The 288,358-nt window shown below is 41.0% G+C and overlaps 2 protein-coding genes and 2 pseudogenes across 4 annotated transcripts; 3 read left to right on the forward strand and 1 right to left on the reverse strand.

Moving 5' to 3' along the window:
• Nucleotides 1-3,985: 3,985 nt before the first annotated feature.
• cdk18 (cyclin dependent kinase 18) lies at nucleotides 3,986-144,235 on the reverse strand. Its single transcript, XM_028446758.1, has 16 exons — nucleotides 143,924-144,235; nucleotides 140,680-140,815; nucleotides 87,196-87,332; nucleotides 83,993-84,124; nucleotides 83,779-83,835; nucleotides 66,751-66,865; nucleotides 65,498-65,592; nucleotides 65,347-65,409; nucleotides 59,535-59,658; nucleotides 58,326-58,446; nucleotides 41,947-42,044; nucleotides 40,908-41,013; nucleotides 19,961-20,003; nucleotides 19,766-19,856; nucleotides 7,601-7,678; nucleotides 3,986-7,384 (listed from the first exon to the last, which is right to left on the reverse strand). The coding sequence occupies exons 2-16, from the start codon at nucleotides 140,795-140,797 to the stop codon at nucleotides 7,350-7,352; spliced, it is 1,413 nt and encodes a 470-aa protein (XP_028302559.1). The 5' UTR covers nucleotides 140,798-140,815; nucleotides 143,924-144,235; the 3' UTR covers nucleotides 3,986-7,349.
• On the forward strand, nucleotides 11,847-11,964 carry LOC114464149 (uncharacterized; annotated as a pseudogene).
• Nucleotides 144,236-156,408: 12,173 nt separating the features above from the next.
• klhdc8a (kelch domain containing 8A) lies at nucleotides 156,409-224,671 on the forward strand. Of its 3 annotated transcripts, none has more exons than XM_028448198.1 (8): nucleotides 156,409-156,729; nucleotides 183,842-184,250; nucleotides 191,690-191,900; nucleotides 198,062-198,226; nucleotides 200,260-200,478; nucleotides 208,973-209,074; nucleotides 209,158-209,306; nucleotides 222,255-224,671. In XM_028448198.1, the coding sequence occupies exons 2-8, from the start codon at nucleotides 184,086-184,088 to the stop codon at nucleotides 222,306-222,308; spliced, it is 1,065 nt and encodes a 354-aa protein (XP_028303999.1). In that variant the 5' UTR covers nucleotides 156,409-156,729; nucleotides 183,842-184,085; the 3' UTR covers nucleotides 222,309-224,671. The 3 variants fall into 3 exon arrangements, with proteins under 3 accessions (XP_028303999.1, XP_028304000.1, XP_028304001.1); XM_028448199.1 differs by having other exon boundaries at nucleotides 156,409-156,575; XM_028448200.1 differs by lacking the exon at nucleotides 198,062-198,226.
• Nucleotides 224,672-227,068: 2,397 nt separating this feature from the next.
• Nucleotides 227,069-227,173, forward strand: LOC114464158 (uncharacterized; annotated as a pseudogene).
• Nucleotides 227,174-288,358: the final 61,185 nt, after the last annotated feature.

Below are 288,358 nucleotides of genomic sequence, written 5' to 3' on the forward strand. Positions count from 1 at the left end.
ACTTGTTGAATACTTTATTTTCAGTCAGGTTTGCATACACAAAGTCAGACCAGATGTAAAATCTGATCGTACTGTACGATCATATCAGAATTGATTAATGCCGGAGCTTGCTTGAATTTGGTCGAACGCACGTCATATGCTCAGATCTGAACTTACAAAAGGTTAATAAATGAGGGCCATTAACTTTGGGACTGATATTACAGTAAGTAAAAAATGTGTTTGCTTAGAATATGTTACTATATGAAGAAGCAATGCTGTCACAAATGAAATGCATGTTTCATTGTGCATGTAGTAGGGTTTTCACCGACGTCACTTTCTGGTCAGGAACCCGGATGCGTGGCCATGTTGGAGGTAAGCAGATGTTGACACTACATGTGGAAGCTCACAGAGGTGTAGTCTGCGATGGATAAATCACATAAAAGTTCCTTAAAATGCATTCTAGATGCAAAGGCATACAGGGAAGAACTTGGTCCACAGGGAAGAGCACGATATTTGGAAAAGATTTGGTTTATTGGTGGTGCAGATCCATACGAGTTGGCTCCCTTGTCTCGGATCAATGACAACCCAGAGAGTCTTTCGTCTATTATGTATCCTGATATTGTCAACTACCTGGATTTCACCAAGCCCATACACAGTGGAATACCGTGGGGTTAGCAATGGATATACTGTATATCAGCAGATAACTCAGACAGTTCTAATAATTTCACAGCGAACCTATAGTGTAGTTACTCTAAAATAGTATACAACCAGAAGGCTATCTTAGATTTAGGCAAATCAAATAGTCTTAAACAGTCCGTTAAATGCGAAGTCTACTTTGGACCTACTACGTAGCTTTGGATTGCTACGCCGGCTACATCCAGCAGCCGGCTACATCCAGCAGCCTGCAAAACAGCGAAGCCTCATACTAGCGGTGTTAGCCAGCGAAGGAGATGTAAGATGTGTGATCGGAAGCAGGAGAGGGGATACCGAGCGGAGCTAAAAGGCTTAAAAGCTAATCCTCAAAGAACGCCGCTTCCATTCTGCATTTTAATGTTCACTCCCTGGAGAAGAAACTGGACTACCTGAAGCTGGATTTAAATGCAAGACGGGAGATGAGGGACTATATTTCTCACAGAAACGTGGTTGAAACCATCCGTTCCAGATGAGGCGGTTAGCATTGAGGGGCTAACACTGTTTCGGTCGGACAGGAGCAGTGAGCTAGTCTCATGTCACTGTTCTCCTGATGTAGAACTACTGACTATAAAATGCGGTTTTCAAAGTCTATAAAACTCCAAAACTTTTTCACGGTCTGACCGATTGGTCCAGCAAAAAACGCGGCAATATTTCACCATTTACTCTCAAAATTCGGGATTTGCTTGTGTGTGTGCTGTTTGTAAACATGCTGCATATCTCCAAAATGGCGACTTCTGGTTGATGACGTGGTTGATGACGCGCCGTGAAAACCCTCTATATCCCTTGATGCACCCTTTAATAAAGTTGATTGTTTGGTTGTTTTTAGCTGTATTTTAAAATGTTTTTGGACCATTTGATGAACTGCTGGCACACTGTTACCTGCTGTGACTTTGCTTCTGTCTAGGGACTACGGATGAAAATTAGCTTGTAGCTTGTGCAATACAATTGTTGCGCAATATCCCTGTCTAATACATAAATAACATGATCTCATGGTGCCTCAAGGGATATAGGAGTCAAGTAAGTTATGAAAGCTCAGATGACAGTGAAGAGTTAATTTTTTTGTATGCAAATGTTCTCAATGGATTATTTTAGATCTGGACCAGAGTGGTGTCTAAATGCTTTTGAGTGTTTTTTCCTTTAAATAAACTCTTTTTAAAATCTATCTTCTCAAACTTGGGTCTGTTGACATTTTTTTTTAAGTATGCTATATAATATACAGGAACATTTAGAAAAAAAATAGGATATCTTGAAAAAGTTCAATAATTTTTGTCACTTATTTAAGTCTCAGAAAATGTGAATATTACCAAAGAAGGGCTATTTTAAACAGAAATGTCACGCTTCTGAAAAAATCTGTGGCACTGGTCAGGTGTAATGGATACCTAAATTGCTTTGAAAGATGACCTTCAGGTCTTCTGCATTGTTGAGTCTGGTGATTCTCATCTTCCTCGTGACAATACCCCATAGTAGTGTTGTGTTCAAGACCACACTATCCGAGACAAAAACTTGCCCGAGACCAGAATGCACCGAGACCAAGACAAGACCAAGACTTCCGGGAGCCGAGACCAAGTCAAGACTAAGACCGAGATAAGCCGGGACCAAGACCATAAACATTTTCTTTTCAATTTAAAAAAATATATAAATAAATAAAATTATGACAAGCTTCGACAGTTAAATAACATTCTTTCTTTAATTTTAGTTTCTTTTAAGTACATTTGACAGACAAAAAAGGGGCCTGTAACTAAAATATTAAAACTACTACTGCTACTGATAAATTCACAATTATTCTACATATCTGAAAACAAGATTCTTATATTAGCTGAAAGTACAGCAAGTGTTTAAAAGCATTTCTGCAAAGAAATAACATAGCTTGTCACCTACACACCACAGTGTTTCCTCTTTGCTGGGGTTGGGCATCGTTTGGATTTTAACAATTTTGATTCCAACAGTTCTTGTTGAGAAAGATTATTATTATTCTGGATACAGTGGAAACAGAAACTATAAAAAAAAATTGTTGTATTGTGAACCTATTTATATTGTAGGGAACATATTATATACAAGTGTTTAAAAGTATTTCTGCCAAGAAATTCTCGATTCTGATTCTTTGAGTTGTGCAGGTCAACAGGTCACAGATTTCACAAGGCAAAAACAGACTTTGCTTTCTACAAGAATTAACAATGAAATATTCTAAAAGCAAACACAAATTTCTAATAAAAGTTTAAAATGTATGTTTTCTAAACTGTCGATAACTGTTTTATTCACAGGAAACGAGGATACCCTTAGAATAATTGTTTTTATAGTTAATGTGTTCATGAATATCTCTCATGATTATTGCATAAAGGATATCGTGTTTGGTGTCTGAATAACTGGGAAAATATGATCTCTGCTTTCATCTCGTTTTGAAGATTATAATTTAACTGTGTTCTGAATTATTTACATATTTCTCTTTCCAAACAAAGAATAGAACCGTCCGGCCTAACACAGGCCAGAACCAGCAAACCTGCTGGGCCGAAATGTGAAAACCCAGCTAAAGGCTGATGAAGCCCAGAACCAGGTCTGGGAACTGACTCTTTCGGACACAATTCAAGGCCAAGAACCAGGCCTTGCTGCTCAGACTTTTCTTCATTCCGCTCTGCCACAAGAGACGAACCACCGACTGCATCTTCAGAACCAAGGTACTCTCTGGATCTCAAATTTTAATTGTAACTACAGCCACATGGTTCCATCTCCACACTGATTTTATCATAGCTCTCACCTCACTCACCCACCACACACACACACACACACACACACACACTGAAGTCATGCTCTTTATTTCCTTTTATTCTATTATTTGCTAAGCTTTAAGTTGTATATAAATGTATCCTTAGTTCACTGTGCACAGCGCTCTTTTAGTTTCATTGTGTAAGTACGTTTTAACTCATCTGATTAATAATATATTATACTTTTAGAATTTGTCTGTGATTAATAATATAATATAATATGGTTTGTTATGGAGAGTAGACAGTCTTAACAATAATTCACAACCCTGGATGACAAGGTATTAATAACTAATTAAGTGACTTAAGACACTTTAAACTCTATCTTAAGTGGCACCTCTGAACAAAAATTAATTTAATAATAATATTAATTAATATTAGAATTATTATTACCCCTTGTTTAAGTAACTCCCCTACACAATAGAGTGAGTGAGTGTGTGTCAGGGTTATTACAGTACTTTTTGAAATGTAAATAACTTAGTTTTGTTTTTTGTTTTATTTTGTTTTAGTTATTTTAACAATAATTAAATTAAAAAGTGGGGGGTTAAGACCTGGCAAAATATAATTTAAGACCTATGTAGTTTACAAATATGGACATATTCAAGATTTTAAATCATCAAATTTAGTTTGTTCTTAGTTTGTTCATGTTTCTTTGGCTTTTCTGAAAAGTGCTTTAAATGGGTCCTACCTGTCTTTATCCATGCTCGGTCGGCAGATAGGCAGGAAATGCAAAATTATTTAATTTATCTTTTTTCATTTTGCATCTTTGTTTATCAATTAGTCAACCACTTTACGACTGACGACTGTGACATCAGCCCCTCCCACGGCCTACAGTAAATACAAATATAAATTTGTTTTGTAGTAGATTTAACTAATTATATTATTATTATTATTTTTTTTTTACTTAAAAGAACGTAGTGAGTGCTGGGGTGGCACCCTAGCACCCTCTATTGGCCAGCGGCCACTGCCCATAAATTTTCTATGGGTTCAGGTCAGGCTAGTTTCCACACCACAACTGACCACAATAACAACATGGTCACAAGAAGTGAGCGTATCAAGAGCCACTACGCACAGATCAATTCTAGACATGGGATACAAATGTTGCATTTCTCGTGTCAAGCTACTCCTGAAAAAGAGAGTCAGAAGTGTCTTAACTGGGCTGTCGAGAAAAGAAACTGGGGCCTCATTTATAAAGCTTGTTTACGCTAAAAACAGGGCTTGAAAGTGGCGTCCAAGCACTTCCCAAGCAAAGGTTGTGATTTATAAAAATAAATGTATGAGAATGTGCCACTGGTGCTCTAACTCTGAACCTGGTGCACCGACACTTTGGAGACATGGGAAAACGATGTGCTGCTTTTGAGGAGGTAAACTGAAGCCAGATTCATCTCATACGTTTAATGTGCTCACATACAGAGTTATAGATCCACAGCATACTGCTGTGTTATGTATGTGAAGAGTGAGACATTAAGTCATGTATTTAAATGTTTATATGAATATATCTGAGTGAAAATGAATGCACGTACCAGGTACGTGAACCGTAAAATGTGAATACAATCAGACAAACTTGGCGACAGCACATGATCCATGTATCCTAACGCACAACAGTGTGTGTGAAAGCTGTTTGACATGTTGCATGCCTCACCTGTGAAAGAGGTAAGTTGTGCCTGTGCTTGTGCATGCTCTGTTTCATCCCTACAGCTTCCCTAAATTATGAGTTTACCTGTGAAGGTCTGACAACGTGGGCTCGGGTTTGCCCTGTAGCAGAAACACTGTGACAGTCTGTGACAGAGGTGAAGAAGATTCTTCTTTTCACTTCTGTCACATTTTACACTGTTGACAACAGTGACAGTAAATATAAAGTGAAAACTTTGTTTTCATTTATTTACACACCATTACTGTGACCATGTGATGGCAAAATTGATTAATTATATTTACTCATATATTTTCTCATATGCTTACTCATATATTTGATCTTATTCAAATATAATGTCTTAAGTTGTATACTTTCCATGTCTTTTGTCTTCCTCTTTCTGGGAGGTTGGTTAACTCGCTCTCCCAATACACATCTTTATCAAAGGCCAGACACAATGACTTCCACACACACACACACACACACACGCGCGCGCAGACACTCTCTCATACACACCCATACACACTCTACCACACACACACACACAACGCACGCACACACACATTTCTACGCTCATCTGCGAAATGACCCCCTCTCTGCTTTTCCTTTGAACTGACCCCCTGTCTCTCTGCCTTTGCATTCTCACCTCTTCGGGGGGTGGGGGTAGGAAGTGGAACTGGGTAAAAACATGTGTGAAGTGTGATCCTGGGTCAGTCTCGTGTTTCTCCCTTTGATTATCCTGTCTGTACCTTTTTTATTTAGTTTAGAATAAAATCATTTTTTACTTCATCATCCCTCCAGAATGGTCTTCATCATTTATAGATGCAGAGAGTGTGTTTCCAGTCGAAGACGAGGTAACCGTAAATTTCACCGTAACAACCACTAAATAAAATCTCTTTTTTCTGCCCTTCATCACTCACATGCATCTCCTCTGTAAATAACCCCAGGTACATTTCTGTGTGTAAAAAAGGTTTAAAGTGTTTTATTTTGGTGCTTATCACCATTTTTTTTACAATCAGTTGTAGTTAACGTCCGGTTAAATGTTTGATGCTTTTGTTTTGGCAGCATTGCTTCCTGTTTGCCGTTTGATGCTACAGGTAGCATGATAGTGATGGAAACACACGAAGAAATACGAGAAGAAAACACGGAGCGGCTTTAAATGTGTCTTAGGTTTAGCTGCCCCCTTGAAGAGGCACAAGGTACGTTTAAAATGTTTGGGAATACTGCGTCAATGTTTGGTGTGGCCAGAGTTGTACTTTTGTTTGTCTTATATGCACATGTTTAGGATTTTATGCAGGGATATAAGAGCTTAGCGTTTAGCTTATACTTTGTTTTTGTATATTTCCACTCTTACAGTGAAGGGAGTCAGATAGAGTAAGATGTATTTAGTATCTGGAGCAGTCTGCTGTGAAGGAAGCAGAGATCCACAATCATGCTTGTAGCTTTACATGTATGAGGGTTATTGATTATGACATGTATCAGGGTTATTATTTATGTTAATAAATCTAGTCATCGGTGGGAGGTGATGAAAGAAAGAAATTGACTGTTGTCCAGGTCATTGTTAACACCAGCATTAAAAGTTCTTAATGAATATACAGCCTGACATTTCTGTTTAAAAAATACTTTTTAAATTGATCTAATATAAGATTCTAATTTTGTGGCACACAGAATTTTGAGTTTCAAATATCTGTAAGCCATGATCGTCAAAATTTCAAGAGATAAAGGCTTGAAATATGTCACGTTGTGTTAATATGGGTTTTACGTACTTAAACGAGTGACCAAAAATATTTATCTTTTTCATGATATTATATATGTTTATAATGTATGCTATAACACATCCTGTAACAGCCAACGTTCCATCTCTGTAAAGAAACCTGGTCTAATCTCTATTTTCTTTGATGAGATGCTCATTCATCTCTTTATCTTTTATCATTTCAAAAATCACACACAGTCATTTTTTTAATTCAACTAATTCTACAAAGGCTCCATTGACAAAAACACAATACTTTTTGAAATAAAATCAAATCACTATGGATTATAATCCATTTTATGCCCAGTTTGCCTGGTTAAGATTTTAGCTTCCAATTATATAGAAGGGATTGTGGCTGTTTCTTTACATTTAGGAATTGAAATGCCTATGAGTGTCAATACACCAAAGCATGTTCACATTACTGTGTGCATGTTTCTGTCTCCAAAGAGCGGTGTGGGTGTCGGTCTGTGTTGTCCTCGGTACTTGGTCAAAGGCAAAATCTCTAACATTAGCTATGGTCATTATCAGATGTCCGATCTCTTTAGAAGATGCTTTGTCTTCTGTTCTTTCCTCGAGCTAAAACCAAAGGTGAGAATGTCAACAAACACAGAGATTCAAAGAGAGACTGCAAAAAATTATTAAATGTAGTTAACTCATGTTAGTTTGACCGCAAAACTAGATATTCTAACTAAAGGGGGAATATATGGGTTTTGGCACATATATGTTCTTTGTCTTGATGGTAATGAGTGAAGTAATGGATTTTTCTACAATCACATGAGGCTGTGTTCTTACATAAAGGTTGGAATAATGAGCTGCGGTGGCCTGGATCCTTTTGGAGGTGCACCTCTCGCAGAGAAAACACTGATGCAGCTGAAACAAACAAAGATTAAGGAGAGAAGTTAAAGATGTGACTATTGCAATTAATACCCTTTAAATGTCTAAGTTTATTAGACACTGCACTGATGAATGGTGTGGTCTGATAATGTCACCATTGTGAATGAGCACAGCCATGTGTATAGGTTTACCTTAAGCATGTCGGCTGCTTCCTAGAGTCGGATTAAATGTTGATTACAACATTCATAAATTATAAAATGTGGTAAATATGTCAAATGTAAAATATGTCTGCTACGGAAATTTGTATGGGTAATGAGTAATGCATAGAAAGTGCAGCAGAGACAACACATCATCAGTAAGATGGTATTTTTGATGAAAATCAGGCACGTATTCATAAGGATTCATTCACAGGTTTATTGCAGCAGAACACACTGTGATCACTTATTGAGATAATCAACTACTTCCTTGTTTACACCACTTGAGCCAATGATGTTAAAGCACCAACTATGGCAACAGCTAAAGGTCAAAATACATAACATCTCCTACCCTCCTACAATGGACATCCTTATAAAAGTAGCTTAATTGACATTGCTCCAGGATGACACTCCAAAATGCACATAAACACACCAACAATTATGTGTACTATAATGTAAACCCAAAATATTCATCTTATTTTTTTTTTTTTTTTTTTTTTTTTTTTTCCTTTATAATATTTTGTGAGCAGTAAAAGTCCTGGGAGGACGTTAGACTAATCATACTTTACAAGTCTAGGCGGTCAGGAGGCCACTAATCAGCATTAAATCTCACTCTGTCTATATGGTAAGCCTGCACCAGATGCTGATGCAATGAGTTGCTTCTTAGTCTGTGTAGCTGGAGAAACAGGGTTGCAGATATCTGGCTCAGGTGGAGGAAAGCTGTAGCAGAGCTGGTGACTTCAGCTGGTTGAATACTCCATAGCTGGCACATCCACCTAGTCATCACGTGTTATAGAATGTGTGGTGTGGGTGTTGATCATAACAACTGGTCCACATGTCTCCTCCAGACACCCGTTGCGTTCTGAACTGTACATAATACTGGTTCAGTCTGTGCAATGATGGTTGCAAGTATCCACTTAGGACCACTGCCATAAATTCTCGTCAACACTGATTCACCTGGAGTGAAAACTCTGGTCTTAATTTTCCCTCTTTGTTCGATTTGTTTCTTTTTTTGCTGGAAAACTGTTTTTTTTTTTTCACAGATGCTGGCTTCAGGAGATTAAAGCTGGTTCTGTTTTTTAGCATCAGGCCGGCTGGTGAAATCTTAGTAGTAGTATGTAGCGTATTGCAGTAGGTAAGCAATACACAGTTTTGGGTAACCAAACCTTTTTTTTAACCTCTAGCAGTTCAGTACTTACCTTTGTACCATTTCACACTATTCATTGGACTTGCACAACTTGAATTGCAAGTCAAAGTCAAAGTTTTGACCGGTCGTGTAGTCAATGAAAAGAAAATGCAAATTTGCCAATTGTTGATTGGTGCTGCGCGAATCTCGCTGAAAGTGTGTTGGGCTTTACAAGCACGCACCAGTGTTTTGCGAAATTTGCCCCTGTCGTGTCTTGGCTTGAGTCAAAAGTATTGAATTACAGCAAAGGTTTTGAGTGATGGTGTTTCTTGAAAGCCAATAAGAGTCCTTGCTGTCAATGTTGTCAAGCCATCAATGCAGAAACCGGGTATTTCAGCATAGAGAGCAAAATAAACATGCTCTACGACTCAGCAAATTACTGGTACTGTTATAAATTTCCTATATTTCGTTTGGGATTACGGTGTTTTTTATGTTCAGGCACCTAAGCGGGCAGCTATTGTTTTCACCGTTGTGTTCAGGCCGCGAAGGGGTCCTGCCTACTGAATGTGTGGTTGACAGTATTTCCCACTACACCCCGCGAGTGTTCGGCCGGCCGATGTGTCGTCTGCTTTAAATGTGATGCGTTCATGAAAGAAGTAAGTTTGGTTCACTGTAAGCATGTTTAAGCAGTTGTTTATTGTGAATCTCACGGATAGTGCACCGTTTAGTTGTTTGATGTATGTTTCTGTTACCAGCGCTAATGCTAAGCTAATCGGCCGTGTCACTTCTGGTCGGCCCGTTTTTCATTTATATCTGTTTTTCTGTCTTATTATTTACAGAATACCATCGCAAATCATCATTTATCTTGTACATCAGTGTACTGATGGATAATTCAGCACTGTTTCCATACTGTGGCATATAAAAGGCTAAGACTGAACTCTGTATCCTTGTTTCTCTCTCTAACCGGAGCAACTGGGTGGATGAGGTGTTCCAGCAATCTTTATTACACACTGTCACACACACAGGAGAAGCAACAATCTCCAATATTGGTCCTTCGAGCCGGATACTTCACCCACTACAGCGCTATGGATACACAGAGAACAGCAGCATCTGAAAATGAACATCTTGGAGGAGGAAGATTACGACAGATTTCAACACACCTACAAGGCTACCAGTTCAGCTTACCACCAGCCCTAATGCCTTATACTGCCTCGAGCCACAACGTCAGCTACAGCGCCAGTGCACAACCGCTGCAGTCACCCCACCAGCAGACAGAGTCTCCTGTGAAAGATGACCAGCTCCACACTGCGCTCGGGCGTAACTTACCTGCCTCAAGCGGCTCAGTATGCTACCCACCAATCACCAGCTGTGGCTGTGCATCAGCCCCTGTCCATCACTTCTGCACAACCAGCCCATCATCCACCAGTGTATCAACTGAGCTACCCACCACAGTTACTGCATCAGCCTCAGCCACCTCTACAGACTCAGCCAGTCTATCAATTGATGTCTCAGCCGCCTGCTCCAGCAATTCATCAGCCTGCACAAGTCTTACAGGAGCAGTATACTGTTCAGCTTCAGTATACATTATCTCAACAGCATCCAAGGCAGCCAGTTCCAGTACCTGAACTCCCTAAACTGGTCCACGACAGCGAGATAGAGTTTGCTGATCTCAAGATGGCATTGGAGTATCTACTTAATCCGCACACTGAACTCTCTGAGCACTACAAATATCGGGTGCTCATGGAACACTTGGTGCTGGACGAGGCTAAGTTAATAGCTCAGGCTTGCAGGCACTATGCACAGCCCTACACTGCTGCTATGCAGGCCCTTCAATGCCAATACGGACAGCCACATCAACTCGCCCAAAGTGAGATTGCAGCAATATTAAATTCCCCTGACATCAAATCTGGAGACTCTAAAACCTTCCAAAGCTTCGCCCTTCGTGTTGACCTGCTCGTCGGGATGCTGACATCGCTTGAGGGGGCCAATGGGATGGAGGTGATGCCGACTGGGCACGTCGATCGGCTTCTAAGTAAGCTCCCTAAACATTTGAGAGATGGGTTCGTGGAGCACCTACAAGTCCAAGGCCGGTTAAACACCAATCGTCTCAACCCATACGATCTACGGGACCTTGCGGATTGGCTCAAAGTAAAGGCTGAAGCTCAACGGCTGTCAGCGGATATGGCGCAGCGATATCGAACTGATGGAGTGCAACCAGCTAAAGCAGATAAGCCAGCTACCCCCTTCAGGTCTCGCAACCAGCCCATTGCAGTCTATCATGGTTCAGATAAGCCTAAACCTGACCACCGCCAGTCTACAGAGGACAGCCGACCAGAGACTAAGCAGCAGAAGTGGAAGAGGATGTGTCTATACTGCAAGAGTACCGAGCATTACCTCTCACAGTGTCCAGACATTGTCCAGCACTCGCCGGAGGAGATCGAAAGGTGGATCATTGATGGCAAGCGATGTCGCCACTGTGGTCGAACTAACCACAAACAAGATGCCTGCACCTTAAAGAAAGCATGCAGCGAGTGCCAAGAGATTCACCTCAGAGTACTTCACACCATCGCCAATCAAAGTCCCCACATCTACCTCATTACACCAAAGGATCGCACTTCATTCTCCAACTCCGTCAAAGGGGGGAAGGTGTATCTCAAGGTAGCACCAATCATCATCAGCAAAGGGAGTAAGTCGATCCAGACCTATGCAATCTTGGACGATGGAGCCAAACGCACTATTATATTGCCGGGAGCTGTCAAACACTTGGGACTTAAAGGTGAGACTGAGTCACTAGCCCTCCGGACAATACGCCAGTACGTAACCTGCCTCACAGGGTCTTCGGTGGACTTTTGTGTGGCCCCCCTGACCCGGCCCACAGAACGACATCTGTGGCCATACCAGCCTGTCATTGCCCGATCCCGTTAGATCTTGGAAGCTAAGCAGGTCTGGGCCTGGGTAGTAGTTGGATGGGAGACCACTGAGAATTCCAGGTGCCACAGTGGGGTGGCAGTCACCCAGTGGTATCTGTCATTGTGCCCTTGGGCAAGGCACTTCACCTACATTGCCTAGTATGAATGTAGTGTGTGAGTGAGTGTTGGTGGTGGTCGGAGGGGCCGATGGCGCACTATGGCAGCCTCGCTTCCGTCAGTCTGCCCCAGGGCAGCTGTGGCTACAATAGTAGTTTACCACCACTAAGTGTGGAGTGAAAGAATAATGCCTTAATTCTGTAAAGCGACTTTGAGTGTCTATGATAAAGCGCTATATAAAACTGATGCATTATTAAGGGTGCCTTCACTTCTAACCGGCTCGCTCTGTCGGAGCAGACTTATCCCATTTCTACACTTCAGAGACGCTATCGACACCTGAGAGACATCCAACTGCAGGGCTTCAGCAGAGCACAGCCACAACTGCTACTGGGGTCAGACTGCACCCACCTGATCACCTCCAGAGAGCCCGTCAGGTTTGGCCCCAGAGGTGGGCCTGCGGCAGTTCACACAGCTCTCGGTTGGGTTCTTCAGGGTCCCGATGGTCTTGGGTCTCAAACCTCCTCATGTTACTTCACCACTCTCAAGCCAGTGGCAGATGAACTTTATCGACATGTCGAACGTCTATGGCAGCTTGATGTTCTACCATTTCGGAGTGAGCGGTTAGCAGTGCGGTCTCGTCTGGATCATGAGGCCGTGAACATCCAAGAGGAAAAAACTCAAAGAGTAAAGGTTGGTGACATTTTCCGATATGCTACACCTCTGCTACGTATTAAGGATGCCCCACCACTAACGGCCACTGTGGACGCAGTCATTACCATGCTCTGTAGCACCGAACGACGACTGATGAAGCACCCAGCTAGGGCTAAAGTGCATGAAGCCGAGATTAAGAAGCTGATCAATGGAGGATGCGTCATTAAACTTTCAGCAGAGGAGGTGTACAGTTCCAAAGAGTCATGGTTCATTCCCCATCACCTTATCCATCACAACGGAAAGGATCGTTTGGTGTTTGACTGTTCCTTCACCTACAAAGGTCTCTCACTCAATGACCAGCTCCTCCCGGGCCCAACCCTCGGACCATCGCTCATAGGCGTCCTCCTACGATTTCAGCAGTATGCAGTGGCAGTCAGTGGAGACATTCGTGCAATGTTCCACCAGGTTTGTCTTCTTCCAGAAGAGCAGCCTCTGATGAGGTTCATCTGGAGGAACTTGCAACAAGGAAAAGCGCCAGAGGTCTACCAATGGCAGGTCTTGCCATTTGGCACAACAAGTAGTCCCTGCTGTGCGACATTCGCGCTTCAGAAACATGTCAAGGACCAAGTAGAAGGAAACAAGGACATCATACAGTCTCTGGAGCAGTCCTTCTACGTAGACAACTGTCTGCAGAGCTTACCCTCTCCCGAAGCAGCTAAACTCCTTTTTGATAAATTGAGGCGGTGTCTGGCCTCAGGGGGGTTCGAAATCAGGCAGTGGGCAAGCAACGTTCCAACTGTCGTCTCTCATCTACCATCCACAGCCAGATCAGATAGCGCAGAACTTTGGCTAGCTGAGAAGCAGACTGTCCCTCAGGAGCCAGCTCTGGGGTTGCGGTGGCACTGTCCAAATGATCAACTTGGCTACCGGTCCAAGACCATGGAAAACGAGACCCTCACTATGCGGCACATATACAAAGTCCTCGCCCGTCAGTATGATCCGCTTGGAGTCATTATACCATACACGACGAGGGCCAAAGTCCTCATTCAGAGACTGTGGGCAAAAAGGAGAGGCTGGGATGACCCAAACCTTCCACCGGATATAGTTGAGGCCTGGTCTAGCAGGGAACGGGAACTTCCTGAGCTTGCAAACATCACCTTACCACGAACCTATGCACCACCAGAGTTTGCCACTGAGACCAAAGAATACACTCTACACGTCTTCTGCGATGCATCCGAACAGGCATATGGCTCGGTTGCTTATCTCACTACAAAGGTTGATGAAGCAGTCCACGTCTCATTTGTGATGGCAAGGTCCAGGGTGGCCCCGAAACATCAACAGTCAATGCCACGCCTAGAGCTCTGTGCAGCCTTGACTGGAGCTCAGCTGTCCGCCCTCATCCATCAAGAGCTCACCCTTACCATAACCCAGACCTTTCTATGGACAGATTCAACTACTGTTTTGACCTGGATGACATCTGAGTCATGCAGGTTCAAAGTCTTTGTGGGTACAAGGGTCTCTGAGATTCAAGAGCTGACGGCTATGCACACCTGGCGGTACGTTGATACGGCAAACAACCCGGCCGACGATCTCACACGCGGCAAGACTTTGGCTGAGCTGGCAACATCAAATAGATGGATTCAAGGACCCAAGTTTCTGCGCGATTCCCCTGACAGCTGGCCATCGCTTCCTTCCTCTACAGGATTAGAAGACGGTTCCGAGCTAAAGCACAATATCTTCTGTGGACTGACACACACAGACCCAAAACTTCAGCTACCAGACGTCACAAAATTCAACAGTTGGACCGATGTGGTCAAAGCCACTCAAGAGGCAGTAGTGGATCCCTCCTCACAGCAGCCTGAACCTTAAGATGCTGAGACCCTTCTGCTCCAGGCCAGCCAAGCGGACTGCTTTCCGGAAGAGATGAAGTGTCTCAGGGCAGTGAAACCAGTATCACCAAGCAGTAAGCTCAGTATGTTTTCACCTGAGATGGATCATACGACAGGCCTCATCCGTGTGGGTGGACGCTTCCGACAGATGGACGACTCCTGCTCTGCTGAAATCCATCCAGTCGTCCTTGATCCTCATCATGCAGTGACAAAACTTCTCATCCGGGATTTCGACGAACGCCTACTCCATCCAGGGTCTGACAGGGTCTTCGCCAAGATCAGACGTCAGTACTGGATCCTGCGGGGGAGGCAGGCCATCAAGCACCATCAGAGATTTTGCACTGAATGCAGGAAGTGGAGAGGGAAGCCAGTCGTGCCGAAGATGGCCGACCTACCTCCTGCTCGCCTGCGTGTCCTTAAACCTCCATTCTTCTCTACTGGGGTGGATTGTTTTGGGCCGTACATCGTTAAGGTTGGACGGTGCAGTGAGAAACGTTGGGGAGTCATCTTCAAGTGCCTCACGACACGTTGTGTCCATCTTGATCTACTGGCAAGCCTAGATGCAGACTCCTTCCTCTTAGCCCTCAGGAGGTTTATCGCTCGTCGGGGAACACCTGCAGAGATTCTCTCCGATCAAGGGACAAACTTCCGGGGTGCAGAGAGAGAGCTGAGTGAAGCCTTTGAAGCCATGGAGCCACGACTCCAAGAAAGTCTTGCAAAGCACTGGATAAAGTTCAAGTTCAATCCCCCAGCCGCACCTCATTTTGGTGGTGCGTGGGAGCGGGAGATACGGTCTGTCAAGCAGGCGTTGCAAGTGGTCATCGGCACACAGCCCCTCCAGGAGGAGGTCCTACTGACGTTCCTGATCGAAGTGGAAGGCATCCTTAATGCAAAACCATTGGGATATGTTTCTTCAGATGTGGCAGCCCTAGATCCCGTGATGCCAAGTATGTTGCTGATGGGGTGGCGAGATGCCTCTCTACCACAAGTCACCTATACCACGGACACACTCACAAGGAGGCGTTGGCGCCACTGCCAAGTGATGGTGGATCACTTCTGGGCGAGGTTTCTTCGTAGCTACCTTCCGACTCTCCAAGTACGCCAGAAGTGGCACCAACCTGCAGACAATATTGCCCAGGACACTGTGGTGATGGTGGTTGATCCTCAGCTACCGCGAGCTTACTGGCCTGTCGGGAGAGTAGTGAAGCTGAATGCAGGTACCGATGGATGTATCCGTTCTGCCGAGGTCCAGGTTGGGGCTAAGACTTACCTGCGACCAGTTGCACGTCTGGTCCAGCTTCCAGCCATTCTGGATGACTGTACTGGCTCGGGGACTTCTGTAGCACTTTAGGAAATTTAGGTGTTCTTACATAATAGCCATGCTATTCTGGGGGCGGCTGTTATAAATTTCCTATGTTTCGTTTGGGATTACGGTGTTTTTTATGTTCAGGCACCTAAGCGGGCAGCTATTGTTTTCACCGTTGTGTTCAGGCCGCGAAGGGGTCCTGACCACTGAATGTGTGGTTGACAGTATTTCCCACTACACCCCGCGAGTGTTCGGCCGGCCGATGTGTCATCTGCTTTAAATGGGATGCGTTCATGAAAGAAGTAAGTTTGGTTCACTGTAAGCATGTTTAAGCAGTTGTTTATTGTTGTGAATCTCACGGATAGCGCACCGTTTAGTTGTTTAATGTATGTTTCTGTTACCAGCGCTAATGCTAAGCTAATCGGCTGTGTCACTTCCGGTCGGCCCGTTTTTCATTTATATCTGTTTTTCTGTCTTATTATTTACAGAATACCATAGCAAATCATCATTTATCTTGTACATCAGTGTACTGATGGATAATTCAGCACTGTTTCCATACTGTGGCATATAAAAGGCTAAGACTGAACTCTGTATCCTCGTTTCTCTCTCTAACCGGAGCAACTGGGTGGATGAGGTGTTCCAGCAATCTTTATTACACACTGTCACACACACAGGAGAAGCAACAATCTCCAATAGGTACTGTGACCAGACCAAGATTGATCTGGCATGAAAGAGAGTCAGTGAGGAGGTGGGAGTAGCAGGTAAATGTTGTCTCATTTTTTAATCACAATCAGAAAAGTTTTACTGCCAGATAAAGTTTTAACAATACAATTAATGTGACATGGTGGATGATTTTCAGAAGAAAAGTCCACGCACGAAGCAACTTTTGCTTGAATGTACAGAACCTGGAAGTGAATAGCATACTACGCTACAAGCATAGCACGGAGTACAGCGCAGCTGCGGACGGAGAAGGTGTATTCTCTGCGGTGGAAATATAGTGAAATATAGCCAAACTTTCGAGTGCTCCTGTTTTGGCACCATGTTAGAAAAGCTGAGAACCAAAATACGCTGCTTGCGTGTGACGTAATCACATATTGGCGACGTAAGAAGAACCAATAAGTGGAATTGACAGGCAAGCAAACAAACAATTCCTAGGAATTGGATTACTGGGAACCGGTTCTCAGAAAGAACCGGTTTTTGATCCCCATCCCTAATTTTTATGTATTTATACATTGTATTATATGGTCAGTGGGGGACCAGGGCCATGTTAATGAGGTCGGTGGTTGATGGACAGAAACTGTTTTTGTCCTGATTGACCAAAATCTCCTGCCAGAGGGTAGAGTTTGAAGCAGTTTGTGTCCCGGGTGGGAGGCGTTGGCCACAATCTTCCCTGCATGGCTCAGAGTTCTGGAGGGAGACCAGATTGCAGCCGATTATCCTCTCTGCAGTGATGATACACTGCAGTGTGACCTTGTCCTTGGCTATAGCTGCAGCACCAAATGGTGATGGAGGAGCAGAGGATGGACTGGATGATGAAGCTGTAGAAATTCACCATTATCTTTGTTGGCAGACTGAACTTCTTCAGAAAGTACATCCTCTACTGGGCTTATTTAAAGTTTAGCTCTCACTTGAGGTCCTGGGTGATGATGGTCCCCAAGAAGCAGAAGGACTTCACAGATCTCACTCCAGAGTCTTCCCAGGGGAATGGGGGTGAGGGGAGCTGGGTTCCTTCTGAAGGGTGCTATCATCTCCTCTGTCTTTAGAGCGCTGACCTCCAGGTTGTTCTAGCTGCACCAGGACATCAGACGGTCTATCTCTCAACTGTTTCCATCAGAGATGAGCCCAATAATGGTTATGTTGTCTCCAAAATTCAGGAGCTTGAACAACTGGTGAGTGGAGGTGCAGCTGTTGGTGTAAAGGGAGAAGAGGAGAGCAGAAAGAACCTGACCCTGAGGAGATACAGTGCTGATGGTCCGGGATCCACAGATGGTTTTTCCCAGCTCCACGTGCTGCCTCCTGTCAGACAGGAAGTATATGATCGACCTGCAGGTGGAGTCTGGCACTTCAGCTAAGAAAGTTGGTCCTGAAGGAGAGGTGGGATGATGGTGCTGAAAGCTAGTGTTGTGTTCAAGACCACACTATCCAAGACCAAGACTTGCCCGAGACCAGAATGCACCGAGACCAAGATAAGACCAAGATTTCCGGGAGCCGAGACCGAGACCAAGACCATAAACATTTTTTTTTTTTTAATTTAAAAAAATATATAAATAAATTAAATTATGACATGGTTCGACAGTTAAATAACAATCTCTCTTTAATTTTAGTTTATTTTAAATACATTTGATGGAGAAAAAAGGTGCCTGCAAAAAATTTGCCAAAATATTAAAACTACTACTGCTACTGATAAATTCACAATTATTCTGCATATTTGAAAACAAGATTTTTATATTAGCTGAATGTACAGCGTGTTTAAAAGTATTTCTGCCAAGAAATAACATGGCTTGTCACCTACACACCGCAGAGTGTTTCCTCTTTGCTAGGGTTGGGCATCGTTTGGATTTTAACAATTCTGATTCCAACAGTTCTTGTTGAGAAAGATTATTGTTATTCTGGTTACAGTGGAAACAGAAACTATAAAAAAATAGTTGTATTGTGAACCTATTTATATTGTAGGGAACATATTTTATACAAATATGTAATTGGAGTCTAAAGCCACAAAAAAACACTACTTTAAAAAGAAAATTTACAGTTATTTGAGTCCAGGCGATGACGCGCTGGTGACGACATAATCCAAGATGGCGGCGGCCCAACTACAGCCGACACTATGTAATACAAGCCTTAAAAGACATGGATATAATGAAAAGAGTGGATGGACAGAGGCATAAACATGCAGACTTTCACACGGACACACACAGACTTCTTAAACACACACAGACCTCGGTAAACGGAACAGGCTTCACCGTACGGCAGGCACTAGGACCCAGAGGTGGAGAAAATGCGTTCCTGTAGTTTATCATTTCACCAGTTGTTAAAGCTACTGTCTTTACCAGGGAGCAGATATTTATTCCTGGTCATTGTTTCCCATAGTTTTACTGGGATTTTTACCGGTGATTAGTTTCTATCTCCCTTCCGCTTCGCGGCCCAAACTGAAATCGTAGCCACACACACACACACACGCGTCACTCAGTCACATTAAGGAAGGTTGTGTCATTAGACTGGGTGGATTAAAGAATTAATAAAGGATTGTTTTATCCCGTTCTTCTCGTTATCACATTATAAAAAAGTTTAAAAATAGCAGGAATTAGTGCTGGTCTTGAACGTTCTTGAGGGACAATCCCAAGTCCGGGCAGCACGAGTCCAAGACAAGACCGAGTCAAAATGCTTCCGAGTCCGAGACAAGACCGAGACCTTTAAAATTTTGTCTCAAGACCGATCTCGAGACCAAGACCGGTCTCGACTACTTGAACACTACTGAAAGCAGAGCTGAAGTCCACAAGCAGGATCCTGGCGTAGGAGCCTGAAGTCCAGGTGCTAGAGGATGAAGTGGAGAGCCAGGTAAACAGCATCATTTACAGACTGGTTGGATCTGTAAAAGGATTGCAGGGGGTCCAGGTGGGGGTCAGTAAGGTATTTGATGTGAAAGAGCATGAGGTGCTCAAAAGACTTGATCACCACAGAGGTCACTATTGTCTTAATGTACTTGGTGTAGCACAAGACAATAGAACTACTATGAAACACTGGGAGCAATCATCATTGTGTCGTGACTGAAACAGTAACATTTATCAAACTAAACAGAAGAAAATGATAATCAGGATCAGTGTGCTGTGGTACATTAGATGTGTTTCTACTTGTTCACAGGGTATTTGTTGAACATCTATACCAGTTTTTAGTTTGTAGTCTTTCTTGTGTATGCAAGGTGTGAACATCTTACTTTCAGCCAAACGGTGGATATTGTCCCCCAAAGTCAGGAAGTAAGCGTGATGTAAAGCATCTTCTGAGGAGATCCTCTTCGTTGTGTTATACTGCAAACATATAGTCCAGAAAAGCAAATTAGAGCTTCTTTGATCCAACGGTATAACGTGTAGAATATAATAAACTGTTACTGTTAACTTTACTCCTCAAATACCAGCAAAAGTGCAGAAAGTAGGTCGATGCCATCTAAGTCCAACCTGTGAGCAAAAAAAGCTTAAATCAATAGAAAAACTAAACAGTTGAAAAGATGAAAATATTGGTTAGAGATTCACTGCAGAAATGAATATATATAAGCATTGTTAGTGTAGGAAATCTAATGAATCCAAGGCTGTATTGTGAACTTTATTTCCACTACAGGACCATGAAAAACATGAACAAGCAAACTCTTTGGGGAGGAGCAAACTCCTCCCCAAAGCCCTAAAAATGGAATTTTGAACAATGAGCAGGACCCAATACTGCATCCAAACACCACCTCCCTCCTCCCAAAGTGATGTAATCATATATATAATTTTCAAGAGAAAAGTTTCAAGATGTAATTACGCACCTTTTTGATCTACTGAATAATTTTTCAGTACATCTTGTGTGTGATAAGTTCTTTCTTTAAGAAATATAATTTAACCACCCTTCAGTTTCGTTCCAGAAACATTAATTAGTACATTGTGAATTATATGAACTGTGATTTGTTTAAATAACAATAGTTAAATCTATTAAGAGTCTATTAAGAAATGTGATGTGGTTCTGTGACAACCCCAACAAAATCCACATTGTAGGGAATCAAATCCTCCAAGTTGAACCCTGACCTAGAGACGTTAGTCTCACCATTCAACGGTGTCAGAAGGTCTGTCTCCCACTGTGAAATGCAAACTTGCCCCACAGGGGGACCTTCTCACACTTCTTGTCCGAACAAAGGAACAAGAGAATCCCAGAAGAGTTTGCTCCGGTTATCACCTCTCTTTTACATTACAATCAAAAGGAAATGATCAGTCAATGTTTACATGCTAAGTTTTCAAACTCTGAGCTCCGACACCCTGCAAATTTGTCATCTCCAGAGGTCCCACAGGAGGTTGGAATAACACCAGCTTTCTGTTTCCCACTCAAATGAGAACAAAAAAACTGTATTATGTTTGAAAAGTCACAAAAGAAAACATTATTGGAATGGTTCCTGCATAAATTGAAATTGCAAATATTGTCTGTCCTATGCCACTCTTTTTCAGGTATTTCAATAACCAACATAATGCTATTATTTAAAAGGTGCATAAACTACCAGGAAACATCACAAAGGTTAGTTTAAGGTACTCACAGTTAACCATAAAGTAAAGAAAAAGCATAACATGAATTTTGACATTCCGGTTTATGAAGTACTAACTATGCTATTTTTCAGCCGTGTCTGGTATCAAACTGTCTCAAACATAATACTATACATGCACCGAAAGACTCGCCTACTACAGCTGTAAGCCGACACACTAGGTCTGACTAGCCAATCACCGACATGATCTCCAAATGATCAACCAAAACACCTCCTCCAAAAGGCGTCTCTAAGGTTTTGTTTAAAAAGAAGCGCTGCTCTCAAAACTTAAATTTTGGGCGCGGGCGTTCATGCTCAATAACGCGTTCCCTCATTTTTCCAGTTCTTTCATTTCATTTTTATTTTATTTGTAGTTGAAACAGTTAGATTTTTAAGACACAACCACCAGATGTTCGGACAAACCTTGCTCGCATCGAAAGCCTAAGACGCAAAACAGCGTGCCTGAAAGCTGACCTTGCTTCTTCCAAACCGCAGATCAAAAACGTGGTCTCCCTACTCCTAGTTTGAAACCGGCTGTGATCAACCCAGAAGGGGTTGTGGATCAGTCGGAGGAGCCCCACTGTTTAACGAAACAAAACTCAACGGCGGCACGCCAGCGCGGCTTCTGCCACACAAACTTTGTTCCTGCAAACCCATAACGCCTCCAGGTCCAACCCGTACCGCATCTCAAGGAAACATTGGACCAGCAGAATTGACTCACCTAAACGAGCAATACATCCTCATACAAAGCACCCATTCCTACAAACACACAATATCCCAATATGTTTCACACATCCACCATGTAATATATGTTTGTCCTTTCTCCCCTGTCTGTCTTTCCCTCTTTGTTTTCATGAGCTCGCTTTATGATTTTATTCTTTGATTTTACGATAGTTAGTCTACATTACTTTAGAATAGTGATTCACTTTACTACATGTAATCCTTACGTTTATTAGCTTAGAAATGCCTTTCATCATTATTTAATCACCACATTGTTCTCATTTCTTACTGAATTATGTAAATAAAAGGTTAAACTGTAATCGGTGATTCCTCTGATTTATTAAAGCTGTGTATTTTAGGTGTAGATGTGCTGTACGAATCCACTTCCCTGGTTCAATACTTGACATATTTCCTATTTTTAAGAGGTGGAACCCTGGCATTTGTTGAGCTAAAATTTATAACTGTAATTAATATTCTCATTCATATAACCCATTATTAATAACCCTTATCTTCCTACAGCATGAACAAGCATTTAGCAACAGTGGGAATAAAAAACTTTATTTTTTTTATTGGAAGAAATCCCCAGCGGAACCAGGTTCAGAGGTGGAAGCCATCCGCTTCGACTGGATGGAGTTAGTGGACAGAAGGGCGAACAGAATAGGATAGAAGGATAGTCCATCTAAGTGTCCCAGACTAGTTGAGCCATAAACCATTGATCAGTCCATCTGAGTGTCCTAGACTAGTTGAGCCGCGAACCATCGATCAGGAACTGCCAGCTCCAACATCAAGACATCTGAAAAGAAAAGAGAGCGGTGGGTGAGGAGAAGGCACAGGCTTCAGGAAAAAACATGATACACTCGTTCCTAGTGGTTAGACTAATGTTAATATTAAACGTTGTGCGTCCTCCAACATGCTCTGATGCAACCATTACGGACAATGTTTTGTCTTGTAATGGGCACACGTAGTGATCTTGACGATCGATGATCAGTATAAATCACTACAAGATGGAGCTTGTCCATGCTGTACGCTTAGTAAATAAGTAGGTTTTGAATGTAACGGTCTCTCGCAATGGTCTGAGGTGTTGATCATTATTTGTAAAGGTCTGTGATTGTGACCAGAACAACAAGACCATGTTCATTTTAGGTTATTGTTATTATACAATATATGCCCTAGCAAACAGGTAGGTTTTGAGTTTATTTTAAAGGTGGAGAAAGTAGCAGCCTCCCATACTAAAATTGGGAGCTGGTTCCAAAGGCAAGGAGCCTGGAAGCTCAATACTCTGCCTCCTGTTCTATTTCTGGACATTTTAGGAACTTCAAGAAGACCAGCAAACTGAGAGCGGAGTGTTCTGCTCGGACGATAGGGCACTAATAGGTAGGGTTGGGCATTGTTTGGATTTTACCAATTCTGATTCCGATTCTCAATTTCGATTCCTGCTCTAAACGATTCTCGATTCCAATTCTTTGAGTTGTGCAGGTCAACAGGTCACGGATTTAACAGGATAATTTTTTAATTTGAAAAAGCCTTTAAACAGATATTTTTTGTTCATTCACTTAGTTAAACACTTATTACACACACACGGACCTCGGTAAACAGAACAGGCTTCATCGACTGGCAAGCACTAGGACCCGGAGGTGGAGTAAATGTGTCCCCGTACTGGGGACAGTTCTCATGTGTGGTCTTCTGTGTTATAGTTATAAACATGCAGACTTTTACACGGACACATACAGACTTATTAAACCAGGGATTAAAGTTTTCCGTCAGGGTGACGGAATTCCGTCAAATTAAAATTATGAGACGGAAAATTATTATTGTAATGACGAGCCTCCAGCCGTAATCCAAGTTTTGTAGTCTTTAATGACGTACGTTGAAACCCGACTACTGTGGGCCGTAGTCGACGCCAACAAACAACAGAGTGCAGGTACCGTCTTACTCCCTCCAAACTCACCCCCGACTCTCCCCAGCCTCCCAGCCAATCACCACTTAGAACTCCCGTAAACAAAGATACTCATTGGTAGGGAAAGCTGTACGTAACGATGGTGCATTCAAAGCCATGGGACATCTCAACATTAGTGAATCATTGAATACACAACAAGTAGTACAACATAAACATAGGACCCAGTCCGTTACATTATTATTATTACAACAATATTATTATTGCGATTACACCGCATAAGAAGAGGAAGAAGACTCTTCTTCCTCTTCTTATGCGGTGTAATCGTTATTATTGTCCGGCCGGAAACGACGCTCAGTGAAGGAGGGTCAAATCGGGAGAAAATCGGGAGAATGGTGGCCCCGGGAGGTACACTGAAATTCGGATGGATCCCCGTACTGCATTCACAGGCTGTAATATCACCAGTTTATCATTTTACCTGTTGTTAGAGCTACTATCTTTACCAGGGAATAACCTTTTTTATTCCTGGTGAGTGTTTTCCATTAGTTCCTATCTCTCTTCCGCTCCGTGGTCCAAACTGAAACTGTGTGTTATTGTCGGGCTGCTGCTTCAAAACTACAATCAAAATAAAGGTGAAAACAGCTCTCATGTATGGTCTTCTGTGTTATAGTCATAAACATGCAGACTTTCATACGGACACACACGGACTTAAGAAACACACACGGACCTCGGTAAACGGAACAGGCTTCATCGACTGGCAGGCACTAGGACCCGGAGGCGGAGTAAATACAGTATGTCCCTGTACTGCATTCACAGGCTGTAATATCACCAAGTTTGTCATTTTACCTGTTGTTAGAGCTACTACTATATTTAGCAGGGAGCAGCTATTTATCCCTGGTGATTGTTTTCCGGAGTTTTACTGGGCTTTTTACCGGTGATTCGCTCCTATCTACCTTCCGCTCCGCCGGACCAAACTGAAACCGTAGCCAGAGACAAACACACGCACACACGCCAGAGAAACACACACACACACACCAGAGACACACACACACAAGCCGGAGACATTTAGGAATCGAAAAAAAGACTCAAAATGCAAACATCTTTGTAACGGTTCTGGAACCGGATGTTAGAAACCGGTTCCTATTTGGAACCGGTTCTCGGTGCCCAACCCTACTAATAGGTCTCTAAGATATACAGGAGCTTGATCATGTAGAGCTTTGAAGGTTATAAACTCCAAAGCCAAAACCAGTGATGGGAAGCTAATACTGGTTAAATATGCTCTCTCCTGTTTGTACCTGTTAGTATTTTGGCTGCAGCATCTGAATTAACTGGAGACTTTTTAGTGCATTACTCAGACATCCTGACAGTAGGGCGTTACAATAATCCAATATAAATGTAACAAATGCGTGGATTAGTTTTTCGGCATTACTCTGGGCGAAGATGTTACTAATTTTAGAGACATTACGGAGGTGGAAGAAGGATGTCCTTTTGATTTGTTTGATATGAGAGTTAAAAGTTAAGTCAGTATCAAATATAATGCCTACGTTTTTTACCGTAGTACTGGGTGATAGAGTAATGCCATTCAGAGACACAATTTTCTCTGATAGTTTCTCTCTGAGGTGTTTTGGACCAAATAAAATCACTTTGGTTTTATCCTGGTTAAGAAGGAGAAAGTTATGGGTCATCCAGGATGTGATATCTTTCAGACAGGCCTGGAGTTTTAATAACTGATGAGTTTTGTCTGAAAGCTCTCATATAAATTGTTTCTATGTAGTTGATCACATAGTTGACCTGCGATGACTTTTTCAAGAATTTTGGAAACAAAAGGGAGATTAGATATTGGCCTATAATTGGACAAATCACTTGGAAAAAGGGTAGGTTTTTTAAGCAGAGGTTTGATTACAGCGGTTTTAAAGACCTGTGGCACATAACCTGTTACTAAAGATGTGTTAATCCACGTCACCATATTAATGCTAATTAGTGGAAGAACATCTTTAAATAGTGAAGTTGGGATTGGATCTAAAAGACAGGTTGTTGATTTAGAAGCACTAACTATTGAGGTCAGTTCAGATAGACCAACTGGAGTGAAACTATGTAAATAAAAGCTGCAAGTTGGGGATATTTCAGGAGCAGCTTTGTTTACGAAATAATTGGGCACTCCTGCAGGGGAGACATTATCTTTGTTTTTTATTGTTAAAATTTTATCAGTAAAGAAATTGATGACTGCTCAGGTCGACAGGAATAGAGGGTTCAAACAGAGCTGTGGCTTTTGGTGAGCCTGGCTACAGTGCTGAATAGAGAAACCAAGGATTATTCTTGTTTTCCTCTATTAAAGTTGAGTAGCAGGAAGTTCTAGCTTTGATAGGAGCTTTTTTTTATAAGCTAGCAAACTCTTACTCAAGGCTATATGAACTTCTTCCATGTTTCAGGAGAGCCACTTCCTTTTCAGTTTTCGTGACGCCTGTTTTAAAAGACCCATTTCAGAATTATACCAGGGAATGACCCTTTTATGACATAATGTCTTCTTTTTAAGTGGAGCAACAGCATCAAGAGCTGTGTGCAGGGACAACACTGCACTGTTGACAAGATCATTTATTTTCTCTGTCGTAAAAAAGCTGCTCTCTGTTTCAGTTCAATGATCTACTAAAATGTACTCTTGTCTCAGAGGTTAAGCAGGCTGATATTCTAAATTCAAAGGATAACAAGAAGTGATCTGAAAGAATAGGATTTTGAGGATATATTGTCAGGTGATCAATATCTAAACTCGTATGTTAGAACAAGGTCCAGGGCATGATTAAGATGAGTTGGTTTGTTTACATGTTGTGTAAAGACAATTGAATCTAATAGTGAGGTAAATAATTTATTTAGTCTCAGAATTCAGAGAAACTCTGACTATGGACCAGGAGGATGGTATAACTAATTAAGTGGATTTTTCTATTTTGTTTTGGGGATTACAAATTTCAAGGGAGAGGCTTTCAAATCGTTCTATACCGCTATTCAAAGCTGATATCCAAAGTTTCTGAGCAGCGTCTCGATGTTCGGCCCTAAACAGCCTAATTTCCATAACAAGGTTGCATCGGGTTGCATTGATATAGGTCTATGGGTCAGGTAAGAGCCAAAATCATATTTACCTATTTGCTGTTGGGACTCGCGGCCTTGTTTCCGTGCAAAGTTCCGCATTAATTTTAATTGACAGTCTCAAAAACAGGAAGTCAAAGCCTATTTGCTGGTCGATCACAGCACTCATTTCCATTTGTATTAGGAGTCTATAGGACGAAGGCGGGATGTATATGAATGACCACCGGCAGTAGACCATAGTAAAAGACTAGTTAGGTTTTTTTTTCGCATTTCAAAAGAATGATACATAAACATAGATTTCTCAAAAACTCCGTACATCAGCTTTAATGTAGGAAGAGGACCAAAAATTAATACTGATTTCCTACATGCCTTTAGAACATTAAATAGAAGGCTAAACTCGTTCATGGTCTGTATCGATTCACATCGGGTGGTATCGTTTGTCCCTATATGTAACACTGTTTTAGTAACAGTAGCTGGCAGCATGGTTAGCATTTGATTAAGTTTGTTTAAGATAGTGTGAACTGTAGCACCTGGAATACAGCGTGTGATGGAATTAAAGAATCTAATATTCCTCCATAATGAGTGTAGTTTGTGGGAGGAGAGTGTTAGTAGTGTACGCCTGTTATACTGACCGGGACTGTCCGGCGGGTGGATCACATCTGGCTGTGGTGGGGTTTCCGTCCTCGGAGTTGACTGGTGTTGGGGCATCTGTGTGTGAAGAAAGCTGCGGGAAAGTCTCTGTTATCGGCTCCGTTTGGCGTTGTAGAGGCTCTGCTTCAAACGTCTCGGGGGTCGCTGATGTCTGCGAGTGATCCCCCGTCATCAGCTGGCATTGAAGCGGTGCAGCAGTAGCATGCCTCTCTGGACTGCAGCTTTGACAAGGTTTTGACTGGCTACAGAAGAGGTTTTTGGCCAGTGGGAATTTAATCCAGGTGGTGGTGGAGGCATCTTCCTGGCGGTTGTTTCGGTCGACTTAATTGGACTGAGTTTGTCCCCATTTCACGATGTAATGCTATTCACCTCAGCTCAACTGAACAGGGCTTTTATCTCAAAACCATGAAACTGTGAACACTTTTCAAGTGAGGTTGGCCTCTGATTTGACCAACTTTATTAGATTTTTATTTTGAGCAACCTTTTATTTTTTAATTGATCCTCTCAGCAACTTTTTTTTAATTTTTTTAAACCAAAACTTTTTACAACTTTCCAACCAGTAATCTTTGGGAAATCTTTTCACATGTGATCAAGAACACAGTTTGAAACCCTAACGACCACCATCGCCAGAAGAAGGTATCCAGGATCAGAATCAACTTTATTGATTGCACAAGTTACAGAGCAACAAAATTTCATTTCAGTTTCATCTTGTCTAAGAAAAACAAAAGAAGACTATCACATATAACACTTATAACATGAGCAGACAGGAGCGGGAGAACTGTGGGTCGCCACAAGAGTGGCGCCCCATATTTAGATTAAAAAGGGGGTAACAACTGAAGGATAGGTAAGGGGGAAAAGGCAGGTTTTGAAACTGAATGTGTGATGAACGATTTGTTTTTGCTTCGTTTCGTGTGTCTCTAGCATATTCAATAATGTGGCCAATTCCCTTGACAAGAACTGTCCACTCCTCACCACGGTGGATTCCATCTGAGAGTTCTGAGAGTTTGGCTCCTTCCGTCAATGGCGAGCGGCTTTCCAATAATGCTGCCAACGCAATCCACGTCCTCCACGGAAAACATAGACAGACACACAACCTTCCACCAGGAATCCATTCGAACAAGCGGGCTCACTCCGGCCTGTTTTTTTTTGTTGAAAAAATTTCATAATTTAGAGACTAGCTGACCAAATCCATGATTTTGGTTTTTGGAAGATAAAGAAGAAAAAAAAAACGAGTCGTGCTGGGCGAAAGGAAACAGACCTTCCCTCTCACGATTAAGTACCTGGGGCAATTGCTGCACAGCTTGACAAAAAGGAGGGTAAAAACGGTATCAATGCAAACTGAAACTCTTTGATCAATCCCCAAAAGCATAGTCAGCCTAGTTTAATTTTTCCCATTTATTATTAATTAATTTTTCATAATTTTATTTAATTTTTTTCTTTTCTCACCTTTCTCACCTCTTCTTTCTTACATCTTATCAACATACTGTACATGCATAACAACATACACACACCTCACACATTTCACTCATAACATGTATATACATTAGAGACTGCAGATGGAAATTAGCTCCAAGAGCTAAAGTTTGGTACAAAGCATCTTTTCATATGCTGATTAATGCTCGTGTACATGGTCCCTGTCAAATAAATAAATTAAAATAAATCTGTGTACAATATGTATATAATGTATTATACCAGTTTAGCAAGTTGTATCCTTTAGTAGCCATTGTTTTCATTTGCTTATGATCATTATGTTTGTACCATATCAGTATTTAATTTACTTGTTGTGCTTCCCCTGTTCTTTCAGTAAGGTACCACCAGGTGGTTCTTAGCTTGGCAACTTATGGTTGTAATTTTAAATTTGAGTTTTGAGCCTTACAGGCATCCGTAGCTACTTCCTGTTGTTTTCTGCTACCTGAAGAGTGTATGGTTGTCCCTCTTTTTTTGGAGTGAGGAGATATATGCCTGTGAGTATTGAAGTAATCACTGTTGTGTTATCATATTAGCTAGTCAAATTCTGCTCTGTTGAATACATTATATTTTCCGTGAGCACAATGCTAACGGTTAGCATGTCAATGGGTTTTCCCATAAGGATTACCATTACACAACATGTATTTTGTGTTCTTTACTTAATTGTCTTTTTATATTATATTCACAGTATTTCACGTGGAGAAAATAAAGGGTGGCTGAACTGACTGCGCATGCGCAAACATAAAAACACGCTATGGGAAAAGAGGCAGAGCAGCATTGTGACTTTTGGGAGAGGGTGAGGCCTCCTCCTGCCTTACAGCGGAGTGAGACTGTGCAGCGTCTCTGCCGTACCAGGGAAATAGCAATGTCTAGTCATCTAGGCTATAAAAAGCACAAAATGCTGACACTTTCAAACTTATAGGTATGGTAGGCTATCGGAAATTGAAAAATAAATGATTCATAATTATATTATAATTAAAACAAATAATCAAAATATCAATTCACCTTTAGGTAGGCACTGCCTACCTTGCAACCCTGACTGCACTTCACTGAATGTTTGGCTCTTTTCAAGAAGACAAAATGCGTTACAGAAACAGTTTTTCATTCACATCAATCATACCAGCGACGCTAATATACATTGTAGTTACAGCTGCCCTGTGGCATATTGACCGAAGCGTGGCTTCCATTTTGCGCCTACGGCCCCTCTGACCACCAAAAACGTTCATGCACAAATTATACCCTTTCATACGAGTCAATATGGGTAAAGTGCCTTGCCCAAAAACACAACGACAGACTTGGATAGAGCAGATTTGAACCCCAAACCCACTCTACCACTAAGCTACGGTCGCCCCGTCAAGACGATAGGGAGGACAGAATACTTCAACATTATCAATATTTTCATTTGTTCTAATAAATGCATAGATTCTACCTGCTTTGCTATTACTTTTAAGTTCCATTTTCTTCGCATTCCCACTTTTAAGATCCGTTTTCATTATTATTCTTATCGTGGGAATGCTTCGCATTCCCACTTTTAAGATCTGTTTTCTTTATTATTGTTCTTCTTATTATTATTATTTTTCTTATTCTTCCGCACAATTTGAAGAGCTACAACTTTGCCAAATCTTAACTGATCTACACTAATCAAATATCAAAATGCTGCACTGCATAGTGAAAATGCTGCAAAATTTAGCACTAAAATGTAGCCCATTCTCTAATCTACAATTATCAGTAATTTGTAGAGGTTGCACTCTTAATTAATCCCGTTTTTCATTAATGATGCAAATCTTAACCGATTTACACCATTCAAAGATGAAATTGTTCTGCTCCTCAGTGTCATAATATCTAATTTGTAGAAAGATAAATATATTGCTTTTAATGTTATTCAAGATTTTGTGCAACTTTTTTGTGATCATGCAGTGTTTGAGTGGTTGATTAGGTCTGCTAGAGTGTGTCACCTGTTGCTCTTTTACTTTTAGCAAAACTGCTTTTAAAGCTTTATTTCTGCAGCTACAGCTACAATTTATAGCTTGAAATGTTGCTACAATCTTCTAGTTTTTTTTTTTTTAAAATAATCATACTTTAAGTGGGAAGGCTTTGCATTTCCTGTTACTTTGCTTCCACAAGGTGGACCTTTACTCTCACTTTTTCATAGGCAGCAGTAGCTCAGTGATTGTCGCAGCAATGGAAAGTTTCTAGTTAATATTATAACTTCTAAGACCACTGAACTGACATCGAAAACCCACCTGAAGGAAAAGGTATTAATTAATAACTCATGAAGTGATTTAGGATTATCCTACATGGCATCCCTGGCAATTTTTTGTGTTAATATTGATACTGATATATGATATGATATTATAATTTTAAAACAATTTTCCCTCCTACATGAGTGCATCATTTAGCTTATCTAACTATGTAAAAAAAATATTAAGTGTGTGTGTTTTTTTTTTTTAAACAGACAAAATTTATTTGTCATAACAATCTGCGTAGTGCCAAACAATGGCTTCTGGCTGGTATGTTTTGTGATATAAAAAAGTGTTTCTTTATCACTGACTTTGAAAAAAGCCAGTTAAAAAATACTCAACTCAAGACCCCTGCTCTCTCTGGAGTGAGCACACCTGCCCATGTTCACTGGTAACTTGAGCGATTACTACCGCTGGAAAGCTGAATGGGAGGATCTAGAGCAGTTAGGGAACCCTCATCAATTGGAAAATGTGAAAAAGTTCCACCTTCTAGGCAGCCTGGATGAAAGGGTTAAGAGAAATCTTGTACTGTCCAGCTGTGGTTCAGCTGGCGTGTGTTCAGGCTCCTCAACAACAAATACGGAAACAAGCTGCTGATCTTTTTTTTTTTTTTTTTTTTTACCTTGTCTGCACATGCTGTCGAAGGTTAACACTACAAGAAGTGCAATCTTTTAACAGCAATGCATATTTTATTATTGCAATTAAATAAATTTATTTATTTCATTGCATAATTGTGACGTCACCAGCCCTCCCTAGGGAAGGGTAAGAAATACTTTATTAAAGGGAGGATGTAAAAGAGAGAGGGCAGTGTTACACCAAGGTGAGGGGTTGGAGGGGGGTGGGGAAGTTAACAGGGAAGAGGGATACAAGATAGGATATAGAATGGGTGGGGAATAGTTGTTAGGTTTTAAGTGATGCGATGTGAAATTGTGGTTGTGTATATTGTGCTTATTGTTGTGTTGTCAAGCCAGTTTGGTGACCAGTGTGCGGTTTAGGAATAATGGTGGTGGCTGTGAACAGAGGAAGAGGTGAGTGGAAATTCCATAAAACAGGTATTTGGGAACAACGTGTCTAAGGTTGAGCCCAGTATGAGTGTTATCCCACAGCCCAAGGCCAGTGCATCCATGACAAATGTATTTCCAAGAACCGCCACTGCAAAACCCAAGAGCCGCCCCCGGGCCCGAAGAAGCAGTCAGGCCAGCAGCAAGAGCAGGCAGCCTAAGGGCCCCCGGCGACCACCCCACGGCCAAGCAGCCCCCCGAACGCCCCCAAGATCCCAAGCCGAGAGGCAGCCATCGCCCCCCCCCATACACACCCGAGAAAGCCCCAAGGAGCCAAGGACCCAGCGCACCACGCCACCGATCCCACCCCCAACCCCCAGACTCCCCACCCCATCGGCCCCCCCACCCCACCCCCGCGCCCAACCCCCCGAGGGGAGGGCCCAGAGAACTCCCTGCCCGAGGCCCCAGCGGAGGAGCCGAAGCCCACGCCCAGCAGACGACCAGAGCCGCGCCGAACAGGCAGCCAGCGGGCACCCGCCGGCGAGCCCAGAGCCAGCAGGGGCCCGACCCCAGGCCGGAAGGACCCGGAACGGATGCAGCACCAGGAGCAGCCCGCCCAGGGAGGACGACCACACCCCAAGCCGCATAAGGCACCAGGGGGCCGCCGGGAGTCCCCCCGCCGGCCCCCAGGCACCCCAACCTAGCCCCCCATGGCGCCCCAGATCACCCTTCACTGATGCCGCCCGCGCCACGAGCTTCAGTTTTTTTTTTTTTTTAAAGCCAGGGCCGCCCCCAAGGGCCAAGCCAGAACGCCCCGCCGGGACGTGGCCCCCTATTCCGGCCCCCGACACCCTACCTCACGGGGCACTGCCCAAGCAGGGGCCGTACCAGTAGGTACGCAAGGGCGCGGCACGCGCCACCCGCCCCGAAAGACCCCCGCCAGGACCGGCCCGGCCAGCAGGCCAAGCACCCCGGGCCCCAGGAGCACACCCCGGGACCAGGACCCCCCAAGGGCAAGCCCCCGGGCTATGGTGCCTCTCCATTCCCCAATGGAGAGGCACTTCCCTATCCCCTGTGTGAATGTGTGTGTTTAGTGAATGTATGGGGTGTAATTAAAAGAAGGGGGAAGGAGGGGAGCGGTGCTCCCCATCCTGCCTCTGTGGATATATGTGTATGTGGTGTAATAGGCCGGAGGATGTAGGTGAGTACACCCTCCGGGGGGTGGCATGTTGAGGTGCGATTAAAATTGGAGGGATTAGTATGGTAACTAGAGGTGGGAGTGCCGCCCCCACGCCACTACATAGTGACACAGGTGGCGGCCCCCTCCACCCCCAGTCCCACCATCCAGCCCCCCAAGGGTTGGGTATGGGTGTGTGGTGCATTCTGTGAATGAGCCAGACCAGCTGGGAGTGAGGTGAAGTGTACATGTAGGAGGCCTGTCTGGTGTGAGCCGGGCCCGTCCGCATGGCGGGCCACGCGAGAGGGTAGATGGTGCAGACGGGCAAGCGGCACTGCGGGCCCCGGAGCAGCAAGGCCGGAGACCCCCCCCCACGGCACCCCCCCAGACCGCGACGGCCCCGCGGAGCACGGCGGCACCCCCCACCCCCGGGCGCAGCCAGGCACCAACCCCATCCCCCGGTGCTCCAGGGGGCGACCCCCGCCGCACGCCGGCCCAGAGCGACGCCCCCCCCGCCGCCAAGGAGGGCGGCCGAGCAGGGGGGAGGCCCGTGCCCGCACCAGGGCCAGCACAGGCCCACCCGGCGCCACGATATAACACTCTCCACCGGGAGGCGGCCCCGGCCCCCCCGACGAAAGAGGACACCATCTACCGCCAAGCAGGGCCACCCCGCCAGCCACGGACCGAGTACCGAAGCACCCCCAGCCCGGTACCGTCATCCCACACCAACGGCGCCAGTAGAGCCCCCCCCCACGGAGGCGATCCCCGACGACCCACGCACCGGCGCGAGACACCCCCCCGACGCCAGCACACCCCGGACGACAGCGGGCCCCAGGCCACCAGCCCCGCCCCGCCCAAGGCCGCGCAGCGCCGCCACGCGCCGCGGCCGGTCCCCGGGCAGATGACTGGAGAGCACGCCCCCGGACACCCAGACCACGGATCCACCCCTGTGACGCCCCCGCCCCGGAATGGCGCCCACGGCGCCCGGTGCACCCAGCCAGCAGACCAGCCAATCCCGACGCGGATCCACCAGGCCAAGAGCCACGCGCCGCGCCCCCGCACACCCACCCCACACGACCCCCGGGGAGGCCCCATAGCACCCCCCACCCCTAGCCGTAACGGCCACACCCCGGCCATTGCGGTCAAACAAAAGCCCCGGAGGGGGCCCCGCCTGGCTCGTCGCGCAAGCGACATCCCTGGCGAGGGCGCGCCCTAGGGAGCCAAGCCGAGGACCCGCAAGGGCCGACGGAGCAACCCACAGCTACACCCCGCCACCCAGTGACCCAGGAGGCAATCGCCGACCCCGGGCAGCAGCCACCCCCAAAGCCACCCCCACCCCGGATCCCCCCGGACCGGAGCCAAGGACCCCACCACCCCAGGCCCCCCAACGAGACCTCCCCCCAGCCAACCCACCCGGCACGGCACCGCCCGCCCCCCAGGCGGGAGCCACAGCCCCCCCACCAGCGCCCCAGACCAACGGGAGCCCCCCAAACCCAACCCAACAGGATGGCGGGCGCAAGAGCAAAGGAGGAGGAGGGGGGGAGGACGAGACAGGGGGACAGGGAGCAGGAGGAAGGAGCGGCAGGGGAGCACGCAGGGCCCCAGCCCCAGAGACCAACCAGATGCGTATGCAAGGGGCAACAGCGCCAAATCAAACAGCCCCGGGACCTCGTGAACACCCAGAAGGAATGCACACCCGTGCCGAGGCAACAAGACACCCCGGCAACCCATCCTGGCCAAGACCACCCCAGAGGCCCAAGGCGGCCCAGGCCTACAGTTGGGCTAGTGCGTTAGTAAAGAGTGGTGCTGGCAGTCGCTTGCAGGCTAGATCATCAGGCTTTTAAAAATTTAGATTTAATGCAATTAAAAAAGGAGTCCAACACTCCTCAAAGCAAATTATTTTTTTTTGTTTTCTGAGAGCAGACATCTTTTCCATGGAAATAAATTCTGTGAGGAGATTTTGCCATTGGTTTATGTTTAAGGATTTTTTGTCTTTCCAATTTAGTAATATTGTTTTTTTTGCTATGGCTAGTGCCGCAAGGATTGATTGTGATTGGTTTGCTGCTGATCTTAAAGGAAGCGCAAGAACTTCCCCCGGTCCGGAGAAGCCACCCGGGATAGACTATTGGACTGATTCAGGCCATGTAGAGGGCCCTACAAGACCTCCAAGTCCTGGGTGAGGAAGATGCGGTGAAAAATTGAATGGTGGTGCATTCGACTGGAAGCAAACTTCCAGACTCCATGAAAGAAAAGTGGATAACACACAAGAATGATCCTGAAAATGTGGTTTTGTCACAAAACCACTTTGTCTCCTGCAGTACCTGAAAAAACAGGAAAATATTCTTTGGGAAGTGGACAAACTACAGCCCAGCTATGCTAATTATCCTGAGGGGTCATACATCAGACAAAGGGAGAAGAAAGCCTTCACCAAGGCCACCTTGGGTGATACTCAAAGAGGATCCCAGCCAAGCTCATGGATTGTCAGAATTCTCTGGTCTTTGGAGAGAGCAGACGTGTTTTCATTTGCTCCGATAACACGACCTTGGCTACAGCTGGCTACAGCTGAACAGCCTGAAAAATTGGGCCCAAGACTGAAGGAAAATGGTGAAAAAACCGCAGGGAGGCCCTTCAGAACCCAATTCGGGTTTGGAAGAGGTCAAGGAGATGATACGCGAGGGTCTACAAAACCTATCTGCCGAGATAAAGTCATTGGAAAAGACGCTGGAAAACTCACTGGAAAAACTACAAAGCGAAGCAAAGGTACTGAAAGAAAAGAATGAAAGAAATGCTGAAGAGATAAAATTGTTGAACGCTAGAGTTGAACAGCTGAAACAAAAGGAAAGAGAGAAAGATGTCTTCATCACAGGCCTAAAGATAAAACCCAGGAGCTACGCGAGTGACGAAGAAACAAAATCGATTGAACAACAGGTCATTGACTACCTGAAGTCGAAGCACATTGTCCTGAACCCTGACAACATCAACTCCTGCCATCTCCTGCCAAAGAAAAATGATAACAGAGCTGTAAAAATAACCTTCACGAATATGAAATTCAAAGGACAACTACTGGGGCAAGGAAATAAACTCAAGGGAACGAAGGTGTACATCAATGAAAACCTGACGAAACAAAATGCAAGCATTGCATGGAAGGCACGCCAAATAAAAAAAGGAGGAAAGATTGTGAAGACGTGGTCAAAAAACTGCAGGATTTATATCCTGGAAGAAGAGGACGGAAAACCAGTTCTCATCAAAACGATGGAAGACTTGGGAAAATACGAAGGATCCACCTAAACAACAACACTACTGATGGTAATCATGGATATGGACCCAGATCTATATAAACACTGGAAACAAAACTCAGACTGTGATTATTTTACCGAGACTGAATTAAATGTGGAAACCAAGAGTAAAAAAGGTCTGTCATTTATTCATTTCAATTGCTAGGTGGTGGGGTGATTAAGGATTACATTAAATTTAAATTCAAAGTGTTTATTGTCATATGTGCAGTTAGAAACACGTTTTCTTGTACAATGAAATTACTACCTTACTTATGAACTAAGATATAATAATGTGTTTATACAAGTTAAATCTAACAGTGGAAAATACAACACTGCCAATAGAACTAACAACAGCAGTTAGAAACACGCTTATGAACTAAGATATATTACATTAAAATACTACCTTGCTTGTGAACTAGGATATAATAATGTGTTTATACAAGTTGGATCTGACAGTGGAGAATACAACACTGCCAATAGAGCTGACAACAGCTGGATTATCCTTGATGTAGAGACAAAACAAGCTGCAAACTTGTATGTCCAAAAGAGACATTCCCGAGTGGTGACATTATGGATGAAAAGGGAAAAAACTTCCAAACACCTTCGAAAGAGGAACTGTTCTTGAACTGGAGGAATGCTAACAACGTCTGGCAGGGAACAAGGCCAACACGAACAAAGATAGAGAGGAGGAGGACAACACTGACTACAGATGAGAATACACAAAAAAGGACGGTTCAGAAGAACTCAAGTATGTTTGACCAGAGAGACATGTAAACCCATGTAAATTTGCGATGGTAAAACAGGGGACGGGACCCGGATAAGCAAACTGCTTCTCTCGTCTCCTTTTTCGGCATGTACAAAAAAGAAAAAAAAAAAAAAAGTGAAAAAAAAAAAAAAAGTGAATGTAACTATGTCGGAAATAAACTGAATAAATAAATAAAAAAAAATTGTGTGTGGTGACAACGAGCATGCAGGCAGGCTATTTGCCTGTAAGGCATTCAGGAAGCTCAATTTAGCGAGCAATGTTTCCAGTGCTTGCTCCTTCACGACAATGACAGAAGCTGCACCAAAAGATACCTATGCTCAAGAGACGACTGTCAGAGAGAAGGGCACCCAGATCTCAACTACTTGCTCTGCCCAAGACCCCAGAACAAGTAGAAGCCAAAGGGTAATGAAGACAGGAGCAAGGCGAAAGTGGAAGCAGGAGGTTTGGAACTGACCGAGAAGCAAGAAGAGTTCTCCGCTGAACTGCCTCCAGAGCTGAAAACAAAGTACAAAGAAGCCTTCTCAAACACGGTCTTGACCACCGTATGCGCTCGCACCTGTCGCGAACCAAAGGAATACCCGGTCAAAATGATGCTGCTAAAAGCAACAACAAACTCTGGTAGTCTAAATGGTACTCTAATTGATCTTGCCTCTGTTATGGCAATTATTATATTAATCATCATATCATCAAATGTATGTTCATGTGTACAATTTGTAATGTGTTTATACACAATGATTGCATTATATTGTTGTACTTTTGAACAGAGACGTTGCTCCTTTGCCGAGTCATGTTAGATTAGATTACCCGCAGTACAGAGAGATTGTGCTGTATTCACAGTGGCAGCAACAAACAGTCTCTGCTGAAGGTCTCATACCAAAGCTCTGAAAAACAGAGCTCTATAACAGTGCCTACGTATAATAACATGTGATTCTTGTTTTATGCCTTTCACTTCTTCCTTTGGAGAAGGTTTAGATGGCCAACTCACATTCTTTCACCTACGCACACAGATAAACTGCATCTGATGTCAAGGCCAAGGGCAGAGTCACATGTGGACTCACATGCAGATATACACATACACACACACACACATACACCAACTGACGCACACCCATTATCAAGACAGATATCATTGCTCCAACGTCTCCACTGTTAGGGCATCTGACCCCATCCTTTCTTCTCATCAGGATGGGACTTTTCACTGTCTGTAAAAAGTTTAAGCTGTGGAACTTTCCAGTTGATTGCTGGCCGCTTGCCCTTCCTACAGGATGGAAGACCTTTTTTTGTCCTCCTTTTCATTTAGTTTATAATAAATCCTTTTTTATAAAATCATCATGTTTTGACTAGACTTCATCATTCAACCAGAGCAAAAACCATGTTGCCAAAGGAGGACAACTGTAGATTTGCCTTATATAATTGCCATAACACCTCAGATACCAATTATATCTCCAACAAAGCTGCAAAACGTCACGGACTCAATGGCAAGAACATTAAGTTGGTCGTCCAAGGAATTGGAATGATGAAGAAGACAGTTGTCACCAAAAGGTGTACCCTGAGGCTACGGGTACGGAATCCCAAAAGTTTGGTGGTGGAGCATAAGCTTGTCTGTTACGGGTTGGAGTGAGCTGAGCTGTCACGCCGCAGCGACTAAAGAGATTACTCCCAGAAGTCGCACTTCAAGACCTGGTCCGCCCCAAGGAGGACTTGATTGGCCACAGGGAAGGTTGCCTGGTTCCACAGCTAATAAAAAGGGTAGGAAACCTCATTCTCTGGGATGGCCCCCCTCTTCAATAAGATAGACCTGGAGGTAAACAGATCTAAAACCCACTTTGCGCGTTCATTGAGAAAACCCTTGGAAGGCGGACCCTGCAGCGCTGCTGGACAACAGGCGTGTGAAGGATGCAACCTTCTGAAGCACGGAAAGGCACCTCGAGAAAGAGCCGGAATGAAACGCTGCGTACAAGGAGCAAGTCCATGAGATGGTTTTGGGAAGGGCCGCCGCTACAGCTAACCTTCCCCAGGTTTCAGCCCCGGTGGTAGAGCACCGGGTCCTGATGGAAGACAGCTGCATGGGTAATGCCTCGATGTCCCACGGGGGCCTCAAGAAACCCCTGAAGCTCGAACAGCAAACCTTCCCCAAGTCTCAGCCCCGGTGGGAGAGCACCGGGTCCTGATGGAGGACAGCTGCGTGGGTGACCCCTTGGTGTCCCACGAGGATCCCAAGGGACCCCTGGAGCTTGAAACGGCTAACCTTCCCCATATTAAAAAGCACTACATAATTATTATTATTAGTGCTTTTTTGGACTACAAGCCACTTTACATAAGATAAACATAAACACAAAAGCTGTCAAGTTTGTGACATAAGTTGTTTTGTGATGTTGAATTGGTGTTGTGTTACAGTAGCTTTGGTAAAGCTTTTAGTTAGGAACCAGCTCATAGCTCATAATTAAGATGCAATAGGCATAGACTGCCGGGGGGGGGGGGTCTGGCATGCTCGGTTGGAGAGAAGTTGCAGAGGGCATTAAGAGAGAGGTCATTTAGGCTAGAGAGGGACCGGAGAGGGTCCCATTCCTCTCTCAAACACTCCCTCTATGTCTGCTTCTTCCCTTGTGTGTTTGCTCCTGTACTCCTTCTGGCTTTTGTCTTGCAGGTCCGTGGGATCCTTAGTGTGGAGTTACAGAGTCTCAGCGGCTCTGTCTCCACCCTCTCCTCTGCACACACCCAACACAGCATAACGTGGATGGCTGTTCATCATAGGAATGGGATCCACACAAGGTTCCTGCTGCTTAACAGAAGGTTTTCCTTGCCGCCATGATGAATTCATGTTGGGTGTGGGATACATATGTATGTGTATATACGTATATATGCATGTGTGTATCCATAAAATGAAGAGTCCGTCCTTAAGACTGCTCTACTGTAAAGTGCCTTAAGATACCATTGGTTATGATTTGGCGCTATACAAATAAAGATTGATTGATTGATTGATAGAAAAAAGGTGTTCAGGTTCAGACCCTTTTTATTCATTTCTGCATTTGTTTTCAAACTGACAAGATGTTAAAGCGAGGAAATGTAAGAATATATTGTTTTATCTATCAGAAAATCTATCTGTCACCAAACCTACTGCTTACCAGGCTAGAAACTTATATAGCGCCAGACAATCTTAATGTGATGAGTCAGAAAAGTCTGCTAATGATTGCAACTACTATTTTAAACCAGCTTAGTCTCTCAGGGGATTGTGAAACTAATTAATTAATCTATTGTTCTGTGCGTGCCAACATGATTTACTTTGTGCTGCGAAGAACACATTATTTTGTGTTGCCTAGAAGGAATTTCAAACAATATTTCCCTAACTGTAGCCCTCTAACCCTGAACTCTTACATTTTGTCAGCTGTTAATCCAAATAAAGACATAATTAGATTAAATGAAAAGAAAGACTTGAAGGAAACAAAATAATGTACTTAGATTTGTGCTTTTGGAGATTTCAATATGAATTTATGCAGATATAAAAGATAAAGACTAAGCAGACAGTAGTCAGGTTTGTTCACCTTACCGGGGCATATGGTTGAGAAGTACTTGAGGTATGTATTGAGGGAAGAGGTAGGAACAAAACTCCTCATTACTGCTGATACCAGGCCAAGTGTCCTCTGTTGGAGTGCCTAGTAAACATTCAGAAAAAGTTTAGTGATGAGATGATTGAGGTTTTAACTTCAAGGAGAAATATGTATTTGATTCAATGAATTAATCACAATATCTTAAAGTAGCACTACTATTTGATTGAGTTGAAGGCACTGTTATATGCAGTGAGACAAAGGTGGCCTAATGGTTAAGGCCTGTAACCGGAGGCTCTCTGGTTTGAATCCACTGCGGCTCATCATTGTGGGACTTTGAGCAAGTCCCTTATACCTAACTGCTTGCAGGATTCTCTTGAAGAAAGTAATCTAAATTCCAATGACTCTCCTGTTTAAATAAAGGTAAAAATAATAACTTGGAAAAAAAAAAAAATTCAGCCCAAAATAAGCATATAGAAGATATATAGATTATTCGAGTAAAATGATCTATTAATATTCTATATGCTATGATATTCACGTAATATATATATATATATATATATATATATATATATATATATATATATATATATATATATATATATATATTCTTTCGGTGCTAAATGGGTAAGGAATTATTTATGAACATGTTTAAGAGTAGAAGGCGGCCAGAAAGAGAGTGGTAGGCAATTCCGCCCGCCACCTACACTTCTGGACATCCCTGTTCTATTGATTCACTCACACCTGTTGCGCTGTAGCTATGCTAGATATTCACTGATTTTCTAAGCCAAAGGCATTTGATTAATGTGGCTATTTATAATGATAAGCAATCAAGACTCATAAAATCTCTGAGATACTAGAATAGAAGAATAGAAGCTTTTTTTATTGTCATTTAACAACATTTACAAAAAATTAAGACTGCACCTTTACCCTGCTTCTTTTTTTAAATACTGTCTTCATCGCATTTTTTGTCCTCAGAGGGTTATTCCCTCCTCTTTTATTTTACATCTGCAATACTGTCCCAACCTGGTGCTGTCTTACCCATGAGTCTAAAAACAAGGTGCAGCTCTTCCTTCACTGTGGCGCCAGGAAAGATGGGACGACCCGTTGCCATCTCAAAGAGAATGCAGCCCACACCCCTGAAGGAAAACAGAGAAGATTAAGACTGATGAGATTAAATTACTAAATCTGCACAAGGCCTTAACAGTTGTTTGATAGTGAGTACAAACATGATGTGATAGTTTCATGCTGGATAGTGAGCTGAAGAGGTTCCTTGCAGTATTCATTTTGTCGACTCAAAGTAATCGTCAGCTTTGTTGACTACATTTATTTTACACAATAGTAACATCAAATCTGTCTGAGTTTATTTAAACACATAAATCCCATATCAGGTTGATGGATGGTACTTGAGTCTTAAAAATAAATGCATAAACTATTTTGCTTAACATTTTAGTTGCCTATATAACAGATTTAACAGATTTAGTAACAGATTTAGTCATCTAATATCTTCATGTCATTTAGTTTACTAAAACTTGACTAAAATGAAATAGTTATGATCATTTTCACTTTAACTAAGTTGCATTTTAATCAAAAGACTACGACTAAAACAAAATCAAAAAGTGCTGTCAAAATTAACACTGGTTCTTTGTATATTATTATATTAGGTGAGTTAAATAAATGGTTATAGTCTATTGGCTGATGAGGGTGCCCTACAAACGACTCAGCCGATCAGAAGCTACATGTAGACGAGCTACTCCCAATCCGATTAACATTTTTTTTTAATGAGCTTCAACTGATGAAGTTTGTATAGTTCACAGGCACGTGCACACACATTTTGGGGGACAGATGCTCAATCCAGAAAAAAGGGCAACCATTGCAAAAATTATTCATAAAATGTCTGTAAAATAAACTCTGTGTGCTCAGCGAGTAAAGTTAATACTGTTCTTCAGCTTCTCTATGAGTATTGCCTACAAATATTTAAAGGCATTGTGGAGGATGTTATTTTGGCTTCATATTCTGGGTGGATCATCAAAATTGGTCCTTCTATTTGTCAGTAATTCTTGTGATATGTTTACGTAAGGCCATCATACGTGCTTGTCCCTAGCTCGTTTTTGCTTGCTGCGCATGCTCTGTAATTGTTATGTTTAGCGCTATCAGCAACACCCTGAGAGCACAGAACAGCTACAGATTCATGGGACGCTCACACTGAAACCTCTGAATCCCAGGCTGGTCTGGCCCGTATTTGACCTGTAACCCTTCAACTCATTTCATTCAAAACCGCAACTACAGTTGAGGGCTCGTCTCGAGATCTAAATACATCAGATAATGAGGCAAGTTTCCTTCTTAACATTTCAGATGGAAATGCTCACAGACTCTTGATTATGCTCACATTCGTATGAACTAAACTGCACTCCTTTCCATGTCTCAGTTTACAGTAACATTTTGGAATGTGCGTGGAATTCGCTAAAAAGATTAAGATATTTTATTATGTATCAAGATAAAATGCAGACATTGTTTTCTTTCAAGAAACTCACTTACTTAAATCAGAAAAAAAATCTCTGACAGACTCAAATTTTAACAAGATATATAATTCGTGTTTCAATTCCAGGCAAAGAGGAGTCTCGGTTCTTTTCAACAAAAGCTTTAACATAATCAACTCCACCATAGACCCAGAGGGTAGATATTTTATTATCAAAGTGGTAATCTATAATAAATGTTTCACAATTCTAAACCTCTATGCCCCCAATAATGAAGACCCTGAATTCTTATCGTATCGTATCTGCAGACTCATCTTTAATCATCGGAGGTGACTTCAATCTGGCGCTCAACACATCATTAGACAGATCCAGTAAGTGCCCAAATACAAAACCGTCTCGATCTGCTAAAGTATTAATGAATTACATGGATGATCTTGGAATAGGAAATGTATGGAGACTGAACAACCCAACTAAAAAAGAATATACCTTCTTCTCCCCTGTGCATAAATCCTTTTTTCTCTCAAACAATTCCATCGCACATAAGATTTCCTCTAAAATACATCCTATAATCATTAGCGATCATGCCCCGATATCCCTCACCCTGAAGTGTGACTCTAATCAGAAATTATCCTCTCTGTGGCGCTTTAATACTTTATTACTTAATGACAGTGAATTTGGTAAAATGATAAGAAAAGAATGGCATGACTTTCTATTAACAAACGATTCTCTGGAAGTGTCACCGTCCTTACTCTGGGAAACCGGCAAGGCTGTCATCAGAGGGAACATTACATCATACTCTTCTTATAAGAAAAAACAGGAACAGATAGCAGAAAAAACGATTGAAGAAAAAATTAAGATATTTACGAAGAATACTCAGCTAACCCGTCTGAACTTTTATGGAAAAAACTCCAAAATACAAAACTTAATCTGGACATCATTTTATCTAAAAAAATTGATTTTATTTTGCAGCAATTACGGTACAAAAACTTTGACTGCAATAATAAATCAGGCAAATATTTAGCAAATCAGCTTAAACACAACAAAGAAAACTATTTCATTTTTCTGATAATTCAGGTCAAACTTTAAACTTACCTCAGAACATTAATAAGGTTTTTCATGATTATTATCAAAACCTATACTCATCAAACTTAAACCCTGACCCTGAAGATATTAAAACCTTCCTCAATAACTTAAACCTACCACAGCTCACCATAGATCAGAAAACCACCTCAGACTCACCATTAACTTTACAAGAACTACAAAATGCTTTGGATAGCATGTCAACAGGCAAAGCACCAGGTCCAGATGGGTTCCCTGGTGAATTCCTAAAACACTTCTGGTCAATGCTGGCTCCGCTCTTTTTCAGAGTAGTAACAGAGATTAAAAATACAGGTTATGTAGGAGGCCACATGAATACAGCAAACATTAAATTATTACTTAAACCAGACAAAAACCCCATGTTACCCTCAAGCTACCGTCCCATCTCACTTATTAACACAGACATAAAAATAATTTCCAAAGCACTCACTTCCAGGTTAGAGAAAGTAGTACAGTCAATTATATACCAAGACCAGACAGGATTAATTAAAAATAGACACTCCACAAACAATGTTAGAAGACTGCTTAATTTGATCAACATGGCACAGAACTCTAAAAAGAAAACGATAATCTTGTCACGACGCAGAAAAAGCATTCAATAGAGTCAACTGGTCATTCCTCCTTGCTGTCCTTGGCAAATTTGGCTTTGGAGAATCATTCATACAATGGATCTCCACCCTATACTCTAAACCTAAGGCCTCTGTAACCACAAACAAAATAACATCCCAAAGCTTCACACTACAGAGGGGAACCAGACAAGGTTGCCCACTCTCACCCTTGCTTTTTGCAATATTTGTTGAACCTTTCGCAGCAGCTGTTCATCAGAATACTGTTAGGAATACACTCATCCATTTCAGAACACAAAATTTATCTTTATGCGGATGATATTTTACTCTATTTGGAAGAATCCCAATCCTCATTAGAAGAAGTATTTAAACTAATAAATAGCTTCGCTAAATTATCAGACTATTCCATGAACTGGTCAAAATCATCAATCCTTCCATTAACAAAAAAATCATGGAAGTCAGCAGCCCAAATCCCACAATAGCCCTCCCCCACAAATACAATTAAATATCTAGGCTTAAATATATCACCAAACCTAAATGAATTAATTAAACTGAACCTAGACCCTCTGTTGGATGAAGTCACAGAAGATCTGCGGAAATGGAACAATCTCCCCATCTTACTCCTTGGCAGAATAGCCTCAGTTAAAATGAAAATCTTACCTAAAATAAACTATCTGTTCTCTATGATCCCGCTGAAACCACCAACACAATGGTTAAAAAGATTAGATTCTGCAATTACAAAATTCTATGCTAGGAATAAAAAAACAAAAATAAACCTTTCAACCCTTCAAAAAAATAAAAGCGAGGGTGGGTTGGAAGCCCCTAATTTCACGCATTATTACTGAGCAAACCAAATTCTATATTTAACAGAATGGCTAAAACCAAAAGAATACCGCAACACCTGGCTAGAAATAGAACAGCTCGACTGCAAACATATTAAACTCTCTGATCTCTGTTTTATCACTGCGACCCTCAAACGTCATAACTGCTTTAAAAACCCACTGATTGCCTCCACCCTGACTGCGTGGTGGAAAGCCCTGGACATTACAAATGTTCAATTAAAAACTAGCATGCTGTCTCCAATCTGGCACAACCCTGACTTTAGAAACAGAAAAACACTGCTCTATCTAAAAACATGGGAAGATAGCAGAATTATTCATCTCCAAGACCTCATCGAAAATGATAAGCTCAGGACATATAAAAATCTAACCCAAACATTCAATATAAATAAAAGTAATTTTCATCAGTACTTACAAGTAACAGAGACAATAAGAAAAATACGGCAATAGATTTAATCACCTTGCAACCTCCAGAACTGGCCATATATATGAAAAAAATCTCAACAAAAACAAAAAAACTCTCTAAAATATACAGAGCACTCGAACACTAACTCTAATCACTTACCAATCGCTAAATGGGAAGCTGAACTTTCAATCACTATGAACACCGATTTCTGGACAGAAATTTGTTTTAATACTTTTAAGATGACTAAAAACACAAATCTTCAGCTAATTAAATACAAGGTCCTCCACATTACCCAACAGAAAATGTATAAAATGGGCTTCTCCATAACAGACATCTGCTCTCAGTGCACCCAGGGAACAGCTGATTCATATTTACATGCCGAATGGCTTTGTTCGCCAGTTCAACAGTTTTGGTTTCTAATCAATGAAAAACTGTCCTCCATTTTGGACTGCAGGATTCCTCTATCTCCAAATCTATGTCTGTTAGGAGACCTGACTATGCTTGATACTCCAGCAAACCAATAGCAATCCATCCTTGCGGCACTCGCCATAGCAAAAAAAACTATATTAGTGAATTAGATAGGTGGTTACTCTTGGGGGCGGTGCTTGCTTCCTGGGTTGTTGGGTGGCGGGGTGTTGTGGTGGGTTGCTCCGCCGGCCGGTCGGGGCGCCTTGGCCTGGTTCCCTGGGGCACGCCTTTGCTGAGGGTGCCGCTGTCACGGTGGGCCGGGCCGCTGCTGGCGACGTTGGTGTGGGGTTGCGGTGCCTGGCTCGGGGTGCATGGGTTCGCCTGCCTATCGGTCCGTGGCTGGCGGGGTGGCCCTGCTTGGGTGGTTGGTGGAATCCTCTTTCGTCGGGGGGGGCGGGGCCGCCCACCTGTGGAGGGTGCTATGTCGTGGTGTCATGCGGGCCTGTGCTGGCCCTGGTGTGGGAGCTGGCCTCTCTCCTGCTCGGCCGCCACCTGCTTTGGCGGGGCGGGCTGTTCTGGGCTGGCTGGCGGCGGGGGTCGCCTCCTGAACTGCTGGGGGATGTGGCTGATGCCTGGCTCCACCTGGGGGGTCCCGCCGTGCTTCGTATGGCCGACATGGTTCGGGGGGGTGCCGCGGGGGGTCTCCAGTTGTGCTGCTTGGCGCGCTCCTGGGGCCCGCAGTGCCACGTGCCCGTCAGCAACATCTACCCTCTCCGGTGGCTCGCCATGCGGACGGGCCGCGCTCCTACAGACAGGCCTCTTACATGGACACTTCACCGCACACACTCCCAGTTGGTCTGGCTCACCCACTTGTTACACCACACTCACATACCCAACCCTTGGGGGGCTGAATGGTGGGGCTGGGGGTCGAGGGGGCCGCCGCCTGTTCTACTAAGTAGTGGCACGGGGGCGGCCTGCCCTACTAATCCCTCCAATTTTAATTACACCACAACACACCACTCCCCGGAGGGTGGGACCACCACTTCCACCCTCCAAAGCTATTGCACCACATACACATATATACACATAGGCTGGACGGGGAGCACCGCTCCCATCCATCCACCCTTTTTTTAATAGCACTTCATACATTCACTAAACACATACATTCACTCAGGAGATAGGGAAGTGCCTCTCCATTGGGGAATGAAGAGGCACCATAATAGGGTGGTGGGTGACGTCACACACTTGGGCCTGTAAAGTGGGGGCCCGGCCCCTCTGTTGATGGCTGGGCCGCGGGTCTGCTTGGTTCTCCGGGATGGTGCTCTTTGCTGGGGGGCGGCTCTAGCTGTTCCGGTGGTTGAGGTCGGTTATCGGCCGCTTGGTAGGTCTGTCCTGCTATGGGTGGGTTCTGCGCCTTTGGCTGGGGGCTGCTGTTCCGCGTCGGTTGTGTGCCGTTGGGGTGCCTCTCTCCCGTGGTAGTGGCTGCTGGTCGCTCTTGCGCTGAGGGGGGGCATTGCCCCTTGGCTTGCGTTGTCCGGTGGGGGGCGGGGCCTGGGATGCTGTTCTTGCACCGTCTGGGGCTGTGCGGTCTTGCTGGGTGGTGGCCTGTTCGTGGGCTGGGGTGGGGGGGTGCCCCCCACGGGGGTTTGGCTCGGGGGCTCGCCCTTGGGGGTTCCCTGTCCTGCGGTGGTGCCCTTGGGGTCCGGCGGGCCTGGCCGGCTGGCAGTGCCGGTCCTGGCGGGGGTCTCCCTGGGCGGGTGGTGCGGGCCGCGCCCTACCATGCCTGCGGGTGCAGCGGCGGGTGGCCCCGGCTTGGGCGGCGCCCTGTGAGCCAGGCTCTGCGGTGTGGCTGGGCCCTTTGGTGGGGGGGGGGTGGGGGGTACTGTCTTGGGCTCATTGCGCGGGCGGCATCATTGCGCTTTGGGGTGCTTGGTCGGTGCGCCTGGGGGCCGGCGGGGCAACTTGCAGTATCCTCTTGGTGCCCTCGGCGACTATGGGTGTGGTCGCCGTCCCTTGGGGCGCTGCTCTCTGTGCTGCTTCCATTCCGGGTGCTTCTGGCCTGGGGTCCGGCCCCTGCTGGCTATGGACCCGCTGGCTGCCCGTTCGGCGCAGCTCTGGCCGTCTGCTGGGCGTGGGCCTTGGCTCCTCTGCTGGGGTCTCCGGCGGGGGGCTCTTTGGGCCCTCCCCTCGGGGGTTGGGTGCTTGCGTGTGGGTGGGTGGGGAGGGCGGGATGCTGGCGGGGGGCCTTGGGCTTGGGGGTTGGTAGCGGGATGCGCTGGGTGCTCGGCTGCTTGGGGCTTCCTCGGATGTGTGTGGGGGGCGGTGGCTGCCTCTCGGCCTGGGATCTTGAGGCGTCTGGGGGGTTGCTCGGCCGTGGGGGGGTGGCCTGGGGCTCCCTGGCCCCCACTCTTTCTGCTGGCCTGGCTGCATCTACGGGCCCGGGGCAGTTCCTTGGTTTGCGGTGATGGTTTTTGCACATATACTGGTATACGATGCACTGGCACGCCTTGGGATGTGGGATAAAACTCATACTGGGCTTAACTTTAGACACGTTAATCCCAAATACCTACTTTAGGTACTAACACTCACTCATTCCCCCTGTCCACAGCCACCACCATTATAGCTAAGCTTCACACTTGTCACTATACTGGCTTGATTACACAACATAATAAGCACAATATGTTCTACAACTTCACATCTCATCCTCACTGTAAAACAATCTATTCTTCCCCACCCTTTCTATTTCCTACCTTGAGTCTCTCCTCCCTGCTCCTTCCCCTCCCCCTCCCCCTCCCTGTCCCCTTAGGTGAAACACTGCTCTCCCTTTTTATATCCTCCCTATAACAAAATATTTCTTACCCTTCCTTAGGGAGGGCTGGTGATGGTCACAATTAATAAATAAAATAAATCAATTTATTTTATTGCAATAACAAAACATACATTGCTGTCTCATAATGATTGTACTTCTTGTAGTGTTGACCTTTGACAGCATGTGGAGACAAGTAAAAAAAAATAAATAAAAAAAGGAAATCTGTGCCTTGCCTGTTAAATGTTTGACTAGAAAAAGAACTTGTTAAAAATCTTAATTTATGGTGGGAAAATAATGGGAAAATTAAAATTCCGCCCCAAAAAAATAACAAAACAAAAGAGACGTGAAGCAATCAAGCATTAAGGATCTAAATTTCTGACATGTTGCTGTAACACAGTCTGTATTTTTTGCTATAAATCTAAAGAGTAATTCGGTCAGCATATGGGAAAGGAGCTTGTGCAATACAGGTAGAAGACGCGTGCAATGGAGTGCCCGTCTGGACAAGGAACTGTAGCGGGAGTAGGCTCCAGTGGGATACAGTTTTGGTCTGAGCTATTTGTTTTTTTTTTTTTTTTTGTTTTTTTTTTCACCTTGTCTGCACATGCTGTTGAAGGTTAACACTACAAGAAGTGCAATCTTTTAACAGCAATCCATATTTTATTATTGCAATTAAATAAATGTGTACCATACCAATTGTGACCATCACCAGCCCTCCCTAGGGAAGGGTAAATACTTTATTAAAGGGAGGATGTAAAAAAGAGAGGGCAGTGTTACACCAGGGTGAGGGGGGTGGGGGGGGGGGAGTTAACAGGGAGGAGGGATACAAGATAGGAAAACGAATGGGTGGGGAATAGTCAATAAGTTTCAAGTGATGCGATGTGAAATTGTGGTTGTGTATATTGTGCTTATTGTTGTGTTATCAAGCCAGTCTGGTGACCAGTGTGCGGCTTAGGAATAATGGTGGTGGCTGTGAGCAGAGGAGGAAGTGAGTGGAAATTCCATAAAACAGGTATTTGGGTATTTGCGGGCGACCGTGGCTCAGGTGGTAGTGGGTCGTCTTCTGATCGAGAGGTTGGGGGTTCGATCCCAGTACCTGACTATGTGTCGAAGTGTCCTTGGGCAAGACACTGAACCCTAAGTTGCTCCCAGTGGTCGACTAGCGCCTTGCATGGCAGTCCTGTCCCACTAAAGATAAAGCGCTATATAAATCAAGTCCATTTACCATTTACCATGTCTATGGTTGAGCCCAGTATGAGTGTTATCCCACAGCCCGAGGCCAGTGCGTCCATGACAAATGTAATTCCAAGAACCGCTACTGCAAAACCCATGAGCCACCCCCGGGCCCGAAGAAGCAGTCGGGCCAGCAGAAAGAGCGGGAAATCTAGGGGCCCCCCGGCGACCACCCCACGGCCAAGCAGCCCCCCGAACGCCCCCAAGATCCCTAGCCGAGAGGCAGCCATTGCCCCCCCATACACACCCGAGAAGGCCCCAAGGAGCCAAGGACCCAGCGCACCACGCCACTGATCTCAACCCCCAACCCCCAGGCACCCCAGGCACCCCAGCCCCCCACCCACCCACCACCACCCACACCCCCGCGCCCAGCCCCCCGAGGGGAGGGCCCAGAGAACTCCCCGCCCGAGACCCCAGCGGAGGAGCCGAAGCCCACGCCCAGCAGACGACCAGAGCCACGCCGAGCGGGCAGCCGGCGGGCACCCGCCGGCGAGCCCAGAGCCAGCAGGGACCCGACGCCAGGCCAGGAGGACCCGGAATGGATGCAGCACCAGGAACAGCCCGCCCAGGGCGGACGACCACACCCCAAGCCGCATAAGGCACCAGGGGGCCTGGTCTGAGCTATTTGGACTGAGTTGGGAGTTAAACATCAGCCCCAGTAGCCCCAATGTGGTATTGGGTCTCAGACGCCTTACAGGGTGTTTTTCTCCAGCAGGGTCCAAATGTGTGAGGCTGAGGTACTGATTACAGACTGAGATGTCCAGTTTTGGTAGGGGTTTTGACTGCCTACCCCCTTTGGTCCGTATATTTCACGCAAAAGTTGTGTTTCCCGCTGTGGGAGCTGAAGAACTATTACAGGCGAAGTTTTTGATAACCATAGCATCAACACGAAGGCTGGTGAAAGGGCAAAAAAATGTGGCTGTCCTCTGTTTGAACCCACGAAAGTTGCTCTGCAATGATGAACCAGACAAAAGAGAGTGTAGAATCAAAATAGGGAGGAGACACCGAGAGGTGCCATGTTTTATCGGCTCCAGCAAGGCTGCCGTCCTTGCATTCCGAGCTTATCTGTGTGACCGCGCCATAGCCGTAACTCAGTATATAGTGAGGCAGAAGAAAAGTCATGGATCAAAATATTGCAGGATGATAATGAAGACATATGAATCTGCAGCTTTAATATCCTGACATAAATAAGCAAATAAACATTCTTATGTACTATATATTCATTTTACCCTGACAATTTCCCCCATTGATCATCTAAATGATCATATCAAACAACTCGGAAACAGAAGCATTCTCAGTGTGGTACTGAGTTTGAGTTAATCTGGCCTAACAAGCTGTGGTCACCTTGCGTCTGCATCACCACCTTTTCTCTTCGTTGGTGAGTTTATTTGCTGCCTTTCACGGACCATTTGTTATCACTTAGCGGTGAACAGTGCTTTCCTTCCAGTGCTTGGGTGTATGCTGATGCCCGGCTGCTTTGGGAGCACCAATTGGTCCTCTTGGGAGAGTTTTACGTGTAGTTGCTCTTCCCGCTGCTGCGCTGTGCACACCAGGCCCTCACGATTGTTCTTCCTCCTACCCCAGTGTCAGCGCAGCTTGCATTGGCCACCAACAGCGGTTTGTTTAAGCCATCAGCGTGGAATGTTTGGGTAAGCAGCATGCCTCGCCTTTTGACCCATCTGGCTGTGCCTCTTTCGCCCTTGTGGAGTGAGATGCTTCGGTAGGCGCATTTTACACACATTTTCATTGGAGGCCGGGAGTGCGCCTCTGTTGGGGTCTTGGGACCAGTGCTTCTCCTCACTGGTAAGCTACTGGTTTCTGCCAAACTCCCTTAAAATTCTAATCCTTCTATCTCCTAATTTGGTGCGTTTACACCACAGAGGAACCAAACTGCACCTTCCGCGTCTGCTGGGGATATGTCTTGGCCCACACCATTAAGTGCGCTGACTACGGTGGTGCAACTCCTCCCACCTGTGCTGTTCTGGATGCCATAAAAACATAGTAAACCTCCCAAGCTTGTCTTGGGATAATCTTTTACATTAGCTCCCAAAAGTCTCTGGGTTTGTAAGAATTGTCCAATGTATATATTGTATATTTTATCTGTACATAACTGGTGTTTGATTTATTTTGAATTTGTAGGAGGACAAACGTAAATGTGGTGAATTGTGAGTGGAGTGTAGGTATGAGGATGTGTTGAAATGAGGTGAGTGAAAGCTCTGCTGATCCAGTGAATATATTAGTAATGCTGATGGTCAATCCTTTGGCATGCTTGTGGACTCCAGTAAATAGATCAAAATTGGGTTGCCAGAAACGGAGAGAGGTAAAACGAAAAAGTACAAAGTACAAAAAAGGAGGCAGAATATGCTAAAAAGGTTTATGGTTCGTGGTTTAACTTTCGGGCAGCCGCAGCAGAAGAACAAGAACTCAACACACACTTGCTTACCAAACCCCCCCTCCTCCACTCACTCATCTCAGCAGCAACAGCGACAATAGACAGAAGTCGACAGAGTCGAATGAAGAGTGAGTTACTAAAAAAAAAAAGAATAAGGGTTAAATTTGGAAATGGTTTGGCTTCAGAGTGTCACTGTGCGTGAGTGTGTGTATGCGCACTGTAGAGATCCAGAGGTGTCCGTGGGTCGATAACGTTAAAAACAGGACTCATAACAACTCGTTACCGTCACACTGCACTTTTATTGTAAGCAGGGGAAGTTCAAACACTGCTTCTATGTCGTTTCAGACGGGACGGTAACAGAAAAGTAACATAAAGGTCCTTCCAGTACAAATCAGGAAGTAGGTAGGTCTGACTCAGAAGGGCATCATTACAGCACGTGTGTGTGTTAGCAGGGTCAAGTGTTTTGTCATAATACTTCTTCTGATAATAGTGTCTGATAAATTCACAATTGTCAGTAATAATAAATGAATAATTGATAGTTAATTGTAGTAATACAAAAAACTTTACAGCACTTTAGTCTGCTGAAGTTGTTTTTAAAATGTGCACAAATGCACAATTTGTTTTATAAATGATGATGTTGTTCTCTACACTTATATTAATAAATGTCTCTGTGTGACATTTGGCATGTGGCTTTAACTGACTTACCTTATTTTAAGGGTTTGCCTCTGAAAAAAGAAACTAATAGGTATGCTATGCTATAATAGTTAGAGGAAACCCCAATTACATCACAGAGAAATTATCAATATATTGAGTATTGCCATTCTGGTTCAATTGTATGGATCAAAGCATCATCTCACGGCAAGGGCAAAATATTGAGATATATATCTTGTATCGTGATATACTTGATAGCTTGAAAATATTGAGATATTAAAAAAAAAAAAAAAAGGCCATATCGCTAGTCAGGGGGGCAATACGCAATGATTTTGCTCCCCGGCCCAGAATTTTATAGGACTGGCCCTGCCTGTCAAGTATCCCGTTTTGGCCTCGCATTGCCCTTCTTTTCTTTATTTTTTTTCTTTAAGGAAGATAGTAAAAAATATGATTATAATTACTAATAACATTTGCCTTACAAACAAATGTTGAACAATTGGCTTTACATGCTGAACACAGTTACTCTTTTCAAAGCTTATCACAAACAAATTATATTCTCTTCAAATTGTGTTACAAATGAATGAAAACAATCTGTCTTAAACATATTTCCAAACATTTACCAAGACACTGAGTGTGACCTCACTCTTAGTTATATGAAATGCGAACAACACTGAAACAAGAACAAAACACTTCAGAAACAAGAACATTTTTCCAGTCTACATTTCACATGGTTTTTTTTTTTGTCTCTAAGAATAATCGTCAAGGTAGGAGGGGGGACGTCTGTTGCATCTTAAGGGATTTCTTGGCGTTGGTGTGACCGTCGGTGCATCTTCAGTCACACAGTCGTCTGAATGGCTGGTGGTTCAGGAGTTATCTTCTTGAAGAATGAGGAGTTCCTGGCAATACAGTGTCCATTTCTGGCTCCTGTAACCATGGAACCTTTTACATGTGGTCTGATGTTGTATGAAGCAGTAAGTTTATTTTGCTTGGGCTGACAATGATGAACTTTGTCACCAGGAGTGAATGTGCTCTTTTTTCATTTAGCCTTACTGTCTTTTGCTCTCGCTTCCAAGTCTGATGAGTCTGAATGTTGCTTGCAGAATGAGCGAGGAAGGTGAGCTTTGTGTACATTTTGCATTGAAACAGCAGCTCTGCAGGCAAGTTTTCAGTTGTGCTGTGTGGCATAGACTGATACTCACATAGAAAGATGTTCAGTTGTTTTTTCCAAGGGATGCCCAAACGATGGCCAGTGCTTCCTTCTCTGTTTGGGAAAAACTCTTCTCCACATTGCTGAGAGAATGGCTAGCAATCTCTCTTCCATGTTTTGCTCCAAGACCATCAATTAGACAATGGATGGCACCTAGTCTAACTGGACTAGCATCCACAATGAGTTATGTTTGTCTGCCTGAGTAGAAATACGACAGTGATATAACTCGCCAGGCGGTCTTTGAGTGTCTTCATAGCAGCTTGCTGGTCTGGACCCCATTCCCACTGTGTCTTTTTTGTGAGCTTACACAGTGGTTCGGAAATAGAAGAAGTCTTTGAAGAACCTGGAGCCATGTCAAGCAGACTTTTGATTTTACCAGGATTTACCGAGTCTGCAGTATGCTGAATGAAAACTCACACTTTTCACGATTGAGTGTGAGACCGTTCTTTTTCAGCCTCTGGAATAATGCTCTGAGGTGGTTGTCATGTTCATTCTGAGTGGTGCCATAAACAATGATGTCATTGCTAAGGTTCTTCACACCAGGGAGGCCTTGCAGTGTTTAGCATGACATTTTGAAACACCTCAGCAGCTGAAAATACACCAAAGCTCAGCCTTTTGTAGCTTCTCAATCCAAGGTGAGTAGAGAATGTGGTAATGTACCTGCTTTCTGAATGAAGTTCCAGCTGATGGTATCCAGCTCTCAGATCCAGTTGGGAAAACACCGTCGCTCCGTTTAACTCATGTATCACATCATCTATGGTTGGAGTGATGTGACGTTCTCTCTTGATGGCTGTGTTAGCTTGCCTCATGTCTATACAAAGTCCGACTTTATCAGGGTCTTTAGGCTTTGGGGGTGTGACAATAGGTGAGACCCAAGGGGTCTGGCCAGTAACCTCCTCGATTTTGTGTTTTGCTTCTAGCTTCCGAAGCTTGTCTTCTACCCTCTGGCGGATGTGGAATGGCACATGTCGATGTGGTTGGCATATAGGTTCTAACATTGGAGTTCATATGAAGCTTAACCTGAAAGTCTTTTAATTTCCCGCTTCCTTGAAACAGCTTTGGGTGACTCTCAACCAGCTCATCTGCAGCTGTGCCACACTGTGGCATGATGGCACTGTGATGTCTATTTCAATGAGGTCTAATTCTTTAGATGTCATGTAGGTTAGATCCCAAAGAATGTGCATGTTGTTGTTTTCTGTCCCTTTTCCACGCTGCACTTGAATGCACCACGAATAGGCAATGCAACATTGGAATTACATGGGTAGATCTTTGTTTTGGAGAGACTGAGTTGTGGGTGGGGCTTAAGTTTCAGAAAGGTCTTTTCACTGACACAATTGGCTGTGGCCTCTGAATCTATTAAAACACATAAACTGTTTCCATTAGGCTTTATGTGGGTGTGTGTCAGCAAAAACATAAGCATCGTCACTGCTGGAGAAGTTATGCTCTGTTTTGTCAACTGGAGCAGTTTCAGTGATGTTATGGACCTTCTTTGGTCTCCAGTTGACTCTGCTTTGTGAACTTCTCACTTTTGTGTCTTTTGGTTTTGAACGGCAATGCTTTACAAAATGATTTTGTAAGGTGACTCTAGAGTTTTTACCTTTAGCAGGACATTCATTATCATGTGGATAATTGCTTCCACAGTTTCTGCAGCAGTTATTGGGGTGACGTTTTTCTGACCTTTTCCTGTTGTCTGGGTTCTCTCTTGCATTTCTTTGGTGCATAGCGTTAACAGTTGCTGTTGTAGCCTGCATTTTTGACAGTTCTAGTGTTCGTCCATGGTCAAGAAGCTGATGTAGCCTTAAATCAGGCTCTTTCTGTGCTTTTCTGCGCATTCTTGTTGATGAACAGCTTTGTATTATTTGTGTTTTTATTTCTTCTTCAATACTAACTTACTTACAGTTCTTGGCTAACATCCTCAATTTGGTGTGATAGCTATCCAGATTTTCTCCTGGTTCTTGAATTGCTTCCTTGAACACATACACTTGATACTGAACATTCTTCTTAGGAGAGAAATATGTAGATAACTTCTGCTTTGTGTCTGCATACTTATCATCATCTGCTGCTAACGTGTAATATCAGTGCTTTCTGCCTAGTATCTTCAGTTATATTCATTGCAGTGGTGTAGTTTTCAAACCTTCGCAGATATTTATTTCAGCAAGGTTTGACAAAGCAAGGGTCAGTTTCTGTGTCGAAAGGTGGAAGGGTAGCAGTGTTTCCCAACATTTTTGCACTGGTTTGTAGCCCTTTATGACTCTGTTAGCATCTAGGTTTTACTTAGCTTTGCTTGTTAGCATTTCTCTTCATCTGTCCCCTTCATTTCTCCCTCAAAAACAGCAGCTCTCTGTGAATCTTGTCGCCAATGTAATGTCTGTGCATTATTTGTTATAGACGGGGCTCATAACGACGTACTTCACACTCGCGGGTTTATTGTCTGACGGACATATTCACAAACTTACTGAAACTCTGTTAACTGTTAATCAATAGCTGGCACTCTTCTGCCATGAATGTCCAAACATCACAGGGTTTTATTCTGGCTAAGATCTGAGCACTGCCTCCTGAACAATTAGTTCTCTTGGAAAGTACCAGATTTAGTGACAGTCACTTCAAACAGCTCCACAGTCATGCACGTTTACAAGGATGCCGGTGGATTTGAAACAGGGAGGGGAGCGGGGAGCATGGTTGTTTCCATTCCAGTCTCACAGGCTCTACATACTGCAGCTTTAGATAGTAGGGTTAAAATACATGATAAGCCTTCATAAACTGTCTTTTTAATTGAGAATATAATCTACTACTAGTATTGTGCCAAAGCACAAAATTACCCATCTCCCCTTTTCCTCAGCCAAAATGTGTACCAAATACATCCTTTAATGGTGCCATTGGTTTTGTTATTGTTGAGAGATAGTCACTAGGTGTAATTTGTTTCTACACAACTAGAACTTTTTCCAGCCAGATTTGGTGTACAAGACGTGGTCTTTTAGATCAATGCACAGTTTTAGGATGAATAAATAAATGCAAATAAAATAATGTATATTTTATTAATCACCATATTGAAATTCTTTCTCTGTATTTAACCCATTTTCCCTGGGGGATAGCAGTGGGCTGCCACAGTGTAGCGCCCAGGAAACTGTTCGGGTAAAGTGACTTGCTCAACATCCCACAGTCATGGCCCAGGTGAGATTTGAAGCGATGATTATAAGCCCGCTTCCTGAACCACAAGGCCAGCACTGCCCTTTTTTTAAATTCATTATTATAATTTTTTAATAATAATGTATCCTTTATTAAATATGATATTAAAAAGGGTAGTTCTCTAGCATTAATGACATATTGAACTGCTGACCACATGTCGATGGGTGTTGAATATTCTGTGGAGCCCAGCAGCACATCAGGAGGCCGATACCAAAGAGTTACCACTTCGTTGGAATAGGTTTTTGTTGGGACAGACTTCGCCCTTGCCAGACCTGTGTAGTTCAAGAGATTAAAATGTTACATTGAAGAGGTCTGGTAATTCTGAATATGACTTTTTTATTTAATTCATCAACAGGGGATAGAAAAATCATTTGAACATGGTATCTCAAAATTTAAGTGTTACCCCAAATTTCCACCGGATTCGTATCTTTTCCAAAACTTTTGCGGAACTGCAATGCAGCTGATAGGTTTCCATTAAAGCCAATGTGCCAATTTCCACAGCATGTGAATCTGCTCCAGCACAGCTGCGTAACTGCTACAGTTGGAGTCCTTCTATTGCAGATAAGCAGCCCTTCCATTTTTGCTCGAACAATTCTACAAAGATAAGTGACTGAGGTTACCTCTGGGAGAGGAAGACAATGACCTTCCAGGGCCTCCAGAGGGCTCATTTCAGACTTTAGACGAAAACTGAGCACATATTCGGACTCTGGTGAATAAAACCTGAAAATGAGCATTTTGTTTTGGCCCATAGATTGGGCATTTTGGCTCTAGCAGGCATAATTCGGACTCCACCTGAAAACCAGGCACATATTCGGACTCTGGGGGGGATCATGCATTGATGCCACGTTTGGCCCAATTTGAGCACAAAATCGATGGGAGCCCTGCCTCGTTTCCACACTCTTTCTCCCATTGACCTCCAGTTTTATTCAGGTGCTCGGCGGGATTGAATCTTTTTGATTTCCTTCTGTTCCTCTCCAAGTACACATGGAACTGTTTTTTGGCTTTGTGCATTTCTTTGTATTTCTTTGTCTACAACTCACTATATTGTGTGGATATGCATGAATTTGCAAGATCTCTCAAGTCCTTGCAGCAACAGATACGCAGCAAAAATGCAGGCAATGGGGATTAAAGGACTGCAGATTGCACTGCAGTTATGCAGCGAAGCGGATACGGAGCAGATACGCATCCAGTGAAAATCCGGTGTAACAGTTAAATAATAATGAAGGGATACTCCAGTCGACTCCTGCATAAAACTGAAAAATCATGGAGTTATGGACAACTTTATGAATTAAGTAACTCCAACAGGCAGCAAAATTAAACTGGAATGCAGTAGTGAGATAGTAGTGCTTTTTTTACTCACCAAAGTCAGCTAGTTTGAGCTCTCCCTTGTAATTGATGAGCAAATTTTGAGGCTTAAGGTCTCTGTGAAGAATCTTCCTCTTGTGACAATAGGACAAACCCCGCAGCAACTGGAACATGAAGATCTGCAAAAAGGAACCATTAAAGTAAATTATTCTGTGACCAATATTATAAAAGAACATACAGTATAGTTGTCTCTGGTGAAATTAACAGGTTAAGTTGTTTTTTTTTGCTTAATAAATTTGTTGTTGGTCAACAGCTCATAAAGATCTGTGATTTTTACCCATTGGTACATGTACCTAAGGGCTACACAATGTGCAGTTTTACTTTGATTTTAGTATTATTAAACAATGTTTTTGGCCCCCAATACATTTAATATAGCTGACAGTTTTTCTCAGTTTCACTAAACTCCATTATCTGATGGAAGCAGGCTTGTAATTGAAGGGTTGTTGTACGTTGATTCGAATCCAAGCATCTGCTAAATGAAATTGCAATCTTTGTAACTAACACTCCGACCTCAATGGAGGACACGTGGCCACAGGACACACACCTCACTATTCATGGTATATTATTTATTATTATAACAGTAGTTCAGTGTCTGTCGGAAGTATGTATTCATGTGGGAGCTTAAGTGGAGTTGTCAATTATGGCCAAATGAGTGTGTTTGAAGGTTGGATGAACAAAAAGGTGTACATAGTTTTCCTGGTTTAATTCTATTGGACATGTGAAGGATAAATTGATAAAATTTGCATCAATGCTGCAGTTTTGGTAGAATTTGATAAAAGACATACATTTGTACAAATAAAACTATTTATTTAGCATTTACTGGTGTTGTGGTAGTCGAGACCAGTCTCGAGAACAAATTTTAAATGTCTCGGACTCGAGCTGCCCGGACTCGGGATTTTCCATCAAAGACCGTTAGAGACCAGCACTAATTCCTGCTATTTTAAAACTTTTTTATAATGTGATAATAACAAGGAGAAGAACAGGATAAAACAATCTTTTATTCATTCTTTAATCCACCCCGTATAATGACCGCAACCTTCCTTAATGTGACTGAGTGACGTGTGTGACACACTCGTGTGTGTGTGTGGCTACGGTGTCAGTTTGGACCGCAGAGCGCAAGGGAGATATGAACTAATCACCGGTAAAAATCCCAGTAAAACTCCAGAAAACAATCACCATGAATAAATATTATCTCCCTGGTAAAAATAGAAGCTCTAACAAACAGGTAAAATGATAAACTGGTGATATTACAGCCTGTGAGTGCTGGACAGGAGATGCACTTACTCCGCCTCTGGGTCCTAGTGCCAGCCGTCCGGTGACGCCTGTTCCGTTTACCGAGATCCGTGTGTGTTTAATAAGTCTTTGTGTGTTTAATAAGTCCGTGTGTGTCCATGTGAAAGTCCTCATGTTTATGCCTCTGTCCATCCACTCTTTTCATTATATCCATGTCTTTTAAGGATTTTATTACATAGTGTCGACTGTAGTCCGGGCCGCCGCCATCTTGGATTATGTCGTCACCAGCGCGTCATCGCGTGGACTCAAATAACTGTAAAGAGGTCTTATATTAGTCTATTATCTTTTTAAAGTGGTGTCTTTTTGTGTCTTTAGACTCCAGTTACATTTATGTATATAATATGTTCTCTACATTATAAACAGGTTCACAATATAATTATTTTTTATAGTTTCTGTTTCCACTGTCTCCAGAAAAATAATAATATTTCTCAAAAATATCTATTGATTAATTTGTCACATGACTGTTCCAGGGTTTGAGTTTGTTTTATTTAGTTTTACATCTACCTGTAGCTCTATGTTTTTTACACTGCTGACAACTTGTTTGTAGTTTTATTTCAGACAGTTTCACTTTTACAGTTACAACTGGAAACCTTTGTTAATTGAATATTCTAGTTACATTACAGCAACCAAATTAAACTATATCAACTAAGTGAATGTTTTTCATGTGAAAAGGCTTTTTCAAACTAAAAAATTATCTTGTGAAATCTGTGACCTGTTGACCTGCACAACTCAAAGAATCAGAATCAAGAATCATTATTTCTTGGTAGAAATGCTTTTAAACACTTGCTGTACATTCAGCTGACATAAAAATCTTGTTTTCAAATATGTAGAATAATTGTGAATTTATCAGTAGCAGTAGTAGTTTTAATATTTTAGTTAATTTTTTGCAGGCACCTTTTTTGTCCGTCAAATGTATTTAAAATAAACTTAAATAAATTTAACTGTCAAACCTTGTCATAATTGTATTTAGTTATATATTTTTTTAAATTGAAAAAAAAATGTTTATGGTCTTGGTCTTGGTCTCGACTGGGTCTCGGCTCCCGAAAGTCTTGGTCTTGTCTTGGTCTCTGTGCATTCTGGTCTCGGGCAAGTCTTGGTCTCGGATAGTGTGGTCTTAAACACAACACTAGCATTTACCATTTCTTAGTGCAGGGGTGCTTATCATCCAGGGTTTGTAATTAATATATAAACAGATGTAACTTAACAAGCAGATTGAGAATAACTTCATCTATAAATCATTTGTGTGGCTCACACTTCCAGAGGAAACATGGTGTATGTGTGTGTGTGTGTGTTTCGCTACTCCTCCGTGTGCTCACACCCACGCACGCGCTTCAGCCGCGTACATGCACACACTCAGTGCCTCACATAAGGTTGAAATGCGAGTGTTGATTCTGCGATGATTTCAAAATAAAATGAAAATAAACGTTTTGAAATGTAATTACTAAATAAATGTGGCAAGACGAGGGAACTGCAGGCCAGCAACGCCACCTAAGGAAGGCCTAGAACCCTGCACAAAGGCTGACAGTTTCGTTTTACCTTTTAATCATGGGACAGAGACAGGACCTTTAATTATTACAAGTACAGTTTTTATTTAACATATTTCTTTAAAAAGGTGATAATTTCTTTAAAATAGTATCAATGGATTAAACAAAATAAACTCAAACCCAAACAAAATACAAAACCTGCAAAAGTAGACAGAATGCAAAATAAATCAAACACCAGTTATACAGCTTAGATAGACTTAGAATTTGAAAAGGAGTCAGGCAGAAACCAGCACCTTACCAGTCAGGAGAAGCACCGGTCTCAAGACCCCGACATACAGTAGGCGTGTTCCCGGCCTCCACAAACAATCTGTGCAAAATGCGCCTACCGAATTACCACACTATACAGGGAAGAAGGCATTAGGGCGGACAAGGCACAGCCAGATGGGTCAAAAGGTGAGCCTACCAAAGTACCACACCAAACATCCCACGCTGAAAGTCCAAACAAACCGCTGTCGGTGGCCAATGCAAGCGGCAGTGACACCGAGAGGAGTAAGCGGTGTTCCTAAAGTGGCTGGGTGTCAACATACGCCAGAGCACAATGAGGAGGAAGAGTAGTGATTAACGCAAGGTGACTACAGCGTGTTAAGCCACCGCGACACTGCCACAGGCACAACTCCGCAGACCTAGAGATCCGTGCACAGGAGAGACAAGAGGATCTGAGCCACAACAGACCTGAGCCTAAATCCCTTCGATCCCCACCCCGCAATCATTGCAAAGCCAGGTGCACAAGGAAGAGCGCTCCAAGAAACAGGTAGAAGGAGGACAGATGCACTCCACAGTGCCACATAAGGAACAGTCAAAAAGTATGTCACCTCAAAAGAGAAGTCCACAGGAGCTCAAAACTTGTGAAAAAGCCTTAAACTGTCTTCCTCTCTCATGTGTCTACTTGGCTGTGTATCCACACAACTGGTGCGTGCTCACGTAACTACTCACGCTCTTCTGCGATTGGCTCTGGCCGCACATGTGACTCCCTCTCGCCACTGTGATTGGCTCTGGCACACACCAGAGCAGAGCTGTGCAGTGATTGGCTGTAGCCACATGATTCTAGTGGCTCCATCTTGGGTTGTGTGTGTGTGTGAGAGTGTGTGCTTGTGTCTGTGTGTCCCTTGCTTTAAATAGAGAGATATAACATTTAATAGTCACTATTAGGGGTGTTTTTTTCACTTCCAATACGATGCCAATATTGCAGCCTTGAGTATTGGCCGATATCGATCCGATACGATATCAGCACGAATCATACAAACTTTTATTACTCATTTTGTAGTGTGGATTGTTAGAAAAGGCTTAATCAAGTGATGTTACTCAACAGAGAACAATAGTCAGCATCAGTAGGTCTGAGGAAAACTGACCCATTTATTATTAACCAATTGGTTACATACATTTTAACCTCCAACATAATATCTACAGTATTCTACAATTGAATAAAATAAATAAATTAAAAAGAATATATATAAGACCCTAGAAAATAACCTAAATAATTTATAGAGAGATATAATAGTCAGTGTAACACGGGCAGCCATGTTGTTTTTTTTTGTGTGTGTGTGTGTCAGCTAGAGTCTGGGCGGCCATGTTGTATTATTATACTAATAATAATGGATTAATACTGTAACAGTACTATATGAACACTGTATAAATAATACAAATGTTTGCTTGTCTGCAGACAGAGGAGAAGAAGACACACAGCTCACTATTCATGGTACATTATTCATTTTTTAACATTTGATAGTCACATATCAATCTGTGGATTTTAAAGATACAATGTGTTTCAGTGGAAGATCTTTGTTTTTATTAATCAGACTTAGTTTGTAGATTAGTGTCACAACTATTCCAAGCATCAATACAGTTACAGTTATTATTACTATAAAAACAATATACTAATACAACAATATTACTGTATTAATTCTGCAAAAATCATAATATATTAATACTCTAACAATAATGTATTAATACTGTAATAAATACTGTACCTTAAATATGATCAAAACTAGGTAAAAAATCGGAATTAGTTAGTGTTTTTGATCTTGATCTTTGAAAATACTCATAGGAATTTTGCCTTAGTCTGCAGCAAACTACTATACTTACCAGTTTAGATAGTTACTGATGATAATGGTGGTGAAATTAGACATCAGTGACAGCAGACAAATTCATCAACTCTCAACAAAATGTAATTTTCAATTGCCAATATCAAACTGAATCCTGTAGGTATTTTTTTTTCTCTTTTAGAGATAAATCTTTTATTCACCTACCTGTGGATGTTAACATGCCGAAAAACCAATCGTACAAAGAGAGAATAAAAACATCAGGCAATGCACCATTCACATGCTGCTGAGTCAGCTAAAGCAGGAGATGCCCCCCAGGCCAGCGACGCTGCACACCACTCAAGGCTTTGCGCGGCTGAAACCAACAACCAACGGACCACTCAAAATGGCCAGCACCGCTGCAAACTACTCGAGGCTCCACACGGCTGAAACTGACAATCAACGGACCACTCAACTCGCCAACAACGCTGCACTCCAGTCAAGACTACGCGGGGCAGAGACACCTCAACAGCAAGAGGAACGATGATCCCTGTTCCATCAAAAAGCAGTAAAGGTGTAAAAAACAAAAAAAAAAACCTGGATAGGACGACAATCTATCGCAAGACTTGTCAAAGACAGGTTTGGTGGCCACCAGATTTCTGCAGCAATGGTCACCAGTGCACCACTGAGTGACCTGTTTATGCTTTAGTGCCCAATTCAAACCAAAAAGAAAACATTTCATTAATTTGTTGAATGCTGTCAGTATGGTAAGGTTTTTGTTGTTTTTAAACAGCCTTGATTGTTGAATATTGTTGCTCTGTAGTTTTAGCAAGTGTAAAACCTGTAAAAAAAGATTTTCATGACTGTACTGATCAATTTTTAAGGAACCTATTAAACAAAATTTCTTTAGTATGTAAGCTATCTTTACTTATTTTTAATGACAGAGACTCACCTTGACATTGTGCATACTCATGAGATTTCCACAGTTGTCCAAATACTGTTTGAGGTCACTGTCCTGGAGAACAGACACAACAGAGGTTTTTAAAAATAACTTTCCACGTGTGAGGTCAGGCACTTTCAGCTGTAAATCCGGATGTACTCACAAGATATTCAAATACCAGAGTGAGGCAGCGGTCAGTGTGGATGATGTCATGTAGCGTGACAATATTGGCATGTTTCAGGTTTTTCAGTAAAGAAACTGGAGCAGAAAAACAAATGAGAAGCATTCACACATCCGGCAATTGCCAGCAATTTTGTTTTCATCAATACTTGGATGATAGAGTGTTATATTCACACTTTAAAAACTTAAAACTTCCATAATGGTGTCCTACAACTCATGTGAAAAGAGGGACGGAGCTGTCAACTGATCACCACCTGGTGGAAAAAATGGAGTGCCTTCTCTGGGTTGGGGATGAGGTCCAGCCCCAAGTGAAAGAGTTCAAGTTTTTTAAACTCTTCATTACTTTTTTATACTTTTATGCTCTGTATTACTCTGTGTTTACACTTTGTACTGCGCAATATTTTATATATTTTTGTATATACTTCTGCAAAAGTTCACTTTTTGTTTTGTGCATTATTTACACCTTTACTATTTATATTCTTCTTGTGTTGTTTTTCTTTTTAGCTGTGTGCACTTTAAGGTGAAGCCATATAAATCTCATTGTACAACTGTATAATGACAATAAAGGCATTCTGATTCTGAAAGAGTTCAAGTATCTCAAGGTCTTGTTCATGAGTGAGTGAAGGATGTAGCGGGAGGTCAACAGGCGGATTAATGTGGCATCTGCAGTGATGCAGAGTCTGCAACGATCCGTCGTGGTAAAGATGGAGCTGAGCCGAAAGGCAAAGCTCTTGATTTACTGGTCGATCTTGGTTCCTACTCTCACCTATGGTCATGAGATTTGGGTCATGACCGAAAGAACAAAGATCGCAGGTACAAGCGGCCAAAATTAGCTTACTTTGTATGGTGGCTGGGCTCTCCCTTAGAGATAGGGTGAAAAGCTCAGTCATCCCAGAGGAACTCGGAGTAGAGCTGCTGCTCCTCCGCATTGAGAAGAGCCAGATGAGGTGGTTCAGGCACCTGATTTGGATGCCTCCTGAACGGCTCCCTGGTGAGGTGTTCAGTGCATGTCCCATTGGTAGGCGACCCTGAGGAAAACCCAGGACACGCTGTAGAGACTGTCTCTTGGCTGGCCTGGGAATGGCTCAGGATCGCCCGAAAAGAGTTGGACGAAGTGGCCGGGAAGATGGAAGTCTGGGCCTCACTGCAAAGGATGTTGCCCTTGCAACCCGACCACTGATAAGTGACAAAAAATGAATGGATGAAAAAGGATGGATGGGAAGAAATGTAGTTTACCCTCTCTGATAGCTGTGCAAGGTGTGCCCTCATCATGCTCCAGACGAATCTCTTTCAGCGCCACCAGATTTTCTGTTAACTTGCTTCGCCCTTTGAACACTGTAGCATATGTTCCCTAGAAAATCACATGCACACAAAACATGTTAGAATTGTACTGTCCTTATGCAGAAGGTATATTAATTTATACAACCCAAGACTTTCTGCTCTTCAAAGACACTGTACAAAAACTAGAATTATCATTCTAGTTTGTCATTTATTTGTGCAGAGAAGGCCAAGCAAAAAAAAAAAAAACAATGTATTTTTTGACAAAAATTGCAGACTGTATCACGAAAAAATGCACTCATCCAGGATTGTTAATGTCAGTGCACCACGCCCTTCAAATTATCATTATGAAGCAGCTACCTTTCTCCTTCCTTGTACTTTGAGGTGAAAAAACAACCACCCCATAGAGGATTCATTTTGTCTTGTACCACATGATGAAATATGTAAACCTATTATTTTCATGTTTTGTCTTTTTTCTAAAGGTACATTACCAGTGTTTGGAATAATGGCGTTTATAATAATGTTTTTTTTTTTTCAGTGACGAGGTAATCTAACTAATTACTTTTTACGCTGTTACAACACCGTTATCATAACTGAACATTAAATGCGGTGCGTTACATGTATTGATTGAATAAACTGTTATCCGAAAGCATCCCCGGATTCTTACTCAGCTGTAGTGAGGAGGTGGGTTATAAACAAGCGATTATGATTGGCTTAGGCAGCATCATGTTTCATGGTAGCCAATCAGAGCAAGTGTTTTTACATTGTGCCAGCACGAGTAGGTGGGTTAAAAACAAGGTGAGCGATTATGATTGGCTAAGGAGGCATGATGTGTCATGGTAGCCAATCAGAGCCAGTGTTTTTACACATGTGCCAGCACACGCAACACACACACACACACTGCAGATTGGATCAAGTAGCAGAGATGGCGAGCATGGAGCAGTGCGATGAAAAGTTGGCATTTTTAAGGTGCCGATACAAACACACCTTTAAATTAATTGTGGTCAAAGGCAAGAACGTGCATGTGAAGTGTACATTATATCCAGGAGTGAAGACTTTGTCGACATCCGTTGTAAGCAACTCAAATTTGATGAAGCACCTCACAACGACACAAGCATCTAAAAAAATCTGAGTTATTTGACATAAAGGAACTTTTTTCTTTTTTTTTTTTTTAACAGTAACTCAAATAGTTACTTTCCTTGGTAATGAGTTACTGTTTATTATAGAGTAATTCAGTTACTAACTCAGTTACTTTTTGGAACAAGTAGTGAGTAACTATAACTAATTACTTTTTTAAAGTAACGTTCCCAACACTGTACATTACTGCAATGTTATAGCCATGAACGCTTGCGATCCATCCATAGTTGGTGGTTTGTCCACAGCTCGCAGTAAACAATGTATCAATGGAAGAAGGAGGGTGGTGCTAGCAAGAGGGAAGTGCTTGTCTGATTGTGTCAGGTTCAGAGAGACAGTCAAAGTACCAATCAGGAAGGCAAACAAACTAGCACTGATGATAAGTCCCAGCAAGGCGCTGCAATCTTAATAGATACAGCGCAGCAGGTAAAGAAGTAGCGCCTCCAAACTGTTTAATTGCGCAACAGATTTCCGCCCTGGAGGCCTATTTGAGATCTTAGCAAATCTGCCCATTACAGTTCCGCCTCATCCCATTTGTCTTAATTACGTAAATTTAACCATTGGTTGAAAATGTACAGGGCCAAATGCATGTCAATATGGGTGAGAAGAGGTTTAGATATGGCTGGTGTTGTGGAAGGGTTTCAGCAAAAGGAAGAAAAAATTAAGCCGCAAGCGGCGTCGTAGGGTCTCAAGAAGTGGCCAAGGTCGGTAACCCAAGGTAGAGTATCCAGATGTTAGTGATTTGGGTTTGGCCTGAGCAAATTTGGTGCAAATTGGTAAAAAAAATGGCTCAGATATTGCATTTCAAATGCTATAGAATTAACATTAGCCAAGCATTATAATTAACCTAGCAGTAGCATTAACCTATCATTAGCATTAACCTATCATTAGCATTAGCCTAGCATTAGCATTGGGCTAACATTAACATTAACCAAGCATTAGCAATAACATGGCATTAACAATTGCCTAACAATAGCATTAACCTAGCAATAGCATTAGCTAAGTCTAGTACAGTGCCCGTCGGAAGTATGTATTCATATAGTGGGCGCTTAAGTAGAGTTGTCAATTATGAGCATAATAACATACTCTGTAGCATTATAAAGGGGTACATTTGCAGGTGCACAGTAAAATAGCGTATGCAATTTTCCTGGTTTAATTCTATGAGACATGCGCATGATGAATGTGTTGTTTTTTTTAATTCATTTTTATATTTTTTTCGTTTGGTGTATTTTTCTGTAATACAGTGTATGTTTATTGTGTGGTTTTGGAGCCTTTAGTATATTTTTGTGCATTTCTGTTGTCGTTTTGTGTACTTCCTGTATAAATATTGTTTAGTTTTTTCTTTTACGTCATTTGTGCATTTTTTTTTGTATAATTATTGTTTTTTGTTGCATTTGTAGTGTGACATGTAAACACTTAGATGTGACTCAGAGCGTAACACTACACTCACTATCACCTTATGGACGGGTGTCGTGACACAGACTGTAACCAGACTAAATGGTGGTCCGTTATACACTCACATACCTGCACGCATGTCACGTAGACGGTGATCGATAGTGAAGCACACCTGATCGATGTGTGTGTGTGAGACTCTCTACCAGAGGGGTATTCCATAAAGGCGGGTTAACAAACTCTGAGTCTATCCATAAACTCTAGGTCAACATACCCCGCGATGGGAAACTCTGGGTATCGGATTCCATTAAAGCTGGTATGAAGTGGGTTAATCAACCCTGAGTATGTAAACCTTGGGTTACTTACGTGCACGCGCGCGATAAAAAGCCATCATCAATGGATCAAAGAATACTCAAACTGCCATGACAACGAAACGGAAGATAGTGATATATTTACCCTGATGGGTGAAATAAGCCGTTGTTTGATGAATATGAGCCTGTTCTAAAGGTGCGTTCAAGGAATGGAAAAAGCAGTTAAAAATCGATGCGATGCCATTGAAAAATAGCCAAGATACAGCATTTAGAATCGGATGATAAGGAAATGGTGAAGGATTTTCCGGTGACATTATAGACCCCTCCCACTGATCACAGCCTGTTTTTTTCTTCATTAGCGACCTGCTCCCATCTGTCTATGTTCATTCAACAGTATTTTGAGGTCAACACAACATATCTTTTTCCACCAGAGCTGTTAATGTCACCCCCAATTTCCACTGGATGCGGCTCCGCTGCGTTAAATCTCCACTGCGCCATCGTTGCTGATAGGTTTCCACTATGTTTTAATTTCCACCGGGTCCGCTGCGGTGCGTATCTGCTCCTTCCCAGCTGTGGCTGTTCGGTACCCTCCTCCAGATGTGCGCAGAGCTTCTATTTTTGGCAGACACTGAAGCATGACGCATCAATCAGCACAGACCAAATGAAGCTAAACAGGAAATTAAGCACGTACTCCGCAATAACATATCTGGTTACTTTTCAAAATAAAACACTTCAGATTACATTTCAAGTAACTACATCACCAAAACGTCACAATGTGTAAAAACAAAATCACATTCACTATATTGTTTCCTCTCATACTGTAACTGCACTGTAAACTGCAGCAACTTTGAATTAGTTCATGTTTTACTGGTGCAGTTTTATCTCTTCTCTGTTGGCTGTTGCTAAAAAATATGGCTATGACAAATCCAGAGAGTCCAACCTTATTGTACTCCTTTGTTAGGACACTGACCTGTTTATCTGTTTATTGTTGCATTTATAACACATATCTTTCTCGCGCGATTATATAAATATCGTGAAAACTCCTGTCTCGTGACATCACAGTCGTCCAACCGGAGTGCACCGTGGCACACTCAACGGTGGACAGCGGGAAAAACTGGATCGGTGCAGCGGATACGTATCCAGTGGAAACCCCCAGTCAGACGCCACTAAAAGTAGCGCAATCTGTGAATGCAAGGCATGATGGGTAATTTTCACATTGAGTCTTGTTTAGTCATTATGTGTATCAAATATGAGGCAGTTTGAACTTTGTGTATTAGAGTTATATGGACTTTTCTATTATGGCGTGCTATAGTTGCTAACAGTAATAATGACTGTAAATGGCACCAGTCGAAAACGCAAGATTTGATGAAAAATGTTTGGGCAAATGTCGCTTGTGTGAAATTTGAAGCTGATCAAAAATTTGGCCGAGTTTGAAGCAAATCGGATGGAGCCCCTCAGACTGATTTGCACAAATGCGTTTCCAGGGCAAAACGCCATTTTTGACCCAAGATGGCTGACTTCCTGTTTGGTTTTGGACGTGATCATAATGTAACTTTTTGCTCATCCTGGAGTCATTAATTTATGTAGCAAATTTGGTCAAACCTGCCGGTCGTGCGGTTTTATCCCATTTTTTTGTATCTACAATTTACGCTGTATGCGCATTTTTTCACCAATTTTTTTTTATTGTGCCAAATTATCAAATTTTTCAGGAGGCCTGAGGTGCGTGCTAATTTTGGTGAGACTTTGTGCATTCTCAAGAGGTCAAATTAGCGATCAAAGGTAGGCTGTGTATAATAATAAAAGCAAAAACAATGGGTTCCTATTCCTTCGAACGCTAATTAAAGGTAAGACAAAGAAACACAATGCAATATAAAGAACAAGGAATCAAAATCGTCAATACTGTTATCTGGTGATAGAAATTATATCAACATGACACATTTTAGCCAGATTGAATTTAAAACAAGTTTAAGATGCTTCTGTTATGGTCATTTTTATATTCATCATCATATCCTCAAATGTATGTTCATGTGTACAATTTGTCATGTTTTAATACATGACGACTCCATTACTCATTACACTTTTGAACAGCTGAATCATGATTAAACAGTACAGAGCGTACTCAGTGCAGCACAGTCTCTGCCAAGGCCAGAATCTCTGCTCACATGCAGACATACACTGACGTACACACTTATCAAGACAGATAAAGACTGGAGCCAAACCTTCTCATAACATCTTCATCATCCTCCAACATTTCCACTATGGGCATCTGACTCCCTCCCTTTTGTCTCTCACTGTTGGGACCTTTTCTTATCTGTATAAAAAGCTTAAGCTTTGAAACTGTTGGAGCGGGGCGTGGCACTTCCTTCGGACGTCCGCCTGGACGGACGCTAATTTTGTTTCACTTTGTTCCATCTTGTACCTTTTTACTTAGCAATAGAATAAACTTTTTATATAAAATCATCAATGCTTCTCCTGGATTCCATCATTCAACCAGAGCAATGAATCATGTCACTAAATGAGGTCAACCGTAAATTCTGCCGTAACAATTGGCGTCGACAAACTGAATCCATCTTCTGCTCTGTGGGGCGTCGACCGTGGACCAGCACTGGGTCGACACATTTGAAGCCCCGGGGCTGGCCCGCGGTGGTCCGCCCTCGGACAGAGACTGGAGCACGAACCATCGGTTGAACCTCAAACACCAATTCGGACTAAGGTAAAGCTGCCTTTATAAACATATATATATATATATAAATTTTCATTTACATATATATTTGCTCTGTGCTGATTTTTTTTGGAACCAGTCAAGCATTGTATTGATTTTCAGCTTTGAGCTTTGATTTTGATCCTCAGCTGTTCTGTGTTTTGACGCAGTGAATAGCTATGAGAAGGGCTCAAATGGTTGAGGTTCTATGCTTTTTAATGCTGTAGGTTCTCTCTGGTTTTCTTCGGGCTCGGATATTTTGTTTAGGCATAAAATACGGCTGGTCATTATTTACTTTGGTTTTGTTTGGACACCCACAGCCTGTGAGGTCCTGACCATAGATAGACGGGCAACAAGGTTTCCAAAACATCCCAGCGGTGCCATGATCTGAGTTCACCTCTGTACCGAAAGCAAAATAGATTAAAACCCCGAATCTAACCTAAATTGTGTTTCTGTGAATCAAACAGATGAACAACCCAATAAACAAATAATATATGCATACGCATATACAATCTTGGTATGATGTGAACTCAGATCATGCTTTCAGGCGAGTTTTACTTTTTTATCTTTGTTTTTATTTTGTTTAAACGTGGAATCAGATTTCTCCCTTTGGCTTGGCTTTAATGCTTTCATTTGGACGAGTGTCAGCTTTTGAGAAAGGGAGAGAAAGACAGAGAGCCAAACACACACACGTCGCTGCTGTGTTTTTCTTTTTTTTTGGACGTGTGACCACACACACACACACACACACACACACACACACACACACACACACACACACACACACACACACACACACACACACACACGTACAGAGAGAGAGAAAGGGAGAGAGAGAGCACACACACAAACACGCGCACGCACAGCGCACGCACAGGCACGCGCACGGGCGCACGCACACGCACAGCCACACCCATCCCAAGAGAGAGAGGTGGCGCCCCTCACTGGCCAGTTTAGTGCACTACACACTTGTGACAGAATAGTGCCATTACACACAGACACTATTTTTATTTTAATTTTAAATTTTATTTTGATTTCATGTTTGATGGGCAACACACACTCAAACACACACACACAGATGAATACAGTATTTCATTTTATTTTATTTTAATATTACTGTTACCATCATTATCATTTTTTATTATTTAAATTGTTAGTTTCTGTTGGCTTTGTGGTTGTCCCCTGAAGAAACGACATCTTCAATGAAAGAATGAAATCACCTTCAACTCTTAAGCTAATGAAATGTCAACATCATTCAAAGGACCAAGCATCAGAAGGAAATGGACAATCAAAGGTCGGTGACCGTTCAGGACTCAAGGACTCAACTCCCATTCAGCAAAGCAATGCTGAAATAACTCGCTCAGTCCCAAGTCAACTCTTCATCGTCTATGAATGGGCCGCATGCCAATGCCCCATCATCAAAGACTGAGAACCTGTGGGCGTCGGAGTGGACACTCCCCCCACCAATGAGTTGCGAGTTAAACGCCACGACTACTGCCTGAATGATGGGCAGCAACTGCAGACTGGTCACACGTCTGCTGGAAATCTTCACCAAAAAGACACTGTTTCAAAAGCCACAAGGATACCAAGCAACAAGAAGTCCACCACAGCCTTTGGTGGTAGTGCTAAATCACTTTAGCCTTGAACTTTGGCATGGAGGGGGACAACTAGCAAATAGCCAACAAGCTTCTCCTTCGCACAATACTAACCCCTCTATCTTCTGACTGTGCACTAGATTATTTTGTTTTCATTTATTCTCTCACACGCAGACAGACCAGACATACAGTCACACACCCACATTCATAACTATGAGAAACACAGTTTGCCACATGAGATCAAGTGTGCCCATCATTTACCTTTGCTTTCATTCATTATGTTGCTCATTTATTTACACTGCTGTTGCCTTTATGAGAAAAGAACAAACAAAGGGGAAGAAAATAGTGTTACTGATAAGGTTGTTTTTGTTTGCTTTTCTTTCATTTATTTTCTTGATTGAGGGGAGGCCCCCCACAATGCAAGATATGGTTACATCCGCTGAAGAAAGAGCCCTCTGTTGCCTCAGCTTTTGGAGCTGAAGTTTTAATTTTTATTGGCCATGATTTTTTTGAGCTCACACGTTTTTCTCCTTTGTTATTTCTGAACGATTCTTCTTTTTCTCTTTTGTTTTTACTCAATTTCAGGAAAATTGAGACAGAGATTTTACATTTTGAAATTTTGACATTTTTTGACCGATACCCTCGTAAACAATCTGTACCTTACCCTTTTTGAAGCTGCTTGCGACAGACAGCCTAGTTCAACATTCATTGTTTTCATTTTGCGCGCCTCCCCCTTACCGCGTCGGACTGTCTGGCCGGCCCAAAGCCACTCGACAGCAGGGGGGGGTACCAAATTTTTCCTGAGAAAAAAAAAAAAAAAAAAAATGTCCCAATAGTTGCTATGAGTACATAGGCAATTACTTTTCAAACAAGAAGTCCTGGTTTAATGTGCAGAAAAAGGATAAACCTTGCTAGGGAAAGCGCTCTTCGGGGGATAGTGGTCCACCTGATTTGATACATGCTTGGTAACCGAAGACCGTTCTGAACAAATTTCTACGTTCCCTTAGAGTGAGGGTTATTAGAGGTTGCGTGCTCCGTTCAATCTTAAGAAGTGCCCAAAAGAAAGTCCTGACAGTCTGCGTTGGTTTATAATTCTCCTGCTTAATTCGGAGGGTTTTTTTAATCTCCGGAGTAACGAGTGGTCGAGTTTGAAATTCTCCCTAGCTTTATATTTGCATAAAGACACAGGTCGAGAGGTTACCCTTCCCCCATACTCCTCCCAACTTTATATTTTTCTTAAAGTCAGAAGTTGGAAGGTTCCCCTTGAAATTCTCCCTAGCTTTATATTTGCATAAAGACACAGGTCGAGAGGTTACCCTTCCCCCATACTCCTCCCAACTTTATATTTTTCTCAAAGTCAGAAGTTGGAAGGTTCCCCTGGAAATTCTCCCTACTTTATATTTTCATAAGGCAAGGTTGAGAGGGTCTCCGGCTAATTCAGATATTTGTTTTAAGTTTCTGGAATTTGCAGCTGTTGAGAGTTTCCCCCAGGTTCGGTACCGGGGTTGAGTTTGTTGTTAGGCATGGCCATGCGATTCCTGCCTGATCAGCAGATGAGCAGACTGTCAGTACTACCAGGGGCAATAATCTAAGTGTAGACTCCGCAAAGGCGGAAGTAAAAAGGAGCGTACCTCTTAGTAATCAGATGATACCAGTAAAAAGCAATTAATTAACACTAAAAGGTTGCCAAGCATGGGGGGGCAATAAGAGCTCATTGACCCCCGAGAGAGAGGTGGACTGGCTATCACCGCTGGTGGGTTAGATGAGACCTATATTCCACTTAGACACTATGCAGCAAAACCTTGTGAATGCATGGACGTGAAAATTGAGGCATGAACGTGTGCGGTGCATGAATGACTGAATGATGACACGTTACGTATGCCTGAGAGAACCGTGTTGTGAGTGCGAATGTGCCGTGGACGTGTCATTGAGTGATTGACCGATGAATGGCTGTTTGACTACACATGTTCCTCTGTTTCACCTTCTTTTCCTCCTGGGTTCTGATGCACTTGATCTTCTCCCTGTTTTTGCCAATTATGTAGTGGGGTGTTCAGAAAACACTGCTGCTTGTTAAAAATTAAGGTTTTAGGCCTTGGGCCTTCTAAAAAGTTACCAGGTTTTAAAGGTTTTTTTTCTGGGTGTTTAAAAACACCAAACGACGTTTTTATATATGATACCACTTTCAGTGGAATGACTGGCTTTGACCTTGACTGACCTTACTATTTATGTTCAGTGTCCATGTTTTTTGTTGTTATATGTGTATACTCGTTGTGGTGTGCACTTGTCTACGTCTTCGTCTTAGTTGTTGTTATTATGTAGCTTTTTCCAAAATACAGGTCGCTGTAAGGAGACGAATCAGATCCAACTAAAGAAAAGAGATATTTTAAATTATCCAGTTAAGTCTTAATGGTTTCCTCTCTTTCTGTTTCTGAGTGTTTCCTAACAGAATGCCACCGCCTTCTCGACTCCGATCCTTCCTCTTCGCCGCCATGCCTGGTCACTGCTTCTTATGATGAAGGATGAGAATTAAAGGGAAGTATTGTCCATAACTGTAACTGGGAAACAAAGGGGAAATAGATTGAAATAGACACGTGACATTATGACATATTGTGGATGTTCTAACATAATATCTATTCCAGAGACTACAGCGACTTCCAATCCAACTGCAAAAGTGGGGACAGATCTTCAAATTTCCAAAAGGAGCGTACAGTTGACCCTGGCTTTGACCTTTATGGCTGAGGAGAAGGAGGTCGAGGAGGTTGGAGGGCACAAAGGCAGGCGGACACAAGAGAGAGGAAAACGGAGACACATCCAAAATGATCAGATAAGTGATTTTCCAATGATATTTATCATATGGTTTTAAGAATCCAAATGTATTCTTATGTAAAAAAAGGGAAGGGAGGGACCAACATCCCTCTGATTTTTGATTTATATTTTATCATAGGAAAATATACCCCAAAACCCTCCAACCATTTTCTTCTTGTTCCAACAGCACTTAGCGTGCAAGACCATAAAACACCTTCACTGGGTTTAGACACTTTTAAGGGAAAAATTAAGGGTTCTCAACATTGGGTTGGTGGCCCAATCTGGGTCGCCTGAGATTTAAAAAGGGTCCTCCTAAAATTCTTGATAATTGATTGAAATAAGAGATAGTTTAAAGTTAAGTAACTTCCAAGCATTTAAGGAAGCTCTCCAAACCGTGCTGGGGCTCGTCACCCCTACGAATGGGATAAATACAGAGAGCAAAAGACAATATGATTGTTCGACTCAACTTAACTTTAATTCTGTCTAACCTTAAAGGGCCAATAATCTCGCTGAACTCTGGTTCAGACACAGAATAGGAGACACTTTTGCCACCAATTGACCTTCAAAATTAAGTAAATTACATCTCAAATAATAATTATGAGGGAAATGAATGAAATAAATGAACTGACAAATTCAGCTCTATAAAAGAATTAGGCTATGTGAATAGGTGTGGAGTGTTAACATTATTCAGAATAAATAAAGGATAGAATAAGATTTCTCCTTCACAAATAAGAGATAGCAACGAAAAATGAAACAAACAATTTAAATAAATAAATAACATTATTTATTTATTTGGTTAAACTCATTTAGCTTTCTCACATCTCCATGTCTCCCAATTGTATGTATTCATCTTGAGAAGACATGTAATCACACTCCACACTTCTCCGTCTGACTTGCATGTCCTTCTCCGTCCGACTTGCATGTCCTTGTAAACAGTGGTTCTCAAATTGTTGCTTCTCACCAGGTAAGTAGATGTACCACAGATAATCACTGCAACTCCAGCTATGCTTCTTCTTACTCCAGGAAAAGAAAATCGAATTAATACTTCCTGCTTTTCTTTCAGCCTCATATTTTCCCACTCGCGTGCGAATGCTACAGATAACATTGAGCTAGCATGGCTAAAAGCTCACTAACCCACACCTAACCATTGTGTGATTGTGCAGCAGCACCTTTTAGGATCTGAAAAGCTCTCAGATCCTGACCTCTGACCTGTCTCTGCCTTCCTGGCCATACTAACTATTCATTTAGTTAGTTAACTAAACCTAACACCCCTAAACTTCTATTCTATTCTATTCTATTCTATTCTATTCTATTTTATTCTATTTTATTTTATTTTATTTTATTTTATTTTATTTTATTTTATTTTATTTTATTTTATTTTATTTTATTTTATTTCATTTTATTTTATTTCATTTCGTTTTATTTTATTTTGTTTTGTTTTGTTCTGTTTTGTTTTTTTCCCCCCCCCTTTTTTCTGTCCAGGTACCAGCTAAAGCCTACCAGGTACCAGGTACCAGGTACCAGGTACCAGCTAAAGCCTCAGTAGTGGGATCGCGCCTGTGTTCAGGTACCAGCCAATCCCAAGAGTTCTGTTTCGGTGTTTTTCCCCCTCTTCTGTTCAGGTACCTTCCGATCCCAAGAGAGGTTGCCAGGTGTGTGGAGACTACCCTTCCTCAGACAACAACCAATCATCTACAACGCCGACCGGAAACGAACGACCCACACGGCAGTGAAGGTCGCGGAGCAGGCAACATGGATCCAAGATGATTGCCGACACCAGCTGATGCTGAGACGGAGGCTGACCGAACAATGAAGGGGGAACCGACAAGGCCACTGAGACACACACAAGAAAACGCTCTAGAACAAGGGCCTAGCTTTGTTTATAAGCCACACCAAATGCTCATAGCTAGGTTGAGGGAGGACAACCTCACACCTAGCTGCAGGAATACAGTCATAAACCCTTCTGCTACGATTGAGGAAAATACTCAAGGTTCTTCACTCATGATGCCGCCAATCAAGTGCGGTGATTCTAACCATGGCTATTGGTTACCCCAGTTACCACTGAACTCAGCCGATGAAGACGAGTGATGTCCTTGATGCAAATGATGATTTTTGCTTATCTAGATGTAATAAAGGATGATTTTTGATGATTCATGCCATTGATAATAATGATGAAGTTTTTTTTAAGGTTTATTTCCACATTTTTCTTGATATATCTATATCCGTGCCTCACAAAAGAAGAATATATCCAATGTATGACAATAACGATGCTAATGGTTAACCCTGACAGACAGCAAAGGTGGAATATAATAATTTTGTTTCTTGATTTGGTCGTTGATGCGACCAAAAGTGGGGAATGTTATGGTCATTTTTATATTCATCATCATATCCTCAAATGTATGTTCATGTGTACAATTTGTCATGTTTTAATACATGACGACTCCATTACTCATTACACTTTTGAACAGCTGAATCATGATTAAACAGTACAGAGCGTACTCAGTGCAGCACAGTCTCTGCCAAGGCCAGAATCTCTGCTCACATGCAGACATACACTGACGTACACACTTATCAAGACAGATAAAGACTGGAGCCAAACCTTCTCATAACATCTTCATCATCCTCCAACATTTCCACTATGGGCATCTGACTCCCTCCCTTTTGTCTCTCACTGTTGGGACCTTTTCTTATCTGTATAAAAAGCTTAAGCTTTGAAACTGTTGGAGCGGGGCGCGGCACTTCCTTCGGACGTCCGCCTGGACGGACGCTAATTTTGTTTCACTTTGTTCCATCTTGTACCTTTTTACTTAGCAATAGAATAAACTTTTTATATAAAATCATCAATGCTTCTCCTGGATTCCATCATTCAACCAGAGCAATGAATCATGTCACTAAATGAGGTCAACCGTAAATTCTGCCGTAACACTTCGATTTAATATTAAAACTTAGCTTTAAGGTCCAGTATTAAGATATTTTTCTCGATTTGTTCTAAGAACACCAACAACATAGTATTTGACGTTTATTTTCCCCAACTCACCTGTTTTCCGGAGTTTTAGCCCTCTAAAAGAGGTCAATTTATGGGGCCTTCATGCACGAGTGGCCGTGTCTGCAGACGCTGACTTCACACCACAGCTGATTACATAACACTTTTCTTTTGCTATCCACACACTCTTGTTATTGTTTTCAGCAAAAAAAAACTGCACATTACAGTAAAACACATGGCTATTTAAGCGGCTATTGTGATTGCGTGTCAGACAAATGCTGCTCCACAGTGTGTGTATATCACATCAGCAGCATAGTCAGTCAGCTGTTTCAAATACTCAACGGAGCTGCTACATCGCTTTCTTGTCATTCTCACCACTACTGATTACAGGAATTGTCCATTCAAGATAATAGTTTTATCCAACCACTGTGTCAAATTGGGTCACAAACACGTCAGATCATCCCATATAGGCAATACGAGGCGATATAACAGGTACTAAAAATTCATTGATTGTAACTGCTCTCTGGGTGCAACAAAGTGGGTGCCCACTGCTCCTCGGGGAGGGGTTAAATGCAGAGAACAAATTTTGTGTACGTACACAGCAAATTCAAAAGTGCTAAATTTTTGGTGTTGGTAGACTTTGTACAAAAACAGAGTTAATTTTACTCTAATAGAGTCACATTATTTTTATGTAACTCTAGGATGTATAATATCAGTAGTTAAAATCGAGTGTTAAAACAGAGTGTTTCTATATCAAATCTGGAGGTGTTACAATGGAAACAATAACTCTTGATTTTTTAACTCTAAAGTGGCTATAACACTAAAAGAGTAAATTTACTGACCCCGCCCCTAGCATCACAGGTTCTCACCAAAGCGACCGAAGCGAACACTCAGAACAATTTGCTTTCCACATGACTGAGGTGTTTGCCACGCTTGGTAAGTCATTTTAATTTGAGTTTTTATTTGTCATTATTATTATTATTTTCGGCTGAGACCAACCTGTGTGATAGGCATTAGCCACATTGCTTCGTGATATGGCATAAAAATCTGGTTTAGCACACCGAAATTCACTGTTTGCGGGCATAACTACAGTTTTAAAAAACCGTGCAGGAGAACATTCAAATATTTGGCTAACTTAAATACAGTAGTCCCTCGTTTATCTTGGGGGTTACGTTCTAAAAATAACCCACAATAGGCGAAATCCGCAAAGTTGTCAGCTTTATTTTTTTACTATTTTTCAAGGCTGTAAACCACATTTCTCTCTTGTTTAAACACTCTCACAGTTCAAAACATCTAGATTTTAAAACATAAACCTGTTTTTAAACATACAGCACTTCAGAGACACACTGCTAGCGATCAGACATTATGCAGAACGCAATCAGTCTTTGTTGACGATGACAACAACACGTACACCGGTCTGTTCACCCATTCAACCATGGAGTAGAAGATGTGTGTGACCTCCTGGAGCTGTATGACACACCCTTTATAACCGGGACCGGACTAAGAAGGATTAGGTGTGGAGGAGAATCAGCGAGGAGGTGGTAGTAGCAGGTAAAAGTTCTCTCTGTAGCACTGAGCTAGCATAGCATTAGCTGCTAATCACACCGGCTTTTTTCACTGGTGGTTTATGAGAGGAGAAAAACGAGCACAGCTCCTCACTAGAGCAGACAGTGAAGCGAGTTGGATGTGTCGCTGGTGGGTGAATGCAGCATTAGCCAATCAGGATGCAGAACACAATGCGCATTCATAAACTGTAAAAAAAAAATGCATCCACATTTGCACTGTAAAAAAATCAGTGAAACAGCGAGGGACTACTGTACACCTAAAGCAATTTTCAGATCGTGAAAGGTTGACATACAGTTATGCCACGACTTGAAGACAGATGTTCTGATTGGGTTCTACGTTAACATTTAGATCCATTCAGAGCTTTGTGCACACAGTTTAGGTAAAAATAAAAAAGGTTGATGTTTTGTATTTATATCGGCACTAACTATTGTCTGTGTGCGTTCATTAAGAGAGCACAATTTTAACAAACAAGTTCTGTTCTCTGTTATTGTAAAGCACTTTGTGATTTTTAAGCCTTTAAAGATAGACAATAGTATCTACAATTGTCTTCTTGTAAAATGATTCGGCTTACACAACTTCTGGTTTAATCTGTATGCAGGAGATGCTTGCAAAGGTGGAATATGGGTGAGTGCAGAAGTATGTTAAAGTTCCACAAAGTGATGAATGCTTCCATTTCCTCCAGTTTCTTCAAGAGGTTTGTATTTATGTGCTATTTAAATTGGTATAGACTAATTACCTATGAGTGAACAACTTGAATTGGTGTTTTTAATAGTTTGGCATTTTAATTATCTTAATTTCTTTCAGTTATGGAGAAATTCAGCTTTCAGTCTCAACTCTTCACAGAGGGTGTACTTATCCTGATGAACACTGCATAATGTATTGAAATAAAAAAAAAAATGAAAATGCTGTTATTTGCTTTTACCAGCTCACATATGACATATAAGCAATATTCTAATGAAAGTGAGAGCATGTACATTGTTCCACATTGTTACATGTTTTAGAAATTGTTTTCTAATAGTGATGAATGTTTTGAAATAAATGTATTTCAGAAAATCATTGCCTCTTGAATGTTTATTTCCCAAGGAAATTCTAAAAGTTAAAAACTAAATGTATACCTTTTTTAGTATTATTTACAAATAACTCTTATGTAGTTAAAAGAAAAAAACTCTTGGAGAGTTAATATTTAGACTCAAACACTGAGTTAGTGTTACTAAGTGTTAAATTATTAACTCCAGACAGATTTAGTATTTGACACTTAATTAGAGTTAAGGTACCAACTTTCCAAAAAGAGTTAAAATTACACTCTCTGATGTGGACCCATATAGACACTTTAAAAGTGTTGAAAACAAATCTGACAGTGTTAATTTGGGCATGCTGGATTTGCTGTGTAGCTTTACATATGTGACAATAAAGTATAAGGTATATTCTATATTAAACTGGGCAGGTTTTGATTCATGGCCCTCAACACATGGCCCGTGATTGCAGATCATGTATGCTGCTATCGCTGTTACTGGGCCGTCTCCACTGGCAGCTCTTTCTTTTTTTGCACTTGGTCGGTGGCATAGACATAGAAACTGGCTACACCCCATCAGCCTGGAGTCCGTACTCAATTACGCTTTAGGAAAAATAATCTGATTTTAAACTATTTGTATGACTTCCACATACAGTATATCTTTCTTATAATTAATGCACATCTTTGCTTTTCATGAGTATTAATTACAGAGACATAATCTGGGGTAAAGCTATAGGCGGAGTTTGAGATTCTTCCCAGGAGGGGCAGCAAAAAAAAAAAAAAAAAAGAAACGTCTCGAGTTTCGCTTCACAAATAATGAATGAAAACAAATGTACCAATCTAACTGTTTTTATTATTATTATTATTATTATTATTATTATTATTATTATTATTATTATTATTATTATTCATTTCTGTAACATCAGTTTAGAAAGCTGTATTATGGACCAAAATAAATCCAAAATGCAGCTTGAAATGTTTAGCACTCACTGTAAATTAAAGAATGAGAAACGTTTACGTTTATGAGTTCACTCAGAATGTAGGTTTATTCAAGGGGTTCAACTGCTTTAATTTTACCCTGGTAAGTTGAGGAAGTTTACAGCCCTTCCGCTGCATCCGTCTCTCTATAGCGGGCGGGAGGGGCTGCTGCTTCAGATCTGCAGACAGTGACTGCCGGGGTAAATGAAAAATTCAAAATTTTCAACTTTGAGCGATTAGGTCACGCAGCACCTAGTTGCCGGAATCATGCAAGTCTTGTCGCTTGAGGTCTAGTCATTTACATTGATTTTGAATGTAATTTAGTTGCTTCAGTTGCATTTGGTATTTGAGTGTGAGTGGTGAGTGGTTGTGTTGGTGTTGCTCTTTGATGGAATGGTGGGTGTGGTTGTTGCGTACATTTGCGTAGTTTTTATAATTTAATACCATTCTTTCTTTGACCCAAAGAGAAGTATTTAATATGAAATATTTAGCAGCTGTTAGTGACTTACCTCTCCAAGTTTGCCGAGTTTGACATAGGTTTCCAGTTTTCCAAATCCAATGTCAGACTGCAGCAAAGTAAAAAAAAAACATATTAATTGTCCATTGTCCTTTAGTATGGTTGTTATCAGTTATGATCGGCATTTGAAAAAAAAAAAACTGGCAAATAAACATTAACACCAAGATAGATACATGCAACAGATGGATTAATTTGCAAAGAGATACCAGAGAGGCACGTCGAGAAATGCGACTGGGAGGTTGGCAGAGAGGTAAGTTTTCGCTTTCCTGCTGCAGCTTTTTGAGAAACTCTGAAGGCAGGTGGATATCCATGGGGAGAGACATACGCTTACTGACATCCTGGAAGCGTTGACAAAAGAAAAAAGTCAGCTAGCAAACATTGGCAATGTAAAGAAAATTAGCCCTTGAAGCCCTTTTCCTGTCACAAGGCTAAGTTCAACTGAGGAGTGAACCCAGGACCTTCCTGTGTTATTGCCTATTATGACAGTTCATCAGTTTCTCCATGGCCATTTGTAGACCTGGATAAGCTAGTGACTAATTTTCACACATTTAAAAAGAATCTAGTTTTTTAAAGGCACACTGTGTTACTTTTGGCCACTAGGGGCGCTAGACCTGTAATTTTTAAGTTAAGCGCCCCTATTGGCCACAAGCGCCGCAGCACTGTCGCACTGGCCTCCCTTGTCTTTTGATTGTGTATGCAGACAGTAGTTGACCTCTAACTTTGGGATATGGATTGGCTCTAAGGGCCGGGTCGGTCAGGCTGGGGTGTGAAGCGGGGCTGGGCTCGCGCCGTGTCCCTCCTCTCCCCGCCGCCAAAGGCCGTGTCAGTGGCGCTCCCCCCTACTCCCTGGCCTCGCCACCGCCATCGGCTCCCTTTCGCCGGGGTTCCTGCAGCGATGTCCGGCACCGGGCGGAAGACGGGTCGGCGGAGGAGGCCGGGTCTTGGCGGCATCTTTTTAGCCTCCTCAGAAGCAGTTTTAAACTTTTTGATTGCCTCAGCCATGACCAGGAATCAAACAGGCAGAAAAAATACTAGTAAAAGCCTTAGCCCAATGAGTATATCCGAGCCTGTTGTCACGTGACTGCCGTAAAGTGATGTGTTTTCCAGGCATTCTCCAGGTAACATGACCTGGCCAAAGACGGTCCGTCTCGCCAAACTTAAATGGGCGGTATTTCAAGAGGGAAGCCCAGCTCAGAGTATTGATACTGTCAAGCGCTGTATACTGTATTGGCCTGAGGACTGATTTAAAATAACTCATATGGGTCAACTCTTTAAGTCAAAAAGTCAGCGTGTGCCTTTAATCAAAGCAATGATTGAACTTGATGGGTTTTTTTTTTTTTTTGTGTGGTTATCTTTTACTGTTTCTATAAAAGAAACAGTAATTTATTCATTGAAGCTTTAAAAAGTTGTCTTTTTTTTCTTTGGGGAAAGTGACAAAACACGTTTTACAATACTGTATAAGTATACCAAATACTTAATTTAGAGCAATGTTCCAATCCTTTGATTTGCCTACTTCATACCTAATTTATTGTAATTTGCAAAGAGTTGCCCCCAACTCCTTTAAAAAAGGCCTCTACCAAAAGCCCTTTGTGCCATGAGGTGTTTGGAATTGCAGAGAGAGGAGGATTGACTTGTAGCAAAATCAAATCCAATTTAATGGCAAAAACAAAAACCAACAAAGTTCTTAAAAAATGCTCCCTGGCTGCCTGGCCCCCACTTACTCTGCTGGCCTGGCTGCATCTTTGGGCATGGGGCAGTGCTTGGGTTTACAGTAGCGGGTTTTGCACATACATTAGTCTACGATGCACTGGCATGCCTTGGGCTGTGGAATAAAACTCGTACTGGGCTTAACCTTAGACACGTTGATCCCAAATACCTATTCTAGGTATTATCACTCACTCCTTCCCTCTGTCCACAGCCATCACAATTATACCTAAGCTTCACGCCTGTCACCAGAATGGCTTGAATACACAACACAATATGCACAACTACAACTTCACATCTCACTCTCACTTAAATATAATCAACACCCTTTCCATTTCTTACTTTGTCTCTCCTTCCTGTTCCTGCTCTGCTACATCAAAGTTACACTCACACAAGCCACACAAAAGGATTCATTAATGAATGTCATTGAAGGTGTCAAACAATGTGTCCAAAACCGAAGCTATACGAGTAAGCACTCTGCATCAGGTCAAGTCATCCTCCATTACCGCCTTCTCATAACAGGACATTATTATCTCCTCCACTCTAATTAACCTCGGTGTGAGAATGGACCCTCACCTAACATTTAACAACCAGGCTATATTGGATTGGCCAATATTTTTGGCATTTTATGCAATTATTGTGATCGGCCATGATATGTGATTACAGAATCTCTCAATTAATTGAGACACACACACTGAAACCTCTGAATCCCAGACCGATCTGCTTCCAAAACACATTAACCAAATAAACCCTGTGTCCGCATCTGACCAGTAACCCTAAAACTTGACTCATTTAATCCAAAACCGCCACAACAGGCCATAAAGTCTTTATTCGCCGATCCAATCAATGATGTAATTGTGATAAAACTTTCTGTAGATGCTCCCATTGCATTGTTTTAACGTCTGATTTACACCAAAGAGTTACACACCACCGACATGTTTGCTCGGGATTCCTGGCAAGAGCCTTTAAAAATTTCAAGAGTTTCAGAGCAGCACTGTCAGGATGCTGATGAAAGTAAAACACTATCACATCACTCCCATCCTAAAATACCTTCACTTGCTCCCCATCTCCTCCAAGATTTTATATTAAACTATCCTCCTCATACACTAATATATTCATGGCAACGCTCCACTCTACCGCAAATAACTTCTCACACAGCGCCCATCAAACTGTAGTCTCCGCTCCTAATCCAGTACTATCCTCCATATCCCCAGAACCAAACTCTGGACTATGGGAGATCAAGACTCCTGCTCAGCTGAACCTCGCCACTGGAACTCCCTCCTATAAAGTCTGAGGACCCTACAGACTGTGGATGCTTCTTAAAAAAGCCAGATACTCTTACCTGTTTATGGAGGGCTTTTAGTTCATGTCTTTTTTGTTTTTATGTTTTTATCAGCTATATTTCCTTTTCTTCTGTAGCACTTTAAGATTTAAGAAACAGTGCATTATAAATAAAATGTTTTTTTTTAATTATTACATGCACAGGCCTGGCCTGGAATGCTAGTGTAAGTGCCTCCTTTAAAACAGGACTGTCCGCCAAAATGCCAGACATATGACTACCCTACTCTGTCCAAAGCTTACTATGTCTTTTGACCTGAGTTTTATTGGACAAGTTCCAGCCCCCAGCGACAATGATCCATAGAGGATAAATAAAACCATAGCAACAGACAAATCTATTTATCCCTCTTCAGGCTCAGCTCCTTACCTCCATGGAAAAACGTCTGTGTTGGGCTTTGCTATAGAAGGGAAGATGGGATGGAAACTGAGCTTCTGGCGTGGTTGGGTCAGGGCTTATTGGGCTGGCATCCAGAGATTGGGGATCCAGGCTTTGTGGAGTCAAGCCTGCAGGGAGGATAGACAGTAACTGAATTGTGAGAGAGCTCATTCCTTGACTTCAAACAAGGTGCTTTGTGTCTGTGTGAATTGCAATAAAAAAATATGTTCTAATCTTTGAGACTTCTGTGGTTTACATGTTGCGTATGTTGTGAAAGGAAAAGTTGATCACATGATTGAAAATTACATAGCATAACGGAGGGACTTGTGTAGGCTATTCCACAGTCTTGAGCCACCGACTGGAACGCTTGGTCACCCCGGATTTTAAAATGCGTTTTTGGGGTCATGAGGAGACCCTGGCCTGATGACCGAAGGGTGCGCCCTGAAGTGTAGGGGCACAACAAGTCAGTAATATACTGCGGGGCCTGACCATGCAGCGCACGAAAAGTAATGACCAGAATTTTACACTCAATACGAAAATGAAGAGGCCCCAGAACAGAGCCCTGAGCTACTCCACATGACAGGTTAGACACATTAGACATTACATTGTTTTAAGCCATATGAAACGTTCTTCCATTTATATAAGAAGTAAACCACTGGAGAACAGCTCCAGAAAACCCCATCTCAGATTTAAGTCGATCAACTAGTATAGGATGATCAACAGTGTCAAAGACAGTTGTAAAACCGAAACTGTGTAACGACCAGAGTCAGCGGTCATCATCACGTCACTGGATACTTTCAAAAGAGAAGTTTCAGTGGAGTGGATTGACCTAAAGCCAGATAGATATTTGTCATAAAAATCATGTTGTACCATGGATGAGGTCAGCTGCTTAGCTACCACTTTTTCCATGATTTTTTAAATGAACGGAAGTTTAGATATGGGCCAGTAGTTTATAGGCTCCCCGGGATCCAAATTAGGCTTTTTAAGAATGGGATTTATTACAACAAATTTGGGGACCGAGCGAGATAGAAGAGAGATTTATCAGTTTTACCATCCAAGGGCCGACAACATCAAAAACATTTAAGAGCAGGGGAGTGGGAACAATGTCCACTGGGCTCGATGTGGGTTTCATTTATCCACACTAAATCCTGAACATCCTGTAGGCTGACAGGAGTGAAGGAAGACCATGAGCACACAGTTGCTACTGTGTGCACAGGCTTAACAAAGGAGGAGTGATACTGGCTCTGATGTTTTGAATTTTGTTTACAAAGAATTTCAAAAAATTATTACAGTCATCCTGTGTGTGCACCAACACATTGGGCGGTGGGGGTGGAACAAGGTTTTCAATAGTTTCAAACAAGACTTTGGGTTTTTTTTCTTATTTCATGAAACACGATCTGAGAAATAGGCAGTTTTTTTTTTTCATTTAGCTCCATTATCATGTCTTTATGATGGATTCTATATATATATATATATATATATATATATATATATATATAATTTTGTGGCTTTCCACAAACGCTCCACCTTTTGGCAGCATTTCCTGAAGTTAGAAATAGCTTCATTTATCCACGGACTTCTTTGTGTTTATGACAAGAAATTAGATTATTTCAAGTGTATTTTGTTTCACCGATAACCAACATGCCACCAAAACCTAGGAACATGAACAGCTCGGGAGGCACGATGTCGCGGCCTGCTACCACTGCCTCATCCTCGGCTCCTCGTGATCCAGCTCCGGCTCCACTGCCGCCTCTTCCCGATGTATCTGGACCCCCACTGAACATAGCCACCACAGATTTTAAAGCGGGTTTGCTCTCTAGGCTCCGAGAAGAGATGGTAGGAGTATTTAAAACTGAACTGGCGACAGCTATGACTGATACTTTAGCCCAAATAAAGTCTGAGCTGCAAGCTGTAACGACGGCACTGAGTGGTAGCATATCAGCTATCAGAGCTGAGGTTGGTGAGCTCAAGGGGACGGTACATGCTATGGAGGGCTCGTTAACTGTGTGCTCGGATGACGTGACTTCGCTCCAGACAAAAGTCGAGAGCCTATCGACCCAGGTTCTTGTACTTGAAAGTAAGTGCGAGGATTTGAAAGCGAGATCACGCCGCAACAATATCAGGACCTAAAAAAGATGGACCTGTTACCGCAGCCATGATCTCCATTATGTTGAAAGCTTTTGACCTAGAAAAACACCCGCTGGTTGACCGCGCACACAGGTCACTTCAGCCCAGACCTAAGCCTGGTGAACGTCCCCGTCCCGTCATAGCTTGGATGCAGTACTATGGGGACTGCATTGACATTTTACAACGCGCCAGAGCCAAGCAGCGGATCAAGATTAAAAACACCGTGGTCTCCATTTTCCCGGATTTTACTGCCAAAGCAGCCAAGGCTTGCGCTGCTTTCAATGACATTTGACGGCAGTTAAGAGAAATACCAGACGTCAGGTTTGGTATACTACATCCAGCTCGTCTTCGAATCACAAGAGGAAACGTCACAAGAGAGTTTACACCTCCTGGAGAAGCCAACGTGTTTCTGAAAACTCTCAAGTAATCCTGGTCTGTCTTCATGACGTTTACGTGTTAAAAATTCTATTTTACTTTGTTAAAGGTGGTTCTGAGATTTTTGTATTATTATTTTTTTATTTTATTTTTGTGGTGGTTCTGTGATTTTTGTATTATTATTTATTTTATATTATTATTATTATTATTATTATTATTATTATTATTATTATTATTATTAATAAACGTCACTTTTTCAATACAATGTGATTCTGTAACGCACATTTCAAACAATATTTTGCACACTTAAATAATGTTCTTGTTCGTAATATCCTGAATATATATAACTTACTTTTGTTTAATATATATCCGTATATATTTCGAAAATATATTTGCCTTACAGTTTAATCATTTAGTTCTTCTGCGGGAGCCTCTTAGAGTTTGGAGTAGTATGAAGAAGGTTTTTAGGTCCATAGCCTTGAGTCTGTCCTTTTGGGGCTTGACTCCTTGTGGAGTTTGCACTGGTATCCTATCGTTTGGGGATGGGGTAGTGGTAAGTGCTTTGGGGGGAGGGTGTGGGTTTCGGGGTACACTTGTTCATGTTGGTGTTTTTTCTTTTCTGCTTCCTTTTCCTCTCTCACTCTCTCCCTCTTGGGGTTGGGGGTTTGGAATCCCATTGTCCTTTCTGTGTTAATGTTCAATACACATGACTGACACAACAAGCTCAAATATCGGATTTATTAGCTGGAACATTAAAGGTTTGGGAAATGCTGTTAAAAGATCCAAGGTCTTCTCTCATTTAAAACGTTTAAAATCTGATATTGTTGTTCTGCGGGAGACCCACATGAGGACAAATGATCATGTCAGACTGTGTTGTCCATGGGTTGCCAAAATATTCCATTCTAGCTTCAATCTCGGGCCAGAGGGGTTGCCGTATTGATTGATAAATCTGTCCCATTCACTCACACTAAAACCATTTCTGACAGGGATGGCAGGTACTTGATTATCTCTGGTTTTATATCTCGAGTTCCTGTTTTATTAGTTAATGTATACGCGCCAAACTTTGATAAACCAAAATTTATGAATACACTATTTGAAAAATTGCCCTCTTTAAATGATAGTTTATTGATTTTTGGTGGAGATATGAACTGTACAATTAACCCTCAGTTAGACCGTTCTAACCCTGGACCAGCTCATTCCCAAATGGCTAATGCTGCATTCACACCAAATGCTTTTTTTGCGGCACACGCGAACAGATTACATGAAAAGTCAATGGTTTAGACACGCTGGGAGGCGAATTATTCGCCAGTGGGGTGGCGCGGACTGGAAAGCGATGGTTGCTGCAAGCGCGCTCCCGATTTTCGTGATATTTGCCGTTTGCTTGAGTTGAAAATATTGAACTCCAGTGGCTGTTTCGCGTGACGCGCAGGCGTGAAAGCCAATCAGAGTCCTTGTTGGCAATGACGTCAGGCAGGCAACACGGAAACCAGTATTTTCACCTGTTCAACCATTGAGGAGAAGCTAATCATAGCGGTGTGTGACCACCGGGAGGTGCCTGTTATTTTAACCAGGACCAGGAAGGATTTGGCGTGAAGGAGAATCAGCGAGGAGGTGGGAGCAGCAGGTAAAGGTTCTCTCTGTAGTTTTCATCTTTGAAAGTCGGCAGTGAGCGAGGATAGCATTAGCTAATGATAGCATTAGCCGCTAACACCAGCTTTTTTCACTGATGGTTTATGAGAGGAAAAAAAGTCAGGAGAAGCGTAGTGGGTCAGCTGCAGGAACATCCAAACGGGGGAAATACCCTGTGGTCATGTCCTTCATCGACCACCTTGTTTCACCGCGAGAGACAAGCAGCAACATGGGGCAGAGGGTTGAGGAAGACAGGACCGCAAAGTATGGTCAACCATCAGAGACTGGAGGTTTGTTTATCAGTGCAGACATATAGAAATATATACCAGGTTAATATTCAGGTCTTTATGCATCACAGGGCTTCTTCTAGTGGGGGATCTTAATCTAGTATAATGATTTAAAATGTATAGTAATGTGTTTCATATATTGTGTTTGCTGTCACTCAGAGGTAAACAATCAAATGAGTGATGGAGAAGAAGAGGGAGGGGCAACAGATGCTGATGGTGATGATAGTGATGATGATGGTGCTGCAGCAGCATCTCCAGCAGAAACAAGTGCAGCCAAACCATCTTATATGAACATGACAGAAGTTGTTTTGCATTCTGTTATAAATAAAATGTATCTATAAAATGCTTGGTATATCAGCAGTGTTGGGAACGTTACTTTAAAAAAGTAATTAGTTGTAGTTACTCACTACTTGTTCAAAATAGTAACTGCGTTAGTAACTAAATTACTCCATAATAAAAGTAACTCATTACCAAGGAAAGTAACTATTTGCATTACTATTAAAAAAAAAGTTGCTATATGTCAAATAATTCACATTTTTTAGATGTGTGTCGTTGTGAGGTGCTCCATTAATTTTGAGTTGCTTTCAACGGATGTCAACAAAGTCTTCTCTCCTGGATATAATGAAGACTTCACATACACGTTCTTGCCTTTGACCACAATTAATTTAAAGTAGTGTTTGTATCGTCACCTTAAAAATGACAACTTTTCATCAGATTGCTCCACGCTCATCATCTCTTCTGCTTCATCCAATCTGCTCTGTGTGTGTGTGTGTGTGTGTGTGTGTGTGTGTGTGTGTGTGTGTGTGTGTGTGTGTGTGTGTGTGTCACGTGTGCGGGCAAGTCGCCTTAGCCAATCATAATCGCTCACCTTGTTTTTAACCCACCTCCTCACAACAGCTGAGTAAGAAGACGGGAATGCTTTCGGATAACAGTTTATTTAATCAATGCATGTAATGCAAACTTTAAAGTCACTGACAGGGTTTTTTTTTTACAAAAAGGCTTTTTTTCTCAGCTTTTTGCTCTGAAACTGAAGATTTGTGTAAAACTTGCTCTATTCAACGGCTGATTACAAAAGAACGAAACGAGCCAGAAACAATTTTTTTTTTTTAATGAAAGTAAAGGCTTCAATCCAGAAGAGACAGGGGTGGTTCAAAACGTGGACTCAAGGACCTGCTCGGCCATTCCCGCCCCCTCATCCCCAGGGCTCTTTGGAGGAATCCCAACACGGCCACCACCACCGATATGGAGAGATGTTAGGAGGCTGATGGCCCTGATTCGTGCTGAGGACCAACAGGAGTGAGATAAGTCCTCGCCAGGGGAAACCCTGAGGGGCGACTGAGTGATCCAAGGACAAATCTACACTCTGTAGCACACAGAGCTCTTCTTCTCTGTCACATCACCACATTTTAATTTCATAGCAAAGTTTTGTAAAGATTTTTATGTCTGTGTAATATAATACTTAATAAATAGATAAATATATACATACTACATAAGTACACATACCAATAAAAAGTTTAATACATAATTAAAAACAAGTAATATTTTTGTTCACAGGCTTGTGTGTGAGGGCCATACAGCAGGATAAACCCGATCATGTACCGCAGCTGTGCCTGTATTTTGATATTTTGAGGGAGGTGACCTCAGGAAGGATTTCAGTTGTCCAGACCACCCACAGATAACCTCATTCTCATCCTGGGAGACACCAACCATGGATGGGGGAGGGCGTTTGAAGTCCTGGTTTTCCTTTACTGGTTTGCAAGCGCCACATCCTATCAGGTTGGGTCTGAGGATTTTGACATTCCCCTCACGACATGCCACGACATGGTCCACAAGACCAGCAAAGCCATCCAAGGGATTTTCCACAAGACAGAATCAGAATCAGAATCAACTTTATTGACCAAGTAATGTATTGAATACACATGAGGAATTTGTCTTGGTGAACTGTGCTCTCTCTGATAGTGTATACATTAAATAATAACAATCAACTACAAAAAATAAAAAAACAAGTATAAACATAAATATAAAGAGTAGTGAGACTAATATGTGCAAACTAAATAAAATAACAAGATAATAATAATAATAATAATAATAATAATAATAATAATAATAATAATAATAATAATAATAATTGTAACTGACCCCTGGCAGGGGATGTAGTTTGGACTTGTTTCTCATATGTTCGGACTGTCATTTTCCTGTGTTAAGACAACTCATCCCTGCAGTTACCTGTAGTCTCCACTGGGCATCAGGATTTCTTGTCGGTGCCCTAAACAGCATGGGTTTTAGGACCCAGCAGGAGCAGGCTTACTTGTCCAGGGGGGGTTAAAAGGGGTGTTTACCCAGGTGAGCGGGGTTTTCTGTGTATGGATAGCAGTGGGAGAAGCAGCTGTCAGCAGAAGAGGGCGATCGATCAGCCACAGCATGGCCTATGGAGACACTGAACTGTGAGCACCAGCAGTGCACTTAGAGAGTGGGATCAGTCCTCCAGAGGAGCGGTGTGTTGGGAGATCGGGCTGTCAGCGCGAGCTGTCAGATCAATCTGTCAACGCAAGGAGTGAGCTCAGACACGGTGTGATCTGTAAAAGCGGTGCGTCGGCAGACGAGTCCCTACGTAATAAAGGATTCCTTTTAACGCCCTTGGTGAGCGGAATGAGGTACGTTATTTCGGCCCTTACTACAGGTGAAGCGGGTTGAGTTGTCTTGTTTGTACATAAGTTGTTGCATTTATTTGCTTTGTTTATTTCTTAAATATGAATATTTGTTTATAGGTTACAATAATGAGTGTTGATAATTACTTGTGTCTGGTTTTACATGATTAAAATGATTAAATAAAGTATGTTTGTGAATTGTTTGCACTGTACAAAACTATAAAGTTAAATAACTTTCATTGTGAATTGTCTTGTAGGTTTCACGGTGCTCTGCTATGCTCAACATCGAAATAAAGGGGCATTGAGAAGCATCAGTCGAGACTCCAGCATCTTGTTCTTTCAAACCCAAGGGCCGTTACAATAATAATGAAATGAAGTAAAAATACAATAATAATAATAAGATAATAGTGCAGTAGTGCATTGATGAGTAGTGCAGGTGAACATTTAAATGAAAATATTATGTCCATGAACATTCTCAGTGACAGGTTGTTCCAGGGTTGTTTAGTTTAGTTCCATGGTTATTTCACAGTAACAGAAACAGGTCTGACACTCTATGACTGTTTAGAGTTGATCAGAGTGACAACCTGGGGGAAGAAACTGTTTTTATGGTGGGTTGTTTTGGCGTACAGTGATCTGTAGCGTCTGCCGGAGGGGAGGAGTTTGAACAGATTGTGTGCAGGGTGTGAGGGATCTGCAGTGATGCTACCTGCCCGTTTCCTGACCTTGGACAGGTATAAGTCTTGGATGGAGGGCAGATCGACAATAATGATCTTTTCTGCAGTCATGATTATTCGTTGTAGTCTGTGTCTGTCTTTGGTTATAGATCCAAACCAGACAGTGATGGAGGTGCACAGAACAGACTGAATGATGGAGGTGTAGAACATGATCAGCAGCTCCTGGGGCAGGTTGAACTTCCTCAGCTGATGCAGGAAGTACATCCTCTGCTGTGCCTTTTTTCTGGTTGCGTCTATGTGGGAGGACCACTTCAGGTCCTGTGAGATTGTGGATCCCAGGAACCTGAAGGAGTCCACGGTAGCCACTTTGCTATTCAGAATGGTAAGGGGGGGAGTGGGGGGGATTTCTCCTGAAGTCCACTGTCATCTCCACAGTCTTGAGCGGGTTCAGTTCCAGATGGTTCTGACTGCACCAGAGAGCCAGCTGTTCCACCTCCCGTCTGAAGGCAGACTCGTCCCCGTCCCTGATGAGATCGATGACGGTGGTGTTGTCTGCAAACTTCAGGTGTTTCACAGAGGGGTCCCCTGAGGTGCAGTCATTGGTGTAGAGGGAGAATAGAAGTGGGGAGAGAACACACCCCTAAGGGGCGCCAGTCTTACTGCTGTTCACAGCCTTACTTGCTGCTTCCTGTCAGTCAGGAAGTTGGTGATCCACTGACAGGTGGAGGCCAGCACTGTGAGCTGGGTGAGTTTCTGGTGAAGGATGTCCGGGATGATGGTGTTGAATGCAGAGCTGAAATCCACAAACAGGATCCTCGCGTAGGTCCCTGGGGAGTCGAGGTGATGCAGGATGTAGTTCAGTCCCATGTTGACTGCATCCTCGACCGACCTGTTTGCCCGATAGGCAAACTGCAGGGGGTCCAGCAGGGGTCTTGTGATGTCCTTCAGGTGGCTCAGTACCAGCCTCTCAAAGGACTTCATGACTCGGTCGATAGTCATTGAGTCCTGTGATGGCAGGTTTCTTTGGGACTGGGATGAACGCTGGAGCTTTTGAAGCAGGAAGGTACTTCACACAGCTCCAGTGATGTATTGAAGATCCGTGTGAAGATGGGGGCCAGCTGCTCAGCACAGGCTTTTAGGCAGGAGGGAGACACTCCGTCTGGTCCTGGAGCCTTTTTGATCTTTTGTTTCTTGACTAGCTGGCACACATCTCTTTCATTGATCTTCAGGGCAGGTGAGGGGTGAGAGGGTGAGGTAGGGGGGGAAGTGGGGGGAGCAGGAAGGGCAGGGGTCGAGGTGATGGGCTGATGCTAATGAGCTGGGGGGTGGGTGTGAAAACCTGCAGTAAGAGCTATTCAGGTCTTTAGCCAGTCTTTTGTTACCTGCAGGGTGGGGGGAGGGTTTCCTGTAGTTAGTAACCTCACGCAGGCCATTCCACACTTCTGAATGGACTTTGTTTGAGAAGCTTTGTTTTAGCTTCTCAGTGTAGCACCTCTTGGCTATTCTGATCTCCTTGGTTAGTGTGTACTTAGCCTGCTTAAACAGGACCCAGTCCCCACTCGTGTAGGCTTCCTCCTTAGCCTGACGCAGCATCCTAAATTGAGGTGTGAACCAGGGTTTGTTGTTGTTGCATGTGCAGAAAGTCTTGGTCTGCACACACATGTTCTCACAGAAGCTGATGTAAGATGTCACAGTGTCAGTCAGTTCATCGAGGTTGTCTGATGCAGCTTCAAAAACACTCCAATCAGTACATTCAAAGCAGTCCTGTAACTCCTGCTTTGACTCCTCTGTCCACCTCTTTACAGTCCTTACTACATGTTTAGCAGATTTATACTTCTACCTGGAGGTCTGGATGAGGTAAATCAGACAGTGATCAGAGAGCCCCAAACCTGCACGGGGAACAGAGTGATATGAAGCCTTTATTGCAGTGTAGCAGTGGTCCAGTGTGTTAGCACCCCTGGTGGGGCACTTTATATGCTGTCTGTATTTAGGGAGTTTGTGGGTTAAATTTGCTCCGTTAAAATCCCAGAGAATGATAAGCAAAGAGTCAGGATGTTTTTTCTCCACGTCTGCTATCTGGTCGGCCAGATGCTGTAACGCCTCTGTTACGCAAGCCTGAGGTGGGATGTAAACACCGACCATGACAAACGAGGAGAACTCCCGTGGAAAATAAAATGGTTTACAGTTTATGAAAAAACTCTCCAGATTAGGGCTATACGTCTGCTTCAACACTGTGACATCTGTGCACCAACCTTGGTTAATGTAAAAGCATATTCTGCCTCCCCTCGTCTTCCCACAGAGCTCTTTTACGCGGTCCGCTCTGAGGAGCTGAAAGTCGATGTAGATGTAGAGAGCTGTCCGGGATGAGTTCACTGAGCCAGGTTTCAGTAAAACACAGGGCGGTGGATCTGCAAAAGTCCGAGTTTTTGGTGTTTAAGAGCAGCAGTTCATCCATTTTATTTGCCAGAGAGCGAACATTCACCAGGTGAATGGATGGAAGCGCAGTGCATAATCCCCGCTGCCTCAGTTTGACAAGCGCGCCTGCTCGTTTACCCCGCAGGTCTGTGGCGTCTCCTGCAAATTCCATAGAGAGCTGCTGCTCCTCCGGTGAGAATCTCCACATAACTTTCTGGTTCAATGAGAACCGGTGAAAAAAGATCAGCAGAGGACTGTCCTACGTTTAATAGTTCTTCTCTGGTAAAAGAGACCAGAGATGGGGAGCAAGAAACTATAAAAAAAAGAAAAACGCAACAATTACGAGAGAGTACAGTATCTAGGCAACCATCCGCGGCGCCATCTTGGTTATAGAACCATCTGCTTCCCCAACAACGCTGAGCTGCAGGAAATTTGGGCTGGTTTTGACCAACTTTCAGGTTCCCAGGCTTTCAGGAGGGTAGCTAGGAGCATTGATAAGACCAGGTGGCGTTCCGTTTTTCTGAAGGCCCTGATCCTGCCTTTTCCTGCACAACCTCTGCATCAGGAATTGAGACATTTTTGGGCCAGAGGTTGTGGAGGATGATGGAAAGGACTGGCACAGGAACCTCAACGCATTGAGGCTCCTGTGCCAGTCTAGCAGTCTGGGTACCAGACTCAGGGACCGCGTTGTCTGCCCCATATCACACTGACCCTTTGCTGAGAGAATATGATTGTTGTTGATTGTTAGTTATGTTGATTTCCAGCCTGGTTTAAAAAAAATTACATAGTTTTAAGTTTGTTCCCATTAATATTTCTCCCATTCTCTGTAAATAGTTTGCTAATTTCAGCATTTTTGTTTCTGTTATATCATCATAACATACAGTATATTTTAATTATCATTGTTTCTTAATGTATGTTTGAGATATTGTATATAATTTATTATACAACAGTTATTTCCAACCCAGTAATTTGATTGGAAAAGAGACATTTTATGAGATATAGAGTAATAACAGCACTGGGACTTTTTTACAGACAGTATCACTCTGCTGTTCAGGGGTTCTAATAACCTTTAGTCACCTTTCAGTAATGAAATGTGTGTGTTGCCTGGCAACAGCCTCATCTTTCTTCCAGGTGTGGACCTATGTGCTTTGAAGGAGCAAAATAAATTATTAAATAAACAAGTCAGAATCTGTTGTTGCTTAATACTGTTGACTAAAAATGTGCTTGTAGAACTATTGGATAAAAGATATCACACTGGAGGTTGTGCTGAGTAACAGCAAGGCCTCTTGTATGATATTGCTTATATAAATTGACAAACACCGCAGCAGATTATATTAACATCATTTTATTAAACATAACTAATTAAACAACAAAAACTATAACAGTAAACGTTGAATCATTTCTTGGTTAAAGATTCTAAGAGTGTCCTCATTCTTCTCTGGCCCTCTCTCTCCTCCCTGGCTGTGCTCTCCAAATCACTCTTGTTCTCTCCTCTCCATGACCATGGAGTGGTAACACTTTATAATAACTATCCGTTATAATTGCTTATTAAATCATTAATAAACTGTTAGTTAATGAGTTGTAAATTGCTTGTTGAGTATTTGCTAACAGTTTGTTAAGGATTTATAACTGTGCCTTGTAGATAGTTAATAGATAACTTACAAGCTATTAGTTAAGAATTTATAAATTACATGTTAACTGTATGTTAATGATTTACAACTATACTTTATACATTAGTAATAGATCATGAATTAGCCATTAGTAAACTACTTACTAATGACTTGTTTAGTGTCAGTTAAAACTTTATATACATTATTGGAACGTTATTCTAAAGTTGCAACTATTCCTCATTTACTAACAGCTAGTTAATGAGGAATAGTTGTAACTTTAGAATAACGTCCCAATAACATATATAAGCTAATTACTAATACTAAAATTATGTATTGCTCACACTTTACACCTCCGTTATTAATAGTTTGTTAACCATTTGCTAATAACAATGAAACTTTGTAGAACAGCAAATGGGTGGAACAAGTTCAAGGTACAGAAATCTGATGTGATATTTAAAATAGCACATTTTCAAACCACAAATTAAATACAACACAAACTAAGCCATTGCATGTGTAACCCACATGAATAATAGGGTTATAAATCTGTGTGGTTAGAGGTGTAGTCTTGCCGCCGAACAGAAGGTGGCGCACCTACTCTGTGTTTATGTTAGTGTGCACTCTGTGGTTTCTTCCTTTTCCGGTTGAGACGTTATACCTGACGGCCGCACCCACACAAGCTAAGGATACCCCGTACGTAGATAGGATATAAAAGTCATAAACCCATGATTAATATTCCTATATTGATTATTAACAGGTTGTTGTTTATACAGGCACTGATTCTTGTGTTAGAGTGAACGGGAGGCGCTGCATGTGTCTTGTTGGCCCTCTCGCTGTGAGCTCCGGTAAGCAAGGCCTAGTCTATGTTGCTAATAAGCTAATCCTCCATGTTAGCTTGTGGAAGTTAGTTGACCACACAATACCTTGTTTAGACACTTTCTTTAAAACCAATCGGAGTTATGGTTTTAAAGATGTTTAGCATTACTATGGAACGGACTGTATCACTGTAATTTAGTTGTAATGTCCTCAAAAAGATCGCTAATAGTGTTAGCCTCTATGCTAACAGCTATCATTTCCTATGCTATTTAATGAGTGCTAATGCTGCAGCTATTCCAGCTAGATAATATAGCAGCACAGTAGTGATAGTGTGGTGCAGCATTAGGTGCATTATACCCATTTATGTTGTATTTAAATCATTTTGTTAAATGAGTATTCATTCACTGTGATGTTTGATAAAGATGCAGTTTGATTTATTTCATTTTTATTGTTAAAATGCCTATATTTAATGAAGAGTTAATAGTTAATATGTTTTAACAGGGTAATTAGATTAAAATATTTATATTTAAAAAAAAGAAGGAGTTATATGAAAAAGCTGTTTAAAAAGTTAAATGTTGTTTAAAAGATAAATGGTATTTAAAAGAAAAAAGGACTGAGTTAAATGTAAAAGCAGTTTAGAAGATAAATTGTTTAAGAGAAAAGGGAACGACTTCATTGTTTATTTAAACTAATAATTGCCATTAGGGAAATTAGGATTAATAAATTGTTATAATAATAAAATACTTTTGTTGAGATGCATGTCAATCTATTTCACAAGGATTGGAGTACTTGATAACCTGAATAATTGGTTATACTGGAAAAGATACTTTGAGTGATGGATACAAGTTATGAGGTCTGATGATGAACTGATAGAGAAGATAGTAATGTATTCTTTCTGCACTATATGTGTAGATTGGTTTTACTTTGATTAGGATTGGACCATTCAGAACCAGAACCTGAATCCTTTCGGGTTCAGTGGCGAGCCAACCCAAGAGACGATAGACTGTGGACGGACCGGAATCACGGTGTGGCCAGCCGTGGGGCCGCCCTCAGTGGACATCGGGATCATCGACTCAATCCATTCATTCAGGAACAGATAAGACTCAACACAATAAAACTACCCGGGTAGTGTTAAATAGGGTGCACCCAACAATTCAAGAACATCTGTCTTTTCCATAAAGGAGAAGTGAATCTAAGGGAAATAAGTTGGATCTCCTCTAAGGAGGATTTCACAAAAGGACATTTTTATTTGAACTTTGTTTATTGAATTTATTTTGTATTTTGGTACATTGGAAGAGTTCTATTTTGTACACTTATATTTTTATTTTGGGATATTCATTTGAATCGCCACATGGTAGCGATGAGGCAATAAAAATTGTCATTGTTCATCTTCACGTCCATTCGTCCTTGTTATTTGATCAGGAAACTAAAGATATCCATTCACGAACCTAGTTGAATGTTAGCGTTGTCGATCATAGCTGTTATCAAGTAGGTAAAGCTAGGGGGCGCTACATAAACCTTGGCGAGCCAGCCAGGAGAGTGGTTTAAATTCTTCGTGACGTGAAGGCTGAACGGTGGACAATTTTATTGCACTTCATCTGTGTGCACTGGTATCATCCAAACATGGATACGATTACATCTGAAAATGTTAAAGTGCCCAGTTCTCTTTTAGTAAGTGGCATGGGTAGCCAGGAAGCGGATGTTGAAATCCTCGAGCATTTGGAACAGTATGGTAAAATTCGAAGAGTAATTCCGGTTACCAGCCCTGAGGCTAAGTTTAAAGACACTGTCATAGTGGAATATCAATCAGGTGAAGCTATTGAGTATATCCAGGATAGCCTACCTTGCGACAGACCTTCAAGTAATCCAGATATTGTTTACCACATACAACTTCTGTCTGAACTGTACACTGCTGATAGAGGTTCCACTTTAACTCAGACTTACTTAAACGAACTAAAAAGTGTTGCTAAACTAAGTGGGGCAGATTTTGAGAAGATTTTGCTAGATGAGCTAGCTATAATTCAAGCCTCTACCCAACCTAAGATGACCGAACCTGACACATCAAAAAGTCAGGTATCTCAGCATACAATTGCTCCACACGCGGCTGACACAGCAGTTAATCCAAGTCCCCTGAAAATAGTTACAGACTTGATTCACCCCCATGAATGTGGCTCACCCTTACTTGACATAGGTGCCGAGGCGTCAACCTTGCAGAGGAAACCAACCCTGTACTTACCTTCTGAACATCTCACAACCCCAGAGGTGCAGAAAGTAGTGGTTGAGCATGTAATTAAGAATAGCAGTCTGCCCTCTCACTATCATGGCAATACCAGACTCAGACCCTTCTCAGGGAAGATTCCATGTCCACCTTCAGAGACTGATTATGAGACATGGCGCAGCAATGTTGAGTTCTACCTTGCAGATCCTTCCATGTCTGACAAACATACAACCAGGAAAATGGTGGAAGGCCTTCTTCCTCCTGCTACCACCATAGTCAAGCATCTTGGGCCCAACTCTCCTCCACATGAATATCTTGCTCTTCTCGACTCTGCGTATGGTATCATTGATGATGGAGATGAACTCTTTGCAAAATTCCTACACATGAACCAAGACTCTGGTGAAAAGCCTTCTGGATATTTGCAACGCTTGCAGACAACCCTGAGTAAAGTTATCAAACGAGGTGGTTTGGGTGCTCAGGATTCGGATCGCCAGCTGCTTAAGCAATTCTGCAGAGGCTGTTGGAACAATGGCTTAATTACCAGCCTCCAGCTTGAACAGAAGAAAAATGACCCACCCCCCTTTTCTGAATTACTCCTTTTGGTACGCTCCGAGGAAGATAGGCAAGCTGCCAAGTCTAGCCGAATGAAACAGCACTTTGGGATTACCAAAACAAAAGCCCAGTCAAATTCACTCTCAGTAGAAGAACATGCCCCTGACATCGACGCAGCAACACCTGCCTCTTATGACACACAAAAACTAGGAAAGCAAATGGCTCAGCTACAAGCCCAAATAGCTTCTCTTAAAGCCTCCCTACGTTCAAGCCAGGTGTCTGCAAAACCAAGCAAGAAAACAAATGCAAACCCTAAAGTGCCCACTGTAGAGAATACCCCATCCTCCACCGAGGCGAGATTCACAAAGAAGCCCCGCCCATGGTACTGTTTCAAGTGTGGGGAGGATGGCCACATTGTACCTTCCTGCAGCAATGAAGCAAACCCTGAGCTAGTTGAAAAGAAACGGAAAGAGTTGAAACAAAGACAAGCAGCTTGGGAGGAGAGTTTAAACTGAATGCAGTTCCTGTGGAGGGACTGCCAGGAACTGGAGCTAGAAATGAACGTCCCAGAACCAAAACCAAGACTAAAGCATTGATTCAATCCCACAATGTAGATCACCAAATTCAGCTACATAAGAAACTTGTAGGACAGAAATGTACAGTTAATGTTGGTGTGTCAGGAGTCAACGCTACATGTCTCCTTGACTCTGGGTCCCAAGTGACCACAGTAACTCAATCTTTCTACAACAACCATCTGTCAGAGCATCCCATACAATCACTTGATAGTTTGGATGTTGAAGGTGCCAACGGCCAGAACGTTCCATACTTAGGTTATGTCCCCCTCACTCTCAAATTTCCAAAAGAATTCATCGAGACTGAGCCCGAAGTTTCTGCCTTGGCCTTAGTGGTCCCAGACCGGCGCAGTAACTGCAACCTACCTGTACTAATTGGGACAAATGCACTCGATATCATGTATGAGGAATACTGCAGTGACAAAAACCCAAACAAGTTGTCCTCTGCTTATGGCTACCGGCAGATCATTCGTGTACTCAAGCTCAGGAACAAAACAAATTCTACAGGAAAAGTAGGGTTAGCTACCCTCAAAGGCAAAATGCAGCAAATGATACCTGCCCACGAGAGAGTCTGCCTTGAAAGCTATGCCCGAGCTAACACCACCAGCGAGCATGCAATCGTTGAACAACCTGACTCCTCTGCCTTACCTGGTGGAGTATTTGTAGAGTGCTGCCTCATCACCCTAACCAAACAGCGCCCTCACAAATTGTCTGTGTGGGTGAGAAATGAAAATGATCATAACGTCACACTCCCCTCAAATTGTGTCATCGCTGAGCTCCATACTCCCGACAAGATTTACGACCATTCACCAGGCCCAAACAAAAGAACTGACAAAGTGAAATGTTGTTCTGTCATCCCTCAACCAGTCAATGGACCTGACATGCCCAATCCTAAATTTGACTTTGGCGATTCCCCTCTCCCAAACGAGTGGAAAGATAGAATAACAAAGAGCTTAAATCAGTATGGTGATGTTTTCGCCGCAAATGACTTAGATTTTGGACATGCCACTAAAGTAAAGCATCATATCAATCTAAAAGACGGAACCCCATTCAAGCAAAGGTCCCGCCCAATCCATCCAAATGATTACGAGGCTGTGAGGAAACATCTGCAGACGCTCCTTGATGCAGGTGTGATCCGAGAATCAGAATCCCCTTATGCGTCACCAATTGTGGTGGTTCGTAAAAAAAAATGGAGAGGTCCGTCTTTGTATAGATTACCGGAAATTAAATGCACTGACAATCAGAGACGCCTATGCACTTCCAAACCTCGAAGAAGCTTTCTCAGCTCTTTCTGGATCCAGATGGTTCTCGGTCATGGATTTAAAGTCTGGATATTACCAGATTGAGATGGAGGAGTGTGATAAGCCTAAAACCGCCTTTGTATGCCTCTTGGGGTTTTACGAATTTAATCGCATGCCCCAGGGTATTACCAACGCCCCTGGTACTTTCCAGCGATTAATGGAGAGAGTCATGGGCAGCATCAATCTGAAGGAAGTACTAGTGTTCTTAGACGACATCATTGTGTTTTCAAAGACATTAGAAGAACATGAAATTAGGCTTAAGCATGTCCTCCAGCAACTGAGAGAAAATGGCCTGAAACTTTCCCCAAAAAAATGCCACTTCTTCAAAAGCTCAGTGCGGTATTTGGGCCACATTGTCTCAAGTAGAGGGGTAGAGACCGATCCTGACAAAGTTAGTGCTCTCCGCACTTGGCCCAGACCTCAAACCCTTGGTGAGCTGAAGTCATTTTTGGGTTTTGCCGGGTACTACCGTCGTTTTGTTCAAGACTATTCAAGGATAGTCAGACCTCTGAATGACCTCACCAGCGGCTACCCACCCTACAAGAAGGGCCAAAAAACATCTTGTCCTGGGGGGTACTTCAACCCCAAAGAACCCTTTAAAGAACGGTGGACCCATGAGTGTCAAAAAGCTTTTGACGTCATCATTGAAAAACTTACCTCTGCACCTGTACTTGGTTTTGCTGACCCGAAATCACCGTACATCCTCCACACCGATGCGAGTACTACTGGTCTAGGGGCTGCCCTGTACCAGGAGCAGGATGGTGAAATGCGTGTGATTGCCTACGCTAGCAGAGGGCTTTCATCCAGTGAAAAGCGATACCCAGCCCACAAGCTGGAGTTTCTAGCCATGAAGTGGTCCATTGTAGAGAAATTTCAAGACTATCTATATGGAAACACATTCACGGTCATTACCGATAACAACCCATTGACTTATGTCTTGAAGTCAGCTAAGCTTGACGCTGCCAGTTATCGGTGGTTGGCTGCTCTTTCCACCTTCGATTTCAATATCAAGTATCGTGCTGGGAGAAGCAACCAAGATGCAGACGGCCTTTCCCGTCGACCTCATGAAACCCTGGCCGATGACCAAGCTTCCCTTGAGGAGAGAGCGCGAATCAAACAGTTCACCTCGCATCATCTCTCTTCGTCTCCTAACCAACAGGACATACCAGCAGACACGGTTACTGCTTTGTGTCAACGCCATCTCTCAGGAAAAGATGACGACAACCTATCTTCAATCACCGTAGTGGAATCTCTTGCCATTCATCCTGAAGCAGTACCGGATATCTATGGCGGCGAGGAGGTCCTCGGGTGTTCTACCATACCAACTTGGAGCCCAGCAGAACTCCAACAACATCAAAAGGCTGACCCCGCCATTGGACGGGTCATCAATATCTTGGAAGCGGGAGGTGAAGTCAAACCCAACCTTGCCTCTGACTCTGATGAGCTCAGGCTGATGTTCAAGGAGTGGAAAAGGTTGGAGATGAAGGATGGTATACTCTACAGAATTCGTTGGTCAGGAGAAAACGTGAGTTACCAGTTCGTTGCCCCCAAGTCTCTTAGGCCCACCATTCTCACATGCCTACATGAAGATATGGGGCACATGGGTTTAGAAAGAACACTGGACTTGGTTAGAGCAAGGTTTTACTGGCCAAAGATGGCTGGAGATGTAGAGAAAAAGCTTAAGTCATGTGGACGTTGTGTCAGAAGGAAGACACAACCAGAAAAATCGGCACCCTTGGTGAATATCCAAACAACACGTCCCATGGAGCTAGTGTGCATGGATTATTTATCTCTAGAACCTGATAGTCACAACACTAAAGACATCTTGGTCATAACTGATCATTTTACTAAGTATGCGGTTGCCATACCAACAAAAGATCAGAAGGCTACTACAGTTGCAAAGACTCTTTGGGAACAGTTCTTGGTGCATTACGGGTTTCCAGAACGGCTGCTAAGTGATCAGGGCAGAGATTTTGAGTCTCAACTCATCAAGGAACTCTGCACCCTGGTAGGCATCACTAAAGTGCGCACAAGTCCCTATCACCCAAGAGGAAACCCTGTAGAGCGGTTTAACCGAACACTTTTAGGCATGTTGGGAACCTTAAAGGGCAAAGAAAAAAGTCACTGGCGAGATTATGTGAAACCGCTAACTCATGCTTATAACTGCACCAAAAACGATGTCACAGGGTTCAGCCCATATGAGCTAATGTTTGGGCGCCAGCCACGGTTGCCAGTGGACATTGCATTCTGCTTACCTGTAAAAGATGGCTCTCCTAAATCCCACTCCCAGTATGTCAAGAATTTGAAAGCACGCCTAGAGGAGAGTTATGAGATTGCCACCAGGAATTCACAAAAAGTTGCTGATCGAAACAAACGCCGTTTTGACAAAACCGTAAGAGAGTCCACACTAGAACAAGGTGACCAAGTTTTAGTGAAGAACCTACGGCTGCGGAATAAACACAAGCTTGCAGATAAGTGGGAGTCAACTGTGTACAAAGTTCTACAAAGAATGGGAGACTTACCTGTGTATAAAGTACAGCCCATCAGTGGGGACGGACCCGCTCGAACTTTACATAGGGATCTCTTACTCCCTTGTGGCGACCTGACTGAGGTGGAGGAAACTGAACCAGCTATACCCAAAATCAGCAGACCGAGAACCAGACAAAGTCACCCTCAGCTCTCAGAGGTGCACTCAGAGTCTGAGGATGATACACCTATCTATCCTATTCAATCATCTGAAATTCCTGAGAAAAGATTTGTCCAGGTGTGCGAAGTTCCCAAGAGACAACACATCAGTGTAAATCGAGCAGCGGAGGATAAATGCTTGCCGTTCATGCCAACAAACCCCTCAGCCTCCAGTCCTCAGGATGAACTTAATGAGACCAGTCTTCCTGTTGAAACCATTGGAACACCTTCTGAGATGGTTGAAAGTGAGGAGCCTGAAGTCATGGGTGAGCAGTCCTCTGCAGACAAAGACATAAATCAACTGGACATGAGAAATGAAGATGAGATTGAGAAAAATGAGAATGAAATGGATAAGTCAAATAAAAATCCAGCTTTTGCTGATGAAGGAAATGATCAATCCTCTGGTGATTTGGAGGAGCCTGCGAATGAAGACACAAGTGAGTCTGCACGAAAGTCAGAGAGGCCACGACAACCCCCTGACCGCCTTCACTACATTCAGTTAGGAAAACCTTTAATCTCCTTTGCACAAAGTCTCTTTAAAAGCTTTAACGAAGCTCTTGACACAATCAGTGACTATGATAATTCCCCTATGAGCTACATTACAGCATGAAGAGACTCATGCAGATTCAAGAGGGGAGGGTGTAACCCACATGAATAATAGGGTTATAAATCTGTGTGGTTAGAGGTGTAGTCTTGCCGCCGAACAGAAGGTGGCGCACCTACTCTGTGTTTATGTTAGTGTGCACTCTGTGGTTTCTTCCTTTTCCGGTTGAGACGTTATACCTGACGGCCGCACCCACACAAGCTAAGGATACCCCGTACGTAGATAGGATATAAAAGTCATAAACCCATGATTAATATTCCTATATTGATTATTAACAGGTTGTTGTTTATACAGGCACTGATTCTTGTGTTAGAGTGAACGGGAGGCGCTGCATGTGTCTTGTTGGCCCTCTCGCTGTGAGCTCCGGTAAGCAAGGCCTAGTCTATGTTGCTAATAAGCTAATCCTCCATGTTAGCTTGTGGAAGTTAGTTGACCACACAATACCTTGTTTAGACACTTTCTTTAAAACCAATCGGAGTTATGGTTTTAAAGATGTTTAGCATTACTATGGAACGGACTGTATCACTGTAATTTAGTTGTAATGTCCTCAAAAAGATCGCTAATAGTGTTAGCCTCTATGCTAACAGCTATCATTTCCTATGCTATTTAATGAGTGCTAATGCTGCAGCTATTCCAGCTAGATAATATAGCAGCACAGTAGTGATAGTGTGGTGCAGCATTAGGTGCATTATACCCATTTATGTTGTATTTAAATCATTTTGTTAAATGAGTATTCATTCACTGTGATGTTTGATAAAGATGCAGTTTGATTTATTTCATTTTTATTGTTAAAATGCCTATATTTAATGAAGAGTTAATAGTTAATATGTTTTAACAGGGTAATTAGATTAAAATATTTATATTTAAAAAAAAGAAGGAGTTATATGAAAAAGCTGTTTAAAAAGTTAAATGTTGTTTAAAAGATAAATGGTATTTAAAAGAAAAAAGGACTGAGTTAAATGTAAAAGCAGTTTAGAAGATAAATTGTTTAAGAGAAAAGGGAACGACTTCATTGTTTATTTAAACTAATAATTGCCATTAGGGAAATTAGGATTAATAAATTGTTATAATAATAAAATACTTTTGTTGAGATGCATGTCAATCTATTTCACAAGGATTGGAGTACTTGATAACCTGAATAATTGGTTATACTGGAAAAGATACTTTGAGTGATGGATACAAGTTATGAGGTCTGATGATGAACTGATAGAGAAGATAGTAATGTATTCTTTCTGCACTATATGTGTAGATTGGTTTTACTTTGATTAGGATTGGACCATTCAGAACCAGAACCTGAATCCTTTCGGGTTCAGTGGCGAGCCAACCCAAGAGACGATAGACTGTGGACGGACCGGAATCACGGTGTGGCCAGCCGTGGGGCCGCCCTCAGTGGACATCGGGATCATCGACTCAATCCATTCATTCAGGAACAGATAAGACTCAACACAATAAAACTACCCGGGTAGTGTTAAATAGGGTGCACCCAACAATTCAAGAACATCTGTCTTTTCCATAAAGGAGAAGTGAATCTAAGGGAAATAAGTTGGATCTCCTCTAAGGAGGATTTCACAAAAGGACATTTTTATTTGAACTTTGTTTATTGAATTTATTTTGTATTTTGGTACATTGGAAGAGTTCTATTTTGTACACTTATATTTTTATTTTGGGATATTCATTTGAATCGCCACATGGTAGCGATGAGGCAATAAAAATTGTCATTGTTCATCTTCACGTCCATTCGTCCTTGTTATTTGATCAGGAAACTAAAGATATCCATTCACGAACCTAGTTGAATGTTAGCGTTGTCGATCATAGCTGTTATCAAGTAGGTAAAGCTAGGGGGCGCTACACATGGCAGAACAGCAGTATACAGCAGTATAAAACAATATAGTACTTTTTCCGCTAAACACTGGGGTAATAGAATTTTAAAGGGACATTTAATGTCCAAACATCACAGCAATGTCATGGATTATCCGTCCTAATGGCCCTTTGCGATGCTTACGGGCAAGCCACTCATGCCATTCAATAACTTTGAGATGTTCTACCAGTAACTCCTCTGTACGATTCCCCCTGAGTCTCCACACATTTTCCTTGACTGTTCTCCAGGCCCTCTCTATATGTTGAGTATGTGCACCTGTTTGGGCATCAATATAGGACACACTGTGATTGACAGTGAAATGGGTGTAACCAAGCTGAGGTAGAGCATTTCTATAAGCCCGCCACTCGTCACTTATTTTTGTAGATCCCACTTTAACATGGTGAGCTATAAGTGGCACCAGCTCTCTCCTTCTTCTTCTCTCAACTAAGCGAAGAACAGGCTTTGCATGTCTTCTCTCTCTCATGTTCACACCGAGCATCCCAAACACCCACTTCTTCCTCTTCCAGCCACCAGCCATTCGTCCCCGTCCGTACTGTCAAAAACATAAAATATATTTAATTACTTTTCTATAAACAAAATGAATAATCTGTCATTCATTGGTAATTTGCATTGCTATTTCAATAAAAGTGCCTGCCTTTCTTTTGTGCCTGAAGTGGCTCTCATCAATGGTGACAAACTGCTGCTGTCCCCCAATGTACTGGCCTCTGGCTTGTTGATATCTGTCCATCGCAGTAGTACACACATCTCGCAGCTTTTGGGCCATCTTGGACAGGGTTGCTGAGCTTCCAGAAATGTCATCACTGATCATGTCCACTTGACGTAGACGCAGGCCTTGTGCAAATCTGATAGAAAAAATGTATAATATACCAGAGTTATTTTGATAGTTTTGGTTTGATACATAAAATGTGCAACTACTGCAACCTAGGATATGAAAATTGTCCACTAATGTGTAAGACAAAAATAACAATAATGATTGGAAATATGTTTTGTGGGATTTGCTGTGACAATGTTTTTTTGCGGTCTATGGTCAATACATTTGGTACTAATAATACTGTAGAATATTTGTAAAATCCTATTTCTAATGTTAATTGCCAGAGCCACTAGATTAAGAGAGCCAATAGTCATCGAGCTTCAAGAGGCAGGGTCAGATACTCATGTTACTCAATCAGGCCTAATGCTGAACCACCAGCATCCCATGGGTAACAGCAAATAAACACATTTCCATAATTAAACCGTTAGGAATTCAAGCCAAAAATTACACCTTTTAGCAAATAAATCACAAAAGTTAAACAACTCCAAGCACCTATGTTATCATATGAGTTTAGAGATGCTCCATAATATTACAATCACAATTTACTACATAGTCACCAGTTATTGTTTATGACAACATAGTTAGACAGTATATCATCATAGACAGAATACAATCATATAGCGATCCCATAGCGTACCTGTACACAAACCGCATCCAGTTGAAGAGGGAGACCTTTGACTTGCTGAATAAAGATTTGTGTCTAATCGATCTTTTCAGTTTCTTCCCTCTGTGATTGTTGTGTTTGCAAACCCTGAAGAAGGTAAATACAAATAAAAATAAGAATGACACAGGCCAGGGTAGTAGCTAGAGCAGTGATTTTATAACATTTTCATGTCAAGGACCCCCAAACTAATGTCTATTTGGCCGGGGACCCCATCTGAAAATATGTTGTGCCAGGAACCCCCATGAAATGTTTTAAAATTATTTTAACAACATTTAAAAAAAAAAATAGCAAAATACAGTAAAAAGCAGATCTATAACCTCACAACGCTTTGACATGTAGTGCAGTGCACTTCTAGAAATAAATATTTAAACACGAATTATGATATATTGGGCACTCTTTACAATTAAATAGATTTAATTTTCATTTTAATTCTCGACCAAAATACCTACGTTGTCATTTCATCCAATAAAAAAAAAAAAAAAAAAACTTACCATGCGTAGTAGTCCACACAAACGGATTCCTTTAATTTCATCTTGTGTTTGCATTTTTGGCATCGCATCCGTCTTCTTAGAAGCTTTTTCTCCTGCAGCCATTTGATCATTTTCCTGTGTCTTCTTTTAGACTTACAGTAGTTCTGCTTTCAACAAGCTCTCTTAGCTCAGTGGCTAAACCAGGCATTATTACTATATGACGTTTGATTAGGATTGCAACCTATTTTCTTATCCTTTTCACACACCTCACACAACCTTCCCGAGTTTCTGTGACTGACTCCCGCCAGATTACATGTTTGAATTGTATCATGGGCCATGGGCGACAAGGGGGTGAAACAAACCAATCACAATTGGATTTACGTGTTGGAGGAGGAGCCATCTGGCCTCGACAACCTAGACAGACACGCCCACCCTTCGATCACTCAGCAAGTTTGTTTTTGGATGAATAGCCAGATGCTAATCGTTACCGCAGCCCACGTTAGCACTGAATACACAAAACGAATACACGGTCTTATAAAACATCAGACACCAGTGTTCCCAGCGGCAGTGGCGATGCGCAAAAAACCAAAATGAATCCAGGTACTTTTGGGAGAAAGAGAAAGAAGTCAACAGCGGGTAATAGCACAATGAAAACTACACCTGTGGACCATGCTGTGCACATGGACGACAATGACGACGGTAAGCAAGATTGTGTGTTATCTTCTAATTCAAAATGTCTGCTTAGGATAATATGGGTTGATAATTGTTCTACATAATTCAACTAGTTTGATACATTGCTGAGTGAATAATTTGTGTGCGTGCGCACATGTTTACGTGCTTGCCAAAAATAGAAGATGTGTCCATTAATATATTTACATTTGCTGGTGATGAATTAGAGTTATACAATTACTGTATGTTGACTCTTAGATTATCCTTTATTTTATCCCACAGTGAGTGAATTCACATGTTACAGCTGCCAAAGACAAAACAAAGCAAGCAAACAAGAAATCTAAATACAGAAGAGAAAAAATAAGGCAATAATAAAATATACAATAAAAAAAAAAAAAAAAAACAATAAATAAATAATAGATGTTGTTCAAGATAACAGCACAGAAAAAAAAATGAATAAGTGGTAACTGTGTTTTTACAATGAGGATGAATAATATTAGTAATATTTAGAGAGTAGAGGCTGTTGCTTATTTTATTTTACCTTCACCTGGTTTATAATCAGTTTTTTTTTTTTAATTCTCTATCATATCATTCAGATACTGAGGCAACTCTCGCTCCAACAGCATTTTTAAATGTTAAGAAGAACCATCTCCTTAAGAAGAAGAAGCACACTGCTACAGAAAAAAACAGTGACCTGACCAAGGAGAGATACTCCCTCCTCCAACAACTTGGCAAAAGTAAGTAGACCTAAGGTTTTCTGAGAAAAACACGTTTGCTCACCTGACATTGATGTTTGGGTGTTTTGTAAAATATTTATACAACTGAGTGAAAGGATGGCCGACATTTGACAGTGACAAGAACTTCATCTGAGCATGAGTGTGTTATTACTCAAACAATACACATGTACAATTTATACCTGGAAGATAATATCTGTAGCATTGATTGACAAAAGTAGACACATCGGGGTGGCTGTGGATCAGGAGGTAGAGTTGGAAAATTGGTAGTTGGATTCCCAGCTCCTCCATTACACATGTCGATGTGTCCTTGGGCAAGTCATTTAAGTCCAAATTGCCCCCACTGCTGTGCCATTATTGTATGAATGAAATATATAATGTAAAAGTCCTTTGGGTGCTGCAACGACGAGAAAGGTGCTATACAAGCAGAGTCCATTCGCCAATTAACATTTGATAAATGGCAAATGCTATTGAGAATAATGTCTGTGAGTTGACTTGTATCACCATTCTGAGTAAATACATTTTGTTTTGTATTGTATTTTCTATTTTGTTGTAGATGCAGATGACAGTGGGACAATTGACACATCTTCCTCGGCCACCTCGTCTCCTGATGCATCTTCTTTCGCTTCATCCTCCAGCCCATCCAACTCCTCTTCATCGAGCTCCTCCTCTACTGATTCCTTTGATTCGGACAAGAAATCGAAGAAAAAACGCAAGAAGAAAAAAAAGCACCACCACCAGAGTCACACAAAAAAAAGATAAGAGGTAGAAAAAAGGGAGGAAAAAGGAGCAGCATGGCAAACAAAGAGGTAAATGCAAAGAGAGGAGGGATGCAATTAGGCTTCTTCCCTCATGTGTGTCAGGCATGTACATAGAGTGTACATATATACACGTATATATATATATATATATATATATATATATATATATATATATATATATATATATATATATATATACACACTATTCACAGACAGGAGCAAGTACAATTTTCCAAAATGTACTTCCTGGTGGATATATTATCTTGGACCGTCCAATTGCTCCGTGTCCATGTAATCATTATTTTTTTCAAACAATTTGTATCTGCGTGTGTGTTTCCTTGTGTTGTGTTTATTATACTTAACTACATTTCTATTTTTTTCAGCACGTCATCCTAAGGAGGTCGTCAAGAGATACCAGAAAGTCCTAAAGGCATACAAGAAAGAAAGAAAGCTGAGTGCGGCATATAGAAAAGTTGGTGTTGATCGAAACACCGTCGCCACCAATGCCCCAATATGTGAGCTGGCTGTTGTGGCCCTGGAGAAATACAAAGAGTTGCTGCTTGCTCATACCCCACAGCAACGACTGCAGGACTTTGCAAAAAAATGTCTGGAAGTATTAATGAATGATCCAAATCTTTTAAGGGATGTTGAACATCAAAAGAAAAAGGGGAAACTGAGTCCTCTGTCTAAGAAAGCTTAGGTCTGATGTCACTGTAGCATGGTGCCCTAGAGCAGTTTGTTTGTAGCTCGGGTGAAGGCCTGGTTCACTAAGTATTGAGGGTCTAAGTTGTGCTAAGACATATCTTGTTATACATATTTTGTCTTTATGTCTGGATTATCCATACTGCTGTATACTGCTGTTCTGCCATGCAATGGCTTAGTTTGTGTTGTATTTATTTGTGGTTTGAAAACATTAAACACAACAATGTTATTAATAACAATTTCACCTGTGGTGTTTCTTTGGTAAAATACAGCAGCAGAAAAGCCTATGGGTGTGACAAGGCTGAGGTTAAAAAATGTGCTATTTTAAATATCACATCAGATTTCTGTACCTTGAACTTGTTCCACCCATTTGCTGTTCTACAAAGTTTCTATGTTATTAGCAAATGGTTAACAAACTATTAATAACGGAGGTGTAAAGTGTGAGCAATACATAATTTTAGTATTAGTAATTAGCTTATATATGTTATTGGGACGTTATTCTTAAGTTACAACTATTCCTCATTAACTAGCTGTTAGTAAATGAGGAATAGTTGCAACTTTAGAATAACGTTCCAATAATGTATATAAAGTTTTAACTGACACTTAACAAGTCATTAGTAAGTAGTTTACTAATGGCTAATTCATGATCTATTACTAATGTATAAAGTATAGTTGTAAATCATTAACATACAGTTAACATGTAATTTATAAATTCTTAACTAACAGCTTGTAAGTTATCTATTAACTATCTACAAGGCACAGTTATAAATCCTTAACAAACTGTTAGCAAATACTCAACAAGCAATTTACAACTCATTAACTAACAGTTTATTAATGATTTAATAAGCAATTATAACGGATAGTTATAAAGTGTTACCGTGTTTTTAACTAACCTTGTATTTTTATTTGAAGTGTTTACATTTCTTGCCTCCACTTTGTCCTCCATGTTGTGGTATTTGAGGAACATCCTAAACATGACTGGATTGATAGGAAAAGTGAAATTTGTTGCAATAGATTCTTCGTTATTATTAATGAGAGCACATTTATTTGTATAGCCCTTTACATAGCAATGCAATGCGCATTACATGATTAAAAAAAATGAAATAAAATAAAACATTCAAAAGTTTAACAATCAATAAGAAAATTCAACCAAAAGTAAATCAACTCTAATCACAAAAATAATAATGTCAATATTTACAAATCATCTTATGTGGAATTCTAAAGAAAACAAACAACAGTAATTTATATGAATTATTTCTTCTTGTTGTTCAACGGCACTAGCTATTTTTCCAGAGCATAATTTAAAAGCAAATTATATTTAAAATCACTATTATCTCAACAAACTACAGTACAGATCAAAATGCTACACACACAAACAAATGATTAATGACTGTAAGAACAGCTAATGGTTAAAATCACTGCAACAATCACAGAACTAATCTTTGGAGAGTAAGTTGTGAACTTACACTGAGCTGAAGCATTACAACATTCCTCTGAACAATTTCACAACACAGTTAAAACAATAACCACATTGTACGACGTGACTTTCTTACTCAAAACAATCATGTTTAGCATTGCTATGTGGCTATATGGATGTTTCTATTTCATTATCATAGCAGGCCACTCGAGTGCTAAAGAAACACACATAATAATTAATATAAAGTCTTTACAGATCCTGGCCAGAAAACATGCTTGATGACTAACCATAATATCATTTAAAAAGACCAGAGTTGTAGTGGGCAGAGCTGATTCCTTTTGTCCCAAGTTAGTATGCAGCTAGCTACTAGCAGAGCTGCCAAGCCTCACGCTTTGAGTGTGACAGTCACGCAATTTGACGCATTCTCACACCACACGCCACACTTGACATTTCTCATGCTTATATTTCCCCATTCAGTACTCTTTTTAATTTTTTCACGCCGTAGCTCGAGTATCTCTAATTGACCGACCGAGATAACCAATCCCAGACCAATCCATGTCTTCTTGTGCCTATATCTAACCAACGGCAGGCATCACACAATAATAAACCAATCAGAAGCAACGTAAGGCCGGTCTTGACGAGCTGGTCTCTAACGTCGTCAACATGCTTTCTTAAAGAAAGAGTGTGTTGAGAGGCCAGATGCCGTCTGAGATGGTGTGTAACTACCCAATTTTGTTCACTGTTTATATTGCTGCGTGTGTGTGTTATAGTGTTAGTTTACTCATCTAAAAATGTTGTGTGTGTCTCTCTCCCACTCACGTGTGTGGGTGTGCAATCTGACAATATTAGATCATTAGGGATTAAAACATGAGATTGTAGACGTGTCTGTAGTTCACATTTTAACCCTAGCCATGCCGTGTCTGCGTCATATGTTTACGGTCCATACACAGCACATCCAAAGGTTTTTTTTTATCTGCCAAATCACACCATTTTCTAGTCAGCATGTCAGCATTACAGACACCGAAGAATTATTAAGTGCTTAAACAGGGCAGAAGTAGAACCAGAAGTAGAACCCCCCCCCCACGCTGACTGTCTGTCAGAGGCTCAGTGCAGATGTCTGTCTATCTGTAAAACCAGAGTCGGTGCCAGGCAGCATTAACTGGGGGGGCATTAAGAAAACTGCGTGGGGCACAAAAACACTCCGTTCTGAGTAGCATCTAACCCCCCGGAAAAAATTAAAAAACTGGTTGGTTTTTCAGTTCTTCACACCATCCACAGTTAATAGCCAGTCACCAGTTTATTTAGATACTATTTGGACCATACCACCACAAAATAAAACTACAGTGTGAGCAGATTTTTACAAGCTAAAACATCCACACACTGAATGAAGCAGGAGCAGAAAACTGCTGAAAAAAATCTTAAACAGTCCAATCGTGTGAGGAGACCTGGTCCAGGACCTGGGGAGGGCAATGAGGTACAGCAGACTTCAGTTCCCGCTCTAATTTCGCCATAAATATCATACAAACAGAACAAGCTAAAATAAAAAATAAAAAAACGCTGTTTATCTGGTTTTTGTTTTTTCTGTATTTCTGTTTTGGTTTTAAATCAGAAAAACAAAATAACCACACTGTTTATTTGTTATTTTGATTTGGTTTTAAAACGGAATAACCAAAGAACGAAGGGTACACAGATTCCTAATGCTATATAAACACAGCCACAAAAACAAAGTTAGCTCGCTAACTTATGAAGTGGTTACTACACCATCAGCAGACTCTGTTCGATTCCGACCACAGACGTAGGTTTAAAATCCACTTTTTACGGCATTGTTCGGTGTGCTTTGTACACATTTCTCACCTTTGTGAACGACAATCTTCGGTACTCTATAAAATCTCTTTTCCTTTTCTTGGTTGGAACGATTGGAGCAGCCGTAAACTACACAAAATATGGGCATTTTGATGATTTAAGACGGCAGATTCTCAAGCTTCCTGCTCTCCATCTCAATTTAGCACTCTAGCTTTGTCACGAAGCAGCAATGTGAGTAACATCACGTGAATCAACAGAGCAGGCCATAGACATATACACATTACAACTGCTCTAGGGTACGTTTAATAGCACAAACGTTAAGCAATTACACCACAGTATATCATATCTATGGAGCACACTCCCGTCCGCTGTCAGTGAATGGACACATTCAGTTGATAGCCAATCAGATATCTTTGATTAATAAAAAAAAGCTCCCCTGTAGTGGCGTGTGTGTGTGTGTGTGTGTGTGGGGGGGGGGGGGGCACAGTAGGTCAGCTGGGGGGGCACTGCCCGCGAATGCCCCCCATGATGCCGACACTGTGTAAAACTCTATCAGTTCTGAGTGTTGAAGCACTGAGAGACGTTTGAGTAAACATTGCATGTTTCTCTTTTCTAACTAACTCTCTGTCACTCCTCAGCAGAGATCTGCTGCTGAAGCTAACAGTGCTGTTTCCACATCCTTAAAGAGACAGTGTCCTGAATGTGATTTACTTTAAAAACGACTTTAAGCAACTCAGAGCTGCCCTGAAAAAAGCAACACTACATAATTTAATCGCATTTCAATCTTAATGAAGGAAAAAGTCAAAAGTCACACAAAATATTGTTATTGTGCTGCTAATGATTAATAAAAGGGTATTTGTGGCTCCACTGACTTTAACCCATTATTGTTTTTCTTGTAAAACTGTTGATAAAAAATAAATGGTTTATATCACCTATTGCCATTTTGAGGAAAAACATAGAGATATAAATATTGGTCCATATCACCCAGGCCTAATGTAACCAAAGCAGTAATGTTTTATCTTGTAAAGGATATGATTGTCTAAACTGTGTGAAATGAGGGGTTCAAACACTGCTTAAAGTAGGATTTTATTAATATGAGTGTGTTACCTCAATAACAAATGGAAATCACTAGACTCATATTCTGCTTGTTATGTAGCAAGTGTTGCTAATGCTACACCACTTTAGTTAAACAAAGTAAAAAGACCGTGACTGAAAGAACTTGTCAGCCTTTTTGTTTGATGTTAATTGTACTAGGAACCAGTTTGATAAATTCCTTACATACAATCTAAAAAAATATTTGAAAATGACCTTGTCTTAAATGACCTTTTATTCTTTTTTTCCCATTTTGGGCAATGATTTTAAGTAAGTAAATTTGTTTGTTTTATTGGTAAATAACTTTAAAATTGTCTAAATGATTTGAACAAAAAAAATCATCTTCTGATCGGGATTTTACAAAGAAAAATATCAGCATTAATACATAGTAAATGAAACAAATGCCTTCTCTAATCTAATGTTCATTTGAACTGTTCTTATTTGATTATTTTTGTATGAACTAGTAATTTTTAATGTTTTTTTGTATGGTTAGCTTTTTAATGACCTCCTTTCTGTTGCAGACAAGGAGAGCTGAGGTAAAGGTAGCACTGCCTTGGGCCACAGTGTTTTAAGTGGGAGCCCCCTGCCTCTGTCATCAAGGCATTAAAATCTGCGACAAACACCTACAACATGAGACATGTCCCCAGCTAAATGATGGAGAGTTGGTTGAAATAAAATTTTGACAAATAAATGTATTTGGTCAAAATTTTTGTTAATTTTCGTTTCTAATTTCTGGTTGATTAAACTAGCATTAATGAGCTAATGAGGTGAGGACATCAGTCTTAAGGTAAAAGGTACATAGTAGTTATGACGTCAGACTTAGTGTGAGCAGTGCGTTAGAGCCCGATTTCAAACACAGCCAGTCACTCAACAAAAACACATTGACATCACTGGGAGGAGACACGAGCAAGAATACCTGAGGGGTATTTAATCAAATCTGTTTTACCAAAGAGTAAAAACTTTAGTTGCCACAGTAACACAGTCTGTGTCATGTTCTGTTAGTTATTTAGCCTTAAGGTTCTCTTTTAGTTATTCTGTGTCTTTGTTTATTTGGTTTTGAGTCTAGTCATGTTTAACTCTTGTCAGTGTTTCAGGTATTCCTACTTGTGGCTCCACCCCCCAGTGATGTCTGTGTGCTTGGTTGGTGCCTGATTAGCTCCCTCATGTTTTCACCCAGGTGTGGGCCATTCCCAATTAAGCTTCCCTCACTATTTAGCTGAGTGCTTGGACACAGTATGATGCTGGGATCATTGTGTGATGTTGTCAGGTTGGTTGTCTCCCTGCTGTGCCTGGTCTTGCTCCCTGTTCCTGCTCCCCTTTTGGATTTAAGTTTTGTTTTTTTGAGAATAAAACATGGACTGGTTCTAGGAACGTTATGCTTCAATCCGTCCTCCTCTCTCTGCATTTGGGTGCACACCAACACCGAACCGTAACAGTCTGTGGTGTAATCCTGCTCCTGACCAGGTTTAAGCAACAGGCTTCCCTAAGCTGCAGACTCACGCATATGAAACCACATCATCAATTTGAATGAAGTCTGTCTGTGGGACTTTAAAACACTCAACAAAGATCAACAAAAGGAAAAATGAGTCAAAAAGACTTTTGTTCTACTTTTAAAAATAAAATAAAAGGAAAATAAACAGAAGATCATGGTAAAGGTTTAATTATTATTTTAAATCGATACAAGATGATAGAATCATCAGGTTATTATGTGTTTAATGTGTACCGCATTTTTAATTAGATGATCACAGTCTTTTTGTTTTAAACCATCAGTAATAATATGCCTAGATGAGGATACGTGCATATTCATCACCTCATGTTTACACATGGTCCATTCATTATAATGAGAAAGCTCACCAGTCGGTCAAGCTTCTGAAGATTATGGAGGACAAGACCATCATTGGACTCATCTCTGATGGAGACGAGTCCGCCTATAGGTGGGACACAGACAGGTTGGTGTCCTGGTGCAGCCAGAACAATCTGGGCTCTATGCTTTAAAGACAGTGGAGATGAGAACAGACTTAAGGAAGAACCCAGCCCCCCTCACCCTCCCCACCCTGGGAGACTCTACAGTGAGCTCTATGGAGTCCTTCTGCTTCCTGGGGACCTTCATCAGGTCCCCAGGAAGGAAGATGATAGTGAACTTCTACTCCATCACCCAGTCCATCCTCTGCTCCTATATCACCATCTGGTATGCTGCAGCTCCAGCCAAGGACAAGGCCAGACTGCAGCGTATCATCCACTCTGCAGAGAAGGTCATCTGCTGCAATTTGCCCTTCCTCCAGGACCTGTACACCTCCAGGACTCTGAGACGCGCAAGAAAGATTCTGGCCGACCCTTCCCACCCCGGACCCAAACTGTTTCAAACTCCCCCCAAACAGCTTCTTTCCCTCTGTCACCAGCCTTATGAACACAGCCCCAGCCACCCATAAACCCCCCTCCACCACTCCTCAAACCCCCAATCTCCCCACTCCCCGATCACCACCTCCATAAAGACAATATTACCTGCAGCACTGTATATATGTTTATGTATTTATATTTATATATATATATTTTTTTATTTTCGGAAAAAATTTGAAAGATAAAAGTAAAAAATTAAAATAAATAATGAATAATTTATCCTTTATCCTGATCCTCTATCTATCCTTTATTTATACCTTTTCCTTAGCCCGGACATGGGCTTGTCCATAAACGGTCACATTTTACAGTCCTTGGAGACGCTGTTAGATTCCATATAAACGGGAAGAGATTCAAATTCTGATGTAGCTGGGTATGGTTTACAGTCCACATTAACAGGACTGAATCATAACATAATTTAATCGCTAGAGCAGACATGGGCTAGTCTGTAAACGGTCGCATTTACTGTTTCAATAAACGGGAAGAGATTCAAATTCTGATGTCGCTGGTTATGATTTATAGTCCACATAAACAGGACTGAATCATAACATAACCTAACTGCTGGAGTGGATATGGGCTCGTCTGTGAATGGTCGCATTTACAGACCTTGGAGTCGCTGTTAGCTTACCAATAAACCGGAAGAGATTCGTCACCTTTATATTAAGTGTTGACTAGGCCACTGGGAGTGAGGCCCAAGGCCAAGGCAGGCTGACTTGATAATAACGTATCATGTTTTTCTGCAGTCAGTGCCTTCTCCTCGCCCTTTTCTCTCTGTTCTGTTTCAGGTGACGTGAACCTGATGATGGCAGTTCCTGATCTGTGGTTCATGGCTCAACTAGTCTGGGACACTGATGTTCTATTTCTCTATCCTGTTCTGATGGTCCTTCTGTCCACTAACCCCAACCAGTCAAGGCAGATGGCTGCCACCTCTGAACCTGGTTCTGCTGGAGATTTCTTCCTGTTAAAATGGATTTGTTTCTTCCCACTGTCGCTAAAGGCTTGTTCATGTGGATCTTGTTGGGTTTTTTCTTTCTTATTATGAATTTTATATTTTGATAAGCGCATTGAGATGACTTTGTTGTAAATTGCGCTATACAAATAAAGTTGAGTTGAGTTGAGTATATCTATCATTATTATTATTACTGTTGCTGGCTTGTGTTTTGTTTTTTTTTGTTTTGCGCACCGACTACCGAGTCAAAATCCCAGTGCTGTTTTTTTAAAACTGTGCATGGCAAAATAAACTTTTGTGATTCTGAATATACAGAGAGTGAGAGGCTGTTCGGGGATGGTCACAGGGCAAATCACTAAGGTTCCCCAATGATAAAGTCCATGAACCCTATAGTTTTTCGGGAGGTGCCCAGTGCTTACACCTTTAGAGGGGTCTAACTGCAGACCACTCCACTCAGCTCCTCCATTCTCAGCCCCGCTTAGTAGACGTGCTCAGCAAGGAAGTGACATCACTGTAATCACTTTATAAAGCATAGAGGGAGAAAGAGAGAGAGCATATGAATATTTTTGAGAGTGTAGATAAACGCATAAAACGAGAGATTAGCACAACTGTTAGAAACCTTGGGGTTCTATTTGATCAGGATTTATCCTTCAACTCTCACATAAAACAAACTTCAAGAACTGCCTTCTTTCATCTCCGTAACATTGCTAAAATCAGATCTATCCTGTCTCAGGGCGACGCCGAAAAGCTAGTCCATGCTTTTGTTACCTCTCGACTGGATTATTGTAATTCTCTTTTAGCAGGCTGCCCGAGCAAGTCGCTTAAGACACTTCAGCTGGTTCAAAATGCTGCAGCACGTGTACTGACTAAAACTAGGAGAAGAGATCACATTACTCCTGTATTAGCCTCTCTGCATTGGCTTCCCATAAAATATAGAATAGAATTCAAGATTCTTCTTCCCACTTATAAAGCCCTAAATGGACAGGCACCAGCCTATCTCAAGGAGCTTGTAGTGCCATACAATCCCCCCAGAACACTACGCTCTCAAAATGCTGGACTACTCGTTGTTCCATTTGTCTCTAAAAGTAGTATAGGAGGAAGAGCTTTCAGTTATCAGGCCCCACTTCTCTGGAACCATCTACCAACCACGGTTCGGGAGGCAGACACCCTCTCTACCTTTAAGGTTAGGCTCAAAACATTCCTCTTTGGTAAAGCTTTTAGTTATTAACCAGCTCATAGCTCATAGTTAAGATGCAATAGGCATAGACTGCCGGTGGGGGGGTCTGGCATGCTCGGTTGGAGAGGGCGTTAAGAGAGAGGTCATTTAGGTTAGAGAGGGACCGGAGAGGGTCCCATTCCTCTCTCTAACACTCCCTCTATGTCTGCTTCTTCCCTTGTGTGTTTGCTCCTGTACTCCTTCTGGCTTTTGTCTTGCAGGTCCGTGGGATCCTCAGTGTGGAGTTACAGAGTCTTAACAACTCTGTCTCCACCCTTTCCTCTGCACACACCCAACACAGCATAACGTGGATGGCTGTTCATCATAGGAATGGGATCCACACAAGGTTCCTGCTGCTTAACAGAAGGTTTTCCTTGCCGCCATGATGAATTCATGTTGGGTGTGGGATACATATGCATGTGTATATACATATATATGCATATGTGTGTATCCATAAAATGAAGAGTCCGTCCTTAAGACTGCTCTACTGTAAAGTGTCTTGAGATACCATTGGTTATGATTTGGCGCTATACAAATAAAAGATCTATTGATTGATTGATTGATTGGTTTATTGTACGTCTCATTCAGCACTGTTATTTCTGAATAAAATCTCCCTATCATTGTTCAAGTTACTCATGCATATTCAGTGACTTCTTCCTTATGCAAGCGCTTTGAAGTGTCCACCTTTCTGAAGTGACAAAGATAACATTACACACTGGAGCTAAGCGGTCAGAGAATAAGGCTGACGCTCTGGAGGGGCAGGATCAAATCCAGTGGCAGCCACTTTTGGGAAAATGTATGCACTGTGAAAAATTCAAAAATAATTAAATTTACACGTGACATTTATGTAGAGAAATATAATATTTGTAACATTTTTCATAGTCATTCCTAAGAACATAACTTTTTTTTTAATGAATCACACACTATGGGGTCGAGCTGCCTGTAATTATACATCTGGCCAGTAAGGGGTTTTATGTGCATATGAAGCATCAAGAAATGAACCATTGTTCAAACATATTGGCTAAAGCGTTATAATGCCTCATGAGGCTTCATCGGCCATCACTAAATCCATCCCAACTTGTGAAATGCAATATTTTTAAATTATATTTTAAGTGATCACAGACAAATTAGCTGGCCCCATCAGACAGTAATGTATCTACTGTGATAAATACACCAGAATATCCCATAAGTACTGCTGTCAGTAATTAATGATTAAAACATTAAGCCTGATCTGGTAATCAGGGAGATATTTATCAACCATTACTTTATGTAACACATTATCAGATGTAAAATAAACAAGATTCAGCAGCAGTGGTTTATATTAAACAGTAAAAACACTATTGCAGTTATTTTTTTTCTTTTCATGTGCTTTTTTTTTTGTTTTTTTTAGAAAAATAATTTGATTATAAATGAGGAAATAAAATAATTGCATACAACAACACTAAGACTGACCGACATGCAGAAATATTTTCCATAAAATATCAGCACATCAAGAATAGCTATTGTGGCCTTTTTTCAATTGGTTTGTTTCACCGGGCAATGGAAATGTATTTCCACATTCGAAGGTGTGAGGCACCACACTTCAGGTTCAATGATCAAACAGTGTGAGCGGCCTAGTCCCTGACAGCTCTCGCTGCACTGTGAGCGTGGAGCACCTCACAAAACTCCCGCACTGCAGCTTTAACTTTGAATACTACATGCATTGTAAGTGCTGTGTGAAAGGTTTTGCTGCTTAAATGTTTATACTTTATATATTATATTAAAAGGTAAAGAGTTCATGATTTATGAGTGACATAAAAGGGTTTACACAATGTTTTATGTTGAAAAGAAATGTATAATTTAAGTTTGGTTTTGATTATTTACCTGTATTTCTGGTAAATAAGCATCATTTTTAGCATCAGGTATCAAAACGACGCAATTAACCGATGCACAGTCAGAGCGGAGACGGAGCGCAGATAAGTTTGATCGGCTTTAACCTCGTGTAAGAAACGTGTATTGTTGGAGTAAGTTGAGTGTGTATGGAGCATCTACTAGCTTACACTACTGGATCATCCTTAAGTTCACACTGCGTGGAGCATCTTTAAGTTTCTCTTTTCATGACAAGCAGCCAACGAGGTATTTATTTCATGTTTAAGTTGTGCACCTCCATTTGTAGTGTGATTTGTGTAATGTGGTCATTCTCTTGTTATTTTATGTACGTGTTAGTTTTCACGGCGAGAGGAGGAGAATAAACGTCTGTGTGAGAAAACAACCTGTGTCTGTGATGTCGTGTAAGGAGCTATCTTCATCTTTTACTATAACTAAATACAGAATATAAAATGCAAACTCACCTGGTATAATGGCGAGTTTGGTCATCTGAGTTAGCAAAGCCCTCCAAAACACGTTAGCAGCTGCAGCCACTATTTGACTATTTGTAATATTGAGCCTTGGAAATTGTTTCAATTAATATTTTTAATTATCAATTTTTATTGTTACCATAATGAATACCAGAAATGTAAGGGATAATTTTTTGTCTATTTCGCCCATCTCTACTCTGAATACGTTTTTGTCTGCTGATTGTGCCAAACGTTCACTTTCATAGAGAACTTTAATATCTTTTGGGAGTGCAGACATCTTTTTAAAACAGATGGGCTGTGTCTGAATAAAAATTGAGTGAAACTTCTAAAGATCCAACCTGTTCTACTTCATACATGGCTCTGTGAGCAGTGTTGATGAGGACAAAAGGGAACAGGAAACACAAGAGGAGAAAACTACAAAGAAGGGAGACAACCTGGAGGAGGTGCCTTTGCATAAGGAGGAGCTGTGTTCACAGGAGAATGAGTCAGAATGCAAATAGGATGTCAGAATCAGAATCCTTTTTATTGTCATTGTACAAAGTACAAAAAAATTGCAAATGCCCCCCCACGCAACATTCAAGTACACTTAAAGATTCAAGCCAGGACAGTTAATATAAAAAACAACATACGGTATAATAAAAGTCTGTCTGAGTAAAAAAAGGTTAATCAATATAAAAGTGCATTGGTATAAAAAGTGCATCAGTATAAAAGTGCATGGTATAAATAATTAAAAACACACAAGTTCAGAAAGAGACAGTATTTAATTTCTTATTATATAAGTAGTGTGCAGCAAGAGGAGCTCAATCTAACTCCCACTGTTGAGGGGGGTCCATCTTCATTCACTAAAATTGCTCCCACATCACAGAGTGTCTTCCCTGTGTCTGAATCTATGGATTTGGTTGACCAGATGAAAGAAGTACTGGTTCTTGATGAGGGTGGATTGAAAGATAAACCAAAGTAAATGAAGAAGAGAAGAGTTCCATCAATCTTCTTAAAGTAAAGCCATGGTTCAAACCTTCAGAGGTGTTAAGCATAGACTGAGCTGTATTTGATGTGAACTGGGTCAGAATGTTTTAATGATGTACAGGTGATAATTAGAATATCATGAACAAGTTGATTCATTTCAGTAATTCTATTCAAAAAGTGAAACTTGTGTATTATATGTATTCATTGCACACAGACTGATATATTTCAAATCTTTTTTTTTATTTTTTATTTTGATGATTAGAACTGATAACTAATGAAAATCCCAAATTCAGTATCTCAGAAAATTAGAATATTTCTTAAGACCGATACAAAAAAAACATTTCTAGAAATGTTGGCCAACTGATAAGTATGAACATAAAAAGTATGAGCATGTACAGCACTCAATACTTAGTTGGGGCTCCTTTTGCCTAAATTACTGCAGCAATGAGACATGACATGGAGTTTATCAGTCTGTGGCACTGCTCAGGTGTTATGAGAGCCCAGGTTGTTCTGAAAGTGGCCTTCAGCTCTTCTGCATTGTTGGGTCTGGCGTCTCACATCTTCCTCTTCACAATACCCCATAGATTTTCTATGGGGTAAAGGTCAGGCGAGTTTGCTGGCCAATCCAGAACAGAGATACCATGGTCCTTAAACCAGGTACTGGTAGCTTTAGCACTGTGTGCACGTGCCAAAAATCCTGTTGGAAAATTAAATCTCCATCTCCATAAAATTGGTCAGCAGCAGGAAGCATGAAGTGCTCTAAAACTTCCTGGTAGATGGCTGTGTTGACCTTGGAGCTAAGGAAACACAGTGGACAAACACCAGCAAACGACATGGCACCTCAAACCATCACTGACTGGAAACTTTACACTCGACCTCAAGCAACGTGGATTCTGTGCCTCTCCTCTCTTCCTCCAGACTCTGGGACCTTGATTTCCAAAGACCATGCACAATTTTCTTTCATCAGAGAACATAACTTTGGACCACTCAGCAGCAGTCCAGTCCTTTTTGTCTTTCGATGCTTCTGACGCTGTCTCTTGAGTGGCTTGATACAAGAAATGTGACAGCTGAAACCCATATCTTGCATACGTCTGTGCGTGGTGGTTGTTTAAGCACTCACTCCAGCTGCAGTCCACTCTTTGTGAATCTCACCCACATTTTTGAATGGATTTTGTTTCACAATCCTCTCCAGAGCGCGGCTATTCCTATTGCTTGTACACTTTTTTCTACCACATCTTTTCCTTCCCTTTACCTCTATGGATGTGTTTGGACACAGAGCTCTGTGAACAGTCAGCCTCTTTAGCGATGACCTTTTGTGCCTTGCCCTCCTTGTGCAAGGTGTCAATGGTCATCTTTTGGACAACTGTCAGGTCAGCAGTCTTCCCCATGATTGTGTAGCCCACAGAACTAGACTGGAGACCATTAAAGGCCTTTGCAGATGCACCAGGTGTCTTCAATATTCAACCTCTCCACAATATTCTCATTTTCTGAGATACTCAATTGGGGGTTTTCATTAGTTGTCAGTTATAATCATCAACATTTAAAGAAACAAACACTTCAAATATGTCAGTCTGTGTGAAATGAATGTATACATTATACAAGTTTCCCTTTTTGAATGGAATTCCTGAAATAAATCAACTTTTTTTTTAATGATATTCTAATTGTATGACCATCACCTGTGTACTTTCTTCATCACCATAGTGAAATTATTCGATGCATTTTACCTATTTTCCCTGAGGGGTAGCAGTGGGCTGCCAATTGCAGGAACCCAGGGAGCAGTTGGATTGGGGTTAAGGGACTTTCTCAACATCCCACAGTGATGGCCCGGGAAAAATTCAAACCAGCGACAAGCCTGCTTCCTTAACCACTAGGCCACGACTTCCCTTAACTCTGTTTTATGGGTTTCTCTTCATGTAGGATATGGGGAGAAAAGGGAGAATTGTCAGATTCTTTACATCTGAGTCTGTGGTGGTGGGGTTAGCATCAATCCAGCCAAATCCATTGCTTTGGTCTTCACTCTTTCCAATCATGAAATAATTATACTTCATGCTTTTCAGAATGAAAATGAAATGTAAAATTATTTTCATTAATTATTAACACTTTAGATAATTAATTAACAGTCTATTTATTTATTTAAATGTGGCACTCCTCATTCTTCGTATACGTGATGAGTTGTCGGTAGTTGTCAATGACGTTATGGAGTGCATTGCTGTCGAGGTGGACATTAGGGGGGAGCAAAACATTTAGTCATCTATTGTATCTACAGGAAACCAGGAAGTGATATTGATACTTGTATTGCCACAATGAAAAGTATTTTAAATGAAAATAGGAGTAAGGTAAATTATGTATGTGGTGACTTTAACATTGATTTACTACAAGCTAAGAAGCACACAAAAACTGATAGCAATATAACAGCAGACAGGGCCTCACTCATTGACAACATATTCCATATTCACTAATTATATAGAAGGTCAGATATGAAGTATATTAAAAACGGACATCACAGATCACCTGCCAGTATTTGCCATTCATAACTGCTGTCCCAAGAAAGAAAGGGAGAATAAAAATATTTGGTTATAAAGGAAAAGAAAGTAGGGGAACATGACAGCCTTAAGAGATTAACTGTTACATTATAACTGGAATAATATATATAGATAACTTTAATAAAGCCTAGGATTTATTTATGGATACATATAAAAAATATATGATAAGTATTACCCTATACTAGTAAAATATTGTTATAATAACAAGTATGTACATAGCCATGGGATGACAAAAGGGATGTGAAATGCTTGTTTAAAAAAAATAATAAATTAAAAAAAAATAACTTATACGGACGATTAATTTTGCATGGAACAAAAAATTATATTTGCTGCAGCTTAAAGCTATGTTGGCCACAAATGGGACCTTGTAAAATCACCATTCACCCCAATACTGCAACATTTGGTTCATGGTTCAACCAGCTATTAAACTCGATCTTTCTCTCTTTCCTTTTCTGTTCTTCTCTACATGTGCACCAACCCATGTCGTCTGGCAGATAACTACCATCCCAGAGCCTTGGTCTGGTGGGGGTGTTGTCCTATTAATAGGGAATTTCCATCATCACTGATGCTTATTCATACGGAAATGTTAGGTTTCATCAAAACCTTTGCGATAAGTACCTTGAGATGACTGTGTATTTGGAGCTATATAAATCAAGTTGAATTAAATATGTATAGGCTCCTTTGCATATACTCAAGCTTTCACCAAGGGTGATCAAGGCTGGTAATCCAGGTTTGATTAGAATTGTAATACATTATTAGTGCAGGAGGAACTACACAAGGAGTGAAAAGAATTATGATATTGATCAGTGACGTGCCGTCGGTGTAGGCAAGGTAGACAGTGCCTACCCAAGGGTGAATTGATATTTTGATTATTTATTTATTTATTTTTTTAATTATCATATAATTATAAATTATTTATTTTTCATTTCCAATAGCCTACAGTACCTATAAGTTTGAAAGTGTCCGCATTTTGTGCGTTTCATAGCCCAAATTACTAAACAGCACTATTTGCTGGAACAGCTGTCTTTTTTTTTTCTTTTTTTTTTCGCTCCGCTGTAAGGCAGAGGGAGGCCACGCCCCCTCCCAAAGGCACGTTGCTCCTCTGCCTCCATTCTCATTGCGTGATTTTACGTGTTTGCGCATGCGCAGTCAGGTCCCCAAGATGAAAACCATTTACGTGTAAAGGCAGCGTAGAGAGCTGCCTTTAGACGTAACCGCGCTATGCTAAATGCTATACGTAAGTTCACAGTACATGAGTGAATTGATATCACGTGACCGCTGCTGCTACTTTCTCTAGCTAGTGGGCGGGATAACACTCCAGTGTGGATGACAGCGCTAGAGATGATAGAGAAACTTTTTTTTGAGGAAAAATGACAGCTTTTAAAAGATGGGAGACCAACACCTGAGTTACCAGACCTTCAGCTAAGGTAAGGTCAGAACATGTTTCATACTTTTCACAGTGAATATTACAAAAGGAAGGATTGATTTTGTGGATGCTCCTCACTGAGGCTGTTCTAAGTTGTTGTCATTTTTTCCGTGTTTCTATGTTTCCAACACCAACAACAGATGTGCTGCCGTGTCATGAGATATATATCTTGAGAGTATGGAGGCTATATTAAATAATTCTTTATGTTTCTTTAATGGTGTTTATGATGTTGATTTTGTTAGATGGCTATATCACTTGTTCGTGTGGATCTTATTGGGTTTTTTCTTTCTTATTATGAATTTTATATTTTGATAAGCGCATTGAGATAACTTGGAAATTGCTTTATACAAATAAAATTGATTTGAATTGAATGAACACTTGACAGCAGAAACATATGAAATTGTCATTGATGGTCTCGGTTTGCAACGTGCCTACCTAACCCTAGTGGTCAAGGCACGTCACTGATATTAATTATTATCATAATTAACATTAACTTAATTTTGCCATAGGAGGTACCATCTAAGATTGAGTTTATAGTGTCTTAGATCACTAGTTATTAACAACTTGTCAACCAGGATTGTGAACTCTTATACTATTTTCATAAACCACAGACAACTTCTCAAAGTATAAACATTTTTTAATCAAACGTTACTACTAGAAGAGCGCGAGAGGAGTCTGAAGCAGCAAAGCGTGGTTCTGGACCGCTGGAGTGTATCCAAAAGGGTCAGTTTCTGGACCTGGTTCTGGCATGTGTTATGCCGGACGTTTCTGTTCCTTGTTCAGCGTGTTTTCCAGCTCATTCTGTCAGCAGGTTTCCACTGATTCTGACTTGTGTTAGGCCTGACTGGCCTGCTCTTTGTTCAGCGTGTGCAGGCTTTGTCCTTGTGGTTCAGTGTTCCGCTCCTTCAGGCTTAGTTCTTGAATTCTGGTTTTTGGTTCAGTTCAGCCATTGGAACAGGAGGTTTTTCTTCTCTGGATGTGCAAACTTATTTAAAGAGCCCGCTGCAGCAGCAGCAGCAGTGTGGATAAAAGTCAGCCAGATTGTAATAGAAGAATAAATATAATAAAGTTGTTAAATCATCGCGTTAGGTTTGATCAGGATTGATCGGTGCTCTCGTCTCTGAGGCTGATGGAGACGCTTCCGTAAGGAGGATGGACAAACGGAGTAGAGCCTGTATCTAGACTGTTCTGATCTCTGCTCCGTCTACAGAAAAATTAACAGTTTGTAATAGGAGCATAACAGCATGAAGTTGCCAAATCACCACATTGGATTTGTTCAGAAGCTATTGCGTCCATATTCTGTCTCAGAGTCCGGCTAGCTGTGTAGCTCGCGGTAAGAAGAGCGGACGAAGCGGTGTATCAGTCTGGTTCCAGTAAAAAGTCATCATAAAAAGTTGTAAATGAACTGATATGTAGACGCGGGGCAGTGAGGAGCTGACTTCTTCATGTAGTAAAGGAAACTTATCAGTTGAAACACGAACATTTCCGTGAAACCTAACTTGAGTACAGCAACCCGCCTACCTGCCCGTTCTGAGTTGTCGGACAGGCACCCTCATCAGCCAAAAGGGTGCGGCCTATGTTAGGCTGTGGCATTTGTGTGTATTTTTCTTAAAAAATTGCTAAATTATTGTAATGAGGCCAATAAAACAGTGCGAAATTACGGTAAATAGTGCAAAACACAGTTAGATTATGACCTTCAAAACTAGATGAAAGCAGAGATCATATTTTTCCGGTTATTCTGACACCAAACATGATATCCTTTACGCAATATTAATGAGAGATATTCCTTAAAACACTTGAAGAGCAAAATGCTGTATTCAAAGGCCATGTGGTTCACAGCTGGGATTAAAGAGCAGTGCTTGCCTCAGCAAGAAGGAGCAAGGTTTGTAAATTCCTGCAAGCTCCTTTGTCTCTATTTGAAAGGAGGAAACTGACCAAAAGTGGTCAAAAAGTGTGCCGTGGTATCTGTCATAGACATGACCTCCTACATTAGTGTGTATTTGGCATTAGATAACGTTTAATTGAATCCTTCTTATAGCTACATTGTCCAGGAGAATGACTGTTTCTTGGTCGGCATCTTTTGAAGCTTCCCACTATGAACAGTCTCAGCAAAGATCTTTGGGCTGAATATTGCCCACCTTGCCAATATCATGTTCATGCATTGTGTGTGTGCTCATCAATGCTCCCTATTTCCATGGATACAGTGGATAATAAGAGTTGAGGAGGACGTCTTAATAAAGTATGTTTAATCGAAGTGCTACTCTGTACAATAACACTTTTGATAATACATTGTAACTTGTAACAGTTGTACTTGTAGATAAAGAACATGAGAGAAAAAGCTCTTAGTAGTTTTCCCAATTCTAACACTACCACATAATGTGAATTTAAAAAAATGAAAATGGTTGAGCAGCAATACAAAAGGGCTTTTAACAAGACGCCCTGTGTGTCATATTGATTGGCATTTCAAATAGGATGTCGGGTGAAAACAAAACCTGGTTTCTGCTCATTTTAATATCACAGCTACAGAGCTCATTTGATCTGTTGATGCTAAATGGGGTCAGTAGAGGCGACACACACACAGAGACTCACAAAAAGGGTCGCTTTCACATAGGGATAATCCATGGCTCAGGGCGAATGGGTGACAACAGCTGTAATTTTAACAATTTTGATTTTCTAATCGCTCCAAACTGACAGGAAAACCCTTGTCAATCACAGCGTTGCCTGTTTTTATTACACTAAAACTCAAATTTTACAGTGTGGATATGATTTTTGGCAATAAAAAGCAGTAAGAAGAATGAGCAGGTTGACGCACATCACTGACTGCCTCAATGCTCCACAGAGCTGTGTGTTTGTTCTCTCTAAGCTGGTATGATGTGTACTATTAGTGTGAAGTATTCCTACTTATTGTTTCTTTAAGAAATAATCAATATCCTTATATCAAATATCCTTATATTAAGTAGTTTAGACCTGGAACAGAAGTTATTTAAACTCTTATTTTACGAGTTATACTTTCTGGGACAAGGATAAGAGGTAGCAAAACATCTGATTTAAACCAAATCTAGCTGACAAAAAGAAGTATGTAAGTAATGAGACAAGTCAGATATGCCAACTCCAGGGAAAATCTCCAAAACAAATGAAGCTCTCACTGCTTCATTTCTGCATATTAGCCATTCTTAAAATTTAACAGTGTTCTTAACTTGACTTGCACTGCAGTGCGTCAGAGCAGTTGATTTCAAATGAAAATGCCCTGAGAATGCTGAAATCAACTAAAAGTACTATCCATGGCTAAACAGCTCATGTGTGAATGTCTACCTCTGGTTGAGGTGGAAGGAAAAAGGAATTAAAAAAAAGAGGGAACAAAGCCTTCCAGTTAAAGAGCAATGTATTACTAAAGTCACTAAGATTTTTTTCAGAAAAAGCCGTTTTTCTCAGCTTTTTGTCACACACTGGTGATTTGTGTGAAACTTGCCTCTATTCAACTGCGGATTACAGAAGAACGAAACAAGCTAGAGACTATATTATTTTTTCTGATGAAATTAGAGAGTTTAATTTTTTTAGAATCTGGTGTCAGAATTCACTATTAATAAAAATCAGTCAAGCAGACAGAGAAGTCCAGCTGCCTCCAATTTCCTCAATTTGTTCATTTAAAAAGGGCGGTCTGAACCACTTCAACAAGTGCACCAACTTGTGCCGCAATGTTCGTGAATTTCCCACTGCAGGTGAAGAAAAAGCACCACCAAAGGATTTGGGGACGCACCTGGTTTACCACCCTTTATTTCAGATCTTAGTGAATCCGCCCATGGTGTTAATCTTTGATGCATATGCAGACAAGATAAAAAAACAAATAAAAAAAGATAATCATGATCTCCTTACCTAACAATTTTACTTTAATATCCTGTTTTCGTTCTGAGTTATTTTAATTTATTTTATTATTTCTGCTCGAAAAAGTATTCACAAAGACACTCCTCATCCAACACTTTATCAACGACCTAAATTTGCATTCTGGCCAGCAAAAATTTGTCCATTGCCAAAAGAATAACGATGACCCATAGAACTATATCAATTGCGACCCAATGCAACTTTTTTATGTTTTGATATGAGCTTGAACAAAAGTAGAGGCATTGAAAATGAATTGAAATCTTGAGTATTCAGACATGACCTAACAAAACCAAAGAAGAAGAAGCTTTTGCTGCTCAGCAGCTCCAAAACATAGGACAATGGATGGAAGTCAGTGTTTAAGAAGAGGAAACAATGGTGGTTTTGGCACTTTCATTGGTGGAAAAACCCGACAAGAAGAAAAAACTTTGTAAGAAAATCATAAAAACGGCATAAACACGCATTTATAAGATTATTTTGAAAGATTATTGCATGGTCTGAGGTGCGTTGAGTGAACACACCTTAACACATTTGTCTAGAGAATCGGCTCCAAAACAGGTTGGGGCTGACAATCGTAGATGGTAAATGAACTTGATTTACAAAGCGCTTTTATGCCTACACTGAAGTAGTCCCAAAGTGCTTTACAATATCAACTCATTCACCCATTCACACACCAATGGGACTGAGCTGCCATGCAAGGTGCTGGTCAACCACTGGGCGCAACTTAGGTTCAGGACACTTTGAGGCATAGACAGTGTATTGTTTTCAATAAAACATCTGAGATGATTCTTCGTTGGCAAACTCCGCTATTTAATGTAAACAGGAACAGCTCATAACATTCTTCTTCTACCACACTTACTCCTGTGTTTCTATGCAATATAACTGTAGACACCAGTAGAACTCCGGACGAGGCTGACACCTAGTGGATGGGAGAGCTAATGGCTCTTATCACCACATCCCCTTTTCTTTAGAAGTTAACTTATCAAACTTATTATTTACCCACTATTCAACCTGCATAACATAATCTAACATGAACAACTTGATCCAGCAAAACACATTGTTAGCAATCACCAAAACAAGACATTTTCCCCTCCAACAATACAGTTAGTTTCTTGATTAAAGGTTTAGTCTGTCAGGTGCAGTCACACATCATGCAGACCGTCTCAACACAGGTGACACAGGTGCTGATACACTGCTATCTGTAGCAGAAGGTGGTGAGTCAGCTGGTATGGTGATAACTCCTTCATCTTAACGCTGTTGCAGTGTCTTTTGTGTTTTTAGCAAACACAATTTCCTCCACAGGATCTGTCCATCCTCTGTTTGAACTGAGTACGATCTCGGACTGACTTCCTCAAGCACAGAAGCTTTTTTGCTCCAGATGTTGGAATCCTGCACTCTCACTGTGTCACGTCTAGCCAGCGGAGCTAGACTTCTTGAGGGTATGTCATAGTTATTTTTTTGTCTCTTTTGTAGCTGTTTCAGTTTCTGCCTAACTGCCTTGTGTTTTTTTCCTTGAACTGTGTAGGGAAGAGTGGTGCGTAGCCTACGTCCCATTAGAAACTCAGCTGGAGATTTACCATGTTCCAATGGCGAGGCTCTGTAACTCAGAAGAGCCAAATAGGGGTCTGAGCCACTGTCCTGAGCCTTCTTGAGTATTTGTTTGACTATGTGCACTCCTTTTTCTGCTTTTCCATTAGACTGGGGGAACAGGGGGCTTGAAGTCATATGTCTGTAATCATATTCCTCAGCAAAGTCTTTCAACTCCTTGCAACTGTGACAAGGTCCATTATCACTGTGCACAATTTGAGGAACCCCACTCCTGGTACCATGTAATGTTTTCAATAAAACATCTGAGATGACTCTTTGTTGGCAAACTCCGCCATTTAATGTGAACAGAAACAGCTCATAACAATCTTCTTCTACCACACTTACTCATGTGTGTCGATGCAATATAACCGCAGACACTAGTAGACCTCAGGACTAGGCTGACACCTAGTGGATGGGAGAGCTAATGGCTTTTATCACCACAGACAGGTATGTGTGCATGTGTGTGTGAGAGAGAGAGAGAGAGAGCAAGCTATGATAAGATCAGTGTAGGACCATGTGGCTGCGATTACTTTAGGCCCAATTAGAATTTGAGATTCAGAGTACCTTGGTTCTGATGGGTCCATGGTCGGTGGTCCGTCTCTTGTGGTAGACGGGTTGTTGGAGGAAAGTCTGAACAGCAAAGCTTGGTTCCGGCTTGTGGTAGGACCGATGGCTCTGTTTCTTGTTCAGCGCATTTCACAGCTCTTTCAGTCAGCAGGTTTCCACTGGTTCTGACTAGTGTTCTTCACCACGGGTCGAGAACTGAACTTGCGTGGACTTCTTCAGCACAGCATGCTTTCAGGCCTTCAGGCTCAGCTCAGATTATGCAGGCATTTGTCCTTGTGTTAGTTCAGTGTTTCAGCTCTTGCAGTTGGAACAGGAGGTTTTTCTTCTCTCGACGCGCAAGCTTGTGTAAAAGGTCTAATGAAAGAAAAACTTTGTTTCAAAGAAAATAAAAGATTAAAGAAGATGTACATAACACTGCAGCGGGGTCCGAGCGACGAGCACTACAGAAAATTCAATGATTTAAATTTTGCGCTTTGGTTTTATACTAGTGATGTCATACTGTATCTGGGTTTACATGATTCTATTGGCTAAGTTTCACGGGAGCCAAAATACCCCCAGCCTGTGAGCCAGATAACAAAATAATAGGTGACATGTAGCAGGTACCAATGCACCTTTGGATGAGAGATCATCCGTGCTCAGCAGAGCTCAGAGGGAGAGAGGAAAGGCATTTACGAGACAGAAAATGAAGCTACGTACGAGGGTTGACGTTCCCAGCAGCGCACACTCGACCAGAGCATGTGTGGAACTCATGGACAATGTGGCGGTGGTGAGATAAAACAATAAAAAAATGGGGCAAGCAATGACACTCTGCATGTCGAGGAGGAAGAGGAAGTTGCTTGTGCAGACTGATGGGAGAGAAAGTTGGAGGAATGCCAAAACACAATAAGAAATCCATTCAACTCTGACATAGATAGCAAAATAAAAATAAGTTTGCCATCAAAAGCCCTGTCCCAGTGTTTTTTTAATTTAATTTATTAATATATATATATATATATATATGTATATATATAAACAATGTTCAGATGTTAGAGTTGTCACTAAAGCAAAAAAAAAAAAAAGCTTTAAAGTCACTGACAGGGATTTTTAGAAAAAGGCTTTTTTCTCAGCTTTTTGCGCTGAAACTGAACATTGCTCTATTCAATAGCTGATTATAAAAGAACGAAATGAGGAAGAAACAAATATAGAGGCTTCAATCTTTCAGAATCTGGTGTCAAATTTCAGATAGTCATAGTAGAAAATAATCTGTGGGTCTTTAAAATCAGTCAAAATGCTCAAAAACGGCTGGCACTGAGGGGGATAGAAAATCTGAAAATGGCTGGCACTGAATTAGTTAGTAATGGGTTATATAAATAAAAATATAAATTATGATTATTAATATTACTTCAACTTTTGCCAGGCTGCCACTCCTTTAACAGAAGAAATATGTCTAAGTTTTTAGACTAAAGCCATTAATTTGAAACCAGGGAAGTAGATTTGTACAGCAACATCTAATACACAGCATTAATGAATCAGAGGAATCAAAGATTACGTTTAATCTTTTATTCAAAATTCAACAATTAACACAGTCAAAATATCAATTAGAATGGGATAATTAAATCATAATAAAAATGCATTTTCTAGACTAATAAAAGTGAGGATTATATGTAATAAACTGAAATCACTATTCTAGGAGAATGCTAGTCCACCAAATATTGAATAAAAGTGCAGGGTACATATTCAAATAATAGATCATAAAATCAAAGAATAAAATCAAAATGGGAGCTCATAAAACAAAGAATGGAAGACAGACAGGGAAAAACGGACAAACATGAATAAGATGGACTGTGTGTGAACATGTTGTAAATGTATGTAAGTGTATAGCTATGGAAGTATGTATGCAAGCTATTGTGGATCAAGCTTGCTGATCAGAGTTTGTTCAGGTACCTTGAAGATGATGTCCGTTAGAACTAGTAGTTGCTGTGTTAAAGAAATGCAGCGGGACGTGCCACCGTTGAGTTCTTTTGCGTTTCAACAGATTAGCCCCTTCAGCCGTACCAGATGTTTCTGGCCTTCGCAGCTGAGTCAGACGTGACGAAGCGCTCAGCCGCTCCGTATAAAATAACATCACCCTATACGTCCTCGCACAGATGCGACCAGATAAAATTTTCACTCGCACACATTGAAAATATAATAACCATTAACCAATTTGGTCGTCGCAGTCTCGAGCCCTGGCACATAATCCGTCGCAGTTTGTTGAGAGATTAAAAAAAAAAAAAAAAAAGAGAGAGACCCGGAAGTACCACAAAAAATAAACGTTTTGCAACACCAAAGTCGCAACTCTCTCTCTAAACGGTTCTGTGAGTTTAGCATTTACATCTCAGTGTATTGCACGCACGCACATCAGCCGTGTGTGTGTGTGTTTACATTGTAGCTGCTAGCATCTTAACACAGAATAATGTAAGAAGAAACACTCACCCTGGCAACAAACAATAATCATAGTGGAGCTGTGTTGTGGACCCATCCACTCACAAAAAAGTTACATTCCTCTGTCTGAAGAATCAGATAGTTTGTGATATGGTTGGCTAATGGCCATCAGCAAAGCCGCGGCCCACAGTCATGGAGATAGAAGAGGAAGTGAAGTCTGTGACCCGCGATTTAAAGGAAGTTTGGAATCACGGGAATAATTTTAAATAACCATGAAATATTAACTTAAATAACTTTTTGCAGAACAAAAACGTTACGTCACGATACGATTCTCTCACGATTTATTTTACAAAATGGGACTGTAGATAAATTTTTTTTTTTGGGAAATAAACTAGAAAATACAGTACTATTTTCCTTTTATTTTTCATTGTCAAAAGAATTCCTTGATAAACTATTCAAAACAATGCAATTTAACTAAAAATAAATCTTGAATTAAATAAATAAAGGAATAATACAAATGAAAATGAAGCCTATTAATTTAAATTCTGGTTCTATAATAAACAATGCAAAACTGCATAATAGTTATTTTTTCTTTTTAAAAGTGCAATTGAAAATGTATTTTGTGCCTTTACAATTGACTTGGATTTAAAAAAAAAAAAAAAAAAAAACGTGATTGCAATGATTTACGTCATATTTGTTTGGATACAGTAATACAGTGGTCGGTTGGCATGCAGATATCTTGCAGTGAAGAAGAGAAGCTATGCTAGCAGACAGAGTTAATAGAAAAACGTGACTTTTACAGATATTCAAGTAATAATACAGATATTCTTTCGGTGCTAAAGGGGCAATGAATCATTTATTAACATATGTAAGAGTAGAAGGCGGCCAGAAAGAAAGTATTAGCAGACTCCGCCCGCCGCCTACACTTGTGGTTAAAAAGAGTACTGCGATTCAATTTTCAGAAAATCGATATCAACCGTGATACCTATGAATCGATTTTTAACTGCCTTACGATTAATCGTTACATCCCTATATAGATATAGACATAGATATAGCTATAGATAGATAGATAGATAGATAGATAGATAGATAGATAGATAGATAGAATTTACAAAGGTTAAGAATAAAAGTGTATGCTAACAAATTAACCTCAACTTGCTGATCTAATAGGAAAGAACTTTGGATCGACAGATATTCAAAATGTAAAATTTGGATTGTGGGTGAAAAACTTGGAGTCCAGAGTTAACTAGCTGTGACTTTGGATGTGTATTGGTAACTGGAAGGGCACAGATTCCTAACCTAGACATAGTATTGGAGCGGTGCTCTATAAAAATTCATACATGCCTTCATAAGTCTTCATGTCATAATATGAAATTGTCTCCTCGTCCCATGATAATATTCCAACATCAGCCAAGTGTAATACTGATTTGTAATATATTCTTTATAGTTTCTGTGCAAACCTGTTGCAATTTGAAGGTGCCTTTTCCTAGTACCAACATAGGTATTGCTAATTTCCTACATTTACTTTGTCCATTATCCTGCGAGTCTGATATTTCATGAAAAAGAAAAAGAAAGATGTATGTATGTATTTTTTTTTTTTTTTTTGTTAAAGGAATTCATTTGATCAATAAATCTAAAGATGAACTATCCTTCATATGTCAGAGGATACAAGATACATTCAATTGAGGATTGGGTTTTACCTTGAGTGTGCCTTATGTTGAGCTGATGGATCTGTTCAGTGAACTCATTCTCTTCAATTGTCTCAGTACGAGGAACTGATAAGGAAAACCGTCTCTTAAAATTCTTCATCTTTTTCATTGCGCTGAAGAGCAGAACCTGTAAAGAAACATAAAACTATCAGGTATTGTGTCAATAGTTGTCTGGACTTCCATCTTTGTCACCTCTAACAGTTTCTATTTTCTGTCGTATAGGCAGTTGTGGATACAACCAATACGGCAGAGTGCTCTATGTGTGGATTTTTCAACAAGTCAAGCACAAACTAAAGCAGCTGACAGAAGCTCAAACTTCACCTCAAAATTATTGTGTGTGTGTTGAAGCAGCTTTGCATACAGCACAATATGGCATCTGTATACCATGCTCAAAGTCAAAGAGGATTAAAACATTTCCATCAATCTTCAAAATTTTTGTTGCATTCCTGTTGTGTACAGATGGGGAGAGACTGGGAGAAGGGGTAGTGGTGGTTGATGTTGGCAGCGAGGTAAGTGACGTAAAAGACCACAGGCTTCCGCTCTAATAAGCTGGTGTTTGGTCTCACTGTGCGCAGTCCGTTACATGTTCTTTGTGACCAGTGGATGCAGGCAGAAACACCTAAAAATCTGATTGATTTTGTGAACGGTTTTCGCAAAAGACTTTATGAAGCCGGGGAATTGGCATAGAAAAATTTGACTGTTACTCAAACTAAAATGAAAACACTGTACGATCGGCATGCTGAACTCCGTGTATTTAGAGAGGAGGAGAGAGTTTTAGCCCTCTTACCTATTTTAAGTTCTTAGTTTCAGGCCAAGTCATACCTGTCAAGTATCCTGTTTTGGCTGGGAAACTCCCATATTTTACCTTCCTAAAGAGCAGCAGGATGGGACACAGTTACACGTTCTGTAAAACTAGTAACTGAGATTTTAGCGTCTACCACAGCGGAAGGAACGAAGTAAGTCAACATGAAAAATCCACCAATCACAAGCACCACAAATATACACTGCTTACAAAAAGTGTTGAAGTATTAAAGTCTGCATTAAATGTGTCTATTAAGAACCACGAGTGAGCATCAGAAATTAAAAGAAAATATGTAATGAAAATAAAATGATAATGTCTAACTTAAAGACAAGCAATGTGAAATTAACAGTAAATATGCAACGTGTTGACTTATTTTGTATTAAAATACTCGATGTAAAGCTCGGTTAGATGGATTAATGAGCGCGTCCTAATCCAGACCTTCCCCATAACAAGTCACATTACAGAACTCACTCAACAGCCAAAAGTGGCACATATTGTGCATCTGTTTGTTAATTAATGTGCCTGTGTGGCATTTCAGCAAATTTAACTGAGAATTGTCTTTCTGGTCAGACTTCATTTGAAATAAAATTATCAATATTTATTTCATGGATCACCATTTTGAGAAAATGTACCCTAATTTCCGGACTATAAGTCGCTACATTTTTCTCACACTTTGAACCCTGTGGCTTAAATAATGATGTGGCTTTTGTGGATTTTTCCCAGATTTATAAACTTCATGTTGTCACAAAATTGAGCTCCGTCACATTAGACCAGATGGAGCAATGAAATTGTGAACATTAAATCGTTTTTGCTTGCACAGAATCATTCTGATCACTCATTTTGTCATGATGCACACTGCCTCATCATAGCAACAACGCGGAGAAATGTTGTCAGAGAGAGAAAGAGAAATGCCCGCTCCAGCAGCAGCAGTGTGTATGAAGTAAAAGTCAGCCAGTTTGTAATAGAAGAATAAACAAAATAAAATTGTTAAATCGTGCCCTTTGCATTGCGTTTGTTTCTGTCACTCTAAACTGTGATTGGCCTGAGTTGACTTTGGAGAAAAAGTAATGGATCACAAACAGTAAAACACTGTTTTGCCGGAAACAATAATTCCTCCTTGTTCTTCTCACACTCGTCTCCATGTCAACAGTTGGCCTACTGTACTCTGGGGCAATGAGTTAAAGAACAATGTAAAGGTCAACACTGAGATGGCTTGTTGTGGTTAGTACTTTGTGTCACTTATCAAAGTTCATAGGATTGAGAAATGTATACAAATTTGAGAGTCCAGATGTTAAAGTCGTTTTATGTTTGTTTGTTTTTTATTTTGTCTATTTAGCATTGCATTGCATATGTATTTGCTTATTTTTTTGTTTGACACTGTAGGAGGGTTTAAAATATAATTTTAAAAATGAAGAAGTCAATAAATGAATCAAAACCCACCAGAGGAGTCACCCCTAAACCCCCCAAGGTGAGCCACACATGGGCAGCTCATTTAATTGTGTTAACAATATTGTATTTAGTTATTTGCAGTTTAGGATTTTAAGGTTTATAAATACACTAACACTTGTCAACTGGGCGACCGTGGCTCAGGTGTTATAGTGTCGTCTTCTGATCGAGAGGTTGGGGGTTCGATACCAGTACCTGACTATGTGTCGAAGTGTCCTTGGGCAAGACACTGAACCCTAAGTTGCTCCCAGTGGTCGACTAGCGCCTTGCATGGCAGTCCTGTCCCATTGGTGTGTGAATGTGAGAGAAATTGACTGAATGAGCTGATATGTAAAGCGCTTTGAGACTGCTTCAGTGTGGGGATAAAGCGCTACATAAATCAAGTCCATTTACCATTTGTTCTTGTACTGCAGCGGATGAAGAAATGGAAGATGATGAGAAAATTGAAGAAAAGTTAAGTAAAGGAGGTAGTGAAGAAGAGGATGTTGAGACGATTGAGGATTTTCTAAATAGTAGCAAAAGTCTGTCACACAATATTCAATAAACCACAAAAATATAGTAGAACAGATTGTCATTAGGTTTTTGTGAAGAAAAAAGAAAGTTTATAAAATAATGCAAGAATACTAGTAAAGTTTCAAGGCAAAAAAAAGCTCAACAAGATAGTTTTTAACACGGGCCCAAAATGTGGTGTGTGTTTTATGTAATGACTGCCCTCCGACTGCATTGGTGAGCAACTGTTATCCCTTTAAATTACTGCACACACTACATCACTAAACTGTTCACTGTCCATGATGCAGTATCCTTGGAGTTTTATTACATAAAGAGGGTTAAAGAAGAAATCCTGAAGATAAAGCCATATATAAGAACTCAATGGAATAGCAGATTCAATGCATCACATTCTGCTTTTATCCCCCGATTCTCTGACCCTTGGTGTGAGATAGAGCTCTGCATACAATTTGCAAGCAAATGTGGCAACAGAGTACTTACTTTACAGCAAAGCTGACATCATCTACCATCTCATTGAATGACTGTAGAGGGTGGAAGGCTGGGGGAGAACAGGGCAGTCGCCTCAGGTTTCCTTTGCTTTTCTCAGATGTCACTCTCAGCAGAGATATATCCACAGGATTCAATTAGCTCTATTACAGTGATGTACCGGCGGCTCCACAGAGAAATGTAAAGGCGAGTATCAATAATAGGATCAACCTACTACAATCCTGTCTTACGCCCCTCCCTCTGTATTAGCCCACCAAGGCCTGCCTCAGTGAGCAGATAACAAGAACATCTAAATATAAGAGACGAGGACACACAGCATTGGAAGAAATAACACACTGCTGCTCACCAGAGGGCTCCTCCCACTCTACCCGTCATCTCTGATTCCAGCCCTCGTTGTTACGGCAACAGCCAATCCCCACTCGGCATAGCACAAGCTTCCACCTCTTCTTCTTCAAAAAAAAATCCTCCTACCATTTAGCAACCCTGCAGTATTGACTGCTCATCACACATATAGAGCATGTACTTGGTGCATCTGTAAAAAAATGTGTAAACAAATATGAGTAGGAAGCTTTAAAAATCTAAAATCTTGCTTTTTCTAGTTTTTTGTCTTTGTTTATATATATACCTTGTGAAACATGTCATAAATTTGAAGTGATTTGGCATGCAAAGTATTTGTTTTACTTATTGAGAGATGTATTTCTTTTATTTCTGTATTTTTTAATGTTAGTATATTGTGGGTTCTGACACTATAGCTACATGCTGGTTTCCAACAGACACACACATAAGCAAAATTACTTTTTTGACATTTTTTTTTGTTATTATTTTGGTAAAAGGGTTTTACATCCACATAAAAAAACACAAACAAGTAAATTAAAGCCAATTTGAATATACATCAAAGTAACAGGTTCAAAACACAGATTATTATTAGAGTAAGGCATTGCACAAAAAACAACAAGATAAACATAAAAGGCTTATCCTAAATGAATAAATGAACAAACCAAACAATAATTGAACTAAAAATAATCAAACACTAACTGTGTTCACTTCAGTCGCTAAATGGGAGGCTGAACTCTCATCCCCACAAACACCAATTTCTGGACAGACATTTGTTGCAATACTTTTAAGATGACTAAAAAAACACAAACCTTCAGCTAATTCAATACAAGGTTCTCCACTGAACCTACATTACCCAACAGAAAATGTATAAAATGAGTTTCTCCCCAACAGACATCTGTTCTCAGTGCACCCAGGGAACAGCTGCTTCTTTTTTATTTACTTATGGTTTTGTTCCCAATACAGCAGTTTTGTTCTCAAATTACTGAAAAACTGTCCTCCATTTTGAGCAGCAGAATTCCTCCATCTCCATATCTATGTCTGATAGGAGACCTGACAGTACTTGATCTTCCAGCAAAACAATCGCAATCCATCCTTGCAGCACTCACCATAGCCAAAAAAACAATATTAGTGAATTGGAAACCTTAAACATCAACCAATGGCAAAATATCCTCATAGAATTAATTTCCATGGAAAAGATGTCTGCACTAAAAATATAAAAACCTGCTTTGAGGAGCGTTGGACTCCGTTTTTAAATGCATGAAATCTTAATTTTGATCTAGCCTGCAAGTGACTGCCAGCACCACCACTCCCCCGCCATCCTCTTTCTTTTAATTGAACCTCATACATTCACTAAACACACACATTCACACAGGGGCCGAGAAAAGATGGCGCTGTAATGGCGGAGTGCTGGCTATATGTTTTTTGTAAAAGCTGTAAATCCTGTCATCTAATCGTCTGATTCTGAATGGCATATTGTTCCTGAATGTACGCTTGATCATCAGAGATTGATCCGTGTGTGATCGTATCTCCATTACCTTATTTCACCAAACTTTGTGCTACCTGTCAAAATGAGGAAGTGGGTACCTGCGCTGCTATTGCTAACCTGGTTTACTGTGGGTACCCTGCTCGTGTTTGAAGCCAATTGTGGCAGTGAAACACTGCGGTACAGTCAGGAGAATCTGTTATTTCTGCGGGACGAGGACTACTCAGTTCCAGCGGGTCTACAAAACTGGACCGAGATACTACCGGGCCAAAGCAGAGTTGGCAGCGGGACTACCCAGAGAAGAAAGTGGGGAAGGTGCAAGGCAGAGGCTGAAATATACTGGATGAGCTACATGCCACCATCTCGTGCCAGTGGGCATATAAGGACGCAGCTCTAATCTGTGTCACAGATACATGGCTTGACAGCACCAGGACACTATGAGTAGCCAGAAGAGGCATGGAGGCGGGGTTTGTGTGTATGTCAATCAGGTGTGCAGTAAGACGGCCACTGTCATAAACTCTAGTTGTACAACTGATGTGGAACTGCTCGCACTAACTTTTAGACCCAAATACCTCCCCTTCGAGTTTGGTCAGCTCGTGCTAGTGCTTGTGTACATCCCTCCATCGGATAATGTGACGTGCGCATCAGAGGCCATTGCGTCTTGCGTCCACAAGCTCGAAATTGCCTCTCCAGACTCCTGTGTTTGTTCTCTGGGATTTTAATGACTGCAGACTGAATAAGACTATTCCCATTTACCATCAATATGTGCCATTAGGGGTAATAAAACAATCAATCTCTGCTGTGGCAATGTCAAAGACGCATAGAGAGCTTATAAGAAACCTGATGTAGTAACATCAGATATCACCTTCTGTGCAGAGATGTTGGTCCCTCTAAAAACTGTTAAAGTGTTTTCAAACAATAAGCCCTGGATAACCAAATCACTCAAAACAACTCTGAATGAAAAGAAAATGGCATTTAACTCAGGAAACAAACAGGGAGGTAAACTAATCCAAAATAGACTGAATAAAGAAATAAAAACAGCCAAAAGAGCCAGGGATGCTTGGCGGGGTGTGAAAACCCTGGCTGGGCTTCCCTCCAACTCCACCTCATCTGGGCTCCCAGCAGAGGTGTCTATCCACATGGCAGAGAATTTTAACAACTTTTACTGCAAAATGACAAAAAACAATAATTATCCAAAAAATGCACAAAAAGACAACAGAAAGATACAAAAATACACATAATGTCTCCAAAAACATACATTACAGAAAAATACATTGACAAAAAAATATAAAAATTAATATAAAAAACAACAAACACATTTATCATGCGCATGTCCCATAAAATTAAACCTGGGAAATCGCACACGCTATTTTACTTTGCACCTGCAAATATACTTCTTTATAACACTACATAGTACAGAGTATGTACACCTCTTTGTACATCCAACCTTCAAACATATTCTCATTTGGCCATAATTGACAACTATACTTATACTTGAATGCATACTTCCGACGGGCACTGTACTAGCGTTCCAAAACGCCAGTATAAAACAGCCAGCTCCAAATACTTGACAGCCAGTCTGGGGGTGGGGGGTATCCCGGCAGTCATCAAGAACAAAGTGGAAAGGTTTCCTTCTGCAGAGACGTGATGATGAGGGGTTCGAGTAAAACCGAGAATTCCAATATATTTTTGAGGGTATAAACATGCATAGAAACACATTACTGGTACATTAACTCATATAAATCAAAAAATGTGGAAAAAGGACATTTTACTGCTGCAAATGTGTAACATATTACTGGTATTTTGAGAACAGGACACATGTAGATTTCCGAGCATTGCATTATAGTTTTGCAGGACTCCCAGGAACTCCACATACTCAAAATTGGTATTGCCACGTGTGCACTAACACGACACAGCCTAAGATGAGAACTAAAATTGTATTAAAAAATAAATAAATAGTCCCAACATTATGCAGTCTTGTTCCAGGTTCTGCTGTCATAATATTCCCATCATATATATATATATATATATATATATATATATATATATATATATATATATATATATATATACATATATAACTTGCTGTAAAAAACAAAGCGCTGCAGCCCAAGTAGGTGAGAAACAAAATAAAACAAACTCAAACAAACCCTCGAGCATTAATGTGACAAATCAATCAACAGTTCTTGTTGAGAAAGATTATTATTATTCTTGATACAGTGGAAACAGGGTGGCTTTGGGGTTGGGGTCGGTGGCAGGGTGTGCTGGTTACTCCGCTCCTTGGGACTGTCTAGGGTGTGTGTAGGTGGGTGGCGGTGGCTGCCTCTCGGGCTGGGATCTCTGGGACATCTGGGGGGGCTGCTGGTTGAACTGATTATGTAACACAATAAGCACAATATGCACTCTAACATCAAATCTCACTCTCAATTTAAAACAGTCAACTCTTCCTAACCCCTTCCGTTTCCAACCCTGACTCCATCTTCCCTGTTCCCTTCCCCCTCACCTTGGTATAACAATGCCCAATTCTTTTTATATCCTCCCTTTAATAAAGTGCTTCTTACCCTTCATTAGGGAGGGCTGGTGATGGTCACAATTATGCAATAAAATACAATAATTTATTTAATGGCAATAACAAGACATGCATGCAGTTGGGTAGAAGCTGTCACAAAACCTCACCGCTCTGCATGGCAGGCTGCAGTATCTTCTACCTGAGGGTAGAACGAAGAACAGTCCATAACAGGGGTGAGGGGGGTCCCTGATGATTCTTGTTGCCCTTGACAGGCAGCATTGTTTCACGAGGTCCCCAGTGGATGGCAGAGACCTCAATATTTTTTTCAGCTGACCTCACCACATGCAAATTAGTGGGTTGAGTTAAGGGGGTAGGATGGAGGTGATGACATTTGACCAGCCTTTCTAAGCACTTCATGATTATGGGTGTGAGTGCTACAGGGCGATAGTCATTCAGAGTTGTTATTATGGGTTTTTTAGGATAGATTAAAATGACCTTTTTCCCTTCATTCTTTAGAAACTCAATTTAAAATATTGTGTAGAAACTTTAAACCAAAGAGTTAAGTGAGAATTTGTTTTTAGTAAATTAGTCATCACTCAAATAAAGATGTCATCTAAATCAGTGGTTCTCAACTGGTCTGGGTCTGGGACCCACCATCAACTTAAAATGACAAGTCGTGACCCAAACATTATTTATCCAAAAATGAAAAATGTGTTAAGTGAACGTTCTGATGCAAAACATTAAAACCGATATTTCAGTTTAAGTGTAAAAAATAAGCAGCAATACTAATTCAAGTACTGAGGACTTTTAAAACAGGCATGTAAACAGTCTCAAGTAGTTTCAAAATATATGAACTAAAAGTGCAATTACTTTTCTCCATAAAACAAAAAAGTGCAATTCAATCAATCAATCTTTTATTTGTATAGCGGAGTTAAAGTTGACAATTTATTTTCTCAGTTCAAGCAATGCAGGTCTCAGGTCCTCGGAGTCTTCCCCACACAGGCACTAGGAGCACAGGAGATGAAGGTAAGTTTCAGGTTATCAGAAACAGGTAAGTGTAGTAAGTCACTTAGTAGCCGACTGCCAAAATCACCATCAAGCTGACGGAACAATCTGGCAGAGTCTGTCTGGAGAGCTGGGTCTTTCACTGCAGCAGCTTGATTGCAGATGGCCAACAGGTGAGTAGCTCCAGCAGACTCCACCAATCACACAAGCAGGGAAGAAAAGGGAGTGGGGAACACAGGAGGACCAAAGTCACGCCCAGGGGCGTGACAGACACTTTACAGTAGAGCAGTCTTAAGGACGGACTCTTCATTTTATGGATGCACACATGCATATATACGTATATACACATACATATGTATCCCACACCCAACATGAATCCATCATGGCGGCAAGGAAAACCTTCTGTTAAGCAGCAGGAACCTTGTGTGGATCCCATGCCTATGATGAACAGCCATCAACGTAACGCAATAGCTTCTCATAATACTGCAAGTCTACAACACCACTGTTATTATTGAAGAAACTATGTATTGAAGTGCAAAAAAATGTGCAAATCATGTAATCTGATTAAGTGCAATTAACAAATTATCAAGTGAATACAAGCTTACATTCTGATCACAATCTCAAAAAACATTTTACAAAGGGCTTAAATTTGGAAGCCAATATTGAAAGAACAGCATGCTTTTAAAGTAAATAAAACAAAGATCATATCAAAAGCAATGCAGAACTACATGGAGTTCTAATGGGCTAGCTGGGAATGCTTTTTGGTCTTTACAAGAGCCTCAATATCTGGCTGTATGGTTGACAAAGCAACTCTGAGGTCATGCTCAATGCCCAGTCTATTTCGATATTTTGTCTTCAACTGAACAAGAGCTGAGAATCCACATTCACAGAGGTAAGTGGTGCTGAATGGTAGGAGGATTTTTACTGCTCGACTAGCAATAGAGGGATACTCTCTCATCACATCGTTGCACCAGAACTGGGAAAGGCTTACCTCTGTGAATTTCTTTTTGAGCGTGCGATCACAGGATAGCTCCACAAGCTGACATTCTTTTTTTTTGTTTTCTGCTTGTCTGCACATGCTGTCAAAGGTCAACACTACAAAAAGCGCAATCATTATGAGACAGCAATGCATGTTTTGTTATTTTATTTTATTGCTTAATTGTGACCATCACCAGCCCTCCCTAAGGAAGGATAAGAAATATTTTATTAGAGGGAGGATATAAAAAGGGAGAGCAGTGTTACACCTAAGTGGAGAGGGAGGGGAAAGGGAGCAGGGAGGAGAGACTCAAGGTGGGAAATAGAAAGGGTGGGTAGAATAGATTGTTTTACAGTGAGGGTGAGATGTGAAGTTGTAGAATATATTGTGCTTATTATGCTGTGTAATCAAGCCGGTATAGTGACAAGTGAGAAGCTTAGCTATAAAGGTGGTGGCTGTGGACAGGGGGAATGAGTGAGTGGTAGTACCTAAAGCAGGTATTTGGGATTAACGTGTCTAAAGTTAAGCCCAGTATGAGTTTTATCCCACATCCCAAGGCATGCCAGTGCATCGTATACCAGTATATGTGCAAAAAACCGCTACCGCAAACTCAAGAATTGTTCCGGGCCTGCAGATGCAGCCAGGCCAGCAGAAAGAGTGGGGGCCAGGGAGCCTCAGGCCACCCCCCTACGGCCGAGCAAACCCCCAGACGCCACCCAAGATCCCAGGCTGAGAGGCAGCCACCGCCCCCCACACACACATCCGAGGAAGCCCCAAGCAGCCGAGCACCCAGCACATCCCGCCACCGACCCCAACCCCCAACCCCAAGGCCCCCTGCCAGCATCCCCCGTGGGGGTTTGGCCCGGGGGGGCCCACGAACAGGCCACAACCCAGCAAGACCGCACAACCCCAGGCGGTGCAAGAACAGCAGCCCAGGCCCCGCCCCCCACTGGACAGCGCAAGCCACGGGGCAATGCCCCCCCCCCCCCCCCGGCACAAGGGCTACCGACGGCCGCCAGCGAGGCACCTCAACGGCACACAACCAATGCGGAGCAGCAGCTCCCCGCCAAAGGCACAGAACCCACCCACCTGCCAGCCCGCAGATAGCAGGACAGACCAACCAAGCAGCCAATACCGACCTTAAACCACCGGAACAGCTAGAGCTGCCACCCAGCAAAGAGCACTATCCCGGAGTGCCAAGCAACCCCGCCCCAACCCCGGCACAGAGGCCAGCACCCCCCAGCGCGCCCACCCCCCCACCTCGGTGCGGCAGACCACCCCAGACCCACACACCGCGAGGCGCGCCCCCAAGGCAACCAGGAAACGAGACAAGCACCAAGCCCCACCCGTAGGGAAGGGGCACCCCCACTTCCCAGCAGGCCGGCACCGCTCGGAGAGACCCCGCAAAGAGAGCCCCCAGCAACACCCCCCACACCCCCCAAGGGTTGGGTATGTGAGTGTGGTGCAACAAGTGGGTGAGCCAGACCAGCTGGGAGTCAGTGATGTGAAGTGGCCATGTATGAGGCCTGTCTGGTAGGAGCCCGGCCCATCCGCATGGCGAGCCACCGGAGAGGGTAGATGGCGCAGACGGGCACGCGGCACTGCGGGTCCCAGGGTCCCGAGCAGCACAACCGGAGACCCCCCACGGCACCCCCCCAACCATGCCGCCCCCCCCAGGCGGAGCCAGGCACCAGCCACATCCCCCTGCAGCCCAGGAGGCGACCTCTGCCGCCAGCCGGCCCAGAGCGGCCCGCCCCGCCAAAGCAGGAGGCGGCCGAGCAGGAGAGAGGCCAGCCTCCACAGCAGGGTCAGCGCAGGCCCGCACGACACCACAACATAGCACCCTCCACAGGTGGGCGGCCCCGGCCCCCCCGACGAGAGAGGACGCCACCAACCACCCAGGCAGGGCCACCTCGCCTACCACAAACCGACAGGCAGGCGAACCAATGCACCACCAGCCAGGCACCACAACCCCACACCAACGTCGCCAGCAGAGCACCCCCCTCCCATGGAGGCCACCCCCAATCACCCACATGAGACTCCCCCGACGCCAGCAAAGCCCGGAGAACAGCGGGCCCCAGCCACCAGCCCCACCCCGCCCAAGGCGGTGCGGCACCCCACCGAACCGCGGCCAGTCCCCAGGCAGACGGCGGGAGGGCGAGCCCCGAGACGCCGAACCCAAAGACCCACCCCCGGGACACGCCCGCCCAGACATGGCACCCACAGGGCCCGGCGCCCCCAGACCAACCACTCCCGACGCGGATCCACCAGGACAGGAGCCACCGGCCGCGCCCCCACACACACCCACCCAGCACGACCCAGGGGCGGCCTCAGCGCGGGCGAGGCCCCACACCTCACCCTTCCCTCCCCCGAAGCTACACAAGCCGGCCCCTGCGGTCCCCCAAGTGAGCCCCCGGGTAGGGGGGGAAGGGGGCGGCCCGGCCCACCGTGCCAGCAGCACCCTTAGCGAAGGCGCGCCCCAGGGTACCAGGCCAAGGCGCCCAGACCGGCCGGCGGAGCAACCCACCGCAACTCCCCACCACCCAACAACCCAGGATGCAATCGCCGCCCCCAAGAGCAGCCACCCCCACCCCGGACCCCCCCGTCCTGAAGCCATGAACCCCACCACCCCAGGCCACACAAGCTGACATTCTTCTTTTTTGCACTCCGCTTGATGTAGATTAGCGCTTGTATAACATGCTTTAATGTTTCGTGGAGTACGTGTCCCATATCCTTTGATGCCAAAGGCCTCACGATGTAAAAAGCAATTGTTCCAGGTTGCACTGGGAGCCTTCTCCAGTATTCTCCTCACGACCCCCGAGTTTTTCCCTGTCATGGCGGCTGCTCCATCTGTTGTAACACCAACACAGATGTCCCAGCTTAGGCCCACGGAGCTCAAGTACAGAACTAAATATTTCCTCAGCGGTTGTAGTGGTTGGTAGATCTGTTGTGCATAGAAACTGCTCTTGAAAGTCTCCATCCCACACATGTCTCACGTAAACAATCAAAACTGCTTTGCTTGATACCTCTGTAGATCCGTCCATTTGTATAGCAAAATGACCGCTTGTGTGAAGTCGGGCTGTCGTCTGCTATCATGTGACATGTCCTCAATTCGCTTACTTACAGTGTCATTAGACAGGGGTATAGTTTTTAGTTCATCTGCAGCAAACTGATCCATCACTTCTTTTACCATGTCTATTGCGGCGGGTAAAATTAAGTCCTGAGCGATAGTATGGGGTTTCTTCAACTTTGCAACACAATGTGCCACCAAATAAGAAGCACGGAGGGCATTCACTTGCTTTGAGCATGTAGGAGTAAGGCACTATTGCGATATCCTCAGATCTTGAAGCCGTCTACAAAAGTAATCAACAGGTTTCTGTCTCAGCGAGGAGTGCTTCGTTTCCAAATGGCGCATCATTTTAGACGGCTTCATGCTTTCACTTGCCAGCACCTCGCAGCACAAAACACACTGAGGCTTTTGTACTCCTTTGTCCTCAATGTAGGAAAATCCATACTTAATGTACTCAGAGTCGTACTTGCGCTTAGCCATGTTGCTATTGCTATGTTGCTATTGCTATCAAATGTAAACATGCATTCTTCTACAGCAATGCGAGTGTCCCCTACTGTTGCGGAGGGGAACTACATCACCTCTTCATTAAATTTGATATTTATTTGTCTTTCTCTTTGGGGAAAGGCCCGCGACCCACCAAAAACGGTCCTGCGACCCACTATTGGGTCGCGACCCACCAGTTGAGAACCACTGATCTAAATAAAGTCAAAACGTAGTCCAGAGCAAAAGATCCAAATTAAAAGTATCTGAATAAAACACAACTGTTTCAATGTATTGACTTTTATTATTGTCTTTGTTTGTGTTTTAAATGCATGTATGGCCTGGTGGACTGCAAAAACTGTCTAAATCTAAATCTCAATCTACATTTTCAGTTCTGATTACTGATGAACAAACACAGAAATACTGCACAAACTAATATCAGTTACAGTTGTGATATTGTTTTTAATTATCAATTCATTTATTCTAAAAAAGTAGCCAAATTACATAATTTTTATGCAGTATGGTGTAGATAATCTATTCCAAAGTAGAAATGCACACTAATGAAATGAAAGATTGTGGAAAGGGCTTGTATAGATGATAGTGCTGTCTTTCATCACATCCCATTGTGATCTAGTTTCACTAAATTGCGCGTATAGTTGTTCAATTACCTCTTTTGGAATTTCAGGACTTGAATCTTTGTCATAGTGCAGGTGTTTTGGTTTTCTGGATCTCTGCCATGTCCACTCCTAAAAGTTCTTGCTCAGCAGATTTCAGTGTAGACTCTTTGTCTACAATAATGTAGATATATATTATTATCAACAAACTGCCAATAATGAGCACCATTACATATAATTTGAAAGTACTAATGTGCCCAATTATCTATTTTTGTCATAAGTAGCAATGTTAATGTAGAGCTGGATGGACATTATGCAAAATAAATGTATTAATGGTACACACACTTTATTATGTACACCTGCACAATATGTTGGCCAAATACAACAGCTTTGTCATGAATTTAACTAAATTAATTTGGTTATTGTTGTTTCTTTTCCAATTTTGTTGCTGCCAGTAAGCTGATGTTTTTTCTGTTTATTTGTGAGGTGGACGTGGGTGACGGTTCAGAGTGCATTGTAACTAAAGGTGTCCCTAATATTTTGTCAACCTCACTTTTGAGAGGGGGAGAATATTAAAAACACTACATAGTATGATGCACTCCATACCAACACCCACTATTGCCTTAATAATGAACATTAAGCAGAATTCTCAGCTTTCTAACAATGTCAACATTTGAAATGAGTATATTTTAGGGCCTAAATTATTGCTAATTACTAACATAATTAATATCACATTCTTAGCATGCTGGCCTAAAAGTTATCTAATTTAAAATGGGGTCACAATTAAAATTACAGCTAGATTTGCAAATTGTATCACCACTGCTTGCTCAACTTCCGATCCATTGACAAGCTTCTCAGTGTTAGCCATGAAACATTCCACAAGATATGTCTTTGACATATCAGTTGGGTCAAAGTCAATTATCCATTTTGTTGGTGTGATACTAAGCACATCCTTGTCTGGTCCATTAGACCAAGACACAAGGGAAAAATAAGTCTAAATTATTTTAATTAGCAACGTAAATTAATCGTCTTGTTCCCTCCTTTTCCCAAGAGTCTGCGTTGTCATTAGCTAGTATCATTGGTAAAAAAAATTCTTAATTTTTTTCTGACCAATGACCATTCATTGTATTTCGTTTGCTAGCTTAGGATATGTCTCAAGGTCTTGAGTGTGGAGGACCAAACCTGCCAAAATTTAAATTAAATGAATAAATAAATAAATGTAATTTATTTTTAAAAAGTAACATTTAAAATTAAACACAAATAAATAAATATAATTAGGGAAAAATACAAAAGTTAATATATAAATGCATCATTAAATAAATGAATGCAAAAATAGTTACATAAATAAAATATGATCAAAAAATTAAATTATAGATCGATAATTAAAAGTGGAAATAAAAAAAGAAAAGAAAACACAAACATAATATATTTTAAATGTTTTTTTTTAAACTTCTTTCCATTGTTCCATTCCATGTTTTATACATATAAAATATTTGTTATTTATGTTATCTGCTTTATGTAAATGTGTGTCAATAGAAAGCAATTCAGTGTTTCAATAAAACAATTACATGTAGTAAAAAAATAAATAAAGGGCAGCTTTTGCTTTCATTGCAATATATGTTTTATATGTTTCAATATATAGCAAAGCGTATATTGCTGTATATTGAAAAATATATGCAATACCAGATATACATATATGGAAATATATTTTTAATAATAGAGTAGGCTGTTGCTATAGGTCCGGACCCGTACCTTAGACGAATCTGACTATAGTTCCGGGTCCGGAACTATACAGACACTTCGTATGAGGCATTATATCATTCAATATATTGACATACTTTTGTTCCATAAGGGGGACCCTTATGTCAAACTGAATGAAAAGAATCCGTATAAAAGAGCAGGAATGGGCATTAGCTCTTAGTGAACAGTAGATGTCAGAAAGGGATCGAGTATAGAACAACAGTCTATTCACCCACAGTTTAAAATATTTACAACGTATCAGCCGAAAGACGCTGATACACGAGCGGCTCCCACAGTTACGACGGTGTAATATTATATATCTGTGACTATTACAGCCATGTCTACAATCCCAGACCGTAGCAGCTCACGGAACGGATCTGAGCAGGATTTGGAGATACTTCTATATTGACCCATATTATGGGACTATATGAAGGTTGGTGAGCGGAGAAGCCATTCAGCTCTTATGTCTCTGCCTTTCACTCCACACTGGGCTCTTTCCATTGCGTTTCTTTCCATCGCGTTTGTGGCGGATTGGAGGAACGGATTATCGAGGCATCCCGAGGAAAAAGGCGACGAAGGTGGTTGAAGTAAGTATCTGGGGTGGAAAATGTGGACCGACACGGTACAGCTGTGTCAGGCTATTTCAAGAGAATAACACAACAGCCTTATTTAGGTTAAATTTCACTGGTGAGACAGGATGTATGTGTCAGTTTATTTTTGCACAGAACATGGTTTTCTCCTAAACTACAATATATATATATATATATTGTGTGTGTGTGTGTGTGCAGGGGGTGCACACACTTTCGGGCTCGTGAGCTGCTTTTTACCTCTGACAGCTGTTCGCGATTTACTGTGTTGGGGGGGGATAATGATTAGATTGTAATATTCACACTCTTTCATTTATTATTATTATTATTATTATTATTATTATTATTATTATTATTATTATTACATTTATTATTATTGTACATACTATTCAATATTTGTATAATTTACATTTTTTTTTTTTTTTTGGTGGCTGTGGACAGAGGGAAGGAGTGAGTGGTAATACCTAAAGCAGGTATGATCAACGTGTCTAAAGTACTGCACTGTACGAGTTTTATCTCACATCCCAAGGTGTGCCAGTACATTGTAGACCAGGGTATGTGCAAAAACCGCTATTGCAAACCCAGGTGCCACCCCGGGCCCGCAGATGCAGCCAGGCCAGCAGAAAGAGTGGGGGCCAATCAGCCCCAGGCCACCCCCCCACGGCCGAGCACCCCCCCAGATACCCCCGGGATCCAAGGCCGAGAAGCAGCCACCGACCCCCACATACACATCCGAGAAAGCCCCAAGGAGCCGAGCACCCAGCGCATCCCACCACTGACCCCAACCCCCAACCCCAAGGCCCCGTGCCTTATTCGGCCTCCACCCACCACTCCCCCCAGCCTCGCAGGGCGCCGCCCAAGCAGGGGCCACCCAGCGCCGCACCCGCAGGCATGCTAGGGCGCTGCCCACACCACTTGCTTCGGAAGACCCCCGCCAGACCCCAAGAGCACCCCTGCGGGACAGGCAACCCCCAAGGGTGAGCCCCCGGGCCAAGCCCCTGTGGCGGGCACCCCCCCACCTCAGCCCAGGAACTGGCCACTGCCCAGCAGGACCGCACAGCCCCAGCCACCAAAGTGTAGAGCTGCTAGCTACAGTAGCAAGCAGATTGTAGTAACATTAGACAAATCTGTTCAGTTACGTTTGCCAATTCATGATTTGCGTTTGCTCAATCATGCTGTGGTCGTTTTCGAGTGAAACACAATATTAGACTGACGATTGCCAGCTTAGTATCATGAACTACACGTAAGTTAGTTCGCCAACGAATGTCAACTAACGCATAACACTGACAGGCCTTCCATTTTGTATAACACTGCTTTTATTTTGTGTTAAGCGGAAAACCTTTTTTTTATATTTATTTGAGATTTTATGGTTTTTATTAATCGTGCAACATAAAAATAATCATTAGATTAAACGTCTAATTAGTCGTTAGAATAGTCGACTATTCGATAAAATAATCGACCGAATAATCGTTTTAAAAATAATCGTTTACCCCAGCCCTAGCTACTACTTTTGTAGTTGTCTAATCTATTGATTATTTTTTTGATTAGTCACAATAATTGTTTTATTTTTAAGCTCATATTTTGAACCGATGTTTTAATGCACCTGAGGGGGATTCCATAAAGCGGGTTATGTTAAAACTCTGAGTATATTTGGGCTCAAATGAGTGAAACTCTGAGTATCCCATTCCTAAACGCGAGGTATGTTCTTCTTTGAGTATGTTACCATGGCAACATTGTCCGTGAACTAAACCTGGTCGCTGGCAGGTTTTATCAAAGAAACCCTGGGTTTCTACCTGGCTCCGCCCACCTGAACACCGTTTCTTAACCTTTACACTCTTCTCTGAAACACATTAGTAACATCACACACCACAGACGTGTTCACATCATTACTAATGTGTTGCTTTACGTTTTTTTTTTTTTTTTTGTGCAAACGGTAGTTTTCTTTATAACATTGTGGATACAGATCATTAAGTGAAACACACTGAGAGGTTGATCTGCATTAAAACATCTACTGACGTCTGTAGTAAAGTTCACTGAATACAAACCTGTGGAGAATGTAAAGGAGGAGATGATCATTTAAATGAATCCCCTTTTAAGGCTCGAGTGTTGTTTTATATTGTTATACAGTTCAATATGTAGATTGCGCGTCTTTGAAGATATGATGGCGCAGTGAATTATGACGCTGCGTTTAGAAGTGATAGGTCGCGGGTTCACGTCCCGCTTCAGTGTTTCTTTATGACATTTTTTAGGACGTATAGATGACTCTGGCGACAATATTACATTAAAAATCAATATACGTAAATGATGCAATGTCAAGCGGCATTTACTGTCTTTATATCCAGTGTAACAGGAGGGCTCTCTATGCAGACATCCTATGCTGCTGACACGTCTCCTCAGACACATTTTATTCATATTATTACCACTCACTAAAGCAATAAAGTGATGAAGCGACCAAAAAGTGTGACTAATTACAGGTGATTTTTAAGCCACTATAATCACTGAAGACTGAACACACCTTTAGAACAGGCTCATATTCCTCAAACACTGACTTATTTCACCCATTACGGTGAATAAATCACTATTTTCCGGGTGGTTCCCATGGCAGTTTGAGTCATCTTCGATCCATTGATGATGGCTTTTTATCACGCGCGTGCACGTAAGTAACCCAAGGTTTACATACTCAGGGTTGATTAACCCACTTCATACCAGCTGTAATGGAATCCGATACCCAGAGTTTCCCATCGCGGGCTATGTTGACCTAGAGTTTATGGATAGACTCAGAGTTTGTCAACCCTCCTTTATGGAATACCCCTCTGCTCAACACACCTGTGGAAGTTAACCTGTTGTTCTGTGTAGTGGAAAAAATGTATCTGGTCCCACAATGAACAGGAATTTTCCGAAACCCTGTACCCGCTGGAGAGTGAGAGATAGACCTTAGTGAAACTGCTTTTAAAGGGCCAAAACGAAGACACTCGACCGTAGGTAAACACTGAAATCAGAACAAAACAACAAGAGTGAACTTACAAATGTGTTTATTCTCTGAAAAGTAGATCATAAAACACAAGTCTCCACCGGCACTCAAAGTGAAGACTTTCTGGGAAAACCCTGATATTTATAGGGCCTGCCCCACCTGCATTAGTCAGTTATGTATGTTTGTATCATCAGCAGTATAAAGCTGTGAGGGACTTTACTTTGTACAGTTCCAACAGATGGTCATGTTTTAATGTTACAAATTTTACATGATGGAAAGACATTTCTTTTAAAGTTTATATCAAATCACAAACAAGTGTATGGGTTCTTTTGTGTGGTCTTTTTGTAAGAATTTTATGAAAGTAAAAATAGTTTATGTACTGTATATTGCAACACTCCAAACACAATGACCCTGCAACCCTGAAAAAATGGAGCAAGTGGGTCAGAAAATGGATATATGGAGTAATTAAGAGCGATTCTTGACATTTTTATATGCTTCTCAACCTGTTTTAGCCTTATTTGTTAATGTTTGTTTGATGACCTGCTTTTTCCCCCTAAGGGACATGATTTTATGACTGTCCCTTCCTGTGGAGCAGATTTGAACTAAGGCTCCTTGTGGCTAGATTTATGAGGTGTGGGCCAAAGCAATTTAGCAAATTATTTGCATAGTTAGTCATACAAGATAACATGTATACATGTTGCTGAAAGGAAACTTTGATCCATGTGTATCACATAGCTGTGAGAGCACTCCTCCCACTGATAATAACTAAAAAGGAATAAAAGCACACATTTAATTCCTCAAACATTTGTAAAGTACTGTATTTTGCAGCTCATAAGACACCATTTTGTTCCTTTAAAGTTGAAGGTGCAGCCAATGTGGCGTTGCGCTTTATGTGTGGATTTTTTAGTCAGTCGCACCAGTGAAAGCAGGTGTCGGGAGGCAGAACTACAGCGGAGTGAATGAAGTGTAACAGCCACTGAACATCGCGGTGAACTGAGCGTTCAAAAAACAGCTTCAGATAATGTGGGGAAAGTGAAAGCACTCACAGGTTTACTAACTCGCATGGGAGCGAGTGACAGCAAAAGTCATTTATCTGTTGAACATTTGTTTTTGTTTATATATATATTTTTTTTAATAAGACTGCTGACTGTTTAAATGAAAAATAAAATACCTGTAATAAATTGAAGTTTGTACAATAAGGTTTAAAATGCAAGATATGTCAGCCAGTTTTACCATTTTTGTCAATCGCTTTGACACTAGTTACAGAACCTTGATGTTATTTTTCACAACTCTAGATACAAAACTCAACCAATTTTCACAACAAATTTTATTTTCAAAATGCACTTTTTTAAAACTCTAACACATTTTCCAATTTCTTGGATACAATTGACACAAACCAAAGATCATTTGTCCATTGAATTATAATCACCTGTTCAAATTGACACAACTTAACATTAAAGTATAACCACTTCAAAATGCAATTCACACATTACATTTGAGATGACTGTCTATTTCATGACAATAATCTAACTATCAATTGATACAACTGCTCAAAATGACAAGTAACTGTTGCATTACTTTTAAAGCATAGTCTTATGGAAACTGAGGATGAATATGTTTAGATCATGAAAGTTTCAGGATGACAACAAATCATTACTGATGATTGATTTGACCTTGTGGTATGGGTATAAATAAGTCGCATCCACAACAACATCTGTAGTGATACAACATGGAGCAGGCAGGTGCCAATTTGGTTTATGTCAATTGTATCCAAGAAATTGGAAAATGTGTTAGAGTTTTAAAAAAGTGCATTTTGATCATTGGTGGTGAGTTTTGTATCTAGAGTTGTAAAAAATGACATAAGGGTTCTGAAACTAGTGTCAAAGCGATTCACAAAAACTGTGATCCTTTTACAGTGACATTACGTGTAGCACAGGATGACCCCTGACATATTTTGTACTACAATATTTAATGGTTGTACGAACGACTAAACAGTGAAACTATGTGTGTGTTGTGTGTCGTGATCTAAATAAAAGTCCCTATGTTATTTCATGATAAATTATTTGTTTGAACCAATAATAATAATAATAATAATGCATTTTATTTAAAAGTGCTTTTCGAGACACCGAAAGACCCCTTACAGCATAAAAACAACAACAGCATTGATAGAAGAAAATATGAAAATATGACGTAGAGAAAAGCAGTGAGTGAGTGGGTGGGTGGTTTAAACATTAAAAGCCGAGTGAAACAGGTGAGTTTTGAGTAGTGATTTGAAGGATGGGAGGTTGGTGCAGTTGCGGATGTGGCTTGGTAGGGAATTCCATAGGGTGGGGCCAGCTACAAAGAAAGCTCTGTCCCCCCCAGGTTCTGTGCTTGGTCCTGGGGACAGTGAGGAGGTTTGCATCTGAGGAGCGGAGGCTGCGGGAGGGAGTGTAGGGGTGGAGCAGATCTGTGAGGTAGGGGGGGGCCTGATTAAGGGCTTTATGCGCTGAGGAACGGGGAGCCAGTGGAGGTTTTGAAGGGCAGGGGTGATGTGATCACGGGAGCGGGTGTGGGTGAGGAGGCGGGCAGCTGCGTTTGGTTGTATTGGAGTTTATTTAGGAGTGTGGAGGTTGTACCAAAGAGAATGCTATTGCAGTAGTCAATGCGGGATGTGATAAAGGCGTGAATTAGAGTTTCAGCAGTAGGGAAGGAAAGTGAAGGGCAGAGACGAGAGATGTTTTTGAGGTGAAAAAAAGCGGTTTTCATGATTTGTTTGATGTGGTGGTCGAAGGAATCCAGATTGAAATTGTTTGAAAAGGTGATGATTGTTGAGAAAAGATGTGATTTGTGAAGCAACAACACATTCCAGAGCTTTTGACAGGAAGGGGAGGTTGGAGATGGGTTGGAAGTTGCTCATGATGTCGGGGTTGAGACCTGGTTTTTTGATGACGGGGGTTACGGCAGCCAGTTGAGTGATGAAGGGATGGAGGGAAAGGTGAGGGAGGAGTTGACAATTTTTGAGATGAGATGGGAGATGGTGGGGAAACAGTGCTTAACAAAGGGGGATGGGACAGGGTCTAGTGTGCAGATGGAGGTTTTCATGGTGAAGAGATTTAAGGAACTGTAGAGGGTGTTAATTTTCGATTAGAAGAATGATAGGTAGGAATTGCATTTGTCTGTGTTAAATGAGTGGGAAATGTCACAGGGTTTGAGGAGTTTGTTGACGGTGGAGAGCCTTTTGGTTATTGCAGTTGTTGTGGATAAAGTTGGAATAGTAGTTAGAGCGGGCGGTGTTGAGGGAAGTTTTATATAGTTGAAGGTGATCGGAGTAGGCTAGGAGATGGACTGTTAAACCGTTTTTTTTGTGGAGACGTTCAAGTTGACGGTTGTGGGTTTTTAGTTTTCTGAGGTTGGGGGTGTACCAGGTGCGGTGTGTGTGAGACTGATTTGGTTTTGAGGGGGCAAGTTGGTCGAGGCAGGAGGAGAGGCAATTATTGTAATGATTAACAAGGTCCCTGGGGTCGTCAGAGAGCGGGGGGGGGGGGGGGGGGGGGGGTGATAGCCAGATGCAAAAATCAGTACTGAAAAGTTGCTGGATGGTGAGACCGGTGGAGCAGACTAAGACTAAGTCCAGGGTGTGTCCTTGGGTGTGTGTGGGGAAGTTGTGGCAGTTGTAGGAGGATGAGTTATTATTAATGGGTTATATAAATAACTATAATTATTAATATTACTTCAAATTTTGTGGGGTGCCACTCCTTTTAACAGGAGAAATATGTCTAAGTTTTTAGACTAAACTCATCAATGTGAAACCAGGGAAAAGTGAATTAGAACATCAACATCTACACCATAATCACAGCTTTAATGAATCAGAGGAATCAAAGATTATGTTTAATCTTTTATTCAAAATTCAACAATTAACACAGTCAAAATATCAATTGAAATGGGATAATTAAATCATGATAAAATGCATTTCTAGGCTAATAAAAGTGAGGATTATATGTAATAAAGTGAAATCACTATTCTAGGAGAATGCTAGTCTACTAAATATTGAATAAAAATGCAGGATACATATTCGAATAATAAGATCATCAAATCAAAGAATAAAATCATAAAGAGAGCTCATAAAACAAAGGGGAAGACAGACAGGGGAGACGAACAGACATGAATGAGATGAACTGTGTGTGGAACATGTTGTGAGTGTGTGTAAGTGTGTAGTTATGGAAGTATATATGTGATCTATTGTGGATGAAGTTTGCTGATGAAAGTTCGCGCTGGTACCTTGAAGATGATGTCAGGGTTGGACCTGGAGGTGCTGTTTGAAGAAATGCAGTAGGACGTGCCACCGTTGAGTTCTGTTTCTCAGCTGGCTGTTAGTGGTTGTGTGTGGGGTGTGTCTATATGTGAGACAATGACAAACAGGAGGGATTATTCCTAGATTTACACATAAACCATAATAATGAGTTCAGCATATTCAAATGATCTTTTCGACATCATATCTTGAAATATCATGTATTACGAAAAAGTTTAATACCAAACACGACTAGAAAATAGCCATTACTTTACGAACCGGTTAATGAATTTTACTTGTAATTACTTGTAAACATAAATGTCAAAAATCATATTATGCCTCTTCTTTACTATATGGTTGCAGTAGATACCTTAAACTAACATTTGTGATGTTTTCTGGTATTTTTAGCACTTTTTAAATGATGAAACATGTAAATAGCATTCTGTGGGTATAAAATTATCTGAAAAGAGTGGAATAGGACAGACCATTCCAATAATGTTTTCATTTGTGACTTTTCAAACATAATACAATTTCTTTGTTCTCCCTTCTTCACTGGGGACACATCTCAGAGAAGGCCTGGGCAGTGTCCTTGTGTGACAGCTCACCACAGGGGGTCAGGGGTCAGTGGAACAATTCTGTGATCTTGCAGCATCCCAAAGATATCTGTTTGTAAAGGGCAGGGAGAAGACGGATGTTCTTCCCCTGTGTGGAGTCGTAAAGAGGGTTCGTACTGAACATTTCAAAATGTTGGGCCAGTCTTTTTCGACTGCGTTATTGGGTTCAAAAGGCCGCATAGTGGGGTTAGCTATGCACCTCAAAGTTGCTGGGGCAGTTATGTTGTAAACAGTTCGTGATAAAGAAACAGGCTCCTTGGTTAATTCCTGTTAGAAAGAGGGTCTTTAGGCTTGATGTGGTTTGGTTCCCTACATAATCCCCCTGTTGATAAGGTTTCAATGTTATGAAGCTCTTATCAAATAGTTCTTTTGAGGAAACAAAAGAGGGAACAAACCTTCAAGTTGAAGAAAACTGGAAACAGGTAAAGGTGTGTAGAGGTCCTCACGCTCCAGACAAAGGTTCAGGAGTGACAAAAGTCCGATGTCCTCAGGGATGGCAAAGGTGCTTTCTCTGTCAATTGTGGGAACCACTCTCACCTTGATGTTGAGATGGGAGGTATTGCCTGGAGGTTGAAGCTAGACACCTTGATGGTTGAGGTTGGAGCCCCGGAGGTTGAAGCCTGGAGCCCCTGGTGGTTGAGGCTGGAGCCCCGAAGGTTGAAGACTGGAGCCCCGGGAAGTTAAGGACTGGAGCCCCTGGAGGTTGAAGACTGGAGCCCTTGGTGGCTGGCGTTGGAGCATTGCTTGGTGTTAATGCCCGTGGACCATGGAGGTAGGAGTTGGGAAACCATGGAGTCAATTCTGGGGCGGCGCTTGGCAGTGGGCACCCGTGGACCAGGGAGGCAGACTAGGTGTGTGTACTATATGTTACTATGTGTCTCTCAACAATGCTCGGTGCAAACATGTAATTTGGGATCAGGAGAGTGGGGTAACGTGAAAGTGTACACATAAACACAAAGCTAGAGGCGTGGTATTAGTCGGTTAATCCTGGTGCACATCAATAAGACAAAGACAAGGCATGCAGGATATAAAAGAATCACATCTAAACACACAAAAATAAGTCCCTAAGGGAGCTTAAACTGAATAAGAGAAAAGGAAGAAAAGCTTTCTTTTGCTCAAGCTAATTTAGGCCTGTGCCTATATAATGAGACGAGTTGGTGGTCTCAGTAGCAGGGTGTTAGATATGCTAATGTTTAGGGGCCTGATCAATGGGACGGCTGGTTGGGAGTTTATGGATCAACCAACACGGTTAAGTCCTGACCCTCAGGTGTGTCCTCAGTGGGACAAGATAGTGTAGAGGATTCTAGTTCCTAGTTCTTAGTTTATGTCATCCTTGAGGTGGTAGATGTTCTTGAACGTGACGACTGGTAGGTTAATTAGGAATGCTATCTCTCGGCTTGTAGGGTTTATTCAGCTCGCGGTTGACGGTTTGTCTGTTGGCTTTGGTGTTCTGTAGAGCTTAATTTGGTTTCGGTGGACCCATTTGAGCTTTGGTTTTGGTTTTTGTGCTCGGAATCTTTATTTGGTACACCACTGGAGACAGTTTATCGGTAACCAGGTAGGGTCCTTTCCATTTGGGAAGAAATTTCTTCACCAGTTTGGTTGCATGATGATCGTTTTTGCCGGCGGGCGGAGCAAGCTATAATACCACCTGTAGTTCCTCTTGTGAGGCTTTTTGGTCGTAGTAGGTTTTACGGCCCTTCGCGCTCTCTTTGAGGTGTTTTTAAGCAAATGCGAACGTAGCTCGGAGGTGGTTCTCAAGATCGGTCATGTATTGGTGAGTGATGTAAGCGGTAGAGATGTTGGCTTGTCCTGGTTGGTACAGAAGGTGTGTGGGTAGAGTCATTTGTCTGCCCGTCATCATTTCAAAAGGTGGGATGCCGGTTGATTTACTGGGCATTGCCCTGATTGCCATTAAGACTAAGGGAAGTTTGACATCCCAGTCTTTTTGGTTGGCCGAGACGTATTTTTTTTAAGATTTCTACCACCGTGCGATTGGACCATTCCACTTGTCCAGAGGACTGGGGATGGTGGCTAATGTGAAAGTTGGCTTTGACCCCAAGGATTTGCCAGAGTTGTTTCATCGTGTCAGCGGTGAAATTAGTTCCTCTGTCGGAGCTGATGCGAGTCGGTAAGCCGAACCTCGAAAAGATGTGGTTGACTAGCAGAAATGCTGTCATCATTGCAGTATCTCTTGGTGCCGGTGGACACTCAACCCATTTTGTGAATGCGCATGTCAGTGTGAGGAAATATTTGTTTCCTCTACTGGACTTAGTTAAGGGTCCGACCCAATCGATTTGGAGGTCGGACCAAGGGAAAGTTATACCTCTCTTTTGTAAAGGCGCTCGGTGTATTGGGTTTGATGGTTGGAACTGACAACAGACTAGACATCCTTTTATGTAGTCTGTTACGTCTTTTTTCTTGTGTGGCCAGTATGCAATCTGTTGCAGAGCTGTCATTGTGGCCTTGACTCCTCTGTGTCCAGCGCAGGGTGCGTCATGGGCATGTGCCTGTATCACCCCCCTTTGGTTCTGTGGGACGACAAATGCATGCGTTTGTGATTCTGCAGAAACATGGACCAAAATGGCCTTGACTATCCCTAACGAGCGACGGACAGTGAACGGATGACCGAGGTTGGGTGTGGAGGCAAAGTCAGAGGAGGAGGGTTTATCAGGTGTAGTGTCTCCCATGAGGCGAATTATGAAGGAGATTGCAGGGTCTTGGCCCTGTAACGTTATTAGGTCATTGTCGGTGAAAGCGGGTTTTACCGATGCAGTGACCTGTGAGGACGTTGGGGTGTCAGTCTCGGCAGCAGCACGAGAGCGCATAATAGCATTCACTGTCACCGGGTGGGGCTCAAGGAGCTGGGTTGGGTCAAAGGACCAGGGTACCCCTGGTCCTTTCATTCAGGTCTCGGTCTAAGCCGAGTACCTGGAAGTTTTGGTGGAAAGAGCATCCATCAACAAAAGCTGTCGCCATGTCTGTACATATGCTCGGATAAAAGATATGATGATTCGAGGGGACGTCAGACAGAGGATCGGCTGGGATTGGAGGCAGGTGTGTGCTATGGGCCTGAGAGCCAGCTGACGCGGCCAGAGCTAAGGCGTCGCTGGGGCAGAGTTGGCATGCGGCCAAATCCATCCCCAACGGCGTCTTGTGGTTTTGTCTATAACGGACTTCAAGGTCAAAGCTTTGCAGGGTCATCATCCAAGATGCGACGCAAGCGTTTGTAACCGCGCCATCTCTTAGGCTGTTGAGGAACACCACTGGTTGGTGTTGTGTTTCAACGATGGCCTTTTGACCTCCAACATAGTTGGAGAAATGTTTCACAGCCCATACTGTAGCTAACAAAGGGAATTCCATCTGGCAGTGTGCTGAAAAGCCCACTTCCAGATGGAATTCCCTGTTGTGATCAGGGTAAGTGAGACATGGAGCCTTTGTTAGCATATCGATTAAAGCCTGCATAGCTTGTTGTTGGGGTTCACCCCAAGTGAAAGGAAAATCCTTTTTCAGGAGTGTGTAAAGAGGTTTGGCTAGATCAGCGTAATTGTCAATGAATTGCCTGGAGTAGTTGCAAATACCAAGGAAGCTTCTTAAGCCTGAGACATCCTGGGGAACCTTGAGGTTCTGGAGACCTTGGATGCATTGTGCCTGTGGTTCCACACCCTAACTACCGACCAGGAGACCGACATAATTCACTTTTGTGCGGCACCATTGACACTTGGACAGTGAAATTTTGGGACTGGCGCAGGTGAGTTGGGTCAGTACATGTTCGATTTCACTCATGTGGTCTGCAAAAGTTGTGTTTCTCATTAGTGTGTCATCAACATAGATGAGAGTGCCGCGGTCGCTAGCGTCCGGGCATGCTTTGTTCAGAAAGATGTTAAACTCTGCTGTAGAGTTAGCATAACCAAAGGGACACCTTTGTCGGTTTGCAAAGGTGAACGCAAGTTTGTGCTGGTCTTCCGGGTCTACTGGAATGGTCCAGAACCCGGAGGCCACATCAATGGACATGAAGTACTTAGCGTTTCTGACTTTGGGCAGTTCTTGTTGTAACTGTGTCATAGGCCACCGTGACAGAGGAATCTGTTGGTTCAGGCGCCTGTAGTCAACAGTGAGACGCCATTTGCCGTTAGGTTTCAGAACAGGCCAGACTGGTGCCGAGTAGGTGCTATTGCACGGACGAATTATGCCTCTGTCTAGGAGAGGAGATCGTTTACAATAGTTCAAACTGGTTTGTATGAGGCTAATGGGATTATGTATTGTCGCACAAACGTTGGTGGAGCGTTTGGCAGTGTCGGGATGCGGACCGAGTGGATGTCGGTTAAGCCGCAATCCAACGAGTCGGTTACCAGAGTGTCTTTGTGCTTTAGCAGAATTGCTCTGAGTTTGGCCCTTTCGGGTTCTGTCTGGATTGCGTCAGCATCCAGAATCACCTGATCAATCTGCTTCATCAGTTCGGCATGGGGGTCTGGTTTAGCATTGGTTGTGGCCCGATCACTCACTTGTGCGGTGAGGACTTGTATCGTTGCTGCCCCGCGGTTGGAAGAAGACCTGGGAGCAGTCAAGGCTTTGTCCCGGTATGATAACCAACCGGATGCCGGATGGACTGGCCGTGCGGCAGAGCCGGCGTCATCAGTGACCATAAGACACACGGTGTCTAACTGGACACCAAGGCGGACTAACATTTCACTTCCGATACATGCTGCGTGGGGCAGCTTCGGTACGATCAGGAAGCGGTGGAAAAATTCTCTACCATTCCACAACACCTTGAGGACGCAGGTGCCCGTTGACTTAAGGGTGTTGCAGTCAGTGTGTGCGATGGGGTGTCGGTCAGAGTGTTTTTCCCATTGCATGGTGGGGGTGAGACCAACCATGAGATCGAATGGGTCTTGCTTGATAGCAGACCTGTTGGACCACGGAGCCAAGATTACATCGCTGATGTGTTGGTTCTGAAGTTCGAGGCCACCACTAATGATGGGGCAGTACGGCACAGCTTCTGTGTTGGTTAACGAACACAGGAACGTACTTCTGGTCATTAAAGTGCAGTCTACTGTTTCAATCGCTGGACGCGTTTGGGCCGGAGACTGGCTGGGGGTCTCCTTTAGAGCCTGAGGGTGGTTCAGTTGGTAGCACTGAACTCCGTTGGGTGAGTCATGCTGCAGCGGCAGTGGCTGCCTGACTTGGGCCCAGATTTTCAGATCCGAAAGTCGATCAGGGGCTCAAATTGGTTGAGCAGATCAATACCTATGAGAAGAGGATATGGTTGTGGTCTGAGATGTAAAACGGGTGCACGAGAGATAGCTCACCTATGGTGATTTGAACGAGAGCCGTTTTTGTGATTGAGTGGCATTGTCGCCATAAGGTTCAATGTTGATGTGGCAGTCATGGACTGTCAACCTTAGGTTGGCCTCCTTGGCTAGGCTGCGCAGCTCGTTGAACAGTTGGGCTGACATGAGGGATATGTCTGCTCCAGTGTCCAATAATGCTTCATTGGTAAGCACACCTTCAAAAGTGGCTGATACGTAAGACTTTCGGGCGATTCCTCTTTCGTAGAGGTCGCACAAGAATTGGTGAATTGGTGGTTCACCCTCAATGGACTGATATCCTCCGGAAAGGAGGCGGTCTGGCGAATGTGTTTGCACCAGCAAGACGGCACTAGGTGAATCATCGTCATCTTTTTGTTTTGATTGTTTTGGCTTTTCATTGGTTTTGTCGTCTCTCATTTGTTCCAACATTTGTTCCATAATAGACACCATATCTTTAGCAATTTTGTTAGACAACTTTGTTTTTAAATTTTCTGTTTCATTAGATTCATCGTCTGATTTTAACCTGTTCGGCGGCTGGCTGTAGGACCGTTTCTGATTCATGTGGTACCGAGGTTTTGAGTGTTCGTTTCTGGGCGGAGGTGTTCGGCGGTTGTTGTCATGTCTTTTCCACTGGTCTGAACGGTCATTATCAAACTACGGTGGGCCGGTTGTGCCTTCCAATTGCAGCGAGTGGGAGTTATTCTTTCGCGAGGTATGGATTTTGCCGAATTTTGTTTGTACAAGGAGGAGTTTCATACTGTCATTTGACTCTTGTAGTTGCGCGTCTAATTCTCACGTTGTGGTTTCAAAATTATGTTTGAGGACGCGTATCTTATCTCCGAGTAGCACTTTGGATTTTTCCAATTATTTATTCTCAGTGATTAATGGATTCACTTGATCTTCCGCTTTTTCTAGGTAACTCACACGGAGCAGTCCATTTTCTTCACGTGTTTCTTCATACTGGACCGTAATGTTCGTGTAGCGGGCTTCGCATTCCTCGATGGCTTCGAGTTGCGCGTCGCGTTTGCTCTCGGGGATTTTAACCCGATTCTGTTTGTACTTTAACTGGGCGGAGAATGCTGATATTACAAAGCCAAGCTGTTTACCAGCTCCTTATCTCTCAGTTTTTTTTAAGTGGTTGCAGTGACGCAATCGGCCAAAAGGTCTCCTAATTCTTGAGGAGGGGATTCTTGGATTTTGGCATCAATTGTGGATTTGTCATCCCCTAAAATTTCTGTGAGCATGAATTCTAAGTTCTCGGCCGGATGGTCCTCTGAGGAGACAGACATGTTGATTTGTTGTGGGTCAAAATCGTACGAAAAATCCAAAGAATTCAAAATTTCAAATAATTTTTCAAAGTTCAAATAACAAAATACAATGGTAGTAAATTGTTTATCTTATTTTGTTTGTTCTTAGCAATTCACTGTTTGGTAAATAAAAACTGAGTGGTTAACTTGAAAAAGTTTTGTTTGTTGTATTCACTTTAAATAATTGTTCTTACTCAATCAAGATTTGTTCTTAACTGATCTAAGACTTTTATTCAAATTGGCTTTACCTTTCTTTGAATTAATTAACAGGTATTTTTAATCAATTAAAAAAAACGTTTTATTGAATTTAAATTCAAATCCTATTGAATTTATTTTAATCAATAAATGTTTCCCTTAATTAATTTAACTTTAGTTTGAATTAGCTTTACCTTGATTCAGTTTCTTTAAATTAATGTGTCATTTTTGTAGGGTTTAGGGGGTCTGGCTGTGATTATGGACTGAATGGGAAAGGTGTGAGCAGAGGAATATAGTAACAGGTGGAGCCTGTAGGGGGAGCTGGAGGAGGTGCTTTGGTGGGGCACAGTAGAGTAAGGTGAAGGAGACGGTGTGTGTTTTGTAAATAGTCAATCATGTGGGAAATGCTGGACGGCGTGCTGAAGATTAGCTGTTAAAATACAATGATTCTGTGAATGCAAGCTTTATTCAAAGATATGAATACACAATGCAATGTTTTGAACATTGGACAGCCTGTGATACAAGTGGTGACCGTTTTGAGTTTTGTATCTATAGTTGTGAAAAATGACTTCAAGGTTTTAGGGCTGCTCAATTAATCAAAATTCAATTACGATTTTGATTATTACACCCAACTATTACAAAAATAACCAATCTAGCAGCAGCAGCTTAACAACACAGTGCCACTCACAGCAGCCCACATGGAGGCTTATAAATCAAACATAATGTAAATCAAGCAGCAGTAATTACCTTTCAAGCAGAAAAGTCACCAATTCCATCTTCTACTCCTACTGACCATATATATATATATATATATATACCACTGTAAAAAAAAAGACGGCACCACCTTTCTATGAGCATTGCTGTCTTTTGGCCAGGGCGGAAAGGGGTGGGGGCTGTGAGAAACAGCTGTCAGACAGTCCATCAAACACAATCTTTGCTCTGATTGGTTATTTTTGCTCTGTCGCGGTGCATCCTGGCAATCTGCCAAAGGCAGCAGGAGCTGCAGGCGAGACTCAATGAGTCATATTTTTTCCACACAAACTACTAGTTTCATGTAAGGCTGTCATTACATAGTGACAGCTTTAGCAAATATGACAAAAAGTCACTTTTATAAGAGTTACGGAGTGCACCTTTAATAGAGCTTGTGCTCCATATAAACCTTTGGCTTTTTTATTCAGTCCCTATTTCCCCTGTGAAATTATAAGATGTTTATTTTTTACACTACCCCTCCATGTAATACCCTTTATCCATTACTTAACCCCATTTCCCCAACTCTCCTCATCATCATACTTTCTTGCCTCTGCTTTATCTGATTCTCTTCACTCAAAGCTCCACGGCAGTGTCACACTGGATCAGCTCAAGTCTATTTCACTCTTACACAGCTGTGAAAGGGAGCACAACCATTATAGCTAAGTACAAATATTGATTTAATCGTCCTCACAGACGGTGCTTCACTGGGTAAGCCGCCCCACGTAAAATCAGAAGTTTGAAACTACTTTGGCTTTAAAAACATGAAGACACAAGCAAACTTGATAAGAGTAAAGCTTCTTTCATGCTCTTCCAAGCGGAAGTGGGGTGTTGTAGTACATGTTTATGTACATGAACATTCAAGTAACAGTTTGTTCCAGGTTATTTCACAGAAACAGGTCTGACACTCTATGACTGTTTAGCGTTAATCAGAGTGACAGCCTGGGGGAAGAAACTGTTCTTATGGCGGGTTGTTTTGGCGTACAGTGATCTGCAACGTCTGCCGGAGGGGAGGAGTTTGAACAGATTGTGTCCAGGGTGTGAGGGGTCTGCAGTGATGTTCCCTGCCCGTTTCCTGACCCTGGACAGGTATAAGTCTTGGTTGGGGGGCAGTTCGACACCGATGATCTTTTCGGCACACCTGATTATCCACTGTAGTCTGTGTCTGTCTATTTGGTTGCAGATCCAAACCAGAAAGTGATGGAGGTGTAGAACATGATCAGCAACTCCTGAGGCAGGATAAACTTCCTCAACTGACATCCTCTGCTGTGCCTTTTTTCTGATTTTGTCTATGTGGGAGGTCCACTTCAGGTCCTGTGAAATTGTGGATCCCAGGAACCTGAAAGAGTCCACTATGCTGTTCAGAATGGTGAGGGGAGGGGGATTTCTCCTGAAATCCACTGTCATCTCCACAGTCTTGAGCGGGTTTAGCCCCAGATGGTTCTGACTGCACTAGAGAGCCAGCTAAATCTTTTTCTTTTTTATTGTTTATGGACCAAACAGAAAATAAAGAACTTTCAGGTTTGTGATTTGTCTACATAAATATTGATGTGTCTAATAATTCACAAAGTAGAGGATTCATACTCACAGCTTTTTCTCTGAAAATCTGTATAATATCCAAGTAAAATTTGAAAAATAAATCAATACTACTAAAGTCAAATTGAATCAAATCATGATTAATTGATTCAAAACCCATCCATCCATCCATCTTCAAACCCGCTTATTCCCATTTATCAGGGTCGCGGGGGTCTGCCGGTGCCAATCTCCAGCTCTCATAGGGGGCTGGGCGTACACCCTGGGCAGGGCGCCAGTTGATTCAAAACCCTAATAATCGAAATCGAAGAGCAAGAGCAAGGAAGCAAGAAAGAGGGGGACATTGCAGTGAAGTCGTAATGAAATATAGCATAAACTGACCCTGGCCTGTTCTTTGGGGATGTGTGTCATGTCAAAACAAACATCAAGCTTAATTTTCTCTGTCTCTGCCAGTGTTTCTACCATGGCAGCATCTATTTCTGTCTCGTCTCCATGGCTTCTGGTACGGCAATATGCAAAATGTAGTCACATCTTCTGTTGTGACTTTCCACAGCCTTCACCTGACCAACCCCAGTGCTCAGACACATTCATTAAATGGATAATCAACCCAAAATTACCAACTGAAGCACTATTAAACTTTACTTGCAATGAGTGTGGCTTTGTGTGCATGCTTTAAGGGTCAAACATATAAAATCTTGGCAGTTGAAACGTTTTTGCTGTCAGAGAAATATGCAATAAAGATGAAAATCTCAAACTTCTGTTGTGAGAGGCAGCAGGCAGGAGCAATGTTTGTAATGCCAGTCCATTTAATAAATAAAACACAGAACAACAAATTACATCATAAAAGATTACACAAGGAGAAACACAACCCTACTGGACCTGTCAAAAGGAAGAGGCCGTGGCATACAAGGACAGTGAACAAAGACAATGATGCAGCAAACATTTTTGCCCCTATCTTGAGCAGCGCAGCCCGCACAGCACACCTAGAGGCTGAGATGAACGTTTATTCAAGGTGTGGATAGAAGGTGTGTTCTCCGTAAAGGAGCGGCGAGGTCCCATTGCCCACCTCATGAAGATGGATGAAACTCATTCAGCGCCGTGGTTCAGTAAGAAATATGTGAATGAGAGGAGAGTTAGAAAGAGACCTGGCTGTGTTCCTGAGTAACAGCTCATTCACTCATATCGTATGCGTGCAGCTCAGGGCACCGTCATGTGCATTGATTTGGAGAGATGTTTGCTGCTTGTTGATGAAAGCAGCGCAGTGCTGTACATAGTTGGTCTGTGCATTATTCTCTGTTTGTTAAGCTGGGTCCAGAGAGGCGTAGAATGTGTTTCTGCTACCTTTTGATGGTGGGGTGTTGTTGAGAGGGTGCGGGAGTGGGGTCACTGAGCATCTTTCTGATTTGGCTGCTAAAATAAGTATTTTTATATATTTTGAATTGATTTATTTTTTGAAGCATTAACATAGATTTATGCAATTGCAATTCCCTGATTTTAATGAGGTTAGTACACAGTCATAGCCATAAATACTAATAATTATCTAAATAATTTATTTCGGTGTTCACAGCTCACAGCAGGAACCACCCCCTCCTCGTTCCTCCTCTGGCACGGTAGAACGGACGTGATCACCAGCTCAACTCGGTTCCCACAGACAAACTTGTCATCACGTTCATTTATGACAGACGTATGGCGTTGCGTCACCATTAAGCGACTCTGGGTTTGTTGTTGACAGTACATGCTGTTAATTTCATATCTTCTGTTGCGTAGGGTAACTATACGTCAAGATTTACCCAGACACATGCTCTTTTCATTGCTGGATTATACGAACGGACTGGGTTTCCCAGGGCCCCTGAATGCAACATGTTAATTTAAATGATCATAACTACTCTATGCTCATATTTGCTCTATCGGAAATAGAACGATAAGTAGTTGCTCTTTAAAGCCAGTGTCTGTAAATTGCGGTAATTTTACTCACACGTAACGAAACATTAAAGATGCCGCTTTGGTTTTGACGAAATCGACACAAGGAACAGAGAGAACCAAGTGAGTGAGAAAGAAAGAAAGAAAAAAAGAAAAAAAAAATGAGAAATTAAAACAGACCAAATAGCAGTGGATTTATTGAAAATGAAAGACTCTCTGATGATAAAACCACCATGAATGGAGGTTCAAAGGGATTTAAAAACAAAATCAAGGTAAGATCAGTTTAATTTCTGGATCAATAAATGTCGTTGTGCTTTTGTGGAGCTAGTCTTTGTGTACATTAATGTAAGTGTAAATAGATGCTTTTAATGTGTGAGAGTTTAGGACAGTGTATTTGTGTGTTTGTTTAAACTTTGTGTGTGTGTGTGTGTGTGTGTGAGAGAGAGTCCATCTAAGCATATTTATCTCCATCACTTTCAGTTTACCTTTTGATGAACATGACAATATCTAACTCTTCTTTTATTTCTTCTTCTTTAAGTCCATGCAGAGTGGACATGCCCCTCCCTGGACATTAAAACCATGAGCTGACCCTAGTTTCTATCATCTGGTCGAAAACCATCACTTCCACAGACAACAGACAGAATAAAACTCAGTCAACATGGGACCATGGAATGCACTTATTTATTGAAATGTATAATAAATGATTATTTAATGTTCTGTGATTTTATTTTCTAGGAGATGTTTTTCATTGTTGAAATAATTTAGAGACTTAAGGAAGGTTTATATGATATGATTCAAGGACAGATTGTTATAATGCATAATAAAGGTGGTTTACTTGAGTAACCACTAGGGATGTAACAATTCACTCAACTCCCGATACGATTCGATTCACGATACTGGGTTCACGATACAATTCTCTCACGATTTTCACAAATTTTTTTTTTGGGAAAAATACTAGAAAATACTATACTATTTTCCTTTTATTTTTCATTGTCAAAAGAATTCCTTGATAAACAATTCAAAACAATGCAATTTAACTAAAAATAAATAAAGGAATAATACAAATGAAAATGAAGCCTATTAATTTAAATTCTGGTTCAATAATAAACAATGCAAAACTGCATAATAGTTCTTTTTCTTTTAAAAGTGCAACTGAAAATGTATTTTGTGCCTTAACAATTGGACTTTAAAAAAAACAAAAAAAAAACATTGCACTGATTTACGTCATGTTTGTTTGGACCAGCAGAGGGCGCTGGTAACCCAGTGGTCGGTTGGCATGCAGATATCTTGCAGTGAAGAAGAGAAGCTATGCTAGCAGACAGAGGTAATAGAAAAACGTGACTTTTACAGATATTCAAGTAATATTACAGATATTCTTTCGGTGCTTAAGGGGTAATGAATCATTTATTAACATATTTAAGAATAGAAGGCAGCCAGAAAGAAAGTATTAGCAAACTCCGCCCGCCGCCTACACTTGTGGATAAAAAAAGTACTGCGATTCAATTTTCAGAAAATCGATATCAACCGTGATACCTATGAATCGATTTTTAACTGCCTTACGATTAATCGTTACATCCCTAGTCACCAGTAATTTCAGATTGTTTTTAAGTCTTTGTATAAAGAGACTTTAACAGGACAACAATGATGTGCAGGGCTGCAGTAATGTTGGCTTCATACAATAATAATAATAACAACAACAACCACTGCACACGCCACCAGAGAAGTTCACTGATGGTGACATTGAGATCTCAATGTTACCATCAGTGAATTTGTAAATTATTCACTGGAAGCTTAGATATTGTATGACACCAAAGATATCAAAGGTTGTTGTTTTAAGGAATCGTATTTATGATTAAAAGTTATGATTGCATTATATCCTAAAGTTTAGAATTATCTGGCTTGTCTTCCTTTCTTTCTGTTCACAGCATAACCTTATATTTAGTTCTAAAAAATGTGTTTACATCTAATTTTACTGATTATTGTCACACATCATCCTGCATGTGCATTATATACAGTATAAATGTGTAGATTTAACTAACTGTTACAGAAACAATTTTATTAAATACAAAGCAAATGACATGCAAACAGGAAAACAAAGGTAGAAATAGTGTATTTAAATTGCCGAGGTGACGCAGAGGGTCTCCTTCTGCAGAGACGTGATTATGAGGGGTTTGAGTAAAACCCAGAATTCCAAGGTATTTTTGAGGGTATAAACATGTATATAAACACATTACTGGTATATTAACCCATATAAACCAAAAAATATGGAAATGGGACATTTAACTGCTGCAAATGTGTAACATCCATCCATCCATTTTCATACCCGCTTATTCCCGTTTAACAGGGTCGCGGGGGTCTGCCGGTGCCAATCTCCGGCTCTCATAGGGCGCTGGGCGTGGGTACACCCTGGACAGGGAGCCAGTCCATCACAGGGCAACACAGACGCAGACAACCATTCACTCTCTCATTCATTCATGTGTAACATATTACTGGTATTTTGAAAACAGGACACATGTAGATTTCTGAGCAATTCATTATAGTTGTGCAGGACTCCCAGGAACTCCACATACTCAAAATTGGTATTGCCACAAGTGCACTAACATGACACGGCCTAAGATGAGAACTAAAATTAGGTTAAAAAAAAAAAAAAAGATTTTGCAGTCTTGTTTCAGGTTCTGCTGTCATAATATTCCCATCCTTGTACTCCCAATGTTTAAATGTTGTTTTGTTTTTAAGGTTCATGTTAGATTTTGCAAAAGGTTGCACTTTATTTCTGGCTTATTGATTTTTGTTTTGCAAAGTATCACCCTTTCTTTCAGACATTTCATTTATTTGGGCTTGTATTTGTGATGTTCTGTTTTTGGTTACATTTGGATAAATATATAATACACTTCACTTTGGTCCCCAAGACACTTTGTTTGTTGTGATTCTACAGAGTTTGTATGTGTCTCAGAACACTGAAACACCATATAGATATACCTACTGTAAATATATACACAATATATATACATTAGCAACAGTAAAATTTGTCATTTCCATATTTTTTGGTTTATATGGATTAATATACCAGTAATATGTGTTTATATGTATAGTTCTACCCTCGGAAATACCTGGACCCGATAATGAGCTGCTACACTCGGCTGAGCAAAGAAGTCCTGACGATCATGTTGTCCTCGGCCTCCATGAGTTCTCTGTGGCGTCGTTCATGTATATCTTCAAGTAACACCATCTCTGACCTCTTCATCGGCCAACAAGCACTTCTGACACCTCTATCATTGCGGAATGCGGATGTTTATATGCCCTAAAGCATTGCGCGGTACCAACATCATCACGTTTTGCGCACGGATAGAGTCACCCACCATGCTAGTCTGGCACACTGTTTGGACCCACCTTGCTTGTTGTTTTTATATGAGACCAAATATATATCTCCACACTGTGGAAATGAATTAACTAACTAACTCTGGCGTCATACAATAATAATAATAATAACAACAACAACCACTGCACACGCCACCAGAGAAGCTTCCAGTGAATAATTTACAAATAAAAAAAAGTTCACTGGTGGTGACATTGAGACCATTGTCTGGGGGCCAGACAATGGTCCCCCATGGTTTCACACATGCACAGAGCTGGTTAGGAACGGCCCTGGTTGCCAGTTTGGGTACACCCTAATATATTTTCGGTATCAGTCAAGAACATTCATTTTGGTGCATCCTTAACTAATATTATTATCAATATTATTACTATCCTGAAATACTTTTGTTGACAATATGATTTTATTTAGATTACAGTAGTCATCACTGCAATGCCTCATCATTGTTTGCGGGTCCTGACAGGTTTTCATTGGATTTACCTAAGTACAACAAATCTTTCTTCAAATAGCAGCTTGTGCCCCACACAATCAGGATTTTTGGGGTGGATCACCAGTCTGATTACATGAGGGAGCAATATGTCTAATATGTATTATAGCAAATGTTGGAAATTCCAGTCAAATATTATCTGGAATGTATTAGCTTAAAAAGATATGCAAGCTATAAACCAAACTAAGAATCCCTTAACATATTTCCGGCTCAGGAATTTCACTGCAGTGAACTGTGCAGCAGCTGAATTAAAATCAAGTCGTAAGTGTCTCTCCGTAACTGTCTGTGCCTCAGTTTGATCTGGTTCTGCATAGAGAAACCTTCTCATTGCTCTCCTTCTCCTGCTCTGTGTACCTCTCTGTCACACTCCTGGTTTCTCCACCTGGTGTGCATCATTTCTTGTGTGCCCTGCTTTATTCCCACATCCAAGACCTGATTTTATATCAGGGATCAAGTACAGTCGCAATAAAGTGCAAAGGATCAGAAGAAAACTCAGTGAAACATGTGCTGAAAATTCTAAAGCCATTATGTTTCTGATGCATAGTATTTTTTGGAAGAGCTCCGCACACGTCAGGCCACAATGTAGAGTTCAGCGTTCACACGTGATGCATAAATATAAATCCCATTTGAGAGTTTGAAAGTGTACTTTACATTGTTTTCACTCTGCGCTCCATTGACACCTTTGCTTAAAAGACGCTTAAGTGCTCAGATATGTTAAGATACGTCCACAGACACAGTGGCTTATAGCAAGACAGCGATATGTCTTGTTGCACACTTGAGGCATAATTTTTTTGTTTTTAATGAAATGATTGGAAATGTACTCTTTTAATGAAATTCTAACTCTGCTTAGAGTGAATACTTTCATCATACATTTTGACCAAAGGGGTTAGAAATTTTCAGACTGATGTATGATGTCTGTTTGCGTGTTAGCAAAGACGGTGAGTGAATCGGTTACCAGACAAGCAGGCACTGTGGCTTTGCTGTTACTGCAGCGTTAGATGCCACAGTGACCTGGCATTTCCACTGGATTTGTTAGTGCGTCGTAACTGCTCCGCTACGTTACTGCAGTGCCATCTGCTGTCCAGCAATCCCCACCACCTCCAGTTTTGCTGCGTGTCTGTTGCAGCAAGGAGAGATTCAGGAGATAATTCACGTGTAATCACGTGATATATGTGATTTAACCATGGATATACTGTATGCAATATTTATATGTGAAATACAATTTTAAAAGTGCTCAGATTGAGCCATTATCCAAGTTTTATAGCTTTAAATGGAGGTTGTTATAACTCAACTACTATAGGCCGTAGTCGATGCCAAAATGAAACAATCAGAACACACAAAGAACCATTTCACACCATCATACACTCACACACTACCCCTTGGGAACAGAATGCTTACTCTTCTCCCCCGCTTACACCCGCCCTTTCCCAGCCTCCCAGCCAACCAATCAACACGCAAAACACATGTAAACAAAGAAACACATTGGCAGAGAAAGCTGCGCGCAACAGTCTGTTACACAACCCCCCCCCACAAAGACCATCACCCTCAAGGGTTACTAAATAAAGTCCTTCCAGCGTGCAGGGGGCTTCCGTATTCTCCGGGGCTTTCCTGTGGCAAGGGGCATCGAATTAGATGGAGCCCGGGAAAAGCGATCTAGCTCCTGATCAAAGTCAGTGGAAGACTCCCGAGGGGGCTCAGGGACAAGACAGGCATTGCCAGGCGTTTTTGGTAGAGATGGTGCCAGTCAAGGTGAGTAACTCGGAGCAGACTATTGTGGGACGGCTGAACCAAGGTATGGAGCCAACCCATCGTGATGTAACGCAATTCTTCACCCTCTGGGTGGTAGCTGGATCTGGCAAACTACCTCTCCAAGCCTTTCAAGGATTCTGCATGGCCCCACCCAGTTACTGTCCAACTTAGGCCACCTACCCTTCCTTCTTATATACCCAAACCAACTCTCCAGCTACAAATTGATGTACCATAGCCCGGATGTCATAGTGCCTCTTCTGCCTCATGCTTGCAGTCTTCATCTGATGTCTGGCAAAATTGTGGGCAGATTCCAGGTGGTCCTGCAGTTTCCGAGCGTAGTTCGGCCCAGGGGGGTCAGCAGGAGTAGCTGGTGGTCTCCCCACCAACATCTCAGCTGGGGTTCGGATCTCTCTGCCCAGCATCAGGAGAGCTGGGGAACATGAAGTGAAATCCTGGGCAACGGGACGGTAGGCCATCAACACCAGTGGGACGTGGTTGTCTCAATCCCATTGATGATTGGCTATCACGATCGCCGACTGCTGAGCCAATGTGCAATTAAACCTTTTGATTAGTCCATCCCTCTGTGGATGGAGTGGGGTGGTGTGGGTTTTCCGGGTACCTAGTCTCTCACACATGACGGCAAACACACAAGATTCAAAGTTCCTGCCTTGGTCGATGTGGATCGTCTCAGGAACCCCGAACCTGTTAAACATCCCGCTGATCAAAGCGTCCACCTGCCTCTGTCTCTGCCTCTTGATCAGGCCTCTGGCTACTTAGTGAAGTAGTTAATTGCAACAAGGGTGTAACGGTTTCCTTTCTCCGTACATGGAAACGATCCCAAAACATCAATCCCCACTCTTTCCATTGGAGCCCTGGGTGGAACTGTTGGAGCTGAGCATGTGACCTCCCAGTGCGGTCTTTTCGGGCAGTGTGACAAAAATCCTCCACATCTCTCCTCTGCTGCCCCCAGTAGAACCCCTGATGCAAGCATTTAAGTGTTTTTGTGACACCAAAGTGTCTTGATCCAGGCGCTCCGTGCATCGCCTTCAGGACAGCATCACGTAGAGAATGTGGTACTACGACTTGCCACCAGATTTTGCCTGTTGCTGGTTCCTTCCAACCCCTTTGGAGAACACCATCACAGAGATGCAGAGCTTCAAACAGGGACCAAAGTCCCATTGTTGTGTGTGAATGCATGGCTATGTCAACCTACTCTGGTTTCTGCTGTGTGTTAATATCCATATATGTCAATACAATACACCTACCCTACAACACCTGCTCCTTATTTTTTCCATCCTGCCTTCGCTCATATTCTTTTAAACAATCCTGTGCTCCTTAAGTAAGTAAGTAAGTACATTTTATTTATATAGTGCTTTTCACAGATAAAATCACAGTGCTGTACAAACAAAGGTGAAACTAAAACAACAGAAACATCTCAAAAGGATAATAAAACACAAGAGAATTTAAAACAACAGGAGGAACATCATTAAAAAGATAATACAAGCTAAAAGCAATTTAACGAAAAGCCTTTCTGAAAAGTGCGGTCTTCAGATGCTTTTTAAAAGAGTCCACACAGTCAAGCTCACGGAGAGACTGGTGTATGCTATTCCAGAGTCTGAGGGTTTTAAAATGGGTCTTTGGGATAATAAGGAGAACCTGGCCTGAGGACCGAAGGGTGCGCCCTAAAGAGTAGGGGCAAGTCAGCGATGTATTGAGGGGCCTGACCATGCATCGCAGGGAAAGTCAGGACTAAAATTTTGAACTCAATGAAGCCAATGAAGGCCGGAAATAATGGGGGTAATGTGGGCTGTTCTGGGTGCTCCGGTCAAAAGTCTGGCAGCAGCATTCTGAACAATCTGAAGTCTCTTTAGATTCGACTTGTTAAAACAGGTAAAAACCGAATTACAGTAGTCAATGTGTGACGAGATGAAAGAGTGGATGATCATTTCCAGGTCTGATTTGGACAACAAATTCCTCACTTTGGAGAAATTTCTCAGATGATAAAAACAGTTTTTCCGGCAGCATTTCCTGAAGCTAGAAATATCTTGATTTATCCATGGACATGGTTTTTATTTTTTGTAATTATTATTTTTAGCTGGTGCTAATGTGTCCAAAACAGTCAGACAATGATTATTGAAGTTTGACATAGTCAACATCAACACAACTAGCTAAGATAGTTGGATCAAACGAAGCAGAAAACCCAATGATTGCGGCTTCCTTTAGAATGTGTCTCTGTTTTTTCACATTGGAAGTAGTCTATGCCAATGTAAATGACAGATTGAATGAAATACAGCAGATATTAGCTATTCTAACAAATTCCTTTGATATGTCCTTGGCTTTTACCCATGTTAATTTATCATTCTAGAGTTATTTCCTTCATTCCTTCTCCAATTCACCTCCCTTTGTGTGCTATACCTTCTTCACCTCAGAATCAATTGTGCAGTGTTTACCTGTGAAATCATAGCCTTTGCAGATTTTTATCATATTGCGATATAATTGCAAATGTAATTAATCATTCACCCTTAATTTGGCAGAATATAAAATAAACACACTAATACAGAGTAGAATAACATGTTGAGACTCTGCTTTACATAGCTGTACAAAATCTATTCTTACCTGATTTTGTATCTTTTTCAGGACTCAACACGGAGAGAAAACCCTATCCTGGACTTTCAACCAATCAGGCATTCCTGCTACTTACCTCTACTCTACTTTTCTAAAACACAACAACCTTTGTGCCCCAAGGGATTTCTGGATTAGCCCTCCCAGCTCTCCCACACTTCAGTGCCCACCAATTATTCCAACACCAGCTATCCATTCAGTCTTTTGTGAATCACATTTTTGTTAATCTCCAGTAAACTCACCCCTGAGTGCTAAGGCCATGTCAGTACCTGGCACCCATGAGTACCACTGGCAGAGCTTAGCACAGCTGTCCAGTGGCCGTGTATACCACACTCTGTCTGAGATCGGAGGGCAGATGTACATGCTTGGTGGTTGTGATGCAGGAGGGAGGCCATGCCCGACTCTGGAGCTCTACTCCCCAGAGGTATGATATAGTATGTGGGAGCTAAGCTTACAATTTACCTACTGGTTTGCCAGTGCAGTAGAAAAACTCACATTTTGTTTTACAACAAGGTAGGATGTTGTCACAGATGCCCAAATTCACTAAAATAAGAGAAGTTGGATTCAGAGATTAGTTATAACCCCCTCCAAGGAGGTTATGTTTTTGTATTAAATATTTGTCTGCGAACAGTCTAACTTGACAACTAATGAACAGATTTTGATGAATTTATAAGGAAATATCTTAAATGGGTTAAGGAAAAACCGATTCGATTTTGGGGAAGATATATTTGGCGCTTGCCGGAGGTCTGTGTTTTCTGTGTTTTTTTAGTTAATCGTGTAACGTAACGTGCTCTAAAATAAAGAGCAAACAAATGTGTACATGAATGTGAGTAAAAAGTACATTAATAAAAAATGGTAAACTCTTATTTAGTGGATAATTTACTGTGTGTAATTCTGTTAAAATGAAGAAACATTTTTTTCCAAAATAACAAAAAAAATATATATATATATATTAATAAAGCCATTGTAGATTACAGCATTTACCCATTTAATTTTTGTTACAGTTTTAGACCTAAAAGTCATCTTTTCACTCTAAAATTGTATAAAACAAATAATCAAGGTCATAGGATAATTTTTTCTTTTTTTTTCTTGTTACTTTTTGCTATTTTGTTGGGTAATTAGAAGTAATTTAATCTTTGAACTTATATGAAATCTGCCATGTTACTGTAAGTTGCTATGTGAACACCTTGGTGGGGATGAGGGGTTAGGGGTGGTTCAGTAAAATTCTCGAGCCAGGGTGTCCAAACTACAGCCCACGGGTCAACTGCTGTGACGGCTGTCAAAATGTGGAAAAGAAATTAACATACAACATGCGTTTGTACAGCACTTTCTTGTTATAACACTAGGCGATGGTACCATGGTCAAAGCAGGTTATTTAACAAAAAAAAAACTGATCAATGAGGAAATATTAAAACAGTCCATGTCCTGACTGGATCGCCAGAGGAAAATAAATTATTTATAAAAGACAGAAAAAAGCTAGTAAAAATTAAAAAGTAAATGAAAAATCTCACAATAAACAATTTGGCACAAACCAAGTATGAATCAGTGAAATCAACTAAGTATTGCGTTACAATGAAGAGGCATCATTAGGAGTTCAATGTTAAAAGCTTCATGACAATTACAGCAGGAAAATTACATCAACAGCATGTCAGGCAGCTGCCAAACTTCTATTAATTTGTTTAGTTTTTTTACCGCTGTACTCTACACTTGTAAACGACTGGTACTTCTCATTCATGGGTTGCATGAATATAAAAAACAATACCAACATGTATTTAGGTATGAATGTTGTTATTAAGTAGTTTTCTAACAGTAAATTGCATTTGTTTACTTAACAATCAATGGCATTTTCTCCATTTTCAGTGTTGCCAACTCATTAAAATAATACTCCAGGATAGTTTTGTATATGAAATAGGTATACAATTCTACGAAAACACAATTTGATTCATTTTTAATTGTCCACCTGTTGGGCAAACGAGAGAGCAGATCCTACATTAATTAATAGTATCCTTCTTATTTTTTTGAGGTATGATTAGCAATAAAATAAACAAAACACATTAGTTACAGTTAAAGCAGAGAAATGAAGCATCAAGTGGGTTGTATGTGTGGATTGAGGTGAGCACTGAGTGGGCATTAACTGTAAAGGATTAAAAAGAGGAAAATAGCTAGACAACTAAGTGTAGCTGGTTGGATATTTAATACTTGTCAAATAAATCAAGTGTATATAACACAACTTATAACAACTTTAAATAATTATCCCTGCACACACTTTGCACTCAGGTATAAAGTTTAATTGTCAAGCAGCTGCCATAGACCCTTTTCTAGTTGTGCAAGGGCACTGGTATTATTACGGGCCCAGAGTCATTTGTGTTTGGACACCTTCATTCTAGACTCTTGTAGTTTTACACACTGGTTTAGTTCTGGAATTGGGCCGAATGAGCGGAGAACAGCTGATAATTTTATCACCTTGATTTGGCTCAGTTTGTGTTCACAGGGAAAATTTGGATCTGCTTCAAACAACCTCTGTGCTGTTGCATGAGCTTTGGGGCATCATTACTAGGGATGGGAATCGAAAACCAGTTCTTTCTTAGAACCGGTAATACAATTCCTAGGAATCGTTTGTTTGCTTGTATTTCAATTCCTCTTATCGGTTCCTCTTACGTCGCAAATACGTAACGATTAACTCCTCCAGGTCCTGTATATTGTGTGTTTATGCTAGCACCAAGTAAAGCTCCTTTTGCCATATAGTTGTTTGCTGTCCACCATGGAGAATCCACCTCCTCCACCCGCAGCAGCGCTGTCCTCCGTGCTGTGTTTTGTAGCGTCTCTGTTGCTATGCTACTCACTTCCCAGTTCTGTACACTTGAGCTAAAGTTGCTTCTTGCACTAACTTTTCTTCAGAAAACAGCAAACTTCCACAAGAACACACACCTTGTCACCAGTTTATGTCCTCATAGCAAGTAATCAGACACGGGAGACTAACTAGTACTGATCAATGTCTTTAGTTTGCTCTTTCACACTGGTTCACACACACACACACTGATGAAGTCACATGTAACAACGGGGACGGCGTCTCTCTGAAGGTCCATTTATAGAGATGTAAACAAAGACTAAACTAAAGCTTTACCGTTTAGATACATAATAATAAGTGCAGCTGTGCTTTTGGTTAATATGTTCTTTTTTACAGAATAATTATTTGTTTTATGTCTGAATTAGTTTTCAATCAAGTTGTTCAAGTTCAAAAGGACCACTGTAAATATTCTCAAATGTTTGGAGCCAAAATGTGTCATATATAATAATAATAATAATAATAATAATAATAATAATAATAATAATTATGTATCAATTTTATATAGCACTTTTGTATATATTATTATCCAGTGAAAACAATCTATACCTGGTGGATTAAAAGATATTCCTGCAGGAAATTAAAGAGACAAAGATAATATCATAAAGAGTTAAAGCAAACTAATTCATTTGTATTATTTAATTCACTCACCCAATGAGAATCGATAAGAGAATCAGTAAGGAATCGAATTGATAAGCAGTATCAATAATGGAATCGGAATCGCCAAATTCTTATCAATTCCCATCCCTAATCATTACTAGAGTAGAGACTTCTTGGCAGACAAACAAAATGAGAAACAGAGGCTCTCTTCTATTGGTCACAACAAGCATGTAAGAGCGTGCAGAAAATCCTGCCTTCTCCGCTTGTTCATTCACCACATTTAATTATAAAGCAGCAACAAATTGGTAGTTTTGATATATTGTTTCGGGCCGTAGTCGATATCTTGCCCACCCACGATGCAGTGTGCTCTGTCATCTTCAACACTTCCTGAGTTTAGACTGAGCCAAGAGGGTTTGTGTTCACAGCACACGTGAATCGTTTCAATTTTGTTTGGAAACACTTCGAGTCCAGCAAAAACAATCACTTTAGAATTTGCCTGCCTGATTTGCACTAGACCTCATTTGCATGTTAACACTGCCCAAATGAGGCAGTCTATCTGAGCAAAACAAATCCTAGAGTGTTTGGTATTCTTCAGTGTGAACGCACCCTTTAAACTTTAAAGGGTACTTGTCGTGAAAATATATTTAACAAAAAAATGTGTTTAATGTATTACCAATAAACTAAATACGTTACCTTTTTTTAATAAAAAAACACATTAAAATGACTTTTTGGAACAATTTTATGCTGTCGGGCATCAGCTATGGAGATTTGCCATTTTGCACAGGATGTTGGTCTACAGTTTCTGAACAATGGTGGAGTGTAAAGAGTGTAAAGCTAATGGTTGCTATAACAACAAGAGAAAAACCCTACAAAAACCTATTTTTTTCGCCTTGTCAGCACATGCTGTCGAAGATCAACACTACATGAAGTGCAATCTTTTTATGACAGTAATGCATAATTTATTATTGCAATTAAATTGATTTATCTTATTGCATAATTGTGACCATCACCAGCCACTTACTTACTTACTTAAAGGGAGAATATAAAAAGAGACAGCAGTGTTACACCTAGGTGAGGGAGAAGGAAACAGGTAAGACGGATTCAGGAATGAACATTGGGAGTGGTGGGGAAGAGTCGACTGTTTTCAATTAAGAGTGGAATGTGATGTTATAGTTGTGCATATTGTGCTTATGGTGTTGTGTAATCAGTCTAGCCAGTCTGATGACAAGTGTGGAGAAATTGAAGCGGTTGACACAGTACCCAGCTTAAGTATAATGATGGTGGCGGTGCACAGAGGGAAGGAGTGAGTGGTTATACCTAAAACTGGTATTTGGAAGTAACGTGTCTAAGGTTAAGCCCAGTACGAGTTTATCCCACACCTCAAGGCATGCCAGGGCATCCATGATCAATGTGTGTGCAAGAGCCACTTCTGTGAACCAGGCTCCTCCCCGGGCTCGAAAGTGCAGCCATGCCGGCAGCAACAATGGGAGCTCAGGAACCCCAGGCCACCTCCCCCCCACGACCAAGCAGCCCCTCAGATGGTCTAGAGACCCATACCGAGATACAGTCACCGCCCCCACATACACACCCATTCTGAGCATACCTGTCAAGTTTTGGATTTGAAAATAAGGGAAATTTACTGGTGCCCACTACAAGCCATCCCACCCGCCCAACCAAGCTCCAGTATCACTTATATTTTAAGATAAGTGTACAAGAAATCTAAAATACCCACTTACTAAATACAATTATGTGATTAGAATCTGGTAGGTTGACCTTTATTAACATTGAAATGCTGTGAATATTCCTACTAGGGCTGGTGATATGGACCAAAACTCATACTTCAATATATTTTCTCAAAATGGTGATATATGATATAAATCTAGATAATTTTATCAAATAAAGTCTGACCAGAAAGACAATTCTGGGTTAAATTTGCTAATGCAAAATGCTACACAGGGACATTTATTAACAAACAGTCAATATGTGCACACATTAATCCATCTAACTGAGCTTTCATATATATATATATATATATATATATATGTATATGAAATATTATAGTTTTCTGTATCACCAAAATAGAAAACTCGATTCATCTTAAAGCTCGTTATATTGACCAGCCCTAATTCCTACATTATAAAACAGCCTAAACTAAAACATGTGTTTATGAAGCACATGTGTTTATTTAATATACTTACAGTTTATATACAAGTCAACACGTTGTATATTTACTGTTAATTTAATATTGCTTGTCTTTAAGTTAGACATTTACATTTTATTTTCATTATATGTTTTCTGATAATTTCTCATGCTCACTCATGTGATTCTTTGGTATTCACTAATGACTTATTAGACACATTTATTACAGACTTTACATCCTTTAATACTTTATAAAGTAGTGTATATTTGTGGCGATTGTGATTGGATGATTTTTCATGGTGACTTACGTGGTTCCTTCCGCTGTGGGAGACACTAAAATCTCAGTTACTAATTTAACAGAACGTGTAACTGTGTCTCATACTGCTGCTTTAGGAAGGTAAACTCTCTGTAACGTTTTACAACGTATTTACACCAGTTCTTTGGTTTTTTCACCAACGTCACAAAACGTCTTCATTCATCATCTCTCTTCTGAGTTATTTCCGGGTTTGTTGCCGCTGTCAGCACTAATCTCGCAAGAACTGCCACTCAGGCCATTTCAGGTGGTAGTTCTCGCGAGGCTAGTGACAATGTTCAGTTTATTATGACATCTTTTAATTATTATTACATTAAAATACGGGATATTTACGGGAAAATACTAATAAGGGAAGATGGCGGGAATGAGGGATAAAACACGGGAGTTTCTCGGCCAAGACGGGATACTTGACAGGTATGATCCTGAGGCATCCTACCAGTGCCCACCCACATACTGCCATCCAGGTCCTAGCACCCAACCCCCACTAGAAAAGGCCCAGAGAGTCCCCCTCCCGAGACACCGGCAGATGGGCCCAGAGTCAGCAGATTGAATAGGGGTGTGGTTCACAAAGTGAGTGAGCCAGACCAACTGGGAGTGGAGTGAACTTTCCATGTAGGAGGCCAGTCTAGTGTGAGCCCGGCCCGTCCATACAGCGGGCCACCAGAAAGGGTAGATGGTGCAGACGGGCAGGTGCACTGCGGGCCCCAGGGACGCACCGAGCAACATGGCCAAAAAGAGCGACCCGCCCCGCCGCAATGGGGAGTGACCGCGCAACAGAGAAACCAGCGCCTGCACCAGGACCCGCAGAGTCCTGTCATGCAACAACATCCACAAGAACGCAGCCCCGGCTCCCCCGACAAGACACGATTCCATCAACTGCCCAAACAGGACCACCCCACCAGCCACAGACAGACAAACAGGCGTATCTCAGCACCGCCAACTGGGCACCGCTGCCCCACACCAATGCCACCAGCCCGGTTACGCCCTGTCCCCCATGGAGGCCACTGCCGATCACCCACGCCCTGTTATGAGACACCCCCCCAACACCGGCACAGCCCGGAGGACAGCGAGCACCATGCCATCAGCCCCACTCCACCCAAGGCAGTGCGGCGTCACAACGAACTGCAGCCAGTTCCCGAGAAGAAGGCAGGAGAGCGATTCCCAAAAGGCCCAACCAGACCCGCCACGCCCTGACGTGGATCAGCCAGGCCAGAAGGTATACCCCCTGCACATCTTCTTGTCCATGCTCGCCATATTTTTGCTCTTCCAACACCTAACTACACAGCCTCGGCTAATTCTGCAGCTGAGTGGGTGCAGGGCAGCATACAAGAATCAGGTAGTGTCTAAGAAAGATGATATTTAATCCTCTCCTAACACACAACCTAGATGCTGCACTAAAGTAGAGCTTGCACACAGGCTTAGCGCCAAGAGCCAACAAAAAAACTATACTTCCCACAATGAAAACAGGCCGGTTACACCTCTACCTCCCACAATGCACCAGTTATTTAAAGCGACAGGCCGGGCCGATGAACACAAGTGCGTCATATCCTGTCCAAAATTGTAACTTTCCATAGTTGATATCCGAAATGGCATAAAATTGTTCTTAAAAGTCATTTTAATGTCTTTTTTTAAATTTAAAAATGTGCACATATTTTGTTTATTGGCAATACATTAAAAACATTTTTTGTTATACAAATTTCACTACAAGTACCCTTTAACTGTAAAAAGTAAGGAATTGTGAGTGTGGGCAGGTGACAGGACAGCTAAAAATGTATTAAATTAGCCCTGGGCAATATGGACCAAAAATAATCTATCAATATTTTCTCAAAATGGTGATAAAAGACATATAATGATATGTTTGTTTCTCAAAGTCTTACCATTGTTATAATTCAGCCCAAATTGGGTGAATAATAAAACATAGCAGATGTTGCTGCAGTTGACTTGTCTTTCTGCTGCCTGGCTGCAGGGAGACCGATGGATAGCCTTACCTCCAATGCCCACTGCTCGTGCCGGCGCAGCTGTGGCAGTGCTTGGAAAACAGATCCTGGTGGTGGGTGGAGTAGGAGAGGACCAGAGCCCTCTGAAGGTGGTGGAGATGTACAACACAGAGGAAGGGAGGTGGAGGAAGAGGAGCTCTCTCCGGGAGACTCTGATGGGTGTATCAATCGCAGTGAAAGGTTTGAGAGCAGTTGTCAGCAGTGTAGAATCACCTGCTTGATCAAACTACAAAAAACAGCTTTTAGTTCCACATCTTAGAGATGAACAAGTCTGAAGAGGTGTGGCCAAATAATCCACAGTTTAACACATTTTATGTAGAAAACAACAATCAATCTTTGCCAGCTTGCACAAACACCTTTTCAGTCATGTTAAAATATGGAAACATGTTTGGTGCCATCTCAGTGTCATATATCAACTGTATTCATTAAATTTGCCACTTATTATGAAACTTTTTTAGACGGGTAAAACTATCATCAAGTTTTAAACAATATACTGTCACTATTAATCACATTAAATTAATTAAACAAATGTAGGTCAAGGTAAGCTCAAATATTTTATGTCTGAAGTAGCCTTTTTAGACAAATTAGAAAACAAATGAAGTTGTTTTTTAGGTTGAACTGAATACGACTAAAATATAAATTTTAGTTTTTACATTGTGACTAGTAAATTGAAAAATAATGTTGATTTATATGTCATGGCACCTGTTATTGGGTGAGATGTATTATGCAGAAGTGATTATGTTAGAGTGATGTTTACCCTTCTCTTTTTATGTCATCTCAGTAGAATTTCCTTTAAGTCCTGAAATCAGCTGAGTTTTCCAATCACTGGTGGAACGATTTGAAGCTTCTTATTTATTTTCACAGTATGGAGCATAAAGTCTCATTTCACCACACTTCTCTCCAAACTCAGATGATTCATCATGTGAAGTAGTGAATATGTCAGTGTCTCCCGAAACTTAGATAAATACAATATAAACACTGACTACACCCACACTTTATCACACTGCTTTCTCCATTTCCCTGACCAGTTTTCAATTTGCGGTCCCCTCTGCCTGCATTTTTGTTCTCAAATGTGTTTCCAGAAACCAAAAAGGAGACAAATAAGCTGACAATTCGATCGATATGGTTAAATGAAAACAAATGTATGTCCAGCGCTTGGTTGCGTTTTTTAACAAGGGCAGTGTAAAGCCAATTGATGCTATAACAACAAGAGAAAAACCCAGCAGAAAAAAAACAAAAAAAAAACATTTTGTGTATCTAAGCCAAATAACGACACTAAGTCAGAGTTATCCAGACATTGGGTCCATAATATTGGGATGTATAATACACACTTTTCCGTTCAGATGAAATAGGCTACTTGCACAATATGGCGTCCAATAACTTCTGGTCACAGTTTGTGAGGGCGCTGACCCGGTCCTTTGTTGCTGTTGTTATGAAGCCAGCGAGCGGAGGGGAAAATGAGCATGTTCAGTGTCAAAAAGAGGCGGTTGGTGTATAAAAGGGTTGAAGGTTCAGCATTACACTGTAGATCACCCTTTTCTTCACGGTATACATCCTGTATTAGCTTCCACTGCTCCCCTGCTAAAAATGCACCGCGTCAGCAATGGCTAGCCATATCCGGATGGATAACTTCACTCCAAGAGGGTTGCCACCTTTCAGAAAATAAAATAAGGGACACTCATGGGATCGTGAACAAAATCCTCAAATATAGAAACATTTGGACACAGAAAAGTGTTTCTCAAACAATATTGCCCCATGTACCCCTTAAAGGAGACATATCATGCTTTTAAATCCTTCCTTTTTACATATAAATCATATAGTTGTGGTCTGTATAAAGCGGAACTGCAATGCTTGGGTCTGAATTCCTCATTATTATAGCTCCACAGGCCCCTTTTCTACCCCTTTTCTGATGTGCTTCTAAGAGCAACTCGTTTTGGTGTGGTCTCTTTAAATGCAAATGAGACACTTCATACCCCGCCCCCAGGTTGCAGAGGTGACACTAGGTTCAACTCCACCCTGTTCGGCCATTTTTGTAGTTTGATAGAAGAGATACGATTATTTAGCGGTGCAGAAAATGTTTATTCACACGTTATTTACAAAATGTCAACAACGGAATACTAACATGTTTGAGCCAGAGTCTGACCCAGCGGAGCGAGATGAAAATGAAGATGATGAACCTGCAGAACCCTAACAAGTGAGCTAACACAAGCACCGAGCTAACGCTGGCGCCAAGCTAACGTCACAAAATACATTTTAATACAGTCTTTTCGGAGACAAAAACGGCAAAATGAAATGACTAATGAAAACTTTAGACTTAAATTAAACCACGTAGGCCATATCATCAAGGATCTAAAACGAGCACACAGCGCTAACATATGAAGACGGTGCAACTGCTAATGCTAACAAAACAATGACAGGGACGTCTTATCATCACACTTTTTAGCGTTATTTACAGCTTACCGAAGTGCTCTGTTCGTTGTCTCCAAAGATAGAAGGAATTGAACCCTCAATCAGACGAAGACTTTCGGCAAATCCTTCTTTATACTGGCGAAGCAGTGATCCTTCGCGCACACAAAAATGACCTTACTTACAGATGTGGGTACATTTCCGTGAAAAATAGAACTCAACCAGGCACTTCGAAAAAGTTCTGATGCTGGGAGACCTTGTAATGAAGCGTGTGGGTTACTACATCCAACAACCAGACTTATCGTCTCGTAACTTCAGCATCCTTGAGCTTGGACTACAAAATAAAAGTGAGAAATAAAAATGGCGAATTGCTCGAAGTGTTGGGCCTGGAGTAGATGTCCTAATTTGGCAGTTCTGCTGCAAATACTGTGACGTTATTGTTCAAAAAACGTAATAGAGAATCAAAAAATCAAAACAGATTGAAAAATATGACCAAAACAGAATATAAAGATATCAACGGAGCACCTGAAGAGACTAATTTGATCTTTCCTGTGCTTCTAAACACTCTAAATATACAACAAAATGCATTTAAGGGCTAAAAAAGTGGATTTAGCATATGTCCCCTTTAACTCATGTTATGCATTATTTATTAGTGTCTGCAGGCTTGTCTAAACTCTTTCCGTGTTTCGTCCAACATTAACCTTGAATTTAAGCCTTTTTGTTCATTTATTTCTGATGTTTTGCTCATTCACCTTTTGGTGCATTTTAAAGAGTTGTGCCACAAATTATGATTGATGAATGAAAAAAAAAGTCTGTGCGCATGTAAAAAAAATCTATAATGTTGAAAAGTAAACTGAAATGTTTGTGTACCTCCTGAAAGGTGTCCATGTATACCTAGGGCAGTGGTATGTAAACATTATTCTCAAAGGAGCCATTTTTCCTCCTCTCACCTCGATTAAAATCCTTCCCGGAGCCAAAAAAATACCTTCTCAATGAAGACAATTTAGTGTAGAACATTCTATATGTAGTTACAAATACAATGAATGATATTATTAATAATAATTAATAACTTTTTTGTTGATTTATTTGTAGTGCTACAAAAAATAACTTGAATTTGATAACACATGATCATGTCGGTCAACACATATATATATAATACTAATTGCTAATTTCTTGCAGCATATCAAGCGTGCATATTAATCTGGCATGTTGGTAGTTAATTAAATATTTACCCACACAAATAAATTCTCTATTTTCTTCCAGCATAGTCTTTTTTTTGGTTTAGTTATCTTACCAGGGATTTAAAATGTAAGGTTAACCACAAGTGTAAGGAAAGTTTATGGTTGATGATAGTTCTTGCACAATGTGATTTATTTTTAGGTTGACAAATTATTATATCATGATTTTATTTGGTGTCAATATCATTTATCATTAATAACCTCTGTAAGAAATAACAATTTATTATTTTTAATATTGTCTTATAGCTATAGGGAGCCATTGCAAAAGAGTCAAAGAGCCACATGAGGCTACAGAGCCACAGGTTGCAGACCCCTGTCCTAGCGGTACACGTACCCCAGTTTGGGAACCAAAAACAGGCTCATTGAGTCCCCCCTGCTGCTCCTGCAGCCTTTGGCAGATTGCCAGAATGCACCACGACCGAGCAAAGAGAACCAATCAGAACCAGGGTTGTGTTTGATGGGCTGTCTGACAGCTGTTGCTCACAGTCCCCGCCCCTTTCCCAGAGATAGAGTGCTGTCTTTTTTACAGTGTATGGTCTGGAGGAATAGAAGATGGAATTGGTGACTTTTCTGCTTGAAAGATAATTACTGCTGCTTGATTTACATTATGTTTGATTTGTAATTGTTACACTTGAACTCTGTGTTGCATGTGTTGTTTGTGTGTGACTTTGGAAAGTTTGGAGACAGGTCAAGAGAGCAGCGGGGAGGGAGGGGGAGAGAGGGATCTGAGAGTTGCAGATTGCACCTTTAACTTTAAAACCTCCACATCCTAAACATTAAATCAAATCCCAGTAGTCTATTGAAATGAGTGATGATTGTCCATATCTACTGTGTTGTTCTCCCGAGGCTGTTTGACTGTGTGACACTGAAACTCTTTTAAGTTGGACATTTTTAGGATTAGAGCAGCACTGGTGGGTTGTCTCTCTCTCTCTCTCTCTCTCTCTCCAGCAGTCCCTGAAAGCACCACACACTCACATCCACCTCCACAGAACCCACCACACAGAGCAGGGGTCCTACGTAGATCCCACCACCATGATGTTGCTGGCCTTTGCATTTGCATTGCTGGCCTTTGCATTTCCTGTGTTCTGGTTATTTATGCAAAACAGCGTTCCATTTTGGCTCAGTACGGGACGCACCATTTAAAGGCCAAATAAGGAACGATTCCGTATTTTAAAGGACATGTGGCAACCCTATCTCCAAGTAGGGACACAAGAGTATGTAGCCGGCATTTATTACCCAGTGATATTGTGATTACGACAAATTGAAAACGAAGACCTCCGGAGACGATTTGAGTCAAATAGAGTGGCTGCAGCTGGGTTTTGGAGTGCTTTGCTAACTCAGATGACCAAAATCATCATTATACCAAGTGAGTTTGCATTTTATATTCTGTATTTAGTTATAGTAACAGGTGCATGTAGTATTCTAAGTTAAAACTGCAGTGTATGAGTTTTGTGAGGTGCTCCACGCTCCCTCCTCCCCTCCTGAACGATACTCACGTGCACGGGCACACTGTGGAACTGCTTGCGACTGTTTTCTCCATAGAGACTAGTAAAAATGTAGGAACTTTATTTTGTGCTATTGGAGAGTTATATGATGTTTTAGAGACATTAAAGCATGTATCAGTCACTTCTGTGAGGACAGTAGAGGCTCAGAGTCACCGCTGCTCACACACAAGCAGCCAAGCTGAACCAGATCAGAGCACACACACTCGGCCGCTCACACTGTCTTGTCATTGGACCGGAAGTGTTGTGCCTCACTCCGTCAAATGCGGAAGTAAATATTCGTTGCCTGGTGCAACAAGCCAATTGGGTGGTATGTGAGGACCACTTAAAGCCGAGCTGCTATGAGAGGGATCTGCGTGCTAAACTAATGGGCACCAAGCCAAAGTTACCTCTGAAACCAGACACAGTCTTACAGAATTCCTTCACATAAAGTCCTTCAATGCAGCTTGTAAATGTACTTGTTCAGAGCACTATGTTTCTGCTTACTATGGGCGGCTGTCAGGGCACTAACCGCATCACCACATTGGTCCCTCTTATTTCTTTGTGGCTAAATGATGAACTCTGTCGGGGGAACTTACCTGTTCGTTAGGGTGCCGTCTGATGCAGGTCATTGGAGGTAGTGGTGTCGAGAGTGCACACAGAACTATAACAACAGAAAAACTACACTTCCCACAATGTAAACAGACCTGTTACACCGCTTCCTCCCACAATGCATCATTTCTTTAAAGCGACAGGCCATCCCAAAAATGTACAAAGTGCGTCATATTGTGACTAAAATGCCGGCTCTCCATAGTTTATGCCCCAAGGTAGAAAAGCGTTCTAAAAAGTCTTTTTAAATATATTTTGTTCATTGGTGATACATTAAACACTTTTCCACTACAGATACCCTTTAACCATTTATTATTTATTTATACTTATTGGCCATTGGGTGTTAAAACCGTTGAAACGAAGACTGTGTGAATATATGCATATTTTAATCCCTACATCTATTTCTTCTTTTTCATCCATTTATTGCTGCCTCATTTGCTCATGTTTCAACTCTCAGTCAAACCTCCACACCTACGCTGTAGGAGGTGTCATGTCAATGTGTCAGACATGGACTGTTGCACAAGCATTCTAAATTTGTCATGTCTGTCACTTTGTCTTGTTACAAACAAAACTCTGATCTGGCCCGGTCTCTTTCTCTTTAATGCAGACAGCCGTGCTCTGGCAGTTGGAGGAATGGGTGCTGACCTGCTTCCTCGTGGCATCTTGCAGCAGTATGACCTTAGAAAGGATGTCTGGGCGCTACTGCCTCCCATGCCAACCCCACGATATGATGCCAACACACACCTTCTAGGAAACAAGCTCTATGTTGCAGGTATTACAGCCCAAAACAGGTCTGTAGCAATGTCTATGTGGTACTTCAGGTAAAAGTTGCATTCATAGAAAGACCCAAGATTTTTGAGCAGAACATTGTCAAATCTTAACCACACATAGGACTGAAGGCCACAAAACCAATCACGGCTGACCGATGCATTGTGTCAAAAGCAGGTTTTTAACCTGTGACCCCTACCATGTAGCTATGGCAAGCATTGCTCCACAAAACAACCAAGTCCTTATTAATGAAAATAAAGCTCTCAAAGCCTGATTAAAATAAAAATATCTAGGATGAGAAGAGCTAAGCCCTCTTGGACTATGCTGGAATTTCTGTTTCATTAAACTTAGATCCGTGAGGTAAAACACAGATTTACTGATTAGAGACGTCAGGACGCATTTGCGCCTGCGGCACCACAGATGGGTCAATCGAGGCCCACTGATGTGTTATTCATCCAATAAGCAGTCAGAGAAAAGCTTTGAGTAAAAGCTTCTCAGCCAATCACTGGCTTGTACCTGACATGTGGACTCTTAAGCCTGCCCACAGGCTGCAGCATCACCAGGTGGTCGCTGTCTGCATGCTTGTTTTCCAAGCAACTCTTAACTCTGGATTTACCAACAAGGGGTTGCCAACTGAGGTCGGTGCTCCTACTCCTCCTACTCGATAAAGACAAACTTCTTCTAAAATCATTTGTCTGACGTCCTTCAACAATGATGGCACCCATGCAGAACCACATGTTTTATACAGGAAACACACGCTTTGAAAAAAGATGCTTAATTTTGGAGGAGTAAATGTGGTAGAGACATTTTGATTAAAGTCCTAGCATAATTTGTTATTAGGATATCATGCTCCTTAAGATCTACAAAGGTTTCGATACTCTAAAGACAATAAATCTCCCGGGAATGATGGCATAACAGGCAAATTCTTCAAAGGTTTTAAAATATCAGTGGCCCCTTTCTTCTTTGCTATGTTTAAAGTGGCCAAAGATAGAGAAGAGCTACCACCAACTCTTAGACGAGGCTTGATTAAACATATCCACAAATCTGAATCTGTAAACTCAAGACCTTTAAGTTTGTTGAACAATGATGCCAAATTGTACAATCGCTATTACATTTTATGGACCAGTGAGCCATTAAATGTTTTTTTTGGATGAAGATAAGTATATTTTAAAAGCAATTTTCTGATTCAGTATTCTGGATCACAGGGTAGATGCAGTAAGCTTATAATAACAAATTACTTAAAGGTGCAGTCCGCAACTCTCAGATCCCTCTCTCCCCCTCCCTCCCCGCTGCTCTCTTGCCCTGCCTCCAAACTTTCCAAAGTCCCTCCCTCAGAGGAGCTAACAAGCTAGCGTTAGTCCGACAACAACATCACAGTAATATAACATGCTCTGTTAAAATCATATTACTGCAGCGCTTCTCTCTCTCTATGTGCCACACCTAGAGTGACAGTGTAAGTGACACACAGTGTCACTTACAGCAGCCACACAGAGGCAGCTGCGCGCACACAAACAACACATACATGCACTACAGAGTTCTCGTGTAACAATTACAAATCAAACATAATGTAAATCAAGCAGCAGTAATTACCTTTCAAACAGAAAAGTCACCAATTCCATCTTCTACTCCTCCAGACCATGCACTGTAAAAAAGATGGCGCTCTATCTCCGGGAAAGGGGCGGGGCCTGTGGGCAACAGCCGCCAGACAGCCCAAACACAATCCTGGCTCTGATTGGTTCTTTTTACTCGGTCGCGGTGCATTCTGGCAATCTGCCAAAGTCTGCAGGAGCAGCAGGGGGACTCAACACAAACTACTAGTTTGATGTAAAGCTGTCCTTACATAGTAACAGCTTTAGCAAATATGACAAAAAGATACTTTTATAAGAGTTGCAGATTGCACCTTTAAGAACATAAATCATTGGCAACTCATATGACGGGAGTGGAAGGTTTAAATCTATTGTCTGTGTTGAGTTTGAGCTAAAGTCATCTAAAGCTTGTTTGTAAATGAGAGACTAAATAACTGTATCTTTACTGAAGGTGGCCGTCACTGCAAGCGGCCGATGAAAGCCTTCGAGGTGTATGACACGGAGTGTCGCTCTTGGACAATGCTACCTCTGATGCCATGTAAACGTTCTTATGCTGGGGTGATATGGGACAAGGCTGGAAGACTGTCTGTGCTGGGTGGGCTGCGGCATGGTGGAGGACACCAAAGCTCCAAGTTCACCAAGAATGTGAACACTTTTGACACCAACCAAGGTAAAAACCCACACCCCCCATTATTTTCTCCAAAGTAAGGTCTACTTAATTTGATTTTAGTTTGATTTTTAATTCAGTAGTATATCACATCAATTGACATCTACACAAGTCTACACCTCAAACTTTTCTTATACTGACAAAATAGTTTCAGGTTTTGAAACGTATCTACACTACAGCATATCATAACTGGGTACACTGAATAGAGTTTTATTGCAGCAAAGACATTTGCACTTGGCCAATTTAGAAACTTCAACAGTCAATCAAACACACTTTTGGATCGTGGGAATACTTGGAGACATCCTACTCAAGCATAGAAGGAAACATCCAAACTTGACACAAAACAGTCCTCAGCCATTTCTCCAATTGCACATGAGCATCTTGCCGTAAGGTAAAAGTGCAACCACGACACTGGTGAAAACCACACCATTTTTTTCTAGTGAAACACTTTTAAAATGGACAAGTCATCAAGATCTAACATCCTAGATACAGTAGCTATCAATAAACTATAGTAGTATAAATATAAAGACTTATAGGTTTTAATCAGAGCTTTTATTTTTTTTATTCTTTTTGTTCTAACCTAGAGCTGCTGGTATGAAGCAGCTCCTCTTTACCTTAACAAGCAGTGATTTAATTCTCTCAGAGACCACATCACCCCGCACATACCAGTACTTCAAGGCAGAGAGAAGACAGGCAAAGGGTTGTCACTTCTGTGCCTGCCTCTCCAGAAATGACATCATGGGCCTCATCAGTTCTACCACTGCGGTGAAGTTTTCATTTATGACCTGGAGGCTGTGGAGCATGGCAGTGATCATGTCAGTGGCATGATCAGTTCCCACTGCTTCTGTTCCATGAACCAAATAAATGAAATGAATCTGCATCAGCCGCGACCCTGTTAAATGGGAATAAGCGGGTATGAAGATGGATGGAATCTGCATCAGCATCTCACTCCCTTTTTTTTTTTTTTCCTAAACACAGTTAACCTCAAATAAATTATGTATATTGGGAGTTTAGGATGGGCCCAAAGACAATATTGCTCATGTACATTTTTGCAAAGTCTGAATGAATCTTACTGAATTTGGTACAAGACAGGTAGGATGCAGGATTAAACGGGGTTGTTGTAGGATGGGACCAGTGATGCTGGCTGTGGAAACAGGGCATTTAAAAAGACAACTCTAAAATGAGCATTAAATGCTGTTGATTACCACATAGTTAAGTAATATGATTAAATAGGGTATTGTGTAACAACAAGATACAGGTCTTGCTGCTTTCCTCAATAATCTTAGGGTATTCTTGTTGTTTATGGACGGTATGCTGGTGTATACTTTTTGCTTAATTTTAGGTATTATCAAAGAAGGTTTTAAAACAAACTTCAATAAATGACTCACTGGTCAGCAGCTTTAGAAATGGCTGCTTTCCACTGTCCTCAATCATCATGATAACCCCGCCTCCCGCTCCCTGATGTAGTTGGTGCTTTGTTCTGGCCTTGCAAAGTTGGTAGCTGTAAGCACCAGTTTTTAGCACCTCAAGCCAGTGTTTTGTTGGTGGAAACATAAAGAACCGGATGGTAAACTTGGCATGAGCACAGAACTAGCACCAGCAACAGAAATGTGGAAATGGGGTATAATAAATATGTTCTGCACTTATTTTATCAATAATATATTCATATGGTTACTTCACCTGTATATTTTGATGATATGTGTATATATGCTATCTATATATGTGTATATATACTTTGATATGTGTATATATACTATCTATATTGATATTGTCATGATGGAGGAGATAGATGTTGAATTTTTGTTCACTAATGTATTTGAGAATTTTGGGAAATATGAGGGTCAAGAAACACCTGAACCATGGGGACGAAGGGTGGGTGTGTGTGTGTGTGTGTGTGTGTTGCAATGCTATATCATTTATTCATTGTTATTTATAAAACAATATTTATACAAAATACTTATACAAAAAGTACACAAAACGACAACAGAAATGCACAAAAATATACAAAAAGGCTCCAAAAACACATGACTCCAAAAAACATACATTTCAGAAAAATACACCAAACAACAAAAATATGAAAATGACTAAAAATATATAAAAATAATTATTTATACAAAAAATACACACAATGACAACAGAAATGGACAAAACTACACCAAAAAAGGTACACAAAATGACTCCAGAATCACACTAGAATGGCAACAAAAAACAATAATTATACAAAAAATGTACAAAAAGACAACAGAGAGATACAAAAATACACAAAATGACTCCAAAAAACATACCATACAGCAGGGGTGCTCAATACGTCGATCGCAATCTACCAGTCGATCGCAAAAGTAGTATTGGTAGATCGCATGGCATTAAAAAAATAGACGTCAGCAGCTGATGTCAGCCTATCATCCATCCCGTCACTTGATTGATATACAGGGCAGCCAGTCAGAATACAACTGATTTTTTCTGACCTTTAGGTCACAGCGCAAACAACGGCGCTAAGTCCAGCAAAACTAACAAGCTAGTCAGCGAGTTAGCTCCAATTATAAGCCCTCGCTTTTTTTTTTTCAACTAAGGAAAGCTCATGTCATTTTCTAAGTGCGTTTGCCTCATCTGCCAGTCTGCCATCGCAATACTAACGAGAAATACGACACCGTCTTCTCGCCGAAAAGCGAGCTGAGAAAGAGAAAGGTGAATGAACCAAAATCCCAGTTCTCCGCTCAGCAGTCATTTTTCACACAACATACTTCAAAAGCAAAAGCCGCCACCGAAGCATCGTTCCGGGTGAGTCACGTCATCGTTAATAACAAGAAGGCCTTCCAAAATGGAGAGAATAATAGTAAATGAGGCATTCGTTAAAGCAACTGACTCATTGTTCCGAGACTTTAAAAATAAGGCAGAAATATTATCTTCAATCAAAGCTCTGCTGCTGTTGAGGAATATTGACTGCGCCATATGATATTCATTTAATGCAATTTACATTTTACCTAAATTTGAGTGTTAGCCATTTGGATGTTTTCACAATCAAACTCAGCCAGCCTTGCTGTTGGAATGTTTATTGCCTTGTGAACCAGGGAAGTTGCTCCTTCACGGGCTGGTCTGCTGAGCAGACCAGCCCGTCAGCACCGTAAAAAATATTTTTTCCTTCCCTTCTTTGTTTAAAGCTAAAGCTTTAAACAACACCTGTTAAGTTTCAGGTTTCTGATCAGATCCTGATATGTGTGTCTGTGGCTGTTGTCCCTCAGTGTAGCTTTTGGCTCTGCTGCACTCAGGACCTTGCAATGGAGGGTCTAACTCGGACACTCATCTTCACTTTGTAATAATAAAATGTTATGTTTATATCAAGAAGGTGTCCGCAGAGAATTCTTCACATCATCACATCAACAATAGGATAAAGGGGAAACCACCACACTGTCAAGAAGTACAGTTACATGATGCTGTGAAGCCATGGCTAAGGATGTAACCCATCAAATGTGGAAGGACATCAGTGATTGTGAGTGTTCGAATCTACTGACGTGAGTGACACAGCCGAGATGTGCATTTTCTTTCGTATGGTGTTTAGTGATATCACTGCAAAAGAGGAACTATTAACAGTACTTCCCATGAAAGAACACACACAAGGAGAGGACATATTTCAGTTGTTTAAAAACTTTATTGAGAAAACTCAGCTCCCAGTGTACAAATTGGTGTCTATCACCACGGATGGAGCACCCGCAATGGTTGGCTGCGTGAATTAATTTATTGCCAAGTGTAGGCAGGACGATGCTTTCCCAGACTTCCTGAATTACCATTGCATAATCCACCAACAAGAGATCATGAATGTGGCAACAAAGATCGCCTGTTTTATTCGAGCCAGATCTCTTCAAAGACGGTTATTCCGTGCACATCTGGAGAAGGCTGACTGCAACCACTCTGAGTTGTTGCTACATACTGACGTGAGATGGCTTAGTGGAGGAAAATTCCTGCAAAGATTTCTGTCCTGAGATTAAGGAGTTTTTCTTTGTAGCTGGACATGCAGAATACAAGCAACTAAATGACGATCAGTGGCTGTTAGACTTCGAATTTTTTACCGATCTGAGAAACATGTTGAATGACCTTAATCTACAGCTGCAAGGAAAAGACAAAACAGTGATCAATATAATCAGCTCAGTTAATGCTTTCAAATGAAAGATGCAACATGATTTTGCTTAATTTTCAGAACCTCGCGTCAGAACTGGAAACGCAAGGGAAGACCTGTGTGCAACTTGACAGTGCTACACAAAGCAGATTGACAATTGTCTGTCAGAGTTTGACAAATGTTTTCAAGACTTTTCTTTGCCATATTCATGTGCTATCCTTTCCGGGAAGATGCTGAGGTTGATTCACTCGCATCAAAAATTGCAACACTGTTTCAGCTGAACTCTTCTGTAGTGTAAAATGAGATTTTGACTCTACAAGCCGAAATTGAGCTGAAGTCAAGAGCTCATGGACAGTTCTGGAACTTACTCAGTACTTACTCAGTACCGTTCCACCATGATTGATGAACATTTGGAAGTGTGCTTGAGGCTGGCTGTCAGCAGCTACTGTCCGGACTTAGCATCCCTGGCTGATTCAGTTCAGTGCAAGTCATCAAAGTAAACTCAGGTAATTACAAAAATGTTCATAGTTAATTATGTTGAGTTGGGCAATATTAGCTCATGCGGTTATGAAAGGTACATCAACATACATTGTACTTATAAAGAATCCTCAATATATTTGAAAATAAATATATGTTAAATATGTGTTTTGCATTTTTGTAGTGGGTATATCATTGTGACTTGGTCATTTTATAAGTAGCTCACATGCTGAAAAAGTGTGAGCACCCCTGCCATACAGAAAGAAACAACAAACAAAGAAAATATAAAAATGAGTAAAAAAAACAAACATGTATCATGCGCATCTTCCATAGAATTAAACCAGGGAAATTACACACACTAATTTAATTTGCACCCACAAAACTACCCCTTTATAACAGTACAGAGTATGTACACCTCTTTGTACATCCAACCTTCAAACACATTCTCATTTGGCTATAATTGACAACTCTAATTAAGCCCCCAAATGTTTTATTCCAATGTTCCAAAATGGGTGGGATGTGGGGGTGGGCTCTCCAGTGATTGGCTCTCGCCCGCATTGTTTTAGAACACTGATGATGTCATCAACAGTGATGTCATCAGAGTCCCAATTAGAATATTCTAGCCATCATCAAACCTGTCATCAAAACCTGGTAGACGTTTCTATTCAGCACTGTAGCCAGGCACACAAAGTCACAGCTCTGTTGAACCTTCTATTCCTGTCAACCTGAGCAGTGACAACGTCATGAACTTCTTTACTGATGAAATTCCAATTGTCCCTCTTGCAGCAGTGGTAAATAATTTCTTAAATATAGCAGCTCCTGAAATAACTTCAACATGCAGATTTTAATAACACAAATTCACTTTTATTAGTCTATCTGAGCTGACCTCAAATAGTGCGTCTAAACCAAAAACCTGTCTTTTGGATTCATTCCCAACTCCACTGTTTAAAGATTTTTTCTACTGATTAGCACTAATATGATGAATTGAAATCTCTAGGTTATATGCCACAGGCCTTTAAAACCGCTGTAATCAAACCTCTCCTTAAAAAGCCTCCCCTGGATCCAAGTTATTTGTCCAATATAGACTTTTCTTTTATTTCCAAAATTTTTGAAAAAATCATTGCAGGTCAACTATGTGAACATCTACATAGGAACAATTTATACGAGAGCTTTCAGGCTGTCTTTAGAGCCCATTATAGTACAGACTATCTTAGTAAAATGAACCAATGATCTCTTTTTAGCCTCAGACAGAGGGTTGATCTCGGTACTGGTCCTCTTAGATCTCAGTGCACCCTTTGATACAGTGGATCATTATTTATTGCTGCAGACACTGGAATGTCTTTTTGGGATTAAAGAAACATCACTAGGTTGGTTGAAATCCTATTTATCCAACATAACCCACCTTGTTCATGTTAATAATCTCTCCTCAGAGCACGCCAGAGTTAATCATGGAGTTCCACAAGGTTCAGTTTTAGGACCAATATTCTTTAATTTATATTGCATTATATTAACATTATCAGAGAACATAATATAAGTTTCCATTGCTATGTGGATGATACACAGCTTTATTTTTCAATGAAATCATTTGAAACTCATCAGTTATTAAAACTCCAGGCCTGTCTCTGGATGTTGTCTCTGGATGGCATTACTCTGTCACCCAGTACCACAGTAAAAAACTGAGGAGTTATTTTTGAAACCAATTTATCCTTTAATTCTCATACTAAGCAAATCTCAAGGACAGTCTTCTTCCACCACCATAATATCTCTAAAACCAGCAATAAATAAACGTTTTGCAACTTGCAAAACGTGTATTTTTCCCGGTACGTCCGCGTCTCTCTTAGCAAGACGTGCGTGTGTGTGAAGATAACGCGTGGAGGAGATGGATGTAGACACACACACACACACACACACACACACACAGTATTTATAATAAAAATATACTAAATGAGTAAATTAAAACAAACTAAACAATATTTATACAAAAAGTACATAAAATTACAACAGAAATGCATAAAAATATACAAAAATGCTCCAAAAACACACAAAATTACTCCAAAAAACATACATTACAAAAAAATACATCAAACCAAAAAAAATAAAAATGAGTAAAAAAAACAACAAACACATTCATCATGCACGTTTCTTATAAAATTAAACAATTTGCAAAACGTTTATTTTTCGTGGTACTTCCGGGTCTCTCTTAGCAAGATGCGTGTGTGAAGATAACGCACGGAGATGGATGTAGACACACACACACACACACACACATACAGTATTTATAATAAAAATATACTAAATGTGTAAAATACAACAAAAAACTAAACAATATTATTACAAAAATGACTCTAGAATAACACTACAATGTCAACAAAAAACAATAATTATACAAAAAAATGCACATAAAGACAACTGAAAGACAAAAAATACACAATGATGACTTCAAAAACATACATTACAGAAAAATACAACAAAAATATGAAAATGGCTCAAAATACACATAACTATATGTTTTGGTCCTGTGTGGCATTGGGTGGGTTTTGGGGTTCTATATTTGATGCTTACTCACATGTGTGTAGCAGAAAGATTGATCCCAATCCGATTACCGCATTTGGTGTTGTCCCAAATGGACATGGATTGACTACGCCATTGCCCTTTCATCACTTTTGGCCCGCAGACTCATTTTAACATAGTGGAAGGACGTACAACCTCCTTCCTTTATTCAGTGGGTACGAGAGTTGATGATGTGTTTGCAAATTGAATATCTAAGGTACAGCTTACGTGGCTCACTAAGTAAATATCATAGGACATGGTCGCCCTTCATTGCATATGTTGAAGGTTTGCCTTTTACTTGAGTGGGATGTGTAATGCAAAATTCAATCATTGAGGAGTTGGGTTGTGCAGCCTATTGTATTGTATTGTATTGAATTGTATGTTTTTTTTTTTTGCTTTTGTTTTTGTGTGTGTTTAATTAAATTTTATGGATATCTTTTCACAATATTGAGGGCTCATGTGCCGCTGGTTGGCATTGTGGTGTAAATCTCTGTAAAATAAGTTTGAGCAAGCCCTGATTCTTGAAATGTTTGTATAAAACTGAAAAATCTTTAAATAAAGTGTTCAAAAAAATAAAATAAAAAATACACAAAACTAAATAGTTATATAAAAAATACACAAAACTAAATATTTACACAAAAAATACACAAAATGACTCCTGAATCACACTACAATGGCAACAAAAACAATAATTATACTAAAAATGCACAAAAACACAATAGAATGATACAAAAATACACATGACTCAAAAACATCCATTACAGAAAAATACACCAAACAAAAAAATATAAATGTGAGTAAAAAACAAACAACAAACATTTATCATGCACATGTCCCATAGAATTAAACCAGGAAAATTGCACCCACATTTTTCACCCGCAATTATACCCCTTATGCACATGAATGCATACTTCCGACGGGCACTGTACTAGTATAAATGAATGAACCAAATAAGTGAATGCTGAAGCCATAGCTTACATATAGTAATATGTCTACAAGTCTCTTTTTCTCTATGCATGAAGACAAAATGTTGATATCCATTGAGAAGGTGTCAAATGCAACTGCATTCTTGTATTTACTACATTATATAAAATAAATAACACCTTAAATCTACAAGGACAGTAAAGCTGCAAATTATCTTCCCATGAAACAGGAGGACAAGCGTTGGTGCAATCTGCTTTGATCGCTTTATTCCTACATGCATGTTCTTGCCAGGCTTTGTGGGTGACTTGGGTCCCAGTGCAATGATATAAAGGTGGATTACTGTGCTACCAGAAACCTCAGCTGCTGCTTTGTTGGAGTCTTTCCACTTGCACACAGAATGAGTTACTCTAGCTGTCCTTTGTTGTCTTTCTTCAGGCACCTGGCTGAAGTCGGAGGAAACAGTGACCATGAAAACAATGAGAGCGGATTTTGCTGCAGCCTTCCTGCGAGGTCGGATGGTGGTCGCAGGTGGTCTTGGTAAGAGAGTCAAACCTTTAATACATTTCTGCTGTTGCGTGTACGAATGGTTGTTGAGTGACTTTCCTTCCTGTATTTTTGAGGTCACGAGCCCTCAGCTCTGGACACCGTCGAGGCTTTTCATCCTCAAAGGAAGAAGTGGGAGAAGCTGGCACCTATGAACTTCCCCAGGTGCTCCGCCTCTTCTATTGTTATCAGAGAGCGTCTCCTCGTAGTAGGTGGAGTCAACCAGGTATGTGATTTAGTGAACTATCTTTCATGTTTCATGAAAGATCAATTTATTAATGATAAAGGCCTCCCTTTGTTTGTTTACAACATAAGAAATAGATCCAAGCCATTCAAAGTTTGAAACAATATACACTACCGGTCAAAAGTTTTAGAACACCACACTTTTTCCAGTTTTATACTGAAAATTATTCAGTTTTTTGTGTTATTGCACTCTGAAATGAAAGCATAGAACAAATAACCAATTTGAGTTTAAAAAGAAATCATGGAATCCATGAACAATACTGTTCACCCAATGCTCATGAGGGTCTGGTACCACAGTGTGTTCCAACACAGCTTTTATGCAGACAGGGGGTTGTAAATAACCAAGAAAAGTTGGAACACCTGTAGGAATGAGTAGCATCAGCTTTCAAGGCTGATTCAACCTTCATTGCTGCAGTACAGCTTTAAATTGTCAACCCACTTTGTGTTCCCTGAAAAAGGCCTATTTTTATAATTCTGAAATGTACATTATTTTTCAGTTATGGCTAACCAAATCTTTTTTTTAACCTCTTGTGATTCAGTACCAAACCACTGTGCCAAAAATTACCTCTGTACCTCTGTACCAAAAATTAGAAAACTTGTTTGAAAACTTTTGAACGGTTGTGTATATATGTATATATACTGTTGTCGCGGCACATTTGCGGTTCACCTCATTTGGAGACATGATTTTTGCCCTGGTTGAATTAGGATGTCCAGTCAGAGAATGATGATTTTATAAAAAAGGATTTATTATAAAACTAAATGAAAAAGAGTACAAAAAAGGAGAGTGTCCCATTATGCATAGGAAGGGCAAGCAGCCAGGTATTAAGCAGGATGGTCCAAAAAGGTTCTTCCCTGTCTCAGGATATGCAGGACTAACCAACAGTTTCACAGCTGAAGCTTTTTACAGATATGAGAAAAAGTCCCAACCCTGAAGGGAAGAAAAGGAAGGGGTCAGATGCCCAACAGTGGAGACTTTGGAGAACGTGTATGTTATGGGGGAGGCTGGCGCCACTGATATATGAATTTGATAGTGTGTGTGCGTGTATATCTGCATGTGAGTTTGAGTTTGGCCTTTTTTTTTTCTTTCACCTTTATTTAACCAGGAAAAAAATCCCATTGAGATTAAAAACCTCTTTTTCAAGGGAGTCCTGGCCAAGAGGCAGCAAAGTTACAACACATTGAACAGAAATACATTTACATTACATTAAAATGACAGGATAACATAAGAATCAAATAAAACAATTACAGACGACTGAGGCAGTCTCAAATTCTCTCAGTTTCGTTTTGAAGGCATTCAAGGATTACAACTCCGTCAGCTTCCAGTCTCTTTGCAGCATGTTCCAAGCACAAGGAGCTGCATGTACAAAGGCTTTTTTCCCCAGCTCTGTGCGGGCAAAAGGAACCGTGAGCAACAGCTGATCATTGGATCTCAGCGCATAAGTGTTCGTACTTCTCTTTGTAAGTAATGTACAGATGTAAGAGGGCACTGCCTCCTAGTGTACAGGGAAGGCCATCTCACCCGAGAGTACAGCTCACAGTGATGTGTCATGGCTCTACAGTTTGTGATGAACCTCAGAGCAGAATGATAAACAGAGTCCACCATCAGAAGACATGTACAAGAAGCATTCATATAAAAAAGGTCACCATAATCTAACACAGATAAGAATGTGGCAGAGACAAGGCGCTTCTTCGTCTTCGTCTTATTGCGGAAGAAGAAACCCAATTTAAGTTTAAATTTCCTCACAAGTTTGTGAGTTGAAAAGTTTAAAAGTGAGGGAATCATCATTTACGACACCAAGGTATTTATATTCATGTACCACTTCTGTGACAATTCCTTCAAGAGTGGACACGACCGGGGGAGTTAGAGGCACCTTCTTATGATTAGAAAACAACATTAGCTTGGCCTTCTCAGCATTGAGAACCAGTTTTAGATTAATCAGCGAATGCTGGACAGAAACAAAGGCTTTCTGCAGGGAATTAACAGCCTGTTCAAGAGATGATCCGAAGCAATAAATAATTGTATCATCGGCATAAAAATGCATATTAGCATCAGAAACATTTTGTTCGACATTATTAATGTACAAGATAAATAAGAGGGGCCCCAAAACAGATCCCTGCGGCACCCCCTTGTGAACAGAAAAAAAATCAGAACAATGGCCCTCATATTTAATACACTGGGTCCTGTTTTCTAAATAATTTGAAAACCAAGCGACAGGGTGCTCTGACAGTCCAATGAGATGTAGCCTGCGTTTTAAAATAGCATGGTCTACAGTGTCAAAAGCTTTAAAGAGATCAATAAAGAGTGAAGCACAGTACTGTTTTTTATCAAGTGCTACAATAATGTCATTTATCACCTTCATAGTAGCAGTGATAGTGCTGTGCTTTTTTCTGAAGCCTGATTGCAATTTAGAGAGGATTTCATTAGAATAAAGGAACTCTTTCAACTGATCACAAACAAGCAGCCTTCACAGAGACTGTGTGTTGCTGGCACTGTGGATACAATTCAATCTGTACTGTTAATCTAACATGACTCAGCTGTTCAAAAGTGTAAAGAGTAATGCAGTCACTGCGTATTAAAACATGACAAATTGTACATATGAACACACATTTGACGATATGATGATAAATATAATAATTGCCATAACATTCCCCACTTTTAGTCGCCATCAACGACCAAATCAAGAAACGAAATTATTATATTCCAGTAGAATAACCTTGGATCCATCTTTGCTGTCTGTCAGGGTTAACCATTAGCATCGTTATTGTCATACATTGGATATATTTTTCTTTTGTGAGACACAGACATATCTGAGAGAGCAAGAAAAATGTGGAAATAAGCCTTAAAAACTTCATCATTAATATCAATGGCATGAATGATCAAAAATCAACCTCTATTACCATCTAGATAAGCAAAAATCATCATTTACATCAAGGACATCACTCGTGTTCATTGACTGAGTTCAGTGGCCCCGTTGGTAACTGGGGTCATCAATGGCCAGAAAAATAGTGGAACCATGGTTAGAATCACCGCACTTGATTGGCGGCATCATGAGTGAAGAACCTTCAGTCTGTTCCTCAATGATCACAGCGGAAGGGCTTGTGATCGGTATTTCCCCCACGACGTCCTCAAGGGTGGATTTTAATTATTTCAACAGATCATATGGCTTGTCAAAAAGGTCAGCTTTCGTGACCCCCCGAGGGCTTTTCCTTGTGCTTTTTGTTTGCAACTTTCAAGGCAAACAAAAGCTCATCAAAGCACTGCTCCCGATCCGGAGAAAAGGAAACGCTCCTCGGCACTGCTCCCGAAAAGATGAAAACAGCTCCCAAAAGCGTGTCTCCTTACTGTGTTTCCTCGATCAGCGGTAGTGTCGGCTCTCCCTCTGTTGGATCAGTCACCTCTGGATCAGGGTCAGCTGGTGTTGGCACCTTCTTGCAGTGTGATGCGTGAATCCACGTGGCTCGCTCTGCGACCTACACAGCCGTGTGGGTCGTAAGCTGAACCTGAAAAGGGCCGATCCACCTCCGTCTCTGGTTGTGCACGATCACAAAGTCACCTGGGAGGAAATCGTGGAGATTCTCTGTCAGGGGAGGGTAGTCTCCCTACACCTCGCAACCTCTCTTGGGATCGGTTGGTACCTGAACAGAAGAAAAGAGGGGAAAACAAAAACAAAAAAAACCAAAACAAATGAAATAAAATAAAATAAAATAAAACTAGTTTAAAGAGAAAGGGTCTTAGGGTTAGTTAACTAACTAAATGAATAGTTAGTGTGGCTTTGGCGCTCAGTTATAGCTTCCAGGAAGGCAGAGACAGGTCAGAGGTCAGGATCTGAGAGCTTTTCAGATCCTAAAAGGTGCTGCTGCACAATCACACAATGGTTAGGTGTGGGTTAGTGAGCATTTAGCCATGCCTCGCTCAATGTTATCTGTAGCTCATTCACACGTGAGTGGAAAAATATGAGGCTGAAAGAAAAGCAGGAAGTATTCTCCTTTCCTGGAGCAAGGAGAAGCGTAGCTGGAGTTGCAGTGATTCTCAAACGGTGGTACATCTACTACCAGTGGTACGCTGATACCTGGCAAGAAGCAACAATTTGAGAACCACTGTTTACAAGGGCATGCAAGTCGGACGGAGAAGGACATGCGAGTCAGACGGAAAAGTGTGGAGCGTGACTACATGTCTTTCCAAGATGAATGCATACAATTGGGAGACATGGAGATGTGAAAAGCCAAATAAGTTTAACCAAATAAATAAATAATGTTATTTATTTATTTATCTTTTTGTTTTGTTTTTCTCTTTGCTATCTCTTATTTCTGAAGGAGAAATCTTATTATATCCTTTATTTATTCTGAATAATGTTAACACTCCACACCTAATAACATAACCTAATTATTTTATAGAGCTGAATTTGTCAGTTCATTTATTTCATTATTTTCAACCATAATTGTTATTTGAGACGTAATTTACTTAATTTTGAAGCTAAATTGGTGGCAAAAGTGTCTCCTATTCTGTGTCTGAACCAGAGTTAAGCAAGATTATTGGCCCTTTTAAGGTTAGACAGAATTAACGTTAAGTTGAGTCGAACAATCATATTGTTTTTTGCTCTCTGCATTTATCCCATTCGTAGGAGTGACGAGCCATAGCACAGTTTGGAGAGCTTCCTTAAATGCTCGGAAGTTACTTAACTTTAAAGTATCTCATTTATATCGATCAATTATTAAGAATTTCAGGAGGACCCTCTTTAAATCTCAGGCGACCCAGATTGGGCCACCAACCCAATGTTGAGAACCCATAAATTTACTCTTAAAAATGTCTAAACCCAGTGAAAGTATTTTATGGCCTTGCACACTAAGTGCTGGTGGGGGAAGAAAAGGATTGGAGGGTTAGGGTTGGGGTTTTAATCTATTTTGGTCTCAGTACAGAGGTGAACTCGGTACATGGCACCGGGGTGTTTCGGAAACTTTGGTTGCCTGTCTATGATTTTATAAAAAAGGATTTATTATAAAACTAAATGAAAAAGAGTACAAAAAAGGAGAGTGTACCATTATGTATAGGAAGGGCAAGCAGCCAGGTACTAAGCAGGATGGTCCAAAAAGGTTCTTCCCTGGCTCAGGATATGCAGGACTAACTAACAGTTTCACAGCTTAAACTTTATACAGATATGAAAAAAAGTCTCAACTCTGAAGGGAAGAAAAGGAGGGGGTCAGATGACCAACGGTGGAGATGTTGGAGAACGTGTATGTTATGAGGGAGGCTGGCACCACTGATATCTGTCCTTGATAGTGTGTGTGCGTGTATATCTGCATGTGAGTTTGAGATTGGCCTTCACAGAGACTGTGTGTTGCTGGTACTGTGGATACAATATAATCTGTACTGTTAATCTAACATGACTCAGCTGTTCAAAAGTGTAAAGAGTAATGCAGTCACTGTGTATTAAAACAGGACAAATTGTACATATGAACACACATTTGACGATATGATGATGAATATTATAATTGCCATAACACTGAATATAACTTTTTTTTAGCGTGTGCAAGTAAGGATCTGTGACAAAGTTTGTGAGAACACACCATTTTTCCCATCAATTTCATATTGTGTTCTAATTTAGCATTGCTATTTCAATGCTGAGTGTTCTTTGTTACTTACCTGGCCCACCATGTGATCCAGGGACAAAAGGAGGGCGGAGCCCATCATTTCCTGTATTTATACCCTGGGTGACATCTCCAGTGATGTCACTGGTGATGTCACTAGGTTTATGGTTTAATTTATTAATTGATAAATGTTATTTAAGTAAACATGGTTATAGAGAAATATTATTTGGCACTTCATGTAGCGATTAAGTATGAAGTGGATATTGGGAAAGACTGTGTCTGTAGCAGAGATGAGAAACTCGGACTCGAGACTCGACTCAGACTCGACTCGGACTCGAGTCCCGATTTTATGACTTTTTGACTCGACTTGATGAAATCAAAGACAGACTCGGACATGCTTGAACTCTAGGCTAAGTGAATAAGAAGACGTACTTGGTAGTGTAAGCTTTATTTTTTTATTTATTTATTCAGTTTATTTCCAACATGGTTACATTCACTTTTTTTACATTTTTTTTTGTACATGCCGAAAATGGAGACGAGAGAAGCAGGTTGGGGGTTCGATTCTGACCTCAGTCATTTTTTAATGACATATTTTTTGGACTGGTGACTATTGTACATTAAAAATCAATATAAATGGGATGGGATCTTTGCTCAATTGATGAGGGCTTTTTATTGAACCCGTGCATGTAAGCAATCCAAGCTTTACATACTCAGAGTTGATTCGCCTACTTCATACCAGCTGTAGTGGTATGTGCTACCTATTGTTTAGCATTTTAATAGCAAGCAAGATGTCTTAAAAGTCTTTGGGCACATTTATACAAGATTACCTAAAAACAACTAAAATGTAATGTTTTGTTTTCAACTCATTCAGTGCCATTGACATCATTTCAAATCCATACGCTCAGTGCCAAAGATATTACGTCATTTACGTTTTTTCACGGAGATTACTAGAATACACCCTGGCGGAGGTCCCTCATCAATATCTAAACTGTAATGTGATGTAGTGACCAACTGTGCCCTGAAGGTTGCAGCAGCACACCTTTAGATGAGAGATTAGCCACTGATGCTACCATTAGCTAAGGAGGAAGAAGCAGGACGAGGGAGATTATGGCGCTACGGAGTGATATTGTAAAGTATCCAGAAGCTCACAGCTCCACATACTAACACAGAACATGTGTGGACCTGAGTGGATTATGGATTATCAGTACAGTGCCTGTCGGAAGTATGCATTGATGTGGGAGCTTAAGTTGAGTTGTCAATTATGTCCAAATGAGTATGTGTTTGAAGGTTGGATGTACAAAGAGATGTACATACTCTGTAATGTTACAAAGGGGTAAATTTGCAGGTGCAAAATAGAAAACTGTGTACAATTTCCCTGGTTTACTTCTATGGGACATGTGCATGATAAATAAGTTTGTTATTTTTTTACTCATTTTTACCTTTTTTTCGTTTGGTGTATTTTTCTGCAATGTATGTTTTTTGGAGTCTTTATGTGTATCTTTCTGTTGTGTGTTTGTGCATTTTTTGTATTAATGTGTTTGTTGTTTTGTTTTTTTAACTCATTTTTATATTTTTTTGTATTTTTCTATAATGTATGTTTTTTGGAGTCATTATGTGTATTTTTGTATCTTTCTGTTGTGTTTTTGTGCATTTTTTGTATAATTATGGTTTTTTGTTGCTATTGTAGTGTGATTCTGGAGTCATTTTGTGTATTTTTGTATCTTTTTTGGTGTAGTTTTGTGCATTTCAGTTGTCATTTTGTGTATTTTTGTATAAATATTTAGTTTTGTGTATTTTGAGTTTCTTGGAGTCATTATGTGTGATTTTTTACTTTCAGTTGTCTTTTTGTGCATTTTTTGTTGCCTTTGTGGTGTGATTCTGGAGTCATTTTGTGTAATTTTGTATCTTTTTTTTTGTATTCTGTTCTCGTTTTGTGTACTACTTGTACAAATATGGTTTAGTTTTTTGTTTTATTTTACTCATTTAGTATATTTTTTTATTTTTATTATAAATATCTCATGTGTGGTTAGGGTGTGTGTGTGTGTGTGTGTGTTTGTGTGCTCCCGTGAATCGCTAATAATCAAACTCCATAGCCATTGTAGCGCCAATCAGAAAAACTAAAATAAAACTGAGCAAAACAAAATGTAAAGCTCCAAACTACATGAGTGAGTAAGTAAATTGAAGTATTATCTACAATTAGGCTGTATTTTTTTAAAAACAAAAATAATTGTTTACCTTTGAAACCGAGAGGTCAGAGCTTAACTTCCATGAGCAGCACCACAGAGAATCCGCAGTTTTCCAAAGGGATATTCCATAAAGGAGGGTAAACAAGCTCTGAGTCTATCCATAAACTCTGGGTCAATATAACCTGCGATGGAAAACTCTGGGTATCTGATTCCATTACAGCTGGTATGAAGTGGGTTAATCAACCCTGAGTATATAAACCTTGGGTTACTTACGTGCACACGCGCGATAAAAAGCCATCATCAATGGATCAGAGAATACTCAAACTGCCATGACAACCAAACGGAAGAGAGTGATTCATTCACCCTAATGGGTAAAATAAGCCGGTGTTTGAGGAATATGAGCCTGTTCTAAAGGTGCGTTCAGTCTTCAGGGACTATAGTGGCTTAAATCACCCATAATTAGTCACACTTTTTGGTCGCTTCATCACTTTATTGCTTCAGTGACGTGACGAGCGGTGAATAATATGAATAAAATGTGTCTGAGGAGATGTAGCAGCAGCATAGGATTGCTGCATAGAGAGCCCTCCCATTACACTGGATATAAAGACAGTGACTGCCGCTTGATATCGCATAATTTATATTGATTTTTAATGTAATATTGTCGCCAGATTCATCTCGACGTCCTAAAAAATGTCATAAAAAAACACTGAAACGGGACGCAAACCCGTGACCCATCGCTTTCAAGAGCGGTGTCATAATTCACTGTGCCATCATATCTTCAAAGATGTGTGATCTACAGATTTAACTGTATAACAATATAAAACAACAATCGAGCCTTAAAAGTGGATTTATTTAAATTGTCATCTTCTACTTTATATTATCCACAGGTTTGTATTCAGGGAATTTTACTACAGACGTCAGTAGATGTTTTAATGCAGATCAACCTCTCAGTGTCTTTCCCTTAATGCTCTGTATCCACAATGTTATAAAGAAAACTACCGTTTGCACAAAAGAAAAAAAAAAAAAAACATAAGCAACACAACATTAGTAATGATGTGAACACGTATGTGGTGTGTGATGTTACTAATGTTTTTCAGAGAAAAGTGTTAAGGTTTAGTTCACGGACAATGTTTCCATGGTAACAGACAACGGACAATGTTACCATGGTAACAGACTCAGAGAAGAATATACCTCGCGTTTAGGAATGGGATACTCAGCGTTTCCCTCATTTGAGCCTGAACATACTCAGAGTTTGAACATAACCCGCTTTATGGAATACCCCTCAGATGGAGTATTGAATGGGTTGAGTTCATTACTGACTCTATATATATACATATGTTTATTTGATAGGGACAGAACAAGAAGCATTGTTACAAGTAACGATGCCATATTCATAGGCCATATAGCTAACAGCTAATTCGCAGACCTGGTCCCTAAGACATAAAAATACATTAAGAAATCCATTCAAACCTGACCCAGACAGCAAAATAATAATAATTTTGCCATCAAAAGCCCTATCTTAGTGTTTTTCTTTATTTGTATATATATATGTATATATATATATATATATATATATATATATATATATATATATATATATATATATATATATATATATATATATAGGAAACAATGTTCAATATATATATATAGGAAACAATGTTCAGATGTTAGAGTTGCTTTAAAGTCACTGACAGGGTTTTTTTTTTAGAAAAAGCCTGTTTTCTCTTCTTTTTGCTCTGAAACTGAAGATTCGTGTAAAACTTGCTCTATTCAAAGGCTGATTACGGGAGAACAAAACAAGCCCGAAACAATGTTTTTCTGATGAAAGTAGAGGCTTCAATCTTTCAGAATCTGGTGTCAGATTTCAGATAGTCATAGTACAAAATATTCTGCGGGTCTTTAAAATCAGTCAAAATGCTCAAAAACGGCTGGCACTGAATGAGTTAATTTCAAAAAGTGTGAAGTTTCTCGGTTAAATTGTTTCAGTTGACGGACTCCAACCTGATTCTGACTAAACGAGAGCCATGCAGGAGCCTAAAGAACTAACAAACACAACCAAGGTTAGGAGTTTCCTTGGTATGGTGAATCAGTTAGCAAAGTTCATACCTAACCTGGAAGAAAAAGACAAACCACTAAGAGATGTCCTGTCGAAGAAGAACCTGTGGTATTCAGGGTCAGAGCAGCAAAATACATTCAGTAGTCTGAAACAGGAGCTGCTGACTTCACTTGTTCTCCAGCTGTACGACTCTAACAAATCTCTAAGAATATCTGCTGTCGCTTTATCCTATGGGTTGAGGGCAGTGATGTTACAAAAGACTGGAGAGACGTGGGCGTCTGTCGCCTATGCCTCACGTTCATTCACAGCAACAGAGCAGCACTATGAAAAGAGTAGCGCGAGCCCTGATCTGGGCCTGCGAAAGGTTCAGTGACTTCATCTTGGGTCTGCATTTTGAGCTGGAAACAGACCACAAACCGCTGGTGAGCTTACTGGGTGGCCGGGCTACCACCTCAAGTATAGAGGTTCAGGATGCACCTGATGAGGTATTCATATACCATTTCTCACACACCGGGAAAGAGCCTCACAGCAGCTGACACATTCTCACATTCACCCCTCACAAATGGTGCCACACCGGCTGACAGAGGGCTGATGGAGGATACAAATATCTATGTTGGCAGTGTTATTGAGGGCCTTCCGGCGAGCAACAACTACATATCTGAGCTACGGGAGCAGCTGTGTGCAGACAGTGTTTGTGCAAATGTGGTGAAATACTGTTTGGAAGGTTGGCCTGACCAGAGCCAATTACTAGCAGAAATCTTTTTTTTTCTTCTTTGTCTGCACATGCTGTCAAAGGTCAACACTACAAACACTACAAGAAGTGCAATCTTTTTAAGACAGCAATGCATGTTTTGTTATTGCAATTAAATAAATAAATGCATTTTTTTTATTGCATCGCATACATAAATTACTAGCACCAATCAGACACTACTGGAGTGAGAGAGCATCTAAGTGTGCACGGTGGACTAATATGAGGAATGATGAGCTCGAGAAAATCCATGAAGGCCACCAGGGAGTGGTGAAGTGCAGGGGCCGTGCTGGTCAGACAGTGTGGGCGTTCTGGACTGGGTTGTAAAAATCAAAGAACTGGTTTTTGGGTGTAGAGAATGCTGTAAAGAGAGACTCAATGCAAAAGTGCCCTTAATGGCTAACAAATTACCAGAGAGGCGCTATGCCAAGAATATGAGGTCTAGTGCACAGCATTAAAGAAAACAGTAGTTTTAAAATCAACTTGATTTTTTTTTGGTCTGCAACAATAAGCTTTTTTACCACTTTAGAGTGACAGGAAAAAAAAAAATGTCAATTAGAAGAGCTGCTCTTGTAACTATCAAGGTATTCCCAGAGGTGACACTGACAAGTAACAAAGTACAAATACTTTGTTAGTGTACCTAAGTAGTTTTTTCTGGTATCTGTACTTTACTTGAGTATTTCTGTTTTGGCAACTTTTTACTTTTATCCCTTACTTTTTTAAACAAACATCTGTACTTTCTACTTCTTACATTGTAAAAATGAGCTTGTTACTCTTAAGACCTTCCAAGATGACGTCACAACATAAGAAGAAGCAAACCAACAACCACAAAGCTGGAGGAGAAGCTTGTGCTAGTCAACAAGCTCTGGGTTTCATTGAGCATTTGCATTTTTTTCTTTAAACATTTTCTTTACAAATTGTATCTTTACAGTAATGAGTGCGAAATTCTCCAGGTGTTCATAAAAGGGTAACAGATTTAATTTATTTCTATGTACCAGTTTTCTACAAGTTCTTAAAAATGTTCAACTCAAAGCTGCTCTGAGTTTTATTGAGAATTTGTACTTTTTTTCCTTGACAAATTTTATTTATTATGAGCGTTAAATTCTCCAGGTGTTCAAAGTTAACAGATTTGTTTCCATTTACCAGTATTCTACAAGTTCTTCAAAAGAAAAATAGAATGTATTGGTTTAAAAACCCTGTATTTTATTGAAGATTGATTTGTTTTACTTTTTTACTTAAGTACATTTAGTAACATGTACTTTTTTACTTTTACTCAAGTAAGGGAGCAACTTTAATCATTTTACGTTTACCAGATTAATTTGTTATTCAAGTATCTGTACTTTTACTTTTTGCCACCATTGGGAAAAACCAAATTTTTTAGGTGAGTTTCGACAAACATCCACGTGCATGTGTTTCTTTCTATTATTTCCTGTCTCCATATGGGCTGATTTGAATATTTTATTTTCTTAACTTGTTCTGGAGTACTCCAGCGCTCTAGACTTTTTTAGCATGTTCACACTGGCCCAAACCAAGTGAACCTTCTGGAAATCTTCAGTGCTTTAGACGCTCTCAGATTTTTGGTGTCACTCTGGGATATGCTGGTGAACAGAAGATCAATGCTTTATGGAGTTACTCTTAAATATGTGAAGGTTATATTAGTGCAAAACATTTTTCTCAACCAGTTCAACCTCTGATCACAATCTCGTTAAATTATATACAGACTACAGTCAACCAAAAATTGCATATTAAACAACACTGATTTCTCTATTGCTATGTTATGTAAACAAAAGTCACAAAAAGTCCATGTTACATCTACTGTTTGCAACACTTTAACAGTTCCAAGTGTAAAATAAACTTGCCTTCTGTCGTGTGTTTAAAATAAGAGGCATAAATCCAAGGATGAAAAATGTGACTCACTCTAAAATGAACAAATAACTGCATCAGCAGCCTGTTTTTTTTTTCTCATTACAGTGCAACCTGGTAGAAAGTTATTACTGATTTAAGTCATGCTGCGTATCACCATTTGGAAAAATCCTGTGTGCTGTAAATGTGTGTGCATGTGTGGATTCACACCATTTACCATCGTTGTAAAATGTGCAATGGCCCAGACATAGTCCCAGTGAATGTATATTTAAACATCATTCTATATTTAGTAGTTTGTCTAATGTTCAATTTGATGATCTCAAACATAAAATTGTGCCAAAAATGGGACATTTTCTCAGCACTTTGTACTTGTATAAAATCAATGCAATCTATTTGAAGCACAAATCAGACTGTTGACAGAGACCATATATATTTTTCCATTTGTGAGTTGTGAATGCAGCGTCTTTTAATTTTCTTTGCCCGTCTTAGGTTCCCAGCTCAGCCCATGAGATCCTTTACGTCAAAGAGGAAGAGTACCTGTAACCCAGAAGAGACCGACAACAGACAAAGGCAGCTCATCTTCCTCCTCATAAACATTGATAGTTTTTCACACTGCAGTGCAATATTCCTCAGGCTGAGAGAGATGTTGCACATGTTTGCATCCATGCAGAAATAATGAGCAAAAATTTATGTAAAACAACGTTTCAACTTTGAAAGATTTAAGCACATAGTCATGTCAAGCAAATGCATGGTTAACATATAGGACACATGTTCTATTGCACATTTGCATTTTTTTCCAACTGTTCATGTGACAAATTTGTAGATTTAAGAAAAAAATGAACATGTGTATGTAGTGCACAGATCTGCGATAGGAATATATTAGATGACCTGTCTGCGCAATCTGCTGATTATCTAATGTAATTAAGTCATAATTAAAAAAAAAAAAAAGCTGTAGCTTAAGTTGAACTATTGCAGCAAAGATATTGAGAGGTCTAATTAATGTCAAGTGTTCTAGTGTCATTGAATTGACCATTGCAAAATTAGTAAACAAATCTAGACTTGCATTGGGCTTTCTTATGAAGATGTCAAGCCACTCATCTAAGATGTATAGAATATCTAGTAACACTTTATTTGAAGTTTCATACATAAAGCTGACATTACGCTATCATTATTATGACAGGATACCTGTCAATAGCATGGATAAGGTGTCAACATAGCTTCAAAGGTGTCATAATTTAGTAAACAACACTTAATGACAGCCTTCATGACACCTTCTTCATAATAATGACAGGTGTCATGTCATAAAAATGACAGTGTGATGTCAGTCTTATGTCTAAAAGTTCAAATAAAGTGTGATCGGATATCAGACTCAAGTCACTATTATAGGTGGATTTGTTTGGTCTAGGATGTGGTTAGGTTTGGTTGTTGGACCTGCCGAACCAAAACATCTCAATGGTTACCTGACTATTCCTAATATAAATAGTTATCTTAAGGAACCTTTAGCCAGATCAGCTGATACTCTCATTGTAAGCACTATGGTGCATTTAATGAATCTTCTTCTCTGTTTTTCTTTAAATTGGTAGGACTATTACAGTACCACAAATAGGCCTGGGTTATTTACTACAGCAGTGTGTGTTTTTCTTGTCTGTGAAAACACAAGTGATTGTAAATAGAATGCAACATAGAAGAGGAGCTTGACAGAGATGACATTGAAAACACCGTTTTGAAGAATTTTGAAAGAGGTTATTGTTGCCTCAGTCTTCTCTCCTGTTTAAAGCTCATTGTTTGACAAAGATAACTTGTGTCACTGCTGTGTCACAGCAGCAGTCACAATCACAAGACTTCACCACTTGTCTTGTCTTTAATTCCTCAGAGACTTTCTGAATGAGGACTAAAACATATTCAAGAAAGAGTGTAGACAAATTTAGTTGCCATTAATAAGACTAGGTAAACTTTGCTGTAGTTACACACAATAGCACAATCAGAGTTCTCAGTCCTGTGAAAGTGTTCATTTGTGCACAAGACATTGATCTTATACAATACATGAAAATAAAATGAGTAACAAAAGCTTCATCTATTCAGATAATTGTTAAAGCTGCAGTATGTAAGGTTTTTTGCCCTCATTTGGGCAAAAATCCATCATCACCTTTGAGCATATTGTAATTCAAAGTGTTTGGAGTGGACACTCTTCTACTTTTCTTGGCCCTGTAAATGAGCTGGATTTCAGCCAATCAGGGATTTTTATACAAACAGAAAGCCCTATGAGCTCCTTTGGGCGTTACTATTGGCTGCTTGACTGAAGTTGATGCACCTTCACGTGCCATCGATAGTAAAAGTGCAATGATGGGCGTTCCAGCAGTCCCATTGCAGCATGAAGCGCAATGTTTACACGGCAAAGCAAGCCAAAAAAAGAAAGAACGATGTAAAGAAGCAACAGAATAAATGCACAAACATATTCGGAAGGAACAGACACACGGAGGTCCCTCTGACTTCGTATCTGGGACTTTGAGTATGCACGCAGTCTACCCCACATACCGAATCAGAGGGTGAGTGATAACAGATGGGATAAATTGGTTTTAAACCTAAGAGAAGCATATCCAAGGTGGAGAGAACATGGGCAATTCATTTGGCGTTGAGTGTCTGTCTGTTGTGCTGGGTTCGCTGAGGCTGCTTGTGTGTGAGCTTTGTGGCAGAGGAGGAGCTCTGAGCCTCTTACTGTCCTCACAGCAGTGAGTGATACATGTTTTAATGTCTCTAAAACATCAGAAAGCTCTCCAATTAAAGAAGATAAAGTTCCTACATTTGTCACTAGTCTCTATTGAGAAAAAAAGTGGCTAAGAGCTCCATAGTTGTGCACGTTCAGGATGCCAGTAAGGGACAATAGGTTTTGAAACAGGGAGGGGAGAAGGGGGAATGGTTGTTTCTATACAAGTCTCACAATTCTACATACTGCAGCTTTAAGTGACTAAGGTTAATGGAAATAACCTAATAGACACATACTTGTTATATTCTTACAGCAATACAATGTCTGTTTTAAAAAAATTCTCATTTTGTGCAGTGATGTTTTTCTAAGATTGTGATGTTAGAAATTGTTTGTTTATATTTTGACTCCATAAATGTTCTTGTGAACAGGTTTTGGTCTTGTGTTTTTGTTTTTAGGGCTGTGTATGAACACTGGTCTCACAGTTCAATTCAACTGTGCTCTCTGTGAGTGACACTGTGATGAGGTGAGGTGTTCAGTGGTGTGGGCTTGGGTTTGCTTTGATCCCCACCAGTAGCAGACGTGCTCTGACAGCGAAGCAACTCGCCTCTTCAGCTCTTCAGATCACACTGCCTTTTCTTCACCTGGGCTCCTCCAAATTTCACTTTGTGCCACTCACACTATTTACAGTGGTGACAATGTTGTGACACTCACTTGCTTTTTATTTATCAACATTTTTTCTAGTGTCAAGTTTGGTGATATTTTTGTCCATTATGTCCGTACCAGCAGTCCATGTAATGTAATGTACTGTAATGTAATGTCACAGAGCCCAAAAAGAAACATTCCTTCTCTTCATCTACTAAACTTTATATCAAGCACAACTTTTTCCTGCACAACACAGACACTGGAATTGTCCTTTCCCACCACAGGTATGGCATTTGTGGCAACCTTGGCAGGGCACTCAAGCTTAGGGTGAGGTGAGTGCCCACATTTAAAGCACTGGGAGCCTTGGTTTGGGTCTGAATACTAAATGCATGGCTCTGTTTCATTGATTTTGAATTGTGAGTTCTGACTTTTCCTTTTGCTGCTTGCTTGTAAATCATACCTGTCAAGTATCCCGTTTTGGCCGGGAAACTCCCGTATTTTACCCCTCTTTCCCGCCATCTTCTCGTATTATTATTTTCCCGTAAATATCCCGTATTTTAATGTAATAATAATTCAAAGATGCCTTACTGAACTGAACGGCGTCACTAGCCTCGCGAGAACTGCCACCTGAAATGGCCTGTCTTGGTGGCAGTTCTCGCGAGATTAGTGCTGACAGCGGCAAAAAACCTGGAAACAACTCAGAAGAGAGTTGATGAATGAAGACGTTCCGGCGAAGAAAAACAACAAAGAACTGGTGTTAATACGTTGTAAAATGAGAAGGAGTTTACCTTCCTAAAGAGCAGCAGGATGGGACACAGTTACACGTTCTGTTAGATTAATAACTGAGATTTTAGCGTCTACCACGGGGGAAGGAACGAAAGTCACCATAAAAAATCAGCCAATCACAAGCGTTACAAATATACACTACTTTATAAAGTGCTAAATAATGTTAAGTCTGCAACAAATGTGTTGAATAAGTCATTAGTGAATACCAGAGAACCACATGAGTGAGCATGAAAAATGATAAGAAAATATGTATCGAAAATAAAATGTTAATCTCCAACTTAAAGACAAGCAATGTGTTGACTTGTATATAAACTGTAAGTATATTAAATAAACACGTGCTTCATATACACATTTATATTTTTATTTAGGCTGTTTTATAATCTAGGAATTAGGGCTGGGCGATATAGAAAACTATATTTCATATATATATATATATATATATATACCTGTATATAATAGCTTATTATGTATCAAAATACTACTTTTAGGAGTCGCTGCTTTTACTTCTCAGAACATCATGTAAAGCTCAGTTAGATGGATTTCTGAGTGACACATATTGTGCATCTGTTTGTTAATAAATGTCCCTGTGTGCTTTTTTGCATCAGCAAATTTAATCCAGAATTGTCTTTCTGATCAGACTTTATTTGTTAAAATGATCAAGATTTATATCATATATCACCATTTTGAGAAAATATATTGAGATATGAGTTTTGGTCCATATTGCCCAGCCCCAGTAGGAATGTTCACAGCATTTCAATGTTAATAAAGGTCGACCTACCAGATTCTAATCACATAATTGTATTTAGTAAGTGGTTGATAAGTGGGTATTTTAGATTTCTTGTACACCTATCTTAAAATATAAGGAATACTGGAGCTTGGTTGGGTGGGTGGGACGGATCGTAGTGGTCGCCAGAAAATTTCCCTTATTTTCAAATCCAAAACTTGACAGGTATGTTGTAAATACTCATCTACATCTAAATTGCACCCCTCGTGGGCCTCAAGTCCAACTGAACTGGGATAAATTTAGATTTAAATAATTTTACATGATCGAATTTGTTCACAGACTAATTTTTCTACAATTCCTTGACATTTTCAATATGGATGTTATTCTAAATCTATAGCGTTTCATAACTATACCTGAGTCGTAATGGAAGTTTGCATGTATGCAAAAGGCCATACCAGCCTGTCATTGCCCGATCCCATTAGATCTCGGAAGCTAAGCAGGTCTGGGCCTGGTTAGTATGTGGATGGAAGACCACTGAGAATTCCAGGTGCCACAGTGGGGTGGCAGTCACCCCAGTGTTATCTGTCATTGTGTCCTTGGGCAAGGCACTTCACCCACATTACCTTGTATGAATGTAGTGAGAGTGGTGGTTGGAGGGGCTGATGGTGCACTTTGGCAGCCTCGCTTCCGTCAGTCTGCCCCAGGGCAGCTGTGGCTACAACAGTAGCTTACCACCACTAAGTGTGGAGTGAAAGAATAATCTCTTAATTATGTAAAGCGACTTTGAGTGTCCAAAAAAAAGCGCTTTATAAAATTGATGCATTATTATTATTATTATAATTATTATTAGGAGTTGCCCTTCTATTCCCTTCACACCAAAGAACATGCAGAAACTCTTAGGGATACATGGTCCCGGTTTTACTCTTCCATCCTCAACAATAGCCCCGCTAACTCCAAACAACTTTTCTCCACAATAAATCACCTTCTGAAACCCCCTCCACCTCCCCATTCCGAGGCCACCCAGGAGAGGTGCAACATGCACATCACTTTTTTTAGACAAATGGTTGATAACATCCGCTCCCACCTCTCCACCACTGCTGTCCTGTCTTCCCCGACTGCCGACACACCGTTTGAAATTTCCCAACCCCTCTGTTCCTTCTGCGATGTCACACAGGATGAAGTGGAGAACGTCATCAGAAGAATGAGGCCATTCACCTGTTCATTGGACCCTTTCCTCTCGGCCCTACTTAAGGCCAACATCTCTGCCATCTCTCCATTCATCACCAACATCATCAACCACTCCATCTTTGTTAAATTTGCCACCTAATGTTTTGTTTAACTCAACCCAACTCTTTATTCATATCGCGCAAATTACAGTGCACTTAACAAAATATAAAGTCCATAGTAAGAAAAAGAACTTAACAAGATCCACATCAACATGCATTTAGCGACAGTGGGAAGAAAAAACTCCCTCTATTTTATAGGAAGAAATCTCCAGCGGAACCAGGTTCAGAAGTGGCAGCCATCCGCTTAGACTGGTTGGGGTTAGTGAACAGAAGAGCAAACAGGATAGGATAGAAGGATAGTCCATCCAAGTGTTCCAGACTAGTTGAGCTGCGAACCATTGATCAGTCTGAGGTCCTTTTTGTTATGCTTAAAGCTAGAAATAATTCAAATCAGTCATTTAAGGAATAATCAATTGAAAGTCATTTTTCAAGGGTGCATACAATTGGCACACACCCATCCTCCATTTTAGACCTAACATGGTAACACCCTATCTAGTTTTCAGAATCAGAATCAGAATCATCTTTATTCGCCAAGTGTATGTTGTACACACGAGGAATTTGACTCGGTCAACTGTGCTCTCTCCAATAGTGAAAACAATTCAATAATAAACAATCAACTAGAAGAGATGATAATAAGTATAAACATAAGTATAAATATAAACAGTAGTTAGACTAGAATGTGCAAATAACAAGATGATAATAATAATAATAATAATAATAATAATAATAATAATAATAATAATAATAATAATAGTATAAAAAAAATAAATAAATACAAAATAAAAATTAAAAAAAAAATAAGATAAAAAGAAGGGAAAAATAATAGAAAAGAAAGGTAATAATAAAATATAATATTAATAAAAGGAAAATAGTGTAGTAGTGCAGGAGAACATTTAAATTAAAGGTATGTACATGAACATTCTCAGTGTCAGATTGATCCAGGGTTGTTATGTTTGGTTCCAGGGTTTTTTCACAGAAACAGGACTGACACTCTTTGACTGTTTAGTGTTGATCAGAGTGACAGCCTGGGGGAAGAAACTGTTTTTATGGCGGGTTGTTTTGGCGTACAGTGATCTGTAGCGTCTGCCAGAGGGGAGGAGTTTAAACAGATTGTGTGCAGGGTGTGAGGGGTCTGCAGTGATGCTACCTGCCCGTTTCCTGACCCTGGACAGGTATAAGTCTTGGATGGAGGGCAGATCAACACCAATGATCTTTTCTGCAGTCCTGACTATCCTTTGTAGTCTGTGTCTGTCTAGTTTGGTTGAAGATCCAAACCAGACAGTGATGGAGGTGCACAGAACAGATTGAATGATGGAGGTGTAGAACATGATCAGCAGCTCCTGGGGCAGGTTGAACTTCCTCAGCTGACGCAGGAAGTACATCCTCTGCTATGCCTTTTTCCTGGTTGAGTCTATGTGGGAGGTCCACTTCAGGTCCTGTGAGATTGTGGATCCCAAGAACCTGAAGGAGTCCACGGTAGCCAATTCCCTATTTAAAATGGTAAGGGGGGGGAGTGGGGGGGGATTTCTTCTGAAGTCCACTGACATCTCCACGGTCTTGAACGGGTTCAGTTCCAGATGGTTCTGACTGCACCAAAGAGCCAGCTGTTCCACCTCCCGTCTGAAGGCAGACTCGTCCCCGTCCCTGATGAGACCGATGACGGTGGTGTCGTCTGCAAACTTCAGGAGTTTCATGACTCTTGTTTAAAAAGCACATGTGGGGATAGCCCCACCATCTTTTCTTCTTTACTGCCAACCAATCAGGTCTCACTCACTCCTGCACTGCAGATGTGTTTAACCAATCAGATAACCTCTTGACATGTTTACAAAAGGCCTTGCTCCCTCTTATCACTTTCTTGTTCAAACTCTTACTCTTGCTCTTACCCAACCTCTTACTCAAGCTTACGCTCACTCTCATCCAGTCCTCCTCTTTTCCTCTGACTTAAACAGTCAGAAGTTTTTCAGTTTAGTGATGCAGAATTTTTGAGAAATTGATTGAACTTCTCTCCAGTCAGGAAGTGGCTACAAGTCACTTACACAATGACTAACTTTAAGTTTTATCTCCATTTTTGAAATTAGCTAAGCAGCCTTTTCCCATTTTGGATTCAGTCAATTTGTATAGCGTCCCATGAGTAACCGTTAAATGAACTCTAGCATCTTTGAGTTGAGAACTTTTTGGTTAAACTACCCATCGACGCCCAGGAGTGGTGCCGTGTGAGAAGAAGAACCAGAACCCATCCAGGCTGACAGTATCCCCGCGGGCCCGTACATTGAATGAGTGGAAAACATCTTCGGAAAAGTGCCAGGAAAAGCTTTTTCCCCACACACTGCTGGTTACGCAGAAGGAGCTGTCATCATCACGCCTATTTGATGGAGGGTAAATTACATGCACACACAATTCTTGCAGAAAGGTGGTTTACAACTTAACAAATCTCAATTGAAAATTCTAGATTCATTGTCAATAATTTATCATTTAATAAAGTTTTATTAATTTATCACCATGCTTTGTAACCTGTGAATAGCTGCTTGTAAAACATATATATTATATTTTTGGCACCTGCAGACTGGACGTTGAATAAATAAAATGTTATTAATTTTCGGACATTTATTTAGAAAATTTGCTTTGAGCTGACGAGTTCACAGCTGAATTTAAAAATAGATCCGAGCAGCATAACAAGTACTTCCGATCAAGAAAAACCTATGAAACACAAGCTGGTGATGATAAAAAGGCATTTCCTTAACCCTGTTACTTTGTAACATGTTACTGGTGCAGAATCGACTCAAAAGTAGCTTAAACGTAGTCTAAACGGACTGAAACGTGGAGAAATGAGAATATTCTTGTAACTTAAGGATGAACCCCTTTATAGCTGTTGTAAGTGTCGACATTGCGGTGTACGCTTCAGCTGAGCTTCTAGAATAAACCTGTGTGAGCCACAGCATCATAAAAAGCAATGCATGAAGATTTCTGCCCTGTGTAAGAACACTGTGATTTTAAATGAAGATTGTGGCCAAAATCCTTTTAAAACCCAGTCACTCCAACCAAGTTGTACCTTTCCATAATTTAGCACCCAAAAGCTAAACGGAATTAATTGTAAAACTTGTGTTTAAACTCTAAACAAACTTTTAACTGAGCAGCCTTGCCTTACCAAAGGAGGCCCTCTCACTCAGCGTCAAAGATCGCACGAAGAAGAGAACTTCCTGTTTCCTTTGTTTACTTCCGGTCCCCATGTTTCTCTGCAGAAATTTGGTGTGACCACTGATAAGTATTTTTAAAGAACATTTGACTGCTTAGAAATGCCAGTAATGCTCTGAAAGTGTTTAATATTCTTGTGTTAAACTGCCGCTCTTGTGTTGAAACTATTAAACAGGTTTACGCAAAGAGATTCACTACTAAGTGCATATTAACATTAGCCACTGAAGCTACAGCTAACCCTGCTAACAAGCTTCAATTTTCTCAACACTGCATGCTGATTTATAAACGGATTAACGTTGTTGTAACACAGTGAAGTACAAGTAAACAATATCCGATTATTTTTTGGAATTGATCATTAAAACATTATTGATTATTTTTTAGCCTGAAGGCTTTTAAATACATTTTCTGGGAAGAAATCCCTAATCCCTAACGCAGAGAGATAATTCTCCCATTATTCCTTGCTTATAAAAGCCATTGAAATTAATAGATTAAATAAATTTAATCATTTAAACATTTTTTCAGAATTTTACCTTGGTAATTTTAAACTGTTATGTCAACTTTATCACTTAAAACACGTGTGTTATAATTATTTAAAGAATATTAAACACCAACTGAAGCAAAAGACAAAACTTACGATAGAATAAATTTAAAACTTTTATTCTTATCCGAATAAATTTGATTTGATCATTTTAATTTAAATCATTTACGGTAAAAATCCTAACTGAGCCAGATAAACAACAATTTAAACAAAAAGCTACAACAGTTACTGGTCTATACTTTAAAGATTAACCCTGTTAATTAAAATAAATAAAGACCTCAATAAATTTTTTGCTTTGACACAAAAAGAAACTTAAATAACTGCTTTGAAATTAATCTCCCTCAAAGTGGAATAGATTTTAACCTAAATCTAGGAAAATGGGACTTTTTCAATAGCTTTTAATAAGATCAATTACATAAAGACAGATTAACCATTTGAACTTTTCTTTGAACTAACCCTGTACGTCACATCGTGAAGTGCATGTGTTTTCCTCTGAAGTTAACTCAAATAAAGTAATTAACAAGAAATTACTTACCTTAAAAGGAAATTAGTTTGGGCAACAAACCATTTAATTTACGCTTAAGCTTAGACAAATAAGACCTGTTTGTCAAAATGCAACTACAGAACTTTAAAGATAAACTTAATTAGGTTCACAGAAAATAACCTGATTTTAATCTTTAATTGTGTAATTCAAAAATCTTCCTCTATAAACTGATAAATAAAGCTTCTAAAATTAAAATTGTTCTATTGAAACACAGAACAACATGGTTGAACAGACTATTCATTTTAGTCACTCAAACTAATTTCAAATACAAGTCTTAAACACTTTTGGATACAACTAAAAGCCAAGATTGTGTTCACCTCTTAAACTCTCAAAGTTTAACTAAACTAAACATTTCTATCACAGAGATTGTTATCACAGATAAATAAATTCTCAGAAACAGTAAGCTGTAACCTGAATAATTTATTAATCATTGACTTTTTGTCAATGAAACCACGGATCCACGAACACCGCAAACGTTCACGTCTGAAACACAATAAATAACACAATGATTCAAAATCTGCCTGATCCCAACAGACGCCTACCAAAATGACAGGGACAGTTGCAGTGACACACGCAATGATATGCAACACAGAGCCCAAATGGATCCGGCACCGCTGCTGGATCCCACTCCAATCCATACCTGTCAAGTATCCCATTTTGGCTGGGAAACTCCCGTATTTTACCCCTCTTTCTCGCCATCTTCCCATATTATTATTTTCCCATAAATATCCCGTATTTTAATGTAACAATAATTAAAAGATGCCTTACTGAACTGAACGGCGTCACGTGCCTCGTGAGAACTAGCACCTGAAATGGCCTGGCTTGGTGGCAGTTTTCGCGAGATTAGTGCTGACAGCGGCAACGAACCCGGAAACAACTCAGAAGAGTTGATGAATGAAGACGTTCCGGCGAAAAAAGAACAAAGAACTGGTGTAAATACGTTGTAAAATGAGACAAAATTTATCTTCCTAAAGAGCAGCAGGATGGGACACAGTTACACGTTCTGTTAGATTAATAACTGAGATTTTAACGTCTACCACGGGGGAAGGAACCACGTAAGTAACCATGAAAAATCAGCCAATCATAAGCTCCACAAATATACACTGCTTTAAAAAGTGTTAAACAATGTAAAGTCTGTAATAAATGTGTCTAATAAGTCATTGGTGAATACCAGAGAACCACATGAGAGAGCATGAAAAATTATAATAAAATATATAATGAAAATAAAATGTAAATGTCTAACTTAAAGACAAGCAACGTGAAATTAACAGTAAATATTAAATGTGTTGACTCGTATATAAACTGTAAGTATATTAAATAAACACATGTGCTTCATATACACATTTACGTTTTTATTTAGGCTGTTTTATAATTTAGGAATTAGGGCTGGGCGATATATCGAGATTCAAGATGTATCGAGTTTTCCATTTTGGTGATATAGATATTTAATATTTCATATATCAATATATATATAATAGCTCATTATGTATCAAAACACTAGTTTTAGGAGTCGCTGCTTTTACTTCTCAGAACAACATGTAAAGCTCAGTTAGACGGATTTCTGAGTGCTCATATTGTGCAGCTGTTTGTTAATAAATGTTGCTTTATGGCGTTTTGTGGCAAATTTAACCCAGAATTGTCTTTCTGGTCAGACTTCATTTGATAAAATTATCTAGATTTATATCGTATATCACCATTTTGAGAAAATATATTGAGATATGAGTTTTGGTTTATATCACCCAGTCCTAGTAGGAATGTTCACAGCATTTCAATGTTAATAAAGGTCGACCTACCGCAGACAAGAGCCGCCTTAAAGTGTAAGTAGCCCATACATGTAGAAATAAAGTGAACTGCTATAGTTACAGTAAGGGGAGGTGGAGCTGATTACTTTTATCAATCACTGATTATTAGATTTATTTATTTTTTTCCCAGTTTCTCATATATAGTACTTTATTGACCCCCCAGAGGGGAAATTCACACACATAAAAAGAGAATGTGTATAAGCCGGTACTCGGACTACCGTCGCCCGCATGGGAGGCAAGAGCTCGACCACTGATCCACCAATGCAGTGAACTACAAATTAACTGCAAATTATCAAATCTATGACAAATATGTTTTAAGAAAGGATCTATCATCTATAATTTAACACACACCCCAACAAAAAAAAACTCTAATAAGCTGTTTAAATCAAACCTCTGACAGAAATTTCACAGGCAGGATTTATTAGTATTACAACATAGTCGTAGTTTTGAAAAATATTGTCTTTTTATGTTATTTGTATCTTTATATATAAACTATGCTAATAAAACAATATTAAAACCAAAAGTTAACTGACAAATTAAATTACTTTTTATCATGTTTGGATGAAGAATGTAGAAAAACCATGGACATTCTTAACCTTATACATGTTGATCCCAAATACAGTTTCATGTATAACCACTCACTCCTTCCCTCTATTCACAGCCACCATCATTATCCTTAAGCTGGGTGCTGTGTCACCACTTTCAATTTCTCCTCACTTGCCAATAGACTGGCTGAACTGATTACACAACACAGTGGGCACAATATGCACAACTATAACATCACATCTCACTCTCACCCACCCCTTCAATTTCCAACCCTGACTCCCTCTTCCCTGTTCCCTTCCCACTCACCTAATACGGCCCTCTCTTTTCATATGCTCCCTTAAAGGGGACATATCATGGTTTTAAATCCTTCCTTTTTACATATAAATCATATAGTTGTGGTCTATATAAAGCAGAACTGCACTGCTTGGGTCTGAATTCCTCATTATTATAGCTCCACAGGCCCCTTTTCTACCCCTTTTCTGACGTGCTTCTGAGAGCAACTCGTTTTGGTGTGGTCTCTTTAAATGCAAATGAGACACTCCATACCCCGCCCCCTCTTCAGGTGACACTCGGTCCAACTCCACCCTGCTCGGCCATTTTTGTAGTTTGATAGAAGAGATACGGCTATGTAGCGGCGCATAAACTTTTTATTCAGAGGTTATTTACAAAATGTCAACAACAGAAGACTTGTCCATCCAGCCTTACATGTTTGAGCCAGAGTCTGACCCAGCGGAGCGAGATGAAAATGAAGATGATGAACCTGCAGAACCCTAACAAGTGAGCTAACACAAGCACCGAGCTAACGCTAGCGCCAAGCTAACGTCACGAAATGCATATTAATACGGCAAAATGAAATGACTAATGAAAACTTTAGACTTAAATTAAATCACGTAGGCCGTATCATCAAAGATCTAAAACGAGCACACAGCGCTAACATATGAAGATGGTGCAACTGCTAATGCTAACAAAACAATGACAGGGACGTCTTATCATCACACTTTTTAGCGTTATTTACAGCTTACCGAAGTGCTCTGTTCGTCGTCTCCAAAGATAGAAGGAATTGAACCCTCAATCAGACAAAGTCTTTCGGCAAATCCTTCTTTATACTGGCGAAGCGGTCATCCTTGAAGTGCAGCAGCACAGCTTTAATGCCCCGAGCTGATGCATCTGTTTGCAAAACAAAGTCTTAGTCAAAATCTGGGCAGAGCAATACAGGATCTTTACTTAATGCTTGTTGAAGGTCCTTGAAAGCTGCAATCCTCTCCTCCTTCCACTTCAGCTAGTTAGGTTGCTGAGAGCCCGTCATGTCGGTCAGCAGCGCAGCTCTGGCAGAGAAGTGCGATATAAACCGATGGTAAAATCCAGCCATTCCTAGGCAACAATTATGCAATAAAATAAATTCATTTATTTAATTGCAATAACAAAACATGCATTGCTGTCTTAAAGGGGGTATGCTACGAATCTAGATTGGATTAAGCTCCGTTAGCTGGCTTGAACAAACCAAACATTCCTTTCCAGATATGCTGGGCTACGAACGTCGATCTAAACACGCTAATTTAAGCCAAGTGATTTCACCCTCGTACGTGCGCGCTCACGTGAAAGAGGTGGAGATTTCAGCATCTGACCAGAAAACTGGCAGAGCGTCTTCACAGGAGGAACAGCTTATGATCTTAAATATAAGGAATATAAATCAATATACTCGCTATCAGACCTGATTCATTTAATAACCTGGCCCCGATCTGTTATGTGTTGCTTTAGGTTAGAAATATGAAGAATTAAAATTCATAATTCAGACCAAAAACACCACTGGTGCTGCAGTAAAAGCAGACAGTTATTAATGCAGGAACTGATGAGTGTTAATGTTTACATTTGTGAAATCATAAACAGAGAATTAACGGACATTCTGCCAAGTTTCACTTTCTCTTTTCTTTTTAACGTGTCCTACATTCATACAGATCAGCCTACATAAGGTAGAATATATTTACATTTTATATTATCTACAGGACCAAGGCTCTCAGCATTACCTTAGATTACAAGAGATATTTAATTAATTTATCGGCGTAAAAGTGGCCGATGCAAGCAGGTGTTATCAGCTGACTTATTTCATTTATCTTATTTTATCAGTTCATCAGTAATAAATATAATTTTTTCTATAGGATGTCACCGGTAAATGAAAGGATTATGAAAGTCTATGGTCAGTTGTCACATCAAATCCACACAGTAACGTGATCGCACATCACCTTTCATTGGACAGCTCATTTTGAAAGAGATCTGATTGGTCAAGAGGCGGGACTTTATCACGAGCTAACATTTAAGCGAGAGAAAAACTTGGTCGGGACTAGGTTAGCTGTGAAAGACTAGTTGCCATAAGTGATTCTGCTTCAGCGAGCTTTGTTGGCTAGCACACACAGATTAAATCCTGGAAGTTAGTGCGATAAGAGGTAATCTAGATTCGTAGCATACCCCCAAAAAGATTGCATTTTTTGTAGTGTTGACCTTTGACAACATGTGTTTTTATATGTTATTTTCATTTTTATATAGAAACTATGATAGCTAAATATATTAAAACCAAAAGTCAAATGAGAAATTAAATGACTTGTTATTATATTTAGGTTAAGAAACATGAAGAAAAACTATGAACATTCTGTAAAACATTAATTTCTCACAGCACTGAGAGAAGAGCCACAACACGGATAACTTTATCCTGCAGCAGGTGAGCTGTAGAGACTAAATCACCATGGTTACTTGTCAAGGATAAACTTGGCTGGCTTTCACTCAACTGACTTGAGTATAAGTTTAGCCAAGTTATCCAATTTTCAGTTTTGTGCAATACCCCCTGCAGAGGTCCCCAGTCCACACCGTAGCCGCACGTAGCTCTCCACCCAAGCCTGATGTGCACCTCCTAACAATCCTGACTGCGCACCGAGGCGACGTGGTCTGTAAAGGCTGTAATTGGGCCGCCCCAAACCTCACCCCTGGTCATTGCCTTTTCCAGTCAACACCGCCATGTTTTAACTTTTTGCGGAGCGATACAAGAGTTTATGGATTGAGTCGAAAAGAGAACCAAGACGGAGAGAAAGTGCCAGTGTTTTATTATTTCCTTTCATGGCTGCAGCACACATGACGCACCGCCAAATGGAGTCCAATCACAGACAAATGCTGCGTGTTTTCTGTTATTATTGCTACTCTGTCTTGTCTCTGTACCTACAGTGTGTTTGTGTGTTTCATTAACAGCAAACAATGAACGACATGTTGCAGAGGCTGCCAGAGGAGCAGACATGACATTATGTTTATAGTCGACAGCTCCATACACTTTTATACTTTGTTTACATGTTGCATATGTTTATATTGAAAAACAAAGTGCCCTTTTTGAAACCAGTGTTTTCATGTTTGTGTCCAACAATACACACGTGTTAGGTAGGTAAGTAGTAATCCAGAAATAAATTGCATTTTAAAATGCTTAAAAAACATAAAACATTGTTTACTGTGACCAGTTGATAAACAAGGGCTTTTTAATGCTCCTCTGAAACCATACACACACACACGCACACACACACACACACACACACACACACACACACACACACGGCGGCCAATAGCATAGTGATGCGTTCCCTTGACGCAGGGAGGGGAGGCCCGAGCGTGGTTGTTTCTATACAAGTCTTACGATTCTACATACTGCAGCTTTAAGTACATCTACAAGTTAATATTTTTTGTAAAGTCTTGAATCACCGAGACAGTGTAGTTTGTATACCTCTTCAAAATGCTCACAGACGTATATGTTATGTTATGTTCATATTTTTGATAACCTCTCTCTTCCCTCCACTGAATATATATATATATATATATATATATATATATATATATATATATATGGCCAGGATTGACATTATAATTAATTTACATATTAGTGTTTTAATTGCCTAAAAACTACTGCTTGTCTATTTAGCTACCTCTAGAGGGAAGCAGAGTTTTCCTGGGTGACAGAAATAAAGCAAAAGCAGAATCGTTGCAATATTGTGCACTGGTTTAGCTCTGTGATTTAATTGACTTTTCTACCAACCTTTCATTTTCTGCAACCCAAATAATCTTTCTAGTTGAATGAGTGAATGTACATCTTTGATCAATAGATGATTAATGGATAGACATGACTGGCACCCTGTCTTATGGAATCATAGGAGTGCCAAAATTAAAAGAAAATAAATGTGGAAATGCAAAGAGAATCAATAATACAAAATATACAAATGTAGTCATTCTTTTTCTATTTCGTCTTTGCTTTTTCCAAATGTAGTCATATTCTTTTTCCATTTTGTCTTGCTATTTCCATTTTGCTTTTGCTTATTCTATTTTGTCGTTGCTTTTGTCTTTTCCATTTGCTTTTTGACATTGCTTTTACTTGTTGCTCAAGCTGTCAAGTTAAAGCAATGTCAAAGCAAGGACCTGGACAAAGATCTGTGGACGGATCTTTTTGTCCAGGGTGACTAGTCGATACCTGATCACACGATTCCTGCTTGCAATGGCTATGTATTAGCTATGTTCAGGGTTGAGAGGGTTATTTTAAAAAAGTAATCCGTTACAATTACAAGTTAATGTTAAAAAAAATTCAATCAGTATCTTACTCTAAGTGTCACTATATTATTAAAGTAATATAACTGATTACTTTTGGATTACTTCAATACCTAACATTAAAATAAAGACATAAAATGATAGAATATGTGACACCTACTCACTGTATTGTTTTAGACTAACATAAAATCACTTTTTACAGTCACACTGTATTAAAGGAAATGTTTTAGTTTAACACAGAGTGAGATAACCCACAGTAGTTAAAAAAAATTAAGGTGTCAAAAGATTGTCAATCAATTTACTCATTAGTTATGAACAATTCAGCTGAATCATTGACCTAGACTAGTGGTTTCCAAATGGTGCACCATGAGGCAAGTCCAGGTGTGCCATGGGATTGTGTATTTTATATTTCAAAGAACCTATAAAATACATGGAGGCTTGTTGTGGTTGCAGGAAAGCTAAAAAAATTATTTAAGTTGTTATAATAGTAGTTAAACCAACTATTCTCATGAACCTGTTATGGATGTAGTGCAGTCAAATTAAATATTTTATGTTTTATTACATTTTTTTCTATACACCCTTCCCAATTTACTCAATAGCACTGGGGGAGAGCTTCAGGCTGGTAATGTTTGAATGTATACACTTTGTTTTACAAAGTTAAGGTGAATCTAATTGGATTGTTTGCATTCATTAGATTTGCCATTTTTTGTATTGTGTCAAGTTACAGCATCTACCTATAAAAGCAAGGGAGGTCTGTGTGTGTGTGTGGATGTGTGTGTGTGGAGGAAATATCTTACCGAGTTCGACCTGAAACTCGGTCAATGGATTCCAAATACCCCGAGTGTACTTACTTTGGTAATTTCAAAATGTTTATTTTAATTTTATTTCACTTCTGGACAGCTCCGAAATGAAACCTATTCAACTTTTGACCTGTGTGAGTGGGCGCTAGCACACCATCTATATCTATTTCACTACTGTGGCGGGGTTCGATTTTCGTTCAAAAAGAAGAACCACGACCATCCATATGGCAAGTCCACTTTCACAACTACACAGCTCCTCACACGAGCAAGAGTCACGTATGCGGCCACTTCCTCCTCTGCCATGCTATCGTTAGCTTCTCAAACACGGGAGCTCTCTGAATAGATCATTTGAAACCATCAGTCACTGGTGAGTCTTTTGCAGACACGTTTCCCATTGTTTAAACCATATAACTGTTGCTCAATAACACGCTGTTTCACTTGAGTCAGTATTGACCTCAACCTGTTCAATACTCCATCTGGAAAACTGCAGATTCTCTGTGGTGCCGTGCATGAAAGCTAAGCTCTGACCACTCGGTTTGAAGGTAAAACATGATTTTAGTTTTTTTTTTAAAAATACATCCGAATTGTACATAATACTTTAATTTACTTACTCACTCATGTAGTTTGGAGTTTTATGTTCTGTTTTGCGCAGTTTTGTTGTTTTTCTGATTGGCGCTGCAATGTCTATGGAGTTTGGTTTTCAGCGTCTCAAACATTTCATGGAGCACAAACACACGGTATTTATTTATTTATAATAAAAATATACTAAATGTGTAAAGTAAAACACAAAAAAATGCACAAAAAGACAACTGAAAGAATAAAAAATACACATGACTCCAAAAAATATACATTACAGAAAAATACAATGCGGGTGCACGAAGGAGATGGATGTAGACACACACACACACACACACACACACACACATACACAAAAAAATATGCTAAATGTGTAAAATAAAACAAAAAACTAAACAATATTTATACAAAAAGTACACACAATTACAACAGAAATGTATAAAAATACACAAAATTAAATATTTATACAAAAAATACACAAAATTAAATATTTATACAAAAAATACACAAAATGACAACAGAATCACACTACAATGGCAACAAAAAACTATAATTATACAAAAACACAAAAGAAAGATACACAAATACACATAATGACTCCAAAAAACATACATTACAGAAAAATACACCAAACAAAAAAATATAAAAGTGAGTTAAAAAAACAACAAACTCATTTATCATATTCATATACATTACAGAAAAATACAATGCGGGTGCACGGAGGACATGGATGTAGACACACACACAGTATTTATAATAAAAATATACTAAATGTGTAAAATAAAACAAAAAACTAAACAATATTTATACAAAAAGTACACACAATTACAACAGAAATGCATAAAAATACACAAAATTAAATATTTATACAAAAAAATACACAAAATGACAACAGAATCACACAACAATGGCAACAAAAAACTATAATTATACAAAAACACAACAGAAAGATACACATAATGACTCCAAAAAACATACAATACAGAAAAATACACCAAACAAAAAAATATAAAAGTGAGTTAAAAAACAACAACACATTTATCATATTCATGTCCCATAGAATTAAACCAGGGAAATCGCACATGATGTTTTATTTTGCACCTGCAAATAAACCCTTTATAACACTATAGTACAGAGTATGTATACCTCTTTGTACATCCAATCTTCAAACATATACTCATTTGGCCATAATTAACTCTACTGAAGCTCCCACATGGATGCATACCTCAGACAGGCACTGTACTAGTGTAACTAAAAAGTTAGGGAGGTCTGTGTGGATATGTGTGTGTGTGTGTGTGTGTGTGTGTGTGTGTGTGTGTGTGTGTGTGTGTGTGTGTGTGTGTGTGTGTGTGTGTGTGTGTGTGTGTGTGTGTGTGTGTGTGTGTGGAGCAAATATCTCCCCGATGCGGTGTGAGTTCGACCTGAAACCCCACTGGAAAGTGAAAAACCGTCAATGCAAGTGAATGTGAGAAATAATTTTCACATTCACTTGCATTGACGTTTTTCAATCTAGAGGTCCAGTGGGGTTTTACGGATGGGCGGGACTTACCAGCTCTATAGTATGTCATACAGTAATTGCTGTCAACATTTACATACTGTACTATAATGTCAAAAAAAAGGTAATTACCTGTTCTCGTCTCTAAATCTTCGGATTATGGTGGACACAGTGAATCTACTGATGTTTGGTTGTACCCTTTGTCCAGCCTCCCTCATGCTCATACCATGGACAAGAACATGGTCAATCACAGTAGCTCTGATTTCATCAGATATTACTGTTCTTTGTCTTCGCTGACCACCTCGCCCTCCTCTCACACGAACTCTTCCTCTCAGATTTCTATCCATTGTAGGGCCTCACAAACCAGTGCTCTTCCCTTACATCATTAGCCACAAGTGTGATCGGTTTTGAGTTGTTGTGTTCAAGTGGTGACATCTGTGCTTTAATTGTGTTTGACTTTTGTCACCTGTGCTCACCATTATGCAGCACGGGTGCATCACAATGAAAATGTGTTGGCAAGTTGTGTCTAAACAGGTGAAAAGTGTTTATGGTTTTTCCAAAAGAGTGATTGTTTCAATCAGTGGGTTCAGGAAACTGAGCATTTGGTTCAGACAATAGGGTTTAGTGTTTTAGCAATTGAGAAAAACTGTAAACTGAGTGAAATTCAGCAGAAGATCATTGAGGACCATGTAAATTTTGAGGGTATCAACAGTGTCAGCCTCTCTACTGTTGATCGTGTCCTCAAGCGCAACAGAAGCGCATGAAACAGCTGTACAGAGTGCCATTTGATCGCAACTCAGACAGAGTCAAAGAGCAAAGATTCCAGTATGTACAGGTTGGCATATATCCAGACACGTTCAATGTTGATTACTCCAAGTAGTGATTTACTGTAGTGGCCTAAATCACTTTTTCCGTGTCACTTACAAAACTATATCTATTTCTACAGAGGGTTTTTCAACTGGATGCAATGGAAAGACCCCATGAATACATCTACATGGATGAAGCTGGGTTTAATCTCACCAAAAGGAGAAGGAGAGGCCGTAATGTGATTGGCCATCGGGCCATTGTTTGTGTTCCTGGGCAGCGTGGTGGCAATGTCACATTATGTGCTGCCATCAGCAATCATGGGGTTGTCCACCGTCATGCCAACCTGGGGCCCTACAACACTCACCAGCTTCTCATTTTCACTCAATCACATGCGAGATGCTCTGTTAGGGCAGCAGGATGAGCATCCCATCTATGTTGTTGTTTGGGACAATGTGAGTTTTCACAGAGCCCTCCAGGTTAGAGAGTGGTTCAATATGAACCAAGGTTTTATCAATCTTTGCCTTCCACCGTACTCCCCTTTCCTAAACCCCATTGAGGAATTCTTCTCCTCATGGCGGTGGAAGGTATATGAATGCCAACCTTACACCAGGGTAAATCTCCTGCAAGCCATGGGACTTGCCTGTGGTGACATAGGTGTGGAGGCATGCCAAGCCTGGATACGGCATGCCAGGGGTTTTTTCCCCCGTTGCCTGGCCAGACAAAATGTGGCCTGTGATGTGGATGAAGTCCTGTGGCCTGACCCAGTACGGTCAGTGTTTAGTGTCTACGTAGTGTTTAGTGACTGTTCAGTAGTGTTTTTAATTCTGATTGACTTGGGGCATGATTTGACAACACAGTTCAGTTTTGAGCACAGATTGAACTGTTTTGAGGTGAAAGTTTGGTTTTGCAAGAAGAGTCTGACGTTTTGTGAATGTAGCTTGGAAATTGTGTTTTGTGTTCACAGTTTAGAGAAAAGGAGAGCAGGTTTCAAGAAATGTGTCTTAGCAATTGAGAAAAACTGTAAGATTGAGACTCGTACCGATTGTCATCATTGTGTAATTTTCATGATGTAAATCCCTATTCCATTGACCAATATGGGTTTTTTAGGGCCGATACAGATTTTTCTTTCCATCAGCCTTAGCCGATGACTGATACGGACTGCTGATTTTCTTGAGCCGATTTTTGCAGCCAAAGCTACTTTTGGTCCCTCAATTTACATCATAAAAAATACACAATGATAACAAATCGTACGAGTCTCAATTGAAAAAAAAGAACATTTATTAAAATTAACAAAGGTGAATTAGAACGACACCAAGTCAACAATATTTAACAAATAATAAAAACAGATGATGTAGAACAAGAAGTGAAAATAATTTCTGCTCTCTGTAAATAATGCGGATCGGCGAACACAGGTGCCCGCATCGGCCAATGTCGATAAACGTAAAAAACGCAAAAATCGGCCGATGTATCGGTCTATCACTAATCCATACCCCCCTACAACACTGACAGAACATTCAGAACCAAGCCAGCTGACCTCCACACCACCCAACCTCCTCAGAGTGCACAACCATTAGTCAGCATGTCTGCTGACATGGTCAACTGCTGTCAAACATCACCATATAATATAGTTTGTGCAATGCTGGAAACTTGAATTAACAGTTCAGCAATAGGCTTACTTCTGAGAAGTTACTTCTCAAGTATCTCATTATTTAGACGTTAAGCTTTATACAATGACATAAGTAGTTGTTTGCTTTGGGCTGAGGTTTATCCAAACGACTTAAATGTTTTTTTTTTTACGTCCTGGTATAAGTTCATTTAAATAATGTGCATGCCTTAAATGTATTATAATAAAGCATTTAACCAAAGATACATTAGTTGGTTGTGGTAATTCTAGCTGAATGTTTTTCAACAATTTGATTTAACATACGGTGTAACAGTTAGGCAAGTGTCAAAAGGGTAAAACAAAAAAAATCTATCTACTGCTACAAATTAAGTATGTATAAAATAGTTGAAATGTTTTTCTTAACTTTACTTTGGCAGTGACCAAATTCTAGATTGTTGGGGGCACACAACCAAGCTAGAAGATGGTGAAGATAAGGTTGCTAAGAATAGATATGTAATGTGTACATAATTTGGATTTTAGATAAATGAGCAAAAATCATTGTAGCCTGTAAATCTATTGTATAATACAGCAGTTGAAGACATAACCACAGAGCCTAAAATGCACAGACTACATATTACAATCAAATGACTAAATACACAGTCAATAACATTAAGAGTCACAGGACCTGAAGTGGACCTCCCACATAGACTCAACCAGGAAAAAGGCACAGCAGAGGATGTACTTCCTGCGTCAGCTGAGGAAGTTCAACCTGCCCCAGGAGCTGCTGATCATGTTCTACACCTCCATCATTCAATCTGTTCTGTGCACCTCCATCACTGTCTGGTTTGGATCTTCAACCAAACTAGACAGACACAGACTACAAAGGATAGTCAGGACTGCAGAAAAGATCATTGGTGTTGATCTGCCCTCCATCCAAGACTTATACCTGTCCAGGGTCAGGAAACGGGCAGGTAGAATCACTGCAGACCCCTCACACCCTGCACACAATCTGTTTAAACTCCTCCCCTCTGGCAGACGCTACAGATCACTGTACGCCAAAACAACCCGCCATAAAAACAGTTTCTTCCCCCAGGCTGTCACTCTGATCAACACTAAACAGTCAAAGAGTGTCAGTCCTGTTTCTGTGAAAAAACCCTGGAACCAAACATAACAACCCTGGATCAATCTGACACTGAGAATGTTCATGTACATACCTTTAATTTAAATGTTCTCCTGCACTACTTATCAATGCTCTACTGCACTATTTTCCTTTTATTATTATTATATTTTATTATTATCTTTCTTTTCTATTATTTTTTTCCTTCTTTTTATCTTTTTTTTTTTTTTTTTTTTTTTATTTTTATTTTGTATTTGTTTATTTTTTTTTATACTATTACTATTATTATTATTATTATTATTATTATTATTATTATTATTATTATTATTATTATTATTATCATCTTGTTATTTGCACATTCTAGTCTAACTACTGTTTATATTTATACTTATGTTTATACTTATTATCATCTCTTCTAGTTGATTGTTTATTATTGAATGTTTCACTATTGGAGAGAGCACAGTTGACCGAGTCAAATTCCTCGTGTGTACAACATACACTTGGCCAATAAAGATGATTCTGATTCTGATTCTGATTCTGAGTTAGGCCATCCAAGTAGTCAAAATGGTAAAATACTGTACATACCAAATATTTCCGTTTTATTCCATCTTCAGCATGTTTTTCCCGCCATTGTCTTGACACTGTTTCATCTGTTACTCTCCTCAGATGCTGTTCACCAAAAAAAAACCAGTGATATTGTAAAGAGAGAGGAAAATGAATTTAATTTTTTTCTTTTAAATATGACCTGAAATTTGCAGACTCTATATCATACCTGTCAAGTATCCCGTTTTGGCCGGGAAACTCCCGTATTTTACCCCTCTTTCCCGCCATCTTCCCGTATTAGTATTTTCCCATAAATATCCCGTATTTTAATGTAATAATAATTCAAAGATGTCTTACTAAACTGAACGCCGTCACTAGCCTCGCAAGAACTGAAACCTGAAAAGGCCTGAGTGGCAGTCCTCGCGAGATTAGTGCCGACAGCGGCAACAAACCCGGAAATAACTCAGAAAAAAGATGAATGAATGAAGACGTGCCGAAAAAACCAAAGAACTGGTGTAAATACATTGTAAAATGTGACAGAGTTTACCTTCCTAAAGAGCAGCAGGATGGGACACAGTTACACGTTCTGTTAAATTAGTAACTGAGATTTTAGCGTCTCCCACAGCGGAAGGAACAACGTAAGTCACCATGAAAAATCAGCCAATCACAAGCCCCACAAATATACACGGCTTTAAAAAAGTGTTAAAAGATGTAAAGACTGTAAAAAATGTGTCTAATAAGTCATTAGTGAATACCAGAGAACCACATGAGTGAGCATGAGAAATTATCAGAAAATATGTAGTGAAAGTAAAATGTTCATGTCTAACTTAAAGACAAGCAATGTGAAATTAACAATAAATATGTAATGTGTTGACGTGTATATGAACTGTAAGTATATTAAATAAACATATGTGCTTCATATTCACATTTATGTTTTTATTTAGGCTGTTTTATAATTTAGGAATTAGGGCTGGGCGATAAATCGAGATTCAAGATGTATCAAGTTTTCTACTTTGGGGAAATAGAAAACTATAATATTTCATATAGCATATGACACAAAATACTAGTTTTAGGAGTCGCTGCTTTTACTTCTCAAAACAACATGTAAAGCTCAGTTAGATGGATTTCTGACTGCACATATTGTGCAGCTGTTTGTTAAAAAAATTTTCTGTGTGGCATTTTGCATCAGCAAATTTAACCCAGAATTATTTTTCTGGTCAGACTTTATTTGATAAAATTATCAAGATTTATATCGTTTATCACCTTTTTGAGAAAATATATTGAGATATGAGTTTTGGTCTATATTGCCCAGCACGAGTAGGAATGTTCACAGCATTTCAATGTTAATAAAGGTCGACCTACCAGATTCTAATCACATAATTGTATTTAGTAAGTGATTGACAGTGGCTATTTTAGATAAATATTAAATAAATATATAAAAATATTTAAATATAAGGGATACTGGAGCTTGGTTGAGCGGGCGGGACGGCTCGTAGTGGGCGTCAGAAAATTTCCCTTATTTTGAAATCCAAAACTTGACAGGTATGCTCTATATACAGTATTAATCACTAAAGCTGCAGTCTGAAAATGATCTGTGTTTACGTGACATATGGGCGGTAAAAGATGATTTAACTCTAAAGGTAATTGTGCATCTTTTTACTGAACATGTGACCACATGTCCTTCCATAATATGGCTCTTCAGAGCCTTGACACTGACGTTCACAAACCACCATTGCAAATATAAATGCAGTAACTTCCGCCACACGACATGAGTAGAGGCAGAGTGTTTTCGGTAAAAAAAAAAAAAATTGCCTTAAACGTGCCATACTTGTACATGTCTGCTTGCAGTCAGCTTCATTACACCTTAATAAAACTGCATGGTTCATTCTGATGCAGTCTGCCATGAAGCACGTAGCCCCTTGATGACTGAACTAATTTACCACAAAAATTACAGGTCAACATGTGTCATGGCAAATTTGCTGTTGACCTCATTTGGAGACATAAATTATGCTCTGTGTTGAATGATGATGTCCAGTCAAAGCTTTATGATATAAAAAAACGATTTATTATAAAACTAAATGAAAAGGAGTACAAAAAAAAGGAGTGTCCCATCCTGTGGGAAGGAAAGGCGGCCAGCTACTAAGCAAGATGGTTCAAAAGGTCTTGTCCCTGGCTCAGGATATACAGGACTGACCAGCAGTTTCACAGTTTTAGATTTATACAGATATGAGAAAAAGTCCCAACCCTGAAAGAAAGAAAAGGAGGGAGTCAGATGCTTCCAACAGTGGAAGTGGAGGAAAGGTTGGTGCCACTGTTATCTGTCCTTGATAGTGTGTGCGTGTAGATCTGCATGTGAGTTTGACTTTGGCCTTCAGCAGACACAGTGAGATGCTCTGTGGATACAATACGATCTGTACTGTTTAATCTAACATGACTCAGCTGTTCAAAAGTGCAAAGAGTAATGCAGTCTTCATGTATTAAAACATGACAAATTGTACACATGAACACACATTTGACGATATGATGATGAATATAATAATTGTCATAACAACATGTCTTCAGGTACTTTGGTAATTCCTCCCTAGCAAATTAAGCAAATCAAACACAGAAGTAAATCACAGCAATGCTTTCCTCGCCACAGTAGTGTTAACTTAATAAAATTATCTATCATAGCTGTGCTGGTGGGTTTCTATAACAGAGATAACTTGAAGTCACATGAACTCAGCTCACGAATTAATTTAAAGCTGCCAGGATGTCTAAAAAGTCCAAAAATGCTGTGGTCCATGCAGCTAAAATGGCGCTGGTACGAATTCAAAACTGCGTCTGTTAGCGACGCTAACGTCTCAGCAGCGAGCCACGCAATTGGTCTTTGTCAGATGACAGGTTCTTCTTCTTCGTTTTGTTTTTTGGCGAGTGGCACCTAGTGTTGCAGGTGCACTACCGCCACCTACTGTATTGGAGTGTACCTTAAACTGAGAGGACCCATCTATCTTGAAATGAAAACACTTAAGGTTGGTCTGATAATATGGCGTGAGACATAACAGAACATAAAGTTGTTTTTAAATAATAATTAAAAAACGATTATTTAAATTAATTTTATTCAGCAACCATAAACTCTATTTTAAACATTTTTTTTTTCCTGTTGATTTTTTTTTTAATGAAAAGGTTAATAATGATATACTGCAGAACAAACTATTAATGTGGATATCAGCATCTGAATTAAAAAAATAAATTAAAAAAAGATAAAATTTTATTGTCTTTTACTCCTGATATTTGCCTTTTTTAATAGTATTTACTGGTTGTATTTTTACAGTGGATCCTATTTTTAACATTTTGCTTTTGTAAAAATGAAGGTTTTTGTTTGCTTAGCAATGAACAGATTTATACTGTAAATTCTAATGTGCACAACCCCATAAGATGTAGTTTTGTTCAAATAATGCCGTAAAATCTAAGGTTTTAAAAAAAAAATGTCTATTACGATATTTACTTTTAAAATATAGGTATATTTATTTGTTTCTAAAGAAAATCTTTATCATTTCAACATTTTATTACAGTAAAAATTCAAGTTTTGTCCAGTCTCACAATTAATGTATTTAATACAGTAAAAGGAAGTTTTGGGTTTTACGCTCCTTTACTGTTGGAATTTGACAGTCTTTTGCTGTATATTTTATGGACTTTTTTTTTACAGTGAAGAAACCATCAATCATCTGAGATCGTTATTATCATGCTGTGCTGCGAATGCAAAACTGGTTTACAGCAAGTGCAATAAATAGGATTATTCACACAGGTTAAAATGCAAGCACGTCAACAGCGCCACCTACTGATAGTCACTGGGCTGGTTATTTCTCATTCACCATTTGTGAAGCACTTTTTATAAAGTAACACAACTTCAATCCAGGTGAGATTATAGGCAGAATGGTTAATTTGAGAGTAAAGGTTACAGACCCTTGTACTCAGGGCTTTAAATTAACTTTTTAGATCACCATCCAGCATGGCTAGTTGATTCTTAAAGTTACCAGCCAACCAGATTTTCTACCAGCCAAATTTTTTTCCAACAAAAATAAACTACATTATGAGCCACAGAACAAATTTAAGCATTCATGTCTCTTGAAAAGGATTTTATTTTAGTTGATTGCAGACATACATTAAAATTGTAAAAATATAAACATTTAATTTAAAAACAATGTTGTGACAATGCCTAAAAGTTGCAATATGGAACTTTGGGTGTGTTGGAGAAGTGAACATTTTATAAAGTATATTAAACTACTTAATAAACAAATTTAACTCAGATGAAAATTGGATCCCTGGAACACTGTTCGAAAGAATAGAAGTAATCACTAACTTCTAATCACTAACCGGACAGGCCTCCTACATGTTCACTTCACCCCACTCCCAGCTGGTCTGGCTCACTCACAAAATGCACCATGCACCACACACCCATACCCAACCCTTGGGGGGCTGGATGGTGGGGCTGGGGGTGGAGGGGGCCGCCACCTGTGTTACTACGTAGTGGCGTGGGGGCGGCCCTCCCACCTCTAGTTGCCCTACTAATCCCTCCAATTTTAATCGCATCTCAACATGCCACCCCCCGGAGGGTGTATCATCATTTACACCCTCCGGCCTATTACACCACATACACATAAATCCACAGAGGCTGGATGGGGAGCACCGCTCCCCTCCATCCCCCTTCTTTTAATTACACACCATACATTCACCAAACACACACATTCACACAGGGGATCGGGAAGTGCCTCTCCATTGGGGAATGGAGAGGCACCATAACAGGGTGGTGGGTTGGTACACATATTTGGGCCTCTCCGGTGGGGGCCTGGCCCCTCTGTTGGTGGCTGGGCCACTGCATAGAGTAAAAGTACATCAGGATGGTGCGGTCGGGCGTGGCGGTGGGTCTCGGGGGTTTTTGCCGGGGTCTCTCCTTGCGGGGTCTTTCTGGGCGGTGTCGGCCTGGTGGGGCGCGGGGGTGCCTCTCCCCCTTGGGTGTGGCTTGGTGCTTGTTTCGTCTCCTGGTGGCCTTGGGGGCGGGCCCCGCGGTGTGCGGGCCCGGGGCGGCCTGCCTCGCCGGTTTGGGGGGTGGGTGTGCTGGGGGGGGTGCTGGTGTCCTCACCGGGGTTGGGGCAGGGTTGTTTGGCGCCTCGGGATGATGCTGTTTACTGGGGGGGCGGCGCTAGCTGTTCCGGTGGTTGAGGTTGCTTTTGGCCGCCTGGTGGGTATGTCCTGCCGTCCGCAGACTGGTGGGTGGGTCCGGGGCATCTTTGGCTGGGGGCTGCTGTCCCGCACTGGATGTGTGCCATTGGGGTGCCTCCGTCCCCGCGGTGGGGGTCGCCGGTTGCTCGCGGGCCGGCGGGGGGCGCTGCCCCGTGGCTTGCGCTGTCCGGGGGGCGGCGGGCCCTGGGCTGCTGGCCTTGTGCCGTCTGGGGCTGTGCGGTCCTGCCGGGCTGTGGCCGGGTCCTGGGCTGGGGTGGGGGGCGCGTCCCAGGGGGCTTGGCCCGGGGGCTTGCCCTTTGGGGGTCCTGGTCCCGGGGGGTGCTCCTGGGGCCCGGGGTGCTTGGCCGGCTGGCCGGGCCGGTCCTGGCGGGGGTCTTCCGGGGCGGGTGGCGCGTGGCGTGCCCTTGCATACCTTCTGGTGCGGCCCCTGCTTGGGCAGTCCCCCGTGAGGCAGGGTGTCGGGGCCATAATAGGGGGCCACATCCCACCGGGGCGGTCTGGCTTGGCCTCTGGAGGGGGCCCTGGCTTTAAAGAACTGAAGCTCGTGGCGCGGGCGGCATCAGCATCTGGGGCGCCCGGGGGGGCTAGGTTGGGGCACCTGGGGACCGGCGGGGCGACTCCCGGCGGCCCCCTGGTGCCTTATGCGGCTTGGGGTGTGGTCGTCCGCCCTGGGCGGGCTGCTCCTGGTGCTGCATCCGTTCCGGGTCCTCCTGGCCTGGGGTCGGGTCCCTGCTGGCTCTGGGCTCGCCGGCGGGTGCCCGCCGGCTGCCCGTTCGGCGTGGCTCTGGTCGTCTGCTGGGCGTGGGCTTCGGCTCCTCCGCTGGGGTCTCGGGCGGGGAGTTCTCTGGACCCTCCCCTCGGGGGGCTGGGCGCGGGGGTGTGGGTGGTGGTGGGGGGATGGGGGGCTGGGGGGCCTTGGGGGTTGGGGGTTGGGATCGGTGGCGTGGTGCGCTGGGTCCTTGGCTCCTTGGGGCCTTCTCGGGTGTGTATGGGGGGGCAATGGCTGCCTCTCGGCTTGGGATCTTGGGGGCGTTCGGGGGGCTGCTTGGCCGTGGGGTGGTCGCCGGGGGCCCCTAGATTTCCCGCTCTTTCTGCTGGCCCGACTGCTTCTTCGGGCCCGGGGGCGGCTCATGGGTTTTGCAGTAGCGGTTCTTGGAATCACATTTGTCATGGACACACTGGCCTCGGGCTGTGGGATAACACTCATACTGGGCTCAACCATAGACACGTTGTTCCCAAATACCTGTTTTATGGAATTTCCACTCACTTCCTCCTCTGCTCACAGCCACCACCATTATTCCTAAGCCGCACACTGGTCACCAGACTGGCTTGATAACACAACAATAAGCACAATATACACAACCACAATTTCACATCGCATCACTTGAAACTTATTGACTATTCCCCACCCATTCGTTTTCCTATCTTGTATCCCTCCTCCCTGTTAACTCCCCCCCCCCCACCCCCCTCACCCTGGTGTAACACTGCCCTCTCTTTTTTACATCCTCCCTTTAATAAAGTATTTACCCTTCCCTAGGGAGGGCTGGTGATGGTCACAATTATGCAATGAAATAAATTCATTTATTTAATTGCAATAATAAAATATGCATTGCTGTTAAAAGATTGCACTTCTTGTAGTGCTAACCTTCAACAGCATGTGCAGACAAGGTGAAAAAAAAAAAAAACTTCTAATCACTAACTACTAACAGTACTAACAATTACATGTACTGCAGAGAAAAAAGGTTTTACTTACATGCATGCTTAATGTAAACAAATCCCACTCCCCACAAACTGTATAGTGCACATTTTATTGCTGAGCAAACGGTCGAAAACCAGCCACTAACGACCCGACATCCATTTAGTATCAAACTCCTCAATTTCTTCTTCTTTTCAGATCCTCTTTCATCTTCATTTTTACGTGTCAGCAGCAGCTTTCCTTTTTTACAGTTCAAGTTTTTCAACACTGATAAATATCTCCACGTTTGTATGTTTTTTTTGTTTTTTCCAGCTAATTTTACAACTTAATTTCAGATCCTATTGTTTGTTCTGCATCGTTCCATTTGTCTTCTCTGATACCAAACCATGACGCGCTAACTTAAGCATGTAGCCAATTGCTGAATGACACGTCACGACATAGTGTTAATGGGAAATGTAGGATTAGTACAACAAGCAGTGTTGCCAAATACACAATACGTTTTAAAGTCTAAATACAAACAAAAACCCTTACATTTCTTGGTGGAAAACAGCCCAGTCTGGCAACAATGACTTTATGCAGCCTGTCGATTCAAACAGACGCAGCAGTGGTGTTTCCTTCTTCACCAGCCAAAATGGCTAGTAACGCTACAAATTTATTTTATTTATTCAGTTTATTTCCGACATGGTTACATTCACTTTTTTACATTTTTTTTTTTTGTACATGCCGAAAAAGGAGACGAGAGAAGCAGTTTGCTTATCTAGGTCCCATCCCCTGTTTTGTACATCAAAAATTTACATGGGTTTACATGTCTCTCTGGTCAAACATTCTTAGGTTGTTCTGAACAGTCCTTTTTTGTGTAGGATTTATTCTCATCTGTAGTCAGTGTTGTCTTTTTTTTTTTTTTTTTTTTTTTTTTATTTTTATTTTTATTCCTCCTCCTCTCTATCGTTGTTTGTGTTGGCCTTGTTCCCTGTCAGATGTTGTTTGCATTCCTCCAGTTTAAGAAAAGTTAATCTTTTTGTTGTTCGAAAGGTTTTTCCCTTTTCATCCATGACGTCACCACTCAGCAATGTCTCTTTTGGACACAAGTTTGCAGCTTGTTTTGTCTCTACCTCAAGGTTGTTGTTAGTTCTATTGGCAGTGTTGTATTTTCCGCTGTTATATTTAACCATTTCTTGTATAAACACATTACTATGTCTTAGTTCATAAGCAAGGTAGTAATGTAATCCTTAATCACCCCACCACCTAGCAACTGAAATGAATAAATGACAGACCTTTTTTACTCTTAGTTTCCACATTGAATTCAGTGTCAATGAAATAATCACAGTCTGAATTTGTTTCCAGTGTTTATATAGATTTGGGTCCATCTCCGTGATTACCATCAGTAATGTTGTTGTTTAGGTGGATCCTTTGTATTTTCCCAAGTCTTCCATCGTTTTGATGAATATTGGTTTTCCATTCTCTTCTCCCAGTGGTGTGATATAAATCCTGCAGTTTTTCGTCCACGTCTTTAGAATCTTTCCTCCTTTTTTTATTTGGCGTGCCTTCCATGCAATGCTTGCTTTTTTTTTAGTCAGGTTTTCATTAATAAAAACCTTCGTTTCCTTTAGTTTTCTGCCTTGCTTCAATAGTTCTCCTTTGAATTTCACCTTCGTGAAGGTGATTTTTACAGCTCTGTTATCATTTCTCTTTGGCAGGAGATGGAAGGAGTTGATGTTGTCAGGGTTCAGGACAATGTCCTTCGACTCCAAGTAGTCATTGACCTGTTGTTCAATCGATTTTGTTTCTTCGTCACTTGCGTACAACTCCTGGGTTTTATCTTTAAGCCTGTGATGATGACATCTTTCTCTCTTTCCTTTTGTTCCAACTCTTCAACCCTCGCGTTCAGTAGTTTTATCTCTTCAGCATTTCTTTCATTCTCTTCTTTCAGTACCTTTGCGTCACTTTGAAGGGTTTCCAGTGACTTTTCCAGCGTCTTTTCCAACGACTTTATCTCGGCAGATAGACTGTCTTTGAGGTTTTGTAGACCCTCCCGTACCATCTCCTTGACCTCTTCCAAACCCGGATCAGGTTCTGGAGGGCCTCCATGTGGTTTCTTAACCATTTTTCTTTTCGTCTTGGGCCCAATTTTTCAGGCTGTGTATCCAGCTGTAGCCAAGGTTGTGTTATCGGAGCGAGTGAAAACACGTCTGCTCTCTCCAAAAGACCAGAGAGTGTCTGAGAGTATTTACCCGCCAAAGTTAATTTTGACCCGCAATTGGCCGGTTGGCAGGTGTTATTAAAGCCTTGCTTGTACTACAGGAACAATGTATTGGAAAAAAATAAATAAATAAATTGTCAATTATCATCAATATCATATCATGGTTTTGGGGTGCGCTGGGTCCTCGGCTCCTTGGGGCTTTTTCGGGGGGGTGTGGGGGGCGGTGGCTGCCTCTCGGCCTGGGATCTCTAGGGCGCTTGGGGGGCTGCTCGGCCGTGTGTGTGGGGGGAAGGCTAAGAAACACTTTATTAAAGGGAAGATATAAAAAGAGAGGGCAGTGTTACACCTAGGTGAGGGGGAAGGGAACATGGAAGGGGGAGTCAGGGTTGGAAAATGGAAAGTGTTACATCACGTCAACAGAGGGAAGGAGTGAGTGGTTATAACTAAAACTGTTTTTTGGGATCAACGTGTCTAAGGTTAAGCCCAGTAAAAGCATATCCCACAAGACAGTGTATAAGCATTGTCACAAGAAAGTTTGTTTTTGTTCATAGGCTTCATTGTTTTTCCATCAATACCTGGTGGGCCGGTCTTGGGTCAAAATGCCCGGTCCGATTTTTTGTCCCAGTCCAGCCCTGGCGTGAGGCTGTTACGTCGCGCGCTCCATTGGTGCCACAGGCAGAATATGAGAAGAATCTGCTGAGGAGCGCCTTTGGTGTAAAACACACTTGTTTTCTGTCTCTTCTCTATGGTAGTGTGTTGGATGTACATGACATGTTTGTGTGTAATTATTTTTCCCACTGGGTTTTCTGAGTTTTTCTTTGCCAAAGGAGGGTCTAAAGACAGGAAATGCTCCTGGACATTTATTATCATTTGTTTAAGTCCAGCATACATTGGTGCAAACTTTATTTACCAATTTATCATGCGCACGTCCCACAGAATTAAACCAGAGAAATCGCACACGCTTTTTTACTTTGCACCCGCAAATAAAACTCCTTTATAACACTACAGAGTACAGACTATGTACACCTCTTTGTACATCCAACCTTCAAACACATACGCCATATTTGCTAACTCTACTTAAGCCCCCACCATATGAATACATACTTCCGTCAGGCACTGTACTAGTTTAAATAAAGAAGACAGTGCTTTTCAGTGTCATTGGCATATTCTGGATTTTAAAGAAGACAGAAGCGCATAGTTTGGATTGAAAGTGGAGATCATCTTCTGGAATCCTTCATCCTCCACCATGGACAGTGGGCGCATGTCCCTGATAATTATGTTCAGAATGCTGCCTGTGAACTCAGTAACTTGCGCAGATGATGGAGCCCTCTGTATAAAGCTGTCCAAAGTACCACTCTGCAATTTATTGGCGAAAAAAAAGTAGTAGAGTAAAATTAATTTTATTATTTATTCATTGACTAAGCACAAAATGAGTGGCTAATGATTATTGTTTGATCTACAACTGATGACCCTACTCTCTGCAATACAATAAAATTAATAAACCCAATATATTGTTGTGACTATAATATACCTAAACAAATAAATAAATAAACAGACAATGACCAGAGAGGTAGTCCAGAAAGCGGGTTATGTTCAAACTCTGAGTAAGTTCGGGCTCAAATGAGGGAAACTCTGAGTATCCCATTCCTGAAGGTGAGGTATGTTCTTCTTTGAGTATGTCACCATGGTAACATTCTTCGTGAACTGAACCTGCTCACTGGCAGGTTTTGTCTAAGAAACCCTGGGTTTCTACCTGGCTCCACCCACCTGAACACCGCTACTCAAGGAAAACTTTAATTTACCATGACACTCTTCTCTTGACACAAATTAATAACATCACACTCCACAAACGTGGCTCACATCATTACAAATTTTGTGCCGCTTAACACATATATATTTTTTTTTAAACGGTAATTTTCTTGATAACATTGTGGAGGTAGAGTATTTAGGCAAAAACACTGTAAGGTTGATCTGCATTAAATTGCCTACTGATGTCTTTTGTAAAGTTCCCTGGGTACAAACCTGTGGAAAATGTAAAGGGGGAAATGTCAATTTAAATGAATACACATTCAAGGCTCGATATTAATGGTGGCACAGCGAGTAAGGAAGTGCGCTTGGGGGCTTGGGTTTGAATCCAAACTCACTCATATTTCTTATGACATCTTTTTTGGACGTCCAGACGACTCTGGTGACTACATTACATTAAAAATCAATATAAATGATGTGACGTCAAGCAGCTGTCACTGTCTTTATAGCCACTATAGAGGGAGGACTGTACACTTCCCCAAATTGGGGCTAAATGAATGTGGAATACTCCTTGAATACACCTTTTAAATTATATTTGAATCCTTTGGTAACTGTGTAAGTTAAGCATTTAAACCCTAAGTACAAGTATGAAAACTGCTGTAGAAGAAGTGAGCATCCCTCTCTATGCAGCAGCCCTCTGATGCTGCCCTGGCTCCACAGACAAATTTTATTCATATCATTCCCTGGTTGTCACATCACTGGCTCAATGTAGTAATGAAGCGACCAAAAAGTGTGACTAATCACAGGCGATTTAAGTGACTATGGTCGCTCAAGTGGTGATCTGTGTGATGCTCCTCCAGAACAGGTTCATATTCCACAAACACCATCTTATTTCACCCATCGGGGTGAAATAAATCGCTCTCTTCCGGGTGGTTGTCATGGTAGTTCATGTGGTCTTTGCTCAATAATGATGGCTTTTTAGCATGCTCCTGCATGCAAGTAACCCACGGTTTATATACTCAGGGATGATTTACCCACTTCATACCAGCTGTAATGGAATCGAATACCCAGAGTTTCCCATCGTGGGGTATGTTGACCCAGAGTTTATGGATAGACTCATTGTTTGACTCAGACTCCAGAACGTACAAAATGCTGCTGCCAGACTTTTGACCGGTGCTGCCAGAACATTCCACATTACCCCCGTTCTTTCTACTCTGCACTGGCTTCCAGTCAAGTATTGCATCGAGTATAAAATCTTAGTTCTTACTTTCCAAGCGTTACATCGTCAGGCCCCTCAATATATCTTGGACTTGTTGTGCCCCTACACTTCAGGGCGCAGCATTTGGTCTTCAGACCAGGGTCTCCTAAAGATCCCAAAAGCTAAATTAAAAATCCGAGGAGACCTGGCGTTCCAGGCTGTGGTCCCCAGACTCTGGAATAACCTGCACCAGCCTCTCTGGGAGATCAACTGTGTGGACACTTTTAACAAACTGTTGTAGACTTTGCTTTTCAACTTTTAGTTAACTGGATTTTATATTTTTGTTATCCTTTTATGATGTTGCTTCTATGATGTAAATGCAACCATGTTTTATTATTCTATTATGATGTTGCACCTGTTGTATTAGTTTCTCCACAGCTCTGTATAGCACTTTGTGATTTTATCTGCAAAAAGTGCTTTATAAATAAATTACTTATATACTTAATTAGTGCTGTTTATTGTAGGTATTAAGGTGCTGTTAAAACCTTTCCCCATTGTGGTTGTGGTACTGCGTAGAAAGAACAGGCCACACACACACGTGGGTTTGTGTGCGTGTGTGTGTGTGTGTGTGTGTGTGACTTCCTACCAATCCATCTTGCCTCCGTGGGCTCACTCTCACACACACGCACGCGCATCAGTCATGCGCATGCACCCACGTGTGTGTGGGTGACAATCCTTGATTTTATAGAGAGATGTCTATGGTTGACGTACTCACATGAAACCACTTCATCCATTAATTAAATTAAATTGAACTTTATTTATATAGCACAAATTACAACAATAAACATCTCGAAGCGCCGTCAAAATATAAAATTTTTAAGAAAAAACCCAACAAATACACATGAACATGCATCAGCTACAGAGGGGAGAAAAAAACTCCAGCAGAACCGGGCTCAGAGGTGGCAGCCATCAGCTTCGACTGGTTTGGGTTAGTGGAGAGAAGGAGGAGAACAAGAACAGGATAGACAGATAGAACATCAGAGTGTCCCAGACTAGTTGAGCCATGAACCACAGATCAGGAACTGAATGTGTTAATCCAGTTCACCATATTAATGCTAATCTGTGGAAAAATATATTTAAACATCTTTGTGAAAGATGTCATTTAAAATAATACAATCCTATTTTGTGGCGCTTTAAAACAGATCTGAGAACAGAAAAGAACAGAAAAGACTTATTAAAAGTGTTCTCCATGCATTTTCTCACCATGTAAAGCTTTGATGTGGTCTTTTAAAAGGACATTAAACAGAATATCATGGTAAATGTTTGATTTTCATTTTAAATCAAGTTGACACCAAATCATTGTTGTATTACATGTTCAAGGTGTACCATACTTTTTCATTAAATGATCACAATCACATGCAAATATGTGTGTATCCATCGCCTCCAGTTTGCCACTGCTTGTTCTCTCACTAAGATGATGATATGACTATGATGAGGAAGCTCTTATTATAAGGAGAGCTCTCTAAAGCTGGGGCTTAAACTCCTAGCCTGCTTCATTTCACGCTTAAGAATGGAGATTTGTAATAAATACCTCAAAACGTTTGAATGCATGGGGGGTAAAATATCAAATTTGGGCAAACACCTGGTGACACGTCATGTACTTAAGCTGAACTGTGCACTGTGTTTGACAAACTTTGTGACACAGTCCAAAGCACATCCGACAGTGTCATGCTTCCCAGAAATGTTAAGAAATTCCCAGTACAACCAGTGTCTGAGTGTTTAATAATTACTTTTTTTTTTGTTTACATTTAAGGCGTTGTATTATCCAGGAGCCTCATTTATAACAACTGTGCATGCACAAAATAGAGCCTAAAAGATGTCTATGCAAACTTTGTGATTTATAAAAATAATGTAGCATGAAAATGTGCACACTGGGACAAAAGCTATTCGCTATTGTAATTAGCATGGCCGGTTATTTCAGCCCATCAACAGCCTAATTTCCTTATGTATGAATATTTAACATCCATAAAGCCTACAGTTTAATAAATGTAGTTTTATAGTTATAAAACCTCCTAAGTGACAAGATCTTCAAGCCCTATCTTATCAACACCAAAGTGGCAAAAATATCAGGTGTTCATGACAAAAACCTTCGTAAGAATGTTCAGCTAGATCCTTCATGGTCTGACATTAGCAGGAAACACAAATCTAAATGTAAATCATAGAAAGGTTGTGATGTTTTTTGTCATGTCTGCAGGTAGTGAATTGTTTCTTCCTTATCTTCTTCCTCGTCTGACAAATACTCCGGTTTCAGCTGGTAATGAACAGGGTTGGGAGGGTTACTTTAAAAAACTATTACGGTACAATTACAAGTTACCTGTTAAAGAATGGAATCGGTAACTTACTCCAAGTATTGCTATATTAAAGTAATGCAACTTTTGGATTACTTCAATACCAAACACGCAAAGGAGCGAATATATGTCACACCCACAATTTGGTTTGTGCACTTCCCATTTTATTTTGACACTTCCTGTTTTGGTTTCTAATTTCTTTGTCATTGCAGGCTTCGCCCTCTGTTCAGCCTGCCCCATCAGTTACCCTAGGTTCCCAGCTGCCACTAATCAGTTATTAGTCAGTCTATTTAGTACAGCTCCTTCAGTTTCTGTTTGCCAGATTGTCTGTGTTAATTCCTGAGTAGTGTTCCCGCGTTCTTCCTTGTGCTATTCTGACTCTGCCTGTTTCTGACCCTGCTTTTGATTCTTGGATTTTGCCTCAGTCTGCTCCCTGTGTACCTCAGCCTGATTCTGACTGCCTGCCTGTGTACCAAACCTGTTTTTGGAATAAACTCTTGAACTCTGATTCTAGGTCTCGCATTTGAGTCTTTTCCTGTCTGGTCTAGCGTGACAATATGTGTATCCTGCTCACTGTATTATTTTAGACAAGCATAAAATCACCTTTTACAGTCACACTACATTAAAGGAAATGTTTTAGATTAGCGCAAACTGGGAGAACCCACAATAGTTTTAATAATTGAGGTGTCAAAAGATTATCAATCAATTTACTCTTTAATTATGAACAATTCAGTTGAATCATTGACCTAGACCACAGATCATACGATATTGATTATTGTATGGTGTTATTGTTACAATTTTGTAATATATGTAAAACAAAAAAGCATCACCTGAAAGTGGTATGTCAGGTTTTAATAAGTTCTATAGTTAGTTACAAAGGTTACAGACAACATTTTGCAGTAGATGTTTTAGGTATTAACATGCTCCAGAGTAACTTATAAGTAATTCCCCTACACCGGTGTCAACATGTCTTTCATGTGTCATGTAGGATAATGTACACGCGGCGACTTTAATTAAATGTGTGCCAAATACAATTTGCTGAAAGTTATTTCCTAAATTAACAAATGCAGTTCGCTTGCTGCCTTCTGGCAGAAATATTTATATTTCACTAAAACATGATTTGTTTTTGTCTTTAAACCTTCCTAAGAAGAGCTTTTAAAAGACTGGATGGTTATAACTTACAACACATCCATTCACCCATCCATTTTCTGCAGATAAAATAATACAGAGTAGAAGCAAAAATCCCTGGATGACGACAACATTGTGACAGCAGGCAGAGATCATTCACATTGTACTGTGATATTGTTTCCTTTTTCGGATTTAAATGAAACATGACACAGGAGTTTCCAGAGGTGGGACCAAGTCATTGTTTTGCAAGTCGTAGGTAAGTCCAAGTCATTACCTTCAAGTCCAGAGTCAAGTCCCAAGTCCTACCACTTGAGTTTTGAGTCCTTTCGAGTCCCTTTAACAACAAAGTAATAATATTTACGCAGACCATGTATGCTTTGATCATCTATATTCATTTATAATTTTTACATTTTTTTCACATATTAAAATTCTTAACATTAGAAAAACAAAATTCAAAGTACTTTGGCTAAACAATGGATTCAACTGTATATTGCTCTAGAACTGGCGTAACCCATCTCTAATTTTGTGAGTAAGTGAATATATTGCACTAGAACTGTCGTAACTCATTTCTTAGTTTGTGTATATAGTGACCATATTGCACTAGAACACAATAGATTATGTTAACACTATATTTTTTATCCCTAATATTAATAATTTAAAAAACCTGCCCCGATTGCCCCAACGTAAATCCTGGCAAAATGCGCATTACATTTAACAGACTATCACATATAATGGTAGTACATTTGTTAGTTATTTTTATTGTCTATGATTTCTGTTTTGTGGATGATTTTTATTGTAAAGAAAGAAAAGTGCATGACAGGGCCCATGCTAAGCTAAAACAACTTTTCTGTGCTTTAAACATCTTAAAAGTGCTATATGGACTTCATACAGAAGTGTTTTTTTCATTGATTTCCTCAATCGTTAGTTAGAGGGTGATTTGCTCCTTTCTTAATGCAGGGCGAGCCCAAACACCTCGCTCCAATTTGATGACGCGTTTCCACCTTGATGACGAATTTGACGCTGCATTGAGCTGGAGAAGCCGCGCCTCCAGGAAGCTCTCTGCTGTGATTGACACGTAAACAGACACGCCCATAAATGTGAGCATTTCAGCATCCTTCACACAGTGCTATGTACTGTATGTGTTTATAAAGCAGCATGAGCTGCTCCCACCCACTCTACGGAGTGGGTGGGAGCATTACCGTGTGGGTAGGAGGAAGTCAGTGTCCCATTTATAGACACGCCCACTCATGAATATGCATAAATAGGCCTCAAATTAGCTCGTTTGTGTAGAGTTGCTCAGAAAGTGATTTTTCAGAGGGCGATAACTTTGGAAAACAGGCGAGTTTGGGAAAATAAACCTCAAATACTATGTTTTTGGGGTTCTTAGAACAAACTGAGATGGGTGATAAATAGCATGATATGAGACCTTTAAATTGAACATGTATAGCATTTAACATGTCATGTCTTCATATCCCACCAGTGGGGCGTGCACCACACTTTGAGAAGAACTTAATTTGTGAAAGGAGGTATAAAAAGAGACAAACCATATAAAATCAGTGTTAGTTTTAGTGTACACCATATCAATAATATTTTCACTGCTTCACCTTGCTGTCAAACAGCACTTTTGGTCAGAAACCCTACGGTAAGTTGCTTGTTAAATTCACACTCTATAGCACACCAGAGTCTCTTGACAAAACAGCAATTTTATCTTGCACCACACAGAAATTAACGCTTAACGTTCTGCCTTAATTTGTATGTTTCTTCGCGTTATTTACTGTCTTCAGTGTTTGTTCAGCTTAGTTGTGAATAAATAAAATTACAAAAACAGCCCAAACGAGGCAGAATTAAACAGAACAACTGCTGTATGCTGCAAAGTAAAATTGCAGTTTTTGTAAATAGAATTTGGCGTGCTGGAGAGAACGCCGGAAAAACTCATCTGACAGAAAGCTAAAATGGTATATACATTCTTAATATTGATTACCGATAGAACTGACTTTGATTTGACAAGTTTTGGTTATATTTTTAGCTTTTGTTCAGAACTTTGTACTTTCTTTGTACAGCTTGAAATTACGAACAAAGTTATGTTGCGTTCACACCGGATGCGTCACAAAATGTTTGTGCGACCAAAGTCAATGGACAGACACAACCCAGAGGCAAACTCTTTCCTGTGTGATAGTGCGGCCCAATCCGCGCATCAAGAGCGTTGGCCGTGCTCCCGATTTTTCTCATTCGCACATTCGCAAGAATGACAAATTTGGCGTAGAGGAGAATCAGCGAGGAGGTGGTAATAGCAGGTAAAAGTTCTCTCTGTAGTTTTCATCTTTGAAAGTCGGCACTGAGCTAGAATAGCATTAGCCGCTAATCACACCAACTTTTTTCACTGGTGGTTTATGTTTATGAAAGGAGAAAAAGGAGCGCAGCACCTCGCTTCAGCAGGCAGTGAAACTCACTGAGTTGGATGTGTCGCTGGTGCTTTGCTTCAAACGCACATATGAAGCGAATGGGGACATTTTTTGATCCTACGGAATCGTTGAAGAACAAGTTTTGCGTAATGCAACTTGTTTTCTATTGATTACCTCATAATTTTTGTACCCTAACAAAATTGTTTTAGGTATACATTTGCTGCTGACGCTTTAATTGACGGTTCGCCTGTTGTCCTGCAATTTCATTGGTTGAATGTGTTACGGCTGAATTTACGGTTGACCTCATTTGAAGACATGATTCATTGCTCTGGTTGAATGATGGAGTCCAGGAGAAGCATTGATGATTTTATATAAAAAATAGTTTATTCTAAACTAAGAAAAAAGGTACAAGATGGAACAAAATTAGCGTCCGTCCAGGCGGACGTCCGAAGGAAGTGCCGCGCCCTCTAACAGTTTCAGCTTAAGCTTTTTATACAGATAAGAAAAGGTCCCAACAGTGAGAGACAAAAGGGAGGGAGTCAGATGCCCATAGTGGAATTGTTGGAGGATGATGAAGATGTTATGAGAAGGTTCTGCTCCAGTCTTTATCTGTCTTGATAAGTGTGTGCGTCAGTGTATGTCTGCATGTGAGCAGAGATTCTGGCTTGGCAGAGACTGTGCTGCACTGAGAATAATATGATCTGTACTGTTTAATCATGATTCAGCTGTTCAAAAGTGTAAAGAGTAATGTATTAAAACATGACAAATTGTACACATGAACATACATTTGAGGATATGATGATGAATATAAAAATGACCATAACAAATGCTGTCTTAAAAACCATGTGCACCTTATTTGATTGGATATTGTGCTGACACCATCGCCCCCCACTTCCACGCAGCACATACTCCTCATACGGAGACAAACATACACGGCTATAGCGGTTTACAGCCCCCAGACTTGAGGGACAGAAGCAAGTCCTTCCAAGTCACAAGGCAAGGCAGTCCAAGTGAAGTCATAAGTCACTGATGTTAAAGTCCAAGTGGAGTGACAAGTCTCTTTACATTTTGTGAAGTCGAGTCATTAGCATTGCCTCTGGATTGGCAGACCGGGTGGTGGTCCCTCTCTTAAAGAAGGGGGATCGGAGGGTGTGCTCCAACTACAGAGGGATCACACTCCTCAGCCTCCCCGGCAAGGTCTACTCCAGGGTGCTGGAGAGGAGGATCCGGCCGATAGTCGAACCTCGGATTCAGGAGGAACAATGCGGTTTTCGTCCCGGTCGCGGCACACTGGACCAGCTTTATACCCTTCATCGGGTGCTCGAGGGTTCGTGGGAGTTCGCCCAACCAGTTCACATGTGCTTTGTGGATCTGGAGAAGGCGTTCGACCGTGTCCCTCGTGGTGTCCTGTGGGGGGTGCTGTGGAAGTATGGGGTCCGGTGCCCTTCGCTAAGGGCTGTCTGTTCCCTGTATGACCGCAGCAGGAGCCTGGTTCGCATTGCCGGCAGTAAGTCAGACCTGTTCCCAGTGCATGTTGGTCTCTGCCAGGGCTGCCCTTTGTCACCGGTCCTGTTCATTATTTTTATGGACAGAATTTCTAGGTGCAGCCAGGGGGGTCCGATTTGGGAACCTCAGGATTTCATCTCTGCTTTTTGCTGATGATGTTGTTCTGTTGGCTTCCTCAAATCAGGACCTTCAGCGTGCACTGGGGCGGTTTGCAGCCGTGTGTGAAGCGGCCGGGATGAGGATCAGCACCTCCAAATCTGAGGCCATGGTTCTCCACTGGAAAAAGGTGGTTTTCCCTCTCTGGGTCGGTGGAGAGTCCTTGCCTCAAGTGGAGGAGTTCAAGTTTCTCGGGGTCTTGTTCACGAGTGAGGGTAGGATGGAGCGTGAGATCGATAGACGGATCGGTGCGGCATCAGCAGTGATGCGGTCGCTCTATCGGACTGTTGTGGTGAAGAGGGAGCTGAGCCGGGGGGCAAAGCTCTCAATTTACCGATCGATCTACGTTCCTACCCTCACCTATGGTCATGAGATTTGGGTAATGACCAAAAGGACAAGATTGCGGATACAGGCGGCAGAAATGAGTTTCCTTCGCAGGGTGGCTGGGCGCACCCTTTGAGATAGGGTGAGAAGCTCAGTCACTCGGGAGGAGCTCGGAGTAGAGTCGCTGCTCCTTCATGTTTAAAGGAGCCAGCTGAGGTGGCTCGGGCATCTGTTTCGGATGCCTCCTGGTCGCCTCCCTCAGGAGGTGTTACAGGCATGTCCTATTGGGAAGAGGCCTCGTAGAAGGCCCAGGACACGCTGGAGGGACTATGTCTCTGAGCTGGCCTGGTGTTGCCTCGGGGTCCCCCCAGAACAGCTGGAGGAGGTGTGCGTGGATCGGGAGGTCTGGGCATCTCTGCTGAGACTGCTGCCTCTACGACCCGGCCCCAGATAAAAGCGGAAGAAGATGGATGGATGGATGGATGGATGGAGGTCGAGTCTAAAGTCATCAAATTCATGACTCGAGTGCAAGTCATGTGACTCAAGTCCACACCTCTGGGAGTATCCATTAGAGATGCACCGAAATGAAATTTTTTGGCCGATACTGAAACATCGAAAAAAAATTATCATGCAACTTTGCATTTCTGGCTCTGAATGTGTACTAACCACTCAAATTAAAAATTACAATCGTATACATTAATGTTAATGCTTCAAAGAATAAATCAATTAAAAATATGAAAAAATTATTTAGCACAAACATTCCAACAATGCACAATATAAATTAAAAAAATTATTACAGTAAATAATGTTGTACAGGTCTATAACTGGCTGAGCAACTGGAAGAGAGTCAAATTAAAAATGCTATTGAAGTTCTTGATGAAAATCAGCTTCTTGGCTTTATTTATTATCCAAACATGTTCTTGGAGATGCACACACAGCTCTGTGTACATTTCTTTTGCACGCTGGTTTAATTTTAATACCATCAAGAGATGGTCTTTATAACGCGGACCATGTACAGTCGTGATGAAGTTCAGACGTGTGCAAACAGCAGAATTGTGGCACAAATATAACGCCATATGTGCCATGCTTCAGATTGCTGTGTAGGGGTCCCACGTAACTACAGTGTTGACGTGATACAGAAACATAAAACACACCGCTCCGTCAGCTCTGCTTAGAAAATCCAGAAGTGCAGAAATTAGTCTCTTCAGGTGCTCCATTGATATCTTTATATTCTGTTTTGGTCATCTGTTTCGATTTTTCGATTCTCTATTACGTTTTTTGAGCAATAACATCACAGTATTTGCAGCAGAACTGCCAAATTAGGACATCGACTCCAGGCCCAACACTTCGGGCAATCCGCCATTTTTATTTCTCGCTTTTATTTTGTAGTCCAAGCTCAAGGATGCCGAAGTTATGAGAGGATAAGTCAAAATGTTCGGTTGTTGGATATAGTAACCCACACGCTTCATTACAACGTCTCCCAGCATCAGAACCTTTCCGAAGTGCCTGGTTGAGTTTTATTTTTCACGGAAATGTAGCCACATCTGTGGGTAAGGTCATTTTTGTGTGCACGAAGCACTTCAAGGATGACTGCTTTGCCAGTATAAAGAAGGATTTGCCGAAAGACTTTGTCTGATTGAGGGGTCAATTCCTTCTATCTTTGGAGACGACAAACAGAGCACTTCGGTAAGCTGTAAATAACGCTAAAAAGTGTGATGATAAGACGTCCCTGTCATTGTTTTTTTAGCATTAGCAGTTGCACCGTCTTCATATGTTAGCGCTGTGTGCTCGTTTTAGATCCTTGATGATATGGCCTACGTGATTTAATTTAAGTCTAAAATTTTCATTAGTCATTTCATTTTGCCTTTTTTGTCTCCGAAAAGACTGTATTAAAATGCATTTTGTGACGTTCGCTTGGCGCTAGCGTTAGCTCGGTGCTTGTGTTAGCTCACTTGTTAGGGTTCTGCAGGTTCATCATCTTCATTTTCATCTCGCTCCGCTGGGTCAGACTCTGGCTCGAACATGTAAGGCTGGATGGACAAGTCTTCCGTTGTTGACATTTTGTAAATAACGTGTGAAAAAACATTTTCTGCACCGCTAAATAATCGTATCTCTTCTATCAAACTACAAAAATGGCCGAACAGGGTGGAGTTGAACTGAGTGTCACCTCTGCAACCTGGAGAGGGGGCGGGGTATGAAGTGTCTCATTTGCATCTAAAGAGACCGCACCAAAACGAGTTGCTCTCAGAAGCACATTAGAAAAGGGGTAGAAAAGGGGCCTGTGGAGCTATAATAATGAGGAATTCAGACCCAAGCATTGCAGTTCTGCTTTATATAGACCACAACTGTATGATTTATATGTAAAAAGGAAGGATTTAAAAGCATGATATGTCTCCTTTAAATCCAGCTGCATTGTGAGTCCACGGACACTTTGGTCAGTTTCCCGACAAGTCTGTTGTTTGCTTGTGTCATCACAACATTGTTATAGCTTGTTTCACGTATTCATTTGTTGTGGTAAACTGTCGGGAAGTGTCGTAATGCGTGTGCGCACTTTCTGATGCACTGTTTATTCCGCTTACTTTTAAAATGTAATCCCCCGAATTAATTCCCGTTTTTTTAAAAAATACCTATAATCTGATTACATGTTTTTTACAGTTACATGTCTTTTGTATCCAGACTATGTAACGCCGTTACTTGTAATCTGTTACTCCTCAAGCCTGGTAATGGAGAAGCAGCGACATCTTGTTGGTTTGTATATCTGATCACCATTGTAGACAAAGATTACTGGGGCATCGTTGCCTTGACAGAAGATACTGAACCACAATACGTCATCAATCTATGATGCTGTGAGGCAAATTAAGATGGTGGATCACAGACTCTATACAGTCTATCTTTAAAAGACAATAAAAAATGTATTACGTGCATAATTAGGAGTTGTCATAAGCACTGATCTTGGTACAATGGATACTATTGTTATTTGTACAATTATTTTCCTCCATTTGCAAATATGTACATGTATGCTTTGAGGTGCATTTTAACAGAGCATTTTAAAGTTTAACACACTTAGTGCCCTTTGTAACAGCCTATTCTGTGATGCAACCTCTCCATAACAGAGTTACACTGTAAGCTGTGGGGTCACAGACAGGACATAAAATAATGTGACCCTGCTTAGTCTGCAACTAGTTTTTGTAACTTTTTCATCAATGATCAATGTTTGCTGCAGCTTGACCCTTATGATAGAACTCTGTGTTTTCTACATATAAGAAAATCCTCCCACTGCCCATGAAAGCAAAAACCAGAGCATGGACATGAAACCCTCTGAAGGTAGGTAAAGTGGTGTAATATACTCCTGCCTGCTTTTATCCAACCAGGAAGTGAGCGGAGAACGGAAGACCAAGCAGTGCTAGGCCACAGCAATACCTCCACAGAGTGGCTGCCCATAGCAACACTGAGGTAGTCTATGCCAGTTTTGGGCCACTTCTGTCTATGAGCTTATTTGAGCCTAGAAGAATGTGAAGGGGGATTGGGGAGGGGTTCGTCAGCTAAGGATGAATGGCTTTCTCGCTGCACTCTACCATTCCCTCAAACCTTCCTTCTGCCATGGGCACAGTTCCTATACTTCACCTGCACCCAATGGTTCATGTACAGATACCTTTTTGGCCTTATTACAATACTCCTAAAGGGCAGGCCTACCTGTAGTGGAAATGTATACATAACATACATAACATTTATTTAAATTATTACTAATAAACCAAATATGTGCACATCAATTAAGAAAAACACAAACATTTTCAGTCCATGGCGAACAGCCATGGTTAGCCCGATGTTATGTAAAGTCTTTGATTCCAGTGCAGTGTTTGCATGGGCTCTTACCTGATTTCCTTAATTTTTCTTTAACATCAGCTTATTTATTACTATCGGCAACACAATGATGTGTGTGGTGAACAGTAAGTACATGTACTTTACTTGAGTATTATTTTGGGGGGGATGCCTCTTACTTTTCACTACATTTGATATTTTGTAATTTTTACTTCACTACAATCACTTTTTCTCTCCTTTCGGCTTAAGTTTTGTTCATTGCTTCAGTTCAGTCAGGATCACTTAAGTCAAATAGCTTTATTTAGCATGCTTTTTAGATTTGGCGGTAGGGCTCTGATCTGGGACCTCTCTGCCCTTTCCAGCAGCTGTGTGGAAAGCCCGAAGCGAAAGGAGCTCACATCCGCATTTCCATGAGCTACATAGAGAGGCATAAGCAGAGAGAGCGGTCAGCAGGACCCCCTAGAACAAAAGCACAGGCGTTAGTGTCTACAATCCAATTCAACTTTGATTATGTAGTGCAAATTACGACAAAAGACATTAAAATATAAAATGTGTTAAGAAAAAAGAAAAATCCAACTAGAAAACATTTACAGATATTGTACATGAGTGATAATGTGTTACATGAAGGCTATTTTGCACAATAGGTGTGCCTTTAGAATTGTACTTATCCTTTGGTGTGCCTTGGGCGCAAAATGAGTGAGTATGTGAGTGAGTGAGTGAGTGTGTGTGTGTGTGTGTGTGTGTGTGTGTGTGTGTGTGTGTGTGTGTGTGTGTGTGTGTGTGTGTGTGTGTGTGTGTGTGTGTGTGTGTGTGTGTGTGTGTGTGTGGGAAAAAAAATCTAACAAAGTCCCACTTGAAATATGCAAGGTGCTTAATCAGTGTGCAGACATGGGGACCATCCTGCTGCTCCTCTTGCTCGGCGTCTTCTCATTTTTGCTTCGTTCCCCTTTCCGGATTGATGTTGATGCAGCATCTAGAAAAACAAAGTATTATATATATATATATATTATCTTCTGATATGGCTAGAGTCAATAACTTTTCTTTAAGATTATGCATTAAATGTGATTGACATCAGGCACATCTTGTACATCTTCAATTATGGTCTGGATTACTGACGATGGGAGGAGCAGAATTACCTGCAGCTTTAAGTAAAATAAAGCGAAACTGTTAAGGAAGAAGGATTCATCTGCATGCTCCAAAAAACTGTGTTTTCTTCCTCATCATCAGCATAATCCAGATTATCATCTGACAATGGCACGTGTGTGTCATTTGTATCCTGACCCAAGCATTCTGTCTGTGTATCTGCGTCACTAACAGGTGTCAAAGTGTTTGAAATGTCGCTTAAAGAGCATTTTTTTGTGAGTTCTTGAGACATGGAATGAAAAAGTATACACCACCATGAATGTTTTGTCAGTTTTTAAATGAACAGGTTACTGTCTTACCACGTCTAATGTGCATCTTTAACTCATTCAGTGCCAGCCATTCTCAGATTTTCTACCCCCCTCAGTGCCAGCCGTTTTTTAGCATTTTGACTGATTTAAAGACCCACAGAATATTTTCTACTATGACTATCTGAAATCTGACACCAGATTCTAAAAGATTGAACCCTCTACTTTCATCAAAAAAATAAAAAATATTTCTGGCTCGTTTCATTCTTTTGTAATCAGCCGTTGAATAGAGCAAGTTTTACACAAATCTTTAGTTTCAGAGCAAAAAGCTGAGAAAAAAGCCTTTTTGTAAAAAAAAAAAAAAACCCTGTCAGTGACTTTAAAGCTTTGTTTTTGCTTTAGTGACAACTCTAACATCTGAACATTGTTTCACTATCCATGAGTTCCACACTTGCCCTGGTCAGAGTGTGCACTGATGGGAACGTCAGCTCTGCATGTAGCGCCATTTTCTATCTCGTAAATTCCTTTCCTCTCTCCCTCTGAGCTCCGATGAGCATAGATGATCTCACATCCAAAGGTGTGCTGCTACCTCCTACATGTCACCTATTATTTTGCGATCTGGCTCACAGGCTGGGGGTATTTTGTCCTGTCCTATGACAGCTGAGCTGATGTCTCTAATGGACTCTTTTCACTTTGTGCAACACACACTAAAGGTCATACTTTAGATTTGGTCTTTTCTTTTGGTTTTAATGATTGACCATCTAGGAATTGAAGACTTACAAATAAGCGACCATTGCTGTATCGTATTTAATCTGTCAATCACACTGGTACAGACTACTTCTAATGTGAAAAAGCGGAGACGCATTCTTAATGAATCAGCAATCAGTGGATTTTCTGCCTCTTTTGATCCAACTACATTTGCTAGTTGTGATGATGTTGACACTTTTATGACAAACTTCAATAGCCATTGTCTGTCTGTTTTGGACACAGTAGCACCAGTTAAAAATACTCCAGGCTCTGATATGAGACCTTGTCCGTGGATGAATGAAGCTATTTTTAGCTTTAGGAGAAGCTGATGAAAAGTGGAACGGCTGTGGAAAACCACTAAACTAGAGGTGCACAGACTCCATTTAAAAGAAAAGATAATGGAGCTAAATGAATTAATAAAGCATGCCCGCTCTGCTTATTTTACTAATCTTGTTTTGCAAAATAAGAGAAACCCCAAGGTTTTGTTCAATACTATTGAAAATCTTGTTGCACCCTTACCGTGCCTGTACACACACAGGAGGACTGTAACAATTTTTTAAATTTCTTTGTAAATAAAGTACAAGATATCAGGGCTAGCATCACTCCTCCCTTAGAAAGCTTGTGCAGTGCATCAGCCCCTGTGAGCTCATGGGCCTCCTTCACTCCTGTCAGGATGTTCAAGTTTTAGTAGGAAAGATGAAACCCTCATCGAGCACTGTAGACATTGTTCCTACTTCTCTGCTTTTAAACATTTTTGATGTTGTTGGTCCTTGGGTGGTAAAATTGATATACCTCTCACTTTGATCTGGCTCGGTCCCCAGCTTTTTTAAACATGCGATAATAAACCCCATTCTTAAAAAACCCAATCTTGATCCGGGGGAGCCTATAAACTACCGGCCCATATCTATGCTTCCCTTCATGTCTAAAATCATGGAGAAAATGGTTGCTAAGCAGCTAACCTCATACATGGAACAGCATGATATTTATGATAAATATCAATCTGGTTTTAGATCAATCCACTCCACTGAAACTGCTCTTCTGAAAGTTTCTAGTGAAGTGATTATGGCCGCTGACTCTGGTCGTTACACAGTTTTAGTTTTACTTGATCTGACAGCTGCCTTTGATACTGTAGATCATAGTATACTGGTTGATCGACTCAAATCTGAGATGGGGTTTAATGGTACTGTTCTCCAATGGTTTACCTCTTACATTAATGGAAGAACCTTTAGTGTTGCTATTAATGATGTTATGTCTAATATGTCCAACCTTTCATGTGGAGTAGCCCAGGGCTCTGTTCTGGGGCCTGTTTTGTTTTTATTGTATCTGATGCCTCTTGGTCGGTTGATCCGTGGTTTTAAAAATGTGTCTAATCATTTTTATGCTGACGATATCCAGTTGTACTGCTCCTTTAATGACTCAGAGTTTCACTTTTTATCCGAGTTCTTAGACTGTATATCCAGTATCAAAAACTGGCTGTCATCAAATTATCTCCAGATAAATTCAAACAAAACAGAAACTCTGATCATTGCTCCTGATAGAAACATCCCTCTAATTAAAAACTCACTTGGTGATCTGGGCTCATCTGTTAAAACCAGCCTCAGAAACCTTGGGGTTGTTTTTGATCAGTCCATGTCTTTGGAGGGACATTGTCGTCAATTGACTAAAAACTGTTTTTACCACCTGAGAAATATCTCTAAAGTGAGGCATCTTTTATCAAAATCAGATATGGAACTGGTCATGCACGCATTTATATCATCTCTTTTTGACTACTGTAATTCTGTTTTTACATGTTTTACCAAGTTGACCCTAAACAGACTCCAGATCGTTCAAAACGCTGCTGCCAGACTTTTAACTGGTGCTTCTAGAACATCCCACATCACCCCCATTCTTGCTACTCTGCACTGGCTTCCAGTTAAGTTTCGCATAGAATATAAAATATTAGTTCTCACATATATTATGCACTCTTGTTTTATTATTCTATTGTGTTGCACTTGTACTTTCACCACAACTCTGTACAGCACTTTGTGATTTTATCTTCAAAAAACGCTTTATAAATAAACTACTTACTTACTTTTTCCTGGTTGTGTCTATGTGGGAGAATTTCTTCCACTGTCATCTCCACAGTCTTGAACGGGTTCAGTTCCAGATGGTTCTGACTGCACCAAAGAGCCAGCTGTTCCACCTCGCGTCTGAAGGCAGACTCGTCCCCGTCCCGGATGAGACCGATGATGGTGGTGTCGTCTGCAAACTTCAGGTGTTTCACAGAGGGTTCCCCTGAGGTGCAGTCATTGGTGTAGAGGGAGAATAGCAGTGGGGAGAGAACACACCCCTGAGGGGCGCCAGTGCTGAGTGACCGGGTGCTAGATGTGATGCTTCCCAGCCTTACTTGCTGCTTCCTGTCAGTCAGGAAGCTGGTGATCCACTGACAGGTGGAGGCCGGCACTGTGAGCTGGATGAGTTTCTGGTGAAGGATGACTGGGATGATGGTGTTGAACGCAGAGCTGAAATCCACAAACAGGATCCTAGTGTAGGTCCCTGGGGAGTCGAGGTGATGCAGGATGTAGTTCAGTCCCATGTTGACTGCATCCTTGACAGACCTGTTTGCCCGATAGGCAAACTGCAGGGGGTCCAGCAGGGGTCCTGTGATGTCCTTCAGGTGGCTCAGTACCAGCCTCTCAAAGGACTTCATGACTACGGACGTCAGAGCAATGGGTCGATAGTCATTGAGTCCTGTGATGGCAGGTTTCTTTGGGACTGGGATGATGCTGGAGCTTTTGAAGCAGGATGGTACTTCACACAGCACCAGTGATGTATTGAAGATCCGTGTAAAGATGGGGGCCAGCTGCTCAGCACAGGCTTTTAGGCAGGAGGGAGATACTTCATCTGGTCCTGGAGCCTTTTTGATCTTTTGTTTCTTGAATAGCTGGCACACATCTCTTTCATTGATCTTCAGGGCAGGTGGGGGGACAGAGGGTGAGGTAGGGAGGGAAGTGGGGGGAGCAGGAAGGGCAGAGTCCAGGTGATGGGCTGATGCTAATGAGCTGGGGGGTGGGTGTGAAAACCTGCAGTAGAAACTATTCAGGTCTTTAGCCAGTCTTTTGTTACCTGCAGGGTGGGGGGAGGGTTTCCTGTAGTTAGTAACCTCATGCAGGCCTTTCCACACTTCTGAAGGATCTTTGTTTGACAAGCTTTGTTTTAGCTTCTCAGTGTAGCACCTCTTGGCTATTCTGATCTCCTTGGTTAGTGTGTACTTAGCCTGCTTAAACAGGACCCAGTCCCCACTCGTGTAGGCTTCCTCCTTCGCCTGACGCAGCATCCTAAGTTGAGGTGTGAACCAGGGTTTGTTGTTGTTGTATGTGCAGAAAGTCTTGGTCTGCACACACATGTTCTCACAGAAGCTGATGTAAGATGTCACAGTGTCAGTCAGTTCATCGAGGTTGTCTGATGCAGCTTCAAAAACACTCCAATCAGTACAGTCAAAGCAGTCCTGTAACTCCTGCTATGACTCCTCTGTCCACCTCTTTACAGTCCTTACTGCATGTTTAGCAGATTTAAACTTCTGCCTGTAGGTCGGGATGAGGTGAATCAGACAGTGATCAGAGAGCCCCAAACCTGCACGGGGAACAGAGTGATATGAAGCCTTTATTGCAGTGTAGCAGTGGTCCAGTGTGTTAGTACCCCTGGTGGGGCACTTTATATGCTGTCTGTATTTAGGGAGATTGTGGGTTAAATTTGCTCTGTTAAAATCCCAGAGAATGATAAGCAAAGAGTCAGGATGTTTTTTCTCCACGTCTGCTATCTGGTCGGCCAGGTGCTGTAACGCCTCTGTTACGCAAGCCTGAGGTGGGATGTAAACACCGACCATGACAAACGAGGAGAACTCCCGTGGAAAATAAAATGGTTTACAGTTAATAAAAAAAAACTCTCCAGATTAGGGCTACACGTCTGCTTCAACACTGTGACATCTGTGCACCAACCTTGGTTAATGTAAAAGCATATTCTGCCTCCCCTCGTCTTCCCACAGAGCTCTTTTACGCGGTCCGCTCTGAGGAGCTGAAAGTCCGGTAGATGTAGAGAGCTGTCCGGGATGAGTTCACTGAGCCAGGTTTCAGTAAAACACAGGGCGGCGGACCTGCAAAAGTTCGTGTTTCTGGTGTTTAAGAGCAGCAGTTCATCCATTTTATTTGCCAGAGAGCGAACATTCACCAGGTGAATGGATGGAAGCGCAGTGCGTAATCCCCGCTGCCTCAGTTTGACAAGCGCGCCTGCTCGTTTACCCCATCTGCGTCTGCGGCATCTCCTGCAAATTCCATAGAGAGCTGCTGCTCCTCCGGTGAGAATCTCTGCATAACTTTCTGGTTCAATGAGAACCGGTGAAAAAAGATCAGCAGAGGACTGTCCTACGTGTAATAGTTCTTCTCTGGTGAAAGAGACCAGAGAAGGGGAGCAAGAAACTACAAAATTAAAGAAATACGCAACAACTACGAGAGAACGCAGTACCGAGGCAACCATCCGCGGCGCCATCTTGGTCGTAAAAAAAAAAAATGGACTTTGATTTGAAAATACATCTCCCTACCCTTTGGTTTCTAGCTGGGTGACCTCTGTACATGTGTAGCTTGAAAGCTGGTATTTTTGAAAATCGACATTTGCAATTGGGCATTGGACATTTGAAATTCAAATTTTTAACATTTTTATGCCTCTTCATTTGACTCACAAATGTGAATTTTATCTCACTGTTGTAGCTACACACCTCAGTGAAACATTTTGAGAAATGACTGAATCTACAATCTGCCGTGACACGTCTTTAACTCAGAAACGGGGGACTAAGTGTCCCACTAGTTTTTATCCAGCGCACGTCACAGGTTTAACGTTGCGAGTATGGACAATAGCATCACAGATGGTAAATGATATTCATATAACAACATGAGCAGACTGTCTTCTATGTATTGGTGCTGAGTGGCAAACACACATATGCTTGTATACCTGCTCCACACGTGACGCGGTAGCGCGAAGAAACGCTGCCCGACCGCAGCGCTTAAACCCGGGTAGAGCCTAGTGAGGAGTCGCTCTTAACCTGATGGTCACAACGCACATAACGAGTGCTCGACCCTGAGTTCCCGGTGTAAAAGCACGGGCACAAACACAGCTTTCAGCTGAACGAGTCTTAAAAGATCATCACGATGCGGCGAATTATATGCAGAATAATAGGAAATATCACCACAGAAGTCTACATTTAATTTACACACAATATTGTAAGCCAGAAAAAATGTTACTTACATTGGTTCAGACATCCAGGGAGCAGGTACAGGTAGCAAACGTCAAGTGGCTGGCTCACCAGCAGCAAGTTTTGCCTTGATGGAGCCGCCCTCCTTATTTTTTCCCGCACTTTTTGGTCCAGCTGCAAGTTCCCATGATGCAACACTGTTTACAGTAAACTGCTGTAAATTAAAGTTAAGTGTGAAGGTGCTGTAATTTATTGTTTTTGTTCCCAAGGTGCTATGTGTTTACAGTAATATATTGTATTACAAGAATACAGTATATTACTGTTCAAATTTTAATCCAATTTTACAGCAAAGGCTTACAGTGTAGTTTCAAGGCAAAGCTGGACCCCGATGAAGTATTTTAATCAGTACATCGATGACACTGTGTCTGAAGAAATGGTTATGTGCAATAATCAGCGCGAATTCCTTGTGTCTAGAGCAACACTAAATACAACTCTTGAAAAGCTGAAGACATTTTTTGGGATTTTTATTTACATAGGCTGTCTAGGATATCCAAAAATTAAAATGTATTTGGCCTCAAATACTAGAGTTAAAATTGCGGCAGAATCCATGGTCACTAAAATTGTTTTTTTTTTTTTTGATAAGCAATTCAGGTAACCCTTTCTGTTTACAGTCCCCTTATTACCAGGTATATACAAGGTAATACCTGGTAATTCATAGCATTTTATTGTGCAATTCCCACCAGTATAAGAAGGCAAATACATGGAAACTACAGCTGAAGTACAAAGTATTTACCTGGTAAAACATACTGAAATAACATTATACCAAGTATACCTGGTAATTCCTTTGCATTCCTGGTAAAATCCTTTGCAATAAAACACTCCATTGTCTATGCAGTTAAATTAATTTCTAAAGCATAAGTACCACAATATAAATAAGTAAAACTTGTTAAATTACCCAGTAAGAAAGATGAACCTGTACTGTAAAAGGAACTATTAACAGGCTGGGTCATGTATTTGTAATAGATTATGCCCTTTTCCACGCAATCAACATAAACTTGAACCTAAAAGTTTCATAACATTACTAAGTAAAACAAGCCAAACTACGCAGTGAGTAAGATGCAACTGTACCACACAAGGATGAATGTTTAATACAAAGATATAACAAAGGCACAGTGGACAGTAACAATATAAGTTACCATGAACATTACTAAGTTACATATATTTATTTCTAAAGATTTGGAGTTCAAAGACAACACTTAAACAGAAAAACAAAAACAGAACTCTTCCAAATGTTTAAAATATAACAAATCCAGTGGACAGTAACAATATGTTCCAAAGTTACCATGAGCATTATCAAGTAATATATACTTATTTCAAACAAAAACAGAACTCTTTAAAATGTTTTGAATCTGAAATAAAGTATGCTGCCGTACATGAGCACACTGTAAAAAACAACAAACCTTTTACCCTTCAACTCTCTACCATAGGAAAAGTAGTAAAGCAAACCCTCACTTCCTAAATTTGCATTTTATAGGTAGTAGCTCAGACTTTTTTTCATTTGTTTAATTTTTTCGGTCAAGCAGGTTGTTTTCCTCCAGGAAGGTCTTGCAGGTTTTGGCTTAGCTTCCTAAAGTGTCCTCCTCCCTAGTGAACTCTGGCAGCCGCCTGAAATTTTCACCCTCTGCAGCAATCCACATCTCTGCAATTACTGCTGTTAAGGCGATTGTATTTCTGACAACGCTCAGCGATTCACAGCTGAGGCTGATGCCCCTTGTAATTATTTTAGAACAGCACTGTATCAGTGCACGACGCCCTCTGGACCCTGAACTAAAAGACAGATTATAAATTATGATCTATTAACATTACATCGTAATTAAACAAACATTAATAATCTTGATTTTACATAACAGATCATTATAGCATTAGAGAGGTAAATGTATATAATCGAGTATAATATTGTGGTACTTATGGTTTCGAAATTAATTCAACTGCATAGACAATGGAGTGTTTTATTGAAAAGGATTTAGCTAGTAATAACATAGTAATAGCATGGAAACAACCAATGCTTCCTTTTACAGTACAGGTTCATCTTACTTACTGGGTAATTTAACATGTAATGTTAAATGTAAACAATGTAAAGCTGTACTGGGCCGCGACAGCAGAGGAAAACCATTCCGGCAGAGGATGATAACAGGTAAATATAGGCAAAAATGATGAACTTGAATAGAAAACAATTCCATATTTTATACAATTATATCTGACTAATTACCAACCCTAACCTGTCAACTACATGGTACTGATTTTTTTTCCTTCGTATTTCAGTTACTTGTTACTTTCTTGTTACCAGCAGTAATTACCCAATAATACACTGCTATTTCAGTATATTTTACCAGGTAAATACTTTTTACTTCAGCTGTAGTTTCCATGTATTTACCTTCTTAAACTGGTGGTAATTACACAATAAAATGCTATGAATTACAAGGTATTTACCTTGTAAGTACCTGGTAATTCCTGGTATAATGTTATTTCAGTATTTTTTACCAGGAAAATACTTTGTACTTCAGCTGTAGTTTCCATGTATTTACTTATTTAGGGCGAATGTGGCTCAGGTGGTAGAGGGTTGTCTTCTACCACCTGTCTTCTGATCGAGAGGTTGGGGGTTCGATCCCAGTACCTGACTATGTGTCGAAGTGTCCTTGGGCAAGACACTGAACCCTAAGTTGCTCCCAGTGGTTGACTAGCGCCTTGCATGGCAGTCCTGTCCCACTGGTGTGTGAATGTGAGAGTGATTGGGTGAATGAGCTGATATGTAAAGCGCTTTGAGACTGCTTCAGTGTGGTGATAAAGCGCTATATAAATCAAGTCCATTTACCATTTACCTTCTTATACTGGTGGTAATTACACAATAAAATGCTATGAATTATCAGGTATACCGTTACCTTGTAAATACCTGGTAATTAGGGGACTGTAAAAGGAAGGGTTACCAAAATTCAATTAATCTGTAATTTTACTCTTACTTAAGTAAATTTTGTTTCAAGTCACAGTACTTCGCTACATTTGAAATAGATTCTGTTACAGGATAAAATATATCCCGCATGCAGATGGGAATCTGCTACATTTGTGCTATTGAACGTAACCATGTGCTGTTGTTAGGATCAGCCAATAGAATGTGTATATGTCTATGCCGTGCTCTGTTGATTCACGTGACGTTACTCACATCGTGACAAATTCTGATGGAGAGCAGGAAACTTAAGAATCTACCATCTGAAATCATCAAAATGCCCATGTTTTGTGGAGTTTACGGCTGCTCCCATCGTTCTAATCAAGAAAAGGAAAAGAGATTTTATAGAGTACTGAAGATTGTCGTTCACAAAGGTGAGAAATGTTGTGTGCAACTCTGAGCGGAGAAGTTTTTGTGCCCCCCAAAGTTTAATTAATGCTCCCCCAATTATTACTTCCTAGTGCCGATTCGATCTCCCGTGTGCCTAGCACTCCAGCAGTGCCAGATAAGCCACTGTGCATCTTTACGCATTGTGCACGTTTCTTTTTATAACAGCTACAGGTGTTGTAGCCAATTGATCAGCAATTTTGCACAATGATCATGTGATTTTAATTACAATTATTATTATTAATATAAAACTATTTGTAGGCGCACACACGCAGGAGCCTTTCTAGACCCCGTGTGGGTCCTAGGCAAGAAGGACTATAGGGTCTCTCGGCCCCAGAATGATGATGAATGAAGTCCAGGACAATGGATCAGTAAAGAAATACTTTATTGTGAAATAAGATGGTGCCAGCATGTACCAGCTGCCGTCTGCCCGCTCTGCTGCAACTTTTGTTTGTAGCCGCATCGGTATTCTGTGCCAAGACATCACTGCGCTGATAGCGTACGACCGTCAGGCACTTACTGACCTAAATGGTTCACATGAGGTACGTCTGGGCTTCAACTCTGAGAATCAAACATCCAAACTTCCTCCTCACTTGGCATTAGTACCTGACTACCTGCTGCGCTCACCTGTTTCCTGGAGGGAGCGTGCCAAAAAACGGGGTAAACGTGGTGGAATCCTGTTCAGGATAAAGGTATTCTGGAGGTCTAATCCTGGGACTGATCTTGGATGCCTGTTATCACATGGATTACGGTGGATTCAGCTCGTGGCTCCCGTGCATCTGGTCTCCGGCTTACGTCACCTGCCGCTCGAAGAGCCGCTCCGCAGACGCCTTCGCCGGCACCGTGGTGTGGATCACGGGTGGCTTCGTCCGCTGCACCGCAGCTCTCCACAGGCTGATGAGGAAGTGACTCTATGCCTTGGCTTGCAGAATGCTAGATCGCTAGCCAACAAATCTCACCTCCTGAATGACCTTTTTATGTCCCGCGGGTTGGATCTGTTGTACCTTACGGAAACATGGCAACGGGAGGATGAGTACATTCATCTTATTGAGCTGTGACCTCCGGATTGCTCCGTGTTTAGAACTCCAGTCTCCAGTCTGCAGATTTCAGCTGCAGGCTGTTGGACATGAACACATTCAACTCCTTCGAACTCCAGACGTGTAAGGTTGGAAATGAACACTGTTCTTGCTGTGTTTTAATCTACCGACCTCCTGGTCCTGCTCATTCATTCCTTGATGAATTCTCTGAGTTTATGTCATCTATTGTTAAGATGGAGAGTGTATTAATCCTTTTCTAATCTGCATGTTGGTAACTCCTCTTGTCCTATGGCAGCTGAGCTGATGCCTCTTATGAACTCTTTCCACTTTGTGCAACATGTGTCAGGTCCAACACACACTAAAGGTCATACTTTAGATTTGGTCTTTTATTTTGGTGTAAAGATTGACCATCTAGGTCAGGGGTCCCCAATCCTGGTCTTCAAGGGCCACTATCCAGCATGTTATAGATGTTTCCCTCTTCCAACACCAATTGACCATCCTTGTCATTTATTTTATTTATCTAGGTTAGCCACACCATGTCTTGTTCTCATACACGTTATTCTGAAATGGTGTTCTCTAATAAATTAGAATTAGTACATTTTAAGTGAGCTACTTTTTACTTAAGTAGATTTTTACACCAGTAACTTTACTTTTACTTTAAGTAAAATGTAATCAAAGTAACAGTACTTTTACTTCAGTATGTCACAGTTGAGTGTAGGTTTGGACCCAAATGCAAGGAGAGAAGGAGGCTGAATGCAAGCATAGCATTCGCACAACCAATTCATGTTTATTTTTCAAACTTAATCCAAAACCCAAAAAGGCAGAACGAAGAAATCAGGGAGCAGGGAACAAAACGCAGCAGGACACTAGGAGGGAAGACAATGAAATTAACAATGATCCAGCAGTCAAACTGTGTCCAAGCACTCAGCTAAATAGTGAGGGAAACTTGATTGGGAATGGGCCACACCTGGGTTAAAACATGAGGGAGCTAATCAGTCACCAAGCCACAAGCAGAAATACCTGAAACACAGACAAGAGTTAAACTAGAACACAGAATAAAAAAAGAACACAGAACAAAAGTGCTAAACACAAACCAAACAGAACCTGTCAAAGTCGATTTTTTTTCTGTACTCTTTCCACCTCTATATATATATATAAACTTGGGTCCTCTACCAGAGGCCAGGGAGCTTGAGGATTCTGCGCCGTATCTTTAATGTTCCTAGCACTGCACTTTTCTGGACAGAGATGTCTGATGTATTTCCTGGGATCTGCTGTAGCCACTCATCCAGTTTTGGGGTCACTGCCCCGAGTGCCCCGACGACCACAGGCACCACTGATGCGTTCACCCTCCAGGCCTTCTCCAGCTTGGAATTGCAAGGCATTGACTTTATGATATACTTCTGTGTCTAATATATACAGGTATGTTTAGTGTTTTGCAAATCACTGTGTATTGTTTTGCAAAAAAAGTGTGACGCTGACATTGTGCTTATAATGGTGCACATCTGGGCCATGTTTTGCTTCTTGAATGTAAGTATTTTGATAATTGTGTAATAGTTTCAATTCTAGTGCTCAAGCAATCAGAAAAAACTGTAAAACAGACAATCAAGTTTGTAGTCTAAGATCAAGTCATTTACAATGAAATAAATATTTAAAAGGGGACATACTGTACATTTAAAAGTGCCTTGTTGAGTGTGGTATGTGTTTCTCTGACTCGAAAGTTCTAGAGAGCAGGCTTAAGTCAAATTGATTCAACATTTTAAGGTATAAATTTGAATGTCTCTTATTTACAGCAATGTCACTGAAACCCAGGTTTATTGTAATGTTTGATTGTTTAAATTAAATTTAATATCAACTTCTAGCCTGAACGCTAATCAAAACTGCAACAGATATTCCACATTTTAGAGTAATGTGTGACTTCCAGCTCTTGTATCGATTCAGCGTCTATCTTCCAAATGATTGTTCCAGCAGTGAAATGCAGCTAACTTAATGTTTGGAATTGGAAACTATCATTGACAAAAAAAGAAGAGCTGTGTGATGATTAAAGAGGAAATGGAGGAAATGTTTCGGAGCGTAACAAACAGCACTAACTATTAACTGCCTTGTCCTTGTATAGTCTCAGGTGCGTGTGTGTATGTGTGCTTATTGTTAAGATAATATATACATACATAAGATGAGATGCATCATTACTCTATAGATGGTAAATGGACTTGATTTATATAGCGCTTTACAACCACACTGAAGCAGTCCCAAAGCGCTTTACATATCAGCTCATTCACCCAATCACTCTCACATTCACACACCAGTGGGACAGGACTGCCATACTCTATAGATACATGGCAAAAAGCTGTGCTTGCTTTACTTTGCAGACTTCTCTCATTGTAAAATAAAGCAAAACTATATTGAGGGCCTTGAAGTTACAATAAGACTCCAAAGTCATTTGGTTGCTTTAATTTCATTTTAAATGCTTGAAACTAATATTTTACATTATTGTAATTGGTAGCACTTCTGCCTAGGTTTATCCAAAATAGGATTAAAATATTTAACGATAATCAATGTGATATAAGATACACTAGTAAAGAGAGTTTAAGACAGTGTACCTTGTGCAACGAATCATACAAAAATAAAATTCAGACTCAATTGTTATTAAAAAAAAAGTCCTTCAACTACTAAAGGAATTTGTATGAAAAAAAATAACAGGAGTAGATATAATTTCATCAAGGCTTAGTTATACTAATTTCATGGTTAACTGGTGGCTATCTAAGATGTGTAAGCAGTTTCTAAATGCATCAGTTATTATGGTATCAATTCCAAGACTCATTGCACAAAAAATCTTCATAGACAACATTGTGGTTTTATATGTGAAAAAATACGGTTGGTGTTATTTCCACTGTAGATTGACTGTGTGTGTGTGTGTGTGTGTGTGTGTGTGTGTGTGTGTGTGTGTGTGTGTGTGTGTGTGTGTGTGTGTGTGTGTGTGTGCGTGTGCGTGCGTGCGTGCGTGTGTGTGTGTCAGTGTCACAGTTTGGTTCAAGTTCAATGTCTCTTCTTCCTTGGACCACTTACATAACAGTGACGTTGAACCATTTTTTGATGCTATGCCGCAGTGTAGTGATCTTACAAGTTTCTCCTCCTGCCTGTCACCATGTGACAGCTTCGGGAAGAGGTTCAGAGTTTGTAGTGAGGTTTGACAGCAACATAAACCCCTCAGGCTCCATTCAAAATATGTGATTTGATGGAAAGTTAGTTAGTTCAGAGTTTTGGATGGAGTTCACATAGTTTGGATACCAGAGTCTGTATAGTGTTTTGATAGTTCATATTTAGTTTATAAAGTTGAAAGAGAAAAAGAGAAAGTTTGAAGATTTCCAACAGTGATGAGAGAGCATTACTATGAATGTATGCATGAAACATGCATGAAGCCACTAAGCTAGCGGAGGGTGACAGCCAACACCTGGCGACTGCGTGGGGTGATGAGGGTGGTGTTGATGTTGAGCCGACGGCGGAATTGTTGGAGCAGGCGTCTTCCTCGACGGCCGTGGGGGGCGACAAGCAGTGATGAGCCCAGCCAGGGTGTCAGCGGTCGGCCTTCCTTTGACAGCCGTGGGGGGCTTCGGAGCAGTGTAACTTTCAAGGGTGAGGGCAAGGAAGGCACTGCGCACCAAAACTCAAGCGGAAAGGATACACAACAGCGCCCGGCGGCGGAATCCAAACACGAGGGTCCACCTGTGGACGGTTGAGCTGCTCGGACTAGCACGCCGGATGAATACATCTTTCATCAGCCAATCAGATTGGTATAATGAGAAAGGTCTTCTGGATATGATGCAGGGGGCGTATATCCCATAGTGAGACATCAAAACAAATAGTTGGAAATAGAACAGCTAGATGCCTGAAGCCTGTGTGGAGTCCGGTACGTGTGTGTTGGCTGTGGTGCAGAGGGTCGCTGTGCGCAGAGCAACATGGATGTTGCTTCTGAAGCTCCGCTCCAGGGAGCTCCTGTGTCTTTCTCTTCATGTTTTGACTCTCGTGATGGTTTGATGTCAGGCCAGATTGAGCTGATAAGCTGCGCAAATTATGCAGCGATGGAACAATGTTCACACCTGAGTGTGCGTGACTATCCAACAGCTCAGCCCTGCTGGATGATGTTTTCCATGGACTGATAAGAGCAAAATTACAGTCCTGACGGCGCAAACACATTAAATAAGGGGGAAAAAATAACATTAGGTTTTAAAGTTTGTTAAACCGCACTTTAATTTGTTTATTTTGTTTTCTACATGATTAAATGTAGGTGCAGCAAACAGAGAAGTCCATCTGCCTTCAATTGCAGTTATTCAAATTTCATTTTGTGCTTCTGTGCACTCCCCTCTCCACATTAAACAAGCAAAATGTTAATTTAAATAGGGCACTCTCAACCACATCTTTATGCGCACCTATAAGTGTCGCAATGTTAAGTGAATTCCCTACAGCAGATGAGCAGACAGTGCCACCAAAGGATTTAGAGACGCATCTGGTTTACCACCAATTATTTCAAATTTTAGTGATCCCGCCCCTTGGTCAGCTCACCATCCTATTGGAAGCTAGTGTGACAAAGTGGGGTAAATTATTACGCTGGGATTTTTAGCACAACCTGGAGGCTACTACCAAACACACATCTAATCCCTAAGAATAAAGGTCACACAAATCCACCACATACCATGGGCAAGAGACTCGAAATCGTTAAAGGTCTGCAAACAAAAAAGAACATAACCAAAAAGGGAACCACCACCTCGATACAAGGACGCCACCAGAGGACTCCCACAGCTGTGGTCTTAAAACCTGAACCAGGGATTAATACAAACAATCACGAGTATGATACAATACAAATAAATATAAAATTAAATGGAAAAATAAGCAAGTTAACAAGTTTAAGCAAATAAAAAGAATAAAACTCCAATGTAACACAACAACTCTCAAAGTATGTTAGACAGGTATTAACTTAAATCATGCAGGGTTAACTGTAGCTGCTTCGCTGATGATGTTATCAGTGTTCCAACAACAGGTGGATCATTCTCTAATATGACTAGTGAGTTCACAATTATTTTTGACAGGTTTGAATTATGGTACTTATTGTTTGCCTAATATTATGCCAATTATACCTGGTGTGTGTGTGTGTGTGTGTGTGTGTGTGTGTGTGTGTGTGTGTGTGTGTGTGTGTGTGTGTGTGTGTGTGTGTGTGTGTGTGTGTGTGTGTGTGTGTGTGTGTGTGTGTGTGTGTGTGTGTGTCAGTATCGTAAGATTATGATGAAAGGCCCCGGTGCAAAAACACGTGCACACACAAGCACACGCTTGAACACCGGCGCAGTGTCTTTACTGTTTTTTGTCGTTAAGTGCATATCAATATAATGTTTTTCAGAAATTTGTTTTCGTTAAATTATTCCAACAGAAACAGAACAGGTTAACTATAGAATTGTATATAATAGATCGAATCAACTAAAGAATGCCTTTCTCTTATTTTAAGAGTTGCAAAAATTCGGAATCAAGCCAGAAGGATTACAGACAGTAGATGTACATATTTTATACATGTGAGGTTACAAATGCATTGCTATATTTCTAAATCCCACTTCAAAACAAAGAAAGGCTGTACTCACTCATTAGAAGTGTATCTTACGGGCCTTGCTCTGAGCAAAGTAATCTACGACGCTGCTGTGGTCAAAACTCTTTGCTCTGCTGTTCTCAATAGATTATAGCCAGTCCACTGAGTCTTTCTTGTCCCATTGACCAATGCTGCTCCTTAAATAAGTCTTTATCAACTTGAGCTTGGAGAAGCGCTCTACAGTTGCGACATTGATGGGTATAGTGAGATATAATAGCAATGCAGTGTAAACATCAATAAATGATGTTGCCATGGTCCTGTTTTCCACAATTAGCTCTTGGCCAGATCCTTCACATTTGGCTTGTTTGCTATTGCAGACTTAAAGCGGGCTCTGAATGCAAGGAGTTAGTCTGGGAAACTTGAGGATAAATCCCTGCTGTAGTGGTCACTTCCTGGTGAAGAGCATCATCCTGCGCTTTTCTCAGTGTGCTCGGGTGCACAGCGTGGAACACCTCGTTAGTTTCAGGCATAGAAATGAACCTCTGTGGAAGCTGTCTGATAATGATGTCCAGACAGGCGTTGAAGACATTTATTCATTAAGCCTTTCATCTTCATAGAGAACATTGAAGTGGCGTTTCACTCTTCTTTTGCGCAGTTCCATGAACTCGCTCGTGCTCCCTTTTTTGCCACAAGATTCTGAGCGGTGCACTTCACCTGCTCAAAGTCATGTCGGTATGCAGAGAGGGTCTGAATTCTATTTTCAAGGAGACCGACTGCTTTTTGGATGTCTACATCCTTTGCCTGCAACATCTTTGATACTGCATTCATGTTTTCCAGTATTTTAGTTTGCTGTACAACCAGGAAAATGAAAGCAGAACTTTTTCCATTAATTTTTCCGAGCTGTTGCTTCATTCATTCCTCTCTTTTTTCCCTGTTGAGGGTGATTTTTGTCAAAGCTTTCATTACATCTTCATAATGATATCTTAGGGCAGCAAGGGCATCATACCTTAAGGACCACCTGGTGGGGCAGAGACGTTTGAGAATAACAATACCATGCTCTGAGAGTTTGGATTAAATTATAACGGTAAGGAGCAACCATCTATTAATACTTTAAAGGCCCTCAACAGTGTCATAATATCATTGAATTTCTGCTATATTTTTTATAGTCACAGTGTCAATTTCAGGTTGTGTGCAGCACAATGTACATATTTGGCAAGCAGCTCCAT

Source organism: Gouania willdenowi, chromosome 5 (genome assembly GCF_900634775.1).
Source record: "Gouania willdenowi chromosome 5, fGouWil2.1, whole genome shotgun sequence".
NCBI classification, from domain to species: Eukaryota; Metazoa; Chordata; class Actinopteri; order Blenniiformes; family Gobiesocidae; genus Gouania; species Gouania willdenowi.

Bases quoted from the DNA above. Each gene is read 5' to 3' on its own strand.
- cdk18 (XM_028446758.1), bottom strand. From the start codon at position 140,797: ATGAAAAAGATGAAGAATTTTAAGAGACGGTTTTCCTTATCAGTTCCT. The intron at 83,836-83,992 runs GTATCTCTTTGC...ACTTTGCTGCAG, and splicing joins TTTCTCGACGTGCCTCTCTG to TCTGACATTGGATTTGGAAA. The intron at 20,004-40,907 runs GTAAGGTGAACA...TTTTGCTCACAG, and splicing joins CTTCTCAACCATATGCCCCG to GTTGGACTTAGATGGCATCG.
- klhdc8a (XM_028448198.1), top strand. From the start codon at position 184,086: ATGTCAGTACCTGGCACCCATGAGTACCACTGGCAGAGCTTAGCACAG. The intron at 184,251-191,689 runs GTATGATATAGT...GCCTGGCTGCAG, and splicing joins TGGAGCTCTACTCCCCAGAG to GGAGACCGATGGATAGCCTT. The intron at 200,479-208,972 runs GTAAAAACCCAC...GTCTTTCTTCAG, and splicing joins CACTTTTGACACCAACCAAG to GCACCTGGCTGAAGTCGGAG.